General features: G+C 40.3%; 1 protein-coding gene across 1 annotated transcript; it reads right to left on the bottom strand.

The window, feature by feature from the left end:
• Positions 1 to 9,214: 9,214 nt before the first annotated feature.
• GLI3 (GLI family zinc finger 3) lies at positions 9,215 to 210,705 on the bottom strand. The gene is made up of 16 exons (XM_041466412.1): positions 210,633 to 210,705; positions 210,042 to 210,385; positions 196,107 to 196,269; positions 144,050 to 144,292; positions 99,046 to 99,151; positions 76,326 to 76,531; positions 71,361 to 71,507; positions 63,483 to 63,684; positions 47,821 to 48,037; positions 46,257 to 46,373; positions 44,825 to 44,965; positions 20,006 to 20,155; positions 19,264 to 19,428; positions 16,195 to 16,485; positions 12,691 to 13,018; positions 9,215 to 11,505 (listed from the first exon to the last, which is right to left on the bottom strand). Exons 3-16 carry the CDS (start codon positions 196,228 to 196,230, stop codon positions 9,215 to 9,217), a joined length of 4,728 nt encoding a protein of 1,575 aa, XP_041322346.1. The 5' UTR covers positions 196,231 to 196,269; positions 210,042 to 210,385; positions 210,633 to 210,705.
• Between the last annotated feature and the right edge of the window lie 38,301 nt (positions 210,706 to 249,006).

Genomic DNA, 249,006 nt, shown 5'->3' with positions numbered 1-249,006 from the left:
GTGGGGGGGGGTGGTAGGGAACCCACCCAAAACCCCTCCAAAATACCCCCAAAATACCCAAAACCAAAAAACAAAAAAGAACCCAAAATAAGCATGGCATGGTATGTCCTGCTAATGGTGTCCAAAGGAGAGCTCTTTGCCAGCTGGATCAGCTGCAGGCACTTGCCTACTCCAAAGGTGATGTGAAGAGGAGACAGCAGCCCTGGGGGACAAACCTGGCTGCTCCTCCCTGGATGGCTGTAAAGGGCAGCTTCATTTACTCTTGTTGGAAGGGAACAAAGCCCAGTGCCCACACATGCTGCAGCACACTCTACCACTTATGGCAGCCCTGCAGCCCTCCGCTTCTGCTGCACCAGCCCCGAGCCTCTGGGGGCAACCATGGGCACTGGGGCCTTTGCCACTGAACTACACAGTTCTGAGGAGTCAGTGCCAGATGACTGCTTTCACAAAAGGTATGACTTGGGGATTTTTAGCCCTCTTTTACGTCTGCAAACTTCTGATGAGAGCTCAAGTTCAGCTTCTGAAGCAGGATGATGCAGACCATTTTTTTTCTTTGAAGCTCCATCTAAAAAGCCATATTTAAGCAATGTCATGCCGTGGGGTCCCACAGACAAAGTTGAAGGAGTTTACTGAAAACAGCTGACTGGAGGCTGAGGTGGTCAGCAATGACAGGGATGAGATCTGTCTGCCCTTTCCCAGCAAAAGCCTTCCAGATAAAAAAAAAAATTGCCAGTGAAAACATTGCCACAATTCCTTGGCACTGTGGGATGTGCTGTAGGACTTCAAAACAAAACTGCCTCAAGACAAAATAGGCAAAGTGAACTTTTCCTATGTCTTGAGAGGGCTGGCTGCTCATATAATGGAAATGGGAAGTCTTCAAGCTGCAAAGGTGCAGCAGGATCCATGCTCAGGATGGGTAAGCACATCTTTCTCATGGCTCTCCCTCAGGGAATGCTGCCTGGAGCCACAACCCTTTTTCTGCCCAGCTCTATAGGTGCCTCTGCTTCGGGATTTTTCACTAAGCGTTGCTATAGGAACTTAATTGCTTCTGTTCATCCAGGTCTGAGCAGCTCCCTGCTCCCACTCCTCCTCTCCCAGGGCTGGCAGCGTCGGGGCTCTGAGGACAGCGGAGGATGCTCAGGTACAGCAGGAGTGGGGTCGTTCAGCTCAGCTAATTAGTGCTACTATTTCTGTCTCTGGCCTTTTCTCAGTTTGTATCCATCTGGGGCTCTTTCAGTCATTATAGAGCTTTCCACCCTCTAGTTTTTTTCCTCTCTCCTCCTCTGTCTTCCAGATTTTTGCCACTGTTTCATGTTGCTGTCCAAGTTATTTGTCTCTTCTCTCTTGCTCCAGTCATGGGAATGTTAGTAATGTTTTTCTGCAGAGCATGGTGGCTTAGAGACCACCTTGCAGACCTGACAGCCATCCTAGTGCTGCGGGCAAAGGCTGGAGCAGCTCAGCTAGCTGATGGGAAACGGTCCTGTATGTGGTTCATCACCATCCGATCTACCCCCTGCCTCTTGCTCTCACCTGGGCCCAGCTGTGCGGCCGCCGTGCGCAGCTGTGCACGGGATGTGGTCCCGGTCTCTGCTCCCCGGTCTCCTGCTGCAGCCACCCCGCGTGCGGGGCAAAGGGAAGCATGACTCACATGGGGCTCCCACCCATGAGTAACAGTGCTGTTGGTCTATCACGTCTCAGCCAGCTGGGGCAGCTCAGAGGGAGGGCGGCTGCTTCCTTGGCGAGGCATGAAATAGGTCAGTTCACCGCCAGAACACGGGGGAAAACAGGGGACCAAGACTGCAAGGCATGGCAGCAATGAGCAGCTTCACATCAGATGCAGGAGCAGTACCCCATGTTGGGGAGGGCAGGCAAGGAGGTACACAGACATGGGCTGCAGGGATTCCTGTTAAACACTGTCAGTTCCTTCTTCCTTGCCCAAACCTGCTCCTTTTTTTCCTGAGAAATGAGTAGGGAGAGTCCAAAGCCAGTGAGGGAAGACAGGCAGAGATGTGGGAACACATAGCAGTTATGTGCTTCTAGGGGTGGAAAGAGGCCCAGGTTATTAAGTAGCAGGCAATTTTAACATGAGTTATTAATACTAGTTGTTTGTACTGGGAAGTGGTGCCTAGGGGCTCCCATTGCACTAATCATGTAACAAAGCCGTGTTCCTAACACAAATAGCTTGTATTTCAGCCTGAAGAGAACAAGTCGTCTCTTTCCCATCACTCTCTCTTTGAAAAAGCAGCTTGAAGATTACACAGTCAAGCCCACAAAAGCTGGGAAAGGAAAAATATTGCACTGGGCTGCCCTAGAGTGCCATTGCTTACACCCAGCCAGCCCAGTAACTCCATCAGCACTGTGGGCCCATACTGCCTGCTCTTGCCCTGCTTCATCCCCAACCAAGGCAGGCCACAGATCTTAACATTATTGGTGATTTTTGGGTTGCCCATCTTTGGGTAGTAATGTCATGTCACCTGTTTAGGGTACTGGGGGACTGTGGGGATTTTCCTCCTCCCTTGCTGATTGGTATCTCTGTTATATTTTTTTCAGGCTTTGCAAACTGCTATTCTCTCTTGGGTACATGCCCTTCTGAAGTAAGAAACTAATTTAATGAATTTAATTAATTAATTTACAGCCTTGGCACTAAAGCACAGAGTAAAGGTCAACAGCATCTGCTGATTTTGGGTGGTACAAGCCACGACTGCCCTGCTATTTTTTGTTTTCCTCAGAACTTGGCATTATATTGAGCTTTACCACATGGCAACACAGGTCCTCCTGTCTCTGGCTGCAGATTTGAACATGCAGCTTTTCATCAGCCCAATCCCAGGTCAGGCTGGAGGACCAGGAATACGACCTGGAGCCCCAGCCCTTCACTGCTCAGCTCTGGAAATGCTATAACCTTGATGCCTGACCTCGCACTGCAGGGGTCAGCACACAGCAAATAACCAACATGCTGAACAGGACAGGGGCCCTCTTGGCATCTCCTGCCCTCTTGACATTCATCCTGAAGTAGATCCAGCTGGTGGAGGAGATACAGCTGGAAGATGAGCATGCAGGGGTCAGTTATAGGTAGAGGTAGTGGTGCAAGTTTCATGCACAGAGCAGAAAGAGGGGCTCTCAGCCCCTTATGGCAGCAGGCGTGCAATGCTGATGGCACTGTTTAGCACGATGCTCTTGCACGTGCGCCTGTGTGCAGGACTTCACTGCATGTAAGAAATGGGAGCTCTTCACCTCTCACTACCTGCAGGCAGCTGGTAAGGCTCAGAAATGCCTTGATCAGTTCTAAGCCCCTGACAGCCATCATCTGTTGTCAGCATGGATCCTGCTGCTGACTCCCCAGTCCCCACAGGCCTGCTCGTTTCTCTGCTAGTCCATCATGTCTTTGTCTGAGATTTGCTCCATCCCAGCTGATGACCTTCTGTTGGTCCAAGTTGTGGGGAAGCCACTGTCACACACACCCATCCCCCAAAGTGAGCAGATGCTGAAGCACTGCCAGCCTCTGGGAGAATTTTGGATTGCAGCATATAAGCTAAGGCACCATGGCTACCATCAACCTTCTTTTCAAACTGCAGGATCTCCTTCACCCCTACCACGTCACTCCCAGGGCTCTCCTACCTCACTGGCTTCTCAGCTGGGCATGTTTTAGGCTTTAGCTCTCTGTTCTACCCTTTGTTCCCCCTAACCTTAAGGCTTGTGCCAAATGACAAAAACTTAATAATGGTGAACAGAAAGACAACAAAACAGGACACACACACACACACACACACACAAAAAAAAGGAAAAAAATAAAAGCAAATAACAATGCAAATTTATCTCACACCACCTGGGAAATGGCTCAGCTATTTTGGCTGAGGAGGACTCAGAAGCTGAGCACTGACAGGTAACAGAGTGCTCTGGGTCTTGCCAAGGTACCAGCAATAGAAACAAAATGCTTTGAAATGAGAACAGATCAGACACCTTTAGACCAAGCAGTTTCTATACTGTGTGCCACTACTAAATTGACATCATCCGTAACAACTGTACTCTACAGGAGCACTCATTAAATATGTCCAGCTTTGAAGATAACTGTCTTTGCAGATCACCTTGTAACCCACCTGAGTGGACATCTACAGATAACCCAGGCAGGGGCACTCTCTTCCTCCCTCCCTCCCATGCTTCTTCATGGGTGGGCAAGCCATTGTGAGACACCCTTGGCAAGCAAGGAATGGAAACACAGCCCCCATAAAACAGCCCAGAGTTCAGCACAGCTTGGTTTTGGCCTCTGTACTGCTCCTGCAGCAGAGTTAACCAGGTCAGTCTCGCTCCTCCCTTCAAACACTTCATCGGTGTGATGCTGCATTTTCATTTATTTTTCCACCCAGCACTCGTCAGTCATCTTTCTTTAGCAAGGAGGTAAACACCCTGTTTTGTTTTCCCATCTGTATTTAAACTGTGAATGGAGTGAAGCAACAGGCTGGGAAGCAGAAAGAGGAAAGCAGCTCTGAGTGGAAGCGATACAAGCACTGATTGCAACCAGGCTTTTCAGATGTATGAAAAAATAACTCCCACCCCCAAGGAGATACTTCAGAAGCTGAAAGCTAAGAACTTAAGTACAAAGGCTTTTGTTTTTATTGACATTGTAAGAAACATTTTTTCTTTGTTACAAAAAAGCTAAGTGGTTCTGAAAGCAGAAGTACAGTTCATATGTACACAGTGCTACAGACCCTTCAGATCAACCTAAGGCTTGAGAAACATCAGACCATAACTGCAGGTTTATCAAATGAAGACCACTAAGGTCTGTTACAACTGAACACTATTCCTACCGTACATAAATGTATTTACACATTCTTTTTTTTTTTTTTTTTTTTTTGGATTTCAGGCTTTTTAAAAAAAAATTAAAAAATAAAAAAAAAAAAAAAGCAACACTTTTTTATCTTACACATCTGCAGGACTGACAACAGTAACTGTTCCATAGGAGACATTCCACCAATCCAAGGACAATAACACGTGAATACCAGAGGTTTACAAGATGTTTTGGACACTATTAACAGTGGTATGTGCTATTAGCTCAATGGCAAGTACAGCCTCATCAGGAAAATTTGGCAACACATCCTGGTCCCTCTCTTTCACAGGGTCAATGCAAAATAAGGCACATACATTGTGGGAATATGAGCACTGCTGTCCAGGCAGAAAAGCCATGGCGGGACAGACATGGGCGAGCTCACCAGCCATCCCACTGAGGAGGGGGGAATCACTGACAGCAAGTCAGCAATCAGCCAGCATCTTAATGCACGTACCATTTGGGACCATTCCCCAAGGAGAAATAACATCATCTGCCATGTGTGGATGTGTGGGACCATTGTACTCCCTCGGGGAAGCGCACTGAGTTTCCTGCAAACACACCTTTCCTTCACCTGCACGTAGCTGACGGATAAACTCTTCACTGGCAACTTCCACTTCGTGGAAAGTAAAACTGTCTGGAGAAACACACATGCTTCAGGCAGGCTGAGTGTTACTGATGTGCCCAAGTAAAACATATGGAAGACCCTCAAAGAGCCATTACAAGAAATGGTGACTTAGACCTATGCTGCAATGCTTTAAAAATAGAACATTCATGACATTTTTTGCATTTTCTTGTACTCTTGGGTGAGCAGTGGGTTTCCAACAGTTATGCAAAAATCAACTGATGTGCCACATACACAAAGCAACCCTGCAACTGGAAGAGTAGAGGGGTGCTAGTAAACTCATTCCACCAGTGTTGATGGGACTTTCTCCAGACTGACACATGTAGAGAAGGAGGTTGACAAGTGAAAGCTGGTGTCCAGTGTAACAGTGCCATGCTCAGAGAGACCAGTCTACCTTATCAAAACAGAACCAAAACCCAAGATAGCTGAGCTATGATGTATTGCTACCCTCACAGGTACCAAAATCAGGCTCTTTAGTATAAAACGGAAAAGCATGAGAAAACACTAAAAACTGAAAAGTGATACATGAACATAAGTGGCACATACACTTAATGGTGAAAACAATAAATCCTTTGCACAAACTCCCCAAGGACACAGTGGAGTCTCTGATTCTTCAACTTTGCCAAATCAAATGGGATGCCTTTCTTGAGCACGTGGTTTCTGCCAAGACACACTGTTGGCCCAAGACAAGGCTAAGTGAGTGATGAAGGTTTGTCAAATCCAGGAAGGCAAATTGGCTACTCAAACAGTCCCTTTTAGCCTGGAGCAATATGAATGGCTCCTTCTAAGCTCTGATGGATCACATCTGTTAATAGCTTCCCAGCATCAATTGCACCAGCAGATACAATTATGAACTGGAAAATTGAGTTAAAAAAATACTTGGGGATGTTTGGGGTTTTTTTAATGTATTGGTTCCATTACAATAAAAGACTTCTCTCCCAAGCCACCTACTCCCAGGCTGGTCGTAAGTCTCCCTGTTGAAATTGTTTATAAACATGTAATTGATAGCTTTAATAAACAGCCAGGATTGGTTACTGAGAGCTGTCTGGAACAGCCTTTCCTTATGCCTATAGTGCTGCTTCTCTGCAGGGTTGGGGGCTGTATCCCAGCACTGCAATGCACAGCACGGCTCTTGGAACATCCCTTCCCCTGGGGACCTGCCCAGTGGGATGCATCCCTTCTTGTCCCAGCAGCAGAGCAGGGACAATGGTTGTGTACAGGCAGCAGGGCTCTGCAGGCCCTTTGGGCAATGAGAGGGCAACAGGGAGCAGCTTCCACTGCCCCAGCAATCCAGTCATTTGCCATGGTGAGCTGTGTCCAGCTGCCCATGCAGCCCAAGGACCACTGCAGGCAGTCTGTGATAGCTGGTCAGGGGCAGGGAAGCTGGGAGGGGAAGTGTCAAAGGGAAAAGTGCAGGATGAGTGAATATGTGTGCATGGGACAGCGTAAGAAAGAAATGCTGGCTAAACATAAAAAAAGACAGGAACTAGATTGTGATAAAAGGAGTAGGATATTTACATTTGTCTTGGTTTCTGACATTCCAGCTCGCAGTGCAAATCTCTTGGTACACACTGTGATAAACTTAAATATGGCCCCTGCACCAGATTCCTATGATGTTTTCCTATGGATTTATATATTCATGCTCTGACTCTAACAGCTATTAACAGATCAATGTTATCTGACAGCTTCACTGAGATTCATTTCCTCCACATTTCCTCAAATGCCATGTCCTGAATCAGCTGGTATTTCACTTTTTCTTTTACAATTGAAAAAAATGCTATGGTTTTCTAGCCTATAGAAATCACCTTCTGATTTTTACTGGGCTAAAGTTTATCTGTATTTCAAAACTGACTACGCTCCCTCATGTTGCTGTATGTCTACTGTAACATCAGCTCCTTACAGACATCAAATCCATGACTGTAAGTGCCAGCACAATCTACACCCCGTAGTAGGACTTCACTATTAGGATTTAAGTGAGAAGTCTTCAAGGGCTGGAACTCCATGCAGCTTCTAGGAGTGGGTGAATTTAAACCGTGGTCTTGTGATTGTTCCACACAGCAGCCTGTTCACTCAGGAACACTGTGTACTCATGGGTGCAGACATGGAGCCCAGCAGAGCCAAAAACAAGCCAGTGCTCGCAGAGAAAATGCCGTTCACCTCTACCAGCGAGTAGCTTAATGATCACAGTGCATTGGTTTCAATTTTTTTGCCAGTATAACTGACCCTGGGCATTGACCCACTGGTTTGCTTGGAAATTAAATGCACATGGTGTCACCAAGAGAGAGAGAAAGAAGCTGGGTTGGTCTTTCTGAGCTTTGATTAGTTGCCAGACAACTCAGTTGGTTAGAGCATGGTGCTAATAGCATCAAAGTTGTGGGTTTGATCCTCATACAGGCCATTCACTGAAGAGCTGGACCTGATAATAATTCCAGATCAGAATAGTCTGTGATCTGTGAATACTTGCTGCTCCCCCTTGTTTCTTTGCTATTTTTAATGGCAGTTTTAATTTAATTTTGTAAAGCCTGGACACAGTGGAAAAACATTTAAGATTATCAGATTGCTTGCAACTGCTTTGATTTATTTGGCTAGTCTGAGAACTGAGGCAGCCATTCATTTTCTACTTCTTTTACGTGACATGCCCATGATGTTTTTGAAGCTCTGTGTATCCATGGAGCTGTCTGGGCTAAAGGGAATGTACACACAGCTCTTCCAGCAAATAAGAACCAGTGGCTCAGCAAGTTACATCTCAACAATTTGCATTAAAAAAAAAATACTTCTCCAGTATGAAATACTGTAATTTTGTTATTTCATTGTATGAAATACTTCATAAGACCCTGACTGTATCTCCACAAATGTGGTATGCAATAAGAAGACTGCAGACTCCCCAAGTCACTATACACACCCAAAATTTTGCTATTCATTCATTTAAAAAAGAAGGCTGAAAACCAGAATACCAAATACTGCAAAAGATGAGAGCTGGACTACGAACAGCTTTCTGGTCCTCTCCTTCCTCTGAAATAGGTCAAAAACGACACAATCTCAGTATTGTTATCCAAGGCAGTGACAGCCATCTCTGTGTGTGTGTTTACAAAAACCTTAAGCTTTTGCTAGAGATCAAAGGGCTGCTGGTTTTTACATTTCTTATTTGCCTGAACCTCCCAACCTTTTGTGCTCCATGTCCCTGAAACTGCAGCCCAGGGGTGTACCATGGCAGTGCATTTCTAAGCTGGTTTTCCACCTCAGTGTGATGTGTCCAGATGCGCATCCAGAGAGGATTTCATCACTGTATGCTCACTTCACATTGTGCCTGGTTATAGGTTCAAGAGAAAAAGTTGCAACAGTTTTACAAGGTCTAGCTTCATTTGAGTAACAGAAAACTGTCATTTCATCAGGCCTTTCTTTACAAAAAACCCCAAAACAAAACAAAAAAAAAACCCCACAACATGCATTTCACACGTTTACATTGGTTTACAGGTAAAAAACAAAAGAAAAATAAAAGAAGCATACAGACATTTGAAAAGGGCGTGAGAGAGAGAGAAAAGAGAGAAAGGGAAGGAATGGGTGTAGCAATACTGATTCAAAACTGAAATGGAAGACAGTTTCTCCCTAGAACACTTTAGGGTTTTCAGAGTCCTTATTCCATAAAAGGAATATACTTGAAACACATCCCATTTAGGTGAGATGAGATTGCTAAAATACATACACAACTAAAAAATATGAGTCTTTTTTTTCCCATTTGTTATCTCCTAAGTGTTTTTTGTTTTTTATGTCTATTGCATAACAGCAAGAAACTTGCTTTCTTCTGCAAGTGAGGTCAACAAAGAGCTCATGTCCCCAATAGCCATGTTGGTTGTGCTTACAGGCATAGCTGGGAATGTAAGAGATGTTTGGGGAGTGGTGAGGCGTGAGGAATTGCGGGAGACATTTTGAATGATACTTGGGCTCAGGGCTCCCGAAATTAAGCTGACATGGTCCCCATCATCTATGATAGCATCAAAATCTATCTGCACACCCTCTAGACTGTTGTTGTCAATGCTGTCAACTGTGCTTGACACTTGGTTAGTCCCTGGGGAAAGAAGCTCAGATGAGTTTTCAGTTGCAGTCCCCTGCAGCAGGCAGCTGGCTTCTGAACCAAAGAAAGAACCTGTTTTCATAGCTTGGTGGCTAAAGCCCATGGTTTGGTCATATAACTGACCAGAGTAATTCTGCATGTTAGAGCAGAACTGCTGTGATTGACCTTGCATTTCCATCTTAATGGTGTTTACCCTGTACGTCTGGTTGCCATCACCTACGTGCCTTTGCTGTTGGGACAGGTTGTTTCTCAACACGTTTTGCCGTCTGTTGCTGCTGTAATTAGAGCACGACTGGTAACTTTTGGCCACTGACAAACCTGAAGGCTGGCTACCAGTTGTGTGAGACACCAGTGGACAACTCTGTGGACCTTGATACAGGCTGCCTTGCGAGGTAGGACTAAGCTGCCCTAGCATCATATGACCAGATTGATTGACTCCCTGGTAACGAATGCCATCTCTGACTGGCTGGCTTTGCAAATATTCCTGTTCCATCATATTCCTGTCCTGCATCCCATTTGCCATACTGGTGGTCTGATCACTGGATGCCAGGGGATGGCTGAAATTTTGCTGGTTCCCATTCACTGGCATGTTGCTGATTCTCAGCTTCTGCCCTTGCACTGCCATGCCACAGGAATTGTCTGTCACCCCAGACATCATTGCTTGCCTGCCCATGCTTTCACTGTAAGGCTTGTTGGACTGCATGCTAAAAGAATTCCCAGCTCCGCTGCTAAGAGTCATATTTTGCTGTAAACTGTAGGAAGTGCTGTTCTCCATCAGGTTCTGATAGCCATTCTGCTGGGCCATGTTGCTTCTCTCCAGGTTCTGCTGCTGAACCATCATATTGTTGTGCAGTCTGAAGGCCCGAGCCTGCTGCACTACTGAACGCTGACCACATTTCAGCTTTGAAGGAGATAAGTCAGAACTCCCTGAGCTTACTTCATTCCACTGAATGGGCAAGTCGCTCTTATTTGCCTCGGGACCTGCCTGCTGACTGCTCTGTGGAGGGGCTTGGTCAAAGTTGCTGGAATTGTTGTTTCCTGAAACTGAGCTGTGATGCATTTTGTTGCTATCTAGGACATTGTTCAACAAATGGTCATACATGCCCTGGTTCTGGGAATTCAGATACTGGACCACGTCATCTGGCAGGAGATCCTCATCATTCAGACTGCTACCTGCTTCCATTGTAGCAGCCTCCAGGGCGACGTTCTCGCTGATGCTTGGAGGACAGGGGGAGCTGAAGCCGCGGAAGACGCCACCCTCAGAACGGGTATAGTTCTGAAGAACAAGGTTGCGCTTTTCCATGGATGGAGGCAAAGCAGGAGTGCTAAAGCTATTAAGACTGTTGAAACGCTGGACTCTAGGGACAGGGAGGTTGTCGGAGGCCATTCTGACTGGATCACTGGCTCTCCTTGTCCCATTTCCTAAAGCTTCGTGAGACAGAAAATGCCTCCTGCTGTAACCATTTGCCCCACCATCACTACATCTTCGAGGGACGTTCACTGGAGGCAGTGGAGATACTCCAGACTCCCTGCAGTCACCCAAGAGTGCCATCCTTGTCTTGAGGCTCATCCTCTCCATGTTAGGCAGTGGAGTTGGTGGGGGTCCACCAGTAGCTGCTGCATATTTAGCTTTCAGCCTGTATTGCTGGGCTGGGGTGAGGCTGAGAAGACTTGGCAGGTCATCACACTGGCTCGCTTCACTGGAGCGCCGGGAGGCATCTGTTGAGATAGGGTCATAGGAGTCTGCAACACTCACGTTCTGTGGTCTTCCCTCTGCCTGGGAGGCATCGCTGGACCTCCGGCTGGAGAAGCAAGGTGAGATTCCAGAGGACCTGCGGCTGCTCAGGTAGGCTGAACTGATTGTGCTAGTATTGCTGTCCCTCCTGTTCAGCATGTTCAACACAGTGATGTCCGTACTTGAGAGTTCGTTCCTGTTTGGCAGAATAGTCATGGATCCTCCAACACTGCAGCTGCTGTTCGACTGGGTACCTGTAGGTAAAATTCACAGTTAAACAAAGAGGTATTATCCAGAAACTGGTGCAGAAAGCACACAGTAAAGAAGTGGAGTATAGAGGAAGAACATCATCACAGCCAATTATAGCAGGGCTCTTTCTTGCAAGAAGTAGGGATAAAAATTGTGTCCTTAGGTTAAAAGCTAATTCGAAGACTCAAGGGTAACATTTCAGTGTGAATCTCAGCAGAAAATTTATAGCCCGTAGCCACAAACTGTCATCAGCTGGTGCAGTACTCCAGCCTGCAGTGCAGCTATGCTGGCTGATGTGCCAGGAGGACACATTCGTAAGGGAGCTTTTTATAGGCAAAATATAATTGAACAGGCATTTGCATGGAATGGCAAAATATACAAATTGGAGGCTATTCAAGGTCATTTCTAATACTTCTTGAAATATTCTTGAAATAACTCCTAACAACTGCAAAACATCTTTGCTGGTTTCCTTGTTTTGTTTTGGTTTGGTTTTAAGTAAACAGGATATATTTCTTAATTTTACATAGTTTCTTTTGATTGAATGGGTCTCAGAAAACAAACCTGGGCTGTCACTGCTGGGTGGAGCCCAGAAACCTACAGGCTTGCTGTAGGCAAAGTAGGGGCAGCAGCAACATCCATTTTGGTAATGAGCAGCTCTTTGGAGGAAAACAACTGGGGATCTTCAGAGTTCAACCTCGCCTTGCTCCCATTCATGGATATCTGCCCTCTGCAGCAGTAGCATCTGTACATATGATTTCTTCTATGTGTAGGAACAGGTTATTTAAAGGGAAGCCCACCATATCTCTACAAAGGCTGCCTTGCAAAGGCCTCAACAGAAAGACTTCCATACAGTAAACTCACAGGTATTTATTTCTTCTACCTTGTCTCAAAACAAGACAGAATTATGATGATCTTGGGTCAAAACCTTTAACTGCAGGGAATATTTAAAATGTGATTCATGGCTCTCTCACTAGCTCCTGTTCTGTAAAACACAGGACTATCAGACTTCTCAGAGGGGGGGTAGAAGAACTTGCAATGAAGGAATAAACAGAAAGTGATCAATTTATAAACCATTTCACAGCTGCTGAGTTTCCTAAGCTGTGCAACTCCTGCAAGAGTTGCAAGACTGAGCTAGCAAACAACAAGATTAAGGACAAAAAGTGTTATTACTTCTCTTATGTGTATCTCACCATTTCCTATGAGAGGCGGCAAGGTTGGGGCTTTGGAAGGTGGAACGGGGTTCAGTCTTGGAAGCATTCCATTAACTTGTTTCAACCTTTCTAATTTCACTTGCTCCATCCATTTGGTCCCTGTCATGTTCCTCCTGGCCTGTAAGCCAAGTGCTGTGGTGGCTGTGGAAATGGTAGAGTCCATGATTGGGGTTTCATCAATGACACTGAGGTCTCCTACACTACCACCACCGGTCAGAGTAAGCTCGATCCCATTGTTGGAATAGTTGCTGATGGGGGACTGTTCGCTGCTGCATGTAGACTGACCACCAGGGCTTGGCTGAGATGTCTGTTGGAGGGAAGTCAGAGACAAAAGAGTGTGAGGATTAAGCAAGCAATGTTAACCAGAACATTTGTGCTAAATGGAGCCAAAGACACAGGTATAGAAAAGTTCAGCCTTAAATGATAACAGTGATCGCTCTTAAGGAGGCTTTCTAGATATTGGCTTCAACTGCAGTGAAGGGCATTGTAAAACATGAGACTAAAATTGCCTTCACATGTTGCTGATGGTATACAATATACCTCTATAAGACTTTTATCCGAGTTATTCCCAGAGTTACTTCTATCACTTTGAGCCATTTGTGAGCACGTATGGATGGACACCCTACTTTGCTTATGTGCTGTTCCCAACTGAAGCTGCAGCTCAGAAAAACCAAACCAGAATTCAGCCATGTTACAAGGTATTAGTTTACACTGCTAGGCTTGCAAACAAACAAACAAACAAACAAGACTCCAACAACATTAGAATTTGGCTTTTTTTAATTAGACTTGTGGCTAAAGAATGTAAGCATTTTCCAGGCTTAAGGCTCATTGTTACAAGCAGTGGTTGGCTTGAAATATTGGCATGTAATAAAACAAGCACAAAACATCAGTGCAAAAAATACTGTATCATATTATCAGCATCCCGTGATCCTGGCAGGACTCAGGTCTAACTTCTACCTCCTCTTATACCTAACTTATACCACCTCTGCCCTGAATCAAGGTGATGATCTACTAAATCAAATCCTCTGTTTCATCAGAATTTAAGATTTTAAATGCAAGAACTAAGTAGACAATACAGACTGCTAATCGGCAGGGATATAAACATGCCACAATAACATTTTCTTTCTTAACAGGGAGTGTTCCCTGCTGCTCTCCCAGCAGAACTCTTGCTGTGGGGAAACACAGGCTTGATTTACTTTTCAGACATTTTGTAAAATTCTCTCAAAAGAATGGGAAAATGAACAAACTGAGAGACAAAACAGAGGACGACAGACAGAAGTCTCTGGACTTAATATCTCAGTGTAAGGTTCTATCAGTGTGATCACAAATCAGTGGGGCATGCAGCATCATTTGGCTCACAAGAACAGTTTCATGTAAGTATTTAAAGGTTTCTGATGTGGTTTTGTTTTTTGGGTTTTTTTTCCTGCCACTCTGTGATCTTTATGTACATTTTAATGAAAAATGCTGTCTAGAATTTCTGAAGCGCCTGAGACGACTCTCACTTTAAACATCAATGAATGAAGACACAGATTCATGGCACTGCTGTAGTTTCCTATGCCCCTAAGGAGTCCATTTGAGATTCAATAACTATTTTATTATTTCTAACTTGAATGATGATACTTAGAATTTATGAGGCCACACTGAGCAAGTTCATTTCCAAATCCTGGCCATAGAAGATTTAGTGACAAGAATAGAAATAACAGTTATTATAGGGAAGAAAGTTTGTGCTTCTGGACAATAGCTCCATGCCATATGGAAGAAGAGTAATAGTGTTCAGAAGCCTGTTCTTGTAGCACATGTCAAGATCACAGTGAGGTAGGGCACAGAAATAAGAACTGTATAATGCAGGACATATATTTCTAGATGTGGAATACAGAAAAAAATGGATGTCTCATCTAAAGTGGAAAGCACAAAGACATTTCTGAAGATATTTCACCAATATAAGCCAGATTTTTCACATGTCAAGTGTTGCAAAATGTTCACAACACATTGCAACTGGGAATGCGCTTGATGGATTGCACATTACTAAATAAAGGAAGGACTGAACAACAAGCAGAAGACCAAAATAAAAACATATATAATGTTGCAATAAGAAAAATAGCAGAAAAGTTAAAATGCCCTCACCTTATTACCCACTGTCCTTAGGAAGTTAGAATAAGACATTTAAAAGCATTAGACAGAAAAGACATTGGATTAGTTGAAAACCAGAAAATATACCTCAATTCATATATGCAATGAAAAGCAAGAAACACAGACTTATTTTTAAAAGATAATTTTCAGTGAGAAATATTTAATACTATATAAGCTATAGGCATTAGTACCCCTCTTCCACAAATTTTCCTTTTAAAACTACATTCAAGATACCTCAATAATGCTACATGTTTACCTAGCAAAGCAAAAGAGATTTTGCTCCTTTGTAAACTAAGGCAGTTATCACCAAAGATGGCAGAGGACCTCCTTTAGACTTCAGCAGGAGTTTACTCTCAGCCCTTCAAAGGTTTTGAATGGAGTATTAATACTGAACAGTTTGAGCATAAGCCTTAGGCACAACATAGCAGTAACTCATATTTCAGTGAGTAATCACTTCGAATTGCAGCATGATTAACAGTATGAGCAGAATTTGGAGGGCTCATATTTGTAGTCCCCAAGGGCTGCATACAGATGAATCATAGACCCAGATGGGGAAGAGGATGGGTGGCTGCCTTTGAATTAACCCTCAGAAGAGGGCAGATGTCACATGAAATTCAGGCAAATAAAACAACTTGTGTATTTAAGATAGTGTCTCAAAAAACAGAATACAATCCTTTCAACAGTTTAATGCAATATGTTGAGGTAAACCAGAGAAAAGACCTGCACACTGTCAATTCAACTTGATTTAGTTAAACTTCCACTAGGTTAACTTGAGTAAGTATCAGATAAACATAAGAGGTCACATCACAACAGAGATGTTATTAAAAGATGCCCATCTGCTGTTTAAGAAAGTCAATTCATCCTGCTTCAGTTTGATCCATGGCCCCTAAAATCTGATTGCTTTCCCAGGTTCTCCAAAAATGATCATCATCAATATCATCATTTTAGTCATTTGGACTTGTGGTTTTGTTTGTTTTTTTTCTCATTCTGGCTTTCAGTCTGCAAGATTCAGATTCATCTTTCTTCTGGAAACAGAAGAGTGGAAAAAACTCTTCATTTTTTTTTTAATGAAAACTCTGATTTTCTCACACTATGCTTATTCCAGAAGATGGAGATTTTTAAGAGAAACAATTATTGTGGCAGTTGCCAGCACTGCACTGACTCTATATTGCACAGACTATTTGTAATCTTTGCTACTTCTTAGGCTTTAAAAACATTTTATAATGTAAACACAGAAGACCTCAAAAAACCAAACCTTGTGAGCTAGTTTACAGACTTGAGCATTTCATGAAGGGATTATTAACTGGTTGCAGGAAGAACAGGACAAAGGGAGTGGCATGGTGTATTGCATACCATTGGTTTTTCTGACTTGACTGCTTTCACTTGGAGGCATTCTTCACGCTTTGAGGTAGTGTTGCTGAGGTCCTTCTGCTCACCAACTGCACCCTGAGTCTGATGGCCTGGTGACCGGGTCTGAGAGTGGCTGCCTGGGTCTCTTGGTGGCGGAGGCCTTGGGTGGATGTCTCCCCGCTGCTTCTTGGTGACGTGTGCCTCTGGGCCATGTACGGTCTTCACGTGCTTCCGGAGAGAGCTAGGGTCTGTGTAGCGCTTCGTGCAGCCTGGTATCTTGCACACATATGGTTTCTGACAAGACACAAAACCCACCCATATCAGATTTTGTTCCACGTGGGACTCCTGAAGAACTCCTTGGAGCACACATGGGGTTACACACTTTCGCAGTGAATTTGTTACCTAATTTATGGTCTCTACAAATGAATCATAGAATGGTTTGGGTTGGAAGGCACCTTAAAGACTATCTAATTATCCACTCCCCTCCCAATATGGGCAGGGACCCCTTGGTCAAAGCCACATTCAAACCTGGCGTTGAACACTTCCAGGCATGGGGCACCCACAGCTTCTCTGGGAAACCTCTACCAGTGCATCATTACCCTCACAGTAACCAGTTTCTTCCTTATAACTAATCTAAATCGACCCTCTTCCAGTTTAAAGCCATCACCCCTTGTCCTATCAAATTGTGACTGCACCTAGTCAAAACCATTAGTTCCCCTTGGTTCAAAAGGTAGTAATTAGTGCTGCACAGTTGACTGAGGGCAGTCTCTCATGGGTACCAACTGGCACAGATTTCACTTACCTTAGCAGAAAAGTCAACTCAGCTATGGCAATTTATGAAGACTGCTTTAATTTTCAGCGCTGTCCCTTGCCCTCAGCAGTTTGATAGCATTCCCAGTATCCTAGTAGGTACCTACTACTTGACACTGAGAGAAACAACCCCCTTCATAAGATGCTGGGCCATTTGCTCAGGGAGAATTAAGTGAGGAGGCATTTTCTTTCTGGCTCCTTCAGATCACCAGTATGATGTCAAAGCATAAGATACGGTGCCATTAACATTTTCACATTGCAGCAATATATGCACTAGTACTATTATTACTGCTACTAGCATAACTCATCATTCATTTTTTAAAAACCACTTTCTTTATCTGTGAATTTCTATAGTTCACTAAGCAATGTAGAATAAAGTAAATTTACTGTCTTATAAATTAACAAAGACTTTTTTCTTGCATTATGAAGGGATTAGAAAGAAGAGCTGAGCACTTCCTAAGTCCTTTAATTGCCTCGGGAAGCAAAGTATTGTTCACTCACTTTCATTACTGAATTGTTTCCAAGAAACCACTATTTTAAAGGGTTTTTTTTATACTAGCCCTCAAGAAATAGAAAGAGACCCTCATGCAGAGTTTCTCAGAGGGATTCTCTCTCTGCTTACACATGGCACTGTGGAGCCTTTGACAAATATAGCTTCGTCATAGCTGTCTAAGGCCTGAGGCTGCTTCCACTGACATCAGAGGAAAAACCCTCCCGTTTACTTGAATAGGAGCAAAAATTAGCAATTTAGAGATGATGCTGAGCTACTGAGGCAGGTTTTCTCAGGTTGCTATGGAAGTACAAGTCACTTAGCTCTCCTCTGCATGAGTAAGGCATATCGTCATCAAGATATGTCAGCTGCTTTTAAAGCTCTCTGTAGGTACCTACTTAAAACCAAAATGGCACAGCAAGCAAATGCTGAATTTGGTCTGTGCTTTTCAATGTACTCACATCACTCCACCAGTACATGTTTCCTTAGAAGATTAGCCTGTTTTGGTGTGAAGTAATGGTGAAGGAAATGTTTCATTTGCCCCTGTGGCTGCACCTATCAGAAATCATGTGCAGCATAAAATTTCTCTGGTTGACTGACTGTTAGACACAAAATTAACACGGGGCAGGTCACATTGCTAAGTGTGAAAAGGTCTAACTCATCAACCAGGCAGCACACAGGTTGGTTCAGACAGTGAATGAAAAAAGAAAGTTCAGGCAGCTATTGGCAGGACTTGGTGAACTTCCTTCTGCCTTGGTGACCATTCACAAAATTGCTGCAGGGCTTCAGTGCCATTATTAGTTGGGCTGCTGAAAATACACACAGGCAGGGATGAAGAAACTCAGAGATGTGCAATGTCTTTTCTTCCTTTGTGACTGAAGAGATGCTGCAGGGTGGGGACTGGAAGAAGATGAATGCTCCCTGGAGATATGCCTGTGTGCAGACCTGACAGACCTGACAGCCAGCTAGAGAAAGATACAAGCTGTGTGGAAATAGATACAGCTGCTGTGGTATGCCCTGCCCTTCCAGTACTTCCAGGTTTAGGCTAGAGGTGAAGGAGTATAGGGACCTGTCAAGGAGGAGAGAGTGGACTCTGAGATATGAGACTGAGATGATGTGACTCTCTGTGCAACTTGAAATGGGGCAATAAAACATGGACAATGCAAGAAGATGGTGTGCTTCCTGAAAAAGGAGGCAGCAGTAACAGGAAACACACTAATAATGAGATGTTACACTGAGAGTTTGGAAACAGCTGTGACTGCCACATCTGGTTTCCTTGAGAAAGGTTGTATTTCCTCTGCTGCATCCCTAGTCCATGAGGTCTCTTCAGGATGGAAAGAAAGAGTGGAAGAGGCCAGAGAAGAAGGAAAAGGCATAACTCAGAATATGATTTCAAATGTGGACACTGTGGCTGCCTGCAGCACCCCAAAGTATGCTGGGAAAGCTGCATCCCAGCAGATGCTTGATGCCAACACAGACACGGGGATGAGTCCAGGCACTCAATGAGCCCTTACAGCTCCAGAGGGAAAAATGATCCCAGCTTTAGAGGGAAATCAGGATCTGTCCCTGGTTAATGCATGTGTTTCCATTAGACTCCCTCATTCAAAACTCTCCTACATGTAATAAAATGCCAAGTCTGTAGGACATACTGTGCTGCTGGACATCCAGAACTTACATTCCTTTCAGGTTGCAGAGGGCTGCTGTGCCTGTGCTATGACCACACTCTGAGTCTGTTCAATAATGAATTATATTAATCTTTTGTTCTTACTTACCTCATTGGAATGAGTCCTGTTTTGGTGCTTGGCCCTGTCAGATGCATTGGAGAAAGCTTTGTTGCAGCCTTCATGTTCACACACATACGGTTTCTCTCCAGTGTGAGATCTCAAGTGCGTTTTCAAGTTTTCTAGTCTGGAGTAGGCCTTTGTACAACCTTCAAACTGCAGACAAGAAATAAATCTGGTTTAATTTTAATCTTTGGACTTGCAGGAAACAGCAAAAGTGGACTTAAAAAGGTTTAGAAATTTTCCAAGCCTTCATAACCTTGTCCAACGTAGTTTTGATTTTAATTTTATCCAAGCATACTCCAACACAGCTCAAGTTCAAATGCTTTCAGCATTATGTAAATCTTCTCTTAAAAGAGAGCACAGTATTCATGCACTTTGACTAAGACTGAAATACATTGCAAAGCCATCAGGAGGCTGATGGCCAGCAGTAATATCAAGCCCTGTAAGAGAAAGTGCCTTTATATAATTAAGCAAACTGAGCCATGTTTAATAATGGCTTTTGGGGCTTTTTTGTACTTTAAACTTGAGGAAGTGGGCCAAATCATCCAGGGAATCCCCTCTCCTAAAGCTTTTGTCATCTGGTTGTGCTGGATAACAAAGCAGACATGTCTCTTCTCCAAAACAGTCTGACAGACGAGCTCAGGGAATGCAGCACTTGTCCTGCTCTGTTTGTTCTCTGCACAGCCCCAGCTTCCCTGTACAAACCTGGAGCTTAGGCCTCTCTACTTACAGTGCATTTGTGTGGCTTTTCCCCTGTGTGTCTCCTCATGTGGACCACCAGCATGTATTGGGCTTTGAAAGGTTTCTGCTCCCGGGAACAGTCCAGCCATCGGCACACAAACTCTTTCTTCTCACCATGTATGTGGTCATTGTTGATATGCTGTTCAGGTAGAATAGAGGTCACAGCTTAACAGAAATACATCATCAGCTGCAGCCTTATTGTAATTTCACACTGGAAGAGCACCAGAGATTCAGGTGTGATTCAGATCCTTGCAGTACAAAAAGAGTAAGATCATCTGCACTTCCAAGTGACCACAGGGTTCAAATGATAGATCCTACTGGAAGTCCACTAAGGCCATGATTTTTTTTCTACTGAGATCAACAGGCTTTGGATCAGGCCTCAGGAATACAAGCTGATAAATGGATCCTGGATAATCTCATGCACGGCTCCACTTGTGTGATTCACACTGGGTATTGCTTTTGAAGAGCAGGGAAGCGTTACTTAAGTGCTGCTCAACACAAACAAGGTTTACAAAATCAGGCCTTTAGAAACATATCCTCCAACCTGAAAAATCATCAGAACTGATAAACCAAGTTTCCACCCCAAATTTTAACTCACTCCCTGTTACCCATATTTTCTTTCAATAAGTGTATTTGGTTCAGTAAATGTACAGATTGTGGCAGCAGAAATAAACCCCTATACACTGTGCACATGAACTCTGAGTACAGAAGCATACATCAAGGCAGCTTTTGCCATTGCCAAGTCTGGCTTTGTCTGAATGTGTGTGGGAGTGACAGCTGCCCCAAACCTGCGGACTCATAGGCATGTCTTTCTGTGGTCAGTGTCATCCACGTGACTGTATCCAGAAGCAGGACAGGGCTAGGCTGTGCACCTTATACTCTTCCGCAAAATTAGCTTGCTCTTTTTCTTTCACTAATATCTAGTTCAGAAAAGCATTTAAAAATGGACTTAATTATTTCTGTGTTTGAGTGGAAACAGGCAAGTGAAGCAGAGCCAGACTCAAAATTGGTTTGGTTTTTTTAAACGTTTAACTGTTTCAATTTTTTTGCACAGCATTAGAAAACAAAAGAAGAGAAAACTACACCCGAACTTCCAGTGTCTTTTTTCCACTAGGAGCTAGCCGACTCATCCTCCCGACTCTTGGAGAAATCATTCCACACTGCCGTAGTTCTGTCATTGTGCCACTAGATGGCTGCATTACTCAGCGAATGACATTCCCACTAAGGTACCACCAAAAAATCTTTCCAGTTTTTATTTGATCACAGCAAAGGGATGAAATCTGTATCTGTTCCATAATGGGCCCACAGTAAATGCTAGCCGTATAGAAACTCATTAGCTCATACTGGAACACAAAGAAGATAATCCAAGTCTTTTCTGAAGTCTTGAAATCAGACAGAAAGCCATATAAAATCACTTATGTCCAAAATTATGCACCACTGCCATGGAAAACAGACATCCATTGCCTATAAAAGATGACAGATCTTTTTCTGAAACTTTATTGCCATTTCTTAAAAGTTGTTATGGGGCACAGGATGCATGAACAGAGCAGAGGTGCTGGGCAACATATGACTTGTAATCTGTAAGAGTTAATGTTCCTGGTGCAGATCTGTATTCATAGTACACACACCTGTGCCACAAGCATACACATGCCCTGTGCTGTGAAATGGCATCATGAGAGTTCAACGAGGGTTATGTGTGCTATTTCTTCAAAGAGAAAGAAGTAAAGGGAAAAAATTCATTCAAGTAATTCATGGCCAAATCTCTCAATAAACATTACAGACTGTGTGTTATGTGGTTAAACCTACACAGCCACGAGGGGGATGAAACTTGAGTGTGTGACACAGGCTTTCCATTCGATACAAAAACCTCAAGCCTGGATCAATCACTTCACCACAGCACCTCCCTTTACCTCCTGCTGTGTGAACACTCAGGCACCGTGGAGACTTTTTCAGAGAAAATCTCCATAAGACAGTTTTTTCTCTTTGTCCCTGCAAATCAGCTTGCTCCCTGTACTCTAGACCTCTAACCTTTAGCAGCATGAGAATCCTCTAAAACTGACCTTTCTCATGGGCCTAAAAGTCCTTTCCTCACTCCCTCCCCAGCCCAGGCTCACTGCAGCAGCTGACAAAGCTTGCTGAGAGTGGTGATGATCATTTGCCTCTCTCCATCACTAGCTTACCTGTCAAATATCTTATGATCATCCTCTGGTCTCTCACAACTGTGGCCCTCCATACACATTTGCCCTGCTCTCTTACTCTATCAATCCTTTCCTAGACTCTCTGATCTTCCTACAATCAAACTCCTCTTTGTGCTGTTTTTCTTCATTGCTCTGATGCTGCAAGTGACCCCTGAGAGCTCACCTGCAAATCCATCTCATTCTCATTCAATCCCTCTGAGGATTCTCACTGGAATAAATGAGCCTGTGATCTACTAATCTGAGTAATTTATTTGGTTCACAGGTGAGCTGCTTAATTGCTTTTTGCAGAGTGGTCATATTTTAGCAGACCTACAAACATGTCCAAATACTGAAAGGCTGGTCTGGAGGAAGACATTTAACTAGAAAATCAGCACCAGCAGTGCTCTCAGGTAAGGCAGTGTTTGTCATCCAACACCCTCACTTGCTCAAGTTATTATGAGAAAACTCATCAGTCATCTGCTATGGACATACAGGTAGAACTACAAAAATGCAAACCATGAACTAAACCTACACTGGGATGTTCTACCATTATCATTTGGCAGAAAGAATGTGCAATTTTTGTGACATGTTTAAAGAGGAGGGAGGTCTCACTGTGCAAACAACATCATTTAGAAAAGTTCAGAAGTTTGTGACCACTGGCATTCAGATTCTTTGACTCAGATAATTACCTTTGGATTTTACACGGTGTTTTTGGCTCCCTAGTCTCTATTATGAGAGGAAATGAGCAGTTTTGAGCTTGTAAAACAAAGAACAGTCAGGAATAAGAGCATTATGCAAAGCAGAAGCTTTGGTACAGTACAATAAGGAATTATAGGGTTTCAATTTATAATCTGTTTGTAACCTTATTACACCCATGAAATGTCACATTCCAGGGACTAGATCAGAAGGATTTTTTTTTTTCCTGGTGAAATTGAATTTTGATGCAGTTTCAGGGTGTGAAAAGGCTTTTCTTTTAATTTTGTGGGCCCAAACCTGCAAGTTTTACTTATGTCTGTAATCCTTATTACAGTAAATAGGCGCATGAAAGCCAATGATATTACTCCCTAGTGTCAGGTTTGCTAGCATAAGGCTCTGAAGCATCAGCTCTGTATTATTAAGAATTTCTGACCTGGAAAAAAAAAAGCTCCCATTAAAAGCTGGAGTTCTACAAGCTATCTCCCATTGCACACAGCTCCAAAAAGCTGCTGAACAGGGGTCATTTGCAGAATACCAGTCACTTTCATGCTACCTCAATGCTTATTACCAAACCTCTGTTTGTCCTGGCTCATTTTCTATTCTTTAAAAAATGTTATTATCATCCAGTTCCAAAATACCCTAAAACAAACAGAGGGAGCTGGCCTAAATACTGATTTTGGTCTCAGAATGACCTGCCTTTGAAGGAGGAAGCTCTGAGATGGATTTCAATTCCAGAGTATAAAACCCCACCACATTAATTGAAATCAAGGCTGAAGTTTGCCTGTCATCTCTACTGGGCAATCTCAAAAACCAGAGGTAACGGGAAATTCAATCCACAATATCCTGGAAGCATAAATGCTTACACAGTAAGAAATACTATTGAAAAAGGAACACCTTAAATCATGCATGTTCTCATATAATCCATACCAACTGTACCTGTTACTCTATATTGCAGCAGATGAGGTGACAGTGGAGGTAGGATCTGCAATAACCTTAGTGTTCCATTTCCCGCCTCCAAGAGGGTTTTTAGAAGAAAGGAGAATCTGCACACATCCTAGCTGACTGCATGGTACCTGTTAGCTATTCAATACATAAACAAAGGCCAAATGTGCTCTCACAGCACATCAAACAGCAGGAGGAAAAGCCTCTCCATACCAGTGCAAAAAATTTAGAAACACCCAAAAAAAAAATGTCACTGCAACTGAGATTGCTTCTGAAAGCAAAGTTCTATTTGGTGGCAAGAGCAGAATTTTCTGGGAGAATCTCACATTTCTGTTTTCCAACTTAGACTTGCTACCCTAGAGTGTAGGAGTAAATTGGGAAGAGACCATGCTGTATTGGTATGATGTGGTAAGTTAGAGGCCAAGTGAAAAGCCTATCACCATTACCAAAATTAGGTTTAATTTCAGTTCTACAACGACAATGTCGAACTTTTATCTTCTCACAGTTATCTCCCTGTATTTTAAAAATTAAAAAGGAGGTGCTAAATAACTTCTCACTAGATCTCACCACTGACATTAAGCGAGGCAGCAGCATTTAACCCATCTTCTAGCACAAATCTCCCCCTGTACTGTACTGCCACAAAAAGCCCCTCAAATCAGCAGAGCTGCTGCATTTGATGCAGAGGGGACAAACAGCAAAAGGTAAACACGTGGAACGGCTGCTAAACACAGTGGAAAACACAGCTAAACACAGCTCATCCCACAGCTGCACAAGAGAGCTGTGGAGCCCACAGAGGACGTGTGGCAGAGGCTGTGCCTGGCAGTACCAGACTGGAAAGCTCTGAAGCTGGCTTGGAAGGGGATTAGCTGTCCCTGACCTGCAAGGCCTCTGGGAACACCTTTATTTCTGTGTTTTGTAAAGGGAATGTAGATTTGTCCTTAAGCCCACATACAGTTAGAAACAGGTTCCTGGTCATCAGGCCCATCCCCTCGCTATGGCACGTCCCACTGCACATAATCCTGGTCATAAAGAGAGCTTCAGCTTCTAAGTACCTTGGTGATCAGCTCCCTCTGGTCCCAGTGGAAGGTGCTTCTAGGAACTCACTCTTCTGCTGGTTAGCAACTAATTTATAGCTTTGATTTATTCACAGCCAATTTATATTCATTTGTTCTCATGCCAACACTATCCTTTAGCTTAAATGGCTCTGTTTCCCTGCAGAGTGTTTAGTTCTCTCCTTTCCCCACCCTAACTAACTGGCAGACAGCACTCCCCTCTCTGTCTTCATTTGCTGGATTAAATAAACTAGTTCCTTCTGGTCTTCTCTTCAATGACCAAGTCCTCATTCCCCCCTTAACCTGCTTTGGCTTGAGGTGGGGAATTTCAAGTCCCATTTGTCATTTTGTTCCCAGATTTCCCATTGCCACTTTGAGGACTGTATTAGTCCATCAGTTGCCCTCTCAGCCTCTTCATCTGCTCCAGTACAACTTCAACCTTTTTGACCAGAATAGTGTGAAGTACACCAGGGCTCACCAGACTTGGTGTAACAGAATTCAAACTTCCCTGCCACCACTTAAGAGCAAGTACAGACCTCACATTCACTTTAGACTTGAGACTATTACCAAAGCCTCTGAGTACCTCATAGCTTGTGAATGTACCTCTCCTAACAACAAACCTCAGCAAAGATATTTTCTACTACGGCCACAGTTGAGGCAGAGACTTAAGGCCCAGGAAAGCTAAAGTCCACATTCATACAAATTTTTCAATCTCTGATTCCCACTAAAAGTAGTCACTTGTTCATGAGTGGTGTGCATACTTCTGAGGTTCTTGACCTACACAGCTTCCTGAGATAGCCAAGTGACTGCAAAAAGAATATCAGTGTTCAGAACAGTGACAGGGCAGCACTTAAGCAAGTCCCCAAGCTTGCCTGCTCCCCAGGGATGAAATATGCAACTCATCACTGCTCCTTGTTACCATTTTAGGTAGTCAGGCAACTGAGAGATGACATCAGACTGGCTTCCCTACCATCTCATTAACATCTTGATAAAGGTTGACTCCATGATCCACAGCAAGATGAACAGACAAAGACACTGTAAAAAAGTCAGGATATAAAGGAGGTCCTGGTGAGCCAGGAAATCTCCTGTGACAATAGAAATCTCATTGTGAGGAGGAAAAAAAATGCATCTCCATGGAGTGAAATCCCCAGCAGACTTCTTGGACACATTCCAATCACTGCAATCGAGTCTCCCTCTAACCTCTGTGACTCTCTGTTAAAACAATGCATGCATTTTAATTTCCTCTTATCTGATGGAAAATAGGTACAGATCCTGTCTGTCCTTTCCCTACTAAAAATTTTGCAGGCACAACCAGGCCAAACAGCTTCAGGAGACCAATGTCTGCCCCTTGCTGCTCATGTTGAGAATACACTTTTGACCCCATGTCCTTAGGGTGGCATAAGTACTTAAGCCATTTTTAGTTCCTGAGATGGAAGAAGCACTTAAGCTGCTTTAAGCCCTTATGGTGGCATAAACACTTAAGCGGGTTGCAGTTCCTAAAGCCAAGTGGAAGCTATAGCTATACATGAAGAACTCTGCACTTCCAAATAGGCACATGCCTGTGGAGAAGCTCAGACAACTATCTCCAATCCTGCTTCCTTTCTTTTGGATCCTTATTGTTATTCTATTAGAATTATGCTGTCTTTCATACTTTATCAAGATTTAAGAAATGCTGTTGTGACAGATCTCTGCTAATGCTGATTAGCAACATGACAATTTATACAATGTGTTGATCTGGCCCAAAGCAGGTCAGTGCCTTCACAGTCTTGACACCTTTACTAAAATGGAATACACACGGTTAAGATTATCTGGATCTTAAAAGCACTGCACAGCAATTTCCTCGGTGTATAATGAATACACTAAATAGCCTGTGCGCTGCACTCCTCACCTCACAGTGTTTGATCTTGTCACTCAATCTCTATACTTCATTTCCACTATTAACAAATTAAGCCCCTTGCTCCCCATAGATATGGTCATGATTGCAAACTTAAATGACGACTAGTGGCATGCCACATTTCACAATCAGATATTTTTGTGTTACATTTCAGAGGACTGTGGCTTTTTAAACAGTTGTAGTGCTTTAACACTAGCCAACAACTACCTACCAGGTTCATTCTCACCAGCCCCTGCCAACAAGGATGGGGTGAACTGGAAAAAGGTAAAATCCATGGGTTGAGATAAGAATAGTTTAAAATTCAAAATAAAAATTTTAATAGCACTAATACTGACAATGATGAAAAGGCAGATAAGAACAGGGACATGAATAATAGCCAACAGAAACAAGTGATGCACAATACCCTTGGTCACCACCTGCTCACTGATGCCTGACACACCCTGAGCAGCAATTGGTCATCCCAGCCAACTTCCCTGGTTTATAACCTAAGTATAATGTTCTGTGGTATGGAACATCCCTTTGGTCAGTCTGGGTCAGCTGTTCCCAGCTGTGTACGCTCTCAGGTTCTTGTGCACCTGTTCCCTGGCACAGCATGGGAAACTGCAAAGTCATTGACCTGGAGTAGCACTGTTTTAGCAACAACTAAAACATCTGTATGTTATCAATCTTATTCTCATACTGAATCCAAAATATAGAATGTACCAGCTATTAGGAAGAAAATTAACTCTATCCCAGCCAAGACCAAGATAAAAGCATTGCAAAATTATATATATATACTGCAAATATTTGTAACTCCAGTATGACCAAAAATGTTTTCCTTATTAAGAAAAAAAATTTACTACATAAAGAAAGTTTCAGTTTAAAAAATGGTTATTTCAAAAAGGAGTGAAACATGTGGAAAATGGGAAATGTGACTTTCATATTTTACAAAGTTAACATTTGAACTCCGTGTCCATGATTGTTAATACTTAATTATAAGAACAAAAAAGAGACTCCAGTCAGCACTCCCCTTAAATTCATGCTTGAAGCTCATTTATTACTGTGCTGTTCTGGATATGCATTTCTGTCCCTTGAGAACTGGCAACAGCAGTCAATGAAGAAAGGGAGGAATCAAAATTAGAAGCCCTAAGTCAACTGAAAAATTATAATCATTTATAACTTCAGATAACCCGTGTACGTAGAAGGACAGGGATGACAGGCACAGGAGAAGCACAGCATGGAAACCAATGGATGGAAGAGAGGATGGAAACAGTACAAAAGGAGGACTCCAGTGTCTGAGGGAGAATTCTGGAAACAGTACAAAAGGAGGACTCCAGTGTCTGAGGGAGAATTCCCAAATAAATGGTAGACTGAAGGGAACCTCAGAGATGTTGCAACAAACAATTGGGGTCAACAGCTTTCTTGGACCAGCTCAGCTGCCACTGGAGAAGACTCGGTTTACAGTCATATGTAAAAATTTAGTAAAGATCTGGGGTTCAGTGTAACACATGGGCTGAGACTGTACCCTGTTTCATGGGGCATACAAATTCAGAAGCAAGGAATGCACAAAGGCCAAGAGCAATCAAACTAATAATGAACTTTTGCATTTTGTGGAATTCACTGTACTCCTGAGCAGGAATCGTCCTTTTGCCTCAAATGATGTTTAAGCAAGCCATGGTGAATCAAATTACTTTTTACATATGGGATTGGATAAGTCTTGTTCTTTAAATCTGAAATGGCTATTATTAATAAACAGGAAAATGCTAATTCAAAGGACTGTTTGCTTTTCACCTCTCTCCTTCAGCTGAAAATATAGGTCTGACTTTTTTTTATCTCTCAATAAAATTGAGAGATTAAAAAAAAAGCAATAAAATTTCTAAATCCCCCAGTTAAAAAAAGAAGATATTTTCTTTCTGCTTCTCCTTTTGTTCTCTTGCAGTAAATCCTGTAGTTGCCTATCAATAGGTTAAACATATCCAACTTGTATGTTTAAATGCTAAAGACAGAGAAGTCCCCACGGATACGTCAATCATTGGCTCTTGTACAAAGAAAATACTGTATTTTGCTCAGAAGAGCTTTCTGTGGCAATTTAAACACAGTGAGACAGACACAATATCCTGGAGAGAGGAAAACCTGCCTTATTACATTCCTGACCCAAGAGAAAGGATCTGCCCTTAGGATATAAAGGGAATCAGTGGGGGGAATAAAAGAGAAAAGTTATCTAATCCTAAAAATAAAGACAGTGGTTCATAATACAGCATGACCTTCTTTTAATCTCTGATATAGCAGTTATCCAGTATGGATGTGATAGAATATCAACAGGGCAAACACAGCTTTCTTGTCATGCTGGGAACCAACTCCCTCAGCCTGTATCTGTTTCTAGGTTTTGGACAGCTTTTTGGTAGACTCTGGTATATTCTGTGGAGTGAATGGAACTTCTGGGATATTGCAGGGATTCTTTCCCAATAAGATCACATCTTGTTCTTGTTTCATTTAATATACATATATTCACATATGCAGTACAGTTAAGTCTGTCAGCAGCAAAATGCACTCCATCAAGGGTAATGTTTTACAGCTCTCCCTTGATTTCCCGTGTCAAAGCATGCAGCTAAAAAGCAATGGGCAGAAATTGCATCTTTATTTGCTAAACCTGAAAATCTAAGAAATTCGATTCTGCCAGGACATCAACATAGATGTTGTGGACATTAATCATTCCAGTTTTACAGTGGTAGGAAAGGTGTTTCGATGACTTAGGTTTGTTTCTTCTCTGATGTTCTCTTCCTAACTCTCAAAAATCAAGACAAAAATCAAGTGCCTTGTTTTCCTTGGAACTTGAGTTCTTGTATTACTAGTTGGGGCACTAACAGGTGAAGCTGTATGGCACAGGAATTACAGCTTTCTTTACTCCTTTTTTATCCCCAGCTGTAGAGAAGTAATTTTTCAATGCATACTGTCATGATAACTGAGTTTTACCATCTCTTCCAGCGCTGATGCTTTGTATCACATTTGCGTTAGTTCAAGCAAGGTATCACAGCTTCCCTATTTAATTTTTTTTTTTAAAGGCTCCACTTCTCTCTCCAACCACCTGCCCAGTCTGTGACTTGCCCCAGAACAGACTAATTGCATTTTCATGAGGAGGCTGCAGAAGGAACTGATAGTAGAAACCAGAAGCCAAATGCTCAAGTCAATTGCTCTCAAACAGGGATGTTTTGGTTAAATCTCTGCTCTCCAAGGAGCAGCCCTGCTCTTCTGAGAACTACTGAACCAAGGAAAGATGCAAAAGGGTTACATGAGGATGACAAATTCTTGGAGCACTGAGATGAAGGAGCCCATAGGGCAGAAGTGCCCCTGTAGTGCTCCTGGAAGAGTAAAAGGGGCCAACCACAAACTGAGCACTCCTGGTGTTTCTCCCAACAGCTTCTCCTACCTGCCTGCTGTCTGCAGTGCTTCCCAGCTCTCCTGGCTGCCCTCCCAGCTGCCTCCATGGCACCGCTCCCTGTACAGCTCCTGCAGGTTGTGTTACACACCACTGCAAGGGTGCTGGCAAACTTTCCTCCAACTTCCACTTGCTTGCTTCAGGATCTTTCCTGGTGTAGACTGTGTTTGAACACACAGGCTGAGAGCTGCTCTGAGCATCAGAACTGCTGTGCTAACTGCACAAAAGCCTTTTGCTGTATGTTTTTTCCTTTTTAAAAGGCAACATCACAGGAAGAACTCCATTATAACTTTCAACTTCACCAAGACTTCAGCAATGCACAGTATTCACTTTTACAAAAATTAGGTTACATATATATACATATTTGTCTCACTTCTACCTTGCTTTTTTAATGCTCTTCACATTTAGGTCCCCCAGTTACACCTATATATTACCTTCTATGTAAAAGTCATATGATAAAAATATAGGGTTATTTGGCACCTGCAGTGTAACAAGAACCCCAAAACAGACTACCAAGGAGAAAAGCACAGGGAGAAAAAAGACAGGTGAAGTGTGTACCAGTGCTTGAGAATTCAAATTTGGCTTGAAAGACCAGGATGGAAGAAGAAAGTTGACAAAGGCCATTTGCTGAAGGATTTAAGACCCACTGCTGACTACATGATGAAACTGTGATGTTGATCTTAAACGGTGTAATAGCAAATGAAGGTGGTCTTCTCCCAAATCCTATACCTGAGCCCTGCACTGATGATCTTCAACCTGTTCTGCCTGCTTTCCTCTCATTCTTCTCTGTCACACATGCATCCAAGCTCTCCCCACAGGCTTTCTGAGAGGTGGCTGCAGGCAGGAATTCTACAGCCTGAGCTGCAGGAAGGGCTCCTGCCTTCAGCAAACAGCTCTATAGCATGATTTCAAGGAGGTGCAATGTCTGTTCAAGTCATAAGCTCACAAGAGAGGAAATTCACATTGCAAAGCTCCATATTCCCCTCAGATGCACTAGACTCTCTCAATTAGCCAAAGCAGTAGTGCACAAACAAGGGAGTTTTCCTACAGCTGGATGGGGAGGAGGGTAAAGACTGGCCAAACATCTGCTTCACTGGTTCTAAGACTGCCAGTGAATGCTGCCTAGAAAATGATACCTCCTAGGAGTGGCTGAATATGGAAGGAGAGAAAACCACCTGAGGCTGAACTTCAAAATTTTCTGCTTCATGATCTTTGCATTTAAGGATAAAAATTGATTTGACATGCAGCTGCTGGAGAATTTCAGGAAAACCATGTTAAAAATCTCCCTCACAGGCAGTACCCAAGGTAAGCAATGGCTTACTCTTCTTTACAAATCTGAACTCATGTACATCCGTGTACAGTCTTTAACAAAAACATACAGGACTTACCTTAAAAAAAAGAAATTGAAAAAATTGAACAGCTTGACACTTAGCACTGCTACAGATGTTAGTATCACACACTTAAAAGCATATATTTCTGGATTTTTCTCTCTGGCAAAGACAGACCACAGAGGACTCCTGCCAGTACACATGAGAAGGAAGTAATCATAAAGAGGCATTACAACAAGGTATTTCATCTTATTTGCAAATAGTATGAAGAATGAAAATACTGTTCCTGCTTTTGACAGAAGCACACCAGCACACACTAGGCAGAACTAAATACTTTGGATGTTTTCCCACATTTCTGCAGAAGACAAAAAACTATAGGTCTCCTTCCTGCCACCATAACTCATCTGACTTCAATGGAAATCAGACCTGCTGTATATATTAAACCTGAACTTAACTATTCTCCCCTCATATTGTTTGGCTTTGATAAATTCCAGCCATCGCTCCTGGCCAAGATGCACAGATCCTGGTTCAGTGAGCTGCTCTGCTGACATGAGCTCTTATGGCAGCCTGGAGCCCATTAAATTCAACTGGGTCCAACACACATGAGCTCTCTGCAGGAGTGGGGCTTTAGCAACTCCTATAGTTAGTTACTGAGCTGTGGGTTCAAACCATGCTAAAAGTGTATTTCTCCTTTAACACAGGGCATGTTCACAAGAAAATAAAATTGGAAGAGGTTCCTAACCCTTACATTCCACAGCACAGACCAGAGTAGTGGAGCCAAGAAATAAAAACTTAAGAGTAAAGATGCCTAGAGAAGAAAAAAAAAACTGGATGAAAGAAAGTACCCAGCAAAATATCCCAACAACTGGTGCACCAAATGAACGTATAAAGACAGAGCTGTTTTAAAAAAATTGCAAAGCTTTAATGGCAAAAATCTGTTAAAATTTACACATGCCTTTCAGTGCATGTGTTTGGAAATACACTGGAACTAGTTTAGAATCAACAGGCTCTTTGAATTAAAATGTAATCATATATTACAGCAGTTTTATACAATTTTATATTAGCAAATAAGACAAACTGCTTAATGCCATGAACAACTAGGAAACCTATGAAAGGCTATAGCAAGAGAAAATAAGGGAAAGCTAAAAAGTAACCATTTTAACAAGATTTTGAATTCTTCCAAACTCCAGGGGTAGTACAATGGGTCATCCATCTATGCAGAAAGATTAGCAAAATATTTGATACCTTACAAAAAAGTTAAATCACTGCCTCTTCTACTGAAAATCCTTTCTTTCTGAAGGGGATAAATAGCAAGGTAAATGCCAGATACTTAAATGGGATCTGCTTTTCAAGGTGCATTAAGCATATGGGCACTAGCACTAAGCACGTATATAGGACTTGCTGAAAAACATGCACCTCCTTTGGTTTAACCTTGGACCAGATTTTGTAAAATCATGCACTTTCTTCTACTTTTAGTACTTTATTAGTAATTACAGCACAGCTAATACTGACCCACTTAAAATGAAAGAATATATATTCCTCATCAGGATCTTCCTGTGTAAATCAATCAGTAATTCTTTTGAATTTTTTGTAAAGAGAGCCCTTGTGCTTACCACATGGACACATACAAATTGTTCATATGATTAAAATACCAATGCTTTGTCTGCAGAAAAAGACTATTGAATAACAGCTTTTTTTTTCAATAAATGCACTTAGTGTCTCCTTATACATAAACTATGAAAGCTGCAGTTCAGATTAGAGATAATGCCTGATCCATGTTTAGCAATGAATGGCACTAGAAACCTCTACAAAAACTGGAAATATAGTGACTTGAAAACACATACCACTTTTCATGAAAACTAATATAAAAATGCTGGCAGTGATAAGCAATGCTAAAATCTTTAGAGGCAATATATGTTTTAAGATATATTTAATCACAGAGGAGATCCTGGTAGAATTAATCCAGCTTCAGTAGCTGACAGCAGCAGTGTCTTAAAGCCATGACATCATAACTGGACTGGAGGAAGTAACTGGGGCTCTTCCTCCTTACACCTCCAAGAAACATGTCTAACAAGCTTCAGCACATGCAGCAGTTTATTGCTGCTCTAAGACCTCCCTTTGGTTTTTTTTACTGGACATCCACTTAGACTTTCCCTTTTGCATCCATGCTAGGCTTTATCATCCCTGTCTCATCCTTGCAAATTCAGGGCTAGCAAAGGTCTCTGTCCCATTTTAGAAGTTAGTCACACTTGATGTTTCAGGCAGCAGTAGCAGAGTTAGCATCTTTTATCTTTTTTTGCCATGAGATAACATTTTTCTATCCTCTCATATGTGCCATAAACAGTGCTGCACTGTATCTAAAGATGTATGTTTGAGCTGTTGCAAAGAAAACTGTGCAGGATTTCTTAGCAGAACATGCAAGTATCACCTAAAACACTTTAAAAAGAGCCAAGGCCATTTTTTTCTGCCCTTGCATTCCACATACTAACTTTAATTGACTTCCAGTGAACTTACAAGGGCCTTTGGCAAATAAAAATCAATCCTAAATAGTCTGGTTTATCTCAACGATTCCTATCTTCTCCTATACACCACTGTGGCACCATCCGAATGGGACAGACTTGTGCTGGCAGTCAACCACAGAAATCTGCAGCAGCAAACCAAAGGATAGTCCCATATCTCTGTAACTCTTCCTCGCCAAAACACTTCTCAGAACTGGAGCCTGGTGCTTTCAGAATGTTACATAAAACACACTTTGTTCAGGCTTTTTTTACTAAACATAAGTGTTGGAATCCCCTTGGCAATTAATTTCCTGGCTGGTAATCCCTTGGCTCTGATCCATGCAGAGAGAGTGGCTGCCCTGGAGGGAGTTGTGCAAGGCACATGCTCTGACTTTGCAAAATGAAGTGGTCTCTTGATTTAAATGACAGTGGCCAAGCCTGAATATTTTGAACTTACCCTGCATAACAGAGTAAACTAAGCTCACTGTTAAACACTCTTTAAAGCAGAATATAATATGGCAAATGGTCAAATACTGCAGGCAGGGTTTTCTTGGTTATCTGAAGCAATATAACACATAATACAGGCACAATAAAGAAATGTAAACACTACCGCAATGGTAGTGAGAGAGGAATTGTGCAATGCATTGTTCGATAACTAGCACAGATAATGGTTTAAAGGATACAGCCTTTACTTTAAGAAAACTTACATTAACAACAACAACAACAAAATCACTGCATATCCACAGTGTATTATGATTCTCTACTCTCAGCTCTTGTCAGAGGTACAGAACTCTTGTGGCAATCCTGCCTGATGCTGGTAACTGGCAAAACACTGTGCAATGAAAAGACCAGAGCTACAGGAATGCTTCTCCCTAGTAGGCAGGCCAGGTGAGCTTGATCAGTTCTGACATACATATGTTGTTAAAGGTATTCAGAAACAAAGGGACAGAAGCTCCTATAAATAGCCAAACTCAATTTTTTTTTCCACTAAGTTTCCTTTAGTTTTAGACAAAGGCTTTCACAGGAGAAAGTTGGTACCATGCTCACATGTGCTGTGAAGAGTGAGATATTATCTTTTTAATTAACTCAGCCTAAAGTAATGCAGTTTTAAGTAATCTGCTCCAATCCTGAATTCCTCAAATTAGGAAGCATCAGAGCTAAATAAATATGGGAAAGACACTTGTCCTTCATGCTACAGAATCCTAAAATAATACACCACAACTGTCCCCTCCCGCAAACCACACTGGACCTCCCTGGATGCATTCAAGGTGTGTTGCCCTTATCTGGCAGGAATCACTTCTGAGGTAAGGTGCTAACCAGAAGCAAAAGACAGACTTATCTGTACTGTGCTTCTCTCTGAAAATTTAGTGAGTGCCTACCCAGTGCTGTGCTGCTGCTGTTCTTTCTTTTCCTGCTTTCTTGGCACATGTAGGAGAGGATAAAAGCCTAATGGGTGCGAGTGTCAGCACAATATAAATTGCTGCAAGAAAAAACTTGATGCATGGCTTTGGATCTGAAAGAAGAATGTCCACTATTGTTTGTGATTATGGATCACATCACAATCTAATAGCAATTTTTATTTAATCAATAATTTCCATGCTGAACAGACAGCCCTGTTACAGAGAATCGACAAGCAAGTACTGATAGCGACAAGGCTTGTTATTAATCTTTACCCTGCCAACATTTCAACCAAACTATTGTAAAAAAGCACCACCAAGATGGATTTAGAAGTAGGTCTTCCTTTTTTTTTTTTTTTTTCTCTTCTCTTTCTCTCTCTCTCTTTCTTTATCCCTCTCTTCCTTTTGCTTTTCTTTTCTTTTTACCTACACAGTCCCATTACCCTTCTCCCTTTTCAGGTATGCAGTGCTTCATACACTTTATATTCTAAGTTTATTTGAAAAACCCGGGGCTTGAATTGCACAAAAAGGCAATTCATATTAAGCAATTTCACAAATCAGTGGGACCTAGCCCAGTGCTGAGTGTTAGCCATTATAGGCTAATAAATCATACTTTCTCTTTGAGATGTCAATCGCCAAAGTGCTTTGTAAAAATGTTGGCATCTGTAATTCAGCGAAGCCTTTTCATCTTGAAATAAGATGCTCTAGACTGATAACAAGAATAATCCTCTCTTGATCAAAAAAAAAAATCTGCATTTTACCAATTAAAGCTGCTGCCAGAAGCCAAACGGAGCAGCACTGAGACTCCACTGTAGTTTATCTCTGCTAAACACAAGGAGGAATACAGTTGGAGCTTTGTTTCATTTTCAGCTTGACTACTTTATCTCACAGAGAACTGCAGCATCTCAGCCCTGCGAAACACATAAGAATGGGATATGCAGACCTCATACCTACAGTGCAAGTCACCAGAGGACCCACTCCTGACAAAACCACCACCCATTCATTTTATAGATTAGGTACTCAACATCTTGAAGAAAAGTCATGCTTACACTAAAGTTTAAGCACAGGATAACACTGGATTTGTTTCCCCACGATAAAAGGCTCATCTGCTTTTCATTTTTCTTTTTCTTTCTATTAAGAGGTTACACAAACAATAGAGCCTGCAAAAATGAATCCATACAGCCCAGCCCTTTCAAAACCAAATGCAGAAACTTTACTCATGTCTATACTTAAGTTGCCTGTCTCTGCCTCCTTTTGTACATGCTGATCTGCCACTTCTGTCTCAGAAAAAGCACTTCCACATGCAGCTGAGCCAGCACTCACAGATTTCTCTTCTTCCCAGGATTGGTTTACTATGGGTAGATTTTTTGGTAGAATATGGCTGAGAAAAGCAGTGCAGAAACATAACACACCAAACACATCAAGGTCTCCCACTGGTGCACCCTAATAACACAGGCTATGTAACATCAAATCACTTAACAGAAGCGAGGCGTGAAAAAGCTGAATAGAAAGAACAGCTCTGTCCAGGTAAATATGCTTTGTCCTGGCCTTTTTGTCAGGACTGAAAGGTACCTAAGCCCATGCATAAGCCCAGCGCTCCCTGCAGCTCTGAGGAAGCAAAATTAAGGCAGGGAGGGACTTTCCTTTTCTCTCTTCTCCATGATATGCCAACAAGAGTGAGGAGGTGAAGAGTCTATTCAGTTTGCTGCTTTACTCGTGCCTATGCGTTTGTCACTCAGTCATCATGGGCTCCCCTGGGACTTGGCTAGCAGCTTCTTATCCTACATTTCACCCCAAAACTGGAAGTCACCTGTAAAATATCAGTAACTTGGAAGTGTTCACCAGCTGAACTCTCAGGCAAATACTTCAAGTAAGTATGTATATCCACAAATCACATAAATAATGCTGTGTGATTAAAAGCATGGATCAAAATCAAGCCCTGCACAGGCCTTTCTACCCAAGTGCCCACTCACTATGGGTAGAGTGGGTAGAGTAACTTCCCAGGGCACAGGGGGGGAGCACTGCTCATCCCTATGTACAACAGTGAAAAAGAAGTGTTACTTAAATGACAAATAGTTTAGTAACCTCTTTCAGGGATACCAATTCAAAGACAATTACTTTGGCAACTCATAGAGCCACAGCAGCAGCAGACTAACAACAAGTTTTCTTAATGCTGTGAAAGAAATGCTAATTACAGAGGAATTAAAATTAAAAAATGATTACATTTCTCTCTCTAAATCCCCTCTTAATACTTCACAGATTAGGGTGGATTTATTTTGTTGTAAACCTTTCTCTATCAAAAAAGAAATCCCCATGTTATTTTTTTTTCCCCTTCTTCTCTGTGATTCATCAAAAGCCAGACTCCAGGCAGGGAGACTGCAGATGCACTTGTGTAGTGGAGTGCTTAAGAGGACTTGAGCCAAAGCACAGCTGGCCTTTGGGTCAAGCCCACAGTGAGTAAGATCTCTTCACAAGGCAGCACCGATGACTTTTAACACTGTTGGGAGGCAAAGGGCATCACGGTGACTGACGCAGAACAAGGATGTGCTGAGAAGCACAAGCAGGGGCCATGCCAGAGCCTGGGGGCTACTGAGGCTCCAGAACAGCAGTGAGGTCTGTCTATGGTTACTTAACCTTAAAACCCAACAGCACTTACATGCACACCTCTGATGGCGGGGTTAAAGACTTGCTTAATTTAAACAAGACTGTGTTAGATACCCAGACAGAAACCAAGAGAGAATGTACATGCTCTCAAAGGCACAGATCTGCTTACCAGCTTTGCTGTGCCATCTAATAAATTGCTGGCCTATAAACAATTCAACAAATCTGGCACAGTTCAAAAGAACGGGCTCAGCAGTTTATAATCCAACACAGTAAGGTGGTGTCCTAATTAGAAATCAGCCTTTACACAGGTAATGAGGAAGAGATTTCAAAATCTAAAATCTTCTGTACAGGTGTCTCTTATGATTATTTGCTATAATCTCTTCTTCTATTCCTTTGTACCCTCACAGCTACAAAGAGCAAATATATTGAGGGGATGGACAAACTAAAAAAAAAGCCTTCCCATGGCACTGAAACAACACCCTGCCTTCTCCAAGCTGTCCCAACTTTCAGCCCAAGCCTTGGGCTTGTCTCACTTGAAGAACTGATTTCTTTTTTCCACAGCACTCCTTCTCTAAGTATGAGTTAGGGTCCAGACCCCAGTGAGTAAAAAATAAAACAAGATGAAATAGAATAAAACCACCAACAGAACCCCCTTTGCTGTTGTACATAAAACATTCTCCTTTTGTCAGGAAAAAAATTATTACTATAATGGATTTCATGTTCTTATCTAGTCTTTACTCTTTTTAATTTAAAGGAAACATTCCTGAACCTTTCAGGGCAGTAGCTATCACTGCACAATGAGCCTGTGACTGGGCTGAGACTTCTCTGTGTTACTGTGCTAGAGCCAAATAAAACTGTAATGAAAAAGCACTGAAAACTCTGCAAAGTAGAATTAAACATTAAGTAAATCCCTGAACATATTTTGAGAAGTTTGCAAACTGGGATGTGTAATCACACCCCTTTAGGATTTTAAGGGACTCGCTTCACAAAGCTGGGACTTCACCTGCCCCACAACCAGTTTGCAAGCATACCTCCAGGACCCAGAGAAAAGAGACCACTAATAACCCGTCTGCTGGGCTAGATGTGTGCAATTGCCTCCCTTTAGGTGCAGATGCCTACTCACACAGCTGCACCCAGCACCTGCTTGGCTTTGGCAGTTTTGGGGCCCTTTGCTTACAGGGCAGTTTCTCCTCCTGCAAGTGGTAGCCAATGTGCAACTCTCAGGATCACTTACAGGTCTGCTGCACTGTAGCTGATACTCAGGGGAACTGGTTTAATCTGGTTTACCCTCCAGATTGCAGCTGGATCTTTGTTTCGAGAAGAGTGGTGAAGCTCTCTCCAGTCCTTACCTACAGCTCTCCTACAGGAGAGGAGCTGAGGAAGAAGCCACAGGCCAAAGCCAGCACAGTAACAGAGAAAGTGAGACTTTCAAATCTATTGACTTTGAGTGTCCTTATTTCTGGGCTTCCAAAATCACCCACTGTAAAGAGGGCTAGGCCTTCAGAGTGATGTTCTCAAGTGTTTTGAGGTGCACAGGATTGATAAGGCACCTCACAGATGCTATAAAACCTAAGCAGAGACTGGATGTGGGCACAGTTTGGGGTTTATGTAGGTCTCCATGGATTGCTGGCCAAATTCTGTTGGTCAGGGTTGAACCTACTGTTTTCTGTAGGAACAGAGAGCAAGAACATTAAGAAACTCCATCTCAGAATTGCATGTAACAGTTCTTTTGGGTACCCTCATTGCACTGTGATGCCTTGGGAACATGTAGGGTACTTGAAAAACACAAGAAGCTGCTCTCTGGTGTAATAAGAGAACCACGTGAAGCAGTACAATCCCCAGGGATTGCCAGGGGAGTGCTCCAGTCAACCGGGCTTTGCAAACAGGCAGGAGGACGTCAGCAAATGGAATCCTAAATATAAGCCATTGCTGATAGTTTAGGGCTTTTTGATCTCATCTAATCAAATGTAACAACAATGAATTTTATTGCTGTAAAATTGAGGAGAAAACACTAACAAAAAATAGCTCTACAGTTCTTCAAGCATGTTTTTGAATAAAAAATCATTATCATCAAGGCTACGCAGCAAGGGGGATGAGAAATAGGCAGCACTGCGTTTTTCTGATTGCCATTGTATTAATATTTAACAATAAATTCAGTCATTTCCTTGAAGGATAATTTTCTTAAGTAAACTTTTATCTTTAGCATCTAACCCTTTTGCAATATTTTATTCTTAACTGATTTCTGGGGGGAAAAAAGGGACAAACTGCGACAAAAAGCAGATTTATAAATATATACAATATCTTATTAGCTTCTAGGCGCTCACATACTTAAAACAAACTTGAGCTCAGCTAAGCCCAATTATAATATCTCGCTGGGCAGAGAAATTAATTAAACAGCTGAATGATAAAGACCCCAGCAGCAAATTGAGGCTGTAAAATAAATAAGATCGTTCTTTTAATTTTTTTGAGGAAAAGAAAAAAGGGAAAGAAAGAAACCTCTAATAGACATTTCAAACATTAATGTAACCAGCCTTTTCAGGAGTGCAGCACACTGTAAATAAGACTACCTGGCGGCAGAATGCAGTGGCAGCCCTAACGTGGCTTGCCAACTTTGTGTCTCGCTAATTCGCTAATGTGCAACACACGCACCGCTTTGCATCAACTTCAAATAACCCTGGGATCTCAGCAGTGCAGCTCAGCAACAACCAGAACAAGGGCAGAACTTGTCAGGATTTAAAAGCTTTCAGCAAAACCCTTCAATTGCAGCCGGTACCCTATTCCATAGAAGGATATCAATTATAGATAGTGACTTGCTTTAGCAGTGCAGTCGGTACTGTCAGACGCTAGATAGACAACCATGAAGAATCATGAATCTTTCTATTAACTGTAAGAGAAGGAGGGGGGGAAAGGAAGGATGGATAGGTGTTATAAATAAGGCAGAGCATCTGATGGTTTAACACCTTGCCTTTTGGTGCATGCATCATGAAAATTTAACCATGCTGAATTCTAAGTGGCTCATATCACCTGAAAATAAGAGCACCCGTGCCAAAATTTCACTGTCAGACCCTTCTGGGTGGGTCAATAATGATTCTTTTAGGTAGCTTTTCAGTTATTTATTCATAGCAGCTCAGGTTCTGTTCATAAATTCAGTCAGAAAACAATGGGACCAAAGAACACTTTCAGTGGCACCTACATTTTACACTAATAACTGCAGGACTTTGCTACAGAAATGCAGAAAATGATATCAAATGCTGACTACTGAAATTGCACAACATTGCAATTTCTGCTGTAAGGCTATACCACATATTTAGACACAGGTTTTGTTTGCCTTTACCATTTCATACATGCTATGTCACACATCATTTCATAATGCTGATTCAACTCCAGTTGATTTCAAAGTAAATTACGTCTCAAAGTTCCCCAAGAAATAACAATGCTATCCGTATACAACAGAAAGACCAGAATATACACAAACTCGTATTTACCTTTTTCAAAACACACACATATGTGCTTGTGTTTGCATCCCATACACAGTGGGAGTAATGCCATCTATACCATCAACTGTGTGCAGTGTGTATTGTGGAAAAGCTTTTTGAAGCTCCACTCAACCTGGGCATGACTAGAATTCATGTAGAGTTACCTAATCCTTCAGGAAACAAAACAAACAGCTAGAAATATACTTCCATCTCTTCCCTTAATACCACAGTTGCTCTAAAAGTTCAGTGCATTGGGAAGCAAGGCTAGGGTAACAGTCTGTCCCATGCCATTGGACATTCTGGATCTGATCTCTTGCTATTATGCATGGTTACAACTATACAGAAATAAGGCAGATGTTATCTGGATGAGTCTTGCTAGGGCAATTTTAGCCTTTATTACCTTTATATATGCCCCTGCCTTGGTGATTACTACTCCACAGCAGAACCAACAAACCCGGATGGTTATCTAAGCTTTTGACATCCTGTCCAGCATCTTACTTCCAAGCCTTCAAGCTCTTCAAGCTCAGCTGGAGCAGCTCAGGCCCTGCTTAATCTGCCAGTGGGCTGGGGATCACCAGGAGAGCAGCAGCATGTGCAGCCACGCGAGGCATGGCAGATCTGGCATCTGCTGCCAGATCAGGCAGCTCCTGACAGCATGAACGGCCCGACGGACGTGGCCCCAGAACCACAGGGTGAAAGACCTTGGGCCCGTGTCAGGTGCATTCCTCCTGCCATGCTTGAGCAGTGTCTGGCACTGTGAGGCCTCGGACTTGGCGAGGCCACTAGCTGCTACCAGAGTGTCAGGGCTGTGGAGCCAAGCGTGTGCATGGGCCCTGAGACACACACAGTGCCTGTGCCTGGCTTGGGCACACACATGCACATGTGACACACACAGCACTCAGAACTGTGCTGACTGATTGAAGCACAGCTACAGCAGTTTATATCTACTTGGATTTACCTACAGTATTTGGATAGGAGGCATACATGAGCCACACCACTTTTTCAGCTCAGATTTTCAAGGACCTAATGCTCCGGGACAGAACACTTTCTGCCAGAGTGACACACCTAAACAAAACCAGGACTGCCCTTCCATGAAGCCCTGCTGAGACCAGACTTCATATCCCTGGTTGCTGCAGATGTACATCAGAGGGCTGTGGCAATCAAGGGCAGACAAAATGTGCAAAAGGCAGACTGGAGTGAGTGGCCAGGCTTTCAAACAGAGTTAGATGTCTAAAGCCCTTTGCAATTCTGGGCAGAAATAACTCGCTCAGGTCCCCACAGCGGGGCTCTGCCGGAGCAGCAAAAGAAATCACAAACCGTGGCCCCATCACTGAATCCTGCTGACTCTTACAGCATGATTTGTGCTACTTAAATGTGATGGTTGCCATGATGAATTTATTGTCTTCAGGGTATAGAGTCAAGTCTTGTACCTTGTAATCTAAACACCATCATAACACACCTGAATCCTGAGCCCTGCCAAAAAGAGCTCCGTGTCATAGAAAAACTTTTCCATATTATTTTTCTATGTCTAGAGAAACTTGTTTCAGATGTTGACATTGTTCAGAAGCATAAGAAATATGCTTTTTTCAGTCTTGCTGTTGACCATTAAAATGCAGGCAGATTTGCTATAAAAAGCCCACCAAAACCAACAAATTAACTTTAAAATTACACTCCAGAAGAACTAAATTACCACCCTGTCAATTTAATTCACTTCAAAATACAAAACACAAACTATTAGCTAACATGCTCAGTGGACTTCCATTAAATTTTACACCTGGAACATCAAAAATCCTCTTTGTTTATTGCTAAGGGTATCTTTATTCTGAATTTCTCTTTTATTTCATATATTTTTGTGTATATTATTTATCATCATCAGTGGGATAATTTCTGAATACTGAAAGGTTTCCCAGGCCTCATAAAGTTTCAGCGTTACAACTGCTAGCAGATATAAAGACTGTGCCTATGCAGAGCCCCATATGATGTCCTTTAGTTTGTTTGCACAGATTCAATTCAAAGACCAACATTCGATCTTTTAATTTAAATGTGTCAAACCACTTGCAGAAACCATTCGTATGGCATTTCTTCCCCAAAATGTAGTGTGACACCAAAACAGTTTCTCCTCACATTTAAGTTTGGCCTACTCAAATGCTAGGGAATTACATGTGCAAAATGTCTCAAAGAATTCTTGGAAAAATGTCATATTTTGCATAGTCTTTCATTTATCATTATTGTTGTTACTGCTGCTGCGACTACTACTTAATAATAACAAGAACCTGAAAATACATCTTGATGAGCAATTGCAACACCAAGACGTTCTCACACTCCAGCAAGTGAAAGCTGACATTGATTTACTAAAGTCAGCTTTGCAGGATAACCTTATCATTTGGCATAGTGTTTGGAAATATATGGTAGATTTGTTTTTATTTATTTTGGGTGAAAAAGTGGATTTTTCAGCTAGTTATTTCAGAAGTACTAGCCACATTCTCTAATAGATTTTGCATGATCTCCAGTAAGGTATTAAACAGTTTTCTAAACTAAATACAATTTTGTCACACTGCTCATTTGCTGAGGATGTGCCTCTCTATTCTGTACTAGGAATTCAATTTTGTTTCAGAGTATTCAATATGTTCTATGATACCAGTAAATAAGAGTGGTTAGAACTGCAAGGGATTGTACTTGTCATACTGTAGTCTGAATTTTGATTGTTCACTTTCTATCTTACAATACTACCAAACAGTACAGATTGTTTATTTGGGAGAGGTGGCAGAGTGGAAAAAAACCCAAGGGAGACAGAATTAATATTTGGTGTAGCACAGAAAAGATTATACAGTTTGCTTTTGCTAAAATGACTGAAGTAACTCAGTTCCCATGTATTTAGCCAAATTCGGTTTACAGACAACAGTAAATTGATAGCAAAACCTCTCTCAGGGAAGGGAAAAAATTCCCCTCACCCATTTCTACTGTTACAGGCCCTTTGGGGAGAAAAAAATCAAACTTGGCTAAAGGTTAATAATCATTCATGTCCAGCTTACTATTACTCAATAACTATCAAAGTCTCTAACTCAAAATAACGTTTGCTGGCTTACAGGATCAGAGCCATTACAATCTCTGTGGAAGACTTTATTGAATTTTACACTAAGCTTTAGCTGACTGAACAGGTCAAGCGCTGTGGCTTCGAGTTTTCTTTATTCTCAGAAACTCATAAACCCCTCTCCAGTTTGCAGCTCTGTTAGCTAAGAAACTTGACTCAGAATAGGGTCAGAGAAGCTGACCCCCATGAAAAAGGTCACATAGTTTTAAAACCTAGTTCCTGAATACCATTAACTTACATGCACTAGCTGTTCCTGTGTGTCAAACTCCCGGGAACAGCCTTCCCAGTGGCAGTTTGTCTCATAGACCACTTCAGGCTCCTGTTTGCTTTCATCTTTGTCCCCTTCCTCTTTTACCAAGGTCATTCCTTCTGGCTGTTCCTGGAGAGAGGAAAAAAACAGGGGTGAGAAGAAGAGAGTGGAAATTCTGAAACTGAGGAGGAAGAAAAGTGAATTACTTCAGCATTAAAAGAAAGATGATGGGGGGGTGTGTGTGGCTGTGTGTGTGTAGGAGGCAGTGGAGGGAGGATTATTTTACTCTCACTTCACTATCCTACTCCATTCTACAAAATACAGAAGCCCAAAACAGGCCTGATAAGCTAGAAGCCATTGCAAACTATGTATGTAAAATAAATTCTTCGTTCCCTTTACATTTCAATTAAAAATAAATCACAATGGCCTGGCTTCCCTTACACTTTATTTAAACAGCTTGTTATTTGTTATGAAAGCAGCTGGCTTTCATGATTCAGTGGCACCACTAATGTGAAAGGCACTATTCAATATAGTTGAATTAATTGGAATTTGATTTTAGTACTAGGGTTGGACAGAAATTGGATCACCCGTAATCCAGTGTGTTTCCATTGTTAGAATAGTAACAGGTTTGCATGCTAAAACCTTTCCAAGAGCAGACTGGTAATTATTGAGTTACTTGTTAGCCTGTTCTTGTCCTTAACATGTGCATAAAAGGGGTGAGCAGGGAGGGGACAAAAGTATTTAATTTAGGGGTTAGATTTCCCACTTCCAGTTCATCAGGGTGCCTCATTCTCCCCAGCTTATTTGCTGAGGGTAAGAGTCAGATGTTAGTGTAAACATTTGGTTCAGATTATGCACTCCTGCAATTTTTCCATTTCAAACATGCTGAAGGATTTAGACAGATCTCTGCCTTGTTTTCATGGAATCACTCACAAGACTGAGGCTCTTATTCTCATCTCCCCTGAGTCACTGTAAATCAAGAGTCACTCTACTAAAACCAGTGGCATTAACTGGTATAGAAAGTACAGCAAACAAGACCGGAGCCTAGCACAGGGGCCTCAGTGCAGTACAGTGCTAAGAGCCAGGAAAAGTCAAGGCTGCCTTAAGTATTTCTGCTGAACAGAAAACATGTCCTTAATAAAGACCTGAATGTCTCTTGTTCACTTTTTTGTGGCAGAGCATTGAGCATGCTCTGACTGGTCAGAGGTGCCGCTCCATCAGCCTCCTTCCTCTCTGCCCTCATCCTGCCACAGACCTTGCACCCCAGGAGCTGCTCCTATTTAACCCTGGCTACTGCGAGCGGAGGCTGCCCATAGCACACAAGGTGCAAGGAGTCTGAAAACGTGTGTGTCACAGGAAAGGTGCATTTTCACTCTAGTAGCAAGAGGGAAGGCTCATGACTGGAATCTGGCTGCCATACCTGCATGCTTCCTGCTCCCGGGCTGGGGAGGTCCTCGTCAGGCTTTATCTTGGAGCGCTTGTTGTGCATGGGGTCTCCTGTGCTGCTCACTGCAGATTCACTTGTGGGTTTATTCTGCTGCAGGTAGGTGGGGATTTTTTTTCCCCCAGAAGAAGACAAAATTAGACTGTGATAAACATGTGGCTCCAAACAAAAATAGGTAACATCTGCTCACCAACTTTTTATGGACAAGCTGCACTGTTAATTATATTGGATATGAAATAACATTGTTCTCCAATTACACAGCATTAACTCATGGAAGAGCTGCATTGCTCAACCTTGTATCAGAGCAGGGAAGGAGTGGGAAGGGGAGCATTTGATGCAATTCCTTGCTACAAACCAATGCTGCTTTTGTCAGAGCCATGAGAGGTAGGAAGAACTTGATTTTCCACATAATGACAACTTTGGAAAGGCAATTTGAAAAGGAAAATCCCCGCATGCTCAAAGAAACACAAGAGAAACATTTATTTTTTCACATGTGAAGGAAAGGTTTTGTATTCAGTATCTTCACACAAGATCTCAGCTTCTTCATTATGTTTCCCATTATAATGGGTGGACAGGAAGAAGAACTGAGTGCTAGTGTGAGACTTAGCCAAAAAATCCTAGAAGAAGTCCTAGATTCTCACAAGTTAATAGCAAAATAGTTGATGTAAACAGGCCAGAATCTTGTTTTTCTCTTGTTCTGCTTGGCTGAACACCATTATCTACACCTGCAAATGGATCTTGTAGGAATCCAGAGATCTTTTAGAGATATTTGAACTTGCAGGGACCCCACAAAAAAATCAATATGTTTTCTACAGCAGTACGTTCTTCCTCTGCATTTGTAAAAGCTAGCCAGGAGATAAACAGCTTCCAGACTGATAAATAACCTATCCCAGGTCATCTAGAAACAAACAGCACTAGTTAATAACAGGCAAATCACAAACCATGATAAACTCCACATTAGGGGCCTGATTCACTGCTGCTCATTCCCTGCTTTCAAGAATACACCTTACTGAAATGATTAATCCAAACTCAGTACGTCCAATTTGGCACAAATCAGAGAAAAAAACCTTCAATCCTCTTCGCTGTCTTTGAGTTACTTTCTTGTTCACAGAATTACTTGCTTCAGGTTACTCACAGCTGTACAAGGAGGGCAGAATATGGCCCTGTATATCCTAGGCTCAGCCTGATTTGAAGATGAAGATGCTAACCTTTAAAATATTGCTGTTTTACGTGTTTTGCCCCTTTTCTTACTCCCCACCTCTACTAGGTTCCTGTATAAGGTCGAGGAGAGGCAGTATGGAACGAGAAGCTGCTGCAGTAGACTGGAATATTTATGAGGACTAAAAAGGACACTACCAATCAGGAACTGCACCAACTGCACTCCTGTGATTCATAATAAAGGGACTGCAAACACTGGAGCTACAAGGAAACTGTTATCAAAGGGTCTCAGTGACAGTGGTGATTAATTGCCATCGAGACAATGCCATTTATTTAATTTTTAAATTAATGGGGAGTAAAGGTTTCTTTTGTTGTCTCTCACCTGTGTGGACTCAGAAGGTCCAGAGCTGACCTGGACAGGGTTCAGGACACTGGGGATGCCAGGGATAGGTCTCTGGGTAGGAAAAGTTGGAGCAGGATGGATGAGTGGAGGGCTGTGTCCAAAGGCTGAACCTAGGGTTTGCTGACGACTTATAATTTGCTGATGCATTTGCTGGAGGGATACTGGTGTAGGAGGGTATGTGAAACTCAGAGCAGGGCTGAATTTGGGAGAAAAAGGAGGGAAGAGGGAGGAAAAAGATGAGGATCATTACAGTAAGGAACTTTACAGATTAAAACTTTAAGATATATTTGAAATCTTTAAACTACTTGAAGCCAGATTTCCCCCTCCCCCTCATATCCTTCTTCACGCCCCAAAGGATGAGAAATCCTGATTTTAAATCCAGAGTTGCCCTGGATTTACTAGTGAGTACAAAAATGGTACCATAACAAAACATAACATTTTTTCCTAACCTCTACCAGGAAACCACAGAAAGCTGACCAAAATAAAATCCAGAAAAACTGAAATAAAAGGCAGGCAGTTCAATATCAACTATTTATTGCAATAACAAACTTTATATAAAGAAAAAGAATGGGTGCCTACATGCTTTATAGTACTTTTATTGATAATGCAGTTCCCCTGTGTTCGTGTGTATGAAGCAGTTCCTTTAATCTTGGCTCATGCTACGCTTTTTCATATGTCTCTAGATCTTATTACAAGAGGAGAGAAAATCAATTGGTTAAATGTCTTCTGAACACCATGCTTGTCATATCACTCATTTGTTTGCAAAGATGGAAAGCTCAGTTCATCCAGAATGTCACCTAAAGAATTTCCATCAGTGCTGTTTGGTTACAGAAACTGATGGATTAACCTTTCCCCTCTGAAATTGGTGATCAATGACTTCCAATGTAGAAATATTCCAATAGGAAAGCACTTCTCCTTCTTCCAGTTAAACAACATTAAATGTCTATTAAAGCCCATTATGTATGTTAATACCTGTCATCACTTCATTACTTCACCGTATTTCTCAGACCACAGTGACTTAGGGGGAAATTACACTGTCATCTAAGGACCTATTTTGTGGGTAGTGCAAAAGCATTCTTTGTGTCACACTTGAGAAATAAATGATATGGAACTAAATCTTCAGACACAGGAGTAAGAGATCCTCCTGTAAATATTTGTCAATAACTTCCAATCATAAAGAAAAAAAAAACACAAAAGAAGAAAAATAATATTAATTGATTTAAAAAAATACACTGCACTACCAGAGTTCAAAAAAGCCACAGGAATATAAAACATTTTGTCTCAAAACAGAGAGGTGCAGGCATTATACCTTCCAAGAATCAAGGCTTCTTCTAATGTCAAATTTGTCCAAATTAACAGTCTGGAGTCTTAACTGCTGTTGCTGTTAAGTGCATTAACTGAAAATACTGTGATACACAAAGCCAAAATAATTTCAACGATTTTAAGTAATAATTCTAGAGAAATTCTGTGTTCATTAATATGACTATACATTTTACAGTCTGTTTGACTATAATCCATAAAAGGACAGCTTCAATGTGATTACATTACTATTATTCCTGGTGAGAACTCTGCATTACAACAGTTTGCCCATTTAGGATGGAATATCATTAAGAATACCCTGGGAGAATTTTACTGGTCTTTGAGGAACTCTCTTTTCATTCTGCATTGTATTCTTTCTAATAAAGGGAGGCAGAAATGTAGTGAAAACAGTAATTGTTCACAGCAAGAGTTAGGGAGAAATCAGTAATAATATTCAGTTATTGAAGCTCTATAGTCCCTGCTAGTGTTCCTGTAAGCAACCATGAATGATTACAGCACCACTTAGCTAAGGTAGCCACTATGGATGATTAATAGGACATTAATCAAAAGATGCATATCAGGCTTAGAATTTGTTCACAAGCTTTCTTCTAATAGCTGATTTCATGTTCACTGAGCTCTATGCCAGTTTGTTCAATTTATTCTTCAGTGTACAAGCCATTCATCAAAGAACATAACGATTTAACACCCCTTTTTCTTTTTAGTGAACAAACATTGCTAAGTGTAACTACCCTGGTCTGTTCATTAAAAACCACACAATTACAGTGCCACAGATGAGGTTGAAAACAAAGCCTCTTTACTATACCCTGGTGTTTTCTGCTTCCACGCATACACTGTGAGTTCACCTCATACACTCAAACACTAGACGGCACCATTCTGAAGATGCTGTCAAATTCACCAAGATCAACAAACATGACACACAAACAGTTTAGATGAGGTATTTTATTTCTCTGTGAGTGGTTAAATCCTAGGACCCTTTCACCCTTCAAATGAGTCAGTTTAAAAGAAAAAAATAAGTGGACTGATTTCATTGGCAGTTGCAAGCACACAGCAGCCTTTGGAAATACAGGTTGAGTTTTGGGGTTTTTTAGACCTTTTTTTTCCAATTGACCATGCACAACAATACCTATCTTTGCAAGTCCAGGTTCAAAACTTTTGTAAGGTCCTTCTGGCCCTACATGGTAAAAAGACAATTGTATGACTCTAGCAGTGCAGTGCTTAAACATGAAGTAAGTATACTTGCCATTTCCCTTCCTATATAAATTAAAATGGCCTCCACCAAAAGCATAGATTTTACCTCCTGGAGATGTTCTTGTTATCTACATCTGTCTTCACACTGTACAAGCAGTATCCAGAAAGAGGATGCTAAGACAGGCATTGACAAAATTGTAAAGTACAGCAGAGGTGACAGACATCATCTTAGCAAGAGGTTCTTACTGGAAAGCAGTGACACCAGCAGCAGATACATTAAAACACAGCTGGACAGATGTGCTAGGGGAAGGAGGGATCCTTTTTTCTTTAGTATTTTTCTTTTACCCTGTGCTCATCAGCAATGTTTGAGTCTAAGGGACTAGGATTTTCCTATGGAGCCTGAAAACCTGCACTTCATTCCCTCTACCTCCAAACTTCAGACATCCCAGAATGAAATGAAAAGGTGATTGTGAGGGAACAGAGGAATAGCCAGCACAGCCAAGGGGAGTAACTCAGAAATGGAGACAATCATGGTGACTTCTTAAATAGCTCAGGTAGCTGCCTTCAAATAACAATTCTCTCCAGCTGTTTCTGGAGAGTTCCTCATAAGGCAAGTTGACCTGGCTGGGTTTAATGTCACTCGCATGCAAGATGTTGTCACTGGGCAGCCTGGAGGATTTTTCTGATTTGAACAGATCAGAAGGTTCTGAAGAGAACAGAAGGTGGTAGGTCTTTCTCTGCCTTTCAGAAACCATACAATAAAGTTAATGCTAAGGGCCAAGAAGAAGAAAAAATAAATCAAAGCTCTCAACATTGCTGGCATGGCGTGCTCTACTGGGAAGGGAAGGCCTGGATTCCTGCCCTCCTTCCCAAAGTTTTTCACAGCAAGTTTGTTCAGCAACTCCTGAATACAGGATGGATGGGGAATCTGTAGTGCAGAGCCCCATGTGATCCCTCTGCCTTGACCAGCAGCCATATGTCCTCCTGCTGGCCCTACCAGGCTCACACTGCTTCCCAGCCAGGCGGCCATCTTCAGCAGGAACAGTGGACAGTGGCACCAGCTGCCCTTGTCCAGTTGTTCCAACCATGTCCACTTATAAATGTGCAGCGGTGTCACTCAGGAACCACCTAAAATTCATGCCCAAAAGTAGTAAACAAGACCTGAAAGTAGTAATTTTGAGACTCTGGAATGACTAAAACCAACAATCAGTTTTTCAAAAGCAATGAGTAGTTCCAGAGGCCTCATTTTGAGTCATGTTTCTTTTAAGATAGTTTTAAGAGGCTGCATTTCAAAAAAGGAGAGCTCAAGACTTCCAAAATCCAGATGTCAGAAGAACACGAGACTCCTGTCCCAATTGGTCATGTTGACACCAGCCATTTCCAAAAAATCTCGGACTCAAAGAAATGTAAATGAACTTGAATCTTTTCCTTCCATCTACCTACTGAGATATGAAAATTTACACCACTGGAGGGAATTTCATTTGTATTTCTGTTACAGACTTTTAAACAAAATAGAAAAGAAGATGAAAGCATATATGGCCACTAAAAATTACATGCCAGTTATCTTTTTAGTTGTTGAGTTTTATGAGGAATAAGGGTTAGAAGAAATATGTAAGATTTCTGCTTAAGCATTCAATAACTCATATACACTGACAGAAAAGTCCATCAGTGATAGCATTCGTTTTACCATACTGTGGGCTTCTGTGTCTCTCTGTCAATCTGTCTTGTCTGTCTCTCTTCTCCTCATCTGCAAAGTCTCAAACCTCCTTCACTGGAGGTAATGCAGGGCAGTGGACTACATTGCAATTACATGAGCACATCAAATTTTAAAGAATAGACTTCGAGAAGAAAAACAGACGTTATAATCAAAACCAAACTTCGTGGCTACTTTGTGGCTGTCCTGCTAACAAGGTTGTCCAGTTTCTGGTCACAGCTGCAGAATTTACCACAAAACATCTGTGAATTAAATCCTTCTATCCTATACATTTCATAGGTGTGCCTAAAGAGGCAAAAATGCTGAGGAGATTCCAATTTTGTGAATACTGCAAGGATTGTCTTGCTGTATCACAGCAATTTTCTTCCCAAAAACTCTGAAGGCACCCCCTTTGGGTTATAAAATGCAAAGTTCTGCAAGATCTGATGCATGGAAATCTTGCACAAATATCTTAGGACAAGAATTTCCCAAACATGTTAATGAGGGAGCATTTAATGGAAGACATAGGTGAACAACTTGAAATTTCAAGAGTGAAAAAAAAAGCATTTGTGGAGTTTTAGAATAGCTGCAGACATAGCCAGCAGGTTCATGTGTGACTAGACAAGTCCAAAGACAACCAGTTCATAAAGAAATACTGAAGGGAACAAATAAGAGTGTATACTTTGGGATTGCTAACCTAAAGATCATTGACGCTGGGAGAGAACTAAGAGAACAAAAGTGAACAACAGGGGGATTCATGTGCTTCTTAAACAAAATCCCCTGTTTGCACCATGAGAGACACACTAACTAGAGTAACACCTCTAGTTTGACCCAGCAGGACATTTCTGATTTTTTTCATTTTTTTCTTCATTTTTAAACTTCAGAAAAATAAATTTGTTTCCTTGGGGTATCTTTATTTAATCATATAGAAGCACATTATGTTTACCACATTAAAAGTTTGTTTCCTGTCCTCTATCTTAAATATTTCCTGTGTCAACTGAAGATCCAAAACTTTGTTATTCTATGCAGCACTCATTATCTGCCTTCCCCTTCCCCTCTTTTCTTTTTTAAGTAGTTGAAATTATTTCTATACCTTCTTCCTGTCCAGTCTGGAAAAAACAGGTAAACTCTATTTCAACTCATCCATATAATTTTTCAGGCCTCTGATATTTTTCTTTGTTTGTCCTTGTCGTACCCCAACTGCCCAACATGTTTTGAAATAAAACAATGCTGAACAGGTCACCAGACAGGAATGCGGGGCGTAGTGAGACACATTGTGTCAATCTAGATCACGGGGCAGGAGAGGGCTTCAGGCCTTTTGGCCTTTGAAGGGTCTTTGATGTCTGGGTGGTGCATTCACAGTCCTAACATTCGCTTCATGAGGGAGGGTGCAACCAACACTGCAAAGGGACATGCAGGCCCTTCCTGACTTGTGGAAAAGCCTTGGCACTCTCTGTTTGCCCTACAGCCTCCATCACTTGTTCTTGCCATCAGGGACTTACAATAGACAGACCAAATCATACAAATACCTCCAAAAAGAGCCCCAGTTCAAAAAAGGGTAAAGAAATTTGCAGGTGGACTGCCTTCATGTTCAATAAAGCTGATCAACACAAACTAGGATGACACCTAGTTAACTTTAAAATGCACTTCTGTTTGGAGCAATTTACCCACAATACACGTAATACCCATGCTCAAGAAGGTACAGATGTCACCACTTTGTCTCATTATCCCTTAAGAGTTGCATGAAGCCTGTGGACAAGGGAAACCAAGAAATCACCGTTAGTAGGAAGCTACTAATGTTGGAATATCTGGACTCACTGAATTCAATGATGTTTTTCTCCTTTACTTAGACCAGGCCAGTATTTCACCTTTAGTTTTTAATTTTGATTTTCAAAGTCCTTTTAAATTGCTTAAGAAAGTTGTTAAGAGGCAAACAAGCACCTTTACTATTTTACAAATGGACCCAACTACTGCTCAGGAAAGCACCCTAATAACTCCTAAATACTTCTGAAGAGGGACTGACTTCAGCAAGTCCTTAAGTGCTGTCCTAAAGCCTGGGTCTTACAGACACAGTAATCTCAACTGAAGTATGTCATAATACAAGTCATAAGCTAACAGTGATCAAATACTGCTTTTCACATGCTCAGATGCTTTTTTAAAAAAAATAAAACCTAATTTAAGAAAGAGCTTCATTCATCCCATGATAAACTGCCATGTAGGAGCCACTGTTCAAAACACAGGACATCTGTAAGCGTGGCTGGGAGCTAAGCCATGGGTGCTGAGGGGATCTGCATAAGCTGACTTCATGCATAGAAGATGATATAGATCTTTTGATGGAACAATGTATATGTATAAGATGCAGCCAGGAACACTGCATACTCAGACGTGAAAAGCTGTGGACAGTCAGCAGGACAGACTCATGGTTAGACCTCAGCAGAGGAGTAGAAGAAAAAAAGCCAGAGAGTTCTCCTTAGATGAAGATGCAGAAGATAAGAAGCAACCAGTAACATCATGTAAGGAAATTGTCTCCTGTTGTTTGAGTTGGCAGAAACAGGAATTATATATGTTCCTTGTAAACACACAAGAGAGAGTGAAAAGAAGTTTCCAACTCTGTCCTCTACTTCTTCTCATGGTAACAACCTGCAAGAGTGAATGTTGACAAATTGCTCAGGACATACGAGTGACAAATCACTTGGCAACCTTGTAGCTCTGAAGAGATTTGTGAAACTCTTACTGTTTCAAGTATCTTAGACACAAACCAAAAACCAAACAGCATTACAGGAAGAGAGATTTTAAAATGCACTTCTGTTTGGAGCAATTTACCCACACTATATGTAATACTTTTACTAATAAGAAATTGTGCTTTAAATTCTGTTCCTCTCCCTGAATTTTTAACTGACAACACTGTGCTTTGAGTAGGCAATGCAGAAAAGTCATCATTAGTTTTTACAGCTTGCTACTCAAGTACAGGGGAAAACAACACCAAATTTTGACTATGAAAGCATAGTGTGATCTTGAATGCGGGTATGAGACTTGAAATCCTTTGAAAAAAGTATTTTAAAAAAGACTAGGTTTCAAACATCCCTCTGCATTTGTAATGTTGACACGTTGCACTAAACATCACTAACTTAGAGACAAGTCATCTAAATGAATTGGTAAAAAGACATATCCTGCATCTAATAAAGTAAAGCATGTATTTTACTAGGTGTTCTAGTTTTCATCAGAAAATAATCATCATTGTACAATCGTATTTAATTCACATCATTTCCCCCCCCCCTTTTTTTTTTATTTTTACTTTTCTATTACCAGTTTAAAATTAACAGAGTCTGTGGTTTGTACTTTCTCTTCAGCTTGCTTTATTATCTATTCTGTTTTATCTGCTAGGCTAGGTGAAATTTTTCTTCATGAATACATTGCCATATCCAGAGTAAAATGGCATCGTTTCACTGAGAGCAATGGGGCCACACTGATTAACCTTATGTGCTCAGACAGCACTGTCAGCTTTGTCCTTCTCACTGGATTATTCCTGTGAAGGAATCCTTAGTATCCTAACTGGACTTTGTATTAAAGGTACCTTGCATAATTTATCTGTGCTCCCTCCATGCATGTTCATGCCACTTCTAGCAAACATAATTTTGAATTAAATTCATAGCTAAGCACTTTCAATCTTCTAAAACTGGTATAATTTATTACATTCTATGTGCTAATTAATACTTGCTTTTAGGGTCTGAAAATGAAGTAATGAAGTGCTAAAGTCCATCACACTTGTACTGGCTTGAGAACTTTTCCTGGAACTAATACTGCTCTGGGTTCAATGAATGAATTTAATCTCTTTGAGTAACACTGAACCAGTCTGAAGCAAGTTGCTTCAAATGGACTTTTAATTACAAAATCTGTGACATACATATTACAGGCATGTATACTTAACCTCACTTGTATATAGGTGCACGTGTACATGTAATTGTGCATGCAATACGTGCCTGTGTAGTCTGCATTCTTTATGTTGCTCAGCTCCTTAAATCTTACACTTTCCAAAGGCAGAATTCTTGCCACTCATGTTTCTGGTGTTTCTGATGAGAAACATCCACCACTTTTTAATGCAAGATGTAAGTGACCTCTGAAAAAATCTCCTTGAATGTCACCCTCCTATAATCTACATGAGCTTTGTGCAGGAGGCTATCTGCATGGTTATATTTTCACAGAGCCTGATATAGATGCAATTTTCTGTAATACTGGTGAATTTCACTTTTATTCACTTTGTGACACTTCTCTGCCATTCACACTTTTTAAAGAAGGTATGAAATTAAGCTATTATTGCAGGATAGAGCATTATATTCCCTTCTCTAGATTAACCACAGTACAAGACCATGGAGAATAAAGCCCTAGGTTGCACATATGTGAAGGTCTAGTTATAGCAGAACCTTTTTCAGTGGGGTTACACTTCGACTGAATTTGACTCAGTCTGAACTGAAACAAAGCCTTCATTTACAACACATTGCATGCAATTAATTAGAAAGCTGTTAATATAAGAAAGGCTCTTAGTCAAAGTCAGCACTGCATCTAACTTAGGCAGATCCTAATGAGTGATAAAAAGAACAACAAAACACCTATATTGCTGACACAATTAACAAACTCTTTATCCTACACATCCTATCATAACGAGCTTCTTGCAACACTGTCTTTAATGTATTTTGTTCTACCTGTGCTATCCTAAACAAGTCCTTTTTAATTTCATTAACCAGCATTTGAGCATGTCCTTTTACACAGATATAATTACAGAAATATATAAACTTACAACTTACAGTCTAAAACACAAATCAAAGGTAAGAATTAAATACTTGGATTTAAATAAAGGTTAGATTCAGATTCTCAGATGGGGTCTTCTGTTTCATAGTGCAATTGTCAGCAATCTGGGCATGGAGTTGAGAAATGAAAAAAATTATATCTGCATATGTGACAAAATTATTTTGAGCAGCATGGTGAAAGCTAAGTGGTTATCTTTAGAGCCCAGTATGCTAGATGAATGAGGAATACTGATAGCAAGATGCATATCGATACTGAAATGGAGTCAGAGCTACTCATACACTGGCTCTAAATTAACTGAGACAAATGACACGAAGCACTAGCTTGTCTCAATGCAGAATTCAATGAAGGAATGAAAATTTGATCAACATGAAGCTATGGCAAAAACATGTTAAAACAATTGGCTGGAGAAAAAAAAAACCTGAAAAAATCATGGTGCATTTAAATTGCTGCTCCTCCTCTGGAATATTATTGCATGTAGTAGAAGGGGACTTTCAGACAGTATCAACAGAAACAACAATGCAAGAACTCTAAGGAGCAGGCTGAAAACAACATCAGAAAGGAGATGAATAAGAGGAGACATAATAAGAATGTATAAAATATTGAATAAAGAAGGAAGATTAAGAACATGAGGGCTTCCTGTCTTATAACTGAGACATTCTGTTCAATTCAAAAACTGGATAATTTAAACCCGATAAAAGGATACTCTTTCCTTTTTTTTTTTTTTTATAGAGTGTATAATTATACTGTTGGGCTCTCTGCTAAAGATACTTTCACTTTTCTCTGTTGATAACTTTATACTTCATTTGTATATCTTAACTCTGTTTTTATTTTTCTCTTTATTTTCTCTTCGTGTTTGCAATGGAAACTGGAAAAATTATTATCACTCATGTCTAGATACAACGCACTGACTCATTATACAACAATTATTCTATACAAGGAGCTTATATGAGATGAGGAAGTAACTGAGAATCCAATACCTGCTTGTAGAAACACAACTCTTGTCCTCCTCACTGATGTTAATCCATTGCTGTCCAAGCTCACTCTACAAATCTGGCTATCCCTTTCTAGTGCTCTTTGTGAAAGTATCCTTGCCACCATTCCCTGACGCTTCAGATCAACCCAGAGCAAAATGACAGGAGCCAGAGCAGACAGGATCTGGCTGAAATGAACCACACTATGTTAATTGTTCTGATGCTATCAGGGAAGCAGGGCAGCACATGGGGGAAAAAAGAAAGTGCTACTGTATTTTCTCAAATTCTTTCACGGAGATCCCAAAGGGCTTTTGTGTTCACATGAAACTGAATTTTCACAGGTTATGAGATGGCTAAGTTATATTCACAGTTGTATCTGCCTAGACCCAAAGAAAGTCTCTTGTAGTAGTTGGAATTACTGACTTAAACACCTTGGATCTGACAGGGAATTCAGATCACTTTCTGAAAACTGACTTTGTAATTTTGGTATCACAGCATTGCCAGGGGACTAAAAGTTCTAAATTTCAAATCTTATAGAACATGAAGTCCCAGCCTCCTGTGTTTATTAAAGACCAGTTAATCTTTTGTAAAGGTTTTGAATTAGTACTCTTAATATCATGGGAAGTGATTACCCCCTCTATACTCACTCTAAACCATGCTGTCTCTCAAAAAGAAGTGCTACTGAAGTGCAAAGTCTAATAATTGTCACAGGCAGCAGATATAATATTAAGTACGTCTTGACAAAGGATTAATAGCAGGGGTGCTGCACTGCAGGACTGAGGCAGGTAACCAAATGAGTAAATGTCAAATGAAGGATTATCCTCATTTGATGCTACTTCACACATCTCCTTTCTGCATAATCTCTCCCAGCTGAGACCTAAACCAGGTGTTTTCAAATGCACAAAGTAGAAGCTCTACCTGGTGTGCAAAAGGAGATCCACTATTAGCTGTCAGCAGGAGTGTCATCTCCTTTTCAAGTACTCAGCCAGTAGTCAGGACACAGCACTACACTGCCAGCTGACAATGGCAAAGCACCCGCCAAGCCAAGCTCTCTCTGGGATTGTACTGAGCTACTAGTATTTATTATTCAATCTGCAGTAGTACCCATGTCAAAGACCAGAGCCCTTCTGTGTTTGGCTTTGTACAAACAGAGATCAAAATGTGGCTCTTTTCACCCGATTTCATCCTCAGCATCCCATAGTGCTCATATAGAGGATCCAATGCTGAAAAGCTGTGTGAAGCACAGGATGTAATCTTTCAGCCTCTTTTTTTTAGCCAAGGCAAAAACCAGTGAGGTCCTGGAGACTTTCTAAGCACAAGTAGTATCTTTACAAAAATGGGTGTGAAAGAGCATTGAACCTTCAAAATTAAACATACCAGAAGTAAACCAGGCCAAATCTTCATGTGCTGACTCATCAGATTTTAGATATGTGACAGCACACCCCTTTTCCCGTCTGCATGATTCTTAACTCAGTCCACAAGACACACAGTAGCCTTCAGCAAAGAGGCCCTCTGGAACTTTTCTTCTCTGTGCCCAGATTAATGCCCAAAGGCCTTCCTTCCCTTGTATTTAAACCATCAGTGAATAAATAATTACTGACACCCTCCTGAGCTTCTCCACTGTGCTCATCACTGTATAATCTAATTGCTTCACAAAACATTAATGCTTTCAACCTCCCTCTGAGGTGAAGGGGAAGGATTCATTTTCCACAGGAACATGAATCAAAGAAAGATGGAGGCAAAAAGTGTCATTGAGGTTGCCCAATTTCAGGCAAGAAGATCTGGGCTTGTTAACATGACAGAGTATACAAAATGTTCAAAACAGATGTCAGTATCTTCAAGTCATGGCTGTGAGCAATTTGACTCCTCTGCAAAATTAAGACTGGTAGGCTAGGACTCCAGAAGACAAACTGAGCCTGGTCATCACCCCTGACTAGCTCAGTTTGCTCAGCATCAGTTTGGAACTGTGCTGCAAGAGCACAGTCTGCCCTCCAGGCAGCAAACAACCAGGTACGATGCTCCCTCCTGTTTTAGGCTGTCGGGGACAGGAGAGGCAGTGTCCTGTGGCTCTCACTGATGCACAGAGGATGTTAAGGCTGTTCAGGGTGGGCATTGAAGAAGATAGGGGCCCTATAAACACTGTGCAACCCTGAAGTTAAAGGTGGTATCAGAGCACAATCACAAGGGGGCAGTACCTTCATTCTCTGAATGACCGGCTTCTGCGTGCTTTATTTTGCAGCCTTTTCTCTCTTCGGCTGCAAGTCTATGTTGTGTCATAGAAAGGCATTTTGTGCCAACTTGCTTAGCCTGTACAGTTTCTGGGCTGACTCCTCTCTCCTCTAAAGACTGCTTTCTATTTCACAAAACTGTTATGGCTGGACAGACAGATGAGCCTCCACAGGCTTCCCAAGGAGGAACCAGAGCTACAGCTGCAGGGAAAGGTCCTCCTTCCTATTTGTGGGCCCTGGACTGGAACATGCTGAGTGCTTAGTTTATTTAATACATGCTAATAGAAAATTTCTTAAGGGCTTATCACTTGGCTAAATGGGACAGTATCTCAAGAACTGCAAAGATCTCATCTACATCATCTAGGCAACATTCCTGGCAAAGTTCAGCTTCCCCGTAAAAAGGCAATAGCTCTTCTAGTTTGTAATCTTCTCTAACTTCATTTGGATAAATTACTAAACTTCTGATGTTTTTTTAAAATATTCAGTATTAGATAGGTGTTTACCATGAAAAATGATGCCAAGTGTACACCATTTCGACTAAATTAAAAAAGATAGGAAACAACACCAAGAAGTAGAAGGACTATGTTATGTTAAGTATAGTTAATGCTACTGATACTATTGAAAGTAGAAATCCTTCCTGTCTTGCAATTCCATCTAGTGGCTTGCTGAATTGTACCATTTTCTTGCAGCAACTCTAATGACATTAACCTGAAAATTTCCAGAAACTGGTATTTTAAACCAGGAAATATTTTTTTTCTAGACTTTGATCACAGTTGCTGACAGGACTTTATATGGAATGAATCTATGGATTTATTCAATACAACAGTTCTTGTGCTGAATGCATTATTTGCAAGACAGTGAATATTAAATTAGGTTTTACTGACAGTCCTCTGGCATTTAGTCTTGGAATTTATTAAGGCAATGAAATGTGGTTTGGGTTTAATACCTTACATCATTGTTTATTTTGGTTTATATAGACAGGTTCACACAGGAGAAGTTAAAGGGCACCAACAGAGGTGAGCTGCAAAGCAGGAAGAAGAACTCTCCCTTTCCTTCCTTTCAATTGACAAGAATGGAAGTGTACATTTCCAACTTTGCTTGCTGAATGGACATACTCTTATCAAAATGAAAAAGAAATCTTAATTCGAAATCATGTGAAATTTTTTATTATGCATTCCTGGGATGTATAACCAGGAAGGGCTGAAAGCTTTGGTCAGCCGCAGGTTAAGTCATACAAGCATTGCTTTTTTCAGTGATGCCAGTTCACAAGACTCACTTTGAAGACTCCCTAGCATCCTTACTCGGTCTTTGCCTACAACTCCTTCCAGTTCCATAACTGTTTTCAACAAAACTATTCATCTGACTCCAGCTTTGCTTTGGAAGAGAAAAAGGAGAGAGGACTTACTCCACTGTCGAGACTATGCCAACTTTCATGCACGATTTGCTTTACCAAAGCTACAAGCTATGGGAAAGGAGTTCAGTTATTAAGTGCCATTCCATCTTAATGACAGTGCAGATAGCACACCTCCACACAGTTACATGTATCTGACATATGTGGTCCAACTGCTGCCAGCCATTGACATTCCTCATTAAGGAGCTTCATAACTGGGACCATGGCTCCATTGACTTCCAAGCTATACTGAGAGCAATAGCTGTACCTGTGAAATACCACACAGCTACTCAAGTACCTCAGAGCGATGAAAAGTGCTTAAAAAGGAAAACACAGCACTTACACTAATACCAATATTTGCACTGCTGTTTGTCAGGCTCATGGTTTCTAATGAATCAGTTGTGTGCCCCATCTTCTATGGGTGAAAACCCCCATAGCCTGTTTTCAAAGCTGTAAATGTATAATTTTTGCCACAGAGGCATGTCACAGATTTCACAGAATATTCTGAGTTGGATGGGACCCACAAGGCTCATCAAATCTGACATTTTAAGTGAATGGCCCATACAGGGAGTCAAACCCATGACCTTGGTAGTGTTTTGGAGCCTTGCCTAAAATGGGTGCCCCATCTCAAGAAACTGCTGTAGGGACTTGCTCCTTTGTTTCATTGCAAATTGAAGGTGGAACCTGCTGTTAAGCCAGGGCTCAGAAGCACTCTTTGAGGGTTATAAATGCAAGGCCAAAATTTTATGACACTTTGGAGAGGTGGGGGATTTTTTTTAGAATACCAAAGGAGCTTTTCTCAGTTAACATACAGCCATGCCACAAATACAAAAATGTTCTGCAGTTGCATCTCCATTTTTCCTGCTGCAGTTCGTAATTTTCTTCCACTCCCTTTTTTCTTTTTACATTATTCCTTTAGTTCCCTCTCCTTTGTGCCTTATTTGCTCCTTTGTCCCTTTTCTGCACAACTTCTGTCCATCTCTTCATCTGCTACTCTGCTATTCTGCCTCCAGAACAAACATTCCTGACTGTTTCCTTGCACACATAAGTGAAGCAGCCAAGTGAAAATCACAGCATTTCTGATGACAGTACTTCCTTGGTACCAAAAAAAAAAATTAGCCAGAGAATGTAAAATCTTTCAAGACATGAAAACATGAAAAAAATATTGAATACCTCTGGCATTCACGTTCTCTGGAAAAATCCCTTCGCCCAGGATTTTTCCCCTGGGAAGCTGAGAAGCTTCAGAGAAAAGGAAAACAATTTTTATCTCATTTGCTTCTCCTGTGTTTTGCTTGTCTGGAATGTGTTTGGAGATTGTTTACCAACAGGTGATTGTTTCACTGGTGTGAGTTGTTTTCACTCATTGGCCAACCAGTGCCAAGCTGTGTTGAGACTCTGGAAAGAGTCATGAGTTTTCATTATTATCTTTTTAGCATTCAGTTAGTATCCTTTCTGTATTCTTTAGTAGTTTAGTATAGTATTATTTAATATAATATAGTATCTTAAAATAATAAATTAGCCTTCTGAGAATATGAAGTCACATGCATCATTCCTCCCTGCCATGGGGGTTCTTGCAAATACAATAAATACCCAAAAGTTATAGCCAAACATTTTGATTGAACAGAACCATACTTCTCTTCTTTACTTTCTGATGATTGTAATGTAGCAACATTTCACTGTCCATCATATCTATGGGAGAAGAACCGAAGTGACTTAAGTCACAAACCTGTCCTAGAGTTTCTTCTCTGAAAACGGATTACTGGACACACAAACACACACTGTTCCTGCTGGTCAGATAAAATATTACCTGCACTGGACAATAATAGGCCAAAAAGTTCCTTGTGGTTACTTCTCTGAGCAAGAAAAAAACTATTTTATACTTTAAATTAAGCTCTAATGAACAGACATTATAGAAACTACAAAATGCACATATTCACAAAAAAAAACCCCACAAGTTATTTAGAGATGTGAGTATATGTTCACATTTGTATGTGTGTGACACATAAATGAGAATATACAATTCAAGTAGCAAATACAATTCTTACCTTATTGCACTTGCAGATAAGTGGCCGTAAGAACCACTGGCTGACGAACTGCTACGAGAATTATTGAGAATTGTGACCAAGGAATTTGGAGACGTTCGTATCATGGTCTGAAGGTCAAAGCTGTGGTCAGACAGGGGGGATATGGACAACGTGCGCTTTCGGCTTGGTCTAGCTGACAACCTCGGGCTCGGAAACCTGGCACCTGTTATTAAACACAAATAATTATCCACCAGAGTACTTCAGGATTTATTTGTTATCAGTGATGGGTAGAGGGAGACACCAGCACACTGTGACAAGCCCGCTCTCTTCATTTGTGTTCTACTGGTCACGATTGAGGAAAATTAGGAAGAAAAATCTTTCTTCCTATGGCTTACCTCAGGGGAGCTCTGTTTATTAATGTGCAAGCAAAATGATAAATGGCTAAACAAAAGGAAAAGACTTTTATGAGTTATCCCTCTCATTTCTGGTGATTTATGAATCTGATGGCTTCTTAGACATTCACATCATTAATTCAACCATGAGCAATGAGACAGTGGTTCAGATCTGGGATACCAGCAAGCCCAAACTCACAACACTTTAATACATACAGCCAAACCTACATGTCAAATACAGTATAGAAATGAAGAGGCAGCTTTCCCTTTGGTAACGGTAATTCTACCAGGTAGATATTTGATGCAAAACTAAAAATCAGGACTAAAGCAAATACTAAAAGGGCCAGCTCTATCAGAATTCAGATTGACATTCAGAGCATTAAAATGAGAAACAGTAGGCTTTATTTGAATTTGTCCAAGATTCCACGATATTCTTTTGTTGGGGTGCATAGGGGCCTACAACTGCTAAATTTCTTTAAAACTGGACATTAGACTTTTCAAAGCAGCAAAGTGAAGGCAAACATACAGATACCACTTAAATAAATACACATTACATTTCTAAATTTTATGTCCTGATCTGAAAATCTCTACCTCTTCTGATCTATTTTACCATGTCATCCCAACTCTCTGCAGTCCTGACAGAAGATAGATCACCTTAAATTTATTCCCTTTATTTAATTATTTTCTATCTTGGTTGGGAGTAAGGAGAGAATTAGCTTCCCCACTGCACACTGAACAATTTCCTTTAACAGTACTGCTGCTTCTACCTTTTTAATCCCTTTAACCTGTAGTAAAGGACTGAATCCTAATGATCGTGACAGCCAGGGTCACGCAGGTCTTGGGTTTGATGCCTACTTTACAGCTACTTCTCCTAGAGTCCCTGACATTCTCTGTAACTTGCTAATAATTGACAGTTGGCCACAAGCATCCAGTATATAAAGATATGACATCTTTGTGTCCAGGATCTTTTTTTTTGCAGGGTATTTAAGTTTACACGTCTAACAACAACCAGAAGAGCCCAAATGACTCTAATTAGACTCATCTCAAGATCATAGGTACATTAGAATCTATTAGTATGTTTTCTTACATACCTGAGTGGGTTTCCCTTCTTTCAGTGCATGCTAGCCAAGATTTTAATACAGTATCAGGTCTGCCATGTTATTGCTGTTGTGACTGTGTGATCAGATCTCCATTTATAATCCTTATTCTCTTTGGCATCTGTGTAATGCAGAGTTTTGTTCCTTCCTGCTCTGTCTCCAGAAAAAGCCTTAGCCCATACATCTCCAGTCTCTCAATGAATATTCAAGCTCTTGATTCATCATTTAAAATTTAGGTATAGCCAATTGTTTATTTGTAAAATGTACCACATGCTATTTTTGTAATCCATTTTATCTCCTTTTTAGGAGCTTGCTATTGTACTGTGTCTGATATTTCATCAGCGCTGTGCTTCATGTCTTTCAAAGGCAGAGATCTGTAACTTGTGCTACAGTAAGAAACAACAATGATCAGCAGCTGTAAGAAACTACAATATATCTCACAAGCAAATACAACATACATATCATGGTAAAACAAAAATAGTGGTAATTTGCACTTGCATCTTTAATCCACTCTTTTTCTCTGCTGACTGTTCAGCTGGAATGAATTAAAACAATGCCTCTGAAGTTATGTAATGTAATGTAATTTACCCCAGATGAGGATAAAATTCAAATCCTTTATCATGGTTTTACAAGGGCATAGCTAAGTACAGACATTATACTCCCTGCACATTGTCAAAAACTGCTATGACTTGCCTCCTCCTCACCCTTTCTGGACTGAACCAGTCTCCTTTTCCCCTTGTCTAAGTCATGCTATGGCTCTTGCATGCCTGCCCACTGCTTGCTACACCTTTGCCTTGGCTGCCAGCTGCGGCCAGGGCATCCCTGTGTCCACGCTGGATGCACCACATCTGTGGCCAGGGATGGAGAAAGACACTCCTTGCAGCTGTTAGAGGCAGCACCAGGGCTCGAGCCATGCATACATTAGTCTCAGGCATCCTCTGTTCCTCCAGGCAGCACCTGTTTCAGGCCCTATCTAGCTCTGGGAATTCAGCATCCCCCTCCATCTACCTGGGACAGGAACAATCTCCTAAGGGAGACTCTGCAGGATCCTGCAAAAAGGGAACATTTCTGCTTCAGCCAGGCAAGAGCTCTACCGAATCTGACCACAGGAGACAGGGATTCAATTCAAGGGGGGCCACGACTTCTAAAACTGAAAATACAATTGAATGGAATTACTGTTTTGCCCTATCTTTGTGATTTAATTCGGTCTCACATGTGTAAAATGTCTTAAGCATGAGCTGGCCATTCATTACAGGACATTTGCTTAACCATTCATTTAGCATAACACAAATTTGTTACTATGCTACTATAAAAAGGAATATGTCACAATTTGTCAGTGCCTCTGAATACTAAACTGAACTTTCCAGCCTTGCCCAGCTTCTATTTTAAAAACAAACACTTCAATATTTATTTAGCAATTTGAGATGTTCATCTGCTCACAGTGCTCTCCCACCAAAGTATTACATTCCCTACTCAATAATGCCTTAAAATCAGAAAATGAAGGAGCACTGATTCACTAAAAATCCATTTACCTCTGTGGAAGTGCTGATAAAAAAACACCAGCTTTGGCAAAGCACGCAAATGGAAGCTGACAGTGAAGATTTGCTTAAAAATGTCACCCTTTTGGAGTAGACATTTTAAAAATAAAAAGTCAGTAGTAGACAGTAAAGACTTGAGTGTGCCAACAAAAAATCCAGCAGGTGTCAGAAGAAAAGATCTTACTCTGAGGTGGAGATCAATTCTAAAATAACAGATATCTATCTCAATCATAAATTTCAAAAATGGAACATGCCATCCAGCAAATTTGCCCATGAATTTGATTTCTGAGTTGAAGTTTTTAGCATTGCTTAATCATTTATAAGGCAATCTTCAGACATGTATCATTTATTCCATCCCTTTAAATCAAACTTTGTCAAACCTTTTATATTCCCTTCCTTTAAATCAAACTTCTTTGAACATGTCTCAGGAACTAGTTTTTATTGAAGGCTGTGAACATGGGACATTAAGGGGGGGTGGGTTTAAAGTCAAACCTTTTTTCTTTCTTTCTTTTCCTTCTGCCTTCTGTTTATAGACATGTAAAAACTTTGTTTTCACTTTATTAAAGTTTATCATAAATTTTGTCTTGGTTTTCAAAATGATAAATCTGTCATCAGGATGAGAGAAGAAGGAATGGCTTTGATACTACACCCTCATTCTCTAACTGTGCTTTGACAAACAGAAACCATACCCAGTCCAAAGCTTCTCATTCTGGCTTAACTCTCCGGGCTGGTGTTTTGGGCTGGCTGAGATGACATTCATTTTTTCCCACTGCAGCCCTCACAGTGCTGTGCTTTGCACTGGTAGCTGGAAAGAAGTTTTGGCTGCTGCTGAGCAGTGCTGGCATAGCACTGTCTGCCAACATTCTCCCCCATCAGTAGGCTGGAAGTGGGCAATATCCTGGGAGGGGACACAACCAGGCCTGCTGACCAAAACTGACCAAAGGGATATTCCACACCATATGACGCCAGCTCAGACATAAAGGCTAAGAAAAGGAGGGGGTGAGGGAGCATTCACTAATTACAGTGTTTGCCTTCCAGAGCAACCCCTCCACCTGCTGGAGCCCTGCATCCCAGGAAGTGGATGGACATTGTTTGCTGGTGGGAAGTAGGGAATAAAATTTTTTGTTTTCTCTTTGCTTCTGCACATGCAACCTTTCACTTTTGCCTGAGTAAACCGCCTTATTTCAACCTACGTATTGTTTTCTGTCTATTTTTCTCTCCCATGTCCAGCTGAGAAGAGGGACTGATAGAGAAGTTTGGTGGGCATCTGGCATCCAGCCAAGGTCAATGCACCACAGCTACCCAAACTCTTTAGGTCAGCTGGGTCAGAGTCTCTAATGCCAAAAGGAGTAGGTCATTATCAAATACCTTTAAAAAAAGAAACCTCCAGTTCTGAGTGAGGATAGACAAAAGTAATGTGAGTGAGGATATTAATAATTTGGAATCTTGAAACCTCAGGGAACATGCTTGTGTTCCACTGAACCTCATTTAGGAGAGTAGAACATATTCCCCACGTGAAAAATGCACCTATCAACCCAAAAATAGTGATTTTTAAAATTGTTAAAAAAATTTTTAAATAGTGCTTAAAGACAGTTTTGGCATTCAACAGCTTTACAGCCACAATTTCAGTTGTTGCTACTGTGAGGATGTCAATAACTTCCACATCTACTCCGCCTCTTTTTTGATGCTATACTTAAAGGTAACAGATAAATCTGACTTTTTTTAGAACATGCAAGAAGATGACAAGGCTTGCTCAGGGTCTCTGGCCACCAAAACTGTAGAAAAGCTTTATAGCAGCAGAGAAAATTTTGGTTCAGTTTTCATGCCACTCAGGACAGGAAGAAGAATTACAACTAAGCAGGCATAATCTTTGTTTTATTCTTCTGCAATGTATTAGACAGCTCATGGACAGTGAAGTTCAGAGCTTCAAGAAGTCTACTGCTCTTTGGGTGAGATTTAACCTCTGATTAACAATTCTCCCACTCTTATAATTCCCATTTGAAATCAATTTTCCAGCACCACAGAGCAAAACAGAAAACCCCAAACTGCATATACTGTATGTAACACACTTTGGAAGTCAGTGTATGCTGGTGTTGGAATTATTATTTGCACTACAGGAAGGGGTAGAGATTCCAAATTTTTGTGCTAGATGCTGTATAAGCACAAATTAGGAGACAGACCTGCTTTGCAAAAGAAGAACAATGTCTTGCTGGTATCTATTTGGTTGCTGTGTGGGATAAATGAGCAGCAGCCTTTCAGTCAGTTGAGTCAACTTGCTTAGAACTTGATAGCAGATGAGGGAAATTACTCATGTGTCTTCTGCTTCCTTTGACAAGACTGGGCAAAGGCAAAAGACTACTTTTAAGATTACCATACAAATCCTTAAGAAGAAAGATCCATACAAATGGCATTGCTTCCCATTGATCGCTGTACTTTGTTATTAAATGCATACACGGGCATTCTTATTGGGGATTTTCATAAAGCCTTAATATCAGCTTCCTGCTAATTGTTTTGTTCTCGTTTCTAATCTAAAAATCTGACAAAGAAGAAAGGGGTTTTCTTTAGCATGATGAATGATAGGACATTCAGATTCCTACTTAATGACAATTAATTTACTGTATACCCACGCAAGTTAAGATAGTTTTAATTAGTTTTTACAAAGTAAAAGGGTAACTTCATACTCTATTTAGATAAAAGAAGCTATTGCCTGACTAAACACATTCTCATCAAATACAGAAGGTGAGCTGAGTGACCTTACTAAGATTCACTCTTATTATAATTCTCTATTTACTGTTTAAAAATAACCTATTTGCATAATAGTGCAGTTTTTGTCTCTAACTCTGAAAAAAATGCCTAATTGAAAAGTTGCTGGTATAATTAATCTCAAATGTGTGATCTTAATTTTTAAAAACAAACACAAAACAAATTAAAGTGTGCATTTCAAATGTATCCTAGCTAGAGCTGGTGAACACAAATATCCTTATTAAAGATGGTGTTTAGGTACCTTTTATGAATGGGATGAAATTATGGGCAAAGGTCAAAACATTTCCTGTTAAGTAAGAAATGATGACATTCTTGGAATGCAAAAGATGGAATTCTATGTAGATCACAATATATGCAATCTCTACTAACACATGAAGATCCTTCTGCAAATGTCATTACTTGTATGAATACTGCAAAGTCTTCTAGTTTTCTCATGTTTTCTAGCATATATATGGGTACCTACCTTCCTAAAGACTGAATAAACCTATTAGCTCAAATCTGCATCCAAGAATGTGGTTTGGTACTGCTACTTATGTGCATTCAGACACACTCTCTCACAGTAGGAACCAAACCCCCTGAAAATTTAAAACATCCCTGTTTATTGCAAGTGAAGTTTGAGTAGATGACCTTTAAGGTTCCCTTACAATCCAAACTATTCTAGGATTCTATGATCCTTTTCAAGACGTGCCCATTCATGCAAGCTGGGGATTTGTCCTTGCTGCTAGAACACAGCAGCAAATTTACATCACCTAAACCACGTGTAACAGCGTTTCCATTCTTCAAGGTATTATTAATAGGCATTCAGTGCTTTAGCAGTGTGCCTCATCTCTCCCTATCTCCAAATCTGGAAGTATCATATTCTTAACCTTTCAAGTACCTAAGTCTGCACTTTAATTTCTGGTTTAAGTCCAGACTATTTGTGTGAGTTTACTGTGTTTTTGCAGCATGCTCAAGGTATGTTACTGTAAATTCTTTATGCATGTTACTGGTGCAGTGAGACTCATAATAGAAAATTAATTTTAAAAATCCTTCATAAGCAAGGAACAGAATGAAAAAATCCTTCCTGCACAATTTCACAACTTGCCTGATTCTTACAAAAATTTTTGGTCAGTCAAGTACTTCATAATCCAAGGAGTGTGTTCTGCAGCTATATATACTCCTATATTCCTCTGCGTTCCAGAGGTAAAACTCCCAACACCTACACTCCTTGAGATCACCAATTATGGTATGCAGCCAACAGCAGGAAGAAGAAATTGCATATAAACAAGAAGTTTAAAATTCTACAGGAAAATAAGGTTGTCTAACACTACTGTATTGTTCTGTACTATCAAGCAAAAGTCAACATCACCACCTTTTCTTGCCACCATTTTTTATTGCCCTCATCAGAATGAACAGAGTACATCCTGAAAAGCATGAAAGCATCTATGACTTGAGGGGAATGTTCTGCATAATCCCTTCTGGTTGATCAAAAGAAGCAGTAGCAAGCAGTTTGCAATGGGGTCCTCCCTTTTCCTCCTTCAACAGAGAAACAGAGACAGATTAGAGGACTGAAAGACACTGAGTGGATAAAGAAGGCTCTTCGTATTATGGAAATATTATGGAAAACTAAGTCAGGATCTTAAGAATTCAGCAAACTGCTTCACTTTACAAGTGATCGCTGGTCTATGGGTCTATGACACACAACTTGTAAGTGCAGCTACCACTCTCTGAAAGGTGCAGGGCGTGCTCTCCTAACAGAAAAACAGATGTAAACTTTCTGTTAACAGAGAGCTCATCAGGGAAATACTCAGCCTAACTATGAAAGTGAGTTACTGATTGCAAATAGAAAAGGACATTTTCAAAAGCACTCAAGCCCTGCTAGAAATAAAATTTATAACCTGTTTTCATGAGCAGTCCTGCTCCTCTCCCTATTTTCTTTCAAAGTTTACTTTTAGGCTTGACATAACCCTTGTGCATTTAGCAATCAAATCTCTGGCCCTCCAGCCTCACGAGGAGGCTTACATCGACTCCCACTTCTCTGTCAGCACGGAGACCTTTTGGGTCAGACTACGAACAACCCACGTGGTTCCCTTTGTAGGACCGTCTATATTTCTAGAAAATATCACTCACTATCCATGGCATGAAGATATTCCATATGAAGAGCCCCGGCTCCTGCAGTGGCAGCTGAAGGAATGATGTCTGCGTATGGGCTGCGCTGGCCTGCCAACAGAGCCATCTGATGATAATATTCAGCTGGACTGACTCCAGCGTGTGGAGCTAAAAAAAAACAACATAAAAGTACTGTAAATGACATAAGATAAACAAGAAGGAAAGTTTTATCACATTGCCGTTTCTCTGGCCATTAAAACAGCTTGTTTATTTTTTTAATGTAATGCAATGTCTGCACTATGCCACCACTGGTCAATATATTTCAACCAATGGTACTGTAAAGACACCATTCAAAAAACCAGCAAGACCTAAAATACTAATGAGCTTGGTGATCTCATATTTTTGTATTTATTATTAAGTGACTCAGAAAGTGACAGGCTGACAGCAATGGAAACTAGTATAATTTATTTAGTGACATAAAAAAGCAGGAAAACCTTCCTAGCATTTTATTCACATTTACCTCATCACTGGCTCAAAGGAATCCATCTCTAAGGTAATAGAGTGGCTGAACTTCCATAAGCATTCAGGTATCTGGAGTCTCTACTCAGGGGACTAGAAGATTCTCCCTTACCATATCTCTCTGTGTCTATGCTTAGGAGCAAACAGGGATAAAGCATGAGTCCAGGACAAATAATAGGTGTCCATGAACAACACAGGGTCAGTTTTTTAGGAGGACAGACTGAAGTCAATAAATGTGACCATCCCATCCTTCAAAGTTTATGTATAAATATACTTGACATACAAGCCTATTTGCAGAGTCAAAACCCCAGACTGAATAGACTCTACATCCCATCAGTGAGGTTATCGTGATGCAGTCCTCTGACAATGACTTGTATTAGCTGTTCTCTCGTGTAAAAATAACATGAGAGCTTCTTGTTCCCCTACAATTCTCCCCTACAGGGTCAATAATGGGAAACCCTGGACAAATACAAAAAATTGACATCACTTTAAGATCATCTCCTCTCAGCAGGCTTCAGATGCTACTGAAGGTAGAAGGTCATTTCATGAGCTTGTGTAAGACGTACTCATAAAATAAACTGGGCTCTCTCTCCTTAATCCTGACCCCGACCTGCCATGAAACTTGAGGTGAACAGCCCTTCTCTCTGGTCCCACTTGCAAAACAGTTTACACTCTGGTCGCTACAAGATGGTATGCAAGCTTGCCTGAAACATTTAGGGTTCCTTAGGTTAATGGGCTGCACCCCAAACTGGTACACCAGATTATTTTTATATTCTTTCATATGATTCAATGAGATTTTTCTTGAATCTCAGCAGCTGTATCTTGAATGAAAATAAAATGCTGGGCTGAAATTCTCTGAATATTGTTACCTACATAGAGCTGAAGATAATTTATATTTTCATTAGAAAATCAGATCCTAAATGCAAACCTTAGAAACAAAGAATCAAGATTTACACTTTTAATGTTCTTTTGAACATACACAAGGCATTGGAATTCAGAGGAAAGTTAATTCAGCAACAGACTGCTGAAGTGTAGAGTCTGCCTTTATTGCTACCAAATAAAATTAAAGAATGTGCTTCTGATCTTAAAATGTTAAATATAACATATAAGAAAGGGTGATGAGAAATAGATGTATGTCAAACAGGAATAGCAGTGGCATAAAAAATGAGCTGAGATAAATTAAAAGTTCCTGATATTTTTTCCAAATTACAAATTGATTTCACAATTAAATACAATCTTTCCACTTTCTGTGAAATGGTAAAGAAATTATCCAGCCCAAATTTTAAAAGATGGGTAACTCACACTGAATCACCGTAGTTACAGTAGTAGGCAACCATGGTATGTTTCCAGACAGACTGAAAATACTTCCTGAGCTTTCTGACATAAGTGTCTGGGTTAACAAACAGTAACATTGGCTGCAAACTTTAAAATTAACTGCTGCAAAAAACATAGTGAACACATAATTACTAAATGTTCCATATGCCAAAAATGTTCTGGTGCTCTTAAAAGATTATTCCTTACTACCTCCCTCAAACATAAAAAATTAGCCTACTAAATGATGTACTGCATGAAGGACAAGTGAAGGGTAAATGGAAAACCTGCAGCCCTAAATTTTTTCCTGTTTATTCCTGGGCAGCTTCAGCTTTGTTCCCATTTTTCTATAAGCGGAGGCATTTGCTTCTGCACTACAGGCACAGCTAAGCTCGATCTGAGCACTCTTCTCTACACAAACCAACAACTCCATCCTTACCCCTGCTCCAAATTCTCAGAGAAGTCCTCAGCCACCCCTGACCCACCAAATCTGCTGGCTAAGGAGAAGTGACAAGAGTTATGTTCCAGATTGTTTTGGCTCCTGGTCATGCCTAGATCTGTGAGTTCACAGACTGAGCCCAATAGTACACTGACCTAATCATCTAACTGTCCTAAAGCAATTAGGCAGCAACAGAAATCTCACTATGGCTTTCAGAAGAGCAGTAACAACTTCCAAGTTTTCATAGTTCAAATGCTACATCAATTAAGCCATGGTGTCCTTTATGTTATTACTACGTTAGGTGCATGTACCCCTTTAAACTACGGGAGTGTTTCATTTGCATTGTAGAAGTGCCCAAGCCATGATTCAGATCCTCTGATGCCAGGAACCCACATCCGAAAAAAGGCATTTTATTGTATACTTGATGGATCATACAACAGACTATGGATTCCAGGGAACAAACTTGCAGCTTTTCAACAGCATGCTGTTTGATTGAGAAATCTTCAATACCTCAATCAAGTTACTGTATTTTCATTGGATGCTGCCAACACCAGGGCTGTGGCAACTGATCAAACATGAGCTGTGAGCCTACGGGAAGTGTAAAGTAACATGCATTTGCTTAAAACCAGACGAGAGATGCTTAAGCTAGTCAATTTAGCATGTACTTATGACAGATTAAGGCTGTGTATATGGTCAGCAATCAAAACGCAGGGGATGAGCATTAAGACAGAGTGTACTCAGATGTACTGTCCACACCTGAGTGTCTCATGCCATCTGAAAGCTTGGAAATCCAAGCTACATAGGCTGGAGGGAGAAAACTGTCTTTCTGAGGTGGCAGGTGGAGTTGAGGCAGGGTATTTCACAGACCTGAAGTGACACCAAACACCTGCACTGTAGACAGATGAACCTCAGCACCATCATAATTATGACAGAGCTCCAGACTCAACTACTAACATGCCAAGTGTCCTATTTGTTGAGGAACTGAACAGTTCCTTGCGACTTCACTACCTACAACTCACTGGACTACAATGGCAGAACAACACAAAAAGATCACACATTTCTATATTGTACACATCTACATTTAGGTGCCAGAATCTGAAACCAAATCTCAGGATGTTTCTGGAGCATCATTTGGGTGCTGGGTCAGAGAACACCATGTGCCTACATCTTTGCAAGTGAATCCAGTGTGGTACACCTGAGACCAAGATTGTGTACAGCTTAACGTCATGAATGGTGGTTTCCTTCACACCTTCCTTTCTGTGCCACTGGAACATACCTTAAGCATAAATGAAATTCAGCAGGAATAGGACCTGAAGAGTATTGAAGATAGCAAGGTATGATGCACATTAGCTCCTGTGAAAAAGCCCAGATGTACACCCCTAGAGTTTTCCGAATATATGCCATTACATTATAGCTCTGTCATTTTTTCCTGTATCTAAAGTTCCAAAGCTCCTAAAGCCAAAACTTGTCTTTCTGACCATTGAAATTTTTTTCTTAAAAGTATTTAAAAAAAAAATACTTCTGCTAAAATAAAAAGGGTGGAATCAGGAAGAATTCATGCAGCATTCAAAGTGCTGCTAGGAAAGCCCTATGCTCATGCCATATACCTTGACTGACAATAGGTCATTAAAATTTATTATCATAAGAATATGTGCCCAAAACTAATGGATTAACTGTAAAGGTATATATTCTTATAAACGAGGACTAATTAGTTATCCGTTTGGATAGGGTGCACCGCTCATTTTTCAAATTCAGCTAAAGGCAGTTTAACTCTGCTAAGTTTCTGAATTCACTGGGAAGATCTTTCCCATAGCTAAAGTACCAGTTTAATTACCTTTCTCGACAGAGTTGATTCTGAGTATGTTGTATTTTAGTTCTCTTCAGTAAATGATACAATTTTGAAATGTCAAACTGCTTATGCTTACCCATTATTGAAAAACCTACTATTAACAAGACACCTTTTTTTTCAACTCTGTTGATGGCTCACTTTGGCAAAATTCCCACTCAAATGAATAGGACATGTGCTAGAGTAATGACAAAAGTGATCACAGGAGTTCACTTCAGCCCAAGTAGCCTGAAAAGTAAAAGCCATGGTTACACCAAGACCTAAACCACTGAATTTCAAGTATACTGCCCACCATTTAGATTAAAAAGGACAATCTTGATCATCAGCCACTTCTACATAAGCATCATTTCATTTGGCCATATTGTTGGCTAGGATAAACTGAAATAATTCTACCAAACTTTAACAGAACTATTGACTAAATGTTGCTAGTCAGTGCATGCTTTATATGATTGAAAAATACTATTTTAATTAACAAGCCTTTTGTGCCTGAAGAACTCCATAGTTATACACTGACGTGCACTCATGAAGACTCTGACTCAACTCAGTGCAGGTACAATGGATTTTTCAGGAGATCAGAATTACACCCCATGTCAGCCCCACAAACAAAAGATATCACAAGACATACACCACCCTTCCAGCATAAATTTTGAATGAGGCAGCTTTTTTTTTTTCTTCTCCCTGAAGTTTCAACATTTGTGAGATGTACAAATGAGCCATCATCGGCTGATGAAGTATTGAAACATTTATGACATAATGAATATGTCTGACAAACCTGGTGAAGCTGCTTTGAACAAGGGGGAAAAATGTTGACAAGATTAATATAACTTAAGTTGCTACAATGACAGAAAACATGAAGCCTGTCTTAACCCACCGTCTGTTGGGCTGAGTCCACGGGCTGCCGAGATCATGGAGAGGGATGGGCTGCTGTGCAGGGACCTGATGTAGTCCATGTAGGGGTTAATGTATGGGTGAGGGGTGCTGAAGGGAGACTCTGATGTTGCAGCAGGATTTCGGTGCGGTGAAATTCTAAGGAATGGAAGCTCTGAGTATGTTGGGCTACTAGATAAGGCAGAAGGCCTGGAAGAAACAAAAGGAAGAAAAACAAAACCAGCCAGGTTATCTATACAATAAAGCAAAATACTATAAAGGTAACACACTTGTTTCTTGAAGAATAACAGCTGGGTTGCACATGTACTGAGGTCAACTGCTTGGAAAGAAAAAGGTTGGGAAATTAATTCTTCTCTGTCCCCATTATTAGCAACATTTCTCCGACCAACTTTAACATGATTTTTTATTTGGTTTAATCTTTACACACCTCAATACCCTTTCCCCAAGGAGTTAAGGAGAAAATCACTTCAATTAGTGTAAAATATGCACACTGTATTGCATAGTAATTCTTACTGCAATATGAAATACACACTGAGATTCAGCATCATTTACGTGGCTATTGAAAAAGGAGCTTTGAGAGCCATACTGCAAACATGCCAGCTTACTCTTTTTTGAAGTGCAAGATGGCATGTTTATACAGAAATTGCTTCAGGAGTCCCAAACTTTGCAAGCCAATAAGACAGATGGGTTCTTTGAAGCATTTTTTTGTTGCTGTCCCTTCCCATGAAAAACTCACAAAACATAGCGGCAGAGTAAGAAATATTGCTGCATATGTGTGCTTTTAGTATGGTGCCAGTGACCAATGTTTTTTAACAAGACCCCATTAATTAAGTGCATCATTTTTGTGAAGGGAAAGCTTGGTGCCCTCCCATGCTATGTGCAATGAACCAAGGCTTAAAGCTGACAAAAGACAAATAACCCGCCATAACCCTCACCATCATCCCACCCTGTTGATACGCCAGTGTCTGGGCTCTGCTTGGAGACTTTTCTCTCACAGCATCCCATCTCCAAAGGCACTGGAAAAAGTTCAAATTTCATCATAAGGGGCTGGAGTGCCTGCCCTTGCCAACCTGCTCTTTGGCAAAAGACAATGATTAAGCCTGTCGTGCATTTGCTCTAGTCTAACTGGCTGACCCGAATTAAATGCCTTTTTGTCCCTGTTTTTCCAATTAATTTAGCATATATACAGCACAGACACAGGCAGCAGCTGTGAGAGTAGTGAGGGCAGCCTGTTCCTTTGATGCTGCTGGTTTACAAAGAGTAATCAAACAAGAAATGTATTTTTTTTCCTTTTAACATACACATATGATCAATGGAAGTAGTTGTCATCACCTAAAAGACCAACAGAACATAATCTTACATAGGAGCCAATTCTGCCCTGCCATGCTAGCATATGAGTGGGACAGTGATCAAAGTCATGAATTCCTAACGTGACGCCAGCTTCCCTGCCACTAAATCTGTGAGGGTTTATAAAATCTGAGGAAAAATATTTCTCCTGATGTGTTTTTCTCCCTCTTTTCCCTTCCCTATCTGACCTTTTTTGTGTTTCTTGCCCTCCAACAAGCTTTCTGCAAAGTAAGCATATTTAGCCTTCCTGTATGAAAATACCTCCTAGCTCCAAAGGTTGTTAGAGAGCTGCATTTTGTGCTAGCAGCAGGTACCAACAGTGCAGTCTCTCCTCTGGCACCCGAGCAAGTGACCCACATAAAGCTAAGTCACTCACTATCATGCTTTCTGCATATTTGAAATGCACTGAGAACCTGAAACCAGAAGCCACTTTCCACCACTGCGCAAACCAGACATCTTCTTTCCTCAGAGAACTTTTTGTCTGCATGGTTTTAAAGTACCTTTGTTTTACAGTGGATGTGCATCTTTTACCTTGGTACTATTAAACCACACCGGACATTAAATATTCATTGTCTCCTGATTCCCTATGAGGCCAAGATTGGTTGGCAAGAGCTTTAAAAATCATGGTTATGTGGGAAGCAAAAGTACTACAGCTGGGTATCACATTACAGAGTGAATTTCCTATCCTGGCAGTGAGGAAAATATAGTAGTACAGCAAATTTAATACAAGAGTAACAAAGAAACTAAGTCTGGATGTCATTTTCCGAGAGATTCTTTTTAAATGTGATCCCAACTCATATTTAGAAACACGAAGAGCATGCAGGCAGGCTGGGGCCCTGGCCTTATCTGGTGCATATTGAACAGAAAACTTTAAATGCTTATGCAAGAAGGCTGAAAGACTGTATCGGCCTCAGTGATTCACTCTCCAGCTGGCCAACAGCCAAATGCTGCTGCAGGAGCAAGATTAAGAGCCAGGCTGTCAACTCCTCCCTCCAGATCCAGCAAGAGCCATTCAAGGACACCAGGACTCGGCCACTCTTCTCCTCCTCAGCCCTGCCTCTTTTTCTCTCTCCTGTTCTGAGCTCCTCAGTTTTCCTAGGATGCTAGGGAAAGGACACTGACCTGGGTAATATCAATCAACAGCAGGCATATAAACTATTATCTGAGGCAGAAATACGGAGTCATCAGATTCCACAAAGAATTCCCAGCTCTGGACTCTGATGTTTCCTAACTTCTCTCAAGCATCTGATTTTAACATGCTGCTAACTTCTGTGCTCACTTTCAGTCTCGACTTCTCTTGCTCCTCTGTGTTCCCAGACTCTCCCTTCCCTACAGACCCATGTTCCCTCATGCATTCTTCATCTGCTCTCAGGCCTACAATTTGAGTCATCCTGATTTATTCCAATAAACGACACATATTCTTCCTTTTCCTCTGTGATTAAACTTCACTGTGAACATCTTTCACAAGTATTAACTCCATTCTTCAACTAAAATGCAGCTTTTAGAAAGGGTGCTGCCAAATACCCTTACTGTTGCTTTGTACCTCATGCTGCAATAAAGAATAACTTTCGTCCTGTAAACAGCAAAAAGTACAACCCAGGAGTGGCTCTGCAGATCATCATTCAGTGACAAACAAATCAAATCTCCAGATGTGGGTGGTAGTCCATCCCCATAATTTTTATTGCACATGTATAGAATAATAGAATGGTTTGGATTGGAAGGTACCTTTACTCCATGATGTCATGAGCAGGGAAAGAAGCTGGGGACCCTCCTTCAAACTCAGGACCCTTCAGCCCAGCATCCTACAACCTAGCCATGCATCCTGCTGAATGGCGTTCTGCCTTGGGTCTGAGGCTACTTCATGGGATGCAATGAGACTTCAGCATGAGAATAGGCAAGGAGATTTTCAGTGATACTGCTTTATACAATTTGTGCCTCACCTATAAACCAGGGGAAGGCAGAACTTGCCCTGCATCTTGACCTGTGCAGAAGTTCTTCTGTTATACAACATACTCAGACCACTTAAGGGAGGGGGCAAAGCAGATGTATGCTCTTTTCTGAATCAGCACCTCTGCATCTACTTCTAGTGACACTGCAAACTCAATTAAAATTTCATACAAAGCTGATCACAGTTTCAAGACATAGTTGAAGATCTCCAGGCTTGTGGGTAAAAAAGATCCTGTGGCTGTGTTTCACCACTAATTTTTAACCTTAGGCACATTAGGATGATTTTATTATTTTCTCAGTAACCTCGATTATATCTACAACCCTGACGTAAATGAGAAGGAATAGAGAACAGGGCTAGCTGTGAAGGCAACTCCTCCTTCCTGTCTAGAAGGCCTTCCTGTTCACTGCTAAGGTGCTGAAATATCATGAGCCACACAGCTTCCATATCTAACACAGGACTTCCCACTCCCGACCCATACCCAGCCTGCCAGTTGTCCTCCTGTCCCAGCTCTGATGCTCTGGAGAATCTCAACTACTCAGTTCGTGAATGGCACACATGTGCAGAGGCAGGGACATCAGTGTAAGGGCAAACAGGTGTATTTTTTGCTATTAGTCATGACACTTCTTTGATGAATTGTTGCAGAGGTGGTTTGCACAGTCTTAAAAACTTACACAGTTACGCCAGTTCAGCAGCTGTGAACAGCATCAGTTATAGGCAAATCACAGTATGCGTGAAGCTGCTTTTTTTTTAAAAAATGGGGTTTTTTGAAACTGCTGAACCACAGGTGAGGTATCTGTAGGATTTCAGTTATTAATCATGAAAACAGTGTCATTTTGTTTTGTTGCTTACAGCTACAATAGATGGACTCTGTACAAGAAAACGGACTAGCAGCAGGTTTGGACTTTACCCACAACAAAAACTGAATCAAATGCAATTCCCTTTTCAGCCCATATAGCCCTTTTTTAACTGGTGAAGGAAGATCATGGGAATCTGAGAGTCGATGAGGCAAGCACGAGCAAGTTATACATATTTCAAAATGATCTGCATGCACAGGTCATTACCTAGTATTATCTTGAAACGATCACGCATTCTTTCCATCAGCAGAAAAATCTGAGATACGGAGACTCCTATCACCTACTTTTGGCTGTTTTTTGTACTTAAGCATTTGTCAGTTATACAAATTAAAAAAAAAAAAAATTGGATTGCACAAATTCAAATTCTATCCCTTTCTTTGGTACTAATGGAACAGCTAACTTGAGGTGGCATATTGCTGTCTGGCTATGACTAGAGGTGAAAGTCCCTGGGTAGGTAAGCCAACACAGAGCTTGCTTACTGTGGGTCCTTTCAACCACCCTCTCAATGCTCTTCTGATGGGATTAGAGGATCAGCCCGAAGTCCATGAAACTATCTCATGTGGATTCATGCATGGAACTGAGTTAGGAATTGAGGAGGGGGGGATGGAAAGAAAAGAGACCCAGTTCAGGGTGCTGGGGAGCAGCAAAGGCCAGCTGCTTCCTAAGAAAAAGCAAGCCAGGAGCCACACATGGGCAATGCACTCCATGCCACCAGATCTGAGTGACCAGAGCCAGATGCTACTAACACAGTCAATCACGAGTCTGAGACAGGGCGAAGTGACAAACCAGGGCTGGGTTGGGCCAGTAAAGTGCAGAAGGAGACAGGGACAAAGACAGGTCAGGAGACAAGTTACACCATGGTTCTGAGGGCTCTATCCAGAACAGCTCCCTGCAGTGCAGATCCTGAGCTCAGCCAGGAGCAGGACCACAAACTGGCACTACTTACAACACAGGTCAGGCAGCTCAGCTAAAAACCAGTTCCTGGATGCATGAGGTCTTGGTAGAGGTCTCCAGTGAGGCCACTCAAGACAACTACTGCCAAGTAGTGGCCTCAGGGTACTCACTTGCTTTGGAGTGCTTGAACTGTTTTAATACATGTGAAAATATCTATACAGTGAAAATTGTCCCTGTTCTTCTATCTCTTGCAAGTGTGAAAACCACAGGAGGCCCCGGGGCATAGTACAAGTCCCCACTTGTCACAGGCATTCTTCAATAGCAATGTTTTCTGGAAGCAGATGTAAAGCCACTCAGAACAGCCACAAAGGCCTGTGCCACAGGAAAATCTGGACTACTGTGTTTGAGGTTGGTTTGGTGTTAGAGATCTGCCATAAATGGTTTCCAAATAACTTTAAATTGTGCTTGGACAAAAACCTCTTCTAAGCACAACCTATCTTAAAAAAAAAAAGGTGATTTAAGCTCTTTCTGATTTTTAAAGGAAACTATAATTCCAGGACTGGAAATCTTAATGCCAAGTTTTGTCCTGATAAAATTTTAAATGGCTCTTTTATGAATCTGTTGAAAAATACATTTATATTGAAAACAGCAAGTGATCCTTAACTATAACATTGTAAATATGACACTGAGCTGAGGTTACAGATGGAACAATAATCTATCTCACAGAACAAAGCTTGTCAACGAAGTGGGATGAAATATTGTAACACAACCTAATTTATTATTGCCTTTTCATCCATCTTGTTATATTATGAATGTGTCAAAGTTCAAACCTCGATGTTTAATCATTTAGCAGTACGTTATTCAATGCTAGAGCAAGCATTGATGGCATAACTCTCATACCAATGATATCCACACTGTTTCTCTGATACCTGTTTAATTCAGTTCTGCCTGGAAAATTGAAAAACATTAAATTCATTAAACTGCCAATGATACTTTTATCTTTTTCTTTTTTTTATTCCTGCAATAATCATCTGATGTCTGCCCACAAAACATTAATACTTATTTCTAGTAGAACCTGGAAGATGAACAAACAAGGACTTTCTTGGTATGTGGCGACTCCTATTCTAAAGCGTGTGGCTCAATTCCTTTGGTAATATCTCGCATGTTAGATTTCTTTGTTTATTTAACACCATAGTTGCTTGTACAGACTGACCTTTCAGCACCAGCAGCCAACAGCTGGCTAATAAAAGGTTTTTGTATTAATAAAATTGAGCTCTGAGATTTCAATGTAAGGAGACTGAGGCCAGCACGGAGCATTTTTCACATGCAACCCACAGGCCTTTTGTCTTTTTACTTCTCACTGAATTGGTAAACAATCAAACCTATAAATACATACTATGGGAAACAAATAATATAACTTTTAATACTGTTTTTTTTCAGAAATTCCAGCTTCAAACAGGCACTCCATTCCCCTAGAATGATTCACTACCTCAAAGCTGCTATATCACATTCTTGGACTTAGGAAAACTAAGCAAGTAATCATGAACATTTAAAGAATTATTTGAATATATGGAAATGTCAGAGCACACTTCATATAAAACAGCTCAAGTGCTGCAAAAGAGTAAGCATTGTTAACTATATTTTCTTAATGGTGGAAGTGAAGAAAAAGGAGAACATGAGCATGTATTTTAAGTCCTGAAACAAAAAATCCTCTTGATTTTGTGTATAATTTTCCATGTTTCAACATCTAGTGACTATTTACTTATTTTCCTCCTAAATTTACACTGAACTGTAGTCAACATAGGGAAGTAGGTCACAGAATCTGATTTGGTAGCAAACTTTCATTCAGTAGATACATGTTCAAATAAATCATGAGTGGGTCCATGCCTACGTAGTTCGTATAGAAGCTAGATCAGGGTTTAACGTAGCCAGGCTCTGGTTTGGTTTCCATTATTTATCTGCTGTCCACCTTGCACAAGTTTGTTGTCTTCCTGATCCACTCTTTCCCCATCTTTAAAACTGTAGTAAAGCAGTTGGAAAATGTTCAGTATCCACAGTGGGAAAGTCATATCAAGAGATCCTATGTTATGAATAGGACATATCACTGAGGAAAGGACAATGCCTTACAAATGTGTGCCCTTCTGGTATGCAAATTCCTAAAATATACAAATAACCTCACAGTGAGTTAGAATAAAAAGTTTCTCCCACATAAAGTTAAAAGGCATCATTGCAGGGAATAAAAAAAAGGGGGACACAAATGACTGTACAAGAGATGTTCATGGTCCAGGAAATCTGCACGACAATTAGGCATTGACCGACAGCAAAAGAATATTTCTCTAGTTCCCTTTCCTTCTTTGGGAAGTGTTAACATTATGTAGTTACAGTTAAAAATTGACTACATTAATCAAGCAGAAAATCCTTAGTCAGTGAGTGTATTCCTATTTTTCAACTGATGGGCTGCCTGAACATAGACCCAGTTTTTTTTGCATAGACTGCTACTTATAGGACTTCATAAATAACTATCAGCTTGTGGATTTCCTCAAAAATAGTTTATGCTACGAAAAACAATGAATATTCATTCTGTTATTTAACAGAATGCTGTTTACATAAGGTCAGCTGTAACACTGGTGACATTCAGTCCATGATACCACATGTAGTGACTAGAGCAAGCAACTGCTGCTTCAGATGATACAGTCTTGACTTGGGAGTCTTGACATGCATTCTTTAAATGTGTATGCTGACACAGTTTTGACTGTTTAATTTCCTTCAATATGAAAAATGTAAATCAAACTATCTACTGGCTCCCAGTATTCCTCACGTCAAGTCCAGTCTTCTTGTTCTCTTCCTCACACGCACCTGGCCTCTCCTTTTCCTCTTCCTTCCATCCACCCATCACTGCTGCTGCCTCCAGGCACTGCTCTGAAACACTGTCCACTTGGCCTTTGCAATACAGAGCATCCCAGCTTTCCTCCTCTTTCTCCAAATCCTTCTCAGGATGCTGCAAAGAAGTCAGTGACTGGGAGAGGACTATATGCATTTACCTGGCAATTTCTTTGCTTGTACGAAGGAGGCAAACATACAGAAAAGTAACCAACAATAACTACTCCCTGCACATGCCACTTGCCCAATCTAGGCTTCTACCAGAAGTTATCTGGCAAATTATCTGGCAGCTGTGTAAGCCTCTGAGCACCCAGCTTGGTGCCCCTCCAGGGTACAACATCTCTTCCTCTGGCCACTTCATTGCTCTGTTTCAGGAAGCCAGAGCAAAGCTGTGAGACTGTAAATGGGGCAAAGGCACACAACCCTGCTGAGGAAAAACGGATAATCCCCAGGGTGAAGAAACAGCTGGGGCTGGTAAACCCTGAGGCCATCAGAGATGACTCACCAGAGTTCATTTGCCAGAGACTGCGAGCTCTTCCTGGCAGAGCTCCTCATATTTGCACAACATTCAGCAGAGCTCCCATCCTGCACAGAGCTGTTGGACACTGCAGTAATGTTAACAGTAAATAAAAGTAATGCTAACATGTGATTTCCATCTCTTGCTTCTGCTAGAGCCTTATCCAGGCACTACCATACTTTGCTCAGCTTGCATAAATACCATAAATAAAAAAGTAAGACTTTATACCTTCATAGGACAGCCCAACCTCAATGCTGGTAAATTTTTCCTCTCCTGTCTTCAGCTGGTTCCAAGTTTACAGACTTTTAAATGTAATGTACTGACTTGCACATTAATAGACGGAGGATAATTTTGCAATGTTGCATTTGATGCAGAAATCATCATCATGAACATAAAACAGATACACAGGACAAGAAAGTGTTATTTGAATAAAATTGCCATGGACCTCCATACACTACTTCCCCTTCAAACGATGCTGTACCACAAAGTGCATCAGGAAAATCTAAAAGCTCTGCAGCCAACTCATTATCTGTTGTTAGTAATAACAGAGTGGGCAGTGAAACTGTCAACTGCATTCCTACAGCAAACTTCCTGTTCTGCAATTCTCTTCTGATGCTCTAAAGGTGGTCCCATTTGCTATTCAAATTTTAGCTTCCTCTAGGCTACAGGCAGAGCCTGACATCCCTTCCAGTCTTTAACCAGAGACACCATCATATCAGTATGTAGACATATATAAATCTGGACTGCATTAATGTACCCCTTTCTTGCCTCCCTTGCTGCTCCTCTCCTCTCTCAGAAAAAGTGGGTCAAAGGAGTGTCAGAAGCTTTCTCACACTTAATGCTGTTAAGTCAGCTAATTGAATAAACATTTGTTTAACATTTGCTCCTATTTCAGTAATGCACTGTGAGAATGAGAAGAATTTTATTCCCCTTCCTCCCCATCCTCCCCCTTCCTCAGGAGTGCCACTAGCTGTTATCGCAGTGACTAATGTGCTGTATGTGGCCATTATAGTCCTCAACTCTGAAATTACACCAAGGATGAACGATAGGCTCTGCCTGTATGCTGATTGGAGTTGGATGATGATTGATTAGAAGAAAGTCAGACTACGTAGCCATGCAAAAAGAACTGTACTAAGCCACAAGCTTAAACACTAAAGAGCATTTCATCAGTGGCTTCAGAGCTATTAGATGTTTTCATATGAACAACATTTCTTACATCCAGGTTTGCACATTTTATCTTTATTCTTTCAAATACTGAAATTGCTTGGATAAGAGGGTTATATATTTTTTAATATATATTTATATATATATATATATTTATACACATTTCTAAGAGTAGCCTAAACTTTTAGAGGAAATTGAAGAGGCTTTGTGTCAAGTACAGCTAAATCCAGCCTTTCTATATCAAACCCCTGCTAGAAAATTACTGTGCAGATGATAAGGCTGAAAGATATAATAAAAAGTGACTCTACTCAATTTACACTGCAATATTGGTATGACTGAATATTTTTCATTCAGGTGACTGATAAAATCACTAAACTGTATTGCAGATAAATAAAGGAGGCTTCTGTCAAGAATAAACACCATTAATCATGAAGTCTCACCCTCTGAGTGGCTGTGCTATGCAACTGCACAAATGCACCATCACAAGTGGCATGTGACCCACTGCCTCCTTTCTTCCCCCACCTCCCCAGTGAAACCATCTTCTTAGGAAACTTTTCTGCTGCCTTTACAACACTTGGAAACCCAGGAATGTCTTTTCCTTTCAAGTTTATACACAGCTGTCACTGAAATAAATTTTAGTGGCAATACATTCAGCTAAAAATTGAACCCACAAGACAAAGTGAAGCCATGCAAACTGTGGCTGCATTGCTGTAAATCCAGCATTACAGTAAAAAGCCTGTGTTTAAACTGGTGAGGATGAAATCTTTAAAATTCTAAAGCTGAAACAAGTGGCAAATTTTTCCCCCAAGCCTTCTTCCCATTTTCTTCCAAACCCACGTTTTCTTACTGGTTTTATAATTTAGTTTTGCTATTTCCAAATAGGTGCTGAGTTTCTTTTTGAACATACAAATATAAAATTTCTTAATATCATAAATCTACATCAGTACAATCTGCGTATCTCCTTTCAAAAAATCAACTTACATAGTAAACAATAGACATGAGCTGAAAGAAACTTACCCAGCAAAAGCACAGTCATACAAAAAGAAAAACAGACAACTTAGGTAACCTTTTTGTAACCTATTTTAGAGCAAGTGATGATTCAATAGTGGCCATGTTATTAAGCCAGAATGAAGCAGTGCCCTACACACTAATGAGGTTAAAAAATGTAGTTAGGTCTTCATGTTAAAGGCACTTAGCAAGCAGCCTGCTTGGCAAAGACCAACTGTGTTGGAGCAGAGGACTAATCACACAGGCAGGAATCAAATCGACTGGAAGAATTAGGAGACTTGCGGCCCCGAGGAATGTAATTCATGCAGAAAAGCAGTTGTCAGAGCGAGGCCAGGGAACTGTGTGGGAAGAAAGCAAAATAAACAGCTCAACAAAGAAAACAAAGACACTCAAATAGTGGCTTTTCTAATGCTTGGGTACACTGAAACTTCAGTGGGTGCATATGACAAAAAATTCATCAAAGACGACCTCTATAAAAGCAATATACTGGTAAATAGTGAACTAGTTCAAAAACACTCAGAAAATGCCTGGAGATCTTTAAAGATAACCTTGGCAGGACAGAGAAAGTATACATACATACACGCAGGCATGACTGGGAGAAGAAGAAAAACAACTAATGGTACAAAGCTAAGAGAGTAGAAATGGTTTCTATAACTACTCCTCATTTCTCTCTCTACCATTCACAGATGAGAAGAGGATGCAATCTGCATGCAAAGAGTGCTCCTGCCTGTGTGCAGCAATACTCTCTGTGAAAAAACAGCATTGCTAATCAGGATCCACTCCCACAGCATGAGAACCAGATTACTGCATCCACCAGGGGGATTATCTGACCAGAAGGAAGAGCTTGAGGCTTGTCCTATATCTCAAAAAAACTCATGTGCAATTCATGGGCAGTTTTTCTCATGATGGGTATAACCCATGACAGTAAAATTAAATTTTGAAAACAACTGATATATGAATGTCACAAACACTTTGTTCTCTTGAAAAACAGTGTTTTTAATTAATGTGTTATTACTTCATAATTTAGCGCATTTTTTGTTTTTAGAGAATAAAGCCTTTATCACTTTTAGTACTTTGGAGCCTTTCTCATAATCTCATTCATTCACTTATTATTTGTCTAAACCCTCCCTACCTCAAACTCAAGAATGCTATGCTCACTATTGTTCCAACAAATTTTAGCTTCTCTTCTTCCCTTAACTCCTTCCACCCATTAAGGCAGGTGTTCCTTCTTCTGGAAAAGCACCTGAAAAGTTTCTCACATTACCTCAAGTGAACACTGTCCTCAACATTGGTTCGGTGATGCTCAAAAACACTCTTTTCCCAAATTCAAAACCAAACCAAAAAAAATCCTTTCATTTCCAGTGTCTACTGTAAGACACATTCACAATATTACTAAACTGGGATTTGGGGAAGAAAGAAATATTTTCCTTAATTTTTTTATATAATAAAATAATAACTTCACTGTTTAAAGCAAAACCAAGTTGGCAATAACAAAAGAGAAATTCAGGAACTGAGTATTTCTCCTATTGCACTTGCTACACATATTTGGTTGTGAAGGGAACATTTGACTAAAATTCTAACTTTACAGGACTACAGTCCTGACAAAACAGTGATATGGAGGTTCAGCATTAATCATTTCTGTTGAGGTATGGATGGATTTGCTTCAAACCTCTGTACTATCATCAACAGACAGCCCAAAATTGATATTCACAGGGATTAGGGACTGTTACTGAATAGAGTATCAGCTAGAATTTCTCATCTAAAACTACATGCAGCCAGAAAAAAAAATATATTATACAAATCTACAGAAACTCCTGAATAAAATTCTACATGTATACATTTATATCTAAAACACACGGATTATATTTTCTGATACGCATCTTCCCCCGCTTCCCCTAGACAAATATATGATGTGGGAAAGAAAAGCCATTTTGAGAGTGCACCTGAGTGACAATATCAGCTGTACAGTACATACTTATGTTGTACCCAGGACTGGAGTCAAGGGGTGACCTTATGAAAACATGACTTCCAAGCTTCTCCCATCCTCAAACAGCAGGTGTGCAAATCACAGATCAGCACCAACAGTCACGAGAGCAGGAGGATTCACAGGTATATGAAGCACCACTTACATCAAAGGTGAATTCTCCTAAGGTAAAAGGGGGGAAGAAAGATATTCTGCTAACAGCCCCTTCTTGTATTTTCTCTGCCAGTAACAAAGGTCCAGGTATGGGAGCTGGCTGAGGTGCAATCAGAGAAGATCAGGAAAACACTCAGTTCTCATGCCAGACTGAGAAGTCTCATCTCTGTCAGGCCATCTTTTTCAACTTGCAAGCACTAAAAGACATTTTGCTGCTACACAGTCCAGAATACAAGTTAGTCCTAACAAATGGTAAATATGTAATGGCTGGAAAACTATAGCCATCAAAAGAAGTAAGAGAGAAATTCCTTGCACTGCTATTCTTGTTCTATTTGTGTGAAAAACTGGAGTTAAAAAACATTTCCCAGGCAAAGCTGTAACTTTGAACAACAAGCATAAAGGAAATTAATATTCTGGATGCATACTTTTTCTGAGAAGTAGTAAATTCAGTTTTGAAATCTGCGATATAAATGCATTATCTATATGCTGGAAGCATTATTAGTTCTCTAAACAGAGTAGGTAGCTGGGTGTGTAAATGAAAACCCTAAGGGGAACAATCTGGCCAGCTTGGAACACACCTGCAGAAGCCACACGTTTGCTCCGTCAGCATTTCTACAATTCAATCTAATCAAAGGAGTAGAAACACAGTTCCCAAAAAAGGTGTCAGGATGGAAGCCTTATGTCCAAGGAACAAGCAAGGCAAACGAAGACAGAGGCAGGCTACACAAGCTTTCTTGGTATTGTCTTGATGATATATGCTGATAGTGATCTTCCAGGGTAAAGCAGAGAACACCTGATTGCCCCTGGTCATTCAGCTACTGATCTCTCTGCCAAATCTGTCTACAGTGTTGTTAAATGGGGCTATTTGCGTTGGTGGCCTCTATAAACCGGACTAGACTATCAATCTTTTCTTCCACGGGCCAGTGGAAAAGGCATGATAAATCTAGGCTGAATTTCAACAGGAGATACAGGACAGAAAGATGTGTATCTTTAAAGAGATAGCCACTTAAATCTGATATGTTTAGAAATTCTCCCTTATGTGAAATACTCCCTAATTTTCTGTTGATCCCTAACACCAATGGTCACAACACCTCATAAATAATGCTTTCAGGAAGATGATAGGTTCGTTCATTCCTTCAGGAGCTTTGTACTCCTGATTCATGGGCTGCAGGACGTTTGCCTCTGTGTCTAACCTCTGCAGAGCCTCCAGAAAATTGCCAATGCACCTATAAAGCTGACCACAAATGCAGTTGTAATCTATTATAAATTCAGACCTACACATTCGGTGCTGGAAGAGATTAACCACCTGCTCTTCAGTGGCAACTTCAGAGGGTCCAACTTCAATGTAAACATTACTCTGAAATAAAGTCCCAAGCCATTTCTTGGTCATGCATCCTAAAAGTAAAAATCAAACAAAATAACATTTTTCCTTAAATTGTTTCCTCTATTAATCAATAACATCAGTCATCAATGATAGCTCAGCCTGGCCTGAGGTGCAGTGATGAGAAACCCACTGAACACAAAACACAACACTTTAAGTGAAATTAAGGTATCATTGGGGTTTTTTCCTAGCATCACACAACACAGAATATGCAAGGGACAGCTAGTTAGTCTCCTACACCTCAGAAGCACAGCTTCAACAGCCAATGTTTTCTTACAGATATGTAAACAAATATAGACTTACACACACACACACACACACAGAGGTAAAAAATATAGTAGGATGAGTAGGTGGTGCCAAAACCAAGGTGTTAATTTAATTTCTGGTTTTTCATCCTTTGGGAAAGAAAAAGTGCCAACTACATTCAATCCATACTCCAAGATTCTAGGATTTGATGTCTTTGTTGGGGGAGGATGGAGTCTAAGTCAGGGAAAGATAGTGTGAGAGTGTGATGAAGACGCTCTGTGTTCCAAAACACATGCTACTCATCACTCACATTTCTTGGAGTTTATACCTACTCTAAGTTTAGGGTACGTCCAATTCACAACACAGGAATCTCACAGGTACACTTTAAAAAAAGAAAAAAAAATCCCCACTAAGACTGTAACATTTCAGCTCTCTTTGAAGCAAGATTTAACATGAGTGGAAGAATTGTGATGAAAAAAAAGGAGTCTGTCACAGTCCAGTGCCTCACAGGCTACTGCAACAAGTTTGACAGCAGCCTCTATAGAGTTGGCTTGCTTCTGGTTCACTGCACGTGAATACCACAGTCAATATCTGCTCACTCAACTAATACTGCTGACTACAGCACAAAGAACACAGGAATTTTGTCCAAGAAACCACAGGCTCAGAGCCTTTGAATGTGCACTATATTTAGAGCTTGCATTCTTTGCAGCTGATAACAGAATGAGATAATAAAAATTTCAAGCAGCAGAACTCAAGCATTGTAGCTACTCTATACATTTTTGTTTAAATGTTAAATTAAGGTAATGATCTACATGTTCTCAAAGGTTTTGCCACTGAACATTTTTTTCTATGCATTTTGTTAACATTTTCCCTCTAATTTTCCATCTTTCTCAGGCTCTGAGTAGCTCCTTGCATTAGTTTTAACTACAGAGATCTAAAATTCTCAGTCCATGACAAATGTAAGCAAAGATATTCACCCTATTATGTAAAGAGGATGCATGCAAACACACACACACACACACACACACACACACACACAAATTTGCACACAGCAAGCACCCAAACAACTTGAAATCATGTCTAGTTATTCCTCAGTTTACAGAAAAATGTTACATAGAACAGTGACCTGAGGCATAACTTTGCTGGCCATTCTTTTTGCTTCCATCATCCTTTAATTCACGCTGGTTTGAAAGCCCGCCTTAGGGAATCACTTTTCACTGGCAGCCAAGAATTCATCTAAGGACTGTTAACTGCCCAGACGGGGTAAATCAGCGAAGTGGCAGTGCTGATAGACACCTCACTGCCGATAAGCCTTGGAACTGCTCCTCTGCAACAGCATAATTCATAAAAACCTCCTAAAGAATCCCTTTTGCTGAACTCGGCTCCACCAGACAAACCTGTGCCTCTCTATGTATCAAGTGGGGAAGAGGCAACCGATCCCCTTTAGACCATCGGGGGAGTGTTCCCGAGGGTTTTTCCCAGTTTTTCCTCCTGTGTCACACCGGCAGGATGCCCTGTGCACTGTTGTACTGCAGAATGGTGAAGAGAGGTGGCCAGCCAGCTGCCAGCCACTGGAGGCACGTCTTGCTCATTAGGGCTGGGGGCTGCTGCCACTCGAGTGCTTGTCTCAACATTGAAAAAAAAAAAAAAAAAAAACATGAACCAAAGTTTTGGGGAAACTTTCTACTAGGGATTTTCAACAAAACAAACCATTGCATTTTACAAGCTCTTCCTTCTACATTAAAAATCTCACCAAAATTTTCCTCTAATTTCAATTGCTGCAACTTCCCCCAGACAGCCCAAAATCAAGCTGGCTGTATAAAAAGAACAAAGAGCCTCTGTTAACGCAATATTTATCTGATGCTATTGTTTCTCCTTTATAAATCTGTAGTTCCTTGGCATTACAATTAGCTACTCCAGAGAAAATGATTATGTCACAAAGTATTATCCACCACAGAAACAGTTGAATGCTGTGAAACAAATGTAATCTGGTGTGCTTAGAGGCAATTCTGTTGACATTCATGTAAATGTGCTGGCTCAAAATGGGGATGGATTTTAGCAGTGAATCCTTATTTGATCTACAATTTATTTTTCAGCAGAAATTAAGTAAGATCTTTTTTCCTAAATACTGATTTTTCCTAGGTGAGAGAGAGCAAATCAGTGAGAAATACAGAAGAGTAGAATTGACTGTGCAGTAACTTCAGACTGCAGTTTACCTAAACAAATGAATGTAACAACTTATGTAAAACAGCTACATCAAAAATACTTAATTATTTTTATCCACATTTTAACCTACTTTTTTTCCTTTAAAAGGTAGCTCAGAATCAAAAATTTAAGAGAAACATTTATCCTTTTTTTCTGCAATTCAATATATGCCACTACTAATTTGCTTTCCAAACTTTTTGCACTTTCAGATAGTTTTTAAAAACGCTCTGTTTCTGAAGCTATTCTGCAAGCACTACAAAGCTAACAAAGGAGAATTTATGAGAATCTGCAAATCTTAAGGTAAAATACCACTACATAAGAATGAGCAGCTGAACAAAACACTGATTCAGTATTTTAAATGATGCAAAACTATACACTGACTAAGACAACACAGTTTTAGCCTAGACAGAAGCTTCCTATTCCCAAGCTTTGTAAAAGGTCTGGCACTGAAAGAAAACTATCTGCTGAAGTTTACGTGTGGGCATCTGGCCCTGGCATTTTACTTCCCTGAATAATCACTAAGGAAAGAGGGATACACCTCTGCAGGCTCTGCCTGCAGAGCCTACAACACGCATATCTGTGGCACATAACAAATTGTGTATAACCTTAATAAGTCACCAGACCATGCTGATTCCTTCTCAGAGACCTGCTATAAAAATCCAGGCTATGAGCAGCTGCTTATTCTGCACACTGCACTTCACTTCCAGAGACAGGTTTCTTGGGGTGTTTCACATTTAATACAAGATTTCTTCCTGTTTAAAGAAAATACTTTCACGGATGATTCTGGGAAGCTGTAACTACAGTCATCTTTTCATGCCCCAAGAGCTTCCCAGTCTTTCTTCTTTGATGGCTCCTGGCTAAACCATAAAACCCATTCCAAGTCTTAAAGTAATTAAAGCCAATTCAATGAGTGATGTTTTTCATGCTGGGTGCGGCTCTCCTTCCCACTGTGAAAGGATCAATGAATGCTCTGACAAGCTGACAAACTCCTTGCCAAGTCTACAGCTTAGAGGTACACTGAGGTAAAGCAGCAGGTAAAAGATTTAAGAGGTTTAAACACTCAGATTCCAAAAAATAAATTAGAGCTTAGAAATGAAAATTAAAAGAAAAATCATAATGTCAGTGACAAGGGTGGGAAAAAATAAGCATCCTATCAAATGTGTGACTAGCAGTTTCTCTCACAATCAAGGATATGCTTTAATCTTCTCATATTTGGGCATCCCCTATTTTGCTGCATGGTCCAAAATCAGATGATGATGAAAGATGAGTGTCTGGGCCTCACTTTTCTTTCCACCCTTGTGTAACTGATGTGTGTATAAACTATGTATGAAATAACATATTTAAGAATCAGACTCCCTTTTTATCAACTTGGAGCTGACTGCAAGCAAAACACATGCTTTGGCTTAGTACCAGAGCATTGAGAAAGTTCAAAATATCTGTTCAAGGCATTCATGTTAGGCACATGCACAGTTCTCTGCACATGCATCATTTCAGGGTGTAAGAGCGCCAAACTTGCTAGTCTCAATCAGCAGTTAGGAAAACAAAAAGGGAGCTTGGAATATTGCTGATCCTAGGAAGCTAAAATACACCAGCTGCACCATGCAACTTCCTCTTGGCAAAGGCATTCTCCCCGGACTGTAGGCATATGCGTATCACCTTCCCTTAGATTTACCTGCTCACTCTTCCTCATGTGTAATCCAGAGCTAAGGCAAAAAGGGACGGCAGAAAGAGATGGAGGCTAAATGGATGAATATTTTCGAACATGCATGTTGCATCTTGTAATGCATTCGGCCCTGAAACTTTAGCTTTCCTATAGCCTCCTGCAACACATGCATTTACCACTCCAAGATGTACAAGCCACTGCTCCAGAGCCATTCCTGATATTGTCACTGTTATCCCCTGCCTCATCTCTGCAGGAGTGCGTTCCCTCCAAAGCCACAGTAACAGGTGGTCAGGATAGGTCACCTTCAAAGGCTGTCCAACTCAACCTTGAAATGAAGCATACTGGGAAAAACCTACTGATGCAACTTGGTTGAAGCGTGGGAATGCATGAATGGCCAAGAACCACAGTTTCCTAAATCGCTGAATTTAAATCCATCAGCAGAATTTTGCCTCTGCCTTTGGAGATTGTTTTAAAATTAACAAATAAAAACTCTCATCCCAGCTAAGACACATTTTGTGGGACTATGAAGTTATTTACACTTGCACTGTCATAACAATAGACAAGACATCCTTCTTCTTCTGTTCACTGCTAATAACTCTCATTACAAACAAAGACATCAAGCAACTGGAAGAGTTAGCCAATAATAAATCTGTGATTTGGATCTTGAAGAAGAATAGCATGCTCATGGTATTAATTTCAAATAAACACCCTCATTAGTGGCATGATTTTGAATCACTGCACACCAGCCAGAGAAGCCATCACACTCTAATGGATGACCTAGCAGATGACAAGGACCAAAACAGAAATAAGCGTCAGCTCCTCCTTTAATACCATACTTTAGAAATCAGTTTTGGAAATTAGGAAAAAGCTGAACAAAAACACAAAGAAAAACAAAGCAGGGAATGCGATTACTAAAGACAGGCTTCCTTTGGTTTGTTTTAATCATATGGTGTTTATCACATAATTTAACCTCCTAGTTCAATGTAAAGCAGCAAAACTGAATTAGTTTACTGGATTTTTTAAACTGAATTTGAGAAAACACAATAATAAAAAGAAAACACAATAATAAAAGGAGAACACAAGCCCCAGCCTCAATTCTGCCATTCATCCATTGCTGCTGAAGAACAACTCAAGTTTCATACATCTTCCTGAAGTATAAACCAGAGATGTACTGTAGAAATTCCAAGATAACTACACAGTCCTAACAGGTTTTGGTAACACAAAGTGACACATTTCAGTACATATTCATAAGGGTTGGGGGTTATTATTGGGCTGTAATTGCAGTTGTTCTAACATGTAATAAGCCATGGCTGGAAAAACAAAGGCAGGTTAATTTGTGATTTCCTCTATTCATTCAGAGGCAAATTAAGTGTCAAACAGCTAATACAGAACATATTTCATTTTATGAGATTTTAATTTAATTCTGCACCATATTGTTGATGCCTTAATGTAGGGTGGTTTATCTAAGTGGAAGAGCAATTTATAAACCTCTTTCAATTGAAATCTTTAATGATAGGATACAATGGCATAATTACACCAATGCCTGCTAGTCCTACTATACATACGCATCTGTCAGCAATTCCATCATAAACATAAACCCTTATTTTAAGGGTTTATAACTCAAATTATAAAATTTGGCTCCAGGCTGAAATTTGAGATGCAATAGTGCTGTCCATCAGCAATTAAACTATAAGAATCACATATATATATACACATATACCTTTTTAGAGCTGCAAGTACGGAAGAGCCCTGTAACATCTTTAAAATTCCTGTTTTCTTTTTTCTCTTTCACTTGACCAGTGTTCAAAATTATGTGCAGACACTGTAGGTACCATACAGACAAGGCCCTCCTCACATTTCTTCTGCACATGTATTATACCTAAACTAATTCCACTAAGGCTTGACAGGTTCTGGAACATATTTCAAGGAGCTTGGATAACTAAAATTATGCCTTTTTAATTTTTTTAAAATTTATATTACATACACACATTTGAGAGTACTACAAAGCTGAGGAGAAAACCACTCATACAATGAAGTCATTGTTGAAGCTGTAGGTAAACATTTGCTTCCTGACCGGTTTCTTGCCATTTTCTCTCAGAATTCTCAAATACCTTCTCAATTCAGTTCTTTCTTTTTTTTTTTTTTTTTTTTTTTTTTTTTTAATGGGTACTAGGACAGCAGTTCAAGTAATGGCTCCAAATGATCCCAGGTGATCCTAAGTGCTACTATCACCCAGCTCTGTAAAACTTGCAAGAAAAGCACTGGATACGTACCTCAGATGGATATACATTAATATATTTTCCTGAAAACTGCAAAAGCATGACAAATCATAACATCTACAAAGATGTTGAAGGCTAAATGATTGTTTTTTGAAGTTGCTTAATTGACATATTTAATTACACCAACTATAACAGCTCCAAGGGTCACTACAGCTCATCATTCCAATGGTGACATAAACCAAATGAGCAAAAGAATCAACAGAAGTTAATGGGGGAAAATGGCCAATATAAAGGCAATTTTGAGTTTAAACCTTGGGCTGATATCAGAGTATATTTCTAAAGCAGCTACCTGCAGTTATTGCATCTGGCTAAGACCTCCTTGGCTCTGCAGGGCCCAGCTGAATCCCACTCAATCAGGGAGTACAGGTGCACAGCACACAGCAGGGCACCTTTCCATAGAAGGAGCATGATTTTGGGGTCAGATGGGACTACCTCTGAATGCCAATCAAGGTATGAAAGAGGCATTTCCAACATCTTCTGGGGCTCTTAAAGAAGTCTTGGCACTGAGAGCAGTGTAGACCGCTAGTCCTGATTTCCCACTGTCACCCAAAGCAGGTAACACTGGTCTACCCACCCAAAAGCCCTGCTGTGGGCTTGGGGTGCCATGCTGTGGACGGGGTTCATGGGACTGAGGCTCCAGGGAGGGCTCAGCTCAGCAAATGCAGGAAGGATCCCACATGGCACAGACTTCCAGAAGCCTCTTCCAAGCTGGTAGGCAGTACTTGTGTCTTGGATGATGGTCCTCTGCTGGTGCAGGTTAAAACTCCCTACCCCATCTGCCCAATACAAAGGCAAATTCCCCACTAGCTTCAAAATGAGCAGGATCATCGCCCCCAGCTTCCAGAAACATCCATCCATGTAGAATATTGACTGCAATGCAAAATCTAGGATGGCCCCGTAATGACTGTCTGATCCTGCCACCTTCAGCTTACAACAGTATTTAGCAGAAAATTTAAGCATGTATTTGAGTGTACTTTATTATGTGGTAGATCGTGGTTTAAATGGTGATGCATCTCAGGAACCCTGAGGAATAAATCACAAACTTTTGTGCTTTCTCTTTCTATAAATACCCACTTTTCCTCTAATGCCCAAGAAGACTGCAACACAGATTTATTACTTACCTCCAGGCAAATTTGCTCTGAAATTACAATTCAGTAATAGAAGACTGACCCAAAAAACCTGTTAGTAAAATATTGTGTGTGTACTTGGGCATATAGTTAGGATTGTTAATATCAATTAATTCTGCTCACAGAGGAGGACTTGTTTTAAAACAACTTCATTTTTCTTCTGCATATATGTAATTACACAGCTGTAACTAATAGCCATAGAAAAGCAATCTGCCATCTAAACAACTAGCATTATTCTTCAAAGTATTACTTGTGCTTTTCTTCTTGTATTTCCTCAGTGTGAGAGGTGATTAGTAGATATGATTAAATTTATACATCAAACCTTTTAGTGAAGTACCAAGCCCTGCTTTTCGGCTCCATTTTAAATGGTATTTAGCAGTTTTCTGGACACATCTACTGGTTTATTTTGCAATGCTGATATCCGTCTCCCCATGTGGAATAAGATAAAATTAATTTCTACAGGATTTCACCACTACCACCCTTTTCTATGCATGTTATCACTGGTATTCATTTCTTTTATCTTTGTGTAAACCATGTGCTCTATCACATTTACCATTTTGTTTGGGTGACATTCTCATCAATCAACCGATTGCCTATATGTGCACACAACAGGGACTAAGAAAATTTACTAAAAATTTCATTATGCTTCATAGCAGTCACTAGGGAAGAAAACCAACCTAATGGTTGTTTTGTAAACAAGGAAATTTTAGCCATGAAGAATACCAAGCTTAATACAGATTAAATACATGTTTATCTGGCTGTATTTCACAGGGTTCAGCCCTTTTTAGTTTAGCCTTTACACAATGACATAATACAGAATAAATGTCAGCAAAAGACAGAGGTAACCTATGCCAGCTACCTATTATAACAGGAATTCCTCAAGCACCAGCATAGGTTTTGCTTTATGAAAAGATAACCTCAATGCTTTCCAAAAGTAAATCTCGCACTCTGAAAAGACTGGAAAAGTGCTTTAGGTACATGGTTTCAAGCATTGCAAAGGTTCATATATTTGTCCATTCTTTCAGGAAGCAAGGGGGAACACTGAATACTCACACATGCAGAGGAGGAATGGGAGATGGTTCGTAATGGTAGCGTCCCTCATGATGTCTTGCATCAATTGGTACAGGAGGGTGGAATGCTGGAAAAAGGTGAGGAGGATCTGAAAAGACAAGTGAGGTTCCCAGATCTGAATATCTCCAATGATTCTTTAAAAACAACATTCATAAAGACAGAGCAGTTACTGAAAAGCATGTGTTAAGAGTGCTATGACTTAGGGGTCACAATCTCCTTCCATGATGCTATCAGTCAGGTCTCTCTGAGAGGAGAATTTGGCCCACAGTGTTTGCATGAATATGTATTTACTAATTTTAATATTTTTTTATAGCTTAAATGGAAAAGGGCATTAAAAAAGTCTTTAATAAATAATTATGTGCCCATATGCGAAGCACCAGATCAAAAGGACCATCACAGCTTTCACAAGCATTCCTGATTTATTTTGTATTAAAACAAGAAAAAAAATCATCCCAGGAAAAAAAAACCTAAGCAGAGAATACAATGCAATAAAAACATATATCCTCAGAGATGTACACACAGGCCTACAACAGAAAGCCAAACTGAAGTGACATGCTGAGAAACATAAGTAAAACTGGAGTAAATCAGACAACGATGTTCGAAGGCAAATGTGACTGGGAAAGGCCATATTGGAGATGTTTAACTGCACCACACCAATGGCTGAACCTGGAAGAATGTGTGTGAGGACAGAGAGACTCATTTCACGCCCACCTCTTAACAAGGAAGGGTACTTTCTTTGTCCCCATGACTGAAGACCCAGGGATTCATGGGTGCAGTAAACTCCCCTGCTCTATGTCCTCCATGGCTTTCACAGGAAGGGGATTTTGCAGCTGTCAGAACTCCTGTTTCCCACTGCTTCCGGGGAGCCTTGGAGATAGGCTGACAAAAGGGGGAATGCACCCCTGACACCCCATGGGCTCTCCGGAGTCAGGCACCATCCCGCCCTCCCCACAGCTTCTGCAGCCGGACTGTCCCCCAGCTTCGAGGGGCACAGCTCACACAGATTACAGCTTCCCTCACCAGCACACCACTGTGATCTGTGTGCCTCAAGATGTTACACGCTGCTCACCACTGCCTCCCAAATGCTCACAATTCCAAGGAAATGTTAAGCACCTCCAGCAGCATGAAACAAACTGATCCTGCACAACCATTACCCAATTGCCACTTTGGGTGATGTCACGTGTTTGTCTGACACCAAAGGCTGAGAAGTACAGACATTAGGTCATGTCATGGATTTACTAAAATGCTTCTAGAAAAAAAAGGAAACTTCAATCATGTACTGGCAGTAAAACTAATTCTACTGAAGTTTTGCCCACCAGCTCTTGAAAGTATCTTTTCTTTATATTTCCCACCTTTCCTATTCATCAAAATGTAAACCTTCTCTTAGATGGTATTATTTGTGAAAGCAGTTCCCTGGTCTCAACTAGAGTTCGTTAAAAAAAAAAAAAAAATTTTTCCTCATCATGATTTTTTAAAAAGTTGGTTGCTTTATTACTGCATTTTGAAGTGCAGGAAGAATGAGAGGAACAAACCTCATTGCACTGAGGGAATTCACACAGAGGATGAAGAGGGAAATAATTTCTGAGGAAATATTCCCAGTATTTCAAGGAAGCCTGGAAAACATCTGACACAGACTGTCCAGTTACACAGCTTGATTTTGTGAAAGGAAATCAGCATGTGACTAGCCACAGCACATTTCAGCCATTTACTGACTTAGGAACCATAAAAGAAAAATAATTGTGGCTTATGATGTAAGGGAGCTCAAACTCACAGTATTCTTAATTTGGGCTCTGCTGCACCGACTGGACCTTGGCATGCAATCTTTATGCGCTACACTCCCCATGCCAAGCACTCATGGTCTCCAATGGAGGTAAAAAAATGGGTCATAGATGACTGGGAACACACTGTCATTGTCTGAGTGGAGGATGCTTGCTGCCACCTCCTGAAAAACATTCCCCAGCAAGGCGAAGGGGAAAAGGGACATGGGAAGTGTGTTTTAGCACATCTCCCTGCCTGCCCTCTTCCCTGCTAAACTGCTATTTGACTACAAGCAGCATAAGCCAAAGGGAGGAGATTTGAAAGCAGATGTCTAGTATTTTACAGTATAAAGTCTGCCACCATTTTTTCAGCAAAAAAAGGAAGTAACTTACACCCTCATAAATGCACAGGCAAATCCTTCCCTGCCCTATGTGTCTCCTCCAAAGAGTGAGTCTGGAGAGCACAAGTAAGACCACAGAGATTTTGCTACCCATATTCATGTCAGACAGAATGTGGTTCACCTGGCCAAAACATGAAATCCCACTCAGGATGCCAAGCCTCCTCACTGTCCCAACGTGCCCAGCCTGAGCGCCTACCCATTAAAAGCAGTCCTAGTAATTATGTAGTGAAACACCATTTGACCTCCTCAATGTCTAATTTACTTTCCACTGAGAAATGGAAACTTAGTATTAAACAACCCAAAAAAAGGTATTTTCCTCTGTGGGGCTTATGCAGTGCAGATCATCAACAAGTTTTATTTATGCATGGGCTATAAATCTCCAAGAACATCTTTTTGAGTCCTCTCACATTAAGCGCCTTTGTATATCTTGGTTGCATCTTGTTTGTAGTCTCCATCTGGGAAACAGCCGTACTCCATCATGGCACAGGGAGCTGTCTCTGTCAGCCCTGAGCCGTCCGGAGCAGAGCTGCATATCAAACCCCAACATAATTATCCATCTCACAGTTTATTATTTACACATGAGCAATACAGCTGGTGAACATCGTAACTCAAGTGTATGTGTAATAAGTTACTACACTGTAGCCATCTCTTGTTGCAACCCTTAAGAAAAATCACATGATGACTTTTCCAAAGTCAGGCTAAAACTGCTGAAGCAGAATAAAGTGCCACTAAACCTGGCTACCTCCTATTTATCATACAATTTCCTGACTGATGGTTCCACAAACCAGCTGCTAAGTGCTGTGTACTCTACTGTCAGCAGACTAACATGCTAAATGGGAGACAGGGAGAAAAATGTACAGAACTACAGAACTGGTGGAGTCAATTTTACAGATGGAAATCAAATCCTGCCATGTTGGGTCAGCCCTCAGCACAAAAGCTGGCAAATTCTATGTGCTTGGGGGTCCGAGACCACTCCACTTTGAAAAGCACTGAATATTTATATGGAAAGACTGAGATCAGAGAGCTGCCAAAGCACCCATTGTCCAGGGTTTCACTTGGAACTCACTTGAAATGGCATAAAATGTAATTAGTTGATGTTTTATACTGTACCATATTTATATGGAAATAGATAATAAGTTTACAAAGCAGTAACTGAGGCTAGCCAGTTTCACACTGACTTCTCATATCCCACTCAGTAGCTATTTCATTAAAGGCACCATCAGAATATTAATAACACATTCTGCCACAGTTATTGATACTGTACGTAAGTAAAAACTGAGTGAGACTAGTCAGGCTAGAATTGAATCTGAACCTATCTGACTCATGGTTGTTTGTGCAAGATGCTTTACCTATCTAGAAAACCAGGGGAAAAACTCAGTGTCAAAGACAGGACAGCTACTCTGACTGTGTTTTCATTAACTCATTTAAACTGTGAGGAAAAAAACTCTTAACTTCAGCAAGGAGAAACTCCTCTCACAAAATAAATCTAACTTCCTATTCTGCTAAGGAGATAACTTATTTCCTTAAAAATTCTGGCTAAGATGCAAACTTAAACAGAGTATGCCAGGCAGTTTTCTTACAGACATCCAAATGCAACTGTGAATTCCTGGGCCAATGACATCCTTGCAGAGACTGATGTAAGTGTACAGTATGTGGAGAGATGCTGGCTGTGTATTTGCAACCTCAGCTTCAACTCAGTAGAAGTACTTGATTCTGTGCATAAATTCCACTGTTTTCAAGAACTTGTAAGGACATGCCAAAGCACTGGAAATATATCTGAAGACATTGCTCACACATTGCTGAGTTTGGTAGCTATTGCTGCCTTTGGAATTCTCTGCTGCCTACTGCTGAAAGCTTCCTTCAGATGCTCTCCTGTGTCCTGCACCGATAGCGGAGTCTCCTTAAAACAAAGTGTGAGACACAACTGCCTGTAATGCTACAAACTCATCAATTTTATGGCTGTGAGATTTTCTGGAAAATATGTCAATTTATGCTGACTTTCTGTTTTGTAAAACCTGCCTTCTTATTTCTCCTTCAAGAATCATTCTTACCTTCTTAAAGAAGTGAATAGGATCATCTCTCTCCAATTACAATCATTCCCATACAGGAAAAAAGAAGAGACCTACTCTTCTTCTCTGAAAGTCGACAACCTAAGTCTCTGCTGCAGCATCAAGAGAAAGAAACTGGGAGAAAGGGAGAAAAGACAGGTCTGTATGATCCTTGATGCTGAACAGCAACCCTGAATTGAAGTCTGATGAGATGCAATTCACAGCAAGACATGTTGGAAAGAGGGATGATGCCAGCTGGCTCAAAGGTGCTCTGCAACACTCTGAGAAGTCGGCAGAAGGGTTAGGCTGCTACGAAGCTCACTGAAGTTCGTGATAACTTCTGTACACTCTCTAGTCTCTCAAATATGCCTTACTTAGGTGATCACTACATTTGGAAAGGTCGGCTGTAACAGTGATATGAGTAAAACACTCTGCCCTCCGCTAGCTGACTGGCTGAAGCACCTTGTGATTCCTGCCAAATGCTTGAGGGAGATGGCTGCTGAAATGGCAGGCTGCCTTTTTCAGCACATCAAGAAAACATTTGCTACCGTATGTGGCAAACCCTAATGTAATAACCATAGAAGATGCCTGCACTGGCTTGAACTCACCCAGTGTGGCCTCAGTGTCTGCACCTGTATCATGCGATCAGGGCCAAGAAAACAGAGGTCCCAAGCCCAACATAGGAAGCCCTCATTATGCTTCGGCACATTTGTCCATAGAACAATCAGCTCACCAAATTACATGTCAGAGCAGAGCCAGGTACAAATTTCTATCTCAGATATAACCTCACTTGAGGTGAAATCTCCTTCCTGTTTAAATCCATTACAGTCTTGATGCTGAACAACAGTACCAAGCTTTCACACCAGATGTAACAGATACAGTATGATGCAAAATATAGCCTCCCTGTTAATGTCTTTTCAATATGCAGAACAGTTTTGAAGAGTTTGCCAGCAAATTTCTACACTTCCTTTGGTTCACAAGCTGATCACCAGATGAGAATTTTCTAATATTCAGCTTTGCAGAGTCCCTAAGGGTACCACTGTTTCTTCATGTACATTTCCTTCAACTGATCTGAACTTAATGGTATTGCCAGGTTTCATGGCAAGAATTAGGTTCTTAGTTGCCAAGCAAAGATTTTATTTTGGATTTCTGTTTAATTACAGCTTGCATTAGGACTCAATAAGAGCACATGATGTCTCTTATAGTTTTTTTAGTTCTCTCTCAATAAGGGGTGATTTATGTTTTCTATGTCTGCTTATACCGAGGCTTTAATCAGGAAGAAAAAATGACTGAGCCACAGCTACACATTAATGCACGCACTTAACTCCATGCACTTTGAACAGTTTCCCTACGGTGACAAGGGCTGGTTGCCATCTGAGACACTGCTTGTTTCCAGGCTGATCCACTGCCGTGCTACAGCCAGTTATCTCAGGATGCTTTCCCAGGCGTCTGTGTGTGCATGCACACACACACTTCCAATGTGGCAACAGTCCCATTGACATGGATGTAGCTAAGTCACCATCAGACTTCACAGAGAAGGGGATTCTAACTAGGAAAAAGGAAAAGCCATGGCAAAGCTGGGGAAAAAGTCAAGTAAGTATATAAAGCCAAGAAACGGAAATTGAGGAAAATAACTTTTAAGGGGCAAGTCCTCTCCATTCCAGCAGCACTAAATGTTAATTGTGATAACATATAGTAGATGTAACACATTCAGAGAATAGAAAATTTTCCATTGGCTCATTTCCCTTCCTTGTGTCTGTGTGTATTAATGATGATCAAACTTCCCCTTTCTACCCTCTGCTGGTGCTCACAGAGCCTATGTACCGATCTTAAAACTAAACCACAGGAGTTCCAGGCCAAGCCTCACAAAGCAAAGCAGAGCTCCAGCTCTTGTTATGGCTGAAAAATAATTTCTGTCTTTGCAAAAACAAGAATTAAGACTTTGGCGTATCTTAGGTTCCTGTCATCCATTTTAACACTTTCAGTTTGTAAATCCAAACACCTTGTGGGAACATGTTTTATTGTTAGCAGTTCCACAACAATCATTATGCCAAACACTTGAGGGAGGAGCAGTTCTTGTGCTGGAATAAAAGTTGCTGGAACTGGTTTCATCAGCTGGCATTGAGAGGTGTTTAAATATGTCAGATTTGCTGCAGGTATTGGCTAAATAACTGCTGGATTGATTTCAGTTTGAACACTTTATTATTCTTTCCAGTCAATGCAACTCTGCTGCCTAAGGAGCAGGACTGCCTTCTGGAATACTAACTAAACTTTCTCAAGTCCATTCAGCAGACTCCAGTGCTTACTACCATTTGCCCACTGGAATTAAAAAAAAAAAAAGGGGGAAAAAAAAAAAAGAAAAAGAAAAGAATGTAGCAAGACAGACTCTCAGGGTAATAAATATATTGCATGTACAAAACACCTTGAACAGAAAAGCCTCAAATTCTTTCAAAACACAATTTATGATTCATCACAGCCCAGTGATTTGCAAATGACTGTTTCCACTGGGATGGATGCACGGGTAAGTGAAGAAATTACTCCTCTGCTGCCCTGATCAAACAGCCATGAACTTGACTGGTGAATGGGATGGGAAAAGCACTGCTGTCCCACAACCCTCTTGGGACATACTTTTTAGAGGAGGAAAGCCAAGTCACTCCATCAGCCCAATTTGCCCAAGAACAAACAGCAGATTAGTGGAAACAAATCAGGAATATTCTGCCTTCCACCCAAGAAACACTGGCTGCTTCATCCTACAAGCAACCTTAAAAAACTTTCATGAAGAGGAGCACAACTGCATACACCCAGCACCTGCACATTGGCCCGTGGTCTCAGGAGAAGAGGATGAAAAGGCTCATCATCCTGTTACTTAGAGGTATAGTTGTTTCATCTAACACAGCTGGTTCTTGGTACAGCACAGCTCATGTTTTTCATAACCTCTGGATCACATGCAGCACTTCTTAAAAAACTTAAAAATGTGGTTTCTGCAAGAAAATGACAAATTGCCCGCTGCCAGGAAGCTGACAAAAGAGATCCCTCCCTCTTCTACCTCCAAAGGACATGCAGTAATAAAATAATTCAGCTTCTGCTTTGCAACAGTTGCTGCCTTGCTTTTCCTGCCCCTAACTTCTCATGCCACCATGTGTCAGTGCAGCCTTCACCACTCCAAAATGCATCCATAAAAATTATGAAAACCAAAATGAGCAACCATGTTTAACTCTCAAGAATCACAGACCAGTAGTTTTACCCAGCTGCTCTGGAATGCTTCCCACCTTTTATTACACATGTGTATGAAGGATCACATCCTCAGCATTTCCTCCTCTGCAAGCAGCGAGTAATTAGATCCATAACCACAATATATACAAAAATAATTTGTAACTATCTACCTCTTAGTATCCATTTATGTAGCATACAATTCCAGCGGTTGAAGGTGAGCTAAAAAGTGGAAACTAAGGAAATTAAAAGATTACAAACAAAATAAATCCTGATCCACAATGGTGAGAACTGAAGAAGAAATCTCACAGCAAGGCTTTCAGCTCCAAAGAAATTCTAAGCAGAAGTTTAATGCGGACTTCCTGAACAATAGAAAGGAGGTGCTGCCTCAGATCAGCTTGGTTATTCCCTAAGGCTCAACACAGCTCAAAGAATGCATCTGAATGTCCGGCTATCAGCTGGACACAACTTAGCAATGAAAAATATCTGTAATATGCAAAGGTAAATGTGGCTAACGAAAGGCAACAGAAATCTAGAACCTGGCAGAGGAGGGGGACTAAAAATACCCATGTATTGCTGCTGATTTGATGTGGGAACAAATGAAGACAAGTTATGTAATTCAACAAGCTTTGGTGACATTGTCAGAAGTTTGTAAGCAGCAATGAGTCAGTCTGCAAACATTATTTGTTTAAACAATGGTTTGGAGACTTGTGTGCTCTTCTGTGTAGCAGAATCAAGTTTAAAAGCTATTTGAAAGGCCAAACCTCAAACAGCTGGGTATCAGTATAGCACAGGGGAAATCACTGTAGCTAAACAGATTTTCAGCAGCTGAAGGTCTGGACCACAGTATGGAAGACTTGGAAATAGGTTAGACATAGCAGCTTTCATGAGTATTTTATGGCATGATAGGAATTAGACAGGAAAATGTATAATTACATCAGTTATGTCTATTTTTAGATATTAAAACTCCTCAGATTCTATGGCATGCAGAATCAGATGAACACACTGAGAGATTTCTTATCCCTGTTGTTAAACCTGATTTTTAAAAATTTCATCCAAATATTCATAACTATTTAGCTTCTCTCTCTATCATCCTTAGCAATTACTCTCCTTCTGAGGTGTTTACATTCTTCAAGCTCTTGCAGATGAGCAAGTAGTTATTACATGTGCTGTCAGGCTACTTGATAATATACATTTATTTCAACTTTTAAGCTCTCTGTCCATATTCTAAATTAATCACAGCAATTTGTTTCTTCTTTCTGTGTTTCTTCCAGGTTGGGGTGTCATCCCTGCACTCTTGGGCATTAGGTTTACATGCAGGCTGACACTGTTTAGGAGGAGGCAGCCTTAGAAATTTATAATAGAAATAATCTGTTTCTGAAAATTTCCCTTTCTAGCAGGGATATGTATTTCTTACACACAGTCCCAAAAACCATTTCATTTTTCCACTATGAGACAGTGTATTCATTATGTGGTAGTGACCTTATCTACCATTTCTAGGGGACTGCTGGTGAAACAGGCACTGCACTCAAGTCAAATAAAGTCAACACAAACCTATTATTTGTTACTACTTCTTGACATTTCCAAATACTTGACTTTAAGCTGTTTTCTTACTCCATGTTCTCTCACCTTCCCTCAGCTTCTTAGAGAGTTCTTCCTCTGTATTTCATTTTTATGCTGGTTACTTTTTGTTTCAGATCATTACTGAAGATGGAAAGCACAGTGAGTTCCCTTAATTTGCCCTATTGACATTTATTCTAAGTGCTCACTCAGCCTGTTTTTGAGATGTCATATTATCAATATTCCAATCAATCTTAGTTACTTTTACAAGCCAAAATTTGAGGAAAATATTTTTTAACAAAAAGGGCCATAGTTAAATTATGTCGCTTTCCTGGGCTTCATCCTGGTCACTGTTAACACACAGAAACCCTTTCTGAGACACTCTAAACCACTTGAGTGAAAAGTCCGAATAAAGAGCTAAAATGACAGTATTTTATTAACTCCGTGTGGTAATCACATATTCTCTGAACAGAGAGACACAGCTCTTCCGGGATTTTCCTGGGGAAGGCTGTGAGAAATCTCAGAGAAAGAATTAAAACAATTATTATCTCTGCACCTGCCAAGCAATCTCTGTCTGTCAAAGATGTTTACAAGAAGGAGGTGTCCCTTCTTGACAAACAGGTGAGAGAAGATTCCTAAAGGCCAATCAGATCTTAGGTCCACCACTGTTTCTATAAGAACTGTGTATTTCTAATAGAAAAGTACCTTTTCATGCCTTCTGATGATGGAGTCTCTGTATCACCTTTGTCTGTCCCCAGTACACCTTTGGTGATAACTCTCCAACTTTCTTCTAAAAATAGTAGCTCAGTTGCCTGAAACTGCTTGTCCTTTTACTAATCTCTCTTGGTTTTTGTTCAGGATCTTTTATTAAGTTCATTTTTCTTTACAACTTCTCTGTTTTCCACTATCCAAACACAGGATGACAGTACCAGCTTTAGATATAACTTTTTTTTTTTTTTTTTTCCCCTTTTTATAATATTTTTTTTTTTTTTTTTTTTTTTTTTTTTTTTTTTTTTTTTAGGACTTTTGTTAGGATTTAGGATTCCCCAATTGCTCACCAAAGGGCATTCTCTCTATAGGAAAGTATGGAAGTTCCTCCTAAAGTCTTACCAACACTTTCATCCTCTCTTTTTCTCTGCAGATGTAGTGGCAGGATCTGATGTACACTTATCTTGCTTTGGAAACTAAAAGTGCTGTTTACCCAAAGTGACCAACCCCTTACATCAACCACTTAAAGCTGGAACTGCTGCTGAAAAACAGGAAGAAGGGCATGTGTGTCTGAGCACATTTTCTGAAAAGCACAAATCAAAAATTGACAACCACAGCCTAATGAATACTTAAGGTCCTCATGCCCTGTGAGGACAGCCCTGAGTCAGTAGAGTCCACATCAGAGGTGCAGAGCAGGGGCACACAGTTGTAGAGGGCACCTGGCTGCAGAACCAGCTGCACCATCTCCTGAGGTCTTCTGCCTGCGCTGTGTCCTACTGACACCAGCATCATTGCCACGACAGGTAGGTCCAGCTTCACCAGTGAGGAAAAACACTCCTGCTAATGAGAAAAAAAAAAAATGGAACAGCAGGGACCCGAACAGGCAGAAGCATAAAAATGTAGTAGTGGGCAAAGCAGCCCATGGCACTAGCAATAATTTTTCTGCATAGCAACAACACAAAAGCAAAGTCTTCAGGGGACTTCTCTCTTTCTTCATCACCTGTCTACAGTGCCTACCACAATGGGCCTCAGTCTGTGACTAAGTTTTCTGGCACTACCATAGATGAGTGTAATAGCTTTCTCCAGCCTCCAGTCCAGGTGGACCAGGAAAGAAAGTTACACAATCTGCCTGTGCACAGCCACGTTCTTCAGCTTGGTGATTGAGGGACAAGACAGGAGAAAATGTAGAATTAGGTGGAACACAAACCCACAAATATGAGAGAAGAGGGAAAGAACTGTTCTTCTGCCCAACCAAACAGGCAAGGGAATACTAAAGGGGAGGCTGCTTTTCATTCCTCTCTACATCCTAGAGGAGAAACCAGGGGTGCTAGGAGACAAAAGGAGCCACAAGAGAGGAAAGATGGCCAAATGATGACGAGGCACATCATTCCCTGCCACACAGCCAAGTGACACAGGAGGCTATGGACACAGGAGGTTTAAATGGCTTCAAGGGGAACATCAAAGAAATGAAGTGTAGTAAATATCTGAAAGTGCTGAAACCATAGGACCAAGGAATTCCCCAACTGAAATTTCTGTGAAACTGACAGAGGAGTAAAAGCAGAGGAGAGTCATCTGCGAAGTTCCTACATTAACCTAATGGCATCTGTTTTTGGTCATTGTTTGGAAAGGACACCAGGCATGCCAATGTGGTCCCTCATGCTCTGTGCACGCCTGGCATGTTCCCCAAGGCAAACCCCTTTCTCTGACACTCAGCCAGCACATCACCACGGGCAGTGCCGGCACTGCAGGATTTCAGCCCTGTAGCATAATCATGAAGACACCCCCAACCTGTAAAAGCTTCTCTCAGCTGTATGTTTGCATGTTACGCTTCATAAAAGAGGTGGTGATAAAAGTAACTTAACATCTCCTGTCCACCGAGACACAATCCTCTCATCCACATTTCTGTGTGGAGTTCAGATGCAATCAAGCTATAAGGAAACAGGGGACTTCATTTACACTTCAGCAGAAGAAGGGAAGACAGTCCTTCAGTCCCACCTTCTGGCAATCTTGGACCTTTTCCAATGCATCAAGCATCAGTTTCCCGCCAGTGAAGTGTTTGATGCTCTACTAAATGCAGTGGCAGTGAGAGAGGTATAGTAACCCTGCATATGGAAAAGCCATTTGACACAAAGGTTGGAGGTCAAAAGTTTAAATGTTCATGACAGAGACCACAACAGGCTTTTTCTGGTCAATAACATCAAAGGATTTGCCAGCTCTTAATGCTACTATTGTCGCTTGTTTGGATCCTATTGAAATTCTAGCATATTTATTGCACTCTGGGAGCATAAGGACTTTTTGTTTGTTTTAATCTCTATGCCGAACCCAAGGAGTCTGAAGTGTTGTGACTCCCCTTGCTCCCAAGGAAAATGAGCAGAGAAACAAAGCCAGAGGATGTGGCATTGTAGTCCCAACCAATTTGGTGCTTTCTTCCCCGCCAAAAAATAGAAATGACGGATGGAAACATATGGTCTCTATTGGACAGGGCTGGAAATCTCTGCTCCTGAAGTCCCCGCATGCCCGGTTTTAATTGTTCTGTGCTATGACAGGGGGTGAAAAGCAGTCCCCACCATCAAGGTCTGTTGTGCCAGTCATTGTTGAGAACCGCCGTGCTGCAGCCGACTAACGTTCCCATTAGGCACAAGTGTGGCAGAGCCAGAAGCAGCAGTGAGGTTCTCTGAGATGAACTGAAATGCCTTCACCACAGAGAGTTTCACTTTACCCAACCCGCCTTTGCGCTCTGAACTTCTGCTTGCGGTTAGGCAGAAACTTACTACCAGGGCTCTGCAGAGCATGTTCCAGGCATTGTATTGCCATCAATACCTCATGCCTTGCCAGGAGCAGGATCTGAGTTCATTTGTTCCTACCTTCCTCAGATTCCTGTTTCCCTCTCCACAATAAGGATTAGCAGTTTAAGTTATGTTGCTGACCTCCATCTGGCTAGGCAGAAACAGATGTCTGCGCACTCGGGCACGATCTTATTTCAAAGTGGGGACTCTGGGTTACTGATGACGTTATAAAGGCAATAGCATATGTTGGCTCTCAACAGTCCATTGTCTAATTGGGATGGTTTTAATCAAATATGAATGTACCCAAGTTTTCTCAGCTAATGAATAAATCCCCCTTTTAAATAACGACAGCAATTTTGAAATCTCCATCGAGGCAGCATCCTGAGGAATGCCTACATGAACAGCAGTCATCACTGAAGGCCTGTAAGAAGCTGCAGCAACATCCGCTGCAGCCCAGTTCATTGTTTAAACAGTTCCTAACTGCCCTTCCCAGAGGTAAGCTGCAGCCAAATTGTTTTCCTTCATTTCACAAACCAGATATGTACAGCTTATGTGAACAGCCCTAAAGTTTACTTTAGTCTCTGTGTAAACACCTTCTACCACATATTTCAAACAAACAGTTCACTTCACTAGAAAGGCAAACAACGCAGCCACAGAATACGAGCACTTGAGGAGAACCACACCGGGCAGAGAAATCCTCTGCCCCTGTGTAAACACAGCCTGCTCTGCAGCTCCGGGCAGCATCCGCCTGCAATGCCACTTCAAAAGCCTTTTCACAAATACTTCACATGACTGTTTGCAAGTAAATGATAACCCAAAGAGATTATCTGCAGGGCTGAGAGCCATGATGACTATCACTACCACTGCACAGGCAGAAAAAGAAAAGCCAAAACACTTGCTGCCAGCCCGGGGTGAGATATTAAACTATAATAAACTCGGTAGCAAACCAGTAACATCAGCTAAACCTGTTAAACTGGAAAAGTAGTGCAGCTTTGGTAGCCTGCTTTGGTGTATTTGCCTCCACAAAGGGCACTAAGTTTTACCCTTAGCAATGAAAATATTATTGCACCTCCGTCGTTTTTTAACTGAGCTGCTAAACTGGCAAACATCAGAGAGCTGTACAAAAGAATGAGAAACCTGCATAGCCAACAATTCACCAGCTAAAACACTAAACTTATTCCTTCTGGACAAAATACACACGGCAATTCAAATGCCTCGGGAGCACACAAAGTATTCTTATATCCCAGAAACAAGTACAGAAGATGAAGGGAGAAAAAAGACAACTGGACAGAAAAAGGCAATGGAAGGCAGCCAGTGCTAGGAGGCTCCTCTCCCCTGCTCTCCCCTTCTCACACCCATGTGATTCCTAGGAACGCTCATTGCTGAGCTGGGAATGCACCTTCAAGAGAGATATGCAGCTTAGAACTGCTTTATGCCAGCTGAAGAATTTTAAATAAAATACTGTCATTTGCACATTTGAGGTGAAGGACACAGGGCAGCTTGTTACAAGTTAAGGGCGCTTTCACTGTGTTCATCACTACTGTCATCACCAGAGTGACCGCAGTAAGCTACAGGGATGGCATCTCTGCATCAGTCATAAAGCACAGACCCCCAGTAAGCCCAGCGCATTCACATAACCTTCAAAAATAAATTATCAACTATCCATATGCTCTTAAATCAATTCTCAGGCAAAAAAAGAAACAACCAAAAATCTAAATATCCTTCAGAAAGTTTGCAAACAAGGACACACTGCACCTGTACAGTGAGGGCTCACAAGCTGTGAAAGTGCTGAAGTTATTCCAACTATCATATAAAGAGGAGAGGAACAGATAACATTTTTACTAGGGGAAATCAAGTCTTAACAAATATGGACATGAAGGTTAGGACACCTCAGCAACTATAACTTCAACCCTGCAGTGATGCAAAACATACTTTTCAGTTATTTCCATTCTCAGGGTAAAATTAAGTCCCACTAAGTCAGAACTGTTTTATCATTCATTTCAGCAGAGTCAGCATAGCCAGCTCTTGTGATTTTATCGTGAGTCCTATTTTTCTTTTCAGTGTTTTGGTTTTTTTAAAGCTCCAGGATTTTCAGTCATGTCAGTAAGCAAGAATTTCAGCTTTTATTTAAGGGGAAAAAACCCCAAAAACTAACCAAAAACCACACATATGTTTCCAGCTGTTATGGTCCCAGAGAAAAGCTGGAAAATTAGAAACTCCCAGGTTTCATAACATGTGAGCAAATAAAAAGCTCCAAAAAAAACATACATGATCAGGTATGTAGGTACAGACAGGATCATGTGTTTTGCATGATCACATACACAAAGTTATTATTTTGGACACCTAGATACTAGATGATGGCAGAACAGAACATCTGTGCTACAAATGGTATCTACTGACATTAAAATATGTGCATTTTAACAGTGATTATCTTTAAAGTTGCTTGCAGAGATTTTGGTCCATACCAGAACTGCTCTTCATATTTCAATGATCTTTTTATTTGACTAAGTAGATGCTTCCTGTACACAGAGTAATTTTTGTCCTATCTATTAAGATTTGAGAATTCTTCTAAGTTCTCCTTATATACCCAGTCTTAAAAGATTGCTTACTAAAAGACAAGAGGTAAAAAGAACATTTCTGGGAATTTTAGTGGAAAGGCAGAATCTAGGTTTAAAGTGGAAATAAAATGACTAAGTTTCAGCATGAACTAGAGAAAATTACAATCATAGCCAGCTCTTTTAGGGGCTACAATAATATACAAAAATACAAGCAATACATTTACTATTACTATTAGCACAAGCTGACCTAATGCAACTAACATGTTTTAAACCAGTTCTTGGAGAGCTGATAATACTAACCTTTAGGTGCCAGGAGTTGGGAATTTCCCAGCGTACCAAGCTGGTTGACTTACTGACACTAAAAATAGGACTCCAAACCCTGCTGCTCTTGTGGTTTATGTACAGTATGATTTTCTTCAAGCAACTTTGATCCATTCAGAAGGGTGAAAGAAAAATAAAAATCCATTTCTTTAAAGATGTTTATGACCTGAAGCTCTTCTAATACAAAAAAGGGAGAAACAATTTATTTTTATTATGCCATTCCCCAATGTTCAAGTTAAACCAGACCACTTCTGCAGTTTTTTACAACATTCCAGTGAGTCCTCTGTTGCAGTTTTTTATTCCCTAGCATGTTCAGCTAGTAGCTGAAAAAGTTATGCCTACCCAAGCAACACATGGTTTTGTGGGGCTGGTGGTTCAAGGTGCCAGAGTTTATCTAAGCTCTATCTCACACACAAGCCAACAGACCACAGTTTTCCTTCCAAATCCATTAAACCCTCTTGCTACAAATGCCCAGATTGCATGGAAGAGTCAGTTTGGAAAAAAGGAAATCACACATCCTCTGACATGCAAACACAAAAAAGAATCCTAGAAACACAGGATTATTTCTCAAGAAGTATCATTTCTGCTCCTCTGTTTACTTGAGCAGTCTGCAATTAGTTTCATTTCTTCTACCCATACTGCAGCAATAAAAACCTCAAATGAGCTAAAGAGAACAACTCCCGTAGACATCTTATGAGTGCACTTTTACGAGTGAAATACGTAACAAGTGTTCAATGAAGAAATCCAGATCTTTATTTTAGTTCCATGAGATATCACCATGGCTTGTCTTTTCCAAGCGCTTAACTTGGGGTGACATTTCTTTGCAAAAAATGACCCCTCACTTGATGCCCGAGCCCAGGGTCATCCTTGAGAGACTCTCAATCACGCTTGAGTTCAGCAGCCTTCTTGATAGAGGAATGTGAACAAGTCAGACCAACAATAGCCTTGCTGCTAGATTCCTCTTGATTACATACTCTCATTAGTCAAAATGAGATGGCAACCCTTCACTGATGTTTACAACAATGGTGGCACAAGCTGCCTTTCAGTGCAGATGAAGACCATGTAAGAGGGGCTTGTCCCTTTCTCATACACAAACACCATCAGGGCTACAAAGCAGCAACAAGTATACTTGGCATTTTCTTCAGTTTACCAAAATGGATCTCCAGAACTTGCTGAACACTCCCAAATGGTTAAAGCAGGTAGCAGGTTAGTAGGTGGAAAGCTATTTTTCACAGGACTCATTAGTACATCATGGGTAGAACCCAGGGAAAACCAGAGGTAATCATCACCACCAAACTTTTACTGGGATGTAGTGAATGACCCTGTGATGAGGTATGGCAGAAGCTGTTTCCAAAGGACCAGTATCTACCACTTTCTCCTTCACACAAAAGGCTGGCCTCTGGCCTGTTCTGGCAAAAATTTAAGGAGCTACTTCCTAAAGCACCCAGGCTGTAAGCTCCATTTCAGGCAGCACATGTAAATCCTCAGGACAAGAGGTACATGCCTCTCCTCCCCTCTCACCTGAAAGATTTTGAGACGGTCAAAGTGAGGCAGCAACAACCAGGATTAAATGGAGAAGACAATCAGCATTTGAGCACCAAGCAGGCCTTCAGCGAGGGCTGCCCCATTGTGCCAGCACATGCAGGGAGCTCTTGGCCAGGTGGGAAAGCTGTTTTCAAGATGAAAAGCTCCCTTTGGCTGCTTTTGCTTCTGTGCTTCTGGCATTCATTCCTATTTGTATCTGATTGTGGGTTTGGCATAGAATTTGCCTTTTGAAAAAAAAAAAAAATCAGGGAGTTTCCTTTTCAGACAGAGGCTTAGAGAGAAAACAAGAGACTCACATTCCCTCCTCTCCCAAGCTGCACATAACGGGGTAGAGGTCAGGGGGTGCAGCAAACCCTCTGTAAGTAATCCCCAATTAAGTTCATTCTTAACTGAAGCACTTGGCTCACGGGCAGATGGCGTTTCTGCAGTGCACGTGAGCTCAGCAGACAGAAATCCCCGGCTTGAAACTGTATGCCTTGAACAGAGGGAAACTCCTTCTCTTCTCTGGCACTGAGCTGGTGCTCACAGAGGACTCTGAAAACCTTGCTAAAACCAGAGCCAAGTTAAGGGGACTAGCACAGCACCAGATTTGCATCAATGTGCTGCTCAATAAGACTGAAAGCCCAGTATACTCACCTCAGTTACACAAACCCAGCAAAATACACAGCAGACCTGGATTGTGATGACTTTTTGGGAGCCAGAAACAGGCTTGGCAGAAGAAATTTAACCAACCAAAGTAGTCTTGTTAAGTGCTGCAATGTATATTCCATTCTTTACAGAAAGCACAAATCTACCAGGAGTAAGGACATTTGGTACATGCATAGAGCAGCCCACTGAGGCTTTGCCTGCATGCAGATCTGACCAGCATGTGCAGACATCAGACAATAGCAAAGCTGTACTGAGGACTGGGAGCAGCCTCCCATGCACGAGCCACACAATGATCTGGTATGCTCCTTTCAGCCCCAAAATGCCATGTACAGCTAAGCTATCACAGCTTTCTGTGTCTCCCTCCTGCAACCACAGAAAGAGGCCACAGTCTCCCTCCTCTGCTTTGGCAACACTCAGAAGAGTGTCCCTCATCACAGCCCCCTGCCATTGCTCATACAGCAGGGACAGTAGAGTGGGATGAAAAGCCTGGAGCTGCTGCCCCACATGCCCAAAGCCATGCCTGCACTGTATTTGTGCAGTCTGGTTCACAAGATCCCCACAAGAGCAGAGCTGTGGTAATATAAACCATGACAGTATAAACCCTGGAACTGCAGCTACCATCCTGGCCTGTTTGTTCAGACAGTGAGCCCAGAGCTGGGGTAGGCTGCATGGTGCCCACCGCACTGGGCATCAGCACCTGAGCTGATGGGATGCCACTGGGCACAAGAACCAGCAGCAGATACACCTCTGACTGTGATGGACTTGCAGGCTCCATGCTAACCCCCCAGCCCAAGGAATGTGGGCACAAGCCCAGCTATGGCCAGCAGGATACTAAAGTAATGCTCCAATTTTGCTCCCAAGGCAGCAGTGATCAGAGCCAGCAGCTCGAGTGGGGCTCAGCTGTACTAGGCACTCTTTGACATATACGGACACATTTGCTCTCCTGTAGACCATCATACCTTACCAGCTCTTCAGCAGACTGAGGGCTAAAGTGGGCCAGGGAGTTTCCAGCCTGTCAAATAAAAGAGGCGTCTGCTGGGAAGAGCTTTACAAGCCAATGTTCTCTATTTAATATCCTAGTGGCTCTTCATATGGCGTTAACCCCATCATGGAAACAAGAAAAAATAAAAAGGGCTTCGGGGTGGGTAAAAAACAGACTTTGGACATGATCCAAACCCACATTCCCAAAGCGGCCAAGAATCACCATGGGGACAGTTCTGTACACACTGTTTTTCATTTGGCAGCTTCAGACTCAAACCCCCAGGCGCTGGCATGGGGGACTGTGCATTTAAATCCTGCCACACTGCACCAGCCACAGCATCTGGAGTGGTTGCAGCAGCCGCTGCTGCCGCAACAGGTATTACTTTTGCTGCCAAACCAGCTGGGGAAGAGGTATTGGCAAAGGTCTGGCATACGGATGTGTGCAAGGGCTTTTAAACTCCTTTCCCCCTACCACTTGCTGGCAGCAGCCTGTGCCAATACAGACACTTCGAAACAACAGAAAAGAACAGAGAGAAAGTTGAAGGAGAATCAGGAAATAAAGTACAAACTAAAATAAAAAATCCCCAAGAAGCCCGAGTCCAGCATAAAGGCATGTTTTAGGATCTGTGTGATCTGTGTGGATAATGAGCAATACTAGAAAACCTCTGTGAGAAGGCCTCATAGCGCTCATTTGTTTCTGAAATTGGTACAAATCTGGCAGGCAGCGACTGCAAAGAGGAGTAAGAAAGGAGAAGGGAAAAAGAGACCGGAGCTTGGCTCATGGACGAAGAGAGAGGGAAACTGGCCTCCTGCCAGGATTTTTGTGAATGGGTGGGTGTGTAGTATCCATTTCCTCCCAGTTCCAGGGGGGAAAAAACAACAAGGATGTAGGGAAATGCTTCGAATTACATGCTATTTGGTCACACTTCAAAAATGTGCAACTACTGTCACATAATTTGGTATTTTCCTAGTATTATGGCTGTTTTCTTGCAGCACAACTTCTTTCTTAACAAAGATATTTTTCATTGTGTGCTGAATGTACTCGACTTTTACACACTAAATGTCTATTCATAAAAAATGCAAGCCCTTTAAGTGAAAAATTCGGAATTTATTAGTATAAAGACTTTAATGTACCTTAACTGTCTCAAATTCTCATTTTGATTTCTGCTGAGCTAACATTTGCTCCCAACATAAAGGGGCAGCAGCAGTGTTGCAAGAGGTCTAAGAGACAATTTCACAGGTGTTGCAAAAATTACAATTTCTCTTAAGTATATTTAAAGCATAACTATTGTACTGCAATATTGGCAAGACAAAAAAGGAAAGACCATCCGATGACAAAAACAATAACTAAACACACAAATGAAATTAGAGGTCTAACATGGTGAAGTTTGAGGTGTTGCTGCTTTTTCCACAGCTGTATGATCCAATCATTTATTGTTTGGATTTAGTTTTTAAGTACAAATGTATACTAATTATAAAGCATGTAAATTGTGCACTAAAGATATTCTAAGCTGAAATAATCTGGTAGCATTGCAAGATTACAGTGATTTAAAAGTTAGCTGCAAAAAAAGCAAACAAAACTGTCCAAAATATTTCACAAAACTCACAGGAGGGGCGAGACATAAGAGGAAGGAGTATAAAATAATTAAAGCCAAGACTAAAATAGTAGGGCTCCCTAGAAGAGACTAAAATACAAAACTTGTAGATTCCCTAAAGTTAAATCAAACCCAAACTTCAACATTATTGACAGATTTTGAACATTCTAATTCAGGTTTTCAGCAAGCTTGTAGTGTTTTCAGTGCTTGGTGAGAACTGTAAAGCTCACAGTAAGATACTGGAATAAGAGAATGGTATTTGATTCAGGAGGGATACCAAAAATTAAATATAACTTAGCCCTGCCACCCCCAAAATGAAGGCAGTTTAGGTTTCTCCTAACCAGCAGAAAAGTTGCAGCACTGCCCCATGAGAACTTCAGCAGCCATTTATATAGTTTGTATACCAACAGGTTCATCAAAGAGCTTCTAAGTGAACAGCTTTAGTAATCACAGGCAAAAGGGGGACTTCGGCCCACCAGCCACAAGCCCCAGATTGCGCCAACCTATCCGAGTCTGCTTCTGTACCACAAGGAGCAGTTAGGGACCGGCAAAATTAAAAACTCCATTTGTAACTCCTCCCCAGCTCAGCTTCCCTGCAGGATTAAAGTGAGACCTCAGGGCCAACCTGTAAAAAAGAACCGCCTCCAGCCCTGAAAACTAGTGCATGCTTGAAAAGCATTTCGAAGATGCAAAGTAGAGGCTGTCACTCAATAGAGCGCAAGTACTGAATAATGATAACCATTTAACATTCCTGCAGAGCCTTTTGAGTCAACAGCTTGTCACCTTGGGTTCAGCTGACAGAGAAGCAGAACAACCATGTAAAGTAAACAAAGTTCTCCTTGAATCTCTTCAATCTTTCTCTCTCTCAGCGTTAGAATTTCTTACAAACTCTTTATTTTTTTTCTAATTTCTTACCTTCAGAAAGGTTCTGTATTTTGTTGCTGTCCTGCCACCTTGCATGAATTCAATTTTTATTCAAGTACAGACATAAAAAAGAAAAGACAAGAAACCCCTTCTGGCAAGATTTATTAGAAAAGAAAAAATATTATTTTAAAAGAAATATATATTCAGCCCCTGAAGGCTATGTGTTTCGTGGAACAGCACATATTTTGCTTTAGGTTTTTGTTTGTGTTTGTTTGTGGTTTTCCTATATATTCAGTAACATGATTATACATGAATCTGGTAAGTTGTGTACACTTAACTACAGTATACCATACATGTTGTCCACCATTCGATTAATATTCTTATTTTCAGTTCAGCACAAGTTCATTCAAACACCAGGATGTGAGCTTTCTAAAAAGCCCTGAACACAGATCCCTTTCTACTAACAGGTGAGCTGGAAACAAAAATAATCTGAAGACGATTTGGTCATGTAAGATGTGAATCACAAAATGGAAGAACATCTTATAGATTCAGTGAGCACCTGAGAGTTTGGTGACAAGACTGATATCTGCACATGTTTCATCCCTAGAATGGTCATCTGGTTTCTGGAATGCTGTTTGCACCCACTTTTACACGTCTTAGACCAGGCAGCTGAGTGAATGAGAAAACTGGCCCATCCAATAGTTTAGTGCTCAGTTCAAGGGTTTTTTCATAAGCTTCCAGAAAAATCAAGGACCCAGATACCTGCAGGATCAATTTTCTCCACCTTCATGAAGGCTGCCCTGCATGCTTCCAGTTCTCACCACTGACTACGCAAGCCTTACACCAGTCACTAACATAATCTCCCCTTATTTATGTTCATCTTAATTCTTAGCCTTCATCTTTCAACCATTCCTTTCTCAGTAAGTACCAAACACAGGAAAAAGGGAACAACTAGAACACAGGCTATGAATAAATGCTCTGCAATACAAGACACATACATACATCTACAGAGCAAGAGAAATAGAGAGCAAAACTATTCTCACACCAGGAAGTTGGTTATGACTTCCATGTGAAAATAATTAACCACAGAAGATTATATAGAGCATCATCATCGGTTTCTTTTACAACAAGTGGGAGATACCTATGGATTCTGGAGCATGGAGAGTAAAGACAAAACAAAGTGACACATCAACTAAAACCTGTGGGGTGCTAGAGAGACCCAAGGAAAACAACTAACAACAACTGCACATATATATTATCAGATGCACATGCAGTTTTCCCCTATGTGGTGGAGTCTGAATGTATGAGATTGCTGTTTAAATGTGATCACCAGAATAAAGTATGAGAGAGCTCTATGCCCTAAATTTTGCTGCCTTATCCTCTGTTAAATGAAAAACTCACAATGGCCAGGTATTCTGAGTCAGGGTACCCATTAATCAGTATCTAAACACGCTGCAAAGACACTGTATGAAAAGAGAAGGAAAAATATCTGACTGAAATAAAGTACAAGGTGAGCAGGATCCAAGAAAAAAAAATGGGAATGGAAGCAATACATATATACAATAAAAGCAAAATACCTCTAAGACAAATTCCTCTAACTTCCTGGGCACCTCATCCTGCTTCCAAAATTATGTATCTAGAGAGCTCATCAGAATAGCCCCAAAGACACAGTGAGGAGGTTAATCCATACAGATAAGCTGAAAGCCTATTATTTTCAATAGGTTGGTGTGTAGACCAACACTGACATCAGTAAAAGACTTCAGTGGGCCATCAGCCCACATGTTGAATCAGGCATATTTTTTAAGGGGGAGGTATTTATTTTAGAACTGATTTTCCCTTCCTTGCAACTAGAATTCTACTTCAGTTTACTAACACTTAATGCTACTTTCAACATTTAAAAAAACCCAACAGAACTCATGAAGAAGCTGCATTTACATATATTAACAGTTAAAATTAAATTTATACATGTTTACCTAGAAGAAAAATATAGGTAAGATCTCACAAAGACTTTGTGGTTATTTTTAGCTGCCATAATAGGTTGCTAATTCAGTGCAATAAAACCAAATATTAACTACTGAATGACTACAAAACCACTTGCTTAGTGAAGATGAAAGATCTGTACTGACTGCATTCCAGTAATTGTTTTCTACGCAGAAGTGACTGCTGCCATGATTATTTTTTTTATCTTGAAGATGAATGTCATTGGATTTATTAGATTTACCTACAAGAGCATAAGAAAAATAAATTCGACAACATGCAAGTCCACAGCTTTTTAATGTATTTTACATATTAGTGGTGCCTACACAATTAGGCAGAGCAGTTAGATACAGGATAAACTGAAAGTTTATCTGCCCTCTTTAGCAGAAACCCTAACACTATAAATCAATCCAAGGTGCAGGCCCATTCTCTCTCCAACTCCCGTGTCGTGAGCTCAAGCTAGGGCTCAGAGCAGAGACAGGTCAGACATCACAGCTCACACAAGGGACCAACCACATAAAGGTGCTGCTTTACTTTCTCCCTTATACATAGTGGAGAGAGAGAGAGAAAAGGTTCTTCCTACAGCTTTTTTTTCCCTCTCATTGCCATAGGTTAAGATGGCCAAAACTGAGCTACGCTGGCTTCCCCTCATGGAGGAGCAATACAGCATGTCAAGTCAAATTCTCAATTTCTCAAATTCAAATTCTCAAATTCAACATTTCACCTCAAAACTGAGCAACTCACCTCATTTCCTACTGACAATGTCTGATTCTCACCAAGTCACGTCTCAGCCCAGCATCAGTGGTGCGTCTGTGATAAACAGCACGCATTTTTCCACGAGGTCAGAAGAAATAGTTAATCCAAATAAAACTTTTATATTTATGAGCTTGCTTTGGCACCTGGTTTTCAGGTCAAGCATTGTATGAGTATTAATAGGGATGCAAAAGTATGACAGAATCATCCAGGCAACTGTATGTGTAACAGCATCCATGTACATCAATCTGATCATGTACCAGTTTTGAGAAGAAAGCTTCCTTACTGACAAGTCACTCATGCTAATTGAAGTCCCACACTAGGGTACAGTAAATAACAAATATCTCGGGATCTTACATGAGAAAGCTTTCCTTTGATACATCGGCAGGCTTGTCATGCTTTTTTTGACTTAGTGTAAAATAAAGACATGGGACAGGAGGCTTTTGAGACTCCAAAAACATGAAGAAAAATAATGGAACTCATTACTGAGCACAGTTTTGACTTGTTTAAGGGCTGTGTTTGCTAGTGAATGGAACAAATGATGTTACAGAGTGAAAGCTGCCAAGTTTCATTAGAGTACTTCTGTGAAAGTGTATGATCTCAGAGGCTATATATGTTAATTTACAGTAGAGTTTAGATTAAAGTGATGAATGTGTATCTAGTATACATTTAAGCAAAATTTTAAAAGAAAACCAAGCCTTCCTGTTCAACATGCCACTGCAGACTCTCCTGTGTAAAAGCAGAGCACCTCAAGCAATTGTTAGTCTCTATTGGCAGAATGACACTGTATTTAATTAAATGTCCACTAGAACTGTAAAGCTCATTTCCTAACCCTGAGTTCAGCTATCAGAATACATATAGTTTGAACAGTGTTTCATATCTGCTTGATGGGTAAAAGCTGTCAGAAGGTCCTGTCAAACACTAAAAAGAGTAAAAGATTAATTTCCTGGTAAATTTAGTTGTGTCTTATTTCTCTTTAGCTCAAGATGCTGGTTAGCATTTAGCTGTTTTGTTGTACAGTGAGCAGACCGAATAGGGCACAGCTTCTATTCCTGTGTATTATTTCTCACTTATCTCTCCTAAAACCATTTTAGTTTTGGGGTTTTTCTCTGTTTTTACACATAAACAAGACAAACATGGGTGCTATGTATTTATGTAGAAATGTGGCAAGTCCATTCTTCCAAGTGAGCATGCATTTAGATGGTTTTGTTTGTCTCCTCATAAACACATGCCCAAACCACACCTAAACTTACACAACTCTAGAACTCCAATTCTGTCACTGATGTAATAAAGCACACAAGCAGGCTTCCTGCTTATGTCTCACACACTTTTTTTGAAAGCAATAGGTGATGTCAGGCCAGCTGGGTCTGCATGAGAAATTGCACATTAGCTGCAGAAAGTAAAACATTGCAGAGAACCTCCAAGTCAAAACCTCCCCAGATGGTAACTTAACATCAGAGCAGAGCAATGGACAGATGATTTTCTGGGGCAGGACTCTCAGCTCACCCCCAGACTGGCAGGAGCAGCTCCCCAGGCGACACTGGCACCTTTGGTGTCCCAGGAGTAGCTGCATGCATTTTGATCAAAGTTCACTTTTTTGGTTTTTTTTTTTTTTTTTTTTTTTTTTGGTTTTTTTTTTTTTTTTTAAATCAGCTCTGTTTAAACTGAAATTGAACATTATGCTTGTAGAAACAGGACCTAACAGCATCTGCTGACAGCTGTGCTGATACAAGCACAGCTCCTCTTCAGCGTGACATAGGAAACTGGGGAATGGATTCTGCTCTCTGTTCTGTGACTGCAGGACTACCGACTTCAGCCAGAGATGCAGACAGACACCAGCATAAGGATCAGGAACACAGCTTCTCAGAAAAGACTGCCTAAAAATCTCTACCATTCTCCATTACTGTAGTAATATCCTTGCACATTTGGGTGAGAGCAAGACTTCGAACCATCTAACTAGCTGAAGAATGAGGTAATCAGTGGCAAGCTAATGTACAGAAAATAAGTACGTATTTTTAAATGTACGGGGATGTTTCAGATGATAAGACGACGGGTTGTACATAAACAGTAAGGAATCTGAATGACACTCAAGTGGCATTTTCTTTTACACTGAAGCCTTCAAGCTAAAAACAAAGGCTAGTAAAATAAGAAGTTGTGTTTACTGGGTCCCTCGACTTGCCGTCTAATACAGCTATTCATCAAAATACCGCATGCTTTTTGCATGACACATGAGTCTTGTTCAATCAGTGCAAAGCTGCAAAAAATCTCCTTTGCAGCTACAACCACAGCCTGATTTTGATTTATTGAATAATTTGACTGGAGAACACCTTAAGTCACAACAACATTAAATGCAGTAACTTTTCATTCCTTTGGTGAACACCATATGAAATTAAACAAAATAACAATTGACAGCACAAGTTATCCTGAATCTATTCCAGATGGATTAAGCTCACTGTATGTATTAAGTGGAGGTTTTAGCTTAAGTTTGACATCGCATTTCACCGACTTCCCAAAACAAATCAAAAATAACCTAGGATGTGTTACCGATTCCATTTTAAATCTAAATATTTCTGATACTAATTATAGAGCAAAAGGAGAACATTGAAGACATTTCAACTTTAACATCCCTGCCATTCTGATTAAAAATATCAGCTTTACATCTGCAAGAAATTTATAAAGTGGACTCTTTATAAATTGTTAGGGAGCAATTTGTGCACAGTTAGTTCTTTGTTTAATCGAGAAATCTGCCCAAACCCTGATTGTGTGCTTATTTCCCTAAGGCTGGGAGTGAAGGTTATTTCATTATGCCTTTTGGGAGCAGCAATCTATCTAATACGTTTCTGAATTATTCCAGACTGAGCCGAAGCTGAACATGAGAACAAAGCCTTGCTTCCACAGCCGAAAGACCAGACTAACTCCCAGCTGGGAAGATTTAGGCAGAGATTTATAAGTACAAACACTGAAGAAATTTGCAAGTAATTGCATGTATTTACTCTCTGTTGTGGTATGCAGTAAACTAATATTTATTAATATATATCAGCATAGTACTGCTCACGGCACCCTTCCTAGTCTCTTATTGCAAGGTTGTAATGAAGGTTTGTTTTGCTTTTTTTTTTCCTTTATTCTTTCAGGGCAGGAGGACTAGGGGAAGAGGGCAGGAAAATCAGGATTACTGAAGGATGCCTGCTATTTATGTATACACGGATCCTATCTCTGTAACTAAATAAATTCTGTAATTTCTGCCAAAGAACAGTACTCCCATCTATTTTATTATAAACACCAAAACATCTGGACACTCAACCTTACTATGAGCTATCTTTGGTGGCTTTTGCTACATATAGAAAATACCCATTTATTTTATTAGGACCTATACACTCTGCAGGTTCATGCCTTGAAAGAATGGTCAGTTTAATTTTTGCTGAGGTGTTGGCTCAGCAAGCACTGGTTAAGTCTTACTGGGCTGGAGCATCAGTTGCTTTGGAGATCACTCAGTGCACAGGTATATGACAATAAATACCAACACATTTACTTGCCCCTGTGGTACCCTCATTCATCTCCAACACAGGTGGGGTTTTTGGAAGATCAGGATCTTCGTGGTGTCTTCTTCTCTAAAAATCTTGTTAAAGTTCAAGGCAATTTGAAAGCCATTTGCTTTCCACAGGTTTCCCAACAACAGGAACATCTGGGGAAACTGCAGCAATATTTGCTTTTGGAGAGTGCCAGGGATACCCAGGTTTGTTCCATTCAATGACAGTTCAAAACTGCCCATTCCAAATACAGCATTTCAAATGTCTGTTTAATATTGCTGGGTGACAGAAGCCCACCTCGCTCACACATTACTTTAAAACCCTACAAATTTAAAAGTCACAAAAGAAGTAGCTGGGGACAAAATTTTGACTCTGTCCATGTATCCTCATCAGATAAGGGGGCCCTGGGATTAGCCCAGCTGGTAGGAGTGGTGCCAGAACACCAAGGTTGTAGATTCAATCCCTGTCTGGGCCATTCACATAAGAGTTGGAGTTGATGATCCTTGTGAGTAACTCATCCACCTACCTGAACTTACAATGTCATGGCCTAAACTGATGAGATCTTACAATTGTATTATATCATCTCATCAAACTGTTTTGTTTTAAGAGAGCAAATTCTCTGTTTTGTTAAGTTTATTTGAAAGCAAACATTTCTGTTTATCATTTCAGAATGTAAAAAAAAAAAAATCCTGTAAAATTCTGTACAAAGTTCAAAAGGATATGCTTATAACACAGACTTTGGTAAGAATTTAACAGCTAGTGAGTAGTATTTGGGGTCTTAAGTAACAGATCATTAATAAGTACTTAGCAAAATATATCAGTTTTAGTAATCTTTCACACAAGATTTCTGTGTAGTTCTTAGTATTGGACACTACAGCTACATGAGCAGCACTTGGGGTTTTCCAACCAAGAGTCCAAATTTAGTCTGTTTCCTTCTAATAAAAAATGAAACTTTCAACTAGTAATTACTTGGGGTTGAGTTAATGTCGTTTAAAGTTGATAACAATAATGTGCTTATTTACTATGAGGGTAGTGTAAGATTTATGACAGCCTTAACTATTAATTTTCACATTTATAAGTGCATGGATTGTACAAACTATGAGACAGGTTAATTCCACTGTTGTCATTTAGTAACTGTAATTGGCTATTACAATGAGTGTTTTCTTTAGGGAGTTTCCCCATGAGGTCCCTACACTACCTTTTGTGTCCAAGTTCCTTTGGGTTTTTTTTTTTTCTGTTGGGATATGCAGAGTTTCAGCCTTATTGCATGAAAATTCTATCTCAGGGACAATTAGGCCAATACTCAACTATAAGAGACTTTTTGAAACAATCTGCAGTTTGTGGGTTACAAGGACAAGAGTACACTGCAATATGACAATAAGCTTAAGAGTATTTGTTTTTTTTTAATTAAAAAAAAAAAAAAACAACCAAAGAAACAAAAAATAACCAACAAAAAACCCCCACAGAAACTTCTTTCACTAAGTGGGGAAAAAAAGGAGCCCTTCATGTAAAAATGTAGGTGTGAGTAGAGCTGGCCAAGCTGATAATTGCTCCTCTGAGACCTGATGCACTCACTGCACACTTGACATCACCTGCACTTTCATTGTGAAGCAAAATTAACCACATACATTACAGCACAGTCCATATTCACCTTGGTTACTGGCAAAATACACACAAAGATATCCAACTTCAAGACTAGAAACTAGGACCAAGATTTTTAGAAATCAGAACTCTAAGTTAGATTTTATGAGTGAATTAGAAAAAACACTCTTCATTTTCAAATTACCAAGCCCTAAAGAGCTTCCAGAAAAACTTCTTGATGCTCAGCACTTCTGAAAATTCAGCCATTTACTTACATTGCTGCATCAAGCTGCAGCTTGACTCCAGTTCTTGAAGAAATGTTTACAGCCTAAACAATAATCAACGCTCAAATTACTCCGCTTTTAAGCTTCAGGTGAAAAAATTGTGACAAACAACACTTTGAAAGGGCATCTAAAAAACAAAGGTTAAAAAAAGTTAAACAACTTGAAACCCAGGCCAGGAAAAGAGATTTGAATCCACTTTGAAAGTTTTGCTAGTTAATTAGTAAGGCATGATCACAGCACATTTGACAAAGATTTTTATTTGTGTCTTTGCCACAAACTTACTTGGAGATCTCCAACAAATCTCAAACTGTCTGCCTGTCAGCTGCTACAAATGGAAAATGGATCTCTGCATGCCTGCTTTGAGAGAAAAACAGCACTTCATACAGAACACGACATGGGGCCTTTCTTAATCAATCCTAGAGTTTTGTTCATTTTTTTTGGAAAAAGAAATGTGGGTCAGTGATGAAAAAACATTCTCAATCACTGTTCTATATTGACTTTATGAAAAATCATGTTTTACAACTCCTTTACTATCCTAGAAAACTGCTTGCATGAGCAGATGGAAAAAATTACTTTTTTTCCCTCACCAAAGTTACACCTTGAAAAAATATGTAGCACAAACCAGCAAAATAGACAGTAGATCAAAATTCCACAAAGGAATCACTTCTAATCATGCTGGTTTTAGAAGTACTTCATCTGTGTTCTAGTTTTAAGATTATAAAACCTAATCCTGAACATACAGCCTTCAGCTGTTTTGGGTGTGGTGCGATTTCATCCCTAATGAGTCCAAAATCCATTTGTTTGCTCTACAGAACAACCACAGTTTTACTGAATGAGCTTTGCCTACCTGCAGAGCCAAGGCCAGTGTTTCATACTGCAGCACCCACCACAGAAAACCCCTGCAGGCCACCTGATATCCAAGACTTGTATGTTCCTCTAAAGCTGCAGGGTGTTTAGACAAGAGTGAAAGGACCTACTGAATGTCAAAACCCTGTCAGAGCTGCTTGAGAAACATTTTGATTCTGATCTGACACCCAGTATTCAGATCCTTGCTAGACCTTATAGGTCATAGTTATGCTGTCTTTTCCACGATGAAGAGCTCTGCAGCACATGCAAGCTCAGGACAGGATCTAACAGAGGAGAGTCCACAGAAATAACCTAAATTTTGAGGATTTTTCTCTTAGCATGAACGGAAGACAGATCAATAAATCGAAAGCAGCTCTAGCTCTGGGAGACGAGCCAGGAAAAAAGTATACAGAGCAGTTAGGAAAATTAATGATCCTGTGAATATTTAAGCATGATGAGGAGACTTACATCGGAAGATAAGGGAAAGTGTGTAAGACTTCACAGAAAACAAGGAGAAAACTTTGGATTACATTGACAGAAAAACCGAAGAAAGAGTCATGCACAAGGAAATTCTAAAAGACTCTGAAAGAAGACAATTTGAAAATCCAACCAGTTTTTTCTTCCTAATCAAACTCTCCGTTAATATGATTTGAATCTTTACTTAGTGTTTAACACAACACTTGGCAGCTACAATCCACTGAAGAAACTTAACTGAGGTGAATTCCTACAGTTCCCAGATCACATTGCTTATAACAGATTTTTTGAGTTTGTGTTTCTTCTTACAGGGCTAGCAACAACAATCGCTATAGCACTTCTGAAAGTACTTTGTACGTGTAAACAGCAGCATTCAGCAGCTTATGGCTTCTGTGCACGTAAATAAATAAATATAATACTTGATACACACACTTCTGCTGTATTGCTTTTCTGAATTTTCAGGTTGATAAGTATTTTCTAAATACAAATAAAGGCACTGTGGTATAACCATTGGACTTTGAACAACTCCTAGTCCACTCTACATTTGCTGGTATGAGATTAGTTTTGACTACAATTTTGTTATTTTGTAGGAAACAAATAAATGTAAGATTCCACTGCTAATAATATAGAATGCAGAATTTACTACTATTGAAAAATTTCGGACTCGTGAGAGGCATAAAGCCCCAAAACTGCAACAGAATTTTTAGCATATGTAATACAAACATATATACACACGTGTATATGTATTTTTACACATATATAGGGAGAGGTTTGGGTAGCACCTACTGCAGTGGATTTATATAATGTCTTACCAAACCGTATTTTTAGCCCATTATAACTTTCTGAAAACTTATTTTTCAGTTTTCCATGATTGTTTGAATGAGCAGAATCAAATATTATATTTTTGCTTTATGTCACAACAGGAAAAAAACCTGGAAACAAACACCCAGGTTTTCATTTCATAGACTGATTTACTCTCACAATGAAAAAATGGCTGAACATTACGCTTTGAACTCCCAGAATGGCTAATTCCCACTGATTTCTAGTTAAATTTGTTATTTAGAAAATACTAATACTACAATTAGTAAATGTTCCCAGGGTGTATGTACTAACAGCGCAACAGCCAGCCATTTCACTTCCTTGTCTCCAAGAAATATTATTTTTTACAACCTGGATAAAGAGATGCCCAGGAGTCAGCCCAGGGCCCAGAAGGAAGCTCTATCCATTCCTTGCCTCGCTGTAGACTGTGCAATTGACCACAGCATCACATTCCCAACAAGCAGTCTGAAATCAGTCCTCCTCTTTTTCCTATCCAACCCACATGTGTTTGGGTGAAAAAGGAGCCAGGGCTCTTCAGAGAAGAGGTCACAACTTGGGTCGGTGTTGTCAAGCACATTTTTTTACCTGGAAAACACTTAATTATGTGATGAAACGTTGTTAAACTGCACTGCAGCTGACTTTCAAACTTTTCAGTTTGAAAAGATGCTTCATAATGACACCTTTACACTGAAATTACAAAAATAGCCATTAAATTCAATTAAACCTAGCACTGCGAGTTTTCATGCATTTATCATCAGGTGGAATAAAAAAAACCCTCACATTCCCTGTGTTTTATGAACTAAACAATAAAACAGCAACTTCCCGATTCGTGCCATAGAAGTCCAAACTGCTGACAAGTACCTCTAACATGAAATTGAAGAAGGTGAATAGAAATTTAACATCATGTTATTCAAAGTATTTGTGGATTAGAGACAGTAAGTATAGAATATTTTATTTATAAACATATTCAATATGTCCATTAAGACTACAGCTATAGCACTTGATTGGATGTGCATAAAATGGCACACCTCTCTGATTTATATAAAGTTAGGCTGCCAAGAATATGTCTGTACTTCTTCAGACAACAGGTCATCTTGAAGGGATCTACAGCACCTCACAGCATGACTTTTCATTACCTTTATTTAAGTTAGTATTTTTTTTTCCTTAGTTTCTGCTTCTCTCATTCTTCCACCCTCTCAGAGCTAACAGGGGAAAAAACTGTATGGGCAGAATTTAACAATCTTCACAAACACAGTAAAAATTAAACATGTGCACTAATTTTAAATTATGTGCAGTGTATGAAGGTAACAGGCATATTTATGGTTATAATGGCACCATACAGTTCTATACAGCCAGCATTAGCTATAGAGTTTCCTATAATATTTTATATATAAAGAAAACTAACCTGCTATACATACATTACAAGCACTATTTAATATACCAGATAACTTCCAAACAGAATGCTCAAAACAAAACCCAGAAGGTTTATGAAGGTGCTGTTTCCCTTGCTTTTTATTCATAAAGCTGAACCACTACGTAAGCCATGACACGTTATTCTGTAGGCAATGATGCACAACTCATTATGTTAAACTGAAAGGATTCAACTTTTAGCCATTGCTGAGTTTTCTAGGTAGAAATTGTTTGCTGCCTTTTTTGTTTTAAACTGAAATACACTTGTCATAATAAATTGAATTAGAACCATCAAGATGTTCGATGTGGGTTCAGAAGCACTAAACTGAAGGACTTCCACTGCAACATAGACAAGAGTCCTGTAAACTGTTTACTACCCTCAGAACAGTAACTTTACTTTCACCTGTCAGGATCATGGATACTGTTTTCAGCAGAAACTTTTACTTCAGCCACCATCTTGAAGTTACAGTATCAAAATTACTTTGTAACACTTCATTCAATTAGGGAAACAATTAATGACTCTAGGAAAAGGGACTACAGGTCTGAGTAACATTCCTTTCTTTGGCATCAAGGATGTAATGCCTTTTTTTCCATCTACAAAAGGCAGATCTGTAACAGAGTTACAAAGAAACAATACCAAGAACATAATGTACTGGGGAGCTGGAAGGCACTTGCCTGCTACTGCACCTCCAAAATCAGGTGTTATTCCCACATGAGTGGAAATTTCAGCAAAAGCAAGCTTTGCATTTTGAAGTGGCACATGTATTTTCATAAACAAACCTTTATAAAGTGCTGATGTGTTCTTTTAATAAATTAATGCTGATAATTGACAACATTCCCATACTTTGATCACTGAGCAGAATAGCACGCATGCAACATCCACCAGTGCAGACATGGGAATAAACCAGCAAAAGGGTGATTTCTGATTCTGAAGCCGAGAGGAGAGGAGAGGAGAGGAGAGGGGAGGGGAGGGGAGGGGAAGGGGAAGGGGAAGGGGAAGGGGAAAAAAAAGAAAAGAAATGAAAAGAAAAAGAAAAAAGAAAAAGAAAAAGAAAAAGAAAAAGAAAAAGAAAAAGAAAAAGAAAAAGCCAAAACCAGCAGGCTAAGTAGAGTAACCGGAAGCGTACAATTTACTGCTAATGGTTCAGTGTCTGCAAAGGACTGCTCAAGCTGTGTTCAACAAAAACTCAGTAACAGCCAAAGAGGGAAGTAAAAAAAGGCAAGATGTTTGGCTTTACTTTCCATCAAATACTGTTAAATATGAGCCACTTAAAAAATAGAATGAAAGAATCCAATAATGCTTTGTACAGGTGGTAGTGAGATTCCTGGCAGGGCCTTCAGACAAAACCATTGCCATGTAAACCTTAAAGAGGATTAATCCTCAAGGACCACTGTAATGAGACCTTAAAAGGCTGAACAACAGCAGCCTATCACGGAGGGAAGCAGTAGCCTGCTCCCAGAAGTCTTCTCTAGCAGAGTTACATCAAAGCAAACTGGGACCAGATAGCAGGATTCTGCAAGAATCCCTTATCTCAGCACTAGCGGATGCTTCTCCTCTGATTGTCTTGAACTGCCACCTGTCCCAGACATCTTTGAAGGCAATGCTAAGCCTGTGATGGATCTGACCTCCTTGAGCTGAGATTCTTTTATGTCTTTCTTCATTTTCTGCTCTGTTACATTCTTTCCCTGTAACACACACTACATGAAACAAAGGGAGTTCTCACTCCTTGACTTACTGTCCCCAGCTATTTGAAAGCAAAAAAACAATGTTAAGGATTATACTTCACCCGCAATATGGAGCTGTCCTCAGGAGACAAGCCTCTTATTTTTGAGAGTTATAACTAGATGGCTTTTACACGAAGGGACTTTAAAATGAGGTTCAACATTGCTGGGAGCCAAGATATGAAAGCTGCATATCAGAGATAGCTTTAAAAAAACAAAAAGGTTCATAATACAGAAGTATACGAAAAATCACATTACGAAAATGAGCAGAAAAATAACCAGGAAGCACCAAGCCTCAGAGAAAACACCAAATTATTGTAGTATATATATGCACCCCACATTGTGCAATAACCTTTAATACCAGTGTCCACCATACAGTGCCAAAATCATCTTAGATTAAAATAAAAATAACCGGTCACTACAAATAAAAACAGCAGGTCTTTTACTTGAGACACATGCCTACAGTGACCTAAATTATTGCACCTGGCTCCCACAAAGGGATGTGGCTTCACCACGAATGCTGCGTTTGTAACCAGTGATGCACTGGCAACCACACTCACGCTGACTTGGTGACATATACTTGCAGTAGGATCAGCCAGAGTTACAGAGCTGAAGATAAATTCAGGGGAATATCATCAGATTTTTATCTCATAGCTACAAGCCATAATATACAAGTCACCACAGTTCTAAAAGTGCTGGGCTGAGAAGGAATACTGCTACAACACCCACCTCTGGTTTCCCACTTTTGCACTCATTTAATTCTGGACTATTTTATAAGTCCTTTTCTTCTAAGTGCATGGCACTGTCAGAAGAACACGAAGCAAAATATAGCTAGGCTGAAGAGGATTGCTGCCTGCCAGCAGCATCTCTCAGTTCCCCAAGCTGACAAAATAAAATGGTGTCATTGGTTGCAGTTAGGTGTGACTCACGGAAGCACTATGCAGCAGGATGGAAGCAGGAAGAGAAAGCACCCTTCTTGAGTGCCTTTGAAGCTCCCTAGGAAATCACAGCGGGAAGAATAAGATTCTGAATCAAACAGCTGAGCTAGACTTTGTGAAAGACTGCAGCAAATGGTGAGCAGATACAGAGTCTGAATAATAAGCAAAAAAAGGCATCACATGGAAAACACCGAGCAGACCCTGGCATTTTCTGGAGCCAAGACCTACTGGCACATGTTGACAAATAAATGTAGCCTAGGGGCAAGCCCAGAAGGAATTTGAAGATGGCTTCTTCCCATCTATGAAGCAATTCCCACAACAGGGTATTATGCTTCAAGACCACAGAGCAATGCCAGGCTAAGCACCATGCTCCCATATGGAAAATAAAAAATCATTTCTCACCAGACAGCAGAACACACCATTTCAGATGAGTGTCCTCCTCAGAGAGCTGTGCCAATACCTTGTGTAACCTTAACAAACAGTATCCATGCCTACATCACTTCTTAAAGCTAGCCTAGAGGGCACTCCCTCACAGTAAGGCATGACAACCTTGCGTTTTGCCAGCCTCCAGGCACAGCCCCAGCAGCAACTGGCCCAATACACCTCTGGTCCAGCAGGACCTGCATGCCCAGGCAACCCCCATGTGTAAAAGCAACACAGGCAACATTCCCACTATTGACCAAAAAATTCCAGACAGGGAGGCTGGTCACAATACAGAGACACAACATGCTTTAACCCACCAGTACAGACCACCTTTTCAGAGCAGAATACACAAGAAACTCACATCTATGGAAAGGAACACTACAGCAGCCCTTGTCCTCCCGGATCCTGGTTTTTAATGCACAAAGGATGAATGGCACTACTAAATGCTGGATGTGTGCTAATCTGAGAAGTAACTACTGACTTTGAAGAAACATGCTATTTCCCCAAAAGAAGCGGAAACATTTTCACAGGCCAGCACTCAAGTTTTTAATTTGTTCTGTGGGATCAGATGAAGCCAAATCAGGCCTTTAGCCTTTATTTAAAGGGGTTTCTTCCAGTTTGCTTTATGTGTTTAAACTCAAAACAAAAAAATTAACCAAAAACTTTTAAGAGTAAAAAAAAGCACTGACCACAGCCATTGCCAGTCTCATGTAATGTAAGGACTTAGATGAACAGGACATACATCAGGCTTTCCAAATCAAACATCCCAAATACTGGGCAGCTCAATAATTAGCAAGTAATGTATGATTAGTGCTTCTCTTTTCCCTCCTATTTAAAAGCAAAAAAAAAAAAAAAAAATCCACTCGTATCACAGCAATAATTAATGTTTTTTGTGTCTGGCACCAATTTTATTGTTAACAGCACTGTTAGATCAATGGTGTTAATGCCAATTCAAATATTGTCCAGCATGAAGAACAGCTTTGGTGCCAACAGTTTCCTATTACTGTACCACGCTGGTTCATCCCCGTAAAGTGAGCAACCAATGTTTATACATAATATAGGCCTTGATCCAAATTTCATTCATCCAAGTAATGCAATTCCACTTCAACAGCAACGTCTAACAGGACTCAAAGCCAAAGCTTGAAGCCTTCGTAAGTTGTATCTGTATATAGGCTGGTGTAAAAAAAAACCCTACAAATCAAATTCAGTACCTTTTCACAGGGAGTCTGACATGCTGGAATGAAATTCAATTCAGCACATTCTAACTCATTAGTTATTTGCTTCAACACTTGGTATGGTGTTACACTCAGCCATTACCATAATCAGCCATTTATTTTGCAGTATTTCATATGCCATAACTTTTAGCTTGTTATCAACTGGCTATTTCAATGGGGACTGCAAATGAAGCAATAACAATGTTCAGCTCTTCATCTGAAAAATGTTAACACGGATTCTTGGGAATTATGATTTTACATTGCAACTAGCATGGAGAACAGGTAAGATAAAAGGGTAGAATCTAAGGCAACTGGGGACTATTTCAAAGTTTACTGAAGCCAGCAAATGTTGATTCATTGAATTCACTGGGTTCTGGATCAGCATCATTCAACTGTTTCAGAAAAATGATGGCTCAGGGCAGCACTGAAATGTGATAGGGAAACTAGAATAAACAATGGGGGACCCTCTATACTACCTTATTCGGTGTGAAACATGAAAGAAGCATAACTGAGATTAAAAAGCAATTCTGTTATCTGGGGAGCTATCTGTTTTGAACTCCAAAAAACTGCAAGACAATAAAAAAATGTAAAGAAAGCAATATTGAAAGACTGTTTTGTAAGTGGTAACTCTTTTAAAGAAAGTATGATATACAAACTTGTACATACATACATTCCCACGCATATATTGCCTTTCCTGCTGCTGCGTACCCACCAGCACACATGCCAGTGACCACATGGCAACACAGCAGCTGTACTCTTTAAAACACAGCTATGAATACTCAATATATTGAGGATAATACTGCTTCTCTGCACTGGTGGTTGCTGCCTCGGCTGTAACCTATATTATCAGAAATCAATAAAGGTAGCCAGTGTAAGTCTGACTGAAGGGTTAAGCATTCCTGACATGATCTCCAGACTCAGATGTGATCCACTCAGCAAGCTCAAGAGCCCCAGTTGTAAGTAATTTGAGCAGTGTTTTAGTAAGAATTTAGAGAGTGCTGTGTAAACTACCAAGACTAAGAGGTAAAGAGCCAGGCTAAGAGGAAGCTAGTTGTGCTGGTAGGTGTGAATAAAAGGAAGTAGAGGCTGTGGCTAAGTGGCTCTCCTCCTAAGTACTGAGCTCAATCAATAGGAATAAAGCTGTATCTGCCAGTGATCCTGAAAATGGTTCAGCAACCAAAGCATTTGAACTGTTCTAAGGGTCTGCTCAACCCAAGACTCCAACAGAAGGCTAGTACTGAGAGACTTCCATGGGACAAGCTTGGAACTCTACTTTGACAACAGGGACCATGCCACCTTTCAAATCCCACCTTGACAAGCCCATGGTCAATGCCATGCAGAGAGCAGGCCTGTGGTGCCCACACGCTCCCATTACTCCACTGCCCACCTGAGGCATCCTCTGTGACACAATGCCCTCCTTCTGTGCCCACACAGGGCCAGGAGACAAGAGCAATGAAAAATAGGGCATATCCAGATCTCAAGCAACCCAGAATGAAAACACAAGAGAATCACGACATAGGAGCATCCTGTACACATCAGCTACTCTGCAACCGATTTATTGCTATGGTTTTCTTAACAAAAGCTGGACAATGACAGCAGAGATGGAGCAAAAAAATCCAAATTTAAGCATTTGTTTTCTACATTTAGACACAACAGCTGAGGATTCTGCTGGCTAAATACAGACAGATAGGGCCATCTTAGTTCCCTGATATATCAGGACATTCATACAGAGTTAACAGATATGACCTACGATACAGAGCTTGACCAGGCAGTCAGATCACTTAAGGATCCTCACAGGCATGAAAATGGCACTCAAGATTCAATCTCTACTTAGGCAATTAAATTCCTTCTAGTAACACTGCCCAGAGAGAACACCAATGCAAGAGAACCATCTCACATTTCCCCCCACCTTCTAGCTGCTGATGCCACAGCAGTTACATTGTAGGCACTCAAGATCAGCCCAAATCCACTACAGACTTTCTGTTTTAAAAGCATTGTTACAAATGGCCGTGTATCAAGGGATACAAAAACTTTGAATAAGCTTTTCACTCTCTCCTGGTTTAGGGACAGTCATCAAGGATCTGCCTTGATGCTCAAGAGATAGATTACATTATTTCTTGGCTTTTTCTTCACAGTTCTTAACCATGATTCTGTGGCTCTGAGCAATGAATTCTGTCTCTTTCTATGAAGGCAATATGCAACAAATGCATACTGTAAAGCAGATAAAAAAGCTTTAGCTGGAAAAAACAAACCAAATCCATTAGTGTTTTTTGTATTTGTCTGTCTGCATCTTCCCTGTTCTTTAAAAAAAAAAAACAAACAAAACAAAAACACCCCCACACACAAAACCTCATCCCACAGCTTTCTCAGATGCACTTGAACACCAAAACAAGGAGACATTAAAGTAACATTTTAAACGTGCTTCTCAAAACATTTTTAGAATTTTGAAGTCCAACAAAATTACAGAGCTACAAATAATTTCTATAATTTCTTATTTAGAAATAAGAAATCCCCAATATTCTATTCTACCAAATAAAAAAAAAAAACCAACCAAAAAAAAAACCCAAACAAATACCAAAACCAAAACCAAACTAACAAAAAAAATCACCCAGACCTACAAGTTCACCTTTCAATTGCTCAATCACACTACACTTCAAAGCCTTCCAGATACTGGCAGTTCTGGAGTCTGTGTCATACTGAGGAGAGAAAAAATGCATAAGAAGGAAGAACATATCTACATACTGCAAATCTCCAGGTGCAGTTGTTACTTCCCATATGAGACCATCACACAAGAGACACTGCTGATTTCACAGGCCTCAGCAGAAATGGGCAGGAGTACTTGTAATGAGCAGTTTCAAAAACAATGAAGGAGGTTTGGAAGGCATCTTAGAGAAGCTGTTTCAACTTAGAAGCTGCTAAGCTTACAAGGTCTGCATCACCTTCCTAAATTTCACACTGAAGCTGCCTCTGACCATAAGTTTGTATTTGAGAACAGTAATGTTTTTTGTTGGAGGGTATTGAAAGATACTATTATATTTTAGACTTTTAATCCCAAAAATGTTTTTGCAAACACACCAATTTTTTATAGACCCATACTTCAGCTGCTCAGCTGACATGAGCAGTCTGACATTCACTTTTCTAACAGAGGCTTTTTTCCTTGTGAGTTCTATTAAAAGCTTTAGATTTTACTTTTTTCAACTACTCCTACTTGACAACATTTGGAAACCACCCCATAAATCACTGTCAGTAGAGAGTTCTGTTACTAGAGTGCCTGAGCCTCTCCCCTGAAAATGCTGCAGAGTTGAAGTAGGACCCAGATTCTCAGAGGCCAAACTCAGTTTGAAACTGAAGAGTGCCTACATGTATTTAAAGACTCTGGCCCTAAATCTCTACAAAGATTCTCCAGTGACATTCTCCTACCACTGTCCAACCAGGCCAGGTAGAAACTCTCTACAAAAAGTTGTCCTGGTCTCCTGTCACCAAAAGACACTGGGAAACTAGAGGTGAAATAAGAAAAGTGCCTGCTTTGGGGCTATCCAGAAGTTTCTCAGTTTTCTCTCCTGAGTCCTAAATTATGCCAGGTAGATGACAAGGGACACCACTATCTACCCCTCTGTAGGTCCTTTCCATGAGCCCATCTCCTGGTGGTGACCAGGACTGCTCTCACTGTCAAATGTGCCACACATAGCTGGCCACTGTGGTTCAAGAGTCACTGCCACAAAAAGCCATTGCTTTCCAGTTACTGCATTTAAAACAGTGTTTCCAGTTAACAGTTTGCATTTTTTAGCAACAGAATCCAATTCCCCCTTTTTTTTTCCCCACACTCCCTTCTCCTTTCCAATAGGGATATGAAGGAAGGGGAATTCTTCTCAACAGAAATTAAAACTAGTCAATGAACAAGTGCACCTAGTAAACCAGCATTGTATTTTCCTTGCTGGGGTCTTTCGTTTATGTTGCAAATTGATTTTGAGGTGACATTAACACTGGGTAATCTAACTCAGGCAGTTATGCAAGGCCCAGTCCTTACAAAGCTAAGCCCAAGAACAGTCAGTGGGAACTGAGGGCAATCAATATCTTTGGAGGGCTAATCCTATGAAATGTGCAATAAGCAGTTCCCACTTCCCCAGACAGATACAGAAGCTTCAACACCAGCAAAATAAATCCTTGGTAAGAAGAGGTGAAAAAAAAGGAAAGGAAAAGAAAAAAAAATAAGAAAAAAAGAAAGGAGTGAGTTCCTGCATTCAGCTAGTACAAGCTCTTTGAGATGAAGTGATTTACCACAAAGAGAATCCTGCAAGGGCCATACATTCCTGTATATATTAATATTTGGATCAGAGCCAAATGATCTGTCACTGCTTTTTGCTTAAGATAATTCTTCAGGTTTTGCTAATTAGGTACTAACAATTCTTTCAGATGATCTTTGTAACCCATGGAAGAATATCAACAGTATGTTTTAAATCAAAGTGTTTACATCAGGAATGATTCATTTTTTCCATAAGGAATGACTTGTGAGACAGGCAGTCTTAGCACTGCCATAAATCTACATAAAAATTAAAATTGTGGAATATAATAACACAGGCAAGTTTCTATCCTCATCTTCCCTGCCTCAGCCCCAACTCTAGAGAAGGAATTTACATTAACAAGGGGCTCCAACTACCAATGGAATTAGTGTTTGAGAAACTCAGGATTTTAAATCCTTTTAAGAAACACTGTGATTAAGGTCAGTAACTCTGCTCTCCTCAACAAAGAAAAGGAGCTAACTCCAGCTCTTCTGTCATCTGTCCTAAAGCCTTTTTAAAGAAAAAAAGTTTTTTAGAAGTTAAACAAATAAAAACAGCATCTCTCTCTTCCTTTGTGAGCTGTGTTTAAACAGTGGTTAAGAAATCTTTAACAAAAAGACAGAAAAGAAAAATTTCTGGTTTAGGCCTGTGTTTTCCCTTTTATCTGTTGGAGAATAAAAGGCTGTGAGCTGAGCATGGGACTGCATTCACATTCTCAGTTGCTAAATGGTTGAGGGGCTCTCTGGCAGTGCAGAAGGGCTGCCAGCTCCATAGCATGTTCCATCCCAGCTGTTTGAGAAGCTGGCTCACTTGAAACACAACCATTATCCCCACCCACACTCTGCAGGAGAGCAAACTCCCCCTCAATGAGGGATTTCTTCCACATTTATGGTAACTATTATTACCAACATTTACAACATCAGTCATTTTAATTAGAAAAAAAATTAAAACAAAAAATCCTGCAATGCACAAACAGACACACACATGTTTACATGTAAAAGTGCAAAGCACTCAAGTTGTTTCTAATAACTGCAGCTCATGAAAGGAACATACATTCTACACACAACAGACTTAAACACCCTTTTTTGTCATAAAAACATACAGATGTCTTTCTTCAAAAAAATTATTTTCCCTTTTCCTGTGTTACAGGAAGCCTGCCCACACTTTTAAATACAAAGTGGTATAAATAGAAGCACGAATTAGGCATCTTGAGAAGTCTGTATTTTCCAGCCACAGGGAAATGAAGAAATTACTTTAAGTGTTTACACATCTGACTATGCTGAATTAAAACATTTTCTATACATATGCCCAGCAAAACTGGCAAGAAATTAAGAAAGGAAAACAATAGCCTCTCTGGTTCTTTACCTGTTGCTACAGTGTACATTATTCAGCCTTCTTCATACAGACCACTAAAAGTGTCAGTCTTAATGCAGTCACTGCTCTGATGAAAGCATATCTTACATATATAAATGATACAACTACTATGAAAATTTCAGTAAGATTGTCTGCTTTCCTATAAATCTAACTAGACATTTGTCTTTTTAGTTGTCTCTCTGTATCATAGCTATTAAAGGTAAATAAAAGCATGATGGCTCTTTTTATGACATTAATAGCTTGAGGGACCTTATAAATCAGTGAATACAAATGTACTGCTCATTACAGGAGAGGGAAGCAGGTCTGTCCATCTGATGCTTTCTGACTTAGATTTCTGTTTTAAGATCTTGTCGCTCATTTAAAATTAACTCATCTCCTGTTTCTCTACTGTCATATGGTAGGGAACTTCTGGTGTTCTCTCAGCTTCTGACATCAGTTTTGCTAGCAGTCCACACAGCCTGACTAGCTAGCATTAATGGTAACAATGCAGACACAGTAGCTTCACTAAATCTTGACAACTCTTGTCAAAAGGTGAATTTGAAAATAAACCAAAATAAACTCATTGCAAACCACTCAGACACATCCTGACTGTCCAGATCTTTTTATTCTGTCTGAACTTTCAGTAATTTCAGAACACTTTGAACAAGATTTAAGGAGTGATCTGGAAGCGGGTCAGATGGTCAAACCCCACTAAATTTAACATAAGGTCTGTTGGTTTTGAGGGTTGTTTTTGTCACACATTTCATTTCTCCCCAGCTGTACTGCCCACAAACAGAGAAGCTATTTTGCTTTCCCAACAATACTTTTTTGTTCTGTTGGATTTCTTTTAAGCTAGATTTGGGCATTTGCTAACCAGAAGCTAGGAATGGTGCCTCCAACCCCCGAGGTAATAATTGTATGCTCTGCTGCTCACGAGTGGCCGTTTGCACTGCTCATTCATGCCTCTGTGGCAGGAGTCTGCCACTGGTGTGCTGCAGCAACTGTGTGCTCCTCAACAGAGAGATGAGTAACTCCCCCAGAGGGTTTGAGCAGGTCTGTACGAGAGCAGGAGAGGAAGGTGTACAAAAACAACTGACTGCCCTGAAAAAGAGCTCAAAAGCTTAACTGCAAACATTTTTCCTAAATACTGATCTAAACTATACAGACAACAAGTGTTCATTTTCTCATAATACCTCCATCCTTATTAACAATCAGGATCTTTTTTTTTTTTTTTAAGGAGTTTGGTGAGACTTAAGGTTGTGCAAGACATACTTTGATCTGCACCCTGATGAGTGAACATTCCCCTTTACTGCTAGCCCAACTAATGAAGGGATAAAATTAGCTTTTATCCCTGGCACTTTCTTTAGCAAAAAATCATGCACTAATCAGCTGTCCTCACCAATCAGTCGTCTGGCTAATGACCTTTTGCCTTAAAACACTAAAACTTCTGAATGATGTTAAAAAAAAAAAGGAAAACCAATGCAGACTGCTCTCTCTTTGTGGGTCTTAAGCCTATCATCTGGAATTGGAGACTGAAAGGTTAAATGGCAAATCTGTATCCTGACTGGGTGATAAATCTCTAATCAAAAGGCACAAGCCTTGACACCTCAAGATGTACTTCATTACTACACAACTAAATGATCTTTCTTCTCTTTTTTTTTTTGTAAACTTGAAACAGATGAAAAAAAAATTGCTTAACTCCTTCATACTTTGCGCCTGTGGAGAAATCCACTCCACATCTGTGTTCAAGTGTCAGTTAATTTCTTACTTTTTTATTAATGCCCGAGTGAGAATTCAGAAGTTGAAACCATTTGCCCTTTTTCCTCCCCCTTCCAACTTCAGGGAACTATAGCTGGGAAAGAAAATTGCAAAAACACTCCATCAAGCCTGCATTCTCAAACACACTTGTGAATGTCTAAAAAACCCCTCCAAAACAAAACAAAGAGTCCCAAAGCACAAAAATAAGCCTTCCAATTCCCCAAATTCTCAGTGTACAGGGTACAGTCCTTCTTCCTCTCAATAACATACTTTAACATTGTTTTAAAACAGGGATTTTTTTAAGGCCTGTTTCATTTTCCTTCGCTGCTAGCTATAATGAGGCCCGTTTTTCTTCATGTTTTAAGGGGGTGGAGCAAAACACAACCCTGGATTGCTGAGGAGGATTAGCAACAGATGAGATGTCCTGTGGAAGTCACTTTGCAGAGGCCTGCAGTAATTTCTACCTGCAGTGCAACTGCACCCTGGTTTTTAACTTCAGGAAAAAAAGAGATTGCATTTACCACAAACACCACTCCCTCCAGATAAAGCAATTCTCCCCGGGGACAATGCAAAGTGACAAAATCACATTAAATTTGACAGCTTTCCAACTCTGCATCTCCAAATAAGCCAGCAATCAATACTCACGGTAATGGGGGTCCATGTAACCATTTCGGGGGTCCATGGTAAAGAGCGTCCCGCGGTAAGGTACGGAAGGTTCAGGAAGGTGCGATATAGATCCATGGATCTCCTTCTTGATTAATGAGGCCCTTTCCTCACTCGACGTGGAAGGCTCTTCACTGATCTTGCCGAGGCCTTGCCCACCCTGCGGCTGCATTGTGATCGCGTTCCTTCTCTCTCTGTGATAGGTCTGCCCAGGACTTTCATCCTCTGCAAAAAAAATGAGGGAGAAGAAAGAGAGAAGGGAAGAAAAAAGAGAGACACACACTTTTAGCCCATTTATAGCAAATACAATAAAGAAAAGTTCTCCCCCCACTGCCCTCCTCCTCCTCCCGGTGTAAGTTTGTGACAGGAGGTGCCTGTGTGGCTGTGAGGGATGGCCTGGAGATGCTTGCCCGTTCAGAGCCGGCAGCAGCCGAGCAGTAGATCACCGTCACCCATGCACTGATGCTCCTACCAGCGGGGCTATCAATTGTGTGGGAACAGACAGAGGCTTGCTGTTTCCCTGCCTCTGGGACAAGGAGACTGGGAGCTCCCTGATGGGGAATCAAGAAATTATTTGTCACACAGAGAAGATGAACCCCACCAGCCAGGCCTAAATCATGCCCAGCCACCCACCACAGCTCTGCAGCCCAGCTCCAGGTCCCTAGGGTTTGCCTGTGTGAGGGGCTGAAACCTTGCAGAGAGGTTGGCAGTGATCAGAACCAAGAACCAACAATAAAATGGGTACAACTGCTCAAAATACAGGACCAGCAGCATCAGGCAGGCACAAGCAAGGCCACCTGCTCTGACAGTGTCACCACGTGCAGGATGGTTGCATATACTCCCTCTACCTCTTTTTCCTACATCCACAAAAACAAAACCACAAAATCTTAATGAACAAGGAGGAAGAAAAAGCTGGGGGTAAAATAATAATAACTAAGAGCATTAAACCCAAGCCCTAGTTTGGAGTAAGCCTCTAGGCCTGTGGTACCACTTGTAAAGGAAGAAAAGCCTCCTGACCATGGCTCTACCAGCCTTCCTTGCAGACAGCTCCAGGACTAGGTGATAATACAACCCACTGCTCCTACAAGAATTTTAACCCCTAGGGACTACATACACCCTTCAAAAAGCAGACAAAATTGTTCTGTTCCTCAAAATCAAGATGTGCTCCTAGGTACATTTCACACATGCCATGTGGCAGAGGGGCTCTGCTAGGTACATAAGTCTCTAATGTAAATGCTGTCCTTCAGTTGCATTATTGGTTTAAAATACAGATGTTTCTCTAAACAAGCAGGATTGCTTGCTGCCTGTAATCCTTGGCCAGTATCAATGCTCCACGTACAGCCATCAATCACACGTATTCCATCAATCACACTGCACATGCAAGTGTACACCAATACATCTTGAAGGAATACTGATAAAGATTCTTCATTTCAAAGTTGCTCTGCAGTTCTAGAAGTACACAAGGAATCTCAAATTATTAAATGCTGTGCACAAAACGGGCAACTAGAAAAGGAAATGAAAACACTCTTAGGAAATAAAACTAAAGTGCTCTTACTCTACAATCCGCATGCAAGGAAGAATGATTGACACCAGTGCCAAGACTGCACTTCGGTTGTCAGAGATTTGAGGTCAGGGCTACGTTTTCACTTGCACTTTTCCCTGGTGTACTTGTTCACACAGCAAAAGCAGCAGCCAGCAACTCACCGAGTAACTACACTCAGCAAGCGTAACTCAGCCTATGTGCCTTTATAGGAATTAGATTAGAAACAAGCTCTGGACATACAGATACCTGGCCATTACATGCATAAACTAGCCACACCATTGCTTTGAATGAAATGCTAACCAGTTTTTTCTCTGCCCCCTCTCCCCCCAAGCAGCAACAACACAAAAACTCAGCAGCATAGCCTATTGAGCACTTAATTATTTTTCTATCTCCAAGTATTACAGCAACCAGGGTTTGCTGACTTATCAGCATCTTCCAGGGACAGAATTCTTTTTACAGCCATTAATTCTACATACAGAGCTTTTCCAGAGTTGGGTCTGAGAAGAAAGAGTTAATGGAAATAGACAACAACATTACAGATTTTAAACCCTTTGCCCTTTTCTACTTTTTATTCATACGCACAGGGATTGGTCCCTGCTCTGGATTGGCAGGGTTTAATGTTTCAACTTTTTACACTGAAGCTGGTTTTAGTTAGAGAACTGCAAATCGGGGACTAAAACTTTAAAACTTATATGAGGTTTTTAGAAACCCGCTTGTATAACTAAAAAAAATAAAAATCCCCCCAAAGATATATTTTCCATCAGGTTTCTCTTTAGCCAGAGTCTTTTATGTTAAATTTCAACCTAGAGTGAACCTTCACTGATGAGACATAAACTCCTATAAAAACAGGGTATTACACTTCATTTGAAATTCTGACAGACTCTTAAGTAGAGCAAGCTAACCAGTGCTACAACAGTTCAGAAAGAAGAAAGCTAGAGTGATTTGTGGGGCCTTATATTCACTCAGATGATCAGATAGGATTTCAGTTCTTTTACTCTTCCATATAAAGATAATATTTGTTAAAACTGCCATCCTGGGATACAACAAGAAGCTGACATCTGTGTGCAGGCTCCACTTTCATACTTTTCTTCTCAAAACATGCACATGACATGAATCAAGGTACTAGTGACTGTTATGGAAAAGGCTGATTTTTGAAATTGCTGAATGAAATTCAAAGCCTACTTTCAGTAATTTAGAAACAAAAGGGTTTGTTTTAATAAGCTTTTCCCTTTTTTGCTTACTTGAGAAAAAAAGAAAACAAAACTATTTTTCCGTCTGCATCAACGATCTCTCTCCTCATTATAAAGTTATTGCCGTGTGCCATTACAAGTCAAAAGTTTCTGTATGTTTTCTGCCACACAAAAATTGCCCCAGAAGTATTTAACTAAACACAACAGCATTTTTGCAATAATAATAAAGCTTATTCATCAGGCGAACAGCTCGCTAAGCACTGACTTCACACCACTGGGTTGCTTGTGATAGGGGCAGATGAGAAATTTGACAGCACCCACGCTCCAGGATGCTGAGAGCCAAGCAGTTTGCAGGAGCTCCCCTGGCGCCAAACGGGAAACTCCTCTTGCAGTAATGCTGCCGACTCTCACGGCAGGCGAGCCACTCCAGAGTGCCAGAAGGGGAAAGCTGTATAATCTTGTTCTGGTTCAACTGAAGCGTTCAATAAAGTTTCAAGAGTAAGTGCGGGCAAGGCTCGCCAGGCCAAATTATTGACAGAAACACACTGTCCACCATGGCAACAAGTGGGATTCTAAAGCAAAAATGTAAGCAAACAGCCCACTCCTCCGGCAGCATCTGCCAAAGGGGTTTTACAGCCAAATAAGACAGAACTGTTCTGTTACTGCTCTGCTCACGTTTTAGAAGTGACCAGCTTTAGGGTCAAAAGAAGCATCTGATTATTAAAATGTTGCAGAGCACATGCCAAAGCAAAAGAGCCCACCAGCTCCAGTACAATTCTTCCCACCTTTTGCCAGTGTAAGAGTGAAGGGTTAAGTAAGAAAAGAAAAAAGCAACCATGCCCAAGAGCAATCTGCATAAGCTTCTCTTTCTTCACATACACTCTTTCTCTGACTTAACAAGCCAATAGCCAGAGACTCATGTTAGAAGTGCCCAATCTTGAATGATCACTTTAATCCAGGATTCTCACAACCACTGAGAAATACCTGATTTAGTCCTGCTATTTTGATCCGAAGCCAATTTTATTAGAAGTGCTGAGCACCTCTCTTAATGGAGCACCTCTCACTCAATCAAAAAGCGTTCTCAGAAACTCTCACTGGACAGCATGCCTGAATAAACACACTTTTAATTGCACAGCTAATTTACTCAGAAAGTTTTAAAAAAATCAGCAAAAGCCAAAACCTAACACAAAAATCCTTTAAACTTTCTTTATCTGTTGAACTTTTTTGCCTTTTTTTACCATACACCAAGACAAAGTAGAAGGTATTTTACTTTAAACCACCTAAAGTTAGCAACTGAAAAAAAAGTTGAAATTTATTGATAGAGCACACTAAAAGTCAATCCCAACACACTTCAGAGACACCCCTGATTAAACAAGACAACATCAGCCCAGTTAAATCTCTTAATATATTAAGTTTCATCACCACATTTCTGCTTGCAGCTTCCAGAGAGCATTGCTATCTCATGAGAGATCTGACAGCACTTCAGCTGAGTAAAAGAAAAAACAAGGTACTTACAACTCAGTCCAAGAGACCCTGCCTGGTGCTCCCTCTAAGCTCTCCTCTTCTCTTTACCAAAATTCTCTGTCTAATAGGACATGGGCTTTCCTCCCTCTTTTTCTCCTTCTCCTTTCTCCCCTCCACCCACCCCCCCTCCGCCCCCATCTCCCTCCCTCTCTCTCAAAGGCAATGCTTCTCCCATTAGAGGAATTAAAAGTGGTTGGTGCCATGCTAAATTTAACAAGCTCATTAGTATTCTTCCTGTGTGCTTCCTAGTGAACTCTCCCTATTCAAGCAGCTCTCTCTAGCTGAGGGGTCAGGCGGCTAATCATTAAATCAAACTAATGTCACCCTATCACAATCAGCCTAAGAGAAGGACGGTTTATTATTTCAGTTTATGCTAAATAAACGGTTTTACAAATGGTCTCCAAGCAAGGTCAACAGCAGCTTCAATTACAAGACAAACTTAACAAGAGTTGCTATAAACCAAGTGCTCCATATTGACCTAAGCACAAGCTCGGCTCTGCATATTGCCACTAGCAGGATTGTACAGGAATGCATATTGTAAAATAAAGGAAAGGGTAATCTTTTCTTTGCCAGAATTTGTAACTGCACAGAGACTGCTCATTCACCTCTCCCCAACCAGATTGCTGCTCAGCTCAATTCACCCCACACAAAGGCTGAAGACCAGACCTCAATGGACCGAGTGAAACATGTTCAAAACTAGGCTCTCTATTGTGACTGAATTTCTTAACATCTTTTCAAAAAGCGGAGAATGCCTTGAGGCTAAAGGAAGAAACAGGCTAATGGTGAATTGGGAATACTGAGCAAATTTCAGAGCCCTTTCCTCCTAGCTTTTGAGGTTGAAAGCAAGCTCTTTCCTTTCAAGTTTCAAAGTCCTTTTTCCTCCCGCAGTGTCACAGAAGGATTTGAAAAGAAGGTAATTGTGCTCACAGTCCCCCTGATCAGAGCTTACGTCCTATTTCTGGTATTTCAGAATACTTCTTGCAATAATGGTGCATATAGCTCAATCCCTTAACCGTCCTGCACTCTGCAATTGCTCATTAAATGAACAATTGCTGGTATAAAATGCCTTTTATGTTCAAGGTCTGGATATAAGATAAGCATTCTAGTACTCTAAATTTGGTTTACTAAGGAAACTCTCCATCATTAAATTACAAAACTGAAATCAGAATATCAGTCTTTCCCAGAAAAGTAGCATTTTAGATGCTGTGAGCCAGAAGGAAGGGGGAAGGTGGAATGCAAAAAAGATTGACTACTTAGATTCTTAACAGAACAGATACCTAAGTAAGAAAGCCATTTCCTTCCCATTTAAGAAAGTCTAAGTTTTTGACACCTGATATTTTCTTCCTTGAAATGATGCAATAGAGCAATTGCCAGGCTCATTAGGACACCTGTACCTGCACCTGCTTGCAGACACAATTTTCACTACTCTCTGACCACCTTAAGAGCAACATCGGAGGAAACAGATCTGTAAGATTGTGCCTGCCTTTAAAAACAGCATGTGTTGTAAGCAAAATTTTGTTTTGGGTGAGTACAGTAATTTAAATTGACACCCTTGATCCCAAGTTTGTTATTTTCCTGCATTTAGAGCAACTGCACAAGAAGCACTCTGGAAACACAAACACAGATATAAAGGACAATGATCATAACTGGTTTTAAATATAGACTCCAATTACACAAGAGGCTACAAAATCTGCTAGATAACAATACTGCACTCATTTATTTGCAATGCTTAAGCATACCTTATAGAAGACTTTTGTGCTTATAAATAACATACATTATCTGAGCTTACCGCTGAAAATTTATAGTTTTCTATTTCCACTTGCAATGACTCAGTTATTTTTTCTTTATCCTATGTATAGTAATTTCCAAGAATTGATTTGTGATCTTTGGAATATGAATACACAGCTCTTTTGTAATTTTGTTTGTTTGTTTTGAAAAACATGTATTCTTTTGTTGTCAACTTTAGCTTTCACTGGAAGAAAAAGGATTTATCAATGAAGGAGAGAGGGAACCCAATCCCTACAATACCTACCTAATACTCCACTCACACTCCCTTATTTTCCTCAGATGACACATACATTCATTTTTGCTGCGTCTGCTGCACAGCTTGGTTCAGTTCCTTTTTTGACAGTACAGAGGAGGATAGAACACAGTGTATCAATACAGTGCCTATGACTTTGAAAACAGAGCCTGATCATGCATTCTTGAGTCAATGGCAGAGCTCCCACTGAGCTGGATGATACAAAACTGGGCTTGTACAGAGTTCACACCACTCCAACACTAAACCAGCCAAGCATTATCAGGGGAACATCACTCACAGCCTTTTCCAAATGAGTGAGTAACTCTTCCCCAAGAGTGATGGGGAACCTGAGAATGGCACAAAGCAGCTTAAAAAACTCAGGTAAACTTGTTCAGACCCCTAAACCAGAAAGAGACTTGTTAGTAGCAATGTCTTTATCTCAATTTATCTCAACCCAGATGAATTTACAGTGCTCGTTACCTCCACAGCCACTCCCAACTAAAACCAACCGGCTGAAGCTAAACAGATATATAAGAAATTATATAAAATAAAGCCACATTTAAAATTTCATACAATCAAACACTTACTGTATTTATTTTACTGAGAGTCTGTTATCTACAAATCCCTGCATGAGATCTATAATGAAATGCTAAAAATCTTATATAGGCTAAAAAAATCCTACTGAGGAAACAGGCAGCTGTAGACACAGCTACCTACACACAAAGGCGGAGTGCTGTGGAAACTTCCTTGTCAGTCCCAGGACTCAGCCTCAGAGGGCAGACAAAGAGGGCAGGAGGTAGGGCTGGGCTGCCTTACTCAAGTTTCTGCATCTTGCTGATCATGTGGGAAAAAGAGTAACATTTGGGCATCTGCCTGATTTTACTGACCTGACACTTGAGCCATCCCAGTCTCTTCTTCGGAACACGCTACTGAAGTTGTTTGCTGTGAACCAGATTTCTGCAGTATCCTGTTGGCCAAGTTCCCCTGCAGCTGCCCAGCTGAACCACCAATTAGCCAAGACGTGGAGCTTGCACCCGTGCAATGCCCAGCCGCAGCCCCAACCTGCAGGGCTGAGAGTCTCTGGGCAGCCAGCGGAGGGACTAAGTCTCAGCAACTTGCACGGCCAGCCTCCAAAGAAGTGGGAGCCTCACTTCTGAACAAGCCCTCTCCCAGCCCGTTTCCACACGGGCTTTAAAATAACAAAAACAAACAATTTAAATCAAAACGGCTGAAAACCATTTTCTCCCTTCCCAAGTTCAGGGCTACATGTTTCTCCCATGGCAGACAGTGGATTATTGTGGTGATACTCAACACCGCTGGCGAGTGCAGCCCCGAGCACTGGTTTAGGTGTTAGTGGCAACATTGACTGCGGCAGGAGAAACACTAAACCCTACACCTAGGTACCAAGCAGGTGGCAAGATTTTAAATTTACCTTCATGGGGCCTACAAGGCCCAAATTTTGCTTGCTTCACTCACACTGAAATTCTGGGGATTCAGTGAAACTACTTGTGCAAGTAGAGCAAGAGGGATTCATGTCCAGCGTCAGAAATGCCCCAACCACTGGGCACAAATAGTCTGTCTGGAAAATGCACTGAAGATGTTGGTTGGCATGTGGAAATGCTGTATCATTATCTTGATGAGAAAGGGTCTCTTAGCAGTACCAGTGCTTTGTAGCTCCAGTGAACAAGAAAAAAAAGAAAGCAGTAATGCAGAAGTACAAGACATTTGGAGGTAGAATTAATTGACAAAATTAACATCTTGCCTGTCATTTCTGCTTTTAAATTTGCAGAACTAGAAGGCTGTCAAAAGCATTTCCCTTTCTTGGTATAATAAATTTTATGTTTTGATTTTGCTACTTGAGGAGTGGGAAACTCAAATGAGAAAAAATATTTCTTTGAAGAACAAAGTTACTTTTTCATTTCCCCTTCCAAAAAACTGTTCTACCTTACAAAATTTAGCAAAGACTGAAAATTACTGTGCAACAGCCTCAGCAAACTAGAACATTTGCTCAAGGTCTTCTGATCAGGGCTAAAACTCAAGCTTTGCACTTTCAGAATACCTCCAGGATCGCTGCCCTTCTCCAACATCTGGACTGTTCAAAGAGCCAAGAGAGTCAAATATAACTAACAGACAACAACAGACATCAGGCTCTGACCTTTGGCAACTATTTCTCAGAAAGAAAAAGCTCCTCAGCCTATTGTAAAACTCTCAAAAGGATCCTGATTTAAAAACATTATGAAGTTCCTTCCATTAGCCAGTTATTAGACTGTTAGTCATTGCTTACTTTGAGCAGGCTAATTAGTTACATCAAAGGCACTACAATAAATTCCCAGGAGAGTTTTGGTGGGGGGGATATATTTCTCAGCCATCTAATAGCACGTTTATGCCTATCTGTGGGTAACTGCCTCATTTCACTCAGACACTGGGGGACATATTCTGTGCTGTCACTTTCTACCAAGCCAGCAGCAAGACCAGGCCTTAAAGCTGTTTGAAGCCTGATATAAATGTGATTAGCCATGCTTAAAAGCCACAAAAGAGTGAAAAAGGAGTTATAAACCCTTTGGTGCACCAACCTTTTGCACCATCTACAGCACAGACACCTTAGCCTTGAGAGAATAAAAAAACCCAGCTATTTATAGTGTTGCTTACAAATAGAATTGTATTTCTTCCCTTTTTCCTTGGGTGGGTTCAAACTCCTAAATGGAATCATTAGCAAATCACTAAGTGGTTTGCAACAACCCAGGCAACCCTTCAGTTTAGATGGCAGATATCACCTATTTAGTTGCGAAATTTACTTATTGCTGCATCCTTTTGCACAGCTGCAGTAGGACTTTTGTTTCCATTATATCCCTGTACTTCTGGTCTCTGAAAAATACCAGTTGTTTAAAAATATGTTATGGGTTACTCTGCCCTGATTCACAGTGGCTGCAATCTCCGGACAATGATTTCACCTAAGTTTTCGAAGGGCAAAATTTGAATGCCCCATACATTTCTCTGTGCAGATGTGTATGTACTTCTACATACAAAAATGTGGTCACAGGCACCCACAAATTCAGCTCCACCTTACATTCCATAAAATCCAATCAACTGCAGATGCGTGATACATGATGTCTGCAAATAAGTGTCCACACAGGCAGGTTGGATACCTGAATGTAGAAATGAGACTTTTCACAATCCTCATCAGTAGTCTAAATAATTCAGAAGAATGCTGCAAAACATCATAAGGTTTACAGCAAAGGATGTTTTCAAACAAAGAAAAGCTCTCGAGCCCTCTACCCCGAGCAATCTGATGCTTTGACATTAGTGCAATAGTTTAGAACAGCCGAGCTACTAATCCACAGATATTGCAAAATATTCCTTTTATCAACAGTGCTTCTTTACCAGGAATACATTCTGAATGCCCCAAACCTGACTTGTTTACCTCTAAAGCTAAAGAAAGGAGCTTTCTTCTCTGCCTGGAGACACAGCTTATGAAAGAAAGTATCTCTCCTTAAGCCTTAAGAAGATCTTGATTGTCCCAAAGACCAATCTGTTTTTTCTCCCCTCTGCTCATTTTCTGCTCAGTTTTCTCCTCTAAAGAGGATGTACAAGCTCTGGCAGAGGTGCATGCTGCCATACTCTCATCACTCCTGCCTTCATATTCCAGTCATCAAAAATACTAACAGCCACAGCAAGCAGCCTGAGTCCCAGAATGGGTGCATGTGAGTGGGCAAGTAGAGATGGAGATTGGGAAGCCTGGAAGAAAAGGACAAAGCAAATTCTTCATACCATGATTTCCCTCACCTAGGGGATGGAATCCTCTCAAAAGCTTTGGATCTTTGGATGCATGGAGTTGGAGAATTAAGACAACCAGTCACTGACTTACTTGTCAGTGCTTCTCTCCTCCCTTCATCACTTCCACTGCACACTTCTGGCCAGGCTTTCCATCCACTGGCAGGGTCTGCCAGCCCTGTCTGCTACATTTGAGAAAAGGCAAGAAAGCTGAGACACACCAGCTTTTTCCAGCTTCTCAACACAACCCCACAGGGGCAGGAACTGAATGCCAGCCAGATCACTATATGAATGAAAACAAGTTGATGATTAATGTTTTCTGTTGAGTTTCAGTGATGACAAAAACTGGTTTTGAAACTTTGCTTTTTTGATTACTTATGCATTTGTCTTTTTAACCTTAGTGCTGGATAACAGATTTTAAAAGACAGTGGAATATTGGCCTCAAGCTTTTACTGATTACTGATTTACCGAATAGATGTACTTAGGTGCTTATAACTGCCTTAAGCAATATTGTATATTTCCATTTATCAAAATGCAAATGGCACCTCAGATCATAACAACAGCCAACTTAGAAAAACAATCCTATGTTCATGAAAAAAATGGCAGGACAATGATAAAGCAGCACTCTCCTCCTACTACAGTAGCCATGTGAGCTCAAAAAGGGCATTCTTAAATTGTTCATCAGGTTTTGCTGGCTTCATCTATCCACAATCTGGCAGAAGGAGATTTCAATGTTTCCTTATTATTTTTTTCATTTGTATTCTTGGCTACCTACATTCTCAGGCAACATCCATTTCAAAGAAAAATAAACTAAGTTTCATCTCTCAAAAACATAAAATAAGCATGATTTCTATGAAAGGAAGGCTGTGTAAGGGAAAGGGAATCACCTGCAAAGTTCATTTAGCTATATACAGAGCAAAAGAAAAAAAAAAAAAAAAATCACCGTGCAATACCCAGCAGTATAATCAATTCTGTGACTTCTGTGTGCTGCAGAGGAATGCAAAACTGCAGCCAACACAACCTTGTCTTCTTCACTCACCAAATGCATAAAATACTGATAACTGATTTCATAAGAGAAAAAATATTTTTATACAGCAAGTAAGCACAGTGTGATTGAAGGATGCAAGGTCCATTTGATTTATATACAGAAACATCCACTTAGATTTGAAGGCAAAATGCGTGGAAGAGTTAGCCAAAAGCTGCCCTGCAAATCACCCTGCATATTAAATGTTCTAATTCTGAAAAAACAGAGCATGCCTCCCATTTCTATTACATCAAAAGCTCACCCACGACTTGCACAACTTGTCCACAAATATGTAACTGTTGACTAATAACTATTTACTGTGATCCTCTGAAGACAAAGGAAAATTTAAAAAAACAACACATAAAACCAGAAGAAAACCAATAAATCAACCTTTAAAGTACTATTGCCCTGAATTCAGGTGGCCTACCCCATCCAGACCCCTGCTATTCTTCCAGCAGCAGAGAAATGTCATTCAAAACACTCTGCTTCCCCCTCTTCATAACAACTACCTTAAGTGCTGAATCATGGCTTTTAATAAACATCCTGAATTATTGAATAAGTGGACCTGATTTACCAACATCTCATCTAAATAGTCAAAGTAGCTTCTTCTCCAAATAGTAGCCATGTTCTTTCTTCCCCAGTGCAGGACAGAAGTTCCATCTTGCTGGCACCAACAAGAATTCATTTTTATCTTTTATAAACCACAGCCTTTTGGAACCACAGTACAGATACCTCCCACATCATACTGTCAAATTCATCAAATTAAGAATAATACTTTTATGCTAATCTCATTGTTCATACCAGTTTTACCATAAGACTTGTAAGAACGAAAACTAGAGGACAACTTGTAGTCTAGATACCTCCAGGTACTTCTACAGTTATTCATGATTATGTTGTCAACTGTGTCACAGTCATTTGTTGTATTAACACATTCTTCTTGCAGAGGATATGAGATTTAACTCATTTGTCCTATAAAATTCAATTAGCCATTTCAGATGCACCAGAGTTATAACATCAAAACCAGCTAGCTTTAGAGAAAAAATTCCCATTAGAAATCACAGTTTTTTCATGGCAAAAAGACAGACACAGCCTTCTCACAGCAGAATACATATTGGGCTTGCTTGTTGCAAGTCCTTTCTAAAGACTTGAAAAAAATCTTTTCCAGAGCAGTAAGGTTACCACTGTTAGCTGCACTGAACTACATACTTTCCTCTCTTTCGGGTCTTATCTTCAAAAATCACAGAAACAAAGATGTAAACTTGGACATTAAAGAGTGTTAACATCAAAGTATATGCACTACTTTTGATATTAACCAAAGCCCTGAACCAGCAATCTAACTGGCACAAATCAGGGGTGTCTGTAATTTCAGAAACAGCTGAACTGAGCTCTGTGCCATGGCCTGCATTTGCTCACTGACTTTTCAAAGCACACTATTCCTGTATGTTTTTACAACTACCTGCCAATCAAGAAAGCAGCAGGAATCCAAATTCACTTCTTGGCATTTTCACCATTTATCTATCCATATTTCTTAACACTTGAAGTTTTCTATTTCTTTCTTCTCCTTTAAAAAATTTTAAACCTTTAAAAAATTTTAACATCTCCATCCAGAGCAATTTCTGTGAATTGGATCAAATCATGGCCTGTGTGAGATCCCTGTCCTTTGGTTTACATAAAAATCATTGTATATAAAAATTCAGCTGAAAAAAAAAAAGAATATACAAGTGCATAAAGTAATTACGTAAAGAGATGTCAATAATAGATTAATATTTGTGTATTACCTCACCTGTATTCCCCCATCCTCCCCACCATTCCATCTGTTATCATATATATCACTCTCATGGTCTGCATATCCCATCAGAGCTACAAATTCTCTCATCAAAGAAGTTAAGTAAAAAAAGATGTTTATGATCTCCTAACCTTCGCTATTTCCCACAAAAATCTGGTGTTTCATCAGCAGTTACATACACTCCCCCTTGTTGAAGACATTCCAATGCCATCTTCATTACTTGCATTCAAATGAGTCTGCGCCAGAATTTACCGGCAGGACCTTACAAAAAGCCAGTGAACACACTCAACTAAGCTGGGGTCCTACAGAAAAGGCAGAGCAAAAAAATGCAGGTAGATAGCTGGACAACACTTTAAATTTTAACTTTCCCTTGTACTTTAACTCACCAACTTAGTCCATACTTAAGTCTACACAAGCCTCTCAGAACATGTTAACTCATAATATGTCATAGAACTTTAGCTGAGGCAACACATTATGCTTGAACTATAGCATACACATCTCCATTACAAGTATAAACCTCAGGATGAATGGAAAGAAAACAGGAAAGAAAAAGCTCAAGTTTGAATTCCTAGCATTTTTGGTACCCTATTAATGTTTTATGTTAACAGGACAAAACCTAGGATACCAGGATGCATGCTGTGATGCAACGAAATGTAGTACATAACTGTACTCAGAGGGATAGCTCTCCTCCCACAATACAAGACTGAATAATATCAAGTGAAGGCAGAAAACAATTTGGTATCTATTCTAGATATCTTTGAAAGTCATTGATGGAATTAAGCTGTTTTTGTCTCAGGCAAGAGTTTCTATAGCAGATTTCTACCAAGAAAAAGGCAGCAGCTAGGTGGAAGAGATGCTGTATTACCAACGCTCTAACATCAAGGTTGCAGAGTAATTTCTCTACATCATACAGAAAAAGTATTAAGGAACACGTGTAATAAGCATCCCACCAGAAAAAAAAACTTTGATCAGAGCCAGCATCTTAACCGGACACCAGAGAATCAAGACAGAAAGCCATGCCCTGGAGGCAATTCCCAGGAAGGTCCATTTCTAATGCAAGCAGCTTTGCATTTTGAGCAGAGCTGCTGATTAGGGATGTGATCTGGAACAAGTTTCCAGGACAAATCTTACCAAAAATCAGCACCAGAGTGCAACAGAATCATATGAGGTATTCTCTTGAGGACTAAGCATTTGTCTTCCACTATCCCCCTCAACCACTGACGAATAGACTGAACATGAATACTTTCATTTACCCAGAAGGTTTATCAACCACTCATGAAATTATATGCAGACATGAAGATGAAGACCAACTACAGCATCTGTTTTGCCAAACTGACCATAAATTTCATCACAAACTGAAAAACTGTACATGAACAGCCTTGATGAAGAACAGCAAATAAAAGTGTGGCCCAAGAGTGATCACTGTCATCTTCATGGACCAGGAGCATGGCTGCAGAAATACCAGACTTGTATATCAGAAACTAGGTTCACTGGCAAAAGGGCTTTCTTCTCAACTTCTCAACCAGACCTCTCTTCACTTCAGTGGAAGCAGGAAAAAATGGAGGAGTGGGCACAAAGAAAGCTGGGAACAAATTGCATCTTAAACCAATAAAATACCCATGGTCTGTCAAGTTGTCTCATTACTGAGAAGTCAGTAATTAAAATTTTAATGGCATGCAAGCAGGTTTCTAAATCATTAGGCAACAGAACACGTTGTCAACAATATCACTGAACAGAGGGATAGAGAAAAATCAACCACCACTGTTTAATCACTTAGGACTCTGTCCTGCAGCTATTCATCTGAGGAGCACAGAAGTCCTTTATACAACTGTAACTACCTCCTCTGTAGCGGTAGGTCATTAATTTATCCTCCCTCATATCAAATTGCTATGTTTTACCTGCAAGGACTTGAGAGTAGGTATGCATTTTTGCCACAAGTGTAAAACAAAATCATCATGCACTGTTTATGAAGCATTAAACATCTATGCACACACAGAACTATTGGAACATGAACAACACAACAAGAAAAAGGATAGTTTGAAAGTAACATCCAGCCCACAAGAGAAAGGCATGACAAAGTTATGGCTGCCTGTGCAGCATCACACGTGTTAACTACCACCTGCTCCAGGACACCAAACACACCACTTTTCTCTGCAAGACCCCAGCTTCATCCAGCACCACCCATGAGGTGGACAATGTGTTTCATAAACAGTCTATCACTGCCTGGTTCTCATCTTGGAGTTCAACATATGGCCCCTCTGCTCCATGTACCGGCTTCACTGAAGCCCAGCTCTGCAGACAGATTATTAATTTCCTCCTGGACTTTCTCTGGCACACATTACAATATCCAAGTGCTTCATTAGTAGTATGAAAATGCTTTTTACAATAGTTCTCACAACATGAAGAGAAGGTCTTGTCCACTGCTAACAGAGACTACCTACTTAAGTGTCCCTAGCTGCACATGCATAGTCTAGAGAGCCTGAGAACCCATTTTCAGAGAACCCATTTTCAGAGTATTTAGCACCAAATCTACTTTACACAGTTTGTATCTTCAAGCAATATCTATAACTGTGTTTTTTAGCACGCCCACATGCATGCCTTTCTGAAAACCAGATGCAAGTCACATACCAAGAAACAAAAAGAAAAGCCTTCTATATTGGTGATGTTGAGCTGCCCCAATTAGTAAGAGCTCTAGGTTCTATGTAATTAATGACACTTCAAAAATTCCTATATTTTTCCACTTTTGTGGTTAAAGCATATAAAAAGGTGGGAGTTGTGACTGAAGAATTCCTCATTTCTGGGGCCATTTATAAAAAGCCACTCTCCTAGCAAGTATTTTGTTATCTAAATATGAGTTCAGTCTGTAAAATCTCCTTCTATGGTAGCAGAGAGATATTTTGTCTTCTTCATTATATATTTTAATGAAATACAGAAATTTTTATCACCAAGACCTCCACCTCACGGTCGATTAAGCAAAAGTTGGCCAAGGGGGTGACAGACTATTATAAAAGAAGAAAGCGGGGAGAGAGAAAGAGAAATATTACAGCTGCATGTCAGTTTCTTCAGATCACCACACAAGGAAGGGATGAATCCATGTGATCATTTCATTAAAGACTGCACTATAATGCACAGGCACAGAGAATTCTAGGTTGGCATTCCTGATTTTGTGGTATAAATAATATTCCTTTATTAAATGATAATATGTAGCTTCACAGTATAAAAAAAGCAACAAAGGAAAAAGCAAAATGGGAAGACAAATAGAGCAGCCATAAGAAATGGGTGACTTAATTCAACCCACTGACCCTTTGAAAGCCAACAAAACACCTTGTAACCTCAGTAAATTATCATTTCTCCAAGACATTCAGGGCAGAAGATGACAGCATATCAAGGGTTCACAGACAGTTGCTGATAAGAGGAAATTTTGCATGTTGAAACCCACCCCAGGCTTGAAAGACAGAATTATTTTTAGTGAGAACAAACTGGCTGCTTTTTCCACTAATATGTGTATTTTCTGCTCCATCTTTCCTCTTGTAACTTTGAAAATGCTTCATCATCCCGACTACTATCTCCTTCTCCCTGACCTATTTGCTATTCCAATACTCACTCCACAATCCTCTCATTTCAGACCCATCTTCTTTAACCAGTATCTGTTAGCCATGAAATCTAACCTCTTTGTCCTATTCCTTGTGGGAAGAATCTCTTTGCTCAGTTGTTCCCATCTTCTCTCTCAATATGTCTTTTTCTTAATCTTCAGTCATGCATGCCAGTCATTGTGCCCCATTTCTGATGACTCCCTGTCTCTCCCTCTAGGTTCTCGTCCAATCTCAGCACACTGAGCTTGGGCTCCTTTCTTCAGCTTCTTTTTACAGGATCTTTTCACTCTTACCCCTTTCTCCCTTCTGACAGGGGTCCCACTCCCCAACCCACACTCACCTAAACAGAAATCTTCCCCCATCATTGTCAACATCAAACCCTGGACTAGCTAAGGAAAACTGGTGGAGGTGTCCTTCACATGGTATTCAGAACAGTGGATCCTGTAAGATCTTCTTCAGTTTCTCTCACTGTTCCCTTTACATTGTTAGCATTGCCTTTTCTTTGATGCAACTGGCTCATAATAGTGATAGACCAAAAAACTAAGGTCCACTTGCATGCTTTGCAGGAAAAAGAAAGATAATACCTGAGGAACAATTACCTCTGCAACTCTCACAGCTGCAGTTAAATGTATGGAAGATGAGAAATGCCATTTCATACAATGAGAATCAGAAAGCAGGAACTATCTCACCGAACTATAACATACTCTTGTTGTCTAGGCTCCTTCTATTGTTGGCCAAGAAATGATGCCTCCAGACTGGGATTCAACCTATCTCAAACTGGAAGGACTCATCCTTTGAATGTACATCACTGACTACAGATCACCCAGTTAGACATTTACCTTTCAGAAAGATAAGGGTAGATAAGATGGATCTACTATCCAACTTCAGAAATATGGGGAAGGCAAACTGGTTTTCCACAGTTTTTAATAGAAGGTACTATTTTGCCATTCAGTAATAATAATGATATCTGCCTTCAATCTTCAATTTACTTCTGCAACTGTTTGATCTGATTTATTCTTTAAATATCATAAGTAGCCAAACTGAAGCTAATAAATTTCATTCTCTATTTCATTACAATAACCAAATACTGCAGAGGAACTTAAAGACCAGTGAATAATTCTCACTTTCAGATGATTCATCTAATCTTTACTGGAAAAACTTAAGTCCCAGTGATACATGCAGCTTCTTAGGACAGACCTGATCAACTTCTCTCACTTCTTAGATAAGGAAGCCATGCCAAACAGCACCAAAACTGAAAATCAGCACTGAAACAGCAATCAAACAACATGACTCATCTAGACTGGTTGTTTTAATCAAATATACAGTCTACCATTTTGTAGTAAAGGTACGATAACACAGCCAAATCAATACAGGCGTATTCTTCCAAAGCCTAGAGAACACCAAGCATTTGCAGCTTTATAATCTGTAAGACTACAATAGGTGTTTTATGAGATAGGTTGATGGACCCATTCCAAAATCAGGTCCCTGGGTCAGATGTCACACTTCAGAGATACCTCGCTATAGACCTCTTACTGCCTGAGCTACAAAGGTACTGAATGTTGTTAAGACCATTTACATCAGTGAATCATTCAGAAATTTTTAGCTTACGGACTTTATCACTTTATCATCACTAAGCCATTGCAGTCATGATTTACTGACCCGTAATGTGTTTAGCAACTGAATTTCTGAAACATATCTGTCCTACTGAACAACTAGTATTAGTCTGTGCCTACTTAGAAGTCTGGAGATGCAAGGGACCAGGATCTCCACAAATGTTGTGCAGCTGGTACTTCTGTGACTTTTGTCTCCCTGTCTGTATCTGTTTTGGCTCTTTAGGCTATAAATTCTCCACAGCAGGAACTGTCTGTTATCAGACGTATATCCACAAATGAGCAAAGTGAGGCCTCTCAGAATGGGTCCTTCAAAAGTACCACAAAAATGTTTTGGCTACACAATTTGAGTTTCTCAGAGAACTACCAGAGACCCTGTATTTAAAAATCAGTTACCTAAATAATATATGGTTTTTTACCATTGCAAAAAAAAAAAAAAAAAAGGTGTACTGTTCATTCAGTGTAAACATGTCTCAGTCATGTTGGAAGTACAAAGGAAGTATAAGAAATTTTCCCATGTCTAACTAGCATCACTAATGTTTTACAAAGTAATCTCTTGAGTGCAACAGTCAGAATATTCACCTTTCCCTTCCAATTTTCATTTTGCCTTTCTTCTTCACTTTGAATGTGCCTTTCTTCATCACTGCAGAGGTAGTTTGCCTAGACAAAAAAAGATTGGGAACTTTCAAGTATTTTCCTCTACCTCCACCACTGTTACTTCCAATAACAATTGGGAAATGTCACTTGAGTTGGGGGGAGCCATCTGGTATCATAGGTCTGATCAAATGGAAAACAAAAAAGCATATGTACCCTATCTTGCTGAAAAGACTTGTTAAAGAAAAAAGGAATCCAGGATCCAGTGAAGATTGATGAACTGTACAGGACAGTTAATTGTCACTGTTCCCAGATGAGTTATTAAATCTGTGGAGTAATTAAATCACATCTCGTCTTTCTTCTTACACAGCCTGGACAATCTCCATGTTGGAGAAATGAGGGTAGAAGTAAGAGAGAAAAGCTATAGATTGCCTTACTTGCAGAGCTTAAGACAACTTCGAAGCAGCCCTTGCTGGGATTGCAAAATCATTCAAGAATTGCTATAAGTGTGGGTGTTAGTAAATAAGGCTTAGGGTAGCCTTAGAAGTTCAAGAAAAATTCTCAAGTATTTGTGCTTAGCTGGTATACATTTAGATTTTATCTTTTGAATGTTAACTTGTGCTGTCAAAATGTCTGATTTCCAATTTGGGAGAGGCTATATTTACCATTGAGGAATAATGAGTTTTAAAACACTGTTACCATTGCTTAACAGCTAACCAAACTAGAGAGAAAATCAACCACAGGACAAAACTGGAGCAAGGGAATTGCTAACAAAAAAATACTTCTCCCTTCAGCTCTAAAAAGAGATCAGAGAACAGTTCTTTACTCAAACCAGATTTTAGATGCTTCCTTCCGTGCACAGTACATATGGCTTGCATCTATTTTTTCTTTAAAACAGAGCTACATTTCTTCCTGTTAGTAAACATATCAAGGCTTTTAGGAGAACTAACAACAGCAAAATTTTTCTTGCTTTTAATGCAGATTGAACAGGGTATTCTAAAGAGGAAGTGATTTCTCTGACCATATGCATAAGCTGAATAGCTTTGTAAGAGTTAACAGGTAAAAATACTGCCTTACATAAAAATTAATTAATTTTTACACAACTAGCGCTTGAGGAGCTGTGTGTCTAGCACAAAAGTACTTAAACAAAACTGAATTTAACTTGACAAGAATACCTGCATTACCTCTTCCCCTCCAAGCTTACTTTCATACCTTTCTCCTTATTCCATCTTTTTCTTTTATATGCCATCCCTTTCATACTCGCCTTTTTTCTTTCACAAAAGTCACTGCTGAGTAAAACATGAAACGCTAGCACGGGAACAGATAATTCCTTCCCACTGCCCTATCACCCCTTCCTCTGCCATCCTGAAGGCAATATAGGTACTCAGAAAGAAAAGTTGATAGCAATTTTAAGCAAAGCTAACAACTGAAATATCGCAGGTTTTCATGCATCACGCTTCCAACATAACACAGCATTATTCACCCTATCCAGCAACTGTCTCCAATGTATTTAATTTCCCTCCCAACCATCTCAGTTTGGTATCAAATACAGCAGAGAATTTTACTGCACATGTAAATGGATTGCTAGTCCAGATTGCTAGTAATGCTATTTGTCCATTTTGTACACAGAGGGTGGTGAAAAAAAAAGCAAGGAATCTGCATAGAAAAACATGCAAAAACTACATCTTGCTAATATTAATGATAAACCCAGCTGGCAGAAACCTAATAGCAAATGAGAGCATAACTGAGATGTAGAGAGATAACAGGATCTGGGGGCAGCTTATGCAAATATAGGTCAAAAAAAAAAGCTCTCTGCTGTATAAAAACAGAGCAATGGGGGTGGGGTGATTGCAAAGAGCAATCCTAGCTTAAACCTATGGGCTACTCAGCTCTGGATGTGTCACTGACTTCCAGCAGCAGTACAAGTCTGCAGTGGAAGACAAGAAGGATACTGGGGAAGACAAGTCTACAAAAGAGCTGTTTAAATGCTCTATAAACGAACTTCAAAAACTATCGACACAACAGAAAAATATGCCACTGTAATGGCATCCAGCATTATCTTGGTAACAACTGTACAGTGCAACGAGCTTGGAAACGGCCAAAACAACTACAAGCCAGTAATTCTGAACAAAAAGATCTGATGTATCCACCCAACTCTGACAGACTAGTTATTTGATACTAATTGGGCTCTGCTAACAGCATGGCAAGAAGAGGCTGTACTGTGGGGCTACAGACAGCAGTCATTTATATAATCTTAACATTTTAACAGATCTTCGTTATCACAGCTTGGCATCAATACTGTACTCTGGAAAGTGCCGCTCCCTGAAAGCCTTTCAGTCTGCTATTTCCACAGTTGCTACTACGCCAATCACAATGACTTTCTCTGAAGCATTCAACTTTCCTAGCAAAAGGCACATACTAAATAATGACAAGCCAGAAGCTCTCTCATTAACAGCCTTTTTCATCTGTCCATCCATCCCACCAAATTAAAAGCATTAAGTGCATTGTTCCAACCTTTGTCCTATCTTTTCTTCCCATGGTCAAACTGCCCAGACATCACTGCACACAAAAGCATACAATAGTATCCTTTTTTTCCATGGGTACCAAGCATCTCTTGATAGAAATATAAAAAAAACAAGGTTTCTTCCCTCTCAGAATCCATACACATAAACACAGCTACTGTCTAAGCAGGTTTGCATGCAACTGTATATCATAGATGTTATCACTGTTGACATTTCACTTACAACCTTTAAGTCAGGGGTCTCGTCCATATAATAAGCATTTATTTCAACAGAGATGACCACTCACAAGCATGGAGTGGTAAGAAGAGCAGCTGAGCTGTGTCTACACACCATTTGGAAGAGCCCTGGCAAAACCGCTTGTGCTTGTGCTTGTCTTGAATTCATTTCTAGAAGTATCTGGCCATCTACCCCTAAGGTCTCTAGCAGGAGGCAGAGTGCAAGCAGACCAGTGACAGCACTCACTGGAATGTCTCACTGCGAGAAACCACCCAAATCAGACATAGGATGGTTACAGCAGCCCATTGAAATAAAGGCATGACTGGCCAGTAACAGAAAACAGCAGGTTTTATGCTGCTGGCCTTCATTAGCTCTCAGGATCCAACCACATCACTGCTTATAAACTCTTCTCAGTAAGAAGTTGTAACTTAGACAGCAAGAGAGGGGGTAGGCAGGGTTCAAGACAGGATTTCTTTAAAGCTTCTGACAGTTATCCCTCATTAATAGAGACAAACATTTCTTGGAATCAAAAAGACAAAATCTGAGGCTAAAGGAAGAGCAAGTTTGGTGTCACGCCATCCAGAAGGACATGACTTTGAAGTGTTTCTTCTTTGAAGTATGAGGAGTAATGTCAGAAATACAAGATGCTTGTGAATGAAATTAAGCAACAAGGAAAAAAGTCAAAATACTCCTAGCATTCCTGAAGCATGCCAATAAGCAAGAAACTGCAGCTAGGCTAGGCTACATATACTCTCACTCATGATACTGCAACATCTCAACCAACACAAGACATACTGAGAAAGAGTTTGAACTGATACTATGTCATAAACTCCCACTTCTTTCTCCTCTATGTCCTTCCAATTCCCAGCATGAATAGAAAAACAAAACAGCAAACTAGAGAATATTATTTCAGTCCACCATATCACCTGCCAGGACCAGCTTTCCAGGGTAATAAATCACCTGGCTAAGGATACAGGAAGTTCACATATTATTAAAGTTCACTTTAATATTGAGACATAAAAGATCCATCCTTTCTACAGCAAAGTCTGAGGATTCATCAGTACTGAGGATCCGTCAAACAACAGCACCTCATTCTTCAAGGCCTCCAGAATTTCCCATTAAGACAGTGACACGCAGCTCCAGTGACACCCTTGAAGGACATTAGCAACACCAGCCAGTACCCAGAGCCCATGGTTCCAGGATCTTTCCAGTTCACACCAAAGCAGAGAGATTATGCTATCAGTGACAGAACTGGAAGTACACCCCAGCAGCTGCAGTTTGTCACAACCACACCCAAAACAGTCATAGTCTTCAAACTGCAAGAGTCCCTGTGGTCGAAAAATCTTACTTTCCGAAAAATCTTCAGTCGTGGCAGTCAAAATTGTTGTTGAATTAAGTCCCACACTTTTTAGCAAACTAATGACCAAATAAAAAAAAAAAAAAAAAAAAAAAAACAACCAAAAAACCTCAGTCCAAATGACCAGTGTTTACTCAGTGTGACGCTGTTTAGTCGGTGTTACTCCATTTAAGATCAGTGTTTACTCTGTGTGACCTCGTGTGTTTCTCTGACACATACTAGCCTGATATACTGGGCCAATATTAGCTCAGAGCAGCCTACATTAAGTGCCAACCACTCTTGCATCAATTTTTATCAAGTCAGATGGAGTTGTTGTATCCAAAATCCAAATGATTTGTTTTATACCTTTTTTGTACAAATTGTTAAAGGCTTTGCACTGTTAAGCATCTGGCAAAAGTTGATTACGCACCATTAAATCTCTTCTTGCAGAGGAGCATAAGTGGGTTCAGGGCAGCTATTAACATATGCCAAGATAAAACAGTATCATCCAGTAATACCTCCATTTGAAAAAACATCTTAAACATTGAAAAACACAAAGAAAACACATATCTTTCTGTTCAATATTATACTTCTTCATTTAACATCTGTGCTGTTATTCTTCCACTAAAATAACTTTCCCACCTTCTTGGGTGAAGACAAAATGTGCAGCCTGCTCCTTTAGAAGAGAAGGTTTTCAGCAAGTCTTGTGTTTAACACAGTAAGCACCATCTAGGTGACAGCTAAAGAAGGTACATTTGATTTATCCAGGCCAAAGAGTTGCCTAAGAGTATTAAAAAATCCCCAAAGTATTCACATCCCCAGAAATCATTCAAGTAAAAAGAAAATACAGCAGGCTGCCTCAAACTTACTATGAGGTTGCTCAGAACTTAGTCATTACATTGGCTTAGAATCTAACATTTTTAATATTTAGATCACATATACTGACAGCAACTACAGATATTACCTGTGCAAAAAGAGTAACTACATGCGCCTTCTAGCCATGCCTAATGCATTTCAGTAGCTTCAAGCAAGCAAGGAGCCACTGTTATGTGACCAGTCAGCAGAGCAGCAGCACAGACAGAGCTGGTCAGCAGGTCAGCAGTGGTGCATCAGAATTTCCTGGAAATAATCCAGTATGGACTAACAAAATACTTATGGACCCGTGCATTTAAACACAGACAACAAGTCACACTCAAGTTGTCACAAACATACAGGTATAACTTTCTCCAGACCATTAGAGGTTCACAGTGGAGAGTGAATACCCCAAATCTTTTACAGACTTCAGCATGGGGAAATCATTAAAATCTGTATTACAATATTATGAGTACACATATGCAGCACACACAATGCAAACAATAAATGTGATTCTGTCTATGCAAGTTAGTGAAATATGATTAAATATGTTAAAGGATTCCAATGGATTCCACAAAAGTCTTCACCTTACTGGCCTCCCAAACGTATGCTAACACGCACAAGCAGCCAAGTATCAAATCCTCACTAGTAACTCACAGTGTTCCACACATGTCATTATTCCCCTTTTTGCAGCAAAAACCAAAGATTCTTCTTCCCCACTCTCATATCATCCAGGCTGTAAATGATAGCTGTGGGAAAAACTTAAAATATAAAAATAAAGAGAATGGGGTTTTCCTTTATTTTCTGGATTTTGATCACTCTCAGCAAGCTGAAAGAGGAAGCATTGTCCTGTCTCTGAAACTATCCCAAACACTACAACATAATTTCTCCAAAAATACTCAAATTTCAGTCTGAAGAAACTGTTTTAATGCTTTGTTCTGAGTATCAGATTAAGTACTGACCTTTTACTGGGAGGTTGTATTGTTCCTAGAAATGTGACAACACAGCAATCAGAGAGGATCTTTTCTTGCGGCTTTATACCAAAGAATACAAAATATTTAGAGAGATGCACATTTTAATTAATTATATTGTGCACATCATCCCATTCAAGGAGTCTGGTGGTAACAGTTGATGAAGTGTAACAAATTTGTTCTATGTCATTTCTGTTTATAAACCATACAGAACACATCCCTGCTTCCAGTTCTACAGAAGAAACTCAGCAGCACCAGTCCTGCTCAGTAATGTTCAGTTCAGTCACTTCAGCTTACACAGAGCTCTTTATAGTGCTGGTTGCCATCACTGCAACTTCAGACAATGCCTGCCATACTGGTGCATCAATAAGATGACCTGTTCAATAGGTCACATTCCTACCTGAGATTCTCAGAACTAACAACTTTTCTGCTGACTTAGCTCAAATCAGCCTCCAGGATGGCTGCAGAATGAAACAGAAAAGCTGCTCAACACCTGGACTTGGGCTTCAAGAAAACATTTATTTTATGATGGGCCTATTTCTGTTAGCTTTTCCCAATTCTTAAAAGCAGGACATTTTTGGGACAAGAATTAATAACTTCCCTCTCAGCTTTATCTGGAAAACAGCAACCAATTAGGACATCAAAATAAATGACAATGAAGATCATAGCAGCAGGCAGAGTACAGCTGAGGGAAATAACAATTATGAAATAATTTCTCTTTGCACCTTCAAACACATTCTGCCAAACTTTGTGCCGAACTTTGTGGCATCCATATCACCTGTCAGACTGTAGCCCCTTCACAGACATGAGAGCAATACTTAGCATTGCTGACCAGTCTACACAAGACTAATCAAAGACTAACAAGCCTTGGCAGAACTTTATTTAAGAAATTCACTTTTCTTTAGATCAGCATTTGTCATGGAAGCAAACGTTTATAAAAAGAGAAACTGTTTTCTCTGGGCACACACGCTATCAATAAGCAAACACAAAACACCAACAGATACTGTTTACTTACTGCAGTAGTAAAATCTGTCTCACACTCATTTCTGAACCAAGTTTGAATCCCTACAGCTTGCAAACTTCAGCATCATGTGTCTATGGAGAACTGCAATGCCAGTATGCACAACCACTTACACAATGTGATTCACAGATTTTTCTGTGTTTTGTGTATGTTGGCATATCTTGGGGGCATGATCAGTCTAGTGTGTTACCTGTTTTCAATTAAATGGGAAGACCTTTAGAGACAGTAAATATAGGTTTTCATCAGAGCCCTGAGGCATCCATTCATCATCTTATCTTGTCCCAAACAGTTTTTGAAGAGACATGTAATAAAAACATTCTCATTTTGCCAATTGCATAAAGGATTTAGGGATGGTGAATGAACACAAATTAAATCTAGTTACATACTTCCTACCTTTTATTTATATGTTCTAGCAATGCTGTCTCATTCTCTCCATCCTGTAGTGTCCAGAGTCACTTCACCAATACAGTGCTTGAGATTCTCACTAAAACTAAAATATACAGGTAGCAGAAAAAGGGAAACTTTGATAGCTCTCCAACCAACCTGTAGAAAACTAGAATTGCTATTTCCATAAATAAGCACAGCTGAAGAGCAGCTCTAGAAAGCTATAGGAACATAGAAGGTAGTAAATTCCACTCTGAAATCAAGTAAGGTTATGCTGCCAAAGTAGCAACCCAAGACAGGCAACCAGGCTGAAAGATGTCACAAAAATCGTGCACGACAAGCTCACAACAAAGGGAACTGAGGGGAGGATTGTAGTGAAGACAGGGAGCACGACAAAGCAGATGCCAGCCTCAGAAGTGCAGGGCAGTTTTAAATGAAGTCAACTTAAGAAATGGGCAGAAAAAAAGAAAGAGAATGGAAAAAAAAAGAAATGAACATATGATAAGACAAAAATAAATTGAGAACACAAATGAGGTGTAAACAACAGGAACCTGGCAAAGAGAAATACTTAGCAAGGAGATCCGAAGACCAGGACAACAGGGTAACTTGAGAAAACTAAGTGAGGAAGGGAAGAAAACTGAAGAGGAGGTAAAGGCAGGAAAAGAAATGGAAGTGGCCACTCTTGCCACAGCATACACACACACAGAATTCTAGTTCCAAATTCTGGCAAATCCAGCAACTCCTTGTGATGTTTTTCCTTCTCTCCTACTTATGCAGCCTTATTGCCTTTTCCTGAAGCAGGGCATGATTCTGCACCAGTAACAATTCCTGTCATCCTCCCCTGGGCAACTCTACCAGGAACTCTGCCACCAAGAAGCCAAAGCCAGTTGATTTATGCTGGTTTTGTAAATACCACTCTATTTCCATGTTTACCACTACATACGACACCACTCATAACTTGAAGACTTAAAATAATGAGAACCCTGGTGTCTCTCAAAATACTTGCAAACTGAGGTTTCCTGTTGTGAAAGTCATCAGCTGGGGCCTGACTGAAGATTGCCACCAAACTGTGGGAGAAATTATTTTTGTTTCAGGTTTGTTTGGCTTTCTTGAGGAAAAAAAATTCTACAGGCCACTTTTTATGCATGAGGTTGTTTCAGCAGAATGTCTGGATTTTAGCTCAAGCTGTGATCTCACCACCTCCTCCAACTTAAAAACACTCATACAGACTGTTTTTCTAACTCTCACCATCCTAACCAAAACATGTGACATCACTCTTTCTATAGGTGTAAAAATGCCATCTCTCTTTTCCACACACAGTATTGAATTACTTCATTAATCAGAAGGAAACTCTGAGTTTGAGAAGCAGGGCTAGAAACTGGGGTTCAGTATGTTAAAGTAACATTATGTTGGTTTGTAATTAAAATGTCTTCTTTTTTGTTTTTTTCCAGACATGGATCTCTGCTGTATGTTTTTCTCTACTTGGTGGTTTTCTGTTTGTTTCTCTCTATCCTAGGTCTGCTACCCTATTGTCTTTTCTATCTAGCTCTTCATTTACCATAGATGTCCTTTCCCAAAAAAAAAAAAAAAAAGCTCACATGTTCATTTTTCTTTATTTTCATTTTAAGCTTATGTCTGTCTTCCTCCACCCACTTGATCTCTTTCTCCTAGTTATTTACCACTTATTTTAGCTTTGTTTTGGTCATCTTACCTTTTTGTCTATCACAATTTTCACAATTTTTAAAAAGGTATTTATCTTTCTTTTTTTTTATTTGTTTGTTTGTTTTGTTTGTTTGGGGTTTTTTTGTTTTTTGGTTTTTTTTGTTTTTTTTTTTTGTTTGTTTGTGTTTTTTTTTTTTGTTGTTTTTTAATCCAGACGTGATTTCCCTTACCTTGTTGGGAAAGTCTCCTTGTTTTTTCATCTACCATCTTTCACCACTCCCATTTTATTTTCCAACATCCCATAGCTCAGTCCTCAGTCTTCCCAGTCTGGGACTGAACCATGCCCCCAGCACAGTGCAAAGCATAGGCAAGGAAAGATGAACCAAAGCAGGAAGCAAATGAATACAGCCTTGACTTAAACTCCCATGGTCAAAACTGGACTGATGCCCCCACCAGCTGGTGGGAGTCCACTCCCGTTTCTGAAAAGGAGGAGCAACTGCCTGACTGCAATGGCACCCAAGCTTGTGAGCCCTTGCTCCTTCTGCTGTCTTAGGAGAGCACAGGACCTGCCTCCTGCACCACTCCTACGGCAAGTCCCTCCCCATTTCTGCTCCATAGCCCTGGTAGAAGGAACATCTACAGCATTAGCCCTGCTCTGAGCAAGGCCAGTTTGATCGAGGCTGCTGCCTCTGCCAACACCCCCAGCTCTAATATCTGCTGCCTGTTACCACAGAGACAACATACCATGGAGGCAAAAGGCCTGGGAGGAGAGAGCAGCAGGAGCTCAGAGCAGTCTTTCATGGGGATGCAGTCAGCTCACCACCCTCTGCTTCCCACTCCTCCACTCCCAGGCAGCAGTGAGTGAGAGACTGAAGAGATCCTCCCTCCTGTAGGCAGCTAGTGGAAACCACTGCAAACTGTTCTATTGTCCTGACTCCTCTCCTCCTCCTCCTCATTTTGCAAGGGTGGGTAAGGAAAGGAAAAAGATCTCATTTTTCTGGTGCACTGAAGCTGCATGATATATGGCTTCAGATTAACAGCCAAGTCCACCAGGAAGCAGGACAACAGGCCTCGTGCTCATCAAGGTACCAGCTTAAACATCTGCATCCAACAGCCCTCTGTATACAGAATTCTTCCCAAACAATGAAGTGTAAGATGTATAATCCTCCCTTTAACGTGCTCTGAAAGAATAAAGACCCAAGCCGCACAGCACATCAATCAGACTCACACTGCAACTGGTTTGGTCCCCAGCTCTCGCTCCCTACAAAACAAGGCTGTCGTTTTAACCATAAGAGACAGTTTAACGCTCATTTTTTTAAGAAAATCTGGTGAGTGTAAGAGTTCCTTTTATTGCTCATAAGCAATTAAGGAACACCATTTACAGACTCTGCAAAGCTGACCTCAGCGACTGAAAGGCAGGGTGGAGGTGATTCAGCCAGGGCAAATCACAATTGCTATTTAAAAATTTAAGGATTCCACCTCACACTCAAATAGTCCTGGGGAAGACCTCAGAAAGCATTTCCAAAGGGTACATGACACAAAGTGCTATGAACTAAACGCTGCAAACTTGTTTACATTCTCACTTAAAACCAATGTAAACCAAGAGGAGCCATTCAGAGAAGCAACACCAAGATAAAACTGATCCAAGCCTCTGAAGGAGCACTGCACTGGGGAGACCAGTTTCCCTCTCGCCTGGGATGGCTTATAAATCAATGAGTGTCATTGATCTCCTTGATGACTTGTGACTTCAGTGACTTTTATCTCATGAAGTTTTATGAGCAAAAATTACCTGCTGCATAATAAAGCCTTCCTAGGGCACACTATCACTGATTTATTTGCTAAACCAATCTTAGCTAGTCTGCAAACACCAGTAGCTCCCTACTGGCACCCAAGCTGACCTTTCCTGTGTTACAGCACCATGGCTCTTATGGTATCTTGATATAATAGCACTGCCTGCTTGATTTCAGCTCTCACAGGTTACTGCTTACTGGTTTGTTTTCATGTCTGGAGACCAAGATTCCTTATTATAAAACTAAGAAAATATCATAAAAAATGCTTTGTCATTGACAAATGGAGCTGTAGCTGTGCTATAAGAAACCAGATGGAAATTTAGTTCATGATTCCAGTAAAAATGTCAGTGAAATGGAATAAGGAACTCCTCAAAGACCAGTGGAGCACATATTGTTCCAAAATTTCAGACCTTATCAGGACCAAATAGAATCTAGAACCCACACAGCAATGAGCCGTTAGCCTCTTCATTCCATACCAAAACAGTTCTTTCAGAGACACAGAGTCCACATATACAATAGTCAAAGAATTCTTTTTCCTGGTACTCTGGTGACTCCTGCAGAACTGGAAGAGACTGGTAAAAAAAATCAGAAAATGTTCATAATAGTTTCTTGATAAATACAAAACTGAAACACCTGGCATTATTTTGGTATTAACTTGCCAGTATAACTATAGTGATACCATGAGCTCAAGTGAAAATGGCTGGCAAGGTTTTCCCAAATTGAATACTTTCATACCATCATCCCAATGGAGAGTGGGGATGGTGATATTGAGAGTTTTGGGGTATTGCACACCAAGTAAAATCATGCAACGATTTTGAGTTCAAACATTAAGCTTGGTTTGCATTTGTTTACACAATACCATCCATCTGCAAACAGGTTGGTGCAGGTGAGAAGACACCATTTTTTTCAGAAGAAGAGCCTAATAGACAGAGTCCAAGAAGGTGTCAAAGAGTTCATCATCAAGTCCTCTTGAGTTTTGGTGGGGTCTTCCCCCTGTGTTATACAGGCTGAGTATTTTCAGTGCAGTGACCATTATGAAGTTTGAAGAGAAGGATCAGCAGCCTGGCTGCACTGACACAAGTTGTGCTGCAGAAATCTCAACAATTTCTTTGAAAGTAGAGTTTATACAAGACAAACTATAATCCCATAGTAAATTCCTGTCAATGCATAAATACCGGACAATCTTCCTTGCTCCTCTCATCTTCACAGTCCAAAGGCATGCTCCACACGTCACTGAAAGCAGACCCTATGCCCTTAATCCCACATTTCCATTCTGTGACAGACTGCCTCGACTTCTTTTACTACCATGTTTCTTTAAAAAATGAAAATTATGCACAAGAGGCACGACTGAAGTAAATCCTTACATCAAGGAAGAACATTCCTGCATTGTGAAGTCTAAGGTTTTGTGGAACTCAGTTTAAATCAGTATAATGTTACAGTACCCCTATCATATTGGTTTATATCAAAATGCACATAGTCAAATTAAATCAAAAAGATAATCCAGAAAGATCAAGATATCAACAAAACAAAACCAAAAAAAAAAAAAAAAAAAAAAAAAAAAAAAAAAAAAAAAAAAAAAAAAAAAAAAAAAAAAAAAAAAAAAAAAAAAAAAAAAAAAAAAAGCAATCATGCTTTAAATGAAATATGACTTCTGTGAAACAAGTATTTTTCTTGGAACAAAGTCTCACCCATCACACCAGAGGAAATCAGCTTAGGTTTATTACAATGGAACATTATTAAGAACCAAACTTACTTTCCATGCCTCTTTATTCAGAAGTTACAAACTTTGAAACAGAGATTTAATAACTAAATAAACTGATTATGTAAGTGCTCAACCTGTGAGCAGTCTATGCATATACTTAGATTTACAGACTTAAGTAACCCAGTTCCTAGTAGCGTGTGTGTTTCAGGACACACACATTACCTTGAATGTTAAGAGTATTTTGCTTATAGCAGTACAAACCAAAACCTAAGGGAGCCACATAACTGTACAATGCACCTGTATCTACAAGTTGAGAATGACTGTAATCAGTGGAAATAGAAGCCCAGATTTCCTCTAATATCACAAATTTGCTCAGCAAAGTTGACTGGAGACAGCTAAAATTGTTTTCTACTCAGTAACACAGGATAAATAGGAAAGAGACTGATCCTGGACATTAACTATATTCAGTCATCCAAGTATTACAGTTCCTTGCTAGCAGCCTGCTAGAACCATAACCAAGTCAGTTTTTATCAGTATGGAATGCACAGACCAGGCCGTCAAATATTAAATAAAATACTTCCTTACAACTCTGATGGTGTGGAGAATAAAAAAAAAATATTAAAAGGAAAGAGGAGAGGGAAAGAGGGAGGGGGAGAAGGCCTGTGTGTGTATGGAAGGAATGTGGGCTCAATATACAACAGCACTAAATATTTTATCTTCGAACCAAATTGCTACAAAAGATTCCTGATTAACATTTCATTGCAAAAGATGCACCACTATACTAAAGGCCTTAAAAATCTACATTTAAATGGAATACAAAAAAAATGTTATTCAAAAGCATCCCCTACACATTCCCTTTTAAAAGCAGTAAGTTAAAGGTTTGATTTATATAGACTTTAAAGAGGTTATATGCTGTCTTTGTCACATCACAATTTAACTGTGTAGTTTCACCTCAGCTTTACATTTATGAACTGGATGAAGACAATACCATTTCTGATGTGCAAATTCAGACGTTTTTATTTTTTATTATTTGCCTGTTAAAAATTCCTTTTGGTTTACATAAATGCTAACATCTAGCCTTTGAGGTGTTACTCTTTTACTCTTTTTTTTTCACTTATTTCCCTGAAAAACTAACATATGCTACAGGTTTTTATTTTACAGAAAACAGCACATGAAAGCATTGCTGGAGTATTTATTAGATTCATCTGTTATCGTTTCGTTACATTATCTACAAAGAAGAAAAAACATACTTATGGTTATACCAAAACAGCAGGATTGCTGCACCATGACTGGTACAATATGGGCTGGTAGCTCTGTACTGGACCCTACACCACAAATGCGGCTTTACCATATTTCAGTGTGTTAAGTGCTTGCACAAGCAATGCTGTTTAAATTACATAAGGACTCTGTTGTGCATTACCTATAGATTAATAATTCTCACTCCATGCAAAATCCAACTAAGCTAAGGACAAGCACTAAAGATAAAACTCAACACTTGCTAATCAGCTGTTCAATAGTGAATCACAGCACAAAAGGGACTTGCATGGCAGCCAGCCTCTGTGGGATGCCAAACTGGGGGCCCATCTTCCCATCTTCCCCCAGTGTTTACACAGGGACTGGTGAGAGATACTAAGCAAAGGCACTGAGCCACAGGAGAGAAGCCAATACTCTTAATAAATGCAGAACACATCACAACCTAAATATGTTAGTGTAAATGTTGAATGACTCCTAATTATTTATAATCAGCAGTCATTAAGAGTCATGCTTTTCCCCCTTGATTCCTTCTGCAGAGAGGAGGCAAGCGTGAAAAATGGGTTAGCAGCCTTTCTGTGGGCCAATTGCTCCTGTTCTCAGAGGGACTCAGCCAAAGCCCATTAGGAGGGTACTGACCTCAATCTGCTGTGGATCAGTCCCTGAATGCCACAGAAGTCTCTAGATTCCAAAAAGGTTATGCTCCCCCTGGCTTTAAAGGCAGAGGGAGAAGACTTGAGAAGCCTTATGCTACAGTCTTTTTCCCAAAAGATTTTTAAGCATCCCATGAGATGCAGTCAGAAGTCAATAGTACATAACACCCACACACACACAACCTACTTACCTCCCGAAGACTTGCGAAGAAGAAGGCACCTTCTGCAGAAATTAAAGGAGGCAGGAGTAATGCAATTATGCAGAAACTAAAAGGAATGCCAGATGTGCCCAGCATCAATGGGCCACTGCAGTACACAATTGCACCTGCAGGTTGCCTGCTCCCACTCTTTACACAGAGTCTGGCTGCATAGATGTGCACAGGTGGGTCCTCCAAAGGAAACGGTGATCTAACACAAAAAAACCATTTTTAAAGTGTTCTTCAGCATTCAGTCAAAAGAATCATTTTACATATCCTACCTCATATCAGACCTTTGTTATCCTCAGTGAAGCCTACTGCTTTTCTGCTGGGAGGGTCTCTTATGCAGAACAAATGCAGTCCACATATAAAGCCTACTCATTAAAAGAGCTCCTGCAGTCCTTAGCCAAACTCTCTCCCATCATCCTCACCCAACAAAATAAAACTTCTAACCAGAAGTTCAGTAATGCCAACTGGAATACACATTCCTTGATGGTGTTGAAGACCCTAAAGGAGAAACACTTGAAAAGCTGTTTGTAATGCTTGTGAAACATTAGAGAGTCATGGTGCAACATTTTCTAAAGAGATGATCTGGTTGTACAGAGCTGCTGAAAAACATGGTTTGTGTTTCCAGCTACTGTCCACAAGCTCATAATCACAATGCTTCTAAAACTCCAGGAATCTGCACTGTAGGATACTTGATGACACAGCAAATAACTCTTCCATTGATGCAGCAGTAGCAGCTCTCAGAAACAACTCTGGCATTTACTGTCTGAGAAGTAAATATTGACTTAACAGCATCTACCAGAGCATATGCAAAAGGCATACGAATGATTGCTTCTGCCAGTGCAGACTCACATGTTCAGAATCACACATGCCACTTCATTCTGAATCACTGAACCATATAAATCATGAGAGAGAAACCTCCACTTACAACTGCAATGAAAAGAAGCCAAGAGACTCTCTTTCAATTTCATTCAGCCCATAACTCTATTCTTAGATGGGCATTTTACATGCAACATCCCAGTCCTGCCAACATACATAAATATAAATGACTCTACCAGGGGAGCAGACTGTGCAACACCCATCAGCATCCTGAGACCATTTGCCACTATGTGGTTCTGGGCTTTTTAGGTGAGGTTCTTATCTCTAAGCAATCACTGTTTCAAAATAATTTTACAGTTAAAGGTTGGAATAGGACTGTTGGGAAAGCCCTACACAATGGAGTTTCCTCCACTCAGCTTTATGGATTTCAGGCAAGGAACAAAAGGGACTTCTCCAACAACAGGAATGGACCCTACCAGTTAGGCAGACAGCAAGGAATTAAGGTAACATAAATGATTGCTATACAACCCCATGAGGTGGCCACCTCAGCTCACCACCATGAGGTGTATCACCTCAGCTCAGTGAACACTGTTATTATCCAACCCACTTCCCAGCCTCACACTGCCCTCAACACATCTGCTCCACTGTAGGTCTTGCTTGTTCTCGCAGGAAAGCATCTCTCCGCTCTGCCCGAGAGGACCTTCATGCTAAATGACTCTGCGGATCACAAATATCCTAACAGGTTTCTTTTTATTCTGAAATGTGTCTTAGGATGTATTGTCCTTGTCACTCAAAGTTTCTCAAGAGTCCTCAGGGCATTCCAACCCTCAACAAGCACCATAAAAAGCCAAAAACTAGCATCATCAGACATAGTGCCCAACAGCAAAGGTTTATTGCCAACCTGAGGGTAATTCTTGATATAAAATTAGGCCATTAGATAATGAAGCTAGATTGCTCCCTACTGGCACAGAATTTTGAGATTTCATGCTTCTGCATTAAATAACCCAAACAGAAGAATTAATTGATTAATTGGAATATGTATAGCTGCACCCAACATGTGCTCACTTACAAGTTCCAGTAAGAAATGTGCACTCATAAAAGAAAGGGTCTGCCTCCACAAGTAGATACTTCCCAGTGCTACCACCATGGCAAAGACAAGATGCAGTTTGCAGTGCTTAAAGATTCCAAGTGTCTCATCTGCCCTGATGGTGACTTAACAATACTGGTCCCAAATGCGAAACTCACACATTTCTGTCTGACATCAACAGCTATCCAATGGAGTAAGGACAAGGCTTCGAATTCCATCTTAAGTGCTGCAGGGCCAAGAGCTGAACATACAGAGATAAAATGCCAGCATATAAACAAGCTGTGATGGCTTGTTTCTTGAAATCCAACAAGGCAGTCTAATAAGGCAGCCACACATCCTTAATTATGCTGGCTCCAAAACAAATTTAACTGTTGTTTAGGCTATTCCAAAAACATGCCAATTGCAACATAATGTATAACTCAACCATAACTGCTTATCATGAGTAATGTACATTGCATGCTATTTTCAGATGACAGCAAATTAGAGAGGGGTGGCACGCTGATTTGGCAAATGTTTCTAGTGACTGTCTTTCATTAACTCCAGAAAGGAGAGAGAGAAAGGGCCATCATCACCACCACCACTACCACTCATCTACTTCTGTCATCCCAGAGCTAAAGGGAACATCAGGATACTTATCCTGATATAATGAGTTACAAAATAGTCCTCCCCAGAGGATACAGGCAAGCTTATATAACCAGCAGTGAAACTGGGCAACTTTCCAGAAAATTTATCCAACTGCCTGCAGTCTCCCATTTCTAGGTAGCTGGAAAAGCTAACTGCTGAATAGTGTCATTTGATCCACATCCCATGCATTTTAATAAAGAATATAAAAGAACAGGCACCTATTTATGTCTGCTAATTTTTATTTCCTATAACACTGAAAGGTAAAACATCTTCCTCCCTTCACCCACCTTCATGGTCTCTTTTAGGTTAAGACACTCAAAAGCATTTCCAGCACTGAACAAGAAGAAATACATGTTTATGGATAGAAGCTAAGTGGTTTTTTTTAAAACACAGTAATATTGTACACATTCCAAAGTAAAAAAAAAAAAAGGTAAAAAAAAATTTTTATGAAAGTACTGTAAATTTTTAAGTGGAATATTCTTGTCCCTTTCTAGTGCCCTCTACCTCTCCCTTTCTCTTCCATTTCTTGAACTCGACTAGGATCACATGATGGCAGTCACATGAGCCAACTTCAGAGTCTCTGCTGACCTCTTAAGAGAAAATTTAGACTGGACAGACCTATCTAGAAGGGAACAGTTGAAGGAGACAGGTCACAGTTTGCAACATCTTTATTTTTATACATACTTTTATTTTTATGTCTCATTTTTCAGGTTGGAGACTGATTCTGTCTGAACTCCAAAAGAAGTAAAAGAAAAGTCTATAACCTAAAGGGACACAAAGCCAGGAAACAGATTTTCAGTGAGATCATTTCATACCTCTTCATAGCTTATGTTTACTCTAGTTAACATCCATCTAATTTCAAGGACTCTCTACATTTTGAAGAATTGATTGTTGCTAAATTCTGAATGCTTTGCCTTTCAACTACAGCTTGATAGCCTGCAATGTACACATACTGCCCTCTGCAACTCCTCCAGCAGAACCTAGGAAAAGCAATTTCACTGCTCTCTTTATTGCTAAACAAAATATAAGCCAAACAGAATAAAGGGCTTTACTTAGACTCCTCTAATTTTCTCATTATTTAGGTATGTTCCACATTAAAATAAGTACAACCCTGCAACACAGGGGACTTTCACTACCAGACTGCCAAGGATTTGGTTTCCACAGCAGCCAAGACTCCTGGAAGTCCAGAAGCATCTGTAAAAGGCAATATTGTGTGCAGCCAGACCATGCCTGAGACTTTGCAGATATAAGGGATGCCCATGAGATGCCCACTGAACACATGCTCACGGGAAGTCCACTTACACAGAGCCCTGGCCACTAAGTCTGACTTCCCTGCTGACTGATGTCAAAAAGCCAGCAGAAAATGCTGTGCCCACCTGAACTGCTCTTTTTTTGGGTGGAGGTTCTGTCTTCACCTCCCAAAGAAGTGAAGAGGCTTCACTTCTCAGAGGGCAAGCGAAATCTAACACATCATGTCTGTGCAAATGCAAGCACAAAAACAGCAGCCTGAATTGGGTTCATCCATGCAAACAAAAAACTCTGCTGCTCTTCCTTTGTGTCCAAGATTTGTGTCTAAAGGTAACATTTTGTCCCATAATTAAGAAGCCTGAAATACAAGTTTTTTCTCAGATTCACCTATTAGTAAAATTAAGTTTTCTACATCAATTATTTTATCACCTACCTGTAAGATCTTACATTCTTGCAGTTAAAGTACTGGTCCTATGAAAAACTTCCATCTAACACTGCTCAAATACTGATTTTTGACAGGTTCTAAGTCCAACATGACAACCAAAAAATTCACCTGAAATCTGCTTAAATGAGAGCACCATAGAGGAGCACAAAGGTAGCTTTCTTTCTTTGTCTTTCTTTGTCTTTTTCTTTCTCTTTCTTTCTTTTCTTTCTTCCTTCCTTTCTTTCCTTTTTCTTTTTTTTTTCCCTCCCCCTTCTTTCCTTCGTTTACTCTTTAAATACCTGGTGAAACTTTTGATATCTTTTCTCAAGGTTCTTATTCACTTATAATTCTTATTTTTTTTAGGAGTAGGCTTATTTTTAGCATCTCCTTGAGCCTTGAAGATAAATGTAGCAATAATTACAGTCCATTGAAATATTTTATTACATGAGATATTTTGGTATCATTCATACTAAGGTTATTTCTCAGAGGAAAAAAATAATTTCTTGGTGCCAAAGAAAATGTATGCAAGCCTTAAATTCTGATTTAAGTTTGATGGCTGAAAAAAAGGTCTTTGGGAATTTAAAGAGCAAAACTAATCTACCTCCCTCTATTCTCTGAACAATCAAAGAAAGTGTTCAAAGCTGAGAACAGGACTTTTAAAATTATTTCCACTCTTTAATATGCAACATTATCCTCTCCCATACCAGCAAACAAAATGGTGTCCTGGAACAGATACTGTAAGTTCATGATGATTGTCAGAAGATGCTGATGCACCTTGAATTGAAAATACAAAATAAAACCTACTATTTATATTTTTTCCTTGAAAACTTCAGAAAACTTGGCATTGACTTAGACTGAAATGAATGTTGGAAATTAAGTTGGTAGAGTGATTCCTGATCCCCTGAGTGATGCCAGATCCCTGCTTTTTTGGCAGGGACAGTGTGATCCTGTGTCCATCCTGGTGTTTGGAAAGTACTAAAGTCCATTCACTCAAACTCTTCAGCTAAATGTCTCCCAAGAGTAATTCATTATATACACCTTCAGAAAAGAGGTTTACAATAATGTTCAGAAAGCAGCTTCCACGTCTGGCATTTCTCTAAGCAAAATTGTGCTGGTTTCAATTTTGCTGAAAAAACTGTGAGAGGTGTGGTTCTTTATGAAGGCCCTGAAAATGCCTGTAAAAACCAGCAGGTTTTACAGCGCTTTGTGACTGAACATTTAAATATATATTAAAATAAAGAATTCCTATGCTGTTCCCATGGAAGTCAATGGCAGTTGACTTCATGACAGAGGTCAAGTCGTGATCTTATCAAATCTCTGAAACCTGGAGTAGCTCAAACTACAAGGAGTGATTCTATTACAAATGCATGGGAACTAAGATACCATTATTCTTTCCCTTCTTTCTGATCATACAGAAGAGCCTTCAAATAGAAAGCTTGTAAAAGAAAGCATATTTCTAAGATGAGGTCCTGAGATGGCTTCAGGACCTCGTGAGAAGTTATCTCAAGTTTCAGAGACGTGATAATTCAGTGATAAGGGTGCTGAGAGCCCAGATATCTTACTGAAGAGAACCAACTAAAAGACTATGGCTTGAGTAAGGACTGGAAAGAGATACCTAAGACTGAATATTTAAAGCCTGGACTAAAAAGTTGCTAAAAATCTTTTCAGTATTTCAGTGAGTTATGAACTTCAGCCTAAAATGAAATAAAACTCCTTCTTTCCACTAAAGAACAGCATGAAATTACAACTACAAGCACACCTTACAGATACCTTTTATGGGGTTCATTTTGTCTGATCCCTGTTTCACTGTGAATCCTGCAAGTCATACTCCCTGTTTGGAGCCCTGATCCTAGAAAGGGATGGATTTCCCTGACATTCATGATGCAGGCAGCTTGGAGCAGCCCCAAGAACCCCAAGAAGGGGTAAGGAAACCTGTAACTCCCAGAAACTTGAACTACCATCAAGTTAAGCAAAAAACTTGAGGGGGGCAGAGAATCAAACCTCCCTCTGACCTCCAGCAGATGCAATCCCCAGGCACAGAGAGATCCTGGCTGTGAGAAGCTGAGGATTCCCAGAGACTTCCAAAGGGAAAATCCATAGAGTTGAGAGAGAAACACAACACGCAGTGCAGCTATCTCCTGAGTGAGCCCGCTCTGCATCACTATGCCACGCAGTCAGCACTGAAACCAGCCCAGGCTTAAGGGCTCATCACAGATGCTGAGCACCCCAGGGAGCCAGCCTCTAGCAACTGGCAGGGTCTAGCCTCCACCCTCCTCCTCCCCAGCAGAAATACAAATTCAAAAATAAAAGCAGGAAGACAGTTTATGAGGAGCATGTTATCTGAGTTGAAGTTGGAACGGGCTGTAAACTCCCATGGGACATCTAGGTTTACACACTTCAGATGAAACCGTAAATTGAATATTAAACACACATTTTTATCAAATCATATTTCTCCCAGAGAAGGCTGAGGACTGCCTGTTTATTTTTTAATCTGATTCACTATGTTTACAAGTGGTAGGAAAGCTCGTTATATCAGCCACTCCATCTTTTTAGCTCTATTCGAATGATTTTGTTTTTCTAACACTGCTAAGAAAACCATAATGCAAAAAAAGAAATAAAATCTATAATCTGTGAAAAAGCACTCTGAAATCCATCAACCAAGTTGTATCCATAATTGGTTCCCTGGCTTATCAAAAAAAGGCTCATTTGCATTATCTGTTATCTTTAGATACCCATCCTGGTCTATAAACAGTTATCAATCCCGTTCAGAGGCCAGTCCACAAATTGAAGTTTTCTGTAGAGGGAATTAGCTATAAACAAGCCTGAGGCAATTTTCTTTGACAGCCAATGGTAAACCATAGGAAGTAACTTCAATAGTGATTTACAGTTCTTCTCTGGTTTCCATCCAACTTTTCCTTCTTGTGCTTCTGTTCCATCCAAAAAGGAATTTTTCAGATGTTCTAATTTCCCATTCAAGATGCAATCAATCCCAAGTCTAGGTGTGTCTAATCCAATTTTTACGGTATGTTCATGGGCCAGCACCAGAGAAAAAAGAACTCCCTTTTTATTTTCTTTCAATTGCCTCTGCTGCAATCACAAGACTTGTCATCTCCTGGTGTGAAATGCACAACAGCAAAAGAGAGAGTGAAGGAGATTTGAGAGAGAGAGAGAGAGAGAGAGAGAGAGAGAGAGAGAGAGAGAGAGAGAGAGATGGAATGCCAGCCTACTAAAAAGAAAGGGGGAAAGAGATACACAAAAATAATACTGACATTTTTTAATAACTCTACATACTGAAAACTTGCATTTAACAGAATAATTAACTCCAACTTCTTAAAGTCTGTGTGGAGTTTTTAAGTCCTCATTTGAATCACAATACACCGTCAGAAGCAGGATATTTAGGAAAGGACTCCAGTTTCGCACCACGCATCCTCCTCATCTATACCACAGTGAAGTCATATTCAAGTCCTGTACTGCTTGCTCATGCAGACCACTCTTCGGTAGACAAGTAAACCCCATTGTCCAGCCTCCCACACCACTGAGAGTCCGAGGACTGCTACTCTTTTACAAATGAAAGATCTTTTCTCTTAGCAGCTTAACATACATTTCGGCTAGCTCTGACCTTCTGAAAAAAACCAAAAATCTGAGAACTTAAAATATTTATTTTTCAATCTCTAATTAAAAAATCTCTAAGGCACTGACATGCACAGTGGATCTTAACATGTACCCCAGGCACGGAAAAGAAGTAACAAGCAGGGGCATGATTCCTCTCAGGGTAAACTACAGCAAATGAAAGTAAAGCAGCCAAAAACTCAACGTGAGAGAGACCTAGACAGATTTAAATCTGTGAGAGAAGCGGCAGAAGAACAGGCAAGAATTACACCCAGGAGTTTAGCAATTAATAAACAGTCCCTGTGTCAATGCAGACCAATAAAAACTATTTCCTTTTATATTAAAGGAAAATATAAAAGGAAAATATAGCTCTGACTACAGAGCTTGTACACTTTCTTTTTCTCTATCTATGCATTTACCTGAGGGACATATATGTGTGTGTACATACATACATGCACAGGTTATTTTTCTCCTGACTGAAAGCTACCCTAATGGGTATGCACTAATGGATTTGAAGCAATAAGGTAAAGGCAGACATGCAAAATGCTCCAGAACTTCTGTTCCTAATCAATCACCAGAGATCAGTGACATCATCCAAGCCTTTGATCAGCGCTCCCCTTTCAAGCTTAAAAAGGGGTATAGGTTGACCCACACCAGTGGAGGGACTGAAGAAACACCTAGGACACAATTCACAGTGAAATATGAGAAGTCACTGGCATCCCCCTTCAGAAAAACTACCCCTTCCCACCTTCCTCAAGGAATACAGCGTACATTCCAGAGCAACCAAGCACAAACAACAGATTTATCTCCTCCCCTAATAATTAGAAAACAGCCATGGAAACAACACATCACAAAATCCTTTCAGATTTTATTTTTGAAGACTGCACATACACTTTATCCTCAGCAGGCGGTTTATCACATTTGCTTGCATTTTAAAAATCTCCTCAAGTCCATTGATTTAAAAAAAAAAAAAAAAAAGGAAAAAAAAAAAGGAAAGGGAAAAAAAACCACTTTATTTTCCCAGAATAAAAATATTATGATATCTAAGCAGATATTAAAAAATAAAGGCTGACATCCATTTTTAAAGGAAAAATAATTTTCAGGAGTACCAGCATCACCAGAAGCATTCAATAAATTTAGCACCACCCTTTTTCCACATCAGGGCATTCAGAGTTTGTATCACTAATCCCACTTCAGCTAAAATTGAGCTCCATTGTTTCCCCTTTCATCTGAGTTTCCATGGCACTTATAAGGACTTAAGCGTTATTTACTTAGTTCCGTTTGTTAAAAACAACAACAAAAAAAGTACATCTTAACATGAGCATCAGATTTGTTTTACTTTCAATAACCTCAAGGTGCAGTCAACGTTTTACAGTCTAGGAGATTTCTTCCACGTAAAAAATCTTCAAGAAAAGCAAAGTTGAAAATAGATCTGAAAACACTCACTTCATTGTTTTGCTTTGGTTTTTTCCCCATCTGTATTTTTAAAAATCTAATTGAGCTTCCTCAACTGCAGCAAAAATGTAGTTTATTATCTCCCTCATCAGGTGATCAATGATTTCATTAATAAGACAGATAACAAAACTGTCATATCATCGACACAGTTATGAAAGATGATCCTGGCTTCTTGCTCCATTTTCCAAGGTCTGGGATACTCTGTGGCAGCTCTGAGTCCATTCAATATTTTCCACAGACAGAGAAAAGTGAAAATCCATTTTGAAACCAATTTCAATTAGGATCCAGAAGCTGTTATCACAGGTGTCGCAGAATGGGCCCGTAAGTGGAAATGTCGCCTATCCATTCTGAAATGAAACCTTATCAGGGCCTACGAAGATGGCTGAAGACAGCCTATCTGTAAATTACTTTTCGTCCTGTGTTAACTCAACCCTAGTTCTGTCATATGGAATTCTTCCAGCCCCTCGTAATAATCTAATGACTAACCAGGCGCTGTACCAAAACGGCTTTTATTCTGCTCGGGCTTCCCCCTCCAAATGAACAGGGCTGCAAATGCAAATAATCGGAGGCAGCCAGGCGAGCCGACGTATTTAGTAATATCATTTAAAGCTCTCATAGTTTATTACAGGGAAGTAACGGGCTTGCATTCTGAAGCCTGTCTCCACCCATTGCATTCCTGGTGATTTTTCAATTGCAAACTCCAAGGCCCAGTTATTTCATTAATTCAGCACCCAAGTAGTGAGGCTTTTCTCTCACATCTTTCAGTCTCCTTTTAGCAAATTATCCCATGACGGAGGATTTATTCAGTCAAAGACCTCGGACTTTGAGAGGCAACAAAAGAATCAAGAGACTTTCTGGTCCACCTGCCTGGCGAATGATGAGGCAGGGTAAAGCCTCCCCTAGAGAAACCAATCAAACCATTGTGTGGCACAGTCAGACCTTTTCAACTGTCAAGCCAGGAGAGCAGGAAAAGAGATGAAAGAACTCAGGATGAAGCTACCATTTACAGAACCATGTGGGAATGGTCTCCGAAGATTAAATAATTGGGATGGAACTCAACTTTGTGAAAACTAAAAGAAAGAGGGGGGGAAAAGGAAAGGAAAGGGAAAGGAAAGGAAAGGAAAGAAAAGAGAGAAGAAAAAGGAGACAGAAGAAAAAGGAGAGAAAGAAGGAGAGAAAAGTGAGAGACCAGGAGGAGGGGAAAACACTGCTGGTCAGGCCCAGAAGGAACTTTTCCACACATAAAACCCTCTGTTGTTATGTATGAACCCCTATACTGGAAAAGATGAGAAAAGCAAGCACAGGACACAGGCACAGAGAGAGCTCATGGTCTACAATACTAACTTCAGTTTCAGCAGTTTATCATCCCATCTTAAGAAAAACTGCATCAGTACAAACCCACTCTATTTAATATAAAAAAAAAAATCCCTTTAGTTTGGGACATATGTGCACATTTTTAAGCCATTGCATTTGTGGGACTTAAGTTTCCACTTGGCTGCATGTGGAACATGCATGAAAAGTCGTACTAAATGAATGGAAAACAGCATATTTCAAGTGGCTGGCATGTGCAAAGAACGTGCTCTTGTATAGCACAAGACTCCAGTTGACTGAAGGCACAAGATGAGGACCTGCTTTTTGATAATCTGACACTTAATGTCTTATAAGCCAAATTTTCAAATGATCTGCAGAAAACCCAGTATTTCCTTCTCTTTTTCAAAGTGCCTCTGCAAATTTGAAGTATGCATTCATCAGTAGGTCCAGACCACATTTACAAGCAAATCTTTTTTCTGACTTGCCAGCCTTATGAGCAAAAATAGAGTCTGCAAATTCAATTGTGACCATTTGCAGTATACATCAAAGGCAAACACTTTTAATGCAAAATAAGATAATAACACCGCACTAAAAATCCATCTCGTTCCCTTTTAGTTGGGATGTCAAAAGAATGCATCTCCCTCCCCCTCTTCCACTCACCCCAAAATAATGAGACATGGCTTGGAAAGAATACAGAAAATGTAGTTTTAATATGGCACCTCCTTTACATAATCACAGACTATACCCTTAGCTCATTTCTCCCACTTATTGCCGTATGTATTTAGTAATAATTTCTATGTAAGCAGAAGCCGAAGTTTTGATTCTTCTACAAAAGAAGAAAAAAAAAAGAAAGGGGGGGGAAGTAAATAGAAACATACAGAGCAGGGATATAATCAAATGCAACACTGATTCCTGATTATTTCCTTTTAACTGAAGACAGACATGAAATAGAAAACAACTAGAAAAGACGAATGCCATTTGAATACCTGTTAAGTAATTTAATTACTTCAACTGCCTTAATTTACACAGTTCGGATCATAAAGCCAAATACAGCCCCTGCCAGAAGGGTTGCATAGTTTTAAGTCAATTAGAAGAATTTTTAAAAATTCTTTTTTATTTACTTTAAGAAGATCATCTGCTCTGCATAGCTCCTTCACTTCTCTTTTCTGGGACCCAGGATCCAGTAGTTTTTTGCCTTAAAGTGCCCTTTCAATCCTCCCAAGCAGCCTGGCACCCATTTGTTTGCTGACACCCATTTCCAGCAGCTGGGAGGAAGATGCCATCCCTTGGAGCAGCAGTGCTGTTACCATACTGCCTCCACACTTCAGTGACACAGACTGGCACAGCAGTGCAAGGTCTTTACTTTTAGGTTATCTTCTCCTGAGACCAGCACTTGATGGCAGTGAATTAACCTTTTTTGGAAGACTAACAATATCACTGAAATTTCAGCTGCCAGCAGCCTTTTTTTTTTTTCTAAAAATCAAACCTTTTGGTTGCTTCCTCTTCACCAGTACTGTGGGCTCTAATGGCTGAATTTTTTTCAGTTCTGGCTGGCACTAGACTCCTGCAAAGCACGAGATACAGAGCATAGTACCACCGCCATACTGCAGAGACACAGTTTAAACCCTTTAATCATTATCACTTCTGTGTCAAAATCCAGGTACAATTTTAATATGGCTGCTTGGGTGTTTTAGGCTTGAGTCTTTTTTTTTGTTGTTGTTTTTCAGGAAAAAAAGACTCCCCAGTGTAAAATTTCCTAAATTTAACCTCCACCTTGAACAGGTGGCAAGCTTCTGCTGCTAACTAATGTTTTCTCCTGATTCCACCTCATGTTATCCAGCAGGATGTTAAGTCATTACTTACTGATTACAGTGATTGCAGGGATAAGCCACTCAATCATCTCTTTCTGGAACGTGCAAAGGGATACAGGAGGACTGACATTTAATATCCCTTATGCTATTAACCACTGCAGGGAGGGGAGCGAAGTGGGGGAAAAACGAGGGAAATCTCAGCAGAATTAATGAAGCAATACTGTATTGCACTTGCAGATCACTGGGTTTAGAGTGGGGTAAGCGTAGGGGTGGCTCACTGAGGAACAACACTAGAAAATAGTATCAGGCAGAATGAGTTATTACAGTCTACAAGAAGCCATAACTTGATGACTGAAATTTTATTAGTAAGCATAAAGGACTATGGGTGCATTACTCCAAAAGAACATGTATTTAATCAGCTACTCACACCAGATTACAATACACCAAGACACGCAGTCCCCATTTAATTACAACATCCAATATTTTAATTTCCAATACTTCCAAGCATCAGGGTAGTCTATTCTCCCCTAGGAAAAGTATCTTCTTTTAAGTTTATCCTCTTACAACCTGGCCACCAATATTAGAACAGAAGAGTACAAAACATCTTACAAGTTCAGGTCTTTGACCTTATTTTTCTGGGCTACCACAAATGGCCAGTCTACCCTTAACTTTCATGCTGCTCTACACCATTTGTAGATAGGGATTACTTGCAGTATTTGTCCTGCTGAAAAATAAATTTGTCAGAAAAACATCTACACTGAAGTTATCATTTCCAGCATCTAAAACTACAGGATGTTGTTTCCTCCTTGACCTGAAAATTAAAGTGAAGAGGGCCCCTCCATCCCCTTTGATTTCAGGGGAAGAGGATGGCATCTCTGGATCACTTTGTAGAATCGGGTCTCATATAATCAATTCAGGGCTCAATTTACAAGTCACTAAAATAGTACAGGCAATATTTCTTGATACCTAACAACCGCTTTTGAACCCTGACCTCTCAACAGGACCCTGAGCACATGAGTCCAACAAGGGGGCCAAGAATAGGTATTATGATTAACACCTATTTTATGGTGAGGCTTGAAAGCAAGCAGCAGGACAAGCAACCAACTGAAAGTTTAAACAGGAAATGTGATTCTTATGGGGTTGCAGACGGCTGAATACTTCCTTCAATCAACCCTGAAAGTACTAGGAAGAAGAAAAAAAAAAAAAAAAGAGAGACCTAGATGAAGCTGGTTCTTCTTCTGGAAGAATCAAAGTGGACACATGAACTTCCTCTCATTTATTCATCTATCAAGCTTGGTTTTAAGTTACATCATCATTAAGATAATAATTTCTGCTTTCTATCACTTTAAAGTATGTTCTCAATAACTATCTGATTTTGATAAAGGTACTCAAGTCCACAACCTACATATGTTCATAATTAGCTTTTTTTTAAGGCAGAGTAATAGGTTAATAAGAAATATCAGATTACACTGGAACAAGCTCATGGGTCAAAAACTAGACAAAACATATCAAACTGAAAATAAGTGCTTGGTTGTCAGACACTGAAAGAGCTCCTATACAATAACTGCATTGTTTTAATGAAACATTAAAAACATCAGTTCTGAGCCAAAATGTCCAAAAGAGGAAAGCATTCAAGTAACCAACAAAATTCACAAGCCAAACAGTAAATAAATCAGGATTGAATACAGCATTGCAATTTCCTAATGTTTTCCAAGCAATGCTGTGCAGTCTTGCCTTGTACAAGTATCAGTTCAGTCCTTACAGAAATTCCCTCTACTTTTCTGAAATTAAGGCAAAAAAGAAAAAAAATTCTATCTATGGTACAGATTAAGTGAAAAAAAACAAGTGGCATTGAGCTGAGGGCTGTGTTAAGTTAGTATAGGTTTTTTTAAACAGTGCCTTTAAGGAAGCACCCTAAGAATAAATCCAATTCACCTGCAAAACAGAACACAGAGTCAAAGCAGCCAGCCTGGTAAAGCATTAAAGCCACTGCCTAATTGTAAGCATGCAAATACCCACATTATTAGGGCAAACAGAACTGGTCCCGTGGCTAAAGCAAGTAATTTGCTTAAATTCAGCAGACTGGAGTTCAAGACTTTACTGCAATGCTCAGGAAGGCTGGTAACTCCTGGTGCCAGGGCAGCAGGAGGCCACTGCACTAGTGCAAGCAGCACAGCTGCACAGGCAGGGCATGGCAGCAAGCAGTTTTCTGCCCCAGCACTGCAGCACTCGGCCTGACATATGGACTTGGTGTGCTGTGATCTCAGACAGCTCCTCCGTCAGGCTGCGAGGCACAGGGCCCGTGGAGCAGCAGGAGGAGCAGTCCGGAACAAGCCTTCACACAGGCATTCATCACAATGCAGCAAGACAAGGCACTGGGTGGACTCCTGCAACATTTCCAGCATTCACTTGATGATTTCTTTCTAACTCTGGAATTGAAATTACAGGAGGTACTGTATGATCCACCAGAGGTCCAGCAAGGCAGATTTTGTGAACTGCAACACCAAAGCTCTCCAATGGGAGCACAGAACTAATGGTAATGAGTTTATCAATGGATACCACTCTTAAGAAAAACATTCTTTGCATAACTTAATAGAAACCTGAGTGTGCATGCAGCAACCTTCAAAACAACCTAAATCCATGCTCTGACATGGTAAGGAATAAGGTGCTTTGTTTCCAGAGAAGTGGCACAAACGTGCACAAGACCTGACAACACAGCCCCGTTAGCCAGATGGTCCAGGACACTGGCCTCTACTCCAGCTGCACAGTCATGACATAAACATTATTTATTTGCTGTGGTTATTACCTTGCCAAAGCAGATCAGCCTGAGGTTATCAAATCTAACCAAACACAAAACTAAGCTTACTTTATGCTCTAGCACAAACTTTTTTTATTCATAGAGCCTTTTTGTGAATTAACATCTCCATTAGCAGTTTTCTTTAGCAGTTTTTGTCCCTCTGGATATTAGTCTAGCAGTAAATGTAGCAGTCAAACAAATGATGAAAAGGAACAATTCTAGTAAACTCCATGCAGTTTGTTTGAGACACACAAAATGAAACACAAAGGAGAAAAAAACCAAAAGCTGGCAAAAATAAATTCAACACAAAGCAAGAGTGGTTCCACTGGGAATTAAAGTGCACCAAAGATTTTTCTTATTACATTTCCTTCCTTTTACATTGTAGTCATTACAAATTATAATCTTCTTTTTAATTTTTGATCACATGTATTTTAAAATAAGTTTTCATTTGGTCCAGTACATGTATTGTCCTGGAGCAAATTTTAATGGCTTAGTTATAAATCCTGAAATTTAGGGGTTTATAATGGAAATGCTTGCAGGTCCATATCTAACACAATGCAAGCATCTCAGCAATACAGAGCTTGTAGTCAGGTGAGTGCAGCAGAAATCTTTATGGCATTAAGTAATGACAGGAACTCAGCAGAAGTAGCTAACATGTAAACCATGGCCCATGCTGGCTCAGTGCTTGAGACTACAGAGCAGCTGGTACCTTCCAAAGGGCACTGTTAGTCTGAGCCTCCGAACTTCTACTGCATTGTTCAGGTTAACATGTAAGCTCCCCTTCCAGGTCACCTTTCCCACTTTCTTTCCCTTGCATCTAGGTTTACACCAGACTCTTCAACACACAGTCTGCACAACATATGATTTAAAAGTTTTTCACACTCAATAGCCATATTAACATAGATCCTGCTCCTGGGTGTGTCACTTATTTTTGGGAGCTGCTGAAATAATGGCATTTTCTTTGTTTCTTCACTACTGTATACTTTACATAAAAGCTATAACTCGCAGCTTTCTATCTGTTTATGATCCAAGTTCTGAGTGCTTCAGAAGACAGCACAGATACTGAGAAAATACTGGTCTGTATATCACACCTCACATAGGTATCAATAAAACTTTACCCTGCAAACTTTGTTAACTCATGAGTTACCCAGAAGGACAGAAGCACTGATATTAGACATGATTATGAGGTGACATTGGTATGATAGGCAGATGTTGCTCTGCAATGACATCAGTCTTCTGAGAAGAACAGCAGGGACCATTCTGTCCTTTTGTTATTTTTAAGGGTACCTTACCTTGTTTAACGGAGCATTCAAATGCAAATCACAACATTTAACAATACCACAGCCCTTTGCAAAAAAAAAGAGGCACTGAATCGGTAAAAGCTGCATGTTTTGTAGGAGTGGTGTCTTATAGCAACTGATGATGTTCCTGTAGTAATACTCATTCCAGCATTAAAGAACAAAAGATGCAAATGTGATGCAAGCTCCAGCTTTCATGCAAATTGTCCCTGTAACCAAAATTCATTATCACGACAATCACATCTGCAAGAAGCAAAACTTTTAAAACACTGCAAGAGTAAAACTTACATTTTAGTCCTATTATTTGTTTTGCTACATGCTCCACTAAGTCTCTAGACTAAGAGGAAATTTTTCATATCAAAGAAGGAATTGAATTTTTTATCCCTTTGAAAGCCAGCTCTGCATCTCTGCAAAGCCCTTGTGTCTCTGTTAAGCATGAAGGTAGATTAGAAACCCAAACTGGAGATCCTGGTGACTTCCTTAAATACAAAGACTAACAATGCTAACACTTACCCACTGAAAACAAAGTTAACTGTCATTGTCCTAAAAAAGAAAGCCTTGGGCCCCAGGATGTGTACTACATTAGCATCTCCTTCCATTACTAGGAGATAATTCCAGTGACACAACTTTGTAGTCATTCATTAGACTTGAAGTCTTTCCAGCTCTTCGGAGTTTGATGACCCTGCTATGCAGTAACACTCCCCATAGGTGAAACATGTAGTTAAGAACTAATACTACCATTAAAGAAAGAAAATTACTTGACAACATGGAAGATCAGTGTCAGAATTAGGCAAAAACATCTTGAAGGCTTTCATTTTAGCCCTCTAAATCTAAATGTTTACCAATAACATTCAAGCTAGCCCAAACAGTCAGAGATGAATGTTTGAGCAGAAACCCCTGAAACATCAAAGAATATGTGTTTAACTGTGCATCTGCTTGAAAAGTTGGGCCAATGTGGAAAATCCTATTATCGATTAAAAAAAAAAATACAATGGGGACCTCTTCAGCTAATGTGAACCACTGTAATTCTATTGACAGCAACGGATCTGTGCTGACTTACACCAGCTGAGGATCTAATTTCATATGCCTTAGAAAACTGATGCAACCTTTTCTATTGTGGCTCAAGGGTTTTCATACTGTCATGGGGATCAACTCCACCTAGTAGGTCAGCAGGTGTTGAGTCTGCTTTGAATCTGAAGTCCAGTCACACAGGAGGATACTGGGACATGTGCCATCTAATTTTTACTGACCCATGGACATTCCCCTCTAGAGTGGCTGTAGGATTCATGTATTTTCTTCTGTAGTCTAGTGGGACATAACCTGTTTCTTTGAGAAAGCAGAAACCTTTATTCAAGATATCAAAGTGAGAACTTGACCTGGACCACAAGCCCAGATAAGTGAGCATGATGGAAACAGAAAGTGTGAACAGAAAATGTTTTGCCAGAAATACACCAGGACTACAAAATATACAGAAAGGCATTTTCTACTTTTTGCCATAACTAGACTGATTTGTAAAAAACAGCAGTTTAAGCAGTTACTCTGCAGCTATCCAAAATCTATAGGTCTGCCCACACCATTTCAAGCAATTTTCTTTCCTAATGCAACAGGAGTTTTGCATTAGTAGGAACTAATATGCTCAGCCCTCTTACACCAAACAATGAAAAGGTCTAGGGCTGGGATTAGCTCATACTCTTCTGAGAGGCAGGGAATATGCAAAATTGTCAACTGAGATATACTCTCTGGGGAGAATTAAGCAAACTACTACAGTTTTGCAAATTTACAAGCTGTACATTCACAACTTTGAAATTAATCCACCAGAGGATACATACTTAGCTTGATGTTTTGTTCTGGGCATTAACAAACTTTGGGGAGGTGGAACAGCCCTTTCCGAGAAGGAACCTTATTTGTAAAAGAAAAGGGAAAAAAAACCCTTTGCCATTAATTTTGACAGACCTACTTCTGTCTCTATAGTAATAACTAATTACCTAACTAGTGTAAGAGATTTCAATGGCCAAATGCAAAGCACTTGCAAGCCCTGCCAGGCTAATCAAGACAATTTCCAAAACGTCAAAACCAGGAACTTCCTATAATAAATAACTTAGCACATTTACATCTCAAATTAGAACATCTGGAAGAAAGAGACTATGCCTGATGCCAAAACAGGCCTTATTGTGTCCTACCACTTTCCACCACCACCACCACCCCTCCTCCGTTCGTTTTCTTTAGCCTTTCTTTAGAACAAACACTGATCCAGGTGCAAATGCTCAATTCACAAGGAATGCAGAGAACATAAAATTACTGTAGGTTTGGCTGCTAGTAAATCCCTGCTGTTACTCACCATTGGAAGTTGTGCTGGAGGCAACAGCTTTCTCACTGACATCTGTTCGACTGGAGCATTTCACGATGGAATTCTCCACTTTTTTCTTCTCAGTTGTGGCAGAGCTATGGGACTGCGCCTCCATGATGACTTCTCATTACTTCAGCTCTCCTTGCACTAATACCTGAATGAAACAAGAGTCATAAACTCTAAATACTGTTTGAAAGCTTAACCCAAGTCTTCTCACCCCTCTCACCTGAAGAAGAGCCGAGCACAACTGAATTAGCAGTTCACAGTTCTGTAAGCTCATCAAATCATGTTTGCATGCATGAATTCCTGAGGAATTTAAAGAAATACTGACACCAAAACCAAGCATGTTTGCCTTTAAAGAGAATCAGCATCAAAAACCACTATGCTGTTTGATGGGTAGGTCCATTTTTTTCAATTTTGTGGGGTTTTAATGGATCCAAAGGGAAAAAAGGACAGTATTTTTCTCTTCTGCCCAGAGCACTTCGGAACAAGGCAAAAAAAGAAAAGAAATCAAGAAAATCAAGACAGACCTTCATGCTGACTCTAGAAGCCAAATATTTAAATTTCAACATTCATGGTGTTGGAACACACTGCAGTAGGAATTATCCTATCTCTACACCTTGTTACTCATGTAAGCATCTCTCACTTTGTTTGTTCAGAAATCTATCTCAAACAAAATTGTATTGGCGAAACACCCCGAAAACCACAGGGAAAGACAAATATTATTGCTGGTGGCAGATAATTAGATCACTTTCTTTTCCATGAGAATGCTGGAAATAGAAAGTTCTGTAGAGGTGTGTGTCTGGTTATTTTGCCTTTCCTGGATGTTCTCAGTGTCATCTCCAGTGATATATTCATTTAATACCCCACAAATCATTTCTCCCTCTTCTCAGGTATTTTACATTCCTGATGGAAATATGAGAAGCCCAAAAACTTGAAAAGGGTATTGCTGCTTGTGCAGCAGTGCAGGCACACCAGGCCCCAAGACTGCAGGGATCTTAGGCTGTGAAGGTCACAAACATTAAGAACCAGTCTGCAGCTTAAATTGATGCACACCTGTCTGTCCGAGTAAGCTTTACATAAATCATCAATATTCAGCACACAACCTGCTTAGAACCAAATACCTTGGTACTTTTGTAGCTTGAATATGAATCTATGCAACAACAACAAAAAATAATAATTAGTTTTCTGCTCTGGGCAACACTGCTTGGTAGTCAAATGGGTCTAAAATGGAAGGAAGTCACACTCTTCTAGGACACCATTTAAACAAAATTTTCAAAGGGCTTCAAAAAGCCACAAAGTATAATGAGTGTAATTATATCAGCAACCTGTTTCCCAAATTCTGACAGTCAAAAAAAAAAAGAGAAGAAACAGCACCAAACCAAAAAAAAAGGCTACAAAGCCAATTCATCACAAACACAGCTGTCTAATAAACCTTCCCCTTCCCACCTTCCTAGTAGGAGTTCTTTTTAATAGTACAATAAAACACTCCAAAGCCTCATTGTTATACAGTAGGGATCAAAGTAGAGCCCAATCACTAAATGAATCATTATTTAGCTAGGCAGAACAGCCAAGGAACTGAGCTAGATATCAGAGAGTCTCTGCCACTGACCTACTGTCTAAACTTTCTCAAGGCATTTTTCTTCCCTTCAGTTTCTTGCTTGCTAAGAACAGGAATAACAAAGCTCTGCCCGACACAGAAGAGGACTTGTAAGGCTGCTCTCGAGATCTATCTGTGAAAGTGCTATAAATATTGTGATCTGTGAAACAACTTCCTACCAGAACACTAAGGGGAATGTCAGGTGTCTTCAAACAGAGTAGGAGAGATCTAACAATACTCAACTTCCAACAGCCCTGACTTCTACCCAGCAATGCACAAGTCTCCTTGAAGAGAGATCTCACATGAGCTTTGTAAACAGCACCTTCCCAAATTTCTCACAGGACTTCTCCCTCTTTCCCTTTGCACACCTCATGCAACGGCATCCCCAGTTTAATAATTTAGCTCAAATATCTAGCTTTGCAGTCTCTTGCATTAGTAGAGAGGGGGAAGGCTGACACTGCTGCCAAGCTGTTCACCCCACACTGAGAGGAAGATGTTTGTTTTCTCTATACAGCCCTGGCCACATAAACACCAAAAAGCTGCCTCTACTCAGCGTCTAGCTACCGCGTGAGTGAGTCCTTCAATGTACCCTCCTATCCTCTGACTAACCATCTTTGAGTTATTTAACATTCTCTCAAATTAATTATTTTCTATGTATCTCTGAAGGAACTAAAATGCTATACATCTTCAGTTGTGGTTATTTTTCTTCTTGGCCTTCTAAGGCCCAAGACTACTATTGAGGCAGCATCTTCATTTACATCAAAGAGTACGACTTTGAAGACTTGCAAGATAAAGCTGCAGAATTCATCCCCCTTTTTGTTTGGTCCTTGGTTCACAAGTATATTGATTTTGACTTAAAATCAAGAAAAGAAGCAATTATACTCCCTATCCAACTAGAAAGGAAGAAGCCACATACTCTGCCTCCACAAGGCCAGCAGAGTGGCATGAAACATTTGGGAAGAGATCACAGAAATGATGACAGGTGTGTACAGTGGTTCCACTGCCTCCTGCCACACAGATGTCTATGCATGTATGTGGAAGGAGCCCTCACTTACCCCACCTCCTCACTTATCTCCACCTTCTTCCCCTCTCCATCACGACAGGACCTCCATTACAAACTAATCCTACCACTTCTCAGAAAAGGAAGGTAGTGCAGGTACTTTAAGGAGTTACCATGTCCTTAATCTCATAAAAAGCATCTTTGGGTCATCTGCAATTCAAGAGCAACATGTGGCTGGTCAAACTGACATCATCCATTCTCTTGGCTACTTTATTTCTTTCCCCAACAGCCTGCCAATGAGATTTTTCTGGTGCTTTGGGGTCATCTTCTTTACTGGAAGAAAGAATAGCAGGCAGAATTCCATATTGTTCATCAATCTCTATCACTTCTCTGTTTTATGCTACCTGTGAACCGCAATACAGAACAGAGGCCTAAAGCAGCACTTAAATTTTTGGACAGAAAATTGCAGAACTGGCCAAGAAGTAATATAAACATCTGCTCTTGGTTCATCTGTTCTGGTTCATGTCTACTCAGTTTACCTTCAGAAGGCTGCTTTTATTCATGTCAGAATGAAACAGAGAACACCACTAGAGTAAACTTTTTTACTCAGCTCTGCACCCTGCACCACAAGCCAATGGCCCTGCAGCTGCTCCTGCGCCTTTCCTCCTTTCCTCCCGACACACACACACACACACACACGGCATGCACACCTGCAAGAATTCCTGCAGATCCAGCAAACTCCCAGTGGTGCATCAACAGTGGTGCGCATGGTTGGGAAGGCACGGAAAGCCAGAAGAGATGGCAGGACTTAGAGGGATGTCATTTGCTATGTTTTGCCAAGCATACCCCTCAGGGAAGCAAACATCAGGAGATCAATATGGTGCCCCAAAAATCTTTTTTTCCCTGAAGACTACCTTAAGACTAAGATGAAAACACAAGCCAGACACACATCTTCTAGAATCATTCTCCTTAAATTTGGCAGATTTTTTTTTTTTCTGAGAAATTGTACCAAAATATGGTAGCTGCAGTTCACAAAAAAAAAAAACAAAAAAAAAAAACCAAAACAAAAAAACCAAACAAAACAAAACAAAAAAAAAGTCCAAGGTTAGGTAAAGATTTCTTTCTACTGGTTGTTAACCCCTATCAAAAAGCATTCTAAAAATCAGACAACCTGGCATCGTCTCCACACTAAAATAGAAAGAGGCTTCTATTAGGCTGTATGTGTGTCTCTCTCCAGCATGTGGGTCAGTGACTTTCCTGTTCCTGCCTCCAGGCCTGGAGCAAAGAGTCCCAGTTTATTCGCAGCAAAGAGTCCCAGTTTCAAAAAACCTGAAAGCTAATTTCATTGGCTATCCAGAATTTCCATATGCATATGAAAGGCAAGAAAATGCTATAACAGTATATGGGCAAAAGCCCGAACTTCCATCCAGTAAATAGAGGGATAAACATTCCTTCCCGAAAGCAAACATTCATGGCTTTTTCCCATTCAACCATGCTTGAACCTTTTGTAATTTCCCTGAAGCCTGAACCCACTGTGCAATTAATTCCAGATCCCCATTTTAAACCTAATCCCTCTCAAAACAGTAACCTGCCTGCAGGTGTGTCTCCTCTTTTTAAAATATAAATGCAAAACCTTCCCCAGTTGCTTATTATATTGGAGGAATTTTAGGAACACACTACTGGAATGAACTAGTTAAATGAGGAAAACTGTCTCTTTTAAAAGGAGCGTCAATAAATCACAATATGTTGGAAACTTCTTTCGAACAAAAAAATTCTTTCAAGTAACTTAATATTATATAATTTCTGGTCCTTATGTGCATTGGTTATAAAACTGTGCCTTATAGTAGTAAAAATGATCATATTAATATACTGGGGAAGAAAAAACTCACATCTTTTTGTTCATTTACTCACAGTCCAAACTAACCAAAACCAGTGGAGCAGCCCTGTGCTTGGAAGAACAAGAAACTTGATCCTTTCTGAACACACATTTCAATTTTCCAAGAAATCTTCACTCTGTATCACTTCTCTTAACTACTTTTCAAATAATTTTATTTATACTATATACATTAATTTTAAAGACCAGACCATGCAGATATTTATTGTTAGGAATAGGCTCACTGACTCAATTTGCATGTTAAAACTGGTTTATGTTTCTTGCGAACTTAAACCTTCTGCCTTTCTTTGCTTTAATTTTTGAGGAGTATCTTTTAACATGTTGAATTAAAAAAATAAAAAAAGAAACAAGTCAAACCTTTCCCTGTTTTACTTGATGCTACTATAGTTGTATTCAATTCATTAACAAGTGGTTTGCATCCGCTGAGAAGAGCTGTCTGAAATAGCAGTGTCACAGCATTCATCATCATTACATCAGCAGTAGGGAAGTTCATACTGATTGCTATCAGCAACCAGAGTGCCCCAATCAGCGTGCAAGCAAACATAGCATGTTTAATTTTTCAGAAATGACTCTGGGTAGATAGGGTGTTCACAGGTACCACTGTGATCCACACTACTGGAAGCAGTCTTTGGGGATACAATACATCTTGAACAGCACAACTGTATGAAAGTGAAAAACACAAGGGAAGGCATGAAGAACAATCAGGAAATTACAGTCTCTCTCAACCATAAAGGACCCTTTATCAATTTTATCAACATGGGTTGCACCGTTCCTTGGGACTATTTAAGGATAAAAAAATGCATCTTGTTCAGCTACATTCAAATACAAAATTTATATGAGACAATCTTAAGCTGTTATATGGGAGCTATTTCACACTGATTTACACAGGCTTGATTCAGGTACATTTAACTTCCAAAACCCAACTAGATTTCACTATTGCTTTCTATCAAACCTGTTTGCAAAGCTGCACTGACAAAGTTACCCCTGACAGAACCTGATGAAAAATGTTCAAGCACTCAGACATTTTAAGAAATATCTCCCAAATGTAATATTAACCTCTTGCTATATCTCACCATTTTTGTAATAGCTATAGAAACTAACCTGTATATTTTTAGAATAGTTTTAACCTTTCCTAATTCCTTGTAAGCTAAACCAGAATTCTGCAACCTTCATTAACTACTCTGGGGTAAATTTTATTTAGGTTCCTCCCTGTTAAGACAACTACTCACAGTAACACTAATATAAACAGCACAAAGAGTCTTATATCCACATTATATAAAACCACAACAAACAATCAGTTGGGGGGAGAAGGGTAAGGTATCTTATGTTTCACAATACCTATCTCCATTTCAGTTACATGCATGACCTATAAATGGTTACAGAAAGAAAAAGAAAGAAAAAGAGAGAGAGAGGGAAAAAAGGAAGGAAGGAAGGAAGGAAGGAAGGAAGGAAGGAAGGAAGGAAGGAAGGAAGAAAGAAAGAAAGAAAGAAAGATCAGGTGGATTTGTAGCTTGAAACTGAAAAATACCCCAAGTTATGAGACACAACATGTATTAATACAATCTTTCCAAATTCATTACTATCTGCTGTCTTTTCCTTGTTACTTCCCTTTGATTTCTTTCCTCCCATAAAGAATGAAAAACAACTAGACCTAAAGCCTGGTTAATGACGGTCTGATCTCTTCCTGATAGGTTAAATAGCTTGTGGCAACAATAACGGAGGATCACAAACACAAAGGCAATCAGCTAGGCAAATCAGTGCTATTAGCATCCTCGTGATTAAGATCCTAAGTGAGAAAATATTCTGTGGTGTACACTGAACTACTGATTGGTTGTAATAGTCGCTCGACTCCAAGGGAATTATACATTTGCTTACATATTTTGGCTACAGAAAAACTCAGCTACCTAAAAGTTCTGAAATTATTTTGAACTAGTATCAATAAGTGGCAGTTTGTACCGAGGCACCACCTCAGTTGCTTTAAATACACATCAGCCACACAGCCTTACAAGTATATTACATCTAGTTTTGTTTTTCGGATTTAAAAAGCTGGTAAGTATAACCCCAATTAAAACTATTACTTCAACAGATTAAACTCTGTATCTAAAGAAAACAGATTTCTACCAGGAAAGAGATGATTCATTTTCACACTCAGCAAACAGAACTTAACTTGGATAACAACACTGAAGAATTCAGGTCAAACTGTCCATCTCCAACTAGTCTATCTCCCACAGAAGCTGCTGTTTGGGAACAAAGCTGAGGGAGACAGAGCCCAGACTTAGTGGTTTTACAATTCAGATATGATATATCCTCTGAGGTAAAATTTTATAATCAATTCACTGTCTGAGAGTCTTTACAATAAGGAACTGAACTTTAAGAAAAACAAACTAACAAACCCCATAACAAAAACAAAACAAATCAGGTAATTAACTCTGCATTTAAGCATTTGTTATTTTAATCACATGGTCTTGGGTGTCCTTTATTCCTTTTTTAACTCTCTTATAAACTATCTAAATACAATGGAAAGAATAAAGTTTATTTCTTAAAAAACCAGAATGTGCTACATATCTTTCAAGTCTCCAAATATTTTAATATATTTGGGGAGAGGGGTGTGTCTAAAACTAGTAATGCACTTACCCTGGAGAATCAGAACTCCTTCCAATTAAACTACCTAATATTCCTCAGAAATTCAGAATAAGCTGTGTTGCTGCTTGTTTTGCAATCCTACTTATTTTTGTGCTTCAAATTCTGCAGCAGGAAAAACTCTAATAATTATGTCAAAGTAAGATTAGCTGTAAAAGAATTAGCACAGGGGGAAGGAAAAAAAATCTCCTGTGGACCGTACTGTTTGTAGCAATAGGTTACAATGAGGGGTGACACTTCAAACTTCCCTGCCAAGCCAACATTCTGTTTTTCCCCATCTTTCTTCAGGAATTCAGCAGCACTAAATCCAAAACAAACTTAAGTAACAGTGCAGTGACTTCCTCTGGCAACACAATTGTTTTATGAAACCTGGATTTTGGTTCATTCATATGCTCAAGATCTGAAAGGCCAAGAATATTCTTAGAGAAGAAGGAGGGGGACAAGAGCAAGACTTGCTGTGTGGATAACATAACTCTATGACTTTCTCTGCTGACACTGTTCCTAGGATACTTATGGTGACAATATAAGCTGCTTTTTTTCTTTGCTTTCTTGTCTTTGCCTTCTTAGCTTGGTAAAGCAAATTACAAACATCTGTAATGGATGTGCTTTGCACCACAGTCAAGTAAGTAGTCACTGCAACTTTGACAGAAAAATGCAGAAATACTCTAATTTCAAGTACTGGAGCTCACCATTTCAGTGAAATGACCACTTCCTTCACACTTTTTTTCTCATCAATTCCAATAGATGAAAGATTCCTTAGAAACAAAACTAGATCTATATACCGATGTCAATCTACACAGGAACTGAGCTCAAGGAAGAATGTATTTAATGTACATCTATTGCAAAGATGTGCCTTCTGTTCCCAACTTATGATATGTAAATGAAAGAAGAAAAGACTGTATTCCATATTTTACAATTAGCATTTTAAAACAAGATCAAAGGAATCAAGTAGAATGTTTTTTGAAAGTGCCATGTTTTGATCACAGTCCCATTCCTGGAAGCCTGTTTATGTCCTCCGCGTACTCTCAGATTAAGGGATGCCTTCATCCAGAATTTCATGTTCTAACCCAACCCAGATGTTTTAACACGTTAAAGAGCTAGGAAATCTCCATATATCCAGAAGAACTTCAAGTATGAAAGGTAGTTTATAAAACTTTATCTTCTGCTTTTGAAGTTTACTTTAGGTTTTACACCTGTCTCATAACAGCAGGAAAACTGCATTCACGATTTCTTCATGTTTTTGTAACTTGACAAAACACAACGGCACTGCTCTGATTGTGCTGCATTAAAAAAGCACAATCCACAATCCACTATCCTTGTTAAAATAGTGTAATCACAGAATTAAACAGTACTATTTTCCTAGGAAAAAAAATCCATAATGAATTGAAGAGCCAAGCAAAACCCCACCAAACTATGCTCTTACAGTAAAGAATTGGTAGTGCTAGGATTTCATTTTAATATACATGGTTCAGAACAGTGTACTGAACTGACACTAACTTGATCTGAGTTTCTGACTCTTCAGTTTCAGGTATTCATACATCTTATCTAATGAAGGCTTCATTCTCTGGGCAGCTGGATGATGTATTCTTAACACACAGTTGATTTTCTTGACATTAACAGATTTGTATGCAAAGAAAACAGAGTCTCATACAAATCAGCAAACACTACTGGGGAAAGCTCAGCTCTAAACCACCAAAAGGTCTGTTGGGTACTTTAGCCTAAACTAAATATCAGACACCAAAAAAATACAGCAACGTTTGAGCATCAATAAAAAAGAAAGAATAATTTTTTAAAAAAGCCTAATCATCTTGATGATCAGTGTAAAAAATAACTTGACATTTGAGTGGCAACTTCAGCTAATAAAATTATTCAATCACATCTCCTTGTAGTGAATTCTGATATTATCGGTTCTGATACCCAGCAACTATTTAGAGACAAACACATTCTATCCCAATTTCTTTGTCCCTTGATGTAATCTAAATAACCTTGCAGGGGTTTTTAATATCAGTGTATTGTCTCGTTTTTTTATTTTCTTCCTGAAGAGAGAGAAACCAACTCTTCAGATCAGCAGCCAATTTAATACACTTTCAAGGTAAGGCAGGTACAATTTACATGTACAGAGTATACCACAACAAAACCACAGTATGATGCCAGCACAATCTTTAAGAAAGTTTTCCCCTAAATCTCTGAAGAAAGCAGCCTTAAAAGAAAGCAGGGATTAGAGTGAGCTGGAAGGTAGGGAGGGGACTTACCTCAAACCCAGCCAAGCGGAAATCAGAGCAGTAATTCTACCAGTCGGCAGAGTACACTTTTAGAGCTATAATGGTGCGAAGAAGTACTGGGCAGCATTGCCTGAAGGCAGCACTAATACACTGCTGACTAATGACTGGGCCATGCGGACAATGAATTTGGGGGTTGAAAACTAACAGAAACCGTGCCGTACCTTGACAAATGGGCTTTCAAAATTTCATTCACTGAATAACCTTTAAGCATAAAATTGGCTCAAGTTCTCTCGGGAATAATATGACATATGTTGTTGGACAATAAGTATTTTCCTTTTTAATTAAAACTATTACACGGAATACATAAACATGATTACAGTGAATAACATATAAGAGTTAACTATTTAGCACGTAGAAAAGACCAGACTCTGAATGTGAGGGGTAAGCCATACGTTCAGAAGGGTCAACAAATCCCAGAGTTAACCACCTGATTCACTGAAATTCATTCTTGGCAGAATATATTTTCCCTTCTTTGAGATGTAAAGGAGAACAAGAACTTCAAAGGTATGTTTAATGAGCTGCTACAAGCACAACTGGTTAAAAGAGGCTCAGAAATTATGTACTAAAAGCTGCATTGTGCTTAGAATTACAACTGAAAAAGTCTCGTTTTAAAGAGCCCCATAAACCAAATCAAGTCTCTTATAAACTTTGTCACCTTGTGTACTGACATTAAAATAACAGAATCCCTTTTTAAAGGAGCTCCTTTTTTTCAGTGCAACTCGACTTGTAATTTGAAAATAGCAATTTTGGCTCTTTTTACAGACAGAATGAAATACCTAAAGTGTCCCTAAATTAACAAGTACCACTTGCCATAGACAGCATCGCCCTTAGCAGCTCCTAAAAACTTCAGAAAAGGATCTTAAAACAGGAAGCTTAGTGAGCTCATAAAACTGTTGTTGGAGCCAGGAACACATAGCATATTTAATCTGCAAACTGTGAGAGTCTACAATGATTTCAGCAAGATCTGAGGCATGCCCTCAAGGTTTGCTGGGATCTGGGATTAGGGAGTTGATAAGAACCCTCTACTGCCCATGGACATGTTTTTCTTCTGCAGTTAAACACAAATGCATAGAGACGTTTGACTGCTGCTTGGCGTTACTGCTCAAGTTATATAAAAGCTTTGCAGCTCCTTTTGCTGTCAATATATCAAAGTTTAAAAAAAAATCATCAAAGTGTGAAATTTCATTTAAAGTCTGCCAGTCTACAGCTCTATTTCACAGACCTATCAAATAAAAGTAAAGATGAAAAATGCACTGAAAGAACTTGAAAAGTTTGCAGCAGCACCCATGCCCTATTTTTGTTTATTCTGTCTCATTTTATTTGATTTTAAAGTATAACAAATCAATTCCCTTATAAAAATGACAGTCTAAAGGGAGGATGTCTATAAAACCTGTGGTTAAAAGACAACTTGAAATCATTATTACAGCTGAATCTTTTGTTGAATAAAAAGGTTCCTCTGTAGCCCTTTTAGCATTTTAATTGCCTAACTGCAGGTTGGCAGAAAATATTTTGAATCTTCCAAAACAACTAGAATTACTACAGAATATGAGTGCCAGAAAAACTAAAGCTTTCTTCCAAGTATTCTTTAGCTAGGGATTTACAACAATTGCATAAAGAAGAAAAGCCTGACTTTTAAGGTAATCTACTATAGTCTAAAAGCATTAACATTCCATTGCTAAGGTTTTCCTGAGGATTTCATGAGTCGTTGATTCACTTTTCCTTCAAGTATGCTTTTTCTTTGTACATTGCTGTCTCCATATAGTTGAACACATGCAACACTGATCATTAAAATGCTTCCTTCCGCAACTTGAAATAAACTCTGCTTTAATAGCCCTCGAATTCCTTATTTATCAGGCAAAGATGACTAACTTTTCATTAACACTCTGCAACATAAAAATATTCCATTCCTTCCTCTAATATGCAGACTAGAATTCAAATACACTACAGGACTGCAGGTAATTGAATAGCTTTCCCCAAAACGAGGCAGGAAGTGTAACTGAAACTTTCATGGGTCAATATCAGGGCATACATTAATCTTGTTAAAAATCTGAGTAATCTGCAAGATGAACAAGTTATAATGATGTCTCCAAACTTGAGTATTTTGTTTTTTTCAACAGTATTCAGAAAAAAAAAAAAAAATCATTTACAGCCACTGATACTTTAATTTCTTAGCTGCAAACTGTTTTTGTGTTTGAAAATGAACAATCTTTCACAACTGATGATTACGTATAGCAGTAATAACTCTTTCTTGGCCACTGCACACCTTCTCAAGCCAAAAATGTTACTCCACTTATGCAGGAAAATGCAGGTGATGTCTTTGTTTTGCAGTACTTCTACAGAAACGCTTTGGAAAACATCATGTCCTGCTGAAAACCATATGCTATTATCAGAATGCAAGAGTGCATTCATTTTGGCACTTTAAGCCACAGTTTTGCTTCCACTGCTGCTTAAAAGAATACAGATACACTGAGAGAGTCCTTTTCTTTCTCATTCTTCCTACTCATTCAAAAATCAAATAATCCTGCTTTTGAAGAAATAATTCCCTGTCCTTAAAATAGCCTTCTCTCATAGTTACTATTATTTATGCTTTTAGAATTGGGCTATACACAAAACTGAAAGTATTTACATACTAGCTAGTTATACCCAAACCTTCCTTATATAAACAAACTCTCAAGAGGCTGCCTGGAGTTTACATTGCTAAACTCATTCACCATTACTTTTAATATATATTTCCACGACTGAAACACAGTGGCGTGAATTGTGGTGCAATTTTTACATTTTAAGGTTATTTTACTTTTAAAACCTGCATTTGTCTTCCTTCAAAATAATCATGACATATATAATTAAGAAACTGTCAGATCATTATCAATTTTTAATAAAGGACCTAAATGAAATAATTATAGGAATCAATCAGTGAGGCACCTTTCCAAATTACAATGCAATTGCACAAATATTCAAACTACTTAACGCCAGTTCTGGCACATTTCAATCCATAATCTCGTTGAACACCACAATAAAAACAATTTTGGAACACAGAGAAACACAGTGATTTCTCACTATTCCAGCGACTTAAACGATTTCAAAACATATATACCTACAGCACAGAGAAACAGAGAGGCAGCCGTGCCCTCCTAAAAATGTTTATTGGTTTAATCGGCCACATGTCTCAAGGCCTCTGGAAAATTTAGCTTCCAAGTTTTTCTGTAGCATGCACACAAAAGAAACGAAGTCTGCACGCTGAAGCTTAAAAAATCATGTTTATTGAGGCTTGGAAATGAAGCGGGAAGTAACAGGGGTGCCACGAAGAGGAACATTTTGCCGTGGGTTGCTACTTAATGCTCCTTTGGTGAAGTAGCCTTTAAAACGTGACACTGTATATCAAACAGACAGCTATCCGTACCTCTGACTAAAAGGCTCTTTGAGATCCGTACAGTCCATCATTTCAAACTGAAGTGGCAGCTGGAAAATGTGGAACAGCTGGCAAGGAGCTGGGAGAAAATGTTTTACATAAATATATCTACATACAAACTGGCAGAAGGCCACGGACACCGTACCCGCAGGACCGGATAAAAACTACGCACCAGAGGGTTAAAAACAAAACTGGGGAGTGCGATGGGGAGTGAGGGGCGTGTGTTTCCTTTTACCTTTTCTCTTCACGTGGTGCACGGGTTGGGGAGCGGGCGCTAGCAGCTACGAGCCGGCGGGCCCGTCCGAAGGCGAGGAAATTGTGCCAACACCCCACCGACTCCACGGGACAATCGGAACCGCGGCGGACACGCTCTGCTCCCACCCTCCAAAGTTGGGCGGTGCATGGCCAGACGGCGGTGCCGGTCCGGGGCGGCTCCGAGGAGCTCCCGTGGGGCAGCAGCCCCGCTCCTCCCGCCCGGCCTCGGCCGGGCCCGTCCCGCCGCCCCGCTCCCCCGCCTGACCCCGTGCCAGCGGCAGCGCGGAGCGGGCCGAGCACCGCTCTGCTCAGAGAGGCGCCGGCACCCCCGCGCCCCCCTCCCGGGACCCGACTGTCCCCTTCCTCGCAGCGAGAAGCAGGCAGGCAACGACGACCCCCGGGCGCCCCTCCGCCCCGCCAAGATGTGACAGCGGATTCTTCCCCGCTCCTCTCGCCTTTCCCCATGCCAAGTTTGTGCCGGCCTCCCGCCGCATGGGCGTAAAAACCCCCGGGAGTCGCTCAGAGAGTAGGGACGAGGAGAAAGGGGTGTAAATAAAACAGCAGCTGTCGCCCTCACATCGGGAGCTCTGCCGCGGGACGTGCCGGGCCGAGCCCGGCCCGGACCGGGGACTGCCCCCGCCTCGCCCCGCACCCCGCGCCCTCGGCTCCCGCGCTCCGTGACAGCCATTTTGGGGGTTAGACACCTCGGTCCCCCCTGACCCCCGCCTCCAAGTTAGGGAAGCGGGAAGGGGGCCGGGAGCGGGGCCGGAGCGCTGGGAGACGCCAAGAAAGTGGCCCGGACTAGAGCCGGGGAACAAAGAACTTCTCGCCCAAGTAGGTACGTACCTGCCGCCGCTGCCGCCGAGCCCCCGCGCTGCCCATGGGCGAGGGCCAGGGCCGCCGGCTCGTCCCCGCGCCGCTCCCCCGCCGCCGCGGCTAGCGGGGCCGGCTCCCGCCGCGACCGGCGGGCATCCCGCGGGGCAGGGGGACGGGACGGGACACAGGCGGGACGGGGGCGGCAAAGGAGGGCCGGCGGGTGTTGGTGGTGGTTGTTTTATCCCTGCCCGCCTCCCGCGGGGAGCAGCCCGCGCCTCTGCCTCTGTGTGGGGGTGTGTGTGCGCGGGTCCGACATCAGTTTCAGTGATCTTGTAATCTGATCCCTTCTGACTCACTCGCACTGACTGACATTTCTGATTTGGTTCAACAAAAAGAACGGGGGGAGGAGAAAAAGAAGAAAAAGAAGAGAGGGAGCAAAAGAAAAAAAAAAGTATCCCCAAATCCACCGCCTGGTACCAAACAGTTTTGGTAGGGAAGAGGGAACCCTTCCGTCCCGTCCCGTGCCGCCCGTCCCCTCCAGAGCCGCCACCGCCCCGCATTGTTTTGGCTCGGCGCAGCCACCGAAGGAGGGGAACGAACACATCGCGCCGAGGTACTCACGTGTCGGAAAAGTTGTCCCTCTCGCTTTTCTCCGTCTCGCGCGCTCCTCTCCGCCGCCTCCTGCAAGTTTTACAGATGTTGCAGGGCTGCTCGTCGTCGCCGCCCCCTCCTCCCAGCGCTGCCCTCTGGATCAGATCAGGGGAAAGGCTCTTTAGGGATAACTCCCGATTCAAACACCCTCCGCTAAACTTTCCCCATTCCCTCCCCTTCCTCTGAGCGGCGGAGGGCTCCGCTCTCCTTCCCCCCTTCCCTCCGCCCGTTCGGGACGCGGCTGGCAACTGCCCGGGGCGCGGGTGCTCCGGGCCCGGCGGGGAGCGAGGCCGCTTGCCTGGGGGAGCGCAGGAGGGCTGTGCCCCGGGGTGCGGGTCGGGCCGCGGCCTGCCGGGCTGCAACGAGAGCTCTCGGCATGACACCCCCGCTCCCCCCTTCCTCCTCCTCCTCCTCCTCCTCCCCCGCCATCCCCCCGGCCCGGCCCGGCCCGCCCCGGCGGCGGCCCAAGGGCGGTGACACCCCGCCCACAGCCAGGAGGCAGCGCGGGGCGACGGCGGCCCCCCCCGGAGCGGCCCCTCCGCCTCGGGTCGCGCTTCCTCTCTCTCCATCCTCTCCCGCTCCATCCTTTAGCTCAGCCTACATCTGCAGCCCCATTTCCCGCGCACCGATGCTTTGGACACCCACTCCTCCCTCCCGCCAAAAATTCAGGGCTTTTGGGGAGGGAAACGTGCCCTTCGCCGGGGTTTTCTCTGTATGCTGCGGCTTCTGGGCTTGCGTTTGCTCTGGCGCCGAAGGCTGACTTGACTGAAGGACTTCAAGGAAAGTTTCACCTAAGCCATGTGACACCGAAAAATAGCTCTTTTTGGGAAAAAAATACAAGTGCTTGGGCGAGGGGAAGAGTGGCGGCGATGCCTGCAGGGCCTGCTCCTCCTTTCCCAGCCCACCTGCCAGCCTCCCCGGCACCCTGCCAGCCTCCTCTGGCCTTCATCCTACGAAACAGGGCTCTCCGCTGCCTCCCTCTTTGGCCCTCATCTCCGTTCTTCCCCCGGGCTCCTTGCGAGCGGGTTTCCCACAGCAGCATGCTGCTGTTCAGAAATAGCAGGAACGAGGATGCCATTTGTTCCAATATCTCCATCATTCGGGAAATTATGTGTCCTGACAAGACACCTCGCCTTTTTAAAGTTCTGCAGATTGTTCACTTGATATTAAAAAAAGTCTGAGAAACCATAAATGAACATTACCACGACCATTTTCCATCAAGTCACAAGGTGGGACTGGCTCTCAGGAAAAGTATGTACATATATATATTTATATATTTATATATATTTAAGTTGTTGCCATCACAATGTCAGGTACTTCATATGCACTTATGTTCATAATCTGGCTCACAACACAGCCAAGTAAATATTCATTACTGATACATGCAATTTACAAGGTACTCGAGATCGGGCTGCATTTGGAAAGTCCCCAAAATAATGGTTCTTGACAAAAAAAAAGTATGTTGGCTGATGGAAATGAAAGACTGGTTTTTGATGCTGTACATTTCATAAAGCTTCTCTTAGTCTCACAATTGAAAATGTTGATTTTATTACAAAACAAAGCTGCAGGTATTCGTGGTTTGAGGTGACTTGGTCCACAAGTTTTTTTAGAAACAAAGAGAAAGCAATCTTACCTGAATCAAAGGGCCACTTCAACCCTAATTTCCTCAGGCTAACTGGCTTGGAGTTGTTTTTCACCTGGAAGTCTTTTCTGCAAGAAGTAGCTTTAGCAAGATGCCTATAATACATGGATGTCCCTGCTACAGTTAGACTAATTGCCCTGGCAGTCCCAGGGATGCCTTTTTTGTGCAGGTTTTACAGCACCAGGTCAGCACACCCTGACTTTCAGGATAGACACAGTCGCCAGATGCTTTCACACTGAGTGAGAGGTGCACATCGTTCAAGCTGCCACACATACGCGTGCACTGTTGGAGGTGGGCACCGGGACTGGATGAGAGCCTGTGCTCTGGTGCCATGCCTCAGTGGCCAGCGATTTCACAGCACACCAAGAGACAAATCTGCCCCTTCTCAGAAGGAACAGCCCCTGGTTGCCCAAGTGATACTGTTGACATGCATAGTGCTGCACAGGGAAGAGGCATGTGCAATGCCAGGATCTGAATGCCAATATGAAGAGCTGGTATTCTTCCAACATTTTTTATCTTGTATGACTTCCTTTTCCAGTCTCATGTTCCCAGGAAAATGCTAGCTGTTTCTTGATATATGATAATAGCGGTGTACTACTGTGGATGTTTTGTTTTAGCTATATGTACTATGTACATCACCATATATATGTACTTTATGTAACGTGCATAACACCCCCTGTCACATGTATATATGTGCTGGGGGAGTGCTGGTGCACAGAATGATGAGGCAAACCTCAGGTCCTTTTACAGATCTGTTTAAGAGCAATATGATTCCTTCAGCCCATTGTACCCTTCTCTCATTTTCTGCCTATAGCATATTCCTTTCTATTTTATGCAATCAATTTTCTTAAACTTTTTTTTTTCTCTTTGTATAATGAAAACCCTTAAAAGTAACAGGGGAAATTAACCAACATCCAAAATGATACTTTGTAAAAGAAACAAATTAGTGGAAAATCCTGTTTGACTAACCATTTATAATTCAGTGTTGCTGATGTTAAGATACTGCTTTTAATAATAGCTTAAAAGACACTCAAACTGGGGCATGATTTTAAGTTGAGACTGGACCTTCAAATCAGTATTCATCTTAGACTTTTTAAAAAAGAAGTTATTTCCTCAGAGTTTGGACATCTTGTTACATCATAAAACAACTCCTTTTTGGAGTTTTGGGTTTTTGTTTGTTTGTTTTTAATATTATTCACACTAACTCTGCTGAAGACACATATTTCTATTGAGATAAATAACCCAAAACATTTCTTTACACTCAACTCCCATTAAGATGCAAAAAATTATAAAGAGGTGATAGAATGCTTTTAGATTTGCTTATGAAAAACAGCTTTCTGATGCATTTCTGAGCAGGAAAAGTCTTGAGAGAAGGGAACCACAGAAACAATAACTGAAGTTTCTGCCTGTGCCTCTGTCTGCTTAGGCCAAGCAGAAAATAAAAACCGATGGTGAGTGGGTGCTATTTGCCATTTGAAATGTATTGTAAATGTTTCAACACCTTGACAATGAAGAGTGCAAAAGAAGCTTAGAACATCCAAGACCCTTCAGCTTAACAAAATTAAAATGGGCAGCTCTGTTCAGGGAGGTGCCTTTCTTATTATCTTTCACGTCTGATTCAGAGGAATCATACTTGGAAGATGCAATGGGAAGACAAAAACTACACATTAATAAAACGTAATGGTTTTTCCACGTCTGGATTGCCCCTCCAAGAGAAACTGACCTCTGAGATTTGTCTGTGATGTTTCCCTGCAAGTAGGAATTGGCTCCTTCAGAAGACCTGTTGACCCATGCCAAAACTCATTTCTCTTGACTCAATATGCCACGACCACAGGGCATTTCTGCCATAAGTTATATCATGCACAATACTTTTGCGTTTCTTCAGCCTACCTTGTCTCCACACTTTTTCTCGGCTTCTGGCTTGAAAATTTCAGGCCTCCAGGATGTGTGCTTGTCTTCCCTTTTTGCTGCACCTGTTACAAGAAAGCACAATCAGAAGGAGCAGGGACTCTGCTCACATAAGCTGTATGCAAAAGACCTGATGTTCCGTGACACCAAGAACCAGTCTCCTCACCACTCCCAGTTGCACCACCCTCCACTTTCTCTCCAATCCCAGTGAATGCTCTACAGGACGCATTCAAGGACCTTAATTGTTGCTGTTTATTCAGGTGACATCCACTAGAAGACAAAGCTTTTAAAACGGTCCCTTTCTTGCCAGTAGGCAAATACCTTACAAGAATACATTATATGAAATAGGCAGGTCTGCTCTGCTTTCACAGGGGCAACCTCAGGTAAAGCACTGGAATATGGAGCAATGGCACTGATTTCTGGTCATTTATGCAATATCCATCACAAGAGGACTTGCCCCCACCTATAGGCATCTCCCTTGTTGCATGGTTGCCTCTCACAGCAGAGAGGTCTCAAGGGATACCTAGTGGAAGGAAAAGAGGAGTATGAGATGGTACCATGTCAGAATCCTCAAAGTCTGCAGAAGTTGCAGCTGGGGGCACAAGGAAAGGTTCATGACCCAAGGTAGGATGCAGAACTGGTGTGTGGAGGCGACCACATTTGGGAAGGACATAAATGTCAGGGCAAAAACCTTATCTGCAGTTACTGTCAGGGAATTGGTTTAGAAATGCAAACGATGTGGGGTCTGAAAGAATTAATTGTTTGGAATCTCTTGGTTTTGAAAGAAATTATAAACTGATGTACCACTACACACTAGGGTAAATTAATAACTTTGGATTCTTTCATTTGGATTTTTTGTTTTAATTATTGCCATTGGAAAAAAAAAAAAAGGAAATTTATCAGCAAATATCCAGATGTGACAAAGTAGTAACCCTCATTCAAGAGTCTGAGTTTTCTAAAGACACTTGTTTCTGCCTTTCACAGACTTGATATACATAATTCCTTCTGGCAGTCCATAGCAAGGAACCTCTCTATATTTCTCCTTCTGCTAACACTGGGGATATTGCTGGATTTCAGTGGAAAAAGGACTGAACCATAGTGATCATATTTATCTTTCTACTCTAACAGATCATCTTGTGTAAACCATCCTATTTCTCTGAATGTCTAATCTAACTAACCTAGCTATTTATAACATATATTCATCACTAAGTTTTTTGAATGCTGTATAATAAAATTAAACAGATCAAAATGCAGTAATTTTTTAGCCTCTTCTGTCTTGTAAATATGTAAAATTACATATTTCTTTTTCAAATTCTTTTGTGATTGCTGAAGGAAAAATAAGGCTAAGAGCTGAGTTTTACACACAGACAAAAGAACAATTTTATGCAGAAATTTCTGTACTTTTGGGCTGTCTACACAGAAAGTCTGTGCTCTCCATCTCTTAAATACTAACTTATTAAAAGTATTTTTTAAAAATACTTTTACTCTCCTTGACTTTAGATGTATGTTTGCATTAAAACTCTTCATTCCTATGAACATTCTTCAGAAAAATATTTTCTTCTTACAGGAAATTAAAATGGTGTTGTTCTGCCTGAGATATTTTGATATATGACCATAAACACACCAATCAAACAAGCAAAGGGAGTTTCCTTTGTTTGCTTTTAAAAGTACCCTGTACACATTAATTATCGGGCAGGTAGCATATGGGGGAAGAGCAGAGTGTCTCTAACATGCTACATCCAATAAAGACACAAAAATCATAACATTTCACACAGAATTGGCATAAATAATCTGTTTATCTCCTTTTTGCCATTCTATAATAAGAAATGAAATTGCTAATGGTGGTGATATTTAGATTGTTATAATTAGCTAGATCATCATTAACATCCTCTTTAAATTATCTGGGATACTTTCAACCTCTCTCTAGGGAGTTGTCTCAGCTTCTCTCCCAACTGAACCATTGAGCTACACATGAAAGGATTTAGCAGTATTTTGTAGGGTATAGTCACAAGCCATTCTTCACGAGATATAGTTTATATAGACTTTTCTGGTAGAATTTAAACCAATTACTTGAATGAAATCACCTTTATCAGAAAAAAAGACAGTTTCTTCTAGCATGTCCAACCCTACGTTAATATTGCCTATTATAGTTGTGTCTGTTGGGGTGGGGTATGGGGAGAATATCACAGATATATAAAGGATCCATCAAAATGTCTTTTTTTTTTGTCGGTTGTTGATGCAGTGAATTGGACAGACACATTCTGAAGTGGATTCAGACACTCCCCTAGGAAATGACTAGGTTTTCCCCTAAGTCTTAAATCTACTAGCCAACATTTTAAAGCATGCTCAAATACCATGGAAGGCTTCAGACTTTTTGTCAGCCTTTTAAATATTTATTTCAGCTGGTGGATGCCCATTGTTCTAGTCCAAATGCACATACAGTGTCTTTGTTTGCCTTTTTTTCAATGGCAATATAAAAAAATAGATTAATTCCTTCTATTTCATCCTGGCCTTGTGTAGCTATAGAGACACTGCTTAGTGGGCATTTGCAAACGTCTTTTTCATAATATGTTAATGCGCTACTGGTACACTTCTAGCAGATCATCCCCAGTTAGAGCTGTCCCCAGGTAAGGCATGACAATAGCCTTTGTAAATCAAGTAGCATCCCATGGGCATTAAGGGGCCCCTGGGAGCTGCTAGTTTATCCTCTTCACTTCCTGGGTGCAGATTCCAATCTAGGCAGGAATCCAGCCAATCTGCTGGCCTTAATCTGTCCTTGGTGGGCATTTGTCCTTACAGAAAGATACACTGCAACATATTTGATGATATCTAGACAGGAGGCATCTGAGATTAGTGAATCTAAAGCATGAATTTCTCATCCATCAAGACCTCATGTTACATATCTGTATCTACCTCTCAATCTATGTTTCACATCTATCTGTCTATGCCAGTTGCTGACTTAGTCTCATTCTGACTGGGACTTTAAACTGTGCACCCACCAAATGGATCAAATAAAATGCGTATACTGCACCAGACAATATTTTGGAGGGACTGTTGGTGACTGTGTTCCCACCCTTACTCCTGTCATCATGCTCCATATCAGGCTACGGTTCAGATAGACACTAAACCTCTAGTACTGGATAAAAAGTGCCATGCCACTTCAATAAAAAGCTGTTCTGTAGACAGAAAGTCAGGACATCAAGAAGTACAGTCAGGATTTATACCAGATGAGATATTTTCTATTCCTCTGCAGTCAGCATAAAAAAAAAAAAAAAACCCACAAGCTCTGGTTAATTTGGCAGAAAGGTGATCAGGTACTCACAGAAGATAAAGTTACTGCTGGTGTGTGACCCTGCAGCATGCACAGCTCTCATTAATGGTAGAGGACAACAGTCCCATTTGCACATACACATACAAAAATGCTGTCAGGGCCTCAGGGCCTTTAATTTTCCCTGCAGTTATTTTTCCTTGCATGTCATTTATGTCAGACTATTTGAGTTCTCTCATTCCCACTTCTGTAATGAAGAACATCCACAAAAGCCTGGGAAGAACTGATTAGCAGGAGATTTGCACTATTTCACGAAGGAGTAACACAAATTACACCTCTCTGTACCCCAAACTGGAAGTCTGGATAACACCTCAGTTGGAGACAAGAAGGAATCTGCAACTTAAGGTCACACAGTCTTGTTCAAAGGGAAGCAAGGCCCTGCTACTTCAGAAGCCGAAAAAAAATACATACACTGATATGCCAGGTTCCTTTTACCAGGGCTTAATGACACACCCTTGCCTATACACCTTTAGCAAGACAAGTCAACCAAATACGGGATTCCAGGACAACAACTGATCCCAGAATATGCCCCCCTTTCTTGAAATTATCATCATATTTAGTTCTTTGGTACTACTTTTTCAATTTCTCAGTCAACAACAATGAACAAGATAAAATACAGTAAACTTGAGCTCTTTCTGTCCAGATTTGAGGTCTTGGACTGAAAGACTGAGTAGATAGATCTCAAAAGTACACCTTGCTAGTTATACAAATTGGAAGTTTGGAGAGGAGTCCCATGAATCAAAAGCAGCCATCCTCGGCACTGGCCTGGCTGTAATGCTCACCACTATTGGTCCAGAGTGGAATACAATGCCAGGCGGTAGCTAACAGTAACTGAGCTTTCTGGCTCTTTTCAGGGTTCTTTAGCAAGCTAGGGCATCCAGGGATATGCAAGTCTTAAGTAAAAGCAGATGTCACATTTTCATCAATCATGTCAAATATTAATCTTGCCTCCCAATTGAGTATCAAGGCTCCCAGGGTACCATAGGCTTTGGTGGACATGAGGGATGCAATTTTAACAGTAAATTCTGAATTTTGCTGGAATTATCCGCATGCTGAAAGTAAATAGTAGTCCTTTGTATGTTTACAGGATCTCATCCTAAATAAACTGTTTGGAAAATAAGGGATAGAAGAGCATTTTCCTTAGGAAATTAAGATACTTTGTCAACATGCCTCAAATTTGTCAACAGTTGGCAAGAATATCTAAAGTATATGAGCCAATTTGAAGAGCTATATGTTATTTTGCTTGAACCTAAAACGTTTCTTCCTGTAGTGCTCAGGCAAACAAAAAATCTGTGAATTTTACTTGAATAAACATTGCAGGCTGGTGCTAACTTGTCATTGGTGCTGAAACAGACCAGTAATTGGCCAACTAAGAAAACGGCAGACAAGGAAAACAATGTGAGACATGCTATAATATATAGTCATGAGTTTTGATCCAGTAATACAAAGCCAAACACAAGTTTAGAAAAAATCACCAGAGTTTTTGGCAGGAAATATCTCTTCACCCAGTGTGTACTGTGCTGTCTGTACCCAGCACAGTAAGACCATGCTCCATCAAAGCCAGTAGAATATTTTGCAATGGAGACCAACCATGGTTTTATGATTAGCATCATCAGTTCAAGTAACCCCCACAAATAGCTATGGAGAAAAAGCAAGCTTGCAGAATATCTCAAAGTCAAAAATTAAGCTATTAAAAATGAGACAGAAATTTTACATGCATTTAGGGGGAAGCACAATCCGAAAGAAGAGTACCAATTACCATAAATGTGCATGTCTCCTATGTTCGTTTTAAGTTTTCAACTTTTCCCTCTCCAAAAGCATACCTACGGTAGGTGGATGAGTTCTTACCCTTTTGCTTGATCTATTTATTTTGCCACTCCATTTTATTCTGCCCTTGTGTTTTTTTGTTTACTTTATTGAACTATTAAACTAGACTTAGAAATCAGATTCTTTCTACCTTTCAAAATATTAGTTACTAGGAACACAAACAGGACCAAACCACTTCCATTTTTTTGTAGCTTTCTGAATGTATTTGATGAATGATGGACATGATACCACATAGTACATAATAAAAAATAGAGACATCGAAGTGTTCAAAACCTATGAATTTGATTCTCATACATCATGAGATGTGCTTTAAAGAGGTGAAAATACAACTAAAATGCTGCTGAAAGTTCTCAGATCCTTCTGGTTACTCAGACAGTGAAAAGAATTATATAGAAATTGAAACTGCACTACACTTAAAATTTTGCCTTGCACTTGTGAAGGCAGGGAATATAGTATAAAGCACTATGATAGCTGATGCTTGCAAAATTCTGGGATGTGGAGTTTAAACAAAGAGAAATAAGCACTTGCAAAACCCCACATAACATAGTGTGATACCTGAGTTAAGAATTGGGAATCTGAGGACACTACACAAGGAGAAATTTTACAAGGATGAAAGAAAAAGAAGGAAGGTACTTTTAATTTTCCTGAGTAGGTAAACCAAAGGAAACTCATAAGCAGAAGATGGTAATATGATCAAAAGATGACAGAGAGCTCTACTCATCCTTCGCCATATACATCTTTGTGACTGCTCATACTATGACCCAGATATAGATTAAAATCAGCTAATGGATGGAAGACGGAAAAGCAAAGTAACAAGATAAAAATTATGTTGGTGTGCAATAAGAGCTTTATGGAGAACTTGTAGCTGTGATACTGCATCCATCTAAATACATAAAAGTATATAAAAGCATTTGGGCAGTGCATTCCACTGTTCAAAACAGCCTAATCTTCACTCATACTTCTGAGCAGACATCATGTCAACTGTGCTTTAATTGCCTGAGAGCTCATTGTCCAGTTTGAACTCCTCATCTGGATGCCCTTGACAGTCCCTGTGTTGCAATTCATCTCTTCTAAAACAGGTGACTAAGACAGGATGAATCAGTCTTTGGAAATCCAGGGCAAATTAATCTTGCCCACTGCGAGGAAGTCATGGGAGGACGTAAGCATCTGGCTGCCCCAGCACTGTCTGGTGAGACAAATCCCACCTGGACTCTGACCTGCCAGCTCCCTGAGCAGTGCTCCCTTCCATCTGTGGTTCCTTCCTGGCAGCCAGTGACTTCAACTCTGACTTCTGCCTTTGCCTTCTTCACCTTTGCCTGATAGAAGTATCCCATACAGTACTTCTGCTATTAAGACATGAAAAAAACCCTGCTCAGCAGCACAGACTACTGCAAGCAAATCAAGCCTGTCCTTTGTCCTCTATACTGGTTTCCCAAAGAATCCCAAAGAAGATGAGATTCTTCATCTTACTGTATATAAAAAATATGCCTAATGCTTCGAGGTGATAACCACATAATAACATCATTCCTGAGACACACTGGAGCCTACCAGAAAGAATCTTGTTTGTATAGGAAACTGGGCTAAGGCAACAGTGAGGAAAAATCTTTACTGTCTTCTGTTCCAACCACAAAGCTGCGAGCTTCTACCTGCCATCTCCATACAGGGAAAAGAAGCACAAACAATTAAAAACAAACAGAAAACCTCCAACTGTCAAGGCAGACCTTCAACATTTGTGTGCAGGAAGACAATGAACAGGGTTTACTCAGCTCTGCGTAGCTTGGAGAAAGTATGACTCATGAGCAATATGGAGGACGAAACATTCTGAGGTGGAGTTGAGGAAAACTTAATTTATAGTTATGCCCTCCAAATCCGATTTAGCAGCCAAAATGTGATTAATTTGTTCTACCACATTGGGTTGTGTAAGAGGATGTGCTGAGCGCTAATATATGAGCAGTCTAATATCACAGACTGTATCAAACCATTAAAAGTTCTTTTATCCAGAGCCCTGCCTACTTGAGGAGGCTACAGACAGTCAGCAATCTACCTGTGCTGTATGATCTTTGATGTAATTATATCACTCTATATCTGTTCAGAAAGAATAGCAATATCCAAAGAACATGGATTTTTAATAAACTCTTGGATCACACATAAATTTTTTCATATTCACCACGCAAAGAGCAGCATATCTTTATTGTCTAAATCAGGCAATTTTTATGTAGCAGGGAGACAGTGTGTTGGCTTCAGAGTTATCGATGCATTATACACTTACACATACTATTCCAGTAGTATAAGCCCAAGTATTAAACCTGGTGATTGATTTGTGTGCTCTGCTCCTTTGACCTGGGTGCAGGTCAGTGGGTCATACTCTGCAGTCCTTATCCAGTTGCCTCTTCATTGTTTTTTACTGAGTCTGGCTGACATCAGCGAGAAAGCTGCCTTCAGCAAGAGCAGCTGAATAAAAACTTCAAAAACTGGTCCTGTTTGGTGTGCTATCTTTCGAAAAATCTGTTGAGACTTGTGGTAACAAAATGAGGCTGTAGCTTCTCAAGACACTGAATAGCAAAAAAACCAAAACAAGTCTATTCTGCAGAGAAGGAGAAGAGCTCCTTGCTGCTTCCCAAGCATGAAAAACAGATGAACTCTGCTACAGGGCCTGTTAGCAGCAAACATGATGACAAGGCTGGAAGAAGCTCAGGGACTTACTGAGATGCTTTCCTCCCCAGGGCTGTGCTGGAGGCACAGGAATGCTGCTGATGTTGTGAAGACACTTGGCAGAGGGTAATAGCCATCCTTGCAGGTATGCCGGCTTCAGGATGGCATGAAGCTTAACAAATCAAAGCCAATGCCAGCAAGGTGTGCTCAGAGCAAGGCAGCCCACCTGGAAGTGTCTCCAGCCATGCCTGAGATGGGGCCTTGGTGGGGATCAGTGAGGCAGTGGTGAGTCTGCACATGATAAAGGCATGAATCACAGGAATGAGGTTTGCTTTGGAGAAAAGGTAACCAGAGATAAATGTGAAGAAAAATGTCCTTCTCAATTAATATTGGATTGCAGTTATGTAGAAAGCTAACCAGAACTGGGAACAAGTAATACGTGGCAGGTACACACCCTCCCAAGGGAGCAGATATTATCCCTGCCATAGTTCCTGATTGTTTTTCCCACATTATTAACAGCAACACAGTCTAATCTGGATGGCACGGCCATCAACTGGCCCATCCCAGTGCCCTAACCATGTGTGTCAGGGGAGACAACCAACCCTTCCAACCAAACCAGTAAAGACAAAACCAGCACTGCACTTTATCTGGAAAACCAACAACACACAGCAGCCCACATGTTCGTATTCTCAGTACCTGCCCCTCTTGAATTTAGGGTCAGAGATAGAGAACCTCAGCGTCCCAAGTTTCCCTTGCACTTATTTCCAGGTCAGTTGTGAAGCAGCTACTACTACTTAGACACCACTTCATGAGCTGAGAAACCTCTCCTTTCTATAGTGGATAAGTATTTTATTTTTTCTTCTTTTTTCCCCTTCCCCTCCCCCTTCCCCTCCCCTCCCCTTTCAAAACATCAGGATGCCCAACCAAATCTGGGCTTATACAACAGAACCAGAGGGATTTTCATAATTCTGAATAAAATATATTAAACAGCATTATTTTCCTGATAAAGAATATAGAATTGTGGTTTTCATACAAAATCTCAACCACTGTTACTTCTTTTTTCTTTAGTGTTCAACTGAGACCAGAATACCACTCTGTTAGCCACAATACTCATGATGTGTTTCATCATCCTAGAGCACATGCAGAGCAATTCTGCTCATCTCACTGAACTTACCTCAATGTAATTCTAGTTTCAATGAGGCAGACTTGAACTAAAACAAATAGGAATTTTTGACCAGTCATTGCCAAGTTAAAGTCTTTCATAAGCAAACTCAGAGGGCAAGGCTTGCAACCAATGTCGAAATCATTGCATCTGCTTACATTAGAAATATGTTTGAATCAGAATCTTCTCAAGTGGTGTACTAGCCAGACAGCAGATCAATAAACAACACAGACAAACAAGTATCTTGTTTAGAAGTGTGCAAGTGTTTCTACAGAGGACGGAGTATAACCATTAGGATGTTTTTTAAACTGTAAACACATCATTACCCAGATGTTTAATTCCCCCCTTAGACTGCACAATAATAAATACAAATAAAAACTTTAAAACCTCTGGTTAGAATTCTTGAGAGCAACTTATCAAACTATTATTTTTTTCAGGTCCAGGACATTCTATTTGCATTCCTGCTTCTTCACTGCCACACACCTAATATTTTTGGTTTAATGATCCTCAAAGCTGAGTGTCCACAAATCCCACAGGAGTCAGGGAGTACCTTGGATTGTTGAAGTAACTTTTTCTACATCTTTAAAAGATATCTTTTGAAATTAATTTTGCTTATCTATGAATATTTTAATAGATAAAATGTAATTCTGCCAAAAATACACAGGAAACTGAGCAGGAATCTATTCAGTGTTTATAGGGAACCCACTTCCATTAAGCAACTGATCTTTGTCAGTCTTGTGAGTGCTCACCATAAACAAGTTCACTGTATATGTCCACACTGCCTATCTCTTTCCTTCCTCCTGCAATCTGCAGCATAACTGGAGCTTCTAATCCATTTATTTTCCACCCTCTGGTTACTTACTGCCCTGGCAGGCTTTGCCCCATCACTTACATTGGGAAAAGCTCTTAAAACCTTGTGGGAAATATAACAGGGCTGTTGGGGTCAGACAAGGAAATTCAGCTCCAAGTGCAGAGTTAGGGAGTGGCTGGAAATGAAAGGGTTTCATTACACAATGATGGAAAGTGTTAGGGGTGGAAGGAAAAGAGAATATATAAGAGTGGAAGAGAGTCAGATATCTGACTGGACAACTCAGGAAATATTAAAGAAAAAAAAAAAAAAAAGAAAGAGGCTAGAAATATATCAGCCCACAACTGGCACTTTCTTAGTTCATTACAGCAGCAGGAGCTGAATTCTAGATGAAAGAGCTGGTTAATACTGGGGAAGAAAAGGATGATTTTCATATTAAAAAAAAAAAAAAAAAAAGCAAGCAGATGATACATATTCTTTTGGTTTGACTCATTACTTTGGCTTTGGGGTTTTTTCAGTAAGACCTGACAGGTATTTGCTCTACCAGGGGTACATCACTGTGCTACTCCTCTGTGGCTGCACTGGTCCCATTTCCAGCTGCAAATGGATTTGAGGGCACTGCTAAACCAACAGGAAGAGCTTTGCTGGGCATATGGTCAGGACTACAGACAGTGATGACCCAGGCAATTAGAATGCATGGAAGCAGCATGTATTTTCTGCAAGCAGGAACTACTTTTCTGAGCATTCTACCACAAAACAACTTTGTGCATCATGAAGAGTCTGCTGTGGTATCCAGCTGCTACAAACACTTCAAAAAAACCCATTTTTTATACACATGAAACTTCATTTTCCCAACCTCTCAGGTTCTGGTTGCAGCATTTTGGGAGGAAAACATACAGACGTCTAAATTTCTACAGATGCTACTATTTCAAATTTCAGTAACTCTCCCTTTTCATATTTTTGTTCCTTTGGCTCTTTTGTGTTCCTTTTCTCATCCCACACCCTCCTACCCCCCCTTGCATGTTTGGAGATTGTCCAAAGAAATTAATTAAACTTGAAGGACATGATATTTGTTTCTTGTTTCAACCTCTTTCCCAGATTCCTTCTGCTGGGTGTTGCCCTTAATTAACAACATTTTTGTTTGAAATCACATACTTAATGATCCCTATGTTCTCACTGTTTTGTTTGGTTTGGGTTTTTCCTATTTCCTTCTTCTGTTTCTTTTCTTCTTTGTTTTGTTTTGTTGTTGTAAAAAATGTAAGTTTATTTATTTGCAAAGACTATACTGTTTGTCCAAGTGAATAGTATCTTTAAGTGGAAAAATAAAAGCCAGGCCAATTTTATTGCTTCTTTACTGTCTCAGCTTAATAGCTCTGTGGTTTCTATTTTTTTTTTCTTTCTTTTTGTGTGTGTTTCTAATTCCAGCTGTGCAACACACATCAAACCAGACTGTGGTTACACTTCTTGGTAAACTATGCTACTTAACATTTCATTTAAAAAACAATTAGACTTTCTTCCCCCCCCCAAGAAAACAAAATGAAACTACAATAATATTCTTTCAGTTACATCCACTGATAGAGGATAATTGATTTCCACTGCATATTAAAAAAGTTTGATTCTGTTTTGTTGGCAACACCAAATCTTTTGTTATTTAATTAATATTTCAAAAGGTAAATTGATTCAATTATGATAACTTTTCAATGGAAATAGTGAGATGCAGAATAAAGCATTTTATAAGTTAGTTGGAGGATCTTGTGTGACTTCCCCTTGAGAGGAAAGCAGCCAGCTTGAAATCAACTGAGTTTCATCAATAAAAGGAGAATGGAGCCTAGTGGAATCACTCTGGAGCTCAGCTCCTTTCAAAAAACCCCATTTTATTTCCCACACTAATATTAAAAAACCAGGGAGCTTATTATAAGGATGCTTTTCTCCCCCCTACCACCTGCCCCCCAACAATAGCCAGCCTCATTGAGCCAAAACCAGCAAACAAAACACTTTTGCAAAAAAAAATCTGATTAACTATTTAGAATTGCACAATGAAGATAAAATCTTGCAATAGATAAGGGATGTGAGGGGAGTATAAAATGTTTAGGGTTGCATTACGTCTTGAACAGAAAATAATGTTACACCCTCCTCGTAGGAAGTTTTGTTCCTTAGCACCTCTTTTGTGGTAGGTGGACAATTATACACTGGTGATGTGCCAGAAACCATTAGAGATAGGTAGCATCCATGGCAGGTGACCTACTTGGGCCAGTAACAAGGCAATGAAGCGAACACTCCTTTCACATCCATCTTCTCCCCCTTGCTCTGCTGGCACACCAGGAAAGGGACTATTCTTTTTCAGTGGGTTTGAGGATGGACTTCACAAAAGGACAAGCATAAGGAGAACCAACCAGCTCAGACCATGCAATCTGAGGACTCTGAGGTCCAAAAAATTCCATGACTAATGCCACTAAAGCCCTGCCCACTTTAACAGTTTACCAGACCAGCAACACTGTTTTATGACACTCAAAACTCATCCTCCTCCCTTTACCACTTGGAGTGAGATAATGTTACCTTGAAACCAGCAAGAAACAGTAATTCTATTTGCCATATTCAAAACCAGAGAGTTTTTAAGTACAGGTTTGTGCAGTTCTTACTGAAGCCCCAAAACCCAGGAAAATCTGTTCTTCATTAAGGCTTTGGGTTATATACCATTCATCTGTGTGCATGACGCCCTACTAATAGTGGCTTGTGGGACTGACACACAGAGGAAAACCAGCATGTAGCCCCTTTAGTGCTGCATTTCTCCAGTGGATCTATTTCAGCCTCAAGGTGTAAACGGCTTAAAATGCAGGTATTGCCTCTTATTATTTGTGCCCAGATTGCCCACTGATGGTACTGAGGAGGGGCATGTAGGAAATGCAGGGCATATTCCCTTATCTCATGAATGGAGGTTATGGCACTTCATTCAAAAAATCGTTTTCTTAACCATCAGGAATGACATCTGCTTTTGGTGAGAACAGCTCAAGTCAGCTAAAAGATGATAGGGAAATGGCCTTCTGCTTTCACCCGTATTTGTCTCTCTTATAAAACAGGAATCATATTCCTTTTAAATTTAGATAAGGGGAATGGAACACATCCAGCAAAAAATGCTAACTATCCTCCAGCAGACCACAGAAATCAGACAGATGGCAACACTGAAGGAGGCTTACTCAGGTAGATAGGAAAACAACAGAATTCACATACTTCTCCCTTCCCCAGGTTGTGCAATGGAGAATTACAAAGTCTCTGAAAACATGAGCTAGGAGTGTGCACAGGACACTCAGAAATGCCTATATAGTGAAACCTAAAGCAATGAGTTCTGCAGGGTGGTCAGCCAAAGGGACTTTGTGTTGATGATGCAGTATCTGCAACTTGATCATTTGCTTGAGAAATGTGTTGAAGAAATTTCTAGAATTATTTTGATCTGCATTGGAGCTTCCATGTGTGTAGGCAGCTGAACAGTTAAAATAAATCCATGTTAGGAAAACACCAATTTCTTCACTGCTTGAGCTTGATGGTTAGCACAAAGCCCATCTCTGCTCTCAAGCTCAGCACTTTGGCTCACAGGCCAAACAGCATTGTTGACAATACAAATTACTGACAAATTCCTTTTACACACCTTGCTAAGGAGATAAAATAAGCCCAGACACAGTCGCAGTGTTTACACTGGTGTGACACTTTGGTGTCTCTGGTACCATGTCCTACTCTCTATTCATCTGCCAAGGAGAAGTCACTGGGGGACAGGAGGGCACAATGACCATTCTTCACACACTAATACTGCTCCCAGTGTGAACAGTGAAAGGTGGTTTACTCTTTTCTCCTGGTGAGACTGGGCCATGGAAGTGGAGGAATATGAGTTGAATGGGGAGAGGAACAAAGTAAAACAAAAGATTTTCGCCTGACTCAGGAGTCAGGAAAATGGGGACTTTTCCTGCTCTAATCCCTGTCTAGATACATTATCATGATCCAAATGGAAAGCATTTAATTCATACTTGGAGCAGGAAGCAGGATTCACTCCTCCTGTGTTAAGGGAAGCCCACTCCAACAAACCGCTTTGCTCTCTCAGCCCTGAAAACTCTTGATCAGACTCAAGGATATCAACCACAAGAGTAGCTTACATCTTCGTGTAGTAAAAAAAACCTACTACTTCATCAGCACATTAACAAATCAGGCAAGTACAGGGTCACCTTCCTTCCCACCCCAGCCCTTGTCCTAAATTCCCCCTGGGAACAAAAGCTCAAGGTTCCTGGTTCCACCATCAACATTCTTGTATCACTTACAGCTTTTATGCAGCATTCATGGAATGAGGATAGCTACAGTTGTTGCAAGAAGATTGCATTTTCAATATGCCTTATGATGTTCTATGTAAAGCTGTACCAGCATGTTTTCAGAAGGTAGAAGAAAGGTGCAAACACAATAGAAATAATAATTAAGCAAGCTTAAGCAGTGGGGGAAGGAAGTGAGCTAATTTCCAAATGCTCAGTGCCCAGTCATGGAGACCAAGGGCAGGTAAACAGGAAAAGAGAGGAAGGAGGAGGTCATTACACCTTTGGCTAGAGAAGCTTCTTGGGGTAGTTTGAAGCAGCTGCTGCACTTATCTTTAAGAGGTGAAAAAAGATGTAGGCTGAACGACTGTCTGAGAAAGGCTGGACCTTGAAGGGGCTGTGGAGTCCATGCAGCCAGCCACACAAGTCAGTTGAAACATTGTGGTTGTTAGATGCGTGTTAAGGCTCTTGCTAAATGCAGTTTTATTCTTTTAATTTTTTTTTCATTTTACATTACTGTAAATCTATGTTTTTAATTCTTATTTGAGTTACAAGTAAAAATGCATCTTGGCTAAAGTTGATTCTTAGCAATTTAACTCATGATATATACAGTGAGAAATTAAAAACTCCCCAATCTCTGCTCCCTTACACTTCATTCCATTTATTTTCATTTGAATAGTGGGGGCTGAAACCTGAAAGAATACAAACTCAGATTTGTTGAATGGGCTAGACTCACTCTGGTTCCTTCATGATTTGCAGAAGTAGAAGTCTGTGGGCTGAGAATTCACCAGAAAAATGTGCTGCTATCTCAAGGTCCAAAGATAGGCTTTTTTTCCATACTAAGAGCACCTGGAGTGGCCAGGGGCATATTCCATAACGAGATTTGGGGTTTGAGTGCCCAGCCATGCAATACACAGATCAGGCAGCCTGCAGAGAGGGGCTTCATGGGTCATGATCCAGTTGTCATGCTTCCCTGCAAAACATATCCTAGGGGTGAAAGTGGAGGATGCTTAGGACACCACAACATCTGTGCAGATTAGCCCAGCAACATTTAGGCATCTGAAATGTTCTTAATTCTCTTAATAGATCTTCTCTTAAGACTTACAAAGGTAGACAGGACCAGGGAATCTTAGGAATTAATCAATTTAATTACTTCAACCAGTAGGAATTTTGGGGGATCCTGGACACTGAAGTCTGGGAAGTATGGCAATAGGGCACCAACAATAACATGGGCTCTCTTCCCTCACAGTTCAAGAGAGACACTGGCACAACAAAGTGTAATTTTGATTTCCCTCCCCATGTTTCAGGAAATCTTTGAATTTGCAGTTAATTCTCATTTTTTCCTGTGCTGCTTGTATTATTCTCTCCTTATCCCAATAATCCAAAAGTGTTATTTTCTCTCTAATTTGTTCCCACAGATGGCAGGGTAGGGAAATAGAAAACAGAAGTCAGAGACCTTGGGAGTATAATGAAAATGAAATCATGTGTCTCCAGATTAAAAAGAGGAAATGTGTTAAACCTTTAAAAATACAGATTAATCAATTATGTATGCAAAAGAGGACACAAGAATTACAGTCATGAAAAGCAGAAGGAAATTCAGAAGTACAGTATATGCCTCTGGGATCCTCCTGACTCAAATCCAGCAAAGGGATGTATTTTCCCTCCATGCATGCCCATAAATCCCATGAATGTCAAAAGGACACTGTTCATTTAGAATAGGCCCAAAATTTAGGTTTAGAGAAAAGAAAAAGGAAAGAGGTTTAATAAAACACTATCATAACAGCAACAGCTTTAAAAATTTTAAGCACGTTTCAGTGACCACTAAGCAGGGGAAGAAAAAGAGAGAATGAACAACTTCTGTCACATAGTTACAATTACCACACCAGAAACTATCCTTTACAACAGGGCTATATTGGCTTTCATTACACATTATACTAGTGGAAGAGGCCTGTGGTTCTCCAAAATGGGTGCACCAGGGAGCAGTGTGGGGAAGCACCCTGAAAAAGATGTCTTGTTACCTTTAGGAAAATCTAATGACCTGGCCTGCCAGCAATACTATAGAAAAGAGAGTGATTGAAATGTCACCACCTAAATTTAGTGTTTAGTTTTCTGCTGTTGCAATCCTTGAGATACTCAGGATATCTTCTGGATAAGAACATAAAGAAGGAAAAAAATTAAGCGCCCATTTATATATGTGTGCTTGGAGAGCCAAATTTTACCCAACCAAATTGTCTGAAACAGTAAGCTAATTCTTAAAACCAACATACAAGTGACTCCTCACACTGATGGTGGTGTTTTCCTTCAGTTCTTCCATTATTCTGACTAGGTTTCCAGGACAACATATTTTACAATGAGGAGTGAATTCCTTCCTGTTGTGTCAGCAAATTACATGGATGCAAAACATACATCACTTTATATAGAAATATAGTGTGTCAGAAATCTCAAGTCCAAGAATTGATTATTTAAACAAATCAGCAATATATTAAGAATACTTTCATTACTGCCAAAACAAAACCAATGGAATATTTCCCTAGGCCCTATTTCCAAAATTCTCATAACTTGCCCTCAACTAACTATAAAACTAGCTGAGTTGCTCTCTAGGGTCTCTTGCAGGTGAGCCTTTCTAGGTCTTCACCACCCTGATGGTTCAAAAGCTTCTTGTTTTAGATATAGATATTTTTGTGGCCAGTGGTTTTCTTTTGTGTTTGTATCAACATTGACCTGAAAAATGCTGAAACACTGCTTTCCCTATCCACTCTTTATCCTTCTTACCACTGTAGAATTATATACTTCTCCCAGACTTTGCTTTGCCAAGACTTCCTGCTTTCATCTGATCCATCAAAGTTGCAGCTCCTGGATCATCCTACCACTTCTTTCTTGTATCTGCTTTAGATCCAGCACTTAATATGGAAGGATGCAACTACACACACACTCATTCTAGCTGGTTCTTTCTCATACCTAACGCAACACTCTTCTAACTTCCTTATCTCTGCTGAAAATACCTCACCAGTGCAATTGGGGTGGTGTGTTACTGCTTGTGGCCATGTATCCATCAGTCTTTTTCCACAGGTGTTGGCAAAACAAAAGCTCCTGGCCTGTGGCAAAAATGCTAGATATTAGACCATAAATGAACATTTCTTGCTGCTCACTATCATCACATTACTGTTACCTCACTTCTCAGAATCATTTGTGCAACAATTTTTGTAGAGTATTCTCTACAATACTATACAAAATTTCAGCAATGTCTTCCAATTTGCAAGGTCTAGAAAACTTTGTTAATATAAATCTAATTGTGGCATTCATTAAGAAAAATATTAAATAAGGTTCTGTACTGGCTGCAGCTTCAGCTAGCTTCATCCTAGAAAGCACTGAAAGTTTTTGTATAGTTATCATAAAACAATAACATTCCTGTTGAAAAGAGAACAATTTGTCACAGTCAATAGTAAAAGGTTCAGATTAACGAACAGAGGAGATGGTTATACTGATGTACAAAGAGATTTTAATTCTGGGTTTATTTCTGTCCCAAAGGAATCTCTAGATCTGTGAAAGACTTAGCTTTTCTTACCAACATATCTTTCCTTATTGTCAGAATTGCCCATACTAAACAGTTCACATTTATTCCTTCAGAAGGCAGCTTAACACTGTTGACATTATGGAAGCTTTTCTGTAAGGCAAAAAATGTGCATATATAATGCAATACATAGTTATGACCATGCTATTCAGGTATTGCTATAGGCGTCATGGAATTTCACCAAGACCTCTGTAGAGTCTGCATCACTTTGCAACAGGTGGGCACTTCCTCTTTTCCTGTAGATTACATTACAACTTGCAGCACCTACAAAATGAAAATATGCTATTTTGTCTTGGCCCATACACACATGCCATGCTAAAAATCACTGTATTCTATTCATCTACTAGCAAGAAGAATTTCCTAATTCCCTTTCCAATTTGTTTCAGCATTAAGGAATATATCTCCTTTCAAATATATACACTGACTTTATAAGACAACTTAAAAATAGATATTCAGTCATGGCACAGACTGTCATGAAGGAAGCAGAAGTGAGTGTTTGGGGCAAGGTCCTATTATGTTGGGTACTGATTCATTCAAAGCTGGTTGCAGATGGATAATAGGTAGTACACTGTGATTTCCATGCAGCAGATGGGGCTGCTAGGAAGAGATGCTGTATGCTCTTGGTGGTTCTCAAGCTGTTTCTGTCTCCATGATGTTGCCCTTCCAGTGACCTTCTTTCTTCAGAATTTATTTCAAAAATAAAATAACCTTTTCAGGCTACTTTGAAATTACTTTACTTGAGGATCTGCTTACCTTAAATAAAATTAATATACATTTGTACAGTGATAATTGTCTGTTCCTCTTAAGTTTCTAAACTAGAAGCTACTGTAATCACTCCACCTTTTTGTCCTGCATGCACTTAACTCGTAAGCAGCCACACAATATTATGGTTTATATAATGTAGGAGACATTTACCATAGTAACAGTAAGATGTTGACCCAGTAGCTTATTCTTACAGCGATTTTGTCCCTTAAAATACAGATCAACTCACAGTGATTGCCACATGAAACTGTTTTAGAGGTCCAGCACAGCAGCCTGATTGAGTTCAATCCCTGTTCTCAAAATTTCCCTAATTCACCTATTTCAGTGTAGTTTACTTTGTTGTTGCTAAGTCCATACCTTTATATAACCTACCTCATGCAGTTTAGACTGCATTATCTTGAAAATATCATGCTGTTATAAAACCATGTAGTAAAATGTGATCTTCAAAGATAAAATATTAGGTTGCTGTTTTACTTGCCCTCATCACTTGATTCATCCACAAGTTCAGCTGTAAAATCAAGAAGTCAGATGTCTGTGCCATTCTCTGAAAAGCACTACCAATACCAAATTATGCATTTCCCTCTTCCCAAACTGCAGCTAATTTTCTTCTGCTCCATATAACACAAGCAACATTTGTTAAGTATCGCAGTACAGGCACCATTCAATGGAATTTTTAATGTGAATTCAACTCATTCATTAATTTACCGGAATTTCCCCCAAAATGCACACATTTGACAATGTGCAAGAAAGACACATCTCATTTCATACAGTTTCTTAATGGCTGAAAAGGATGTGTCAATTTTTCACTTTGTTGTTTAGCATTTATGGTGTTTGAAAGCTGGTGTTTTTGTTCTGCAACATGTTCAGAAGTGCTGAGGAAAAATAATTTCAATTTTGAATAAACATCAGAAGTCTCATAAAGAAGGAAATAAAACTATTTGAAGGTAATGAAAATCATTGCTTTCAAAGTGATGAAACTGTGTAAAACTTGGAAGGTTAAACTCTGAGCCTCCTGTCTCCCTCTTTCAGCTAAGAACTACTCTCAAAGATCAAGAAGTCCTGGAGACCTGGCTCCTGGAGCAGGCACTCAGGGAAGATATTTGGAAAGCAGGCAAGATTTCATGAGGGTGTCATTAGCACTTAGTCAGAAGGGTTTCAAAAGGGGTAGGCTGTTGGAAAAATTTTAAAACATTGGCTTTTTAAGGAATTTTCTGCTGAACTAAGTTTTAGAAGTAATTCAATGGGGTGTCACTTTAAGCAAGGATGAGACCATGATGTGCCTGAGATTTTAAAATGCAAACCACAAAGCCATGTATTAGTGCAAAATATTGCTGTGAACACAATGTAGCCTTCAGTATTATTCTGATGAAAAATGAACCCCTCACTCTGAAGCCTCCAATGGCCTTCTACATTTGAAATAGGTCAATACCAACACAGAAACTCATACACTTTCAGAACTTCTTCTTTATTTCTCTTTAGTCTTCCATTTTCAAAAGATGTGTTTTTCTTTACAAATGTCCTGCTTAGGAAACCTGAACTGAAAACTGAGCTGCTTCAATTAGCATGGCTTATTTTTCTATGTTTCTGTTTCTTGACTTCATGAGCTTAGGTCTTCAAAGTAGATCTTCAGGGCAAATTCTTGTGGATATTTATTCCCAAATGCATTTCCCACAAATAGCCTGTAAGATATATTTAAAAATCAGATATTTTGTTTAACATTCTTTCTAGATGACCTTTTGCTTGTCACAGTGACCTCATCCTACCCTTTCTTCCAGTCTCAGTGTTTGCTGTTATCTGCTCCCTTCCTTTTTCCTTCACCTTTCTTTCTCATTTGGCTCCTTTCTCTCCTCACACTACAAAAATACCTGGTTTCTTCTCTTAGCTAAAATCTGCTTTCACCTCATTTACATCTATAATTTCCACCCATCTCTTTTCCTTGTAAACAGGCTGAAGATTCTCTTTATGATAACTCCCTGAATTCCTTCCTTCTGGTGCTACCTTATATTCCCCATATATTCTCTTTTCTCTTTACCTTGTAGAAACCATAAATGGCAAATCCTTAGCTAAATTTCAATAGTCCTTCTACATCTTCAACTTCCTGGCCCTGTGAGTACTACTAACACTACTGAATAGTCTCCTCTTGACCATCTTTCCTTTCTTTATTCCTAATATTTCCCTTTCTTTTCTCCTCAAAGTATCTTCCCTTCTCTTGCCTTCTCTAAGCTTTCCACAAGATTCCCTTCTCTTCCTCTTCTATCTGTTGTGGATAATTTCATGCAGTCATGCAAACAAATCACAATTTACATTGTGACAAAGTCTTGATAAGTCTCTGGGTATCACACCAACAGTGACTAAAAGCCCTGAATGTTCACAAATCCTTTCTCTTGTCTTCATCTTTGATTGTGGTGAGCAACACTGATTTCAGCCTTGGATGTCCACATGCAGAGAAGCATGAAATCCTGTCTTCTCACTGAGTCTGCCATCTGTGCTGCCCGTCCAGCCCACACCGTGTTTCCACACACTATCTCTAAACAATACTGCTGAAGTTCTTGTCCGACACTCATCTCGATTAGCGCAATGCCCTTTTCTCTGGCCCTCACAAAAGCACTCTTGCCCTGCTTATTTCAGGCCCCAGCAATATAAATCATTTTCCTGGCCTGTTGTTCTGACTATACCCATTATCTTTGAACCCTTTCAATGATTCCCTTTTCCTCTGGGACATCAAGCTTATTGTGGTTCTCTTAACTTTCAAAGCCCTTCATGGCTTACTCCCAACTTGTCACTTTTTATTCACTATCAAAATATAAATGCCCAGCATCAGTCAACCCCAGATGCCAGCTTCAATTGATCAATTTGTTAAATTTTCCAACAAGCATCTTTTGTGCTTTCTCCCTTGCTGCCCCTCAGGCTTGAGAAGAGCCTGCATGTGCATTCATAAAACCAACTGTTATCCTCCTTTGAATCCCTTATTAAAATTCTCCTTTGCCAAAAATTTGAACATGGCTAGCTTACAGGCGCATGGAAAGCAACCCCTAGTATGATCTTGTTATTCCCTAATTCTCATCCATCTGTGGGCACTGGTCTTATATTTTGACTTCATTATTTTAAGCCATTTGGGACAGAGCCTGGATGTGTCATGTTTCTCCAGCACTCTGTGCACAGTGATTCTAGACCACTATTTGGCCTGCAAGGTGTTGTGGTAACACAAAAAGAGAAGAAAAAGTATAAAGAAAGGCAGCAGAGAAAGAGAAGCAAATGAACAAGAAGGGCAGAGTGATTTTTTAACATTTTGTATGAACATTTGTAAGAAACTTCCTGCTGGTTTCAGTCAGTGCAGAAAGGAAGACTAGACAGCCTGTTCAGGTTTGGACAGCCAGGCACAGGAACAGGAACATGGCAGACAAATAACACACCGGTAAAGACCTTTACATATTCATGCCTATAAGTTAAACACAGACTGTATTTTTTAGAAACATGGCTTTGGAACTGCTCACAGAGCCAAGTCAGTTACAGCAAATAGAGTATCAGACAGTTTAAGCTGGTTTGAGCTTTCAGCACATAAAAAGATACGTACTTACTTTCTCCAGGTTTCTAATTTTTTTTTTCAAGCTATTGAAATAGCTATCAAGTGGTACAATAATGACCTGTTATTTGCCTACTGCTTGATGCACCCACCTTTCTAGCAAAGCTAAATTGTTCAATGTTTCCTTCAATTGCAATGCTGTTCAACAAAATTTTGTGCTAAATGTTTTAAAGGCAGATGTAGGATGAAAAACGTAGCAGCTCAAGTACACACTGCACTCACTGTGTGCTTTCTGGGGGACTGTCCAGAACACTCCTGACCTTCCCTAATTTTAAAGAGATGGTTGGTAGAAAAAGTATCCTGCACCCTATCCAAGATTTTAGTAACCACAGCAAGCCCTCTTATAATTAAGCTGCTCCACTCCATTCACTTTCTTTCTAAGTTCGCTGTAACCAAAATTGCAGTGAAAGAATTCAGGACCTTTACTCTCTTTCATTATAGCTAGACTTTTGCTACATGGTTGATTCTCAAAAGGGGAATTGTTAGTAGTGGTTTTCTCTCTGGCTCAAAATTATAGCACCTATTTCTACTTCTGCACACATAGCTCAGCAGCTCACTAGGGTGCCTGCTGCTTACAAGACAGAGTTTCTCCTGGTCTGGGCTGGCTTTACAGGACATGTCTATGACTTATGTATCTTAGACTAATACTTTTTAGGACCTGCATCTTTTCACCTTTCTCAGATAAGGCCAAGTGCTGCAGGAACACAGCTCACTGATTAGAAGCTGTGCGCTAAATGCAACAATCAAAAATTCCTTTAGCAGAAATCAGGGTGGAGAAACAAAGAAGAGATGTATTGGCCACATGAAAAGCTTTGGGTTTGTTTTGACTTAGATTAATTCAATTATGTTTAAAAAAAGTTAAGTTCCAAGAATAAGAAATCAGTAAATTTACATAGAGATTAGGTAATAAAAGGTCTGTTGCACTGTATTCTCATTGGATGTCATGGCTTTCACTCTAAGTCAGAATTACAAAATATCACTTTTAAGGAGATATAGGTGTCTTAAATTCTTTCCTTAATTCTTTTATTTTAAATTTCACCTAAGAGCTTAACTCCTTTGCCTTGCAATGTAGAGTGCTAGATGCATATAGAATTCTTATTGCCATGCTTTAAAGCTGCAATGCCCTGCAGGCTCCCCCTCCCTCTGTGTTGTATCCTATTTGAAGACCTTAATGAAAGGGCCTGGTTCCAGAATTACAGCAGCTTGTCTGCACAACCAAATTCCATCTCCTAATGAGTTCCTCTAAATCTGCCATCAGGTGACTTTATTGACTCTATGATCATAATGAGGTAGCAGCTCACTTTCTGCAGTTCTGCTGGTTTCAAGCCTGAAGTTCTCTCTGCTCCCGGACTTTAGCTGATACTTAATGATGAGGAATCAAACAGGGGTTTAATGTCTGCAAGAAATGTCCCTGAAGTGCAAAAAGCCCCAGACAGCAGTCTTGAAACTTTCCAGAGCTGTATGACTCTCTAATGGTACACTAACAAACAGGAAATCAGCCCATCAGTAGCTAATTGACATATCTGAAGGTTTAATTGCATCCCTGTTAGGGAAGGTGATGTAGTATTCAAGTTGTCATTAAAACAAACACGCTCTTTAATACATGAGGATTTATCTGAAACACATATCCCTATCTAATCTCCAAACCCTTGGTTTGAAACTCTTCATCTCCCAACATTGTTTCACAGTTTCATTCCAGGGTAATTGGAAGATTATCCTATGACAAGTGAATAGGTCCAAGCTGTTCAGGAAAGAATGCAATCTTTAATGAGTGCAGTGCAGGCAGCCCAGACACACATGGAGTCCCATTACCCTCAGGAGTCTAAGTAAAATTTCAGTGAGCGACAGCATCTTCCTTCATGGCTGTAAAGCATCAGGCACACTTTTGTTCTCATATATCTAATAAGGGGCTGGAAGTGTGGCAAATGAAAGTGAAGAGGCCACCTGCCACTGACTATTTTGTCAGGGTTTTATCAGAGTTTTCTTTAACTTTTTCACTATAATTTTTAAATAGTTTATTTGGTCCTTACTTTTTAAAAAATTGATGATGAAATTTTAATTATGCTTGAACTCTTCAGATTCCACTCAGTCCTGAACTCACCTAGAAGCTGAGCTAATATTACTTAGGGACGGACAATATTTATCTTCACTTCCATTTTTCCTCTCAGTTTTTGGTCTTTTTTTCACTTGAGACTAGAATTGAGGGTGTCCAATCGCCACCAAAGATTCAAGCTCTGAAGATTTGCAATACCCAATGTGGTTTTGCAGATTGGATAGAAATTTTCAGATAAGCTATATGTTTTTCTGGCCTTTAGACGGAGCCAAACTGAAGTTGAGGTTCAGATCTTCTCTCCATGAATTTTGGTGAGAGGTAAAAATCACAGAATCATAGATTGCCGAGTGTTCTTTTGGTAATTTGAGGCATTTAGCCAGAGAACACAATCCTTTACATTACTGCTTTAAACTTGAGGAGAGATATTTTTACTATTCTATTTTCACTGATCCAGTGTTTTCCACATTTTCCCCTCCAGACTTGTAGAATTCTCACATTGCTGGTGGGAATATGTTTGCATATGTGTGTGTGTGTGTGTGTGTGTGTGTGCGTGTGTGTGTGTAAAGTACAGTTAGTGTAATCCTTTAGGTATTAGGTCAGGACTGTTCCCAATCACATCCTCTCATAAATAGCACCTTTTAGCAGAACATCTGGAATAGGTATCACCTACTACACTTTCCCCTGTTCAGTTTTACATTCATTCCATACCACTGAAATAAAGGGAGAGAGGCTGATAGTAAATATATCACTTCTGGCTCCCAAATTTTATGATAATACATTAAAAAGCATTCAGTTAGATACTGGTAACTCTGTGTGTTACAATCATGTAATGGTATTCACTGGCTTCTGTAGCTCTAACCACAATATAATTACATAACTCATGACCTTGAAGGGGGCCAAAATTGCCAACGTTAAGAGATTCAGTCCTTCCATCAGCAATGGAAACAGAGAATAGAAATAGAAAAACATGTGAGAAGAAGTGTGAATTTGAATAATGAGGAAAAGTGTCTCTAAAGGATGCTTTCAAGAGTGACCCTTTAAAATAGGATTTGCTGACAGAGATGGCCCTGCAGCCCAGCAGGCATTTGAATGCATACACATGCGGTACACCTGCGTTAGCTGCACAATAAGGCTGGAATCTTACAGGCAATGATAGAACTGGTCTCAGTGTGCTCCTTAACCAAGTTTGGAATTCCCTGTACCTACAGTCACACATAAGGTCTCAGAGCAGTCTCCCTGTGATTGCTGTGTCCCTACAGCAGCCTGGCTGGGTAGGATCAGCATCCTCAAATCACAGTACTGTGTCAGGTCAGTACTGAACTCAAATGGAAGCCTGAGCAGAAACGGAATGCAGCTGATCCCCGCCAGCCCCCGTGACAGTTGCCTCAAGGGCCTGTACTGTTGCTCAGCTCCTGCCTGACCAAGGTGCTACAGAAATTTCATTACATTAATCTCAGTGATCACCTAGAGTGAAACTAAAGGAAATAAATTGTTGAATACACCGCTCTGTTTCCAAAGAGAAGTGGCTATCCATGTTTCACCATTGCAATAGCACCCTACCTTGGAGGTGAGAACATCTGTTGCCATGGTTATTTGAGAGACAGCTGGCATTTTCAGGGCAGTGGCAGTACTAACATGTATCCGTGACCTGTCTCTTAAACCCCTTCACTGATGTTCAGTGAACTTCCCTGGACCCACAGGCATTCATTTTTATTTGTATTGAAATTCAGCTGTCTTTGTGTTGTAGATGCTGTCAAGCATTTAGGGAACCAAACTGACATCAAGGCGGTGTTTCTGTCATTAAAATTTGTGAGGCAAAAACCCAATAGGTAGGATTTTGGACTGTTTGCTCTAGAAGCAATTATTCTTTCATAAAATATTGTAAAGAACATCATTAAAAAACTCCACATATTAAATCTCTTTAGTCTTCTTAACACTAAAATAATATAAATATATCTCTTTTTTACAATATGAAACTTTGCATACAGGGAAAAAAATGTCCAGTCTTTTTGGGCCTACAGGATTTCAAATTTTTAAAAGTCTGTACCATCAGAAGAGCATTCCAGAGACCAGAGGGACCAGGAATTCTGTTTAGACAACCATTCCTTGTTTTGATTTCATATGTCTAGCATCTATGGCATGCATACAGCAAGACATTTTCTCTTATTTTGCCCAACAGAAATTCCAATAAGGGCCATCAGTACAGTGGTATTCTACTGCATCCCTTTTGCTGCAATCCCAGATGAAAACCTTGCTTTTTCTCCTGTGATTTGTAGGAAACAAAGCAGGGACACTGTTTTGTGTTCTGACAGATCTAGAGAAGATTTCACTGCAAAATGCAATAAAATGTTAAGGGTAAAGATCAGCCATGCCTTGACTTAGGCATGGTCAAGAGACCCAAGACAAGGGAAGCCAAATCAAAATCCAGAGATCTCAGAAATGATTGTGCACAAGTTCTGACTAGGGTTGATTCTTCCCTAAGCTGTGCTGTTTGCAGCTCCAAACCTTTCTCATTGTATCCCACAAACAATTTTGAGAGGACTAATCCACATGGTGCCTTTCATTGGGGGTGTTGGTGAGATTCTCTTATGAGCGTTCCCCCACTTTACATTTAGTAGCAAGCAGTGCAATGTGGAGACTGATTTGAGCTCCAGAGAGAGCAGACGTATGTCTTTTAAAACTACAGTGCTAGAAAACATTACTATGTTACAGACTCCAGTTCTGAAGGGTGTTGGACCAAGGAAAGTGGGAAGGAAAGTCCATCTTGGTGAGACAACTAAGCTGGATGTGCACCACAGCTGCTCCAGGGCAATAGTGAGATCAGCCATGGGGTTGCAATATTTCTCTCTGACCAGTCTCTTGTCTTCTCTTTCTTGTCTGATAGTCACTATGGGGGAATATCGACATTTTGCCTGTATGTTTTTGTGTGCATAGAGATGGAGAGATGAGGCTTCACTAGTAGACATTTCTTAGCGGTACCTTGGTGTTGCTTCTGACTGAGGAGTTCATGACAATCCATTATTTTTATCAGGATAGTTCACTAGGCAGAGACACATTTGGAAGCTATTAAAAAATAATGGGCTAAACTCACCCTGATATAACCCCACTGAAAAAAGTCACTGAGCTTAGCCTGGTGAATTAGTTTTATTGCTTCAATGATAGTTTTGACCCCAAGTGGTTTTTCCTTAGTCTGCTTTAGACTTGGAAAACTGAGTTTAAGACTGTTTAATTGTTCTCTCTCTCATCTTTACATGGTGGTGATTCCACTTCTATAAATATAAATGTGGTGCACAGCAATCTTGCTGATCATACAAGGTAGAATAGAAGATTTAGAATGTTTTCCTAGGCATGAAAGTAATATATAATTGAGTTTATGTAATTGTTAGGAGTAATTGGTGTTGTTTTTTGCAATACTGTTTGAAGGCTGCAGTTGGGCCAGGGTTTTTTTCTGCTTATTATAATGTCAGAATAGAGAATCTTTCTCTTCAAAGAAATAGAGGCAAACAGTAGAGAGTAATCTACTGTGACAAATAGGAGTGGGGTGCAATAACTACATGCTTCCTAGAATTCAAGCATTCTTCGGCTTTAATTGAGGTTATAATCAAGGGGAACATATGTAGAAAAGGAGTAAAAAGGGGAAGAACCACCAATGGTCTTTCTATGGCCAGCAGGCTATCTCTGGCTCAAATCATCACAACCTTAAGAAAGGGAGTGAAGAAAGAGAAGAAGAAGAAGAAGCTTTTTCTTAATAGGGACAATGGGGTTGCATGGAGGAAGAAACAAAAGTTTTTAATAGAAAAGGAACTGTGTTGAAGAAAATACCTGATGTCCTCATAAAAGACATTAGAGGCTGTTGCAAAGAATTTTAATGGCATGGTTGTATATACAGAAAAGTTGGTTTTCCCTTCCAACTGTATTTTCTCTATGTTAGGTAACTTTCTGTGGTCGTCAGAATAGGAAAATCGTAAAACTGTGAAGAGACATTCTTTTCTTTCTCCCACATAGTCAACGAAATTGCTTGTTATGTCCCATTCACAGGCAAAAAACACAACAGGAGCTGAGAATTTGGATTGATTTCAGATCCCAGTTCATGGTCACAGACCTTCTAGCCAAGCATGGGCAAAGATTGTTACACTTTGGCTTTTACTAATTCTAGCAGTGCAAGTGGAATCCAACTTCTCCCTTGAAAGCTTTTAGATTAAGCCCAGCTGAATTCCCTGTTTTGCTGATGTGCTCACTTGCAAGGTAGTGTTATCCCTCAGTGCAAACAAAATTAATTAGATTTGGAGTAATAATACGGACAGGTAAATATAAGAATTAATCAAATGGACATTCATCTTTTGTCTGAGCAGGTCAAGGGGTTTGTCCAGTATCTTAGGCATCTCTGGTTTTCGTTGTTTACAGAGATGAATAATTAAAGGCTATAGGGTGTGAAGTCTACCACAGACTCTTGGCTACTGGGAACCAGCCAGTATGTGTGCTTTATTAAAATTCTGCTTAAATTATTGGTAGTGCTGCACTAGCAGTAAGAACAAACTGATCAGCATCATACAGGGTCATTTGCTCCTTCCCTCTCCTGCTTGCTAATTAATTCTGGCTGTAGTCGTGCATTAAGGGAGGTGCTGGAGGCATGCAGACGCTGTGATATATTCAAGTCATACATCAAAGGAGGTTACTGAACTATTAGCCTTGAAGAAAGGATCTCTGGCAAGATTATTAACATTCATGCTTCTTTGCCCTGGATTCTTTCTTTTGTTTGGATGTACACCAAGAGTTCCTTGTGTACACCTAGCTTTTCCTGTGTAGCTGTTTGTGCTGGCAATCCCACAAACTTCTATGAGTTGCAGAGGCGATAAGCACAGTGCTTGCCTTGTGCAGTTCTGGGGATAGGAAGCTAATATTTTAGTGCATTAGTCCTACATGAGCTTTGCATTATGCTTACAGCACACTCTCTCCAGGGTTATTTGCCTCTTAGCATCACCATAAAAGAAGTGTTTGCATTGCTAACACTTCGGAAGCGTATGCTTCATCTTCCCTGTGATTTCCCATGTCTAATGTCATATGCTGATCTGAGTCTCGCTATTTTTTGGAAGCCTAGTTCTCATATGTATTCCTTAGCTAGATGATGCTGCAAAGGTATCATGCTTCTGTTGGAGGGGAGGTGGGAGGGAATGTAATTTTTTCCATTATTTGCTTTCCTTACACTTTGAGTATTGTGTTTTACAGGACTAGTCTAATGCAAGAAGATTCTAGCTCCTCACAACTCCAAAATCTTTGAGTTGGAGCAATTTAGCCATGAATGAATTCAAGCTTTAGAGAAATACAGCAGAAGCCGAGATGAGGATCTGAAAGAGAAAGTATCAATAGGCAGTCTGAAAGCCCCAGGGAAGTATCGTACAGAGAGTACGATCAGCAAAGGTTTGAGGATGAGAACTGCAGAGCCACGAACTGGAGGACAGTAAGGCTTCAAAGCCTGGGAACCCAGGAAGCAGCGAGATCCGACACACAACTTGACTGAACTGAAAAAGGATGACAGAGAGAAGCAAAGGAAGATCGGAGAAGGCAAAAATTGCACCCATATGATCTATGTCATGTCCTGATTTAGCTTATGGGAGTTAAAGGTTCATCATGTTTTGAAATATAGGGGATTGCAGAGGTAAAATTGTATATCTTGTTCAACGATTGCTGTCTTACAAAACAGAAAAAGTCATAGTTTGGAGTTCTGTTTGAAAATGGGTAAAGAACAGTAGGTACACATAAAATTAAACAGAAAGGTATAGCCTTCATTGCAAACCCTTGCTTTTACTGAGGAAGCTGATGAGAGTGCCAAGAAAGAAAACTTAAATTTGGATGAGCTGTGTCTTTACATTAGCATCCTAAGCATCCTCAAAATGAGAATTTAAAAAAGCACTGGCTAGTAGGAATTTAGGAAACTTTTTTTTTTTTTTAGCGAATGCACATTCATTAAACAAAAATCAATGCTTCATGGAAAAAAGATCACTTCTGAACATTTCTCATTTTGACAAAATTTGGCAAAACATTTTGAAGATATCAAAATACTATTTTAATGGTGTTAAAAAAAACCTGCCCTTTTCAATGTAACATTTTACTGGTTTGAACACCTTGGGTGACCAAATATAATATTTAATATTTTTCATCTCCATTTTATTTGACACATTTTCAAAATATTAAAAACTTTCAGAGGATAATAACAACATTTCCAACACCCCCACCATTATTGGTGTCAATTCCAACAGCAGATAATATACTTATCTTTCCCATATGGACATATGCTGATTTGAGCTTACTCCAGCTGTTTGAACTGTCTTCTATAACCCCAACACCATGAATTCACAAGTGAAAATAAATCCCCTTTTAATTTCTCTCTTAAATATCATCAGTTTTAAAACTTTGAAGCAGAAGCATCCTGGTTCAGAGCTACACAACAGTCATGAATGAAAAAGGAGCCATGCCTGGGACATCTCCAAATAATATTCAAATACTAAACCATGAATACCTCACAGTTAGGAGTGCTTGACTTTGCTTTTTTATCAAACCTTTATATACTTATGGACCATTTTATGTATTTTGGACCATTTTTATGGACCATTTATTTATGGACCATTTTTAATCAAAAAAAGCTCTTAAGCTTTTTAGAATAATCCATGGACACCCCAACCTTTTAGATACATTCACAATCAAGTGTTGTTGTTTATGTTTGAAGGCATGCAAAAATTAGACTATAGTTTGAATGCTTTTTTATTTATTTTCTCTTACATTTTTTTCCTGCTGTCTTCCATGTGTGAATTTTGGAGAAATTACATGTCATTTTGAAAGAGGTGGAAATTTTAAATTATTTTGTGCCCTAAACCTGATTGCTATTGGTCTGTGAAACAAAAAAAGTTAGCAACATAAAAGTAGGAAATTTGGCTGATGGTAGAACAAGTAAACCAGAGAATCTGCAATAGAAAGTAGATCTTACTGAGATCTGAAATTCAAGATATACTTAAGTGTCTTCAGTTTTCACACACTCAAACTAAAAAGAAAGTGGGTTTTCCCCCCCTGTTTGTTTAGTTTTTCAGTGAGGGGAAAAAATGAAGCTTTTAGTTGAAACCAATAATAAGAAAAAAATCCAAACCTCTTTTTTTTTTTTTTTTTTTTTTTTTTCTTTTTTTTTAATGGAGATTGAGGAAAGAACAGGATAAAAGAAAGCCAGTTTGATGATCATTTTCAGAAATCCGTATTAGTTCACAAGACATAGAATAGCTCCATAAAGTTTGGCTTAAGCTATTATGAATTCATGGCAATTTTGGGAAGGTTTTGAGCATTGAAATAAGAACTCAGATACAGTGAGGTTTGTGACATATTGAGTTTATAAGGGTGTCTCCCCCTGCTCACTGAGATGGAGAAAATCAGGATGGGCTTTTGAAGGTGACTGATACTGGATCAAGGTCTGGATTGTGAGTTTGGCACAGTGTGTTGCTTGAAAACTGTGATTATTTCTTCCTTAACTGTGGTTATTTCTTCATAATCTCACTGGCTAACACAGGCAAAGAGCAACCCCAAGCAATGAAATCTGAGCAGATCTGAGATCCAGAGGAGAGGGAACAAGATGCATGTCATCTGTGCTTAGACCAAGCAAAGCAGCAAAGATTTGCTGTTTCACTCAGAGGAAAAGAGACTTTTTAAGGCCCCTCTTCAGAGTGCCCAGAGCTGGCATGAATTAAGGTAAATTCAATGTTTACCTCAAAACTTGCATTCCTCAAGTATAACAAGTGGTCAACAGCATAACCTAATGCTAAACCATCTGATCAATTGCTCAGACTTTCTGACCAGTTGCTCATTCGCAACTCATCATTCAGTGACATTCTGTTATGTATAAAGCAAAGTCAGGTACAACTGATGAGCACAGCACTGATCTTCCTCTAAGTGGCAAGATCTCCTGTCTCCTTCACCACCTAGCATCATGCCATGCATGAGTCCCACAAGGCAACTAAAAAGCTCTGGAGCCTACTGAGAAGTTTTGTATTGTGATTGTTCAGGAACTTTGAATCTACTTCAGGAATAACTTCTCCTGAGTGTGCTACACACTAGGAAACATAGACTTTTACAGAGCAAAAGCTTAATTATATAATATATATACTGTACACAAATATGCATAGTATGAGTATAGAGGGTTTGCACTCTCTTTACTTTTGAAATTTGGGAATTTCAAAAGAAAGCAGCAGCACAGATATAGTGGCATGTTTTGTAGAGCCAGAAGGAAAACAGACACTGGTATATCTCAAGAAAAGTATGTAAACCAAAGTCTGGTATCAAGTATTTCTCTAATATTTTTTACTTTTTTGGAGCAAAGAAGCAAACACTAAAGCTAACTATCTTGAAAAAATTATGTTCTGAAGCTCCATGAATACTCTAACAGTCTTCACAGATTGTTAGTGAAAAGTTACTAAGAACAGGTGGTTTTGCAATGATGCACTGAAAAAAAATCCACGGTGTTTAGTGGCTCTTTCAGACATCACCCTGTGGAAGATGTAATGTTCCTGCTCAGGGCTGCAATACAGAACATACTGGCCAGTCACAAGGCTTCAGACCAGAGCTTCAGACAGAATAGGCCTGTGGTCTCTGGGATACATGAATATTAACCAGCACTAGCACTTTGGTGACATTTCCATGGGCTCAGCGTTCTCTTTCTAACCAATACTGCACACTGTTTGAATTCAAACATATGCCTTCTCCGACAAAATGTGTTTCCAGAACTTGCCAGCCAGCTCCTTCAGGCTAATTCCAGGGGAATGACGGTTCCTGTTGCCCAGACAAGAGTGAGCATAGGCAGCATACAGCCCCACTCCCAGCTGGCTCCATCTGACATTCTTTGCGGTGAAAGCCCACAGCCTGGAGATCACTTATCATCCGTATGAGGGATGGTGGCCTACCAAGGCAATGGGTGGTGACCACTGCCTGGTGGCCAGGCAAAGGGCAAATGGGCCACAGTCACCCACACCCACACCACTGCTGCCCTGCAGGAAGTCTGGGCTGTACTGTGCTGTAATGATGGCTGGAGCCATTCCGGAGCAGAACTGGTCACACTGAGTGGAGCTGCAGGCTGCGTTTAGAGCCAGCTGCCTTGCTCTCTGCTTGTGAGCTCCACTGCGACAGTCACGTAGGCACATCTGCGTTTGTCAGGCAGAACGGGCTCTCGAGAGCCAGCAGGGAAGTGGAGGGCTGCTAGGGAATCCTGAATTACCCAGTTCTGAGAACAGATGGTGTTTCAGCACCAGCAAAGTCAGCTCAGCAACCTTCACAAGCTCTGAATGTACCTAAAAAGACAGAAAGATCTTCTCTCCTATAAGTGTTACTTGACATCTTCAAACTGCAGATTCCCACCCTTGTGCCTGCTTTGAGCTAAGGACTTATTCATGTGTTTAAAATAATACTGCTCCACCAAAGCAATATTTTCCTTTACCCTATCAGTTCCAGCTGCAGATTCCCATCCAGTCCCTGTTTTGAGTTACACTTCAATAAATATACTTGCAATTGAAATCATCTTTCCTTTTTGTCCTCTCTGCACTACAGATTCTCACACTGACCCCTTCTTCAAGCCACAATTAATACATAATTTATGTCTGAAATAAAAATCACCTCCTCCTCTTGCCTTACCCATTCCAGCTGCAGTTTCCCATTGCCATCCCTGCTTTGAGCCATGATTGATACATATGTTTAAAATAAAATAATAAAAAAGTAATCTCTAGCCTCTGCTCCCCAGCTGCAGGCTCCCATTCCTATCTTATCCTCCATTTCCAGCCTGTGAGCTCTCCTAGCATTACCTCCCAGTCAAAGAGGGAGCCTCCCCCTCACAGCAGCAACGGCCTGTAAGGCACTTCTTCATGGATCACTTCCATCTCCTTCAAGGATCAAACCCTACAGCATGTGAGGGGGAGGTGGTCATAAGTCTTTCTTACATCACTGACATTTTCAGGAGCAAAGGAAAAAAAAAAGCAGTAAGTTAACAGTCACCAAAACAGGGAGCTGCCCATGAGAGACACATCTGGGATTTTCTCTTCTCACCCTGTGAGGTTTTGCTGTTCGGTCTAATGACAATGGGTTAAGCCTCTACTTCAGTTCTGCCTCAGGAAAGATTTCCAATTGATTAAACAGAGCCTGAGTGACTGCATAACCTAGTGTGAGAATTGGCCTTGCTGCGTAGCCCATGGCACTGGTTCCAGTAGATGACTCTCCCTCTGGAGCTGACAGAATCCTGGGTAGTAGTCAGCTCATAACGCCTTGTCCCCCCCATTCTTTATACATTTATTTACACAAAAATCCTTTCACACATGAAATTTGTCAAAACTGTTGTGTTACACTGAAAAAAATCCTTGTCTGTCTTTCCCCTTCTTCAGCGAGCGAAACATCAGTAGTCTTCAGAGGGATGGAATAGGGGCTACCACTGGTGCTGGCAGGAGGAGAGGACAGCCTGGAGTTCTTTGTGATCAGACTCAGAGGAGCAGTTGTCAGCGCTGACTTTCCGACCGCTATTCAGGTGGGATCAAGGTTTGAGGCTGGTTTCCCTGTTTGGAAGGTTACTGGAATTGAGACCTGAAACTCTTCACACTATGTGCATCTTCATAGTTTTCTCTACTGTCTTCAGCTGACATGAAAAGACTTTTTTTTTGGGAAAGGTGCAGACAGAGAGAAAAGGACCAGGAAGGACCTGGGGTGTATTTCCAGTCATGGAAGGAAGATGAGATATCTTGTAACT

This window comes from Pyrgilauda ruficollis, unplaced genomic scaffold (genome assembly GCF_017590135.1).
Source record: "Pyrgilauda ruficollis isolate IOZ18807 unplaced genomic scaffold, ASM1759013v1 scaffold2, whole genome shotgun sequence".
Classification (NCBI taxonomy): domain Eukaryota; kingdom Metazoa; phylum Chordata; class Aves; order Passeriformes; family Passeridae; genus Pyrgilauda; species Pyrgilauda ruficollis.
Note: the sequence above shows the minus strand (reverse complement) of the source record. Positions and strands in the feature narration are given on the sequence as shown.

Excerpts from the sequence above, each read along its gene's own strand:
- GLI3 (XM_041466412.1), bottom strand. The coding sequence starts at position 196,230 with ATGGAGGCGCAGTCCCATAGCTCTGCCACAACTGAGAAGAAAAAAGTG. Across the intron at positions 44,966-46,256 it reads CGGGAGCAGGAAGCATGCAG|GAACAGCCAGAAGGAATGAC; the intron begins GTATGGCAGCCA and ends TCCTCTCTCCAG. Across the intron at positions 16,486-19,263 it reads ACAGGACTCATTCCAATGAG|AAACCATATGTGTGCAAGAT; the intron begins GTAAGTAAGAAC and ends GTGTCTTGTCAG.